This window comes from Grampus griseus, assembly GCF_964374135.1.
Source record: "Grampus griseus genome assembly, chromosome: 8".
Taxonomy (NCBI): Eukaryota; Metazoa; Chordata; class Mammalia; order Artiodactyla; family Delphinidae; genus Grampus; species Grampus griseus.
In genome coordinates this window covers 107,142,431-107,366,320 of record NC_139002.1, presented here as the reverse complement: position 1 = coordinate 107,366,320, position 223,890 = coordinate 107,142,431, and the positions used below count along the sequence as shown (strand labels likewise).

Below are 223,890 nucleotides of genomic sequence, written 5' to 3'. Positions count from 1 at the left end.
CTGAGTGGGCACGAGTTTCTGGGTGCCTCGGCCACCCTGGTCCCCACTCCAGGCCTCCCCACGTCCTACAGCCCCTCGGCTGAGAGAGGCCCCCTCGGTGTTCCCTCTCGAGAAGCCAGCCTGGAAGGAGGCTTGGATCCAGGAAGGAGGCGGCATCAGGCTTTCAGCAGAGCAGGCGAGGTACCAGCCCTGCTCACAGCGAGGCGTGGGGTGCGGGCTGCTTCCAGGGCAAGGCCTCCACGAGGAGGCGGGCGATGGGACGGGGGTCCGTATCCCCAGAAGCAGGCTCGGGGGTGCCCTCGGGGGTCCTCAGCTTCTAAAGAGAGCCAGGCAGTGCCCCTGCTGGGTCAGGGCCACCTAGAGAGCGTACCCCAGGGAGGTGCTACCATTAGGAATTTGAAATACCGTTTTTTTAGACGGCTCGTCAAGGACAGGAGTGCTCTGTGCTCCTCATGAACCCCATAAGATCTAAACGAAGGAAGGGCTTCAGAGGGCCGGGGCGGCAGTTCAGCGTAGCAACCAGCTGAATCCATTTTTATCCTGGGCTCTTTCAACTTTGAGTGATACAAGTCCGCTCTCAACAGTCATTTTTTTAGGTCAAAAAACAGACAGCGAGACAGCTGATACGGTCCAGCTGAGTAGCTGGCGTCTAACGTGCGGGTGACTCAGCAATTAGGCAGTGGGTCCCCAGACGCTTGGCTGGATGCCCCGCTCTCACTCTCTCTCTGTCTCTCTGTCTCTTTCCTCTCTCTCTGTCTCTCTGTCTTTCTGTCCCGGTCTGTCTCTATCTCTTGCTCCGTATCTCTGTCTCTGTCTCTCTGTGCCTCTCTCTCTCTCTCTCTCTCTGTTTCTGTGTCTCCATCTCTCTCTCTGGCTCTGCCTTGTATCTCCCTCTCTCTCTGTTTCTCCCCGGTTGGCTGCTGCCCTTCCAGGTGCTGGCCTGTCTTTCCCACTAAGGACCCCCTTCCCTGTTCACACACCCTCCCAGCGCCCCACCCCGCAAAAAACAGACCACCTTCCCCCGGAGATCTGGCAGAATCCAGGTAGGATTCTGATTGGCCTGACTTGGGTCACATGACCCTCCCTAAACCAATCACTGTGGCCTGGGAAATGGGGAGCTCTGATTGGCCAGGACTAGATCATGTGGGTTTTCCCATGACCAGAGAGGGCTGTCCTCCCATTGACAGTGTGCGGGACCGCATGGGGAGGCCGGGGAAAGAAAAGGGCTGCAGTTACCAGCAGAAGGGAGCTGGGGAGCCGCAGGACAAACAGAGCGAGGACCCCCATCAGCGCCACCTGGGCCTCTTCTCCCTCCTGGGGTCTCCTCCCCGTGTCAGCCCACCATCCACCCCGGCCCAAGGCAGGGAGCAGGGAGTTACCCAGGTCGTGCTGCCCCACCCTCCGTAGCTCTGGGACCAGTCAGACCGAATTCCCTGCCACACCCTGCCTGGAAACCAGGGAACAGGACGTCCCACTGGGGAGACAAGCAGAAGAAAACCCAGGCACAGCTGATCAGGCCCCCCGCAGCCATCCACCACGGAGGCTCAGCCGGTTAGCCCTGCGCACCCTCACTCGGCACTGATGTCTGCTCAGGGGGCAGGGACCCCAGAGCTGGACTCACTTCCCCCTGGTCATTCTAGGGTAAGAGGAGGCAGTGGAGGCCATGGCCTGTGTGCCCAGAGCTGAAGAAAGGGCAGACTGGGAGCTTAGAGCTTCCTCGGGGAACGGGAACCATGGCCTGGCTGTGGCTCTGACGCTCACCGTCCAGGGCTTCCCAGGCATCTGGTAACCAGCTGCGTGGGAGTACCAGGGGCTCGAGTCCCCAGGAAGGAAGGGGGCGGGGGGGAGGGCACTCTACAATGAGGATGATGTCAAGAACAAAAGCCTCGGAGGCCGCAGGTTGCAAACAAACCCGGCTTTGCCCCGCTCAGTTGCCTCCAGACCAACACTCCACCTGGATGAACCGCACCCAGACCCCTCCGTTCTGCCTTTCATTCATTGCTTTCTCGAAGAGAACAAACCCCTCCCCTCCCGGGAGAAGTGGGCAGGCCAGCAACAATGCGCTGCCCACACAGGGAAGGAGGTGCCGAGTGGCCCGTCGTCCAGGAGGAAGCTGGCTGTCGTCCACAGCGAGGTGGCTTTGGGGAAATGCAGGCACCTTCCCTCCAGCCAGAGGTTCTACCCAGAATGAGAAGTTCCCCCGCTCCCTGGAGCTCTGAGAATTTCAGCCGCCTCCAGGAATCCATCAGGTGCGGTCTCCGGGATCATGTTTAGTGCTTTTTCTGGGTTATGAAGCCGAGGAATTCCCGCAAGGGCCTTTCGGGGAACTGAGAGGGGGAAGGGAATTTAGCTCTCTGCGTTTCTTTAACGGCATTACCTTTTACTGAGCTCTTAAGCTCATGGCCGGGATGTTTTCAACGAGGAATTCAGGATCCATCCTGGGGCTGGAGACAGCTCCTCCCCTAGCAGGGTCCCCACCTCCAGCCTCCCCCGGTGACTGTCTCCGTGTAAGGGGTGACAGTTGCAGTTACCAGAGGAAACTGACCTCTAGATTCCTCCTGTCGGGAGGTCTTCTCTGACCCCTTAGCGGAAAACACCCCAGCCAGGATGGAGGCTGAATTCCAGCCACCTGCCCCAGCCTCGCAGCCCTCCGTGAATGCACCCCCAGACTGCGGTTGACCATGAGCTAACTGCCTGGACATCTCACTTCTAGGGTCATTCTTCCGTCTTCTGTGGCCTCTCTCTTCACTGTGTTTTGGTTTGAATTAGCCCCGTCCATTTTAAGCTGCTTACTCAGCATCCAGTCTCCCAGCCATCCTTGCAGCCAGCACAGGGCTTAGCACCTGTCTTAGCTCCAAATGCCATAGCCAGACGCCACAGACTGGGTGGCTTAAACAGAAATTCATTTTCTCACAGTTCTGGAGGCCGGAAGGGCCAGTTTCCTCCGAGGTGTCACTCCTTGTCTTGCGCGCGGCCGCCCTCTGCACATGGCCCTCTCTCTGTGCAGGCACACCCCTGGGGTCTCTTGGGTGTCCCAGTTTCCTCTTATAAGGACACCAGTCAGGTTGGATTAGGGCTTACCCGACCAGCCTCAGTGTTACCTCTTAAAAGGCCCAATTTCCAAATACAGTCACACTCTGAGGTACTGGGGGTCAAGACTTTAAAATATGAATTTGGAGGGGACACAAATTAGCCCGTCACAGGAGCCCTATAAAAGATGCTCTGCAGGGCTTCCCTGGCGGCGCAGTGGTTGAGAGTCCGCCTGCCGATGCAGGGGACACGGGTTCGTGCCCCGGTCCGGGAGGATCCCACATGCCGCGGAGCGGCTGGGCCCGTGAGCCATGGCCGCTGAGCCTGCGCGTCCGGAGCCTGTGCTCCGCAACGGGAGAGGCCACGGCAGTGAGAGGCCCGCGTACTGCAAAAAAAAAAAAAAAAAAGATGCTCTGCAGACCACCTTTTCATCAGTCGTAGCCAAGTGTGCCTGGCGTAAGGTGGAAAGGCGGCGCCCCTTGCAAGAGGGGTGGCACTCAGAAGCCTTGTGCCTCAGTGAAGGGGACCATGCATCCTGCTAACAGAGGAGTCAATCAAGCCAGGTGGGGCTGCTTCGATCGTGGTTAGCAGATGTGTGGCTGAGTGGAGATCCTTCCTTCCTTCTGTCCAGGTAATTAGTGAGCAACTTCAAAACCTGGAGGCTTTCCTGCTCAAATCAGTTATTCAGCCTGATGCATCCAAAGGTCCCCAACAGGAAATAGAGAGAAAAGAGGTTGCTAAGTGGTTATGGTAGAGACTAAATGACTTACTTGTTAGTGGCCCGCGCCAGATGTGAGCTGCTGTAGCAGCTAGGTGCCCGCAGTCTGCCAGTGCAGGAGGGGCAAGGCGAGTGGGGGGAGGCTCGGGCTCTCAGGAATACCAGTAATTTCTTCCTTTATCCAGATCAGTGGTCACCTGTGTCTTCATCAGTTGTGATCACGGACCGCAGAATGAGCCCAAGGGGATAGCCTCGGCGTTCATTCCGGCATTCGGGCTGCGGGCGTCACCTCACCTGCCAGTGCGCCTGGGGCCAGGGGCTGGTGAGGGTCTTCTCAGCCCTGAGCTGGGGCCAGGGGGTGAAAAGTCACTGTCCGGGGCTGGATGGCAGTGTCACTTTTCCACTCCCACTGGGGGTCAGCTACTAACAGCACAGTGAGAAGCAAGGTGGTGTGGATTCAAGGCAGGGACGTGTGATTTTGCTTAGTAAGAATAATACCGTGAATCAGATGACTGTGGAAGTTTCAGGAAAGGTCGTAGGGTTTCCCGTGATACTCTTCTTTCCTTTTGTTTATGTTTGCAATTTTCAAAAAAGAAACTTAGACATTTATAAAAAATAATAATAATGCTTACTGCTAAGGCTATTTCTACCTGTGGCCGTGATGGGAAAACAGAGGCCAGATTTACCTTTCCGCAGGAAACAACCAAAGCTCAGACAACATAGGAAACAATAGATTTAAGACTAGGCATCGGGCAACAAGTGACAGTGATCCCTGAAAGGTGGGAAACAAAAGAGATTGTTACTGAACTCAGGTATAGTTGCTCATCGCTCAAGAATCCAATACTGAGAGACAAGTGTTGGGTAAAAGGAAAGATAGCTTTGTTGAGGAAGCCAGCAATCCTGGGGAGAAGGTGGACTCATGTCCCAAAGAACCAACTCCCCATTGCTGATCAGGGAGCAAGAGCTTTTAAGGGGGAGTTTCAGGGGTGCACATGCCGGGGGCGGAGGGAGGGCGCTACATGCAGAAACAGCACGGTCAGCTCTGACAGCCATCTTGAAATTGGTTGTGTGGTGGTCTGATCAGTGTCATCTTTATTGTTTTAAGGACAGTTAATCTTCACTTCCAGGGTCGGTTTGTTCCCATTTCCTTGAGGCCAGTTCTCGGAATTGTGGCAGCTTTTGTCCTGGCTACAGTCTGGTCATCACATAGTTAACTGCTTCCACCTGGTAGGGGTTTCAGTATCTGTAAGACAGCTCACAGGATATGGCTCAGAATATTATCTGGAGCCCTTGAGGAGGAACTAAAGGTCCTTGACTTTGTTTAATGGCGAAATTATTATTATTTTGTCTTGTTTGGCTGCCTTCCTTTGTCTCTGCATTTTCTCACTTCTCTGATTAAATTTCTTCTTTGGAACTCGGGGAAGGCCTAGGAGGCTAAAGTTTTTCTACAGACAAGAGACAGGCAGAGGACATGTCTCTTGTCCTCAAGGCCCCATAGGGCCCTGTTCCATTACGAGATGAGCCCTCTGACAACCCAGCTTCCTGCACCGAGAGTTTCCAGGCTCCGCTCACAGAGTGAGAACCCCAGCAGAGGCTGCAGGGGAACTCCAGGAGAAATAATGAGCTGAGAGCCAGTTGGTGGGGGGGCACGGCAGCTCAGTTTGCAGGCTAGAGTGCCAAAGGAGGCTGCCCTCCAGAATTCAGCAGAGCACTGATTAGCACGTGTGTGAGGAAACTACCAGAAGCTGGAGAGAGCATCACCCAAAGGATTAGAGAACCAGTATCTGGCAGTCACTCAGGATGGGGGCAGTACCTCTTCCCACCCACCAGACTGAATTCATGGAGCGTCAGGAAGAGTCCTCAGAAGGGTCTTGCCTCCAGACTGGAGAATAATTAGCCTTAGACTAATCATGGCTCTGGTCTCACCTAACAGATCTTAAAATCAAGACCTGAAAGAATCAAACTCTTTCCAGGTAATTTAGCCACACCCAGAACCAAGCTCAGGAATATCTATAAGAACATAAAAATATCCAGCACCCGCAAAGTGAAACATGCAACGTCTGGCATCCATTCAGGAATTCCTGGATATGCCAAGGGCAGGGAAACACCACCTGTAATGAGGAGAAAGTTCACTTGGTCAAAACAGACCAGGGACACAAATGTTAGAATTTGCAGGCAAGGATAGTAAGGAATCATTATAACTGTATTCCATATGCTCAAAATGTTAATATAGACATGGAAGATTTTTTTGTTTTTTTTGTGGTACATGGGCCTCTCACTGTTGTGGCCTCTCCCGTTGCGGAGCACAGGCTCCAGACGCGCAGGCTCAGCGGCCATGGCTCACGGGCCCAGCCGTTCCACAGCATATGGGATCTTCCAGGACCGGGGCACAAACCCGTGTCCCCTGCATCGGCAGGCGGACTCTCAACCACTGCGCCACCAGGGAAGCCCGGAAGATTTATTTTTAACTCACTGAACTGTACACTTAAAAATGCGTAAGGTGACAAATTTTATGTTCTGTGCATTTTACCACAAATAAAAATTTTTAAATTTTAAAACTCAAACTTCTAGAGGTGAAAATTGCAATCAGTGTCTGAGATGAAAAATACAAAGGGTAGGGAACTTCCCTAGTGGTCCAGTGGTTAAGAATCTGCCTTCCAATGCAGGGGAATTGGGTTCCATCCCTGGTCGGGGAACTAGGATCCCACATGCCGCAGGGCAACTAAGCCTGCGCGCTCTAGAGCCCACACACCACAACTGGAGAGAGGCCCACGCACCACAACAAAAGATCCCACGTGCCACAACTAAGACCCGACATAGCCAAATAAATTTTTTTTTTTTTAAGAAAAGAGGTTTGTTTAAAAAAAAGAAAGAAAAAGAAAAATACACAGGGTGGGATTCATGGCAGATCAGATGCTGCAGAAGAAAAGAAGAGTGAGCTTGCAGAAGCATTAGAAACTACCCAAAGAAAACAGAGAGAGAAAAAGGAAGTGTCGTTAAAAAAAATAAGAAGAAGAAAAGAACAGAGTTTCAGTGAGCTGTAGAACAACTCCAGGCAGCCTAATGTGTACATGTGAGTCCATGAAGTAGAGGGGATTGAGGTGAGGAAGAGAACAAAGAGAATATTTGAAGAAATGATGGAAATGTTTCCAAATTTGAAGTGGTCTGTGAATTCCCAGATCCAAGAAGCTCCATGAATCCCAAGCTCAAGACATATAGGGAAAAAATATACACCAAGGCGCATAGTTTTCAAATTGCTCAAAACCAGGGATAAAGGTAAAAATCTTAAAAGCCACCAGAGAGGAAAAAAAGATTCATTACATACAAGAAACAAAGACAAGCATGACAGCAGATACATTTTCAGAAACAATCAAGTGAGAAGACAGGGGAGAAATGTCTTTAAAGTGCTGAAAGGGGAGAAAAAACAGCTATTTCAAAAACAAAGGTAAAATCAAGACTTCTTCAAAATACAAAAGCTTTGATACTCCATCACCAGCAGACCACACTATAAGAAATGTTAAAGGATGTCTTTCAGGTGAAAGGAGGATGACAGGAGATGGAAATACTCAGAGGAATGAGGGGCACCAGAAATGGTAGCTGCATGAATATGTAAGGAGATTGTCTTACTATTTAAGTCCCTTTAAAAGTCATTGACATTAAACAGAAATTACAACAATGTACTTTGTGGATATAACAGGGAAAGGTAATATGTATGCTCCCAATAGCACAGAGGCTGGGAGGAGAGGAGTGGAAAGGTTCTTATCCTGTATGCAAAGTTAGAAAACATCACTTGATTAAAAGTGAAGGATATACACCATAAACCCTAAGGCAACCGCTAAAATAACCAAATAATTACAGCTAATGAGCTGACAGAGGAGATAAAATGGAATCATAAAAAATACTCAACCCAAGAGAAGGCAGAAAAAGAGGGAACGGGGGGTTACACACAGGACAAATAAAAAATAAATGGAAATAAGACAGAACTAAACCTAGCCATATCAATAATCCTATTAAATATAAATGGTATAAATTCTGCCCAATTAAAAGGCAGAATTATCCAGTTGGATGAAACAGCAAGATGCTTGCCTCCAGGGGACACACTTCAATTACAGAAGTGCAAATATGTTAAAAGTAAGAGGGTGAAAAGAATATACCACATTAACACTAATCAAAAGAAAACTGGGAATGGCTATTTTAGCATCAAAGTAGATTTCAGAACAAAGAATGTCAACAGAGTTAAAGAAGATTACTTCATAATGATAAGAAGGTCAGTTCTGTAGAAGGACATAAGAACCCTAAGCACCTAATAACAGAGCCTCAAAATACAGGAAGCAAAAACTGCAAGGAGAAATACACAAATCCACAATTATAATCAGATTATTTCAACACCCCCTCTCTCAATAACTGATAGAACAAATAGACAGAAAATCAGTGGATAGAAAATTTGAACAACACCAACTAACTTACCTAACTGATGTTTATAGACCTCTTTATGCTTTCTTTTCAAATGCACTTGGAACAGTTATCGGATAAACCATATTCTGATTCACAAAACAAGTGTCAATAAACTCAAAATCATTCAGGTCATACAGATGTGTTCTCTAACCGCAAGGGAATCACATTAAGAACCAAACAAGAGAAAGGTCTCTGTAAGATCCCCAAATATTTGGAAACTAGCGAACGCTATTTTAAGTAATGCATGGGTCAAAGTAGAAATCCAATGGGAAATTAGAAAGTATTCAAGCTGAATGAAAATGAAAACACTACATATCAACGTGTGTAGGATGCCACTAATGCGGCTCTTCAGGAGAAATTTATAGCACAGAATGCCTCTATTAGGAAAGGAGAAAGCACTCAAATCAGTGACCTCAGCTTCTATTCTTAGAAGCTAAAAGAAAAAGCAAATTAAAGCCAAGTAAGCAGAAGAAAGGCAATAGTGAAGATTACAACAATTGATGAAATAGAAAAACAATAAGGAAAAATGATGACACCAAAAGCTGGTTCTTTGAAAACATCAATAAAACTGATAAACCTCTAGCCAGGCTAACCCAGAGAAAAGAAAGACAGGAAAAGAAAAAGGTACAATCTACCAGTAGCAGAAGGGAAAGCAGGGACTACAAGTCCTTTCTCCACTGAATTGCCTTTGCCGTTGTCAAAGACCAGATGTTCACATGTGAATGCAGGTCCAGTTCTGAGCCCTCTTCTGTTCCATTTTCTGTTTGTCTGTCCTGGACCACTGTCTCGATTACTACCTCTCCATGATAAGTCTCCAAATCGGGTTGCATTAGTTCTCCAACTTTGTCTTCTTTTTCATGAGTGTTTTGTTATCCTAGATATTCTGCATTTCCGTGTGAATTTAACAATCAGCTCATCATTTTCTATAAAAAGCCTGCTGGGATTTTGACTGGGATCACGTTGGGGAGAACTGACATCTTAAGACAGTCCTGAGTCTTATGCCCCATAGTCGTGGGGAATTGCTCCTTCAAGTCCAGTCTTTCACATCTCTCAGCAGTGTTTTTGTTTGTGTTTCTGTTTTTTGGGTTTTTTGCGATGTTAATACTCAACTTTATTTCATGCGCACTGGTTGAATATCAGCTGGAGAAGTATTTCATTTACAACAAAAAGTCAGGATTCTGGGACATAAGACACAGTCTGGGTCATAAAAACACGCATCAAAAGAAAAATATGGCTTAATTTATTACCTCAATTTTGTGCCCAAATTTCCCTTGCTGTTGTTCTTTTTATTAATTTTATGATTTTTATGGTTTACTTATAAGCAGAATGCTGTCCCCAAATGGAAGAACCTGTTTACTGGTAAACTGTAAACACTGCTATAAAATAAAGCAGTGTTTTTAAACTTTACTTTTTTAAAATTCATTTTATTTATTTATTTGTTTGTTTGTTTTGTTTTGTTTTTGGCTGCGTTGAGTCTTCGTTGCTGTGCACGGGCTTTCTCTAGGTGCGGTGAGCGGGGGCTACTCTTTGTTGCGGTGCATGGGCTTCTCATTGCGGTGGCTTCTCTTGTTGCAGAGCACAGGCTGTAGGCGCACAGGCTTCAATAGTCGTGGCGCACGGGCTCAGTAGTTGTGGCTCGCGGGGTTAGTTGCTCCGCAGCATGTGGCATCTTCCTGGACCAGAGCTGGAACCCATGTCCCCTGCATTGGTGGGTGGATTCTTAACCACTGCGCCACCAGAGAAGTCCCTCTCAGCAGTGTTTTAGAGTTTTCAGTGTGCAGGGCTGAACATCTTTTGCCAGATTTGTCCCGAGCTGTTTCGTATTTTTTGAAGATATTGTAAAGGTGTTTGTAAACTTCTGTCTTGGTTGTTTGTTGCTGTTATACAGAGTTACACTGATGGTCTCCACAGGGTTCCACAGTTTTTGCCAACTAGGTATCCAGCCCCAGGGTATGGGTGGTCCCCGGCGGGAAGAGAGAGGGCCGATCTGTCTCAAGACCCTTTTTTTACGTCCTACTGTCTGCTGTTTGGGCAAGAGTAGGGTGGGCAGAGGTGCTCTCTTACATTTGGGGGAGAGGTTACCTGCACGCAGGGCCTCTTGGTGGATGGCCAGGCCCTGCGATGTGAGCGCCACAGAGAGTAGACCCAGGCCCCTCTGTGGTGTCGCCCCGTTTCCCAGCTCCATGTGGCATTTCTTTGCTTGAAAGATGAAGGATGATAGAGTTCCTGGTGGCATTTTGTGTCTATTGGTATTTAATGTATTTGCCAAGCCTGTCATTTTGAAGAGGGAAAAAGCAGTGACTCAGACCCCGGCTCCGCATCCTGGTCTACCGGCCTCCCTCTCTCTGCTGGGGGGGCGGGGGGGATGTGTGATGGACACCCTTCCCCAACTAGGAGCACAGGCAGCGGGAAGCCCAGCCTCCGGTCCAGGGTGGGCGCTGCTCCCCTCGGAATCACCAGGCAGCTGGGTGGCCACAGGAAGCTGCCTGCCCACCTGGGAACTTCCAGGCCCGGCTCCCCTGGCATCACTAGGGACTCAGCACCAGGAGGGGTGCCTGGTCTAGGGGGTCGGGCGGAGTGGGGCTTTCTGCTTTGGGGGGGCCGTGACAAGCGGGCTGCCAAGCATGTCGGATGTCGGGGGCCATGGCTGGAAGAGCAGGGGCTTCTCACTGCCCCCGTGCCTGCAGCACTGCCAGCCTCCACACCGGCTTCCTGCCCTCATCCCACCGGCACCCCCATACCTCGCCCCTCGTGCTGCCGTCCTGGCCTCTATTCCGTAGAGAGCTCACCCACACGCAGCCCCCCGGGGCCACATCAGGCCTCAGAGCCAAGGCTGCTGACCAGGTCCAGGGCTCCCTCACCCACAGCTCCTCCAGAACAGGCTTCCAGAAGCTTCCACATGGAGCCCCTGCAATGTCAGTCCTTCCCTTCAGGGTGACCAGCAGGGACTTCGGGGCAGGGGCGGGCCTGGGGACTCACTATATGACGGTACGTTTGTCCATTTTTTGTCTGTAACTCACGCGAGCCTGAGGCGGGTCGGCTGCCCTGTCCCCGGCCCTCAGACGGACCTGCCTGCAGGAAGCACGTGGTGAATGTAGTGTGAAGGAGAGCTTTTAGTGCAGTGCCTGGTGTGTGATGAGCAGCTGGAATATGGGAGCTGTGATGGACCACAGGAGTCTCAGCTGTGATGCCCAGACGCCCATGGCTGTGGCTTTGCAAAAACACGGTGAGGCTCCACGTGAGGATTTATAGCGACTTTATTCCTAATCACCAACACCCGGAAGCGGCCAAGGTGTCCTTCAGTAGAACCGTGGTACGTCCATTCAGTAGAATATTATTTGGTGATGAAAAGAAACGAGCTACCAAGCCACAAAAAGACATGGAGGAACCTTAAGGGAAATAAGCCAGTCTGCAAAGGCTTCACACTGTGTGATTCCAAGGTATGACATTCTGGAAAAGGCAAAAGTATGGAGACAGTAAGAGCATCAGTGGTTGCCAGGGGCTGGGGAGGAGGGGGGTGAACAGGTGGACCACGGGGATTCTTAGGGCGGTGACACTGTTGTATAGGATGCTGGGACACAGGTGGACGCATGGCAGTACACATTTGTCAGAACCCAGAGAACCTACATCAGCAAGAGTGACTGCATGTAAACCGAGGGCTTTAGTTAATAATAACGTATCACTGTTGGTTCACCAGTTGTAACAAGTGTAGCACATCAATGCCAGCTGTTACGAGTAGGGGGACTGGGTGGGAGGAAGGGGGTCCATGGGATCTTTTTGTCCTAAATGCTCAATTTTTCTGTAAACCTAAAAATGTTCCAAAATATAAATTCTTTTTTTTTTTTTTTTTTTTTTTGCGGTACACGGGCCTCTCACTGTTGTGGCCTCTCCCGTTGCGGAGCACAGACCCCGGACGCGCAGGCTCAGCGGCCACGGCTCACGGGCCCAGCCGCTCCGCGGCATGTGGGATCTTCCCGGACCGGGGCACGAACCCGTGTCCCCTGCATCGGCAGGCGGACTCTCAACCACTGTGCCACCAGGGAAGCCCAATATAAATTCTTAATTAAAAGAAAACGTGATCATGTACATCCTCCCAGGTTCTTACTTGTGGCAGAGTGGGATTCTTAGGGAACCCATCACCCAAAGAGGACAGAAAAGAGAAGCAGCCCTAGAACCTTCTGCAGAGCCCCACGGGGGTGATGACCAGAGTGTGCCACTGGCCTTCCAGTCCATCTGAGGGGTGACTCCCTGTGATCCCATCAGAGCTGAGGTCCAGGGAGGAAAGCGGGGTGTCCGGAAGTGGCTGGTGGGTCAGGGAGGTGCGTGTGATTTCTGATCAGGGGACTTCGGGGCAGGGTTGCAGACGTGGCGTTTTCTCCTCCCCGTGCAGCTCTGGGGAGGCTCCTGTGGAACCAGGAGTCCCTGGCACACGAGCACAGGCTGATAATGCTCTCCACTTCCTTCCCAAAGAGAAATCATTTTGAGGCCATCACCCACATGGAGGACATCCTGCAGCCAGAGGTCCCCACTCCTCAGTGGCCCCAGGCTGTTTCAGGTTCTCCTTCACAACTTTATTCAAATCACAACGCCCTGCCATGCACCAGCTTGCGGTCCACTAGGTGCACAGCCTCTTCTTCTGGGGCACGCAGCTCGACACCACTGCCCAGGTGCCCATGTTCTGCAGTCAGGCTTGCCCATGGGTCTGAGCTGTCATTCTGTGGCCAGAGCTCTGTGTATCACCTCACACTCTCCATCCGTCCACCTCATGGATGCAGATGGGCCCCAGGCCCAGAAGCTCCCTGTTGAGAATGAATGGCAGCCCCTGGGGCCCTGAATCACTCTTTGGAACCAGGCTGTCACTTGTCATCACCTGCATGAGAAATAACTTCCGGTGGGACTGAGCTCTTAGTCATTAGGAAGCGCTGGTTTTAGCAATGGCTGTGAACTTGTTCAAGGACACAGCACACACCCTGACTTCGAACCCAAGTCACCCAGATGACCCCTTGAAACCCAAGTGCAGTAGAGGCAGAAGGGACCTTAATATTGTCCAATTTAGCCCACTCAATTCCCCAGAGAGGGCACATGTCTTTCCAAAGATCACAAAGCCATGTGGAAAAGGGCCGGGTGCCAGGGGTCCTGACCCTGGTTCATTGCCCTTCCCCACACATCACTTGGATGTGACCTCCAGCGCCGAGGGGTCAAGAGAGGAGCTAGGGTGAGCAGTCAGGATGAGAAAAAAATCGTTGGGACTTCCCTGGTGGTCCAGTGGTTAAAACTCCACGTTCCCAATGCAGGGGGCAGGGGTTCCCGTCCCTGGTGGGGAGCTAAGATCCTGTATGCCGCGAAGTACAGCCAAAAAAAAAAAAAAAATTGGGGACTGTCATGGGCTGAACCGTGTCCCCCAAATTCATACACTGAAGCCCTCACCCCCAGCACCTCAGGGTGTGGCTGTATTTAGAGGTGGGGCCTTTAAAGAGGTGATTAAGATAAAATGAGGTCACTGGGGTGGGTCCTAATCCCGCAGGACTGGGGTCCTTATTAGAAGGGGAGGTCGGGACGCAGACACACACAGAGGGACGACCCCGTGAGGACACAGGGAGAAGACGGCCGTCTACGTGCCATGGAGAGAAAAGAAATTACCCTACTGACACCATGATCTCAGATTCCAGCCTCCGGGACTGGGAGAAACATTCCTGTAGTTTAAGCCGCCCGGACTGTGGGACTTTGTTATGGCAGCTCAGCTGACTCACCCAGAGACTGTTGGAACTGGGTCCAGGTGGAGGTCAGCTGGACCCCAGATCATCCTCTGTCTCAGAACCCATGTGTAATGGAAAAAACATCCCAGTCCACGGGGACTTGGCTGGCCCCTTGCTTGTCTTGCATTATGAGGGCGTCCGCCACCCTCGTGGGCCCAGGTGGGAAGTGATGAACTGCCGTCCGGGATGAGCGCCTAGAGACCGGTACCTTGGAAATGAGGCATCTCATCCCCTTTGAGAGTTAATCGTTTGCTTCGGGGATTAATTTTTCAGTTGCTGCCTTCGAGCTGACGCACTCGATAAATTACTCGTCGTGATATGGGACACGCAGGAGCTCAACTGAGCTATAAATCTCCTGGGTCTCCTGGGTACTAGAGCCCAGCCTCCACCCACGTTCCTTCCAGGAGGTGCTCACACACGCGCTCAGCTGGGAGACCCGGCCGATAGATGACGCCTGTCCGGGGCTCTGCTGTCCTGGGCTGGATATTCCCGGCGGGTTTTACTGCATCCCCTCCTCCTGGGAAAGGCCAGCACAGACGGCCGGGTTAGGGGGCCGAGTGGTGGGTGGCACGTGCACCTTACAACATCAAGAAAGCAGGAGGTACCACGGCCTTAGGACCTGTGGGCCAGCCGTCTCCCACCCACCCCCAGGCAGGTGAGGGCAAGGGGGGTCTTAATCCTCTGACAAAGACTGCATTTTCCATCACTGGTCCCCCCTTCCCCAGGCCTTAGCGGGGTCCTTCCGCTAAAGACCGCGAGTGTTTTCCACCGCCATAGCTGTGAGTCCGTGTCAGCCTCCAGTTGGAGGGTGAAGGCTTCCCTTAGGAAGGAAAACTCAAGTCCTGGGTTTGGGCTCATCTTCGGCCACCCCTGTACCCCATCAGCCAATGGGCTGAGAACTGAGCGATGTGGGTGGCACTGGTCCCAAATCAGGGACAAATTTGGGAGGGGCTCAGCAGAGATCAGGGAGCCCAGGCCCTGCGTCCTGTGCGCATCCCCGCAAAGGAGGGGCAGCTGCCACTGTAATCAGAGCCAGCGGCAAGCCTGAACGCTGGTGGCGATAGGTATTCTCCTGTCTCCCCGGCCGAGACTGTGTGCAGTGTGGTGAGCCTGTGTCTTTCCCCGGTCTTGCTGGGCAGGTCCTAAGAATGTAATCTGCAGGTGCCGTCAGGAGAGGCCGGCTAGGATCGGCTGAGAGCCGGACTGGGGCTTCTGGGTCTTTGCAAGCCTGTACCTGCTGGGGAGCCTGGATTTCGAAATGTCCTGAGAATAACGCATACAATGCAGCTTGTGTCCTTGACCCGCGCCTGTTGTTGACGATCATGGAAATGGGCGGCCTTCCAAAGGCACGATTTTCTAGGGAATTCCTGGAGGGTCAACCACACTGAGACTGTTCCTCTGTTCTTCTTGGATGAAGCAGCCCTGTGCCGGGGGGTCCACAGCATGGGGGCCCCATTCGCGCTGCCCCACTCCCCAGCCGGCAACGACGGGCAACTCACGTCCCAGCGGAGCCCCGGCTGCCCTCCCCACGCTACCCAGGGGACAGCGGCCGTGGACTTGCTTTGTGGTGTCAGCAAGGGTCGTCCTCGCGGCCTGGTGTCCGGCACCTCAGAGGGGCGGGCGGCTTCCAGGTCGTGAGTAAACAGGACGCCTTTCTGGGCCATCAAGTCCCCGGTTTTCAGGGGCACACGTTGTGGACTTGGTGTGAGAGAACCCCCCGAATAAAGTAGAAAGGGCAAGTGAGGGCTCACTCCTCTGAAGCTGCCGGGTAGGAAGAGTTTTCCTCCGCCTTCTAGGGACCCTGGCTGGGTCTGAAAATTAAACTGACAAAGATTAACAGGAGAAAAGTATACAAATCTTACGGAATTCTTGCAAGTACGTGGGAGCCTTCCCGAGAGAATGAAGACCCGAAAAAGTGACCGGAGCCGGAAGGTTTTATATCTTTTAGACAAAGAAACAATGAATGTGTGAAGAATTGACATGACAAAGGGTTTGGGGTAGTCCATGGCGAGGGAGTAACTGGGAGATAAGGGTTAGTTTAACAAGTTTGGTTTGTCCAGATTTCTCGGCCAAAGGCTCTGGGGAGCGTCCTTCCTGCCTCTTCCAGCTTCTGGGCTCCAGGTGTCCCTGGAATGTGGCCCAGGCTCTGACTCTGTGGTCACACAACAAGTTTCCCTCTTCTTAGGAGGACATCAGTCATTGGATTAGGACCCATCGCAATGCCCTCATCCTAACCTGATTGCATCTGCAAAGACCCTGTTTCCAAGTAAGCAGGAGTTAGAACAGGGACACACGCTTTTCACCCACAGTGACCCCTGATCCCAGAACGCAGGGTACAGCACCATAAGCCCCTCCTGTGGGCCACACTCAGAGCCCTGCAGGGACACAGCTCATCTGGACGCTGGGAGTCCCCACCTGCCACTGCTGCAGGGAGAGCAGCGTGAGGGGACAGGGCTCCCGAAGCGTGTGCCCAGGACTGTCCACGCTGGTCGGAGGCCAGGCCCTGAGGACGCTGCCACCAGCCCCGCTGAGCCCTCTGAGGCCCCAGGAGAGGGCAGGCGTGTCCACTTCTAGGAGTGCATCCTGACCTGAGTCGATGACAAGCTGTCTCCCCTCTAGAGCCTCGGAGCTCAGACGTGGGCTCCCAGGGGCTCGATAAGAGCTTTTAAATTCTCTGTTTTCACTCTGTTGTCCACGTAAAGAGTTAGGAGGACAAAGCTTCCCTCTAGCAGAGGTCATTTGCACCAGGGAGACAGTTACGTCAGATAAGCGCTGTCTTTCAAGTCGGTTATGCCAGTGGGGGACTCCGGGAAGTTTTTCTTTTCCAAGTGGGTCCGTTCCTTCCTCACGGCTGAGGAATAGCGGGAAAACGCAGGCATGCACTCCGGCCAGGCACCGTGTGGGACAGGGGCCGGCGCAGAACCAGCTGAGGCAGGATTTGCGCAGAAGGTTCCACAGCTGGAGGGACCTCAGGGCCCGCAGGAGAGGTACCTGCTCTGCACTCACTTGGCCGGACCAGGGAGGGGCCCGGAGCAGACCACAGGCAGATCCCAGGCAGACCCCGCCTGGTCCAGCAAAGGGTCTCCACCAGCCCCGCCCCAGGGAGGGGCTCAGACAGAGTCACCCAAACATGGGGTGATGGGGGGCCGAGAAGGGTTCATTCTGAAGGAAGGACTGCAGAAGGGGGCAGGGTATCTGGGCAGGTGACAGCTGAGACGTGATAAAAAATAAACTTGGCCTGTGTCCTCGGTTCCTGGCACAGAGCTCCTGAAAATTTTGGGACTTACTGTCTTTTGTACGCTAAGGAGACAACTCTGGTGTGCGTGGCAGGAGGGGGTTCCTAAAAGGCTTCAGGACAGGGGATGGGGGGTGCTGGGGCCAGAAGAACCCTCCTCTGGGGAGGGTGGGGCGAGCGGAGATGGGCTCAGTCACCATGGCTCAGGGATTCCATGTCACCCCTACAAAATGCAGCTCCCTCTAAAACTGAAACAGGCTGGGGAGCTTTGGGGTTCCGGGAGGGTGGGCCCCAAGAGGGTATGGAGACAGCCCATACTGCGTCCCATGCATTTCCTCCATCTGGCTGTTCCCGAGTCAGGTCCTTTAAAATAAATAGGGGCTTCCCTGGTGGCGCAGTGGTTAAGAGTCCGCCTGCCAATGCAGGGGACGTGGGTTCGAGCCCTGGTCCGGGAAGATCTGACATGTCACGGAGCAGCTAAGCCCCTGTGCCACAACTGTTGAGCCTGCGCTCTAGAGCCCGCGGGCCACAACTACTGAGAATGCACACCACAACTACGGAAGCCCGCGCGCCTAGAGCCCGTGCTCCGCAACAAGAGAAGCCACCGCGATGAGAAGCCCGCGCACCGCAACGAAGAGTAGCCCCCGATCGCCGCAACTAGAGAAAGCCCGTGCACAGCAACGAAGACCCAATGCAGCCAAAAATAAATAAATAAAAATTTAAAATAAACAGGTAGTTTATTATAGTAAGTAAAGCACTTTCTTGAGTTCTGTGAACCATTCTATCTAGTTACTGAACCCAAGAAGGGGATCATGTGAACCCCTAATTCCTAGCCAGCGGGTCCGAAGTGTGGCCCGGTCGGGCGATGTCAGAGCTGGGAGGGGCCGTCCATGGGACCGAACCCTGCCCCGTGCGGTCTGCGCTGACTTGGGATTGAGTTAGTGTGTGGGGGGCTGGTGTGGGAATGATGGACGTATTTGGTGTCAGAAAAAACACACAAGAACAATAACGGCTGCTCCTGGAGCGCCTGCTGTGTTGCCAGGTGCTAAGGTGTTCTGTGCATGGTCCCCTCTCGGCCCCCCAGCAGCCTTGGCCCCCCAGCAGCCTTGCGACGTGGACACAGACACTAAGCCGCGTCGGGGGGTCAGGGGGGAGGGGGACTGAGGCTGGGAGGTTGGGACTCAGCTCTGCAATGGGCTTCAGGCAGAGGCTGCACAGGAGGGCAGCGCAGGGCTTCTGGGGCCCATCCGTGCCCAGGGTCTGTGCCCGGGACGCCGCAGAGACCGAGGCCCCAGGCCAGCAAAAGCCGCAGGGGAGCGGAGGCAGCGAACGGCCTCTGGCGCAGGAGCAGGGAGCTCATTCAGAGGATGACACATGCGGGGAGAAGCTGATTAGCCAGGCGGGGCGGCGCTAGACGAGCGGGATTAGTAGTGCAGGCGGTGCGCTCGGGGACCCAGCCTTGTCCAGCCACGTACCAGGCTCCCTGGTTGGGGAAGCACAGCAGACGGACCGCCCGCCGCATCCGTCAGCGCAGGCTCTGCTCGCCCTCCGCCCGCTAAGGCTCGCCATCCGGGATTGGCCTCTGCTCTTCTCCAGCCCTGCGGCCCCCTCCTCTTGGGCCCACTGCCATCCTGGAAACAGCCCTGTGGCAGCTCCGGACCTCAGGCTAGGCAGCCCCGCGGCCCCTGGCACGCCTGTGACCGCTCCCCTCAGTCTCCAGGGCTCGGAAGGACGCAGCCCCTGCAGGGCTCCGGCAGGGACACGGAACAACAGAGGTGACGGCCTTGCCCACGACTCATCCACACCTGTGCCTCGAGGGCTCCCTCTGGACTCAGAAGCCAGGTGGGGTCTCGGGGTGGCCCCTGTTGCCCTCGATCCTTTGTTGCCGAACGAGCTCAGGGCAGGCTGAGGTCACCCTTCCAGGTGGAATAAAGAATAAATATTTGGTCCTTGTCCTGAGTTACCGGCACAGGGCTCCTCAAACTCCTGGCATGTAGATCACTGGGGCAGTTGGCGCCCAGGTCACTGCAGGGTGGTCTGTTTAAGCCCTTGACATAGACCCTGCCTGTAGGGCCATCCTGCCTCCAGCGGCTGCCCTGCTGGTCCCGGCGAGGGGAGGAGGCCCCAGGGGGCATTGCGCACCGTGGACTCAGGTGGCAGGAGGGAGACGGCGAGCTCTCTCCTCGTAAGGGCACTACTCCTGTGCGGTCAGGGCTCCACCCGCATGACATCCTGTAACCCTAATCACCTCCCAGAGGCCTCGCCTCTAAACGCCACCCCACTGGGGGTTATAGGGCTTCAACACATGAATTTGGGGGACACAAACATTAGGTCTGTGACAAGCGGCGGTCATTACCAGCTGGCGCAGGAGGGTCCCAAACGTGAGGACTCCACCTCCGGGGGCTCATTCTACCCTCGTGGCAGCTCTGAGATGGGCACTGAGATCGCCCCATTTTACAGGCGAGGAAACCGAGGCCCGGAACCGTACCATGGCCCCAGGCCTCTCCGCTGGACGTGGAGGGTGTGGACTCGAACCGGCCCATCGTCCTCAGCCTGGGCGCCCCTCCTGGGCCTGTGCAGAGTGGGTACCAGGCCGGGTTTCCCTATGGGCTTGTTTCTAGATTCTTCCAAGGAGGGGTCCTGCCAGGCGGAGCCTTGTTTGCTAATTGCCTCCCGCTGACTACGAATTGGGCACCGATTCGCACCTGCGCCTTCCTCCGAGCTAAGAGTCTCCCCACGTCACACACTGCAGTTCCCCATCCGACTGCCCTGGGGGAGCTGGGCCGGAATCCCCACCGGGCCAGTCGAGGGGTCTGGACGGGGTCCAGCGCAGGCTTCCCGCCCACCCGCCCACCTGGTTCCAGTATTACAAACGGGATCAGTCAGCCGTCCTCGGGAAGCCCCCTTCCAGCTGATCCTGGAGGACAGTCAGCCCGGGAGACCCTGGAGAAGCCCCTCCCCAGAACATCTCCCACTCTCCCTGGCAGCAGGGGAGCTGAGTCCCGGGTGCACGGGGGAAGTAGCGAGAAGGCTCGCTGGACATGCCGACGGGTTCAGGCCGTGTGATCGGAGTTCATCGTTCGGAACAGCTTCCGTAGGAGATGGTTTTCTGGGAGCAGATGGTCCTGGGCCATTGTCGGGGTGGGAGAGGGTCCTGCTCCAGGGAGCACCCAGGAGCTGCAGGGTAGAGCGGAGGCACTGGGGAGGGTTTTCACAGACGCTGGAGGGGGCGGGGGTCAGGAGCGCCCTGGCCTGTGCACTGCGCCCCACCCCCGGAGGCAGCGCTGAGTGCAGTCTGTATGAGTTTCCTGGGGCGGCCATAACAGAGGGTCACCAACTGGGTGGCTTCAAGCAACAGACATTTCTTCCCTCCCAGTTCTGGAGGCGGGAAGTCTGCGATCAAGGTGTGGTCAGGGGCCCCGCTCCCTCTGGAGGCTCGAGGGGAGGGTCCTTCCTGCCCCTTCCAGCTTCTGGGGCTCCAGGTGTCCCTGGCTCGTGGCCACATCCCTCCATCGTCACACGGCCTCTCCTCTCCCTGTGTCTCTTCTCTTCTCCCTTATGAGGACACCAATCACTGGATTTAGGACCCATTCCGATAATCCAGGATGGTCTCTTCTTAAGATCTTTACCTTCAGTACATCCACAGAGACCCTATTTCCAGATAAGGTCACGTTCACAGGTAACTGGGTTAGGACGTGGGCAGATGTTTTTGGAGGCCACCATTCAACTCACCACATCACAGTCTGTCCTCATAACCTCCCTGCCTCCACCACCCACCAAGGGAGGCCCAGGCGTACAGTGGTGCCCAGAGTCTGCCCAGCCCCCGTGGGCGGCTGCCCCGTGACACTGCCCTGGACCCAGCGGCCCTCGCACAGAGGAGCTGGATGGGTCCTGGTGGTAAATCCCCTCGGCCACCGTCACCAGGGTGGGCAGGGGCCTGTGTAGCTGCCTCGGGGACTGCCAGGTGCCTTCCAGCGTGGCTGCCCTCGGCCCCAGAGTGGCGGCAGCCTCAGCCCTGGGACACTCAGGGCCAGAAAATGCTTTGCTGCCGGGCCGTCTTGTGTGTTGTAGGATATGCTTAGCAGCGTCCCTGGCCTCTACCCACTAGATGCCCATAGCACCCCTCCAATTGTAAATGCCAAAAGCGTCTCCAGACATCACCAGATGGCCCCAGAGGTGGAGGCACAGTGCCCCAGTTGAAAACCACTGCCTTAGACTACAAACTGGGCTCCTGACGCCGCCCGTGGACGGCAAACCCAAAGCCCTGGACCGGCCTGCCGCCCCCATCCCCGCTAACCCAGCGATCTCTCAGGCGTAGTCCACAGCCGCCCTGCAGTACTCCTCCTCTGCTGACCCTACGTTGGCCCACTCACAGCCTGCCAGCCGCCCCCCCTCGGGTGCAGAGGGGACCGGGGCAGAGGGCATGCCGGGGACCCGCCAGGAGGACCAGAGCCGCCGTCGGTTTTCTTGATGCAGCCGAGGGCCATTGGTCTGGGGCAAGTGGACATTGATTCCTCCCCTCAGGTGATGGACTGCAGGAGATGTAGGGCTGCCGTCAGGCTCGATGGGAAGGACAGATGTTCTCAGATCAAGAGCCGGCCCCGGCCTGAGCGTCCCTCCGCAGGTGAACGGATAATTAAAATGTGGTCTGTTCATACAATGGACTGTAATTCAGCCTTAGAAGGGGAGGAAATCCTGGCACTCGCTACACCTGAGATGAACCCTGAGAGCACCACCGAGTGAAAGGAGCCAGTCACAGAAGGACAAATACTGTGCGATTCCACTTCTGGGAGGTCCCCGGAGTCACCAGATTCATGGAGCCAGACCGTAGGAGGGTGGGGACCAGGGACGAGGGGACGGGGAGGGGGCGAGTGTTTAATGGGGACAGAGTTTCAGGTTATTCAAGATGAAAAGTCCTGGAGATCTGTTTCACCACAATGTGAATACACTTTAACACAATAGAACTATAGATGTAGAAATTGCTAAAGTGGTCAATTTTAGGTTACGTGTATTTTATCACAATGAGCGCCGCTCTGGGATACGTCTGGAGGGGTGAATGGAACCGTTTCAAGGTCTCTGCGGCATTTGCTTCTCCTCCAGTTACTAATCGTAACGCTTGTGTGAGCCGTGTGTCAGGCTCTGCACTGAGCACATCACACGTGTGAGGTGGGCGCCCTGCAGCCTATAAGGAGAGTATTAGGGTCGATGTCACCCTCCTAACCCCGACTTCACAGAGAGGGGAGCCCACGATCTGAAAGCAGCAGAGCTGGGGCTGGGTGCAGAGCCCCATCCGTGCCCTCGTACCACCTTGGCCGAACCGTTCCCCGAGGCCGTGGTGTCCCCTGGCTGGCCTCGGTCTCCTTCTCGCCAAGAAGGAGGATGAGACCAGCCCCGCCCTTGGGGGGAGGGGTTTGAGACAAGCACGTCCACACCTCACTGTGGCGGGCTGAACAGTGTCCCCCAAATTTGTGCCTCAAAATCCTAGCTCCCCCAGAACCTCCGACCGTGACCTTATTTGGAGATGTGATCAGTCATGGTCCTAGTGGAACTGCGGCGGGGAGGGGGGGGTGGGGTGGGGGGGCGGGTCTTAATCCGATAAGACTGTGTCCTTATAAAAAAGGGAAATTTGGACACAGACACGGGGCGGGCGCTGAGATCAGCTGATGCCTCTACCAGCCTATGAATACCGGCAACGGCCAGAAACCACCAGAAGCTGGGGGAGGGGCCTGGACCACATCCTCCCCTGGAGCCCCCGGAAGGAACCAGCCCTGCCGACACCTTGACTTTGGACCTCTGGCCTCCAGGCCTCACAGTGCTGCCGGGTAAGCCGCCCAGGCCGTGAGCTCTGTTTCCCAGTCCTGGAAACTCAGATCCTGGAGCCAGAACAGGGCCCTGACTCAGGCCCACACTCTCCGTGTCCTCAGGGGCGCTGTGTGGCTTTGTCCTCCTGCCCAGGGGCTCGACCGCCCAGCCTTTCCCCCCCGGCTTGCTTTCTGCCTCTCCCTTGTGATCAGGGACCGCTGAGAGCGCGTAGGCTCCGAGGGAGGGACGGAGCCGGCTGCTAGGCAGGCGTGTGCGTCGTGGCAGGCGGCTCAAGAGATTCCTGGCTGGCAGGGGAGTGCCTCCTTGCTGGGGGGCCCCGAGCAGCCCCCGGGATGGCCCCCACACTCAGGTGGACGGTTCTGCTCCAGTCTGGCTTCTGCCTGGAGTCTGGCTCTGCCCGGGCGGTTGTTCTCACAGGGGTTGACGGGCCTCATTCCCACGGGGCCCCCCCATCGCCGGAACCGAAGTGGCCTGGCTTCCTGCTCCTCCGTTTCTTGCTTTGGAAATGCCACTCTGGGTCCCTCCTTCTGTCCTGGCTCAACACCGACTAGGGCCAAGACCCCGGTCATCTCATGGGAGAGTAAGGGGGCCGGGTCGGCTCCCCCAGGGCCCCAGTGAGCTGCCCACCGTGCTCGCCCCGTCCTGACCCGGGCACAGAGGCCCCACGTGCCGTCCAGGAGAGGCCCGAGCGGGTGGCTCTGCTCCCCTGGGTGTCCTGGGCCCAGCCCCTCGGGACAGACTGTGGCCCCGGACCCCCTGACCCCTCGGGCCACAGATGAGTGTCCCGGGAAAGGATGGGAGAGGCCGTTTGGGACCTGCTGGCTGTGTCCACAGGTGAAACCACCGGATCCTGTGAGGCGGGGGTGACACTGGACCCCAGCCCAAGGCCAGGCCTCAACCCAGTGGAGACAAGGGGGGACACATTGATCCCTCCCCTCCTCACCTTTGTGCTGTCCCTCTCCTGCTCGTGGGTGGCTGCACGCGGGACCAGATGGCTGAACGAGCGTTGGGCTGTAGCGCAAACCTGAAGTGAGTCAGCCGCTTGGAAATATCACTCCTTCAGGAGCCTCTGGAGCCCTTCACTTGCCCTAAATGTAAAATCCAACTGAGCAGGTAACTCACCTGAGAGTCACACGATGGCTCCCGGACCCGGGGCTGGGATCCAGCGCGCTGCCCAGGGAGCCCCCTACCCCCACCCCCGCGCTGGCCGGGGTCTCCGCGGGAGCCTGTTTCTTCGCTTCGTTTGGCATTGGTGTGTATGAGTGTCCTGGAGCCACCCTAGCAAACGACCACAAACCAGGCAGGTGGCTACAGACGACAGTTTATTCTCTCCCAGTCCTGGAGGCCGGAAGTCCCAAATCAGTTTCACTGGGCTGAAATCTAGGTGTCGCAGGGCTGTCTCCCTCCAGAGGCTCCAGGGGAGGCTCCTGCCTGCCTCTTGCAGCCTCTGGGGGCTCCAGGCGTCCCTGGGCTGTGGCCGCATCCCTCCTGCCTCCGCCTTCACACAGCCTCCTCCCCTGCGTCTTCTCTTCTGTCTCAGAGTACTTCCGTGAGTAGATTTAGGGTCCACGCTAGATCCAGGGTCATCTCATCTTGAGCTCCTTATCTTAGTTACATCTGCAAAGACTCTTTTTCCAAATAAGGTCGCATTCACAGGTTCTCCTGTTAGGGCACAGACGTGTCTTCTGGGGAGACCCCTGCAAGGGGCTTCCAAGGAGGGATGCTCGGGGGACACCTGGGGGCAGGGCTGCTGCCTGCTGAGGTTGGAGAGATCAGGCTGCTGCTCTCCTTCCTGGTCTACTGCACTGATCCTAGCTCCATTCTTCTTCCTCGGGCCCCCTCCTTATCCACTCTGCTGTCACCCTGTCTGCCCTGGAAACCCTCCCCACCTGCCTGCCACCCACAAGACAAGCTCCCGGGCTCGTCATCCCCAGCCTCTGAGGGGCCTGGCTGCCCCGGTCCTACTGCTTCTGGCCTCGCTCAGGCTTCGCCTTCACTCGGAAGGCTGCCCCACTCTCCCCAGCCAGTCCCCCCCTCCAGTGCCCACTCTCCTCTACCAGGCCGCCCCTCTAGCCTTCTGTGTCTTCATTGCCTTCCCCTGGCACTGGGCCACCTGGGCACACATCTTGTCTGCTTCCCCCCTGGACCAAGTTGCAAGCAGGTCCCTCCTGGGCACTCACTTAGCAAATGTGTCCAGTGTGGAATGCCTGGCCCAGCTGTGCCGGCCACGTCCTGGGGGGTGGCTGCAGAGAAGGGAATGTGTCCACATGGAACCATCACTTGGTTTTCCTAATGGAGGAAGCGGGAGAGAGATGCAGACAGACTGGCCCCAGCTTACACCTCATGTCCCCACCTGTCCTGAAGGGCTGGGTCTCTTCTCCTGGCTGAGGAGAAGAGAGAGCCCAGCGTTCCTGAAGAGCTGGGTTTCGTAGTGATTGATCCTTCTGGCTCCTTATCAGGGCTGTGGGCATAATGTCACAAGGGAGCAGGACCCAAGGGCACAGGGACGTGGAACCTCTGAATGGGACAACACCTTATTATCAAGTTTCTCAATTAGGGACTGGCTTCCACTTTAAAGATAACCAAATTAAACAGCAGCTTTAAAACAAATTGAAGGTTATTTGATCTTTAAATCTGTAGGTCAGTAGTTACAGGCATTAGTTCAACAGGCCAAGGATCCAACAGTTCAAATTATCTTGGCCATCACCTCATTGTCACAAAATGGCTGCTGAAGGTCCAGCCTTAGCAGCCACATTCCAGTCAAGAAGGCCAACGGAAAGGACAGATGAGCACCTATATTAGAAAAGCCAAACCTTCCTAGAATTCCCAGGAGATTTGCACCTGCGTCTCACTGGCTAGAACTCTGCTGCATGTCTCCCGCAGTTTCAAGGGAGACCGGGAAATTATTCACTTTAGAATCTGGGAGCATTGCTGCCCCAAACAACATCAGGATTACAGCAAGATGGAAGAATGGGGGAAAACAGCCATCGGCTGGGCTCCGGGAAGTACCTGCCCTGCCACACTCCTGGGGCCAGACATGTCCAAGCCCTAGAGCCCAGTGCTTGGGAGCCCCCGATGGAGGGAGAAGAGGGTGAACAGACCAAGCTCCAGCCCCTCCCCAGCCTCATCTGGGGAGCGCCTCTTCTTGCTGGGGCACAGCCCGGAGCCCCGCACTCCAAGGGGCTCAGGAAGGGCCGTGTTTGTCTCCTTGTGGGAGAAAGCGGCCTCTGCTTCGTTCTGCCTCCGAGGCTCCCTGGCACAAGAAGTCAGGGGTGCCTGCTGGCTCCCAAGCCACGCAGAGGCATCCACAGACTCCAGCCCCAAGTGCTCATGGGGGAGACTGAGTATGGGAACCAGGCCCCGAGCGGTGCGTCCTTGTGTCCACCAGAGACACGGCCTCCGGGCTTGGGGGCCGGCTTCTCTGCCCTCGGGCTCCCAGGAAGTGGCACCTGGGCTCCGGAGGCACGGGCCCGGGGCCACACAGCAGCACGCCGCCTGTAGCCCCCAGCCGCTGTGGAGCGCCCTGCAGCCTGAGGCACCAGCCCACACACTGACGCAGCTCCGGTTTTATTTTAGACCAAGTCTCATGCTTAGCACAGTCCAACAGATTTGAACTTTAACAAAAAAAGAAGTATGACGGGCCCAGCCACGCCCTGCCGTTTACAGCTGGGCCAGCCCCCCGGCTTCCGGCCACGTGGGGACGGCTCAGCATGACGCCCGGCAGAGGCAGGGAGACCAGGAGGTCTCCTGGGCTGATGTCCAGGCATGGGTGGCCTTCAGCCCAGGTGACCAGCCCTGGGAGGGCAGGTGTGGTGATGTCTGATGGCCTGGACCTGGGGGTGCTGGGCGTGTCCTCGTGGCCCCAGAGGGTGTGAGGGTGTGTGTCTGCGGAATCGGGCCCAGTGCCCCCCAGCCCACCTCAGTCACGCGGCCTCATTCTGGTCCACACTCCTTTCCTTGGGTTCCTGGCCAGTATCCACGTCCTCCCCTGGCTTTCCAGGGCCCGAGATCCCTGTCCATTCTTCTCAGGCTTTCAAGCTCCCCGAGTACCAGGGCCCTGCCCCCTGCCAGCAGGCGGCCCTGGGCTGCCCGCCTGGATCTCCCTCCAGGATTCAGGGACCTCGCCCAGCCCTGCAGGGGGGCACCGCCCTGCTGCAGCGCTGGCCCAGGCTCCTGCTGGTTGGCCATCCTCATACGTTATACGTTTACAGTGTGTCACACAGTGCTTGACCGAACAGACATCAGCTGGACCAGTGGATGGAAGGATGGATGGATGGACAGACTGATGGGGAGATAGATGGATGGGAGTTAGGGTGGATGGTGGGAGAACAGGAGGACAGACAGATGGATGGATACTGCATAGGTAGACAGACGGATGCGTGGACTGACGGATGGATAATGGGAAGGAGGAAAGGAGGGAGGAAGCATGTTTGTAGGAACTTTCTCTGGCTGTAGCGTCGCTCTGGGACCCTGCCTTTTGTGCGGTGAAGCTGGTCTTCCCTCCAGTGTCAGCTCTGCCCCATTCAGCGTGCCAGGGAAGGGAGGGTGTGGGCGCCAAGGACCACCCTGCTCAGGGCCCTGGAGGCACTCGTCTGTATGTCACCCGGCCCCCTGCCCCCGTGCACAGGGGTCCAGCTCCCCTTCCTGTAGGTGTGAAACCTGGCAGCCCCGGCCCCGTCGGCTCCCATACACGAATGCGGACGGTGACCGGACCTGCCTCCCAGGCCCAGCGAGGATGCAGGGGCTCCTGCCCCCCTGGTACAACACCTGGCAAATGCTGGCTCTTCTCTCTCCTTCTCAAAGAGACAGAGCAGGCGGACCAGCCACACACAAGCTCCCATGAAAGCGCATGGGGAATCCATGCAGTGGAATATTACTCACCCGTAAACAGGAAGGCAGCACGGCCACACACTACGGTGTGGATGAACATTGTGCTGGTGAAACAAGACAGGTACAAGAGACCACATTTCCTATGATTTCATTGGTGTGAAATGTCCCGGAATGAGCAAATCCAGGGAGACAGAAAGTAAATTAGTGGCTGCCAGGGGCTGGGGCAGGGGAAACGGGTGTGACAGTGGGCAATGGAAACGATCTGGAAGCAGCCAGGGGCGGTGGTCCAGCACCCTGAATGTACTAAATGCCGCTGATTAGGAAGGGTGAATTTTACATTATGTGAATTTCACTTCGACTTTGTCCGCATGTTCCAAACCAGAAAGGCTTGTGGGAGCAGCTTACTGGGAAGCAGGGAGGTGCTGGTGCAAAGAATCCGGGGGGGGGGGGGGCGGGGCGGGGGGCGCTGGGCGATGCCGGGGCCAGAGCCCCTGGGCCCCGGGCCCCATGCGGAGCTGGGCAGGAGGCTTGAGCAGCCTGGACTCCCTTGGCTTCAGGGCAGAAGTGGGCCACAGGAGACCAGGGTCCTTCCCTCAAGGTCTCCCCGCCCGGCAGCTCACCCTGCGTGATGTCTGCTCTCCTGGCCACCCTAGCTCCAGGTGGGCCACCCAGGGCCAGGTGCTGGGGGGCGGGGGGTGGCACCAGCGGCTCGGTCCTGGGGTTGAGGCCTGGCTTTGGTGGCAGGAGAGACAAGAGCAGGTGGTGGGGGCTGTGACAGGCGGCCAGACGCTGTCTGATCTGGGGACCAGGGACGCCCCCTCCTACTACCTGATGGAGGCAGCCAGCTCTGGGGGTGTTGAAAGCCCACGTTTTTGTTTTTGTGTGTTTTTTAATCCCAAGAAGCATGTGCAGAGCTCCAGAGCAACTGCTCGTGTCAACTGCAGTTTCTTTCTTTTTCCTCTTTGTCTCCTCTGCGTGACGAGGCCCCCAGTGCCAGGAGAGTGTGCCTGCTGCTGGGGGCCTCAGAGAGGGCTGTCCGGGTGCCCTGTGATGAGGGACCGGCCGGGCAGATGAACAGGCTCCGTGTGCTCACAGGGTCCTGGCGTCTGTTCTGTGCTTCTCAGGGAAGCACTTGCCCGAACGTTGTGTCATTTCGCCGCCCTGAGCAGGGGGTCATGGTGGCTCCAAATGTAGGTCGGTACGCAAAGCTGTCCCCGAGCCAGCGACTTCCCGAAGACCTTGTGAGGACAAGACAGAGCCGCGTTCTTATGGGCTGAACGGTGTCCTCCAAAAAGATGTTGGCATCCTGACCCCTAAAACCTCAGAATGTGACTATATTTGGAAAGAGTGTCTTCAAAGAGGTGATGAAGGTAAAATGAGGTCACTAGGGTGGGGCTCTAATCCAATGTGACTGGTGTCCTTATGAGAAGAGGAGAAAAGCACACAGACACACACAGAGGGACGACCCCGTGAGGACACAGGGAGGAGACGGCCGTCTACACTCCGAGGAGGGAGGCTGCAAGAGGACCAGCCCTGCCCACACCTGGATCTCGGATTCCAGCCTCCCGGACTGGGACACTATGAATGTCTATTATTTAAGCTGCCTGTGGGGCTTTGTCACAGCAGTCGGAGCTGACGAACGCACAGGCCTTGACCCCCGGCTCCTGCCTCGAGTCCCAAGAGGGAGGCTGTGTGAGCACCACGTCTGGCCTGTGGGCTCTGGCCCCGGTACTGGCCGCACTGCTCCGGAAATCCTCACACCCCAGGGCCCTAGCTTCCCAGACCCAGGTGGAAGAAGTGTCCCCAGGCCCTCCCTCCAGAGCTGAGGCCCCTTCTGCATCAACACAAAAAGCATCAATTCGCACTGATAAATTGTAACTTGAAGGTAGCCATGGCAACCGCCAACGCGGGGGCTTGCGGCTTCCTATGGGGGCTTAGGGTTTGGTCTTTATAAGGCCAGACCCTGCATCTCGCGCCTGTGGGTTCTCCCCAAGGATGAGCATCTTAGGAGAGACCAGCTTCCCTCTGTCTTCAAGCCCAGGGAAGGATAAGGGTATCTGCCTAAAGGCTCACGTTTTTTTCAAATGAGGTGAAACTCATGTAACATAAAATTAACCATTTTAAAGTGAACCATTCAGTGTGTTTAGTGCATTCATAGTGCTGTACAGCCACCACCCCTCTCTAGTTCCAGAACATCCTCGTCGCCCCCGGGAAGAACCTCTGAGAAGTCGCTCCCCGTCCCCCCTCCCCTCGCCCCTGCAGCCGCTCATCTGCTTTCCATCTCTGTGGATCAGCCCGTTCTGGACATTTCGCAGAGCTGGAATCACACTACATGAGGTCATTTGTGTCTGCTTCTCTCACGCAGCACGACGTCTTCAAACCTCATCCACGCTGTAGCTAGCGTGTGTCCGTGTGACATTCCTTTTTACGGGTGAATAATATTCCATTGTGTGGATAGACCACAATTTGTTTATCCATCCATCATTCATCTGTTGATGGACGTCAGGCTGTTTCCACCCCTTGGCTGTTGGGAAAACGCTGCCATGGACGTGGCTGTGCCGATACCTGTGCCAGCCCCAGGTATGTTCTACGTACCTAGAGGTGGAATTGCTGGGTCAGGTGGTCATTCTGTGTTTCACTTTTTAAGGAACCTTCAAACAGTTGTCCACACCAGCTGCCCATTTGCACATTCCCACGAAATGCTCACTTTTTTGCATAGGACGTGGACCGTGTGGGGTGCAGCCCTCGTTAGGACGGGCCTCCTTCCCTCGTGGGGGTGCCTCTCCACCTCCATTTTAGAATCTGGTGAGGACCGGGGGCCCTCCCCCTAGGAGGATGCACACAGACCCACAGTGCTGCCCACAGCCTCAAGGCAGATTAGAAAAGGCACCCCTTTGCGGGGCGGGTGTGGTCACAGCGAGGCGAGCAGAGTGCAGGCTGGACACGAGCGCCACCCAGCGGGCACGCTCACGCAGTGAACAACCCGCACCGTCGTCCAGGGCAGTCCCGACCGCTGACGTGTGGAAGTGCATTCATCCCCTTCTGGAATGGAGGCGTTCCCGAGAGCAGCGCCACCGTGGAAATGTCCAGCAAACTCAGTCTTTCTCCGATGCGCAAAAGCATCCAGGAGTGGTGTTCTCCGCTCTTCTGCCCAAGTGCTGTGAGCTGCAGCGGGGAGGCCCGGGAGGGGGAAAGTGCTTGGAGGCCCACGCCTGGCCTCTGCCCTAGAGACGGGAGCTCAGGACCCAGCACGGGGCAGCCCGGCTTCCAGGGCTACGAGGCCAGAAAGAGACGCACAGGTGGACGGCAGGGCTGAGGAGCCTCTCGGGTCAGCGTGGCACCAGCCAGCGAGTGACCGAGAGTGGACGAGCTACTGCCAGCCCCAGGTGACGTGCAGGCGGGTCTCCCTGGGGCTCAGCCTCTTCTGAGCTCTCACCTGAGCCCCATACCAGCCAGGAGGCGCTGCTGGCCCCTGCAGGTGGGGGGGCAGAGCTGCAGCACAGCATCCGCCGCCCCACGGCAGAGCCTGGGGGACGTGGGTGGGATCTTGGCCTCGTGTTCATCCCGAAAGCTGTGCTCCATCCCACGGGACCCTGGCCTGCCCTCCAAGTGGCCCCAGCCCTCCCACTGTCGGGAAAGTGCGTCCATTCACGGGAAGTCAGCCACCAGTCACCCCGTTGACTGTGCGTGCCCCTGCCCCAGGCTGGGGCCAGCATTTTGTGGGCATTTACTTGGTCCTCTGGGACCCCGTGAAGTGACCCACCGTGGCCCAGAGAGCGGCTCCCAGAGACCAGTGGGTGGGCATGGAACCAGGACTGGGTTCCTGGACCTCAGGTTGTTCCTTTCCCTTTTTAAAAAAAAAAAAATATATATTTTTAACTGTGGCAAATACACATAATATGGAATTTACCGTCCTAACCATTTTTAAGTGTATAGTTGAGTAGCATTAATAAGCACATTCATAATGTGCGACCATCTCCAAACTTTCCATTGTCCCGAACTGAAGCTCTGTCCCCATGAAACACTCACTCCCCTTCCCCTCCCCCAAACCCTGGCCCCCACCATCCTACTGTCTTTCTCTATAAATGACGACTCCAGGTCCTCTTATGAGTGGAATCACACAGGATTGATCTTTTCATTGTCTGGCTTCTTTCACTGAGCAGCACGTCCTCGAGGTTCATCCGCGTGTGGCAGGTGTCAGAACTTCCTCCCTTTTTCAGGCTGAGTGACAGTCCCTTGTATGTGGGCCACACTTTATCTGTTCATCCATCCATGGACCCTTGGGCGTTTCCACGGTTTAGCTGTTGTGAATGGTGCCACCGTGAATGTTGCACACAGGTATCTGTTCAAGTTCCTGCTTTCAGTTCTGTTGGGCACATACCCAGAAGTGGGATTGCTGGATCGTACGGAAATTCTATGTTTTAAGTTTTTTTGTTGGTTTGGGGGTTTTGGGGGGTTTTTTTTGGCTATGCCACGCAGCATATAGGTTCTTAGTTCTCCAATCAGGGATCGAACCAGTGCACCCTGCATTGGAGGTGTGGAGTCTTAACCCCTGGACCGCCAGGGAAGTCCCCTGTGTGTAAGTTTTGAACAACCACTACACTGTTCTCCACAGCAGCTACCCCATTTTGCATCCCCACCAAGCCTTTTCCTTTTGGTATGAAGTCCAGCCGTGCCCCATGGACGTACTTAAGACCAGGTGACGGGTGAGTCACTGATGGAAGGACAGGTGTGCTAGGTCCTGAGCGTGTGTCTCTGGCCCGGAAACTGGAAACGTTTGCGTGAACTTTTTTTTGGTTGTTATTTATTTTTGGCTGCATTGGGTCTTCGTTGCTGCGCGCGGGCTTTCTCTAGTTGTGGTAAGTCGGGGCTGCTCTTCGTTGCGGTGCGCAGGCTTCTCATTGCAGTGACTTCTCTTATTGCAGAGCACGGGCTCTAGGCACGTGGGCTCAGCAGTTGTGCCACGAGGGCTCAGTAGTTGTGGCTCACGGGCTCTAGAGTGCAGGCTCAGTAGCTGTGGGCGCACGGGCTTAGTTGCTCCACGGCATGTGGGATCTTCCCGGACCAGGGCTCGAACCCGTGTCCCCTGCATTGGTAGGCGGATTCTTAACCACTGCGCCACCAGGGAGGCCCGTTTGCGTGAACTTTAACCCCAAAACTCCACTGCTCCAATGTTGCGGATACAAATACTTGATATAAAAGGCTTATATACGCTCAACATCATTAGTCATTAGGGAACTCCAAAGCAAACCACAGTGAGATGCCACCGGTCACCAACAGGATGTCTGAGCAAAAAGTAAGAGGCGTTACTGCAGGGAAACCGGAACCCTCGTCCACAGCTGGTGGGGATGCCAAATGGTGCAGCTGCTGGGGGGCAGTTTGGAAGGTGCTCAGAAGTTAAACTCAGAATCACCGTATGACCCAGCAATTCCACTCCTAGGCGTGTACCTGACCACCTGGTTCCACTGTGTGCTCACGGCCACCACTACGGGCGCTGTGGCTTTGGGCAAACTGCTCACCTTCTCTGGGCCCCGGTCCCCCATCTATAAAATGGGGATAATAATAGCGTCTGCTGACCAAGCTGTCCGGAGGATTCAACGTCATGCTAGCCCCAGGTTGGCTCACAGTAGGCGCTGTTATTATGTTCTAGCGTGACCTGCAGGGTCGGGGGGCCGCCTTGGAGCTCAGATTGCTTGACTCTGAGATGCCAGGTCTGGGGCCCAGGGGCTGCTGTGAGGCCAGCCAGGCTTTTCCCCCTGTGCTGGGCACCCACCCTGGGACTGGGCAGGTGGCGCTGGCGGGCGGACACCTGCACCGTGGGCTTCAGCCGTGGGGCTCGGCCCGACCCGTGGAGGGGGAGGGGCCTGGATTCTGAGGGCTGCCCCCCACCACCCGGAGTGGGCTCAGCTGGTCCTGGAGGTCTGGGGGGCACAGGCCAGTTCTCCCAGCCCGTCCAGCGCCAGCACAGACAGGGAGCCACAAGGCCAGGCACGCAGCTCGAGGCCCTGCCGGCCTCCTTGTGACCCCCCGCAGGAGACTCAAGGTTTCCGGGGAACCTGCCCAGGTGCTGAACTGCCGTCAAGCCTGGTGGGGCAGGTCCTGACCCACGGATGGCTCCCCGAGGCTCCGCCGTCGTCCCCTTCTGCACGAGGAAGCTGAGGCTCCGGGAGGCCCTGTGCCCTTGGCCGCCCGGCCTCGCCCTGGGTACAGCCACTGTCCCCACGGGCCGTCAGAGGAGGGGCGGCTTGCCCAGGAGCCTGGTCGCTCCTGGAGGCCTGGGCACGTCCGACCGCACCAGGCTCAGCCACGTGTCACCGGCTTCCCCTCCTCTGTGATCTCACGTCTCAGTCACCGGCCGTGGGGCGCAGGCGGCCCCTGTTCTGCTCGCTGCCGCCACGGGGCCTCCAGGGAGCAGCGCCCCCTCGCCAGCCCCAGCCGACTCTTAATTACACACGTCGGTGCCGTGCGCAAGGCAGCTGGAGGGCCTTTTCTAGCGATTGCCCTTCCGAGTTAAGAGCAAAACGATTATTTTAAACACACCGGGAAGTCAACCACTTTAGGATTCCCCAGCCTGAGTTAGGCCCACCTGAGCCCACACCCTTCCCGGGACCCACGGGGGCTGTTCCGGAATGAGCTCCAGGCGGTGGCAGCGGCTGCCCCAGAGGAAGGGGCCAGCGTCAGCACCTGCCCGTCCCCAGTAGGGGTCACCGAAGTCTGCAGTCAGGCAGGGCACCCGCACCCTCTTTGGGAGGCTTAAGTCGAGGGGTCCTGGGGGCGGTGGTGGAACTTTCTGGAGAGCCTGGACAGTGGAGGGAGGTGTGTGGGTCAAGGGCCAGATGTGCCCAGACCAAGGCTCCAGGCCCCCAGGCCGTGCTGGAGGAAGCCGGGCCAGACAGAGGAGGGGTCCCGGGTTTGGGGCCGGCACAGAACTAATCGAGGCGTCTGATGAAACGGCTGCACCACCGCCTCCGCCAGGTGAGCCTTAGCGGGTGGTACCACCGCTCTGGCCTCAACCCCTCGAGGCCCCTAGTGAGCCAGTGGGTGCTTCTCAGAAGGAGAAGAGTCATCTGCAGAGAAGGGTGTCGGTCTGCTCCGTGGCGCCCGGGCTCTGCGCCGGGACCCCCTCTGTGCTCTAGGGACGGTCCACCCAGCATCCCCGTTGTCATGGGGCCTGCTCTCAGCATCACTGGAAACCCCGGACAGTGCGGCCACGTGGCCGAGGGGCCTGCCCTGCAGCCTGGGACTCGCTGCAGGCTGTCCACACTCCCACCCTGGTCCCCACTCAGCGGCAGCCTCACAGAGGGCTTTGGAGGCAATGTGGGGAACACACGCTCAAACGTGGCACACGCTGCCTCCAGACGGGCTGCCGGGCCTCGTGCGTGCCCGCGTGTGTGGAGTCCTAACGCGTTCAGACCACGGAGGCCCAGAGCGTCTCAGAGCCGACGGCCCCTGCGTTTCTGTGGGGTTCACCTCCCTGCCTCCTGTTTGTAAGGCGTCGGGAGAACTTGCTGCTTCCTGCTCACCAGACCCAAGCCCCACGATGTCACCCGTGCAGGGGCAGCGAGACGCTTCGTGGGATGTCGGGTTGGTTGGCTCTGCGGCCGGTTTCGGCAGAGTCAGACCCGGCATAGCCCTGAGGCCGGACTGTGCGTGTGGGCTGCTGGCGTACTGCCCGCGGGATCCAGTGACATAACCGTGGCAAGTCCCCAGCACAGGGCCGCTCCACAGGTGCTCACTTCATGTTCGCTCTGGGTTTGGGTTGCTAGCAACGCTGTGGAGACGGCCTGGCCCCTCCGTGTTCCAGGAACCACGCCTGGGCCTCTGGGTCCTCGCGCCTCACGTGGGCCTTGGAGCTGCCCCCGTGCCTCCCTGAGCAGCGGCGGTGGAGGGCGCGGGGATGAAGGGCACCGCGATAAAAGGGCAGCCTGCTTCCCCACTCGGCCTCCGTCCAACACCCCTCCACTGCCTTGCCCTCAAATGCTGGATGTTCACCTGGAGGAAGACAGCATAATGGGCTGAGAGCCCCCAAAGCCCCCGACCCATGCCCAGCTCAGCCCCAGCTTTGCCTCCGACACAGGAAGTGATGAACGTCTGGATGCCGGCAGAGGGGGACACAGGTAGAACAGCCGAGAAGGAGAAACGGCTGGAGACAAAGCCTGCCCGAATGAGAAAGGCTGGCCTGCGAGCGTCCCGTGGGAGAAGCCATTTAGGGGTGTCGGGGGGGGACCCTTTCCTGGAAGAGCCGAGCCTCAGCTTTGCCGACACTGATGTCACACACCCACCCACATCGTGTCCTCGTGGAGACGGGTGGGACTCGCTCTCCCGGTGCTGCCGCCGGAGCTCCTGGTCTCGAAGCCCCATCCAGCATCACTGTCTCGCTTGGAAAACAGGAAGCTGGAACCCGAACCCGGCGTTCCGACCCCCAGTGTTTTCCCACCCTCCCAAATATTTGTTGGGCGCCTGCTGCTGTGCGGTGCTGGGAATCCGTATCTGTAACGGCCCCCGCCACCATGCTGCACGCTGAGGTGTGAAGCTCAGCTCAGGACAGGCCCTCCACGCGTGCAGAGCCACACGCCAGCCTGAGTGAACACAGACACACGCCCACGGCACTGCCACGTGCCTCGCTGCTCGGCGAGGGCAGGAAGGAAGCGGCCGGCTGCAGCCCACGCCGGGATGCTGGGTCCTTGGGCTCGCCGGTACAGGAAGCCTCTGCCCCCCACGTGGGGCCTTGCGTGCAGCGTCTTTAAAGGGGGTGTGACGTTGCCAGGAGCAACTGTGGCTGCTGGGAGGCGGGCCACGGCATTTGGGGCCCCAGCTCCTGACCCGCCTGGGGGCCCCTCCTCTTCTCTCGAAGTGGTCCCAGGAGTGATCCGCCCGGTCGGGTAAAGCAGACAGTTACCCTGCAGGAGGGGATGGCGCCTTTCTCCCTCCCCTCTCCCGGTCCCACCACAGTGGTACAGCTGAGGGAACGGCACACAGCAGGTGGCTGGCCAGCCTGCATCGGAGCCTGAGCAGGGGAGGGGCCCAGGTCTGGAGGGACCGCGTTCTAATCAAGAGGAAACAAGATCGGGGTTTGAATAACCCGTGGTTTGAGGCAAGCTAGGAATTAATTATGCCCCGAACTCCTGCACATGCTCACACACCCCCGCAAAGGACACGCAAGACGTGGCTCGCGGTGGCTGCCCTCGGGGAGGGCAACGGTCCAACCGCAGTGGGGGAGTCTGCCCGCTGGCGCCTTATGAGTTGTGTCCCACGTGCACCTTTCCCCGTAGAGGGGTTTTCAGGGACCTGATTGGCGACGACCAGTTAGACAGCTGCTGAGGGCCGCACCTGCACTGCCTTCTGAAGTGTAAACCACCCAAGGCAAGGGGCTGAAACAGGATTTTGGAAGCCTGATGGCACGCAGACTTAGAGACCCCAGAGTGTACGCTCCTGGACTGCAGTGGGGAGAGCGAGCTGAGGTGGAACTGCCCCGCGGGACCCCCGCAGGCCAAGGGCTGGCAGCACCCGGGTCCTCTGGAGACGGAGGTCACATGGGGCCCCGTCAGATGAAGGAACCCCAGGGATTCCTCCCAGCGGAGAACCGAAGTGCTGGCAGGGATCAGAGCGTCTCTGCGCGCCGCCCGGCACTGCCTCCAGGGCTCGTTGTCAGGAAGAGGCAAGGGCGAGAGAAGTGTGGTCAGAAGGGGAGCAGACACACACGTGTACACACCCATGCAAGCGCATGTGCATACACATGCATGTGCATGGACACACGTATACAGGCACACACAGGTATTTTCTCGTTTCTTCTTTTTAATGGAAGGATGATCCACACACACAAATGTTTTTTAATTTAACGTTGCCTTGGGGGCAGAGCACACGAAGAGAAAGAAAAGACTTCTGAATACAAATTGTTGTAGATTAGATTATGAAATTGGGTGAATACTTCACAACTAAATCGACATTTAAAAAATCAAAACCAAAATAATAGAAATGAACATAACCACAAATTAAACTAAGGGCATTAACGGAGAAATTATTTCAAGTGACAGTTCGTGTATCGCCGCACACTGAAATCTTAAGCTCTTTTCAGTAATTATATTGTTAGTAACGATAATGATATTGTTAGCCTGAAACTATCTAATGATTGTAATGATAGATATGATAGAAGATAGATAAATGATAGGTAGATGGATAGATAATAGATAGGTGGTAGATGGACAGATAGGTGATAGATGGATGGATGGATGGGCGGACGGACAGACAGACAGACAGACAGATAACAGGGCAAGAAAATAAGTCATTACCGGGCTTCTCTGGTGGCGCAGTGGTTGAGAGTCCGCCTGCCGATGCAGGGGACACGGGTTCGTGCCCCGGTCCGGGAAGATCCCACATGCCGCGGAGCGGCTGGGCCCGTGAGCCGTGGCCGCTGAGCCTGCGCGTCCAGAGCCTGTGCTCCGCAACGGGAGAGGCCACAACAGTGAGAGGCCTGCGTACCACAAAAAAAAAGAAAAGAAGTCATTACCTTAATGTCAGTCATTAGGAACCCAGATTTTTAGCACAGAGAAAGGCATACAGATATAAAATCAAAGAAGGAAAACCCCTGCTATTCTAAATGTCAGCTAAAATTATCTATAAATTCACAAAGAGCCTTGAACACACTGTGTCACCAGCAAGCACGGACGGTATTGAAGACGTTCACAGTCACATAAAAAGGTCTCAGGAGTGGCTGTGAGGGCCCCACTGAGCACATGTGGGATAGTGGAGCATAAAAGGAACAGGAGCCCAGGGCCTCTTGCGGGGCCAGAAAGAAAGGAAATGGTGAAAAAACACAGGAAGGAGGCAGGCCTCAGGGACACAGCAGCTCCCGACGGCACGAGCTGGAGCAATCTGAGTGACCAGGTAAAGCAGTACTGGGTGCTAATCCACAAGTCCTGCTGACAGAAACGAACCACGGAATAATACACAAGAAGAGACAACTCTTCCTGCAGAAGAATGCCTAAAACTGATGTGGAAAGTCAGCCCTCAAAGAGACGGCCTTAACTGCCCACCCCTTGGGGGTGGCTGTGCACGGTGACTTCCTTCCAAAGAGGACCAGGTGGGAAGGAGGAGAGAGACTAGCTTCACAGGGGACAACCTGACAAGCACCCCTCAGCCAGGTGAGCACGTGCACCAGCGCAGGGACCAGCCGTGTGCCTGATGTGATGCGATGAGAAGGCACTTCCTCCCCATCTTGGGGTAAGTCCCCAGTAGACAGGATAGTACACAAGACACCTGACGGGTGCTCAAAACCGTCAAGGTCATCAAAAACGAGGAAAGTCTGAGCTGTCACAGCCCAGAGGAGCCTAAACGTCATGTGTCGTCCTGGGGCAGAAAAGGACACTGGGTAAAAATTAAGGAAATCTGAATAAAACGTGGGCTTTAGTTAATAACAGTGTGTCAACATTGGTTCATTGATTATGACAAATGTACCGTCTTAATGTAACGTGTTCGTAATAGGGGAGACTGGAGGCAGGCATATGGGAATTCCCCATGCTATCTTCACAATTTTTCTGTAAATCTAAAACCGTTCTAAAAATTAAAAGTTTGGGGACTTCCCTGGTGGTGCAGTGGTTGCGAGTCCACCTGCCGATGCAAGGGACACGGGTTCGTGCCCCGGTCCGGGAGGATCCCACATGCCGCGGAGCGGCTGGGCCCGTGAGCCATGGCCGCTGAGCCTGCGCGTCCGGAGCCTGTGCTCCACAACGGGAGAGGCCACAGCAGCAGTGAGAGGCCCGCGTACCGCAAAAAAAAAAAAAAAAAAAAAAAAAGGAATGGGGAACCCCACAGAGTAGAAAAGACCCATGCCAACAGACACAACGTGCGGCTTGTGTTCAGCTCCTGATTCCAGTGAACCAGCTGTATACTTGGGCACAGTTACGAGACAGTCAGGGAAACTCCAGCCTGCTGGAGTACTTGGTGATATGAGGATTGAGAGTTACCTTGCAGGTGTGATCGTGGTATTGCGGCTGTGCTTTCAGTGTGAGACTTTGTCTTTTAACACAAAGCGGCCTGGATTGCTTTCGGGCAGGGCGAGAGGAGGCTGGGACTTGCTCCATGGCGGGGGCGGGGCAGGGCGGGGCGGCGGGGCGCGTAGAGGCACTGGAACTGCTCCAGCCTGTCGATGCTGGTGCTGGCGGACAAGGCCGCGGTGGTCCAGAATAATGGTCTCTCTGTTCTTGGTTATTTGTGGGACAATTTTCCATAATAAAAGACTGTAGAAATGAGCTTCCTTTTTAATTAATAGACTTTTTTTTCTGATAGTTTTAATTTACAGGAAAAAAAATAGGGTGAAAGGTACAAGAGTTTCCACATACTCCCTTACCCCTCCCCACCTACCCATTTCCGTATTTTACAATTGATGAACCAATACTGATATTATACAATGCTGATACATTACTATGAAGTGAAGTCCAGTTTCCATTAGGGCTCCCTCTTGGCATTGTACACTCTATGGATTTGGACAGATGTACAATGTCACCTACCCCCCATTTCAGTATCATACAGAATAATAATTTCGTGGCTCTAAAAATCTCCTGTGCTCCACCTGTTCCTCCCTCCCTCCCCCCAACCCCTGGGAACCGCTGATCTTTTTATGGTCTCTGCAGTTTTGCTTTGTCCAGAGTATCATGTAGTTGGCATCATACGATGTGTGTCCTTTTCAGATGGGCTTCTTTCACTTAGCAAGGTGCACTTAAGGTTCCCCCATGTCCTTCTGTGGCTTGACAGTCCGCTTCTTTTTATCACTGAATAACAGTCCCGTCGTCTGGACGTATCACAGTTCATCCACTCACCTACTGAAAGACATCTTGGTTGTGCCCAAGTTTTGGCGATTATGAGTACAGGTGCTATGAACATGCACGTGCAGGGTTTTGCGTAGACACAGGTTTTCGCTTACTGGGGTGAACGATCACCGAGGAGCCTGAGGGCTGAGTCACACGGAAACGGTATGTTCGGTTTTGTAAGAAGCTGCCAGACCGTCTACCACGTGGCTGTACCGTTGTAGCGCTTCCACCAGCAGCGAATGAGAGTTCCTGGGGCTCCACGTCCTTGCCAGCGTTTGGTGGTGTCAGGGCTCTGGATTTTGGCTACTCTAGTAGGTGCACGGTGGTATCTCGTTGTTGTTTTAACTTGCGTTTCCCTGATGACATAGGATATTGATCATCTGTATATCTTTTTTGGTGAGATAGCCAGATCTTTTGCCCAATTTTTATGGGTTGTTTGTTTTCTCATTGTTTTAAGAGTTCTTTGTGTATTTTGGACGCTGGTCCTTTATCTGATACGTGTTTTGCAAAACTTCTCTCCCCATCTGTGGATCGTCTTCTCATTCTCTTGACAGTGTATTTTGCTGAGCAGGTTTTCATTTTAATGGACTGTTTATCAGTTTTTTCTTTTATGAATAGTGCTTCTGGTGTTTTACCTGAGAAGTCATTGCTAAACTCAAGGTCACCTAGATTTTCTTGTACATTATCTTATAATCTTGTGTTTGTTTTACGTTTAGGTCTGTGACCCATTTGGGGTTAATTTTTGTGAAAGGTGTAAGGTCTGTGTCTAGTTTCTTTTCTTTTCTTTTTTTGCATGTGGCTGTCCCCATTGTTCCAGCACCATTGTTGAAAAGATTTATCTTTTGTCCATTGAATTGCCTTTGCTCCTTTGTCAAAGATCAGCTACTGGATCTGTGTGGGTCTATTTCTGGGCCATCTGTTCTATCCTGTTGGTCTATTTGTCTATTCTTTCACCAATACTTGATTGGTGAAGTTCTGTAGTAAGTCTTGAGGTCAGGCAATGTCAGGCACCTGACTTTGTACGTCTTCAATACTGCATTAGCTATTTTGGGTCTTTTGCCTTTCCATATAAAGTTTAGGATCAGTTTGTCAGTATACACAAAATAACTGGCTGGGATAGAAATCAGCTCTTTAGGGGTCTCTTCCTTAAATATGACATTGATGAAAGAATTAATATGAAAGAGAAAGCCCAAAATAAACATACTATGGAGGAAAAAAAGGAGACTATGCAGGGAGAGTACGATTATGAAAAGACATTGTTAATATGATCAGTGAGATAAAAAAAGATATTGCATCCTTGCAATAAGGACAAAATGCTCTTTTTTAAACTAACAGAGAACAAAATAAGAGCTCTTGAAATTAAAAATATAGCAGATATGAACATTTTGATAGATTGAAAGATAAATTGCAAAGAATCTCCCAGAAACAGATGTGGAAAGTTGGGGAGGAAAGATAATTAGAGGGCCAGTCCAGGAGGTCCACCATGTGCTAAATAAGTGTACCTCAAAGAGGAAACGAGGGACTTCTTTGGCGGTCCAGTGGTTAAAACTCCGTGCTTCCACTGCAGGGGGCGCTGGTTTGATCCCTGGTTGAGGAACTAAGATGCCGCATGCTGCGCAGTGAGGCCAAAATTTTTTGAGAAAGAGAGAGAGAGAGGAGAGAGAGGAGCGAGTGAGAGAGAGAGAGACAGAGAGAGAGAGAATGAGAGAGAATGAGAGAAAATGAAAGAAATGTTCAGGAAATAACTGAAGGAAACTTTCTAGAATGGAGGAATGCAAGTTTCCTGATGGAAAGGGATTCATGAGTACCCAGTATAAGAGATGAAAACAGAGACACACCGAGGCATATCAGCAAATTTCAGAAAACCTGGACCAAGGGAAATATGCTCCTTCTCCGTCTAGCTGTTTCATCAATTTGAGATGGGGGCATTAAAATTTCCTACGTTTGCAGAGTTGCCTATTTCTTTAATTCTGTCAAATCTGGCTTCATTATGTTGAGGCTCTGTTATTAGCTGCATAAATGTTTATGACCGTTATGTCCTCCTTATGAATGACCTCTTGTATCGTTATGAAATATCCCGTTTTATTTCTTTTGCTCTTTTCCTTGTCTGTTTTTTTCCAGCTCTGTTGATACATACATTACGTACCTTAAAATTTCAAGCTCTTGAATTACACAGTCCAGTGGATTTTAATATATTCACGGTTGTGCAACCATCACTAGTCTAACTTTGGAACACTTTGTCACTCCAGAAAGGAACCTCATGCCCATCAAGGGGCTCATTCCTCCAGCCCCGTTTTTGGCTACTATGAAGAATGCCGCTATGAACTTCTGGGTAAAGGTATATTTGTGTGAGCACATGTTTTCAGTTCTCTTGCGAGTATACTTGGAGGGGAGTTTCTGGATCCTAACTCCACGTTTAACTTTTTGCAAAGTGGATAGAGCCTATTATTGTCAGATATTAATACAGCCACTCCATCTACGGGAAATCCTTTTTCCACTGATTTACTTTCAGTCTGTGTCAAGTGCACACACAGCACGTTTCGGTCTTTTTTAAAATCTGTTTTCATCGCTTCTGCTTTTCAACCGGAGCTTTAGCCCGTTAATTTAATTATTGGCGCTGTTCGGCACAGGTGTGCCAGTTCGGTCTGTTTCTCTTCAGATGTCCTCTTTTCTCCCTTTTCTGCTTTATTTTGGATTATCTATTTTTAGAACTCCATTTTAGCTGCTTCTAGCTGTAGTTCTTTACATTCTCTTTAGTGGTGGCTCTAGGATTACAGTACACACCCTTAACTCTTCCGTCCACTTGGAATCCACACTGCACACTTCACGCGAAGTGTAAAAACATGGCAGCCGTACAGGTCTAGCTGCCTCACTCCTGCCTGCCTTTATGCTACATCTGTCTAAGGTATTGCATCTACTCACTTTATAAACCCCACAAAACAACAGCATTTCTGCCTAAAACGGTCGTATCTATTTTTTCATGAGAATGAACATAATCTTTTATGTTTTGCCCAGGCATTTATCATTTCTCACATCCTTCGTGCCTTCTGAAGATCCTTCATCATTTTCCTCCAGCTTGAAGAACTTCCTTTGGCAATATCTGTAGTACAGGTCTGCTGGCAGGGAATTCTCTTGGTTAGCATTTGTTTACAAAGGTCTTTATTTTGCCTTCCTTCTTGATACTTTCAGTGGTTACAGAATTCCAGGCTGACGACTGTTTTCCTTTTATAGTTTTAAAATGCTGTTCCAGGCTCTTCTTGTCTCCATGGTTTCAGATGTGAGGTCCACAGTAGCTCAAGTCACGGTTCCTGTGTAAGTAACATGTCCTTCTCTGGCTGCTTTAAGATTTCTCTGGCTTTCAGCAGATTGACTGTAATGTGCCTAGACATGATATTCTTGGTATTTATCATACTTGGGAATCACTGAGCTTCCTGAATCTGTACATTAGTGTCCCTTCACCTAACTGGGGAACTTTTCGGCCATCACATTTTCTGACCCATTTTCTCTCTCTCTTCTGGGACTCTGATTATTGTCCCCTTCTGGGCCTCTAATTATCATTATGTTAGACCTTCTGACATTGTCCCATGAGTCCTTAACACTGTGTTCACTTCTGAAAATCTTTTCTCTCTTCATATTGGATAAGTCCTGTTTCTGTACTGAAGTTCACTCTTTGCACTGTCATATCCATTCTGCTATTAAACCCATCCAGTGCTTTTTTAAATTTCAGATACTCTATTTTTTTTAGCTGTAGCATTTCTCATGCTTTTTTTTCTTTGCTGAATTTCCTATTTTTCATGCATTAAGAGTATATTTTCTTTTACCCAGCTGAGTATTGTTATAATAGCTGCTTTAAAGTCCTCGTCTAATAATTCCAACACCTTGGTCACCTGTGGATTCATCAGGTAAGTTAGTATCGTATCCTGAATGTTGTGAGTGTTTGTTACGCTGTGGCAACTGTAGACTCTGTTACACTTCTTGCTTGAGTGCCGGTGTTTTTGCTTTAGTTGACAGCTGCCCTGGTTACACTCACATGCAAACTGTCTAGCCTACTGTGGCAGCTGCTCAAGTATCAGTTCAGGTGTTTTACAGCCTTATCTGCAAGCTATTTGGAGCTGGCCCTGTGCACACATAGTTCAGATGTCAACCACAGACTTGGGAAGAGTGTACACACAGAACACGGAACTACTCTTCTCTGGCCCTCTCCTCTCTGGAATTCACCCCTCGCTTTGGCCGCTGTGGACACAAAGGGCTCTGTCCTCTGATTTCTCAAACCAGAAAGGCTGCGGTTTCTACCAGAGCATCAGGTAACTCACACCACTCTGTGTCCATGGCCCAAAGCTTCCGCTTTTCCACTCCCACCCAAAATCTGCCTACCTTTGTTCATGTTCCAGAGCTTTCAAGGAACTGTTTTTGTTGGTTTGGGTTTGAGGATGAGGGACTATATTCTGTCCAGACTTTACAGTTGTTACCTGCAGAAGAGTTAGTCTTAGGAGCTTACTTTACCTTACCTACCCTCCAACCTCAAATTTTATACCCAGGCAAACTACTATTTAAGTGTGCATGTAAAGCCCTTTTCAAATAGACAATGTCTAAAAAAAATCACCTCCCAAACTCCTTTTATTGGAAGACTACTGGAGAACGTCCTCTACCAAAAATGAGGTTTTGAATCAAAGAAATACATACATGTGGTCTAGGGTTCAGAAGATCCAACACGAGACAGAATCAGAAGGAATCCTGAGGGTGACAGTAACGGGGGGACACAGGCCAAGAGAACACTGAACCCGCACTGTTAGAGAAGTCTTCAGGAGTGATTTGTTCAAGAAGACAAACTTAACAAGACATCCAATGTACCTGAAGATTTTGAAAAGAGATTTACATAATTAAGGAAGTGTTTGGACTTGAATTACTGTTAAGTACACAGAAAATTAAACCAGTCTAAAAACACCAGAAAATTACTTCACTCCAGGGAAAACAAAACGCACTGGAAAAGGCAAAGTAATCATAGTATACCATGTGGTTTACCTGTAGACAGATGTTTGTTAGATAGTCATGACGTAAACCCTGAATGTTGATCTGGTTAAAACTACTATGTCACTATCACCTGAGGATGGAAGTCCTGGAAAACTGGTGGTACGGGGATGAAGAAAAAGCTAAACTCGTAGTTCTCAGCCTCAGCTGAGGGTGACTTCGACCTCCCAGAGGACAACTGGCAATGGCTAGAGACATTCCTGTTGTCACTCTGGGGGGGAGTGGATTGCTGGGCCTGGTGGGTAGAACGCAGGGATGCTGCTGAACCACCTGCAGTGCACGCCCGAACAATGAGCTGATGGGTCCCGAGCTGCAGTAGTGCCACAGCTGAGAACGCTGAGCTAGACCATCATTTTCAGTGGTGGTGTGTCAGCAGATGATACCTAAACTTAACGCATCAAGTAGCAGCATGGGGAGAGGTGCAGCGATGGGTATAGAAAGAATTGGCTGAAGGCTCTGGGAATGAGAAGTGGGGCTAGGTGGTGAGGTCCTGTTGGCTTTGTAACAAGCCTTGTAGAATTCTGCCTCTTTAAACTATGTACACATACAAGCTTGATATTTCCAGTAACAATTTAAGTGGAATTAGAGAATTACTTAGGAAGATATGAAAGTGTGTAAAGGCAGGCAGAAGTTCCCTGAACCAAGGTGGTGGCCAGGCTGGTATTCTTGCCCTCTGCCGGGACGTGGCCGTGCTTTACTCCCTGCATAATCGCACCCTGTATGAGAGAATGACGCAGTGGAGAGAATGGTACTCTCTTCCAGGTAACTGGACCTGCTCCAAGGCTGTATCTTCAGGACTTGGCTTCACCTGTAAACGTGGTGGCTGCTTAAGGCACACACCTCCTGGTGGCAGCATGCCAGAACTGTAGGCCCAGTGTGGTGTGTGTGTGTTTTGGGGTTTTTGCTTTGGTTTTTGACGGACCATGAGAGTTCAGTGGGCAACTGAGGAACAGCAAGCATTTCACTTACTCGGTCTCCGAGGTTCCTGTCGCCACACGAGCAATGTGGAGCGTCTGCTTTAAGGATGGTAGCTGGCTCCACAGTCCCGTTCTGGTTAAACTGAAGTTTCAGTTTGTTAGAAGGCTGGAACCTAAACTGCAGCTCTGCTCTTTGCTGTCTGTCCCTCTGTGCTGGGAGGAGGATGGAGCTGCATGTTCCCATCCCGCCTCGCTGGTCACGGGCGTTTTACTGATTCCAGGCTGAACTGTGCTGCTGGTGTTTCTGTGCCTTCCTGGAAGAGGGCGTTCATATGCGTCCCAGCACAGCCACCTGACACCTCCATGCTGTCGCTGCTGAAGCGCCACCTGTGCAGCCGCGGCTCCGGCCTTGGTGTGCGTGTTGCTCTGGGGGCCGGCCTTCGTCCAGAGCTTCTTTACTTGCAAAGCAGCGTGTGGACTTAAGTTGGGTGTGGCTGAGGGGAGACGGAAGGGGAAAGAAGAGCGTGAGGGGCCCACGGTCAGGGTGGGCTCCGTGGCAGGGGCTGCTACCCACTGTGGGCTTGAGAAGCTGCTCCTTCCGTCTGGAGCAGGTGTCGCGCTCGTCCTTGGGGGGTCTTTGAGCCCCTCCCCATGCCTGCACTGACCCATCACGAATAGCGCAGGGGCCCGCCCGTCAGCGGCAGGATGCGGTCCTCCTCTTGGTCCACCCTCCTAGCACTGGGCTGGCCACCGAGGCCTGACGGGTGGGCGGCCGGGGGCCGTCTGTGCTGCAGGCGTCTCACCAGGGCCTCGGGCAGCTCCGTCCCACACAACCCACGTCGCCGCGTCCCGTGGTTCCAGACCTGACCAGGTCTCCCCACCCCTCCTGCCTCCCTCCGGTCCAAGCAGCCTGTGCTCCCAGCCCGGGTTCTGCCCCACCCCCTCCTCCCTTCCCAAGTGACTGATGCTCCTGAAACATCAGTCTGCCACACCCCTCTCACGCTCAAAGCCTAAGGTCTCAGCTGGCACTCAGGGCCTCGCTGACGGGGCCTTGGGCCTCTCAGAACCCAGGCTCCCCCTCCTCCCTGCTGGGTTCACACTGCTCTGGCCCTCTGGCCCCCTGGCCATCTTGCTGTCTCACGAACGTGCCAGGCTCGTGCTCGCCTCAGCGCTCAGCCCTGGCTGCGCCGGCTGTCCGGTGCCCCATCACCACGACCCAATGCCTGTGCACAGCGCCTGCCCCTCTCTCTTGCCGGCCCTGCTTTCTCGGGTGGCACTCAGCACAGCTGAGCTGACATTTGTTCGTTGACTTCCGTGCCGTCCGACTCCCCCATGAGAATGTAAGCCCCCGGAGGGTGGGGACGGACCGTCCACCCCCTGTACCTCCTGGACTGAGGGCCCTCAGAGCAAGAGTGGTGGCTGGAATTAATGAACGAGCACCGCTGTCTCAGCGCACCTGTGGGAGGAGAGACGCAAGGGAGGGAGACCCACGTGCCTCAGACTGCGCGTCCCGGGTAGCTGTGGTCTGGCTGAGTTGGGCCCGTTCTTCCACCCTGGCAAGCTCGGGGACAGCCGTCCCTCTCCTGGCCCAACTCTCCACCGCACTTCTTACTTCCTGAATTCATCTGACTCCCTAATCGCACTCTGAGACAATCAGTGAACAGGAGAGCCGCTAGGAGTCACTGCACAGACTGCGGCTGCCGCCCGGAACCGGGCGCATCTCCCCCTCCCAGGCAGCCTCCTGAACTGCCCTTCCCCGGGGGCCAGCTGTCTGGTTTGCCCGTCCAGGCCTGAAGGGGTTCCTGGGCCCCGGGAGAGCCGGGGTGAAGCAGACCGAGCTGGCCTGCAGAGGCCCGCAGAGATGATCAGACCCGCTCGCCTGGGTCCTGGTCGTCAGAGCCGGGCACCTGGTGCGCCCGCTGGGGTCTGGTTGCGTGGGGTGCTGGATTCGTGAAGCCTCACCAAACCCTGCTGACTCTTCTGTCTGTGGCTACACTGCACTTTGACGGCTTTTAAGAAATCCACAGCGGGAGAAAGAAGTACAGCAAAACGTGGACTGGCGACCGCAAGCCTGGGCAGGATTCAGTGCTTATCAGTTCTCGATCATTAGGGCGGTTTTCTTTCCTCGAAGACAGTGCTTGGAGCCGCCATGGACCCCACCTCCTGTGGGTTCGCTCTCTGTGCCGCCCTCCGTGCCCGGCCCTCACACCAGGAGCTGGGGTCCGGACAGCAGGTGCCAGGGCCCACCTGGGAGGGGATGGGGCCTGGGCCATCAAGGAGGCTCTCCCTGCTCCGAGCCCAGTCTGCCTTCCTCGCAGCAGCCGCAGGGACGTTCACTCCCAGAAAGCGGCCCCGGCCGGTGACCAGCTCTGGGCTGCAGGAGGCCCGGCCTCACCCTCCAGGTCGCGCGGCTTCTGCTCGGTTTTCCGAAGGCACCTTTGCTCCCACGGGGCCTGCCCACGTGTGCCCCCCTCCAGCTGGGCGCTGGGATCCCGTTAGCTCACCGCCCTGCCCTCTCTCCCCGCAGGTTAACGACGAGAATGTCGTGAAGGTCGGCCACCGGCAGGTGGTGAACATGATCCGCCAGGGAGGGAATCACCTCGTCCTCAAGGTGGTCACAGTGACCAGGAATCTCGACCCAGACGACACGGCCAGGAAGAAAGGTGCCCTCCCGGCCGCCAGCCCTGCCCGAAGGGTGGGTGGGGGGCAGGGCTCTTCCCCCCCAGCCCCCTGTGCTCAGGCACTTGCGAGGTGTGCCCCATCTGCCACTGGGGGTGGGGGGTCCCGTTCCCCCTGCCCCAGAGTAGGAAACAAGTCAGAAAAGGAGGTTAGGAGGGGACTCGGGCTGGCCCACAGGGAGTGGTGGGCGGCCTCAGGCCAGGGCTGTGCTCAGCAGACAGGGGCCTGGGGGCTCCCGCTCCAAACTGACCTGTATCGGTCACTGTGATGGCATGCAGCCTGGGCCCGTGGAACGGAGAGGTCCTCGGGCCCACCCTCCTTCCCAAGGGAGGTCACAGCTGGGGGACACTGGGGCTGAGCAAGGCCTGCGGAGGGGCGCCGGGAGCAGGCCAGAGCCACTCCCCGGCAGGAAAGAGACTGGAGAAGCACGTCGGGACCTCCGGTACCAGCTTCCCCACCCAGGGGAGGCCCCATCTCAGCCTTCCCAGCAGGTCCAGGGGCCCCACCTGCCGTCTGTTCTGGAAGGGGCAGGGGGTGGCGGCACTGGGGCCCGGCCCTCACCTCCCTCCCTCCTGTCTGCCCCCCAAGCTCCTCCACCCCCGAAGCGCGCCCCGACCACGGCCCTCACGCTGCGCTCCAAGTCCATGACCTCGGAGCTGGAGGAGCTCGGTGAGTGCCACGTCCGGGCCGCCCCAGCCTCTGCATGGCCCTCTGCTTGCTCGCTCGCCCCTCTCCTGGCCCCGACACCCGGAGAGGGGTCAGGAAACGCCCCCGTGCGCGGCGCTCCCACGCTGGCCCGCTGGGGCCCTGCCGGCTTCGGGGGTGGTTAGTAGTTTCGCCTAACCTCCTTTTGGTTCGTCTAACATTGTTTTGTTTTGAATTTTTGGGCCTCTCACTAGTGGATAAAGGTAAGCTGCCCCACTGTGGCCCCTCCCCCCAAGCAGCCCCCCCACCGTCTAGTGTTCCCCCCAGAATCTTTCCCACCGTGTGGCTCAGACCAGAAAGCTGCGGCCCTGGCGTCTGGCATAGATGGCAGAGGGGTTGGCGGGCCTGGGGGGCTGCAGGCCAAGTGGAGGGAGCTCCTGGTGCCTTCTCGAAAGGACTGCAAAGCACAGAGGGCTGTGGCCGCTGGACCCCACCACGTGGCCTGGGGAAGGATACGCAGAGCAACGTGAGCCCTGGGTCTAGCGGCCGCGTGGCTGATGAAGAGGGATGACTCCGGGTGCCGGTTAGACGCCACGCTGGGTGTCACCACGGCGCCCAGGGACACCTCCAGGAGGAGGCTGCTCTGACCACACGGGAGTGGGCGAGTGGACTGACGGCTTACTCCGCTGAGACGGCTCGGTGGGCAGGGAGGGGAAGCATCTGTGAGCTCTGCCCAGGGCAGGTTACGGGGGCACAGAACAAATCGTCAGGCCCAGCTGGTCCAGGGGCTGGGAGTCTGAGCATCCTCACTTGCTGTCGCTGCCACCTGGTCCCAGCCTTCAGGGGGAGACCCTCTCCTTTGGCCCTTTCCTCGTACCGAGCAGCCCCTTCTTCCCTGCAGCTCTTTTGGGAGGGTCTCCCACACTCTGTCCTCCCCAGGCTGTCTCCCAGCGAGGGCCCCCTCACCTGTCACCATGTCCTGCGTCTAGGATCTGCAGCTCAGCTGGAGGCCTAGGTCTTCTAGAAAAGGGCAGCAGTGCTGTGGGGCTGCCCACCTCCACCCAGAGCCCCTTTCCTCTGGCCCCTCCGTGCCCACACAGGACTCTCCAGGAAACGCCCCCTGAACCCCAGGCCGGGCCCAGCCCCCGACAGGGATGACAGTGTGAACTATCACCCGTGCTTCTCCAAAGCCAGGCAGCATGTGCCACGCGGGCTCCCCCAGGAGGACCCGCGGGCAGGTCACCTTTAAGGGGGCGCAGCTCAGGGCGCTGTGAGGGTCCTTCCTACGAGCTGCCTCGGCTCACGAGGTCCAGCTTGGCGGGGTGCCAGGCAGGGGCGGGTGCTGAGTGAGAGGAAAGCCCCTTGTCCCCACGGGAAGCAGGTTTGCCGGAGAGCAAGTCAGAAAAGGCAGGCCACAAGCCGGCAGGTCCCAGGACAGCGTAGCCAGTGCGTCCCTGCCCACCCGCGTGTGCCCGAGCCAGGGGTGCGCGTGGTGGGCAGTCCGCCCCCAGCGAGGCAGCGCCGCCACGGGACTCACACTCCCCTTTCTGTTTGCAAGCTTCCGTCCGGAAGAAGAAGGGTAAGGGGCGACCGGTGTCTGTCTCACCCCCTGCACGCACGCCTGTGGCCCTCAGCGTCGAGTCTAGAACGTGCCGTGACCTTGTACTGTCTTCTCCCTGCTCGGGGTCCTGTAGGGGGCCCAGCCCCAGGACTCTTCCCGTTTCAGTCTGTCACACCTGCCCCGCCCCTCCCGTCTGTGGTGCCCCAGCGTGTTCTGCGTCTCCCCAAGTCGTGTCTACATCATCGTAACTGTGGGGACCCTGCACCCTGTCACAGCTGGGCCTGCCTGGGTCGGGGGGGCAGGCAGCCTCCGTGGCTGCTGGCCAGGACGCAGGCCAGCAGGGTCCCTGGCAAATGGACCCCTGAGCGCCCTCTGCCGTGGGTGGCGGCTGCCGCCTCCCTTCAGCTCTAGAAAACCCCCCCACCCCGCTCTCCAGGAGGCCTGCTCTACATGTGCAGGAAGACTGCCCTTGAGCTGGGGGCAGCTGCAAGGCCATGCCGCTCCCCGCCCCTGCCCCAGGCCGGCGTGGAGACGGAGGACCCAGCCTCTGTGCCGTGAGCAGCTACACCAGCCCCTCCCACAGCAGCGCCACATCTGGGGGGTTTCTCACCTAGTAGCTGGAGACGACTACCCCAGCGACTAAAAGCAGCACTGTCAGTTCAGGAGCAGGCGGTGACCCTCTCACAGGCCCGCGGCGCTACCGCTAAGACACAGCACGGTACCGAAACGCTGAGATGGGGAGGCGGGTCTCAGAACCCAGCAGGGCGATATCTGGGGGCAGGGTCGCGGGTCCTGGAGCTCCGGAAAGCGCCTCCTCTCTCACCCAGTGTCTCCCCAGAGGCAGGCTAACCCTCGCAGCCTCTCTCTGGAGCAGTCCTGAACCTCCCCCCGCAACCCCCAGGGGCTGCCCGGGAAAATTCCCAGTGGGCTTTCTAGGATGGGTCTCTGTGTCAACCACGTGGTGGACGCCCAGGGCACAGGAAGTTTCCTGGGATTACCTTTCCCTCTGAATCCCCCCACCCTTCGATCCGAGGCCCACGCCAGCTGGCAGAAACAGCCCCCTCCGTCCACCGTAACTTCCAGAAGAGGCACCGCACCAGGGGGCTGCAGGAGCCCCGTGGCCACAACAGGGCTAGCCGTGAAAGTCTGTTGTCGGGGGGGGGGAAGCTCAGACTCGGAGCCGGCCCAGCCTTGGGGGCGCGTGTGGCCTGCCCCCACCCGCCCCCAGGGGCCCCAGCAGCCAAACAAACACCCCGGGCTGTGACAAAAGGACAAAAGTCGTGTTCCGCACGGCCAGCCTGGGCCAGGGCAGAGTCGCACAGAGGACAGGCCAGAGTCCTGGAGAGGGGGACCCACCTTCCTTCAAAGAGTGGAGAAAACTGGATGAGAGTTTGAGCTCAGACGCCTCGAGTATTTCCTGAGGACCTGCTCTGGTCCCCAGACACCATGCTCACAGGCACCGGGGGCGCGGGACCACCACAAGCGCCACACTGGCCCAGGGCAGCTCCAGGACAGAGCCGCTGGGACCGGCTTCACCACAGCTTCCAGGCCCCGCGGGCACCTCTGGCTGCTCCCGCGGGCCCATCCCTTGTCAGGGCCCACAGGCCAGGGACAGTCTGCTGGGGTCAGACCGCCCGCCCCCATTCCCGCACGGCCTCCTGGGACGATTAAGCAAGAGACGGGCAGCTGGCAACAGCTGCTGCTTCGGCACGAGCGGCTCATCATCTGTGACGTCGGTGCCGTCGGCACTTGGCTTTCCTCTTGGAAGCTGTGTGTGCCGTGCCCTCTCACCCTGAGACAGGGCAAGGCTGGCCCTGCCCACCAGAGAGCCTGGCAAACAAGCCGTTCAAGGTCACGAGGAGGGACAGGCTTCCTGGACACCACCAGGATTAGGACACATTCCATGAAGCCACCTGCCCGAAAAGCTGGAGGGGCTGAGAATCCCAATCCCGGCCTTGCCGGACGTTTCTGGAGCACCTGGGATGCTCTCCTGACGGTTCTGAGGGGCAGGGGTGCTGGAACCAGTCCGGCACGTGGCCACAGGCAGACGGGGGTCACAGAGTCTCTGCAGTGGGCGCCCCATTGCCCCCCGGGGAGCAGTGCAGCGGGAAACACGGCCACAGGCTCCTCTCGCAGCCAGGTGTGCCGCATCAGCCCAGGGGCGGCCTCAGCTTCCCCAGCTCGCCCCGATTTCGGGGGTTGTTTCACTCCACGATTTGATGCCTCCCTCCTGCAAAGCCGGCGACATCTGCTGGACGAGCTGGGATCTCTCCTGCGGGAGGGCTCGGACACGCGGGTGACCCTGCCTGTGGTCAGGGGAGGGCCCCGGGTGGGGACTCCGGTGACAGGCAGGGGTCCCCAGCTGTGCTCTGGTGCCCAAGAGACACGTGGCTGGACGCGACCCACCCATGCTTGACATCCACCACCCGCCCTCGCCACCCAGGAAGGGTGCAGCCTGTGTACAGTGGGCACCAGACTTCATCTGCTTAGAAAGTTAAAATACGGGGGTCCCTCCCAGAGTGTTTCCACAACTCCCTACTGGGTTGTTTCTCAGGAGTTGACAGCTTCCCCGTCGGCCTGCAGGGCTGCTTTCAGCCTCAGTGCTTCATTGTAAGGCTGCAGGGGGGCTGGACTCACTAATCCCCTTCATCTGGAATCCTTGACTAGAGACGCAACTCCAGGCTCCTACAAACCGTGAATAATCCTTATGAGCCCAGAAAGAGAAGCAGGAACCCAGTGTCACAGCTTTTCTCCAAAGCTTCACGTGCAGGCAAACCAACCCTCCAGCACAGGGGCTGAGCAGAGTCTCGAGTCAGGCCACCAGCCTCCCTTTGAGACGAGGGCCAGGAGGGGACCTGGGCCCCCGGAAGGGAAGCGACGCAGGGTGGCCTTCTATGTAAGAACCGCACAAAACCGCACTAACTCGCTGTCACTGAGGACAGAACAGTAGCCGCCGACCCAACCCCACAGACCAAGATGCTCTCGTGTGTTCTGGTTCAAAAGAACGCTTAGGTGGCGTGGAGACCAGAGGGCAAAGGCTTAAACAAGGACCAGGACGTCCGCTGCAAGGTCGCCGTGGCTCCAGGGGATACACCTTCAATCACACCCCAGACCCAGTGTGGATGGGGCGTGACTGTGCGGGCACAGCGCCCTGACCTTCCAGTCAGCTGGACCAGGCGGGCCATTCCGACGGCAACCCATTGGATGGCTGCTGTCAGCCAAGGCTCGGCACCCTGGCCCGGGGTGGACACGGGGGCCAGGTGACCCCAATGGAGCCCAAGCTCCCACCTGCTCCCGGAGTTCCACCTGCACGAATGACCTTAGGCATCCCAGATCCCCAGCTGTTCTCTCTGCAGAATGGGAATGACCCCTCCCCTATGGCCAGATTCCTGTTAGAATGAGAAACGGGATGAAGGTGCCGAGAATTTCCACGGGGTCGGGGACTGCTGTCATTAATGATGGCGCCTTTGCCTCACCTGTGCACACCCACCACCGAGGTGTGTTTTGGGGGTGCCTGCCACATGCCTGAGGCCCCAAGCGTGCTGGGGGCGGGGGGGGGGGAACCAGACATGGACTCGCAGCGCCCAGCTGGAGATAGGAGCCTCTGGAAGGTCCAGCTGGTGTAACTCTCCATCCCAGGAGAGCCGTCCGGTCCCGGAGCCCCTCGGCCCTCGCCCCGTGCTGTGCCCTGACATGGCCAGCTGCACGGCGGCCGAGCTCCCCACCTGCAGTGCCCCCCACGGGAGAGTCGCCCTTTCCCTAACTCAGCGGCATCCCCTCCAGGCCCACGTTCCTGGAGGCCCCAGGGAAGGGGGGGAGCCTAGCGGAGCTGCACAGGCTGAAGCTAAGGCTGGGCCTGAGAAGACGGCCGAACCTGCGGACGAAGGTCCCAACGCGGGAGACAGACCTGACTCCCCGCCGTCGCTGGAGAAAGAGCTGCACCTCGGCCGAAGCAAAGCCGACAGCCACGGGGAGGTGCCCAGCTTCCAGGAGCCGAGGGGACCTGCAGGTCACCATGGGCTCACTGGGGACGTCAGCCAAGGACCCTGAGTCCTCTAGCCAAGGGGCGGGGGGGGGGGTGGGGAGAAAAGCACAGGAAGAAGTTAAACCCCAGCCTGAAGAGAATCCTGGCCCAGACCCGAGGGGAAGGCTTCCTGAAGGAGGCACGTCGCTGGGACTGGGGATGTGGGGCAGGGGATCTGGCAAAAGGAGGAGGGTCAGAGGCGAGGCTGGGCCACGAGGCTGGGCGCTAAGGGGCACCGCAACGGTAGCTGGGCTGGCCAGAGACGTGGGTGTTTCCAACGGACCCCCTAAGAGGGCGGGGGCTTGCCAGTGTCCCCCGAGGAGGCCAGGAGCCAGGAGGCTGCAGGGGCGGGGGACCTGGAAGTCCCCGTGCCAGCTGGCGGGTCGGGAAGGGCCTCCCGCGAGCTGCCGTGCCTCAGCTCCTCGGCCTTCCCCGAGCGGGCGACCTGGGACTGTGGGGCCCTCACCCTGGTCCAGGATGTGGCTGGGCACCGACCAGGAAGGGGCCCCGCGAAGCCGGAGGCCTGCCTGTTGGGGACTGTGGAGACCTCTCCAGGGGCTGCGCTCTTCCTGTGTGGCCATGGGCCTTAAACCCAGAGCTCCTGCCCAGACTCTCACGCTGGCCTCGCAGCTTGGGGCTGCCGAGACCCCAGAGGCCTGGGCCTTTCTGACGGCACGAGCTTTGTGGGGTGTCACAAGACCCCAGAAGGGTGTGGGGTGAGCTAGGAGGAGACCTCGAACTGTGGACAGAATGTTCTCGGGGGGTGGCCGGGAGAGTGCAGCGCCTCACAGGGTCCAAAGTGGGAGATTCCCACCAGGCCCGCCTCACGCTGGCTTCTGCCCCACCCCACCCCGGGCGCCCCTGGTGTCAGCAAACCAGGGTCCTGCGCTGTAACAGCCCTGATCAGACGCCGGTGCCTGAGCTCAGACAGCCTGCGGGCAGAGGCCAGGGTGTTGGGCGGGTCCAGGACGTGCTCCAGTTTCGGGTTTCCCCCCAAATGTAACATTTTAAATTTAAATTTTAAAATCATTTCTTAATCTGTAAGCATCACTGATAACTAACCCTGGGCTTTCTTTTTCACAAGGAACTGAGAATGTTCAGCTCTTGGGGGAGGGGGGACTCCCCCGCACAGCAAGGCACAAACGTCAACTGGCTCCTGAGCGGGTGGCGGGGGGGGGGGGGGCTGCCTCCCCTCCCCACCTCTACCCCTGCCTACACCCACGCTGCCCAGCCGCCTCCAGCCCTGGGTGCTGGGTCCTTAGACCCTGGCAACTGCGCTTAGTTTCAAAGGAGCCACACCTCTGAGCTCTTAAAAAGAAAAATGTTCAAAACGTTGGCTTGGCTCCCCCACCAGCAAGAATAAACCGCGCTAGTATGAACAAAGCGACGCCCTGAGTGCCGGAGCCTCCGGTGCCGAGGCTGCGTTGCCTCCGCGAGGATCTCCTTCCCCTCCTGTCCACGTGCACCCGGCGGGGGGGGGGGGGGGTACGGCTTGGGGGACAGGTCCTGTCAGTGTCAGCGCTTGTGGCCGAGAGGCACGCGTGCTCCACACCACAGCGACAGACCACGTGTACCGTAAAGGCTTTGGGAAAAGGCACAAGGCACTCGGGCGTTTTTCTAACTCAGCCCCTCGCCCGACTGTGTTTTGGGGCTTTGCTCACCGACGCCCGTCCTGACGGTCATGTTCACGTTGCAGATAAACCCGACGAGATAGTCCCAGCCTCCAAGCCATCCCGAACTGCTGAGAGCGTCGCAGTGGAGTCCAGGGTGGCCACCATCAAGCAGCGGCCCACCAGCCGGTGCTTCCCCTCTGTCTCGGACGTGAACGTGAGTGGCTGGGCTGGGGGAGCGGGCGGCAGGCCGACGTGGGCAGACCTCGCGGTTGCAGTTCACCCTCCCCAGCGTCCAGACCCGGAGCCCCAATCTGTGTGCGCGCGGCAGGCACCCCATTCCAGTGCAGACCCGCAGTGGGGGGGGGGGGCGGGCCACCACGTGACCGGTTCAGTAACTCGCCCCAAGGGCCTTCCCGTAGGCCACCCGGAGCGAAACGGCAGCCTTCCGGGGCGGACGAGGCCCGACCCCACCACCCTGGGGAGCAGGGCCTCTGCATACGCCTGGGACCCCGCCCCTCCGAGGTCTCAGGCCACCGTTATTCCCAGGGGGCGGTTAGCAGAGACCACGGGCCACGACGGGCTGGCAGAGCTGCCCGTCGTCTGGGCAGGCTGCTTCTCTCAGGTTCCAGACGGGGCCCTCTCCACCCCAGCTTCGTGCCTGCTGCCGGTCTGAGCACCACCTGTCACGATTACTTCCTGACTTTGCATCTTCTCTGAATCACTTCACACTGACTCTCTGTTTAACCCCGCCTCTTCCTAATAACGCCCAGAAGTATCATCGGTCCGATGTGACGGTTTTGCGTAGTGCACGATACAGGATGCCCCCTGCCTCCCCTCATCTCCAGAAGGCCCGGGCAGCTCCTCCAGGGCCCTGCGTCCCGCCCCCCGACCCCCCCACGGCACCCCGTACCCAGCTCGTTCCAGACACCCTCCAAGCCCCGGGCCAGGCAGACACCCAGAGCCCAGCGAGACTGGGTCACGCGGGAACAGCCTGGGCGCGCACACGCCTGTTTCCTTCGGGCCTCGCACCCGGCTGTTCCAAGTAGCCCTCCGACGCCGCGAGGTGAGGTGAGGCCGGCCAGCAACCTGTCTTCCAGTCGAGGAAGCAGCAGCTTGGGCAGGGGCTGCACAGGGAAGCTGTTTGCAAAGCGAAGGAGGGACGCGCGAGGCTCCTCCTGGACCAGGCGGAGGAGGAAGGACGGGCAGCCCGCCTGCCGCGGGGCCCACATGCCCCAGGGCACGGCACTTGGCTTGTCCCCCACTCTGGGCCACTGTGCTCAGCCCACTTTGCGGAGGCGGACGTGGCCAAGGTTGGAGCCCACTGCCCACCACCAGATGCTCTTTCCTACAGGACATCCGTCCTGGCCATTCTCAGTCAATGTCAGGCAGACCACGGCTCCGCTGAGCAGGGCTCATCGGCACTTTGAGGGCAGACAGGGCCCCCTTCTGGGTCCTGGACGCTGGTGTGGCCCGTCGTCAGCCTCAGCTGGACACGGAGGTGCTCCCCAGAAGCAGCTGGGGGAAGCCCCGTGACAGGTGTCCACTGCCCAGGGCTTCCCTGTCTGGCTGCCGTGGGTGGCGCTGGTCTGACACAGCTCACCCCGGGCTCTCTGGTTTGCAGTCCGTGTACGAACGCCAGGGGATCGCCGTGATGACGCCCACCGTTCCTGGGAGCCCGAAAGGCCCATTTCTGGGCCTCCCTCGAGGTACGATGCGAAGGCAAAAATCAATAGGTAAGCAGCGTGGCCACACCCGCAAAGGTGCCCCTTGGCTCTCAGCACCCTCGGCAGTGCCCCTCAGAGGCCCCAGGCCCGCCCACCAGAGGACGGGCACCCGGCCTCACCCCCAGGGAGGCCTTGACCGCCTGAGCCGTCTGAAACTCTCCTACCCTCTGGATACCGAATCCAGGGTGGCTTCCCGGCCTCACAAGCCAAGTATCCGTGATAATACCAGCAGGGTGAGGGGCCGCAGTCAGGAGGGAGGTGGAGGTGGGCAGGTGACGTCCAGGAAGCCCCTTGCCCCCGCCCTGCGTGTTTAGAGTGGGCCGGCGGGGTGGGCCCAGGTCCCCTGCGAACGGCCACCGCCGCGCTTTGTGGATGAGCTCGATGGACACACTTCTAAGGGTGGCTGGGCCAGGTTCTCGCGCTCTGCGGGTACGACGTACTATGCGCAGCGGGAAACCGCTAACTTCTTGTTAATAACTTCGCATGGTTCCTGCTGACTCTGTTCCAGGCAAGGTAAACGTGACCCCTTCAGACAGCCCCTTTGTGAGATAATCCAGCACTGTCTTTACCGTGTAAATTCTCAGAGAAGCTAAGGCCACTGCCGGACACTGGGGGGCGCGGCGCTGCTCTGTGTGTCCAGCACTGCGGTCTCAGGCCTGGCGCCTCTGTCGCTAGTTTGAAGGGGTGGCAGCTGGCAGGAACTGAACGATAAGGGATGGCGGAGGTGGCGTCTGCCGGTCCCCAAGGTCCCCCCAGGAGCTCGGGGCCACCGCAGAGTAGCGCTCACGCCATCTCCTGCCCCTGGCTCTCTAACTGCTTAATAACAGTCGATTTCCTCCTGTCAGACAGCAGAATCTTTCTATCAGGTCAGTGAACCTTACAGTTTGGCATCTGCAGTGTGAATGTAACAATCCCTCCATAAGGCGTGTTCTTAAATCACTGCTCCTTGGGATCCTAACTGTCAGGCAGCCGCCACGTACGCACGCTCAATGAGAGGCCTCTGAGCAACCATCTTTGCGATGCCAAAACGCCCTCCCACAAGGAGTATGTGAAATTTGGAATACCCTTATCGAATGGAACTTCTCACTGGAATAAATTATTGTAGTTTGTCCTAGGAGCGTTTTTGATTTGGAGTGATTCGTTTTGTTACCTCTTTGAAAAACCTGCATGCCCCCCACGCGAGACCCTCGTACTTGACATCTGTCAGCGTCCGTGTCCATGTGCTGCTTCCTGTGTCCGGAGTGCGTTCCGTTGATGTTTTCGTATCTTGTATCGGAAAGAATCTGAAAGTCCACCCAGCGGACACACCAGAGGCTCTGGGGCCCGACGCGGCCGGATGCGGCCGTCGCCCCTGCGGGCCCCTCAGCGCCCTCTCTCACCCAACACCCACGGGCTCCATAGGTCCAGTCCTCCAACTCGGACCGTGGTCAGTGGGGACCGTGGTAAACCACCGGGCCCCTCGGCCCAGCCCAGAGGGTCTTAGGACCCAGAGGGCTTCGCTGGGCCAGGCGGCCGAGTGTTTGGTCAGGATCCTCTCCCGGCCTGGGCTGGGGTCTTGGGTTAGAGGGTCTTGGCGTGTTGCATGCAGCACGTTCTCCTGCCAGGGCCGCTCAGCCATCCTCCTGAGGGCCTGGGGAGCTCCAGTACCCTTCGGGGGCCCAGAGAAGTCAGGCAACAAAACGGGTTCCTGTCGAGCAGGAGAGGCCACCCTAGGGTCTCCATACGCACAGGGCTCTGCTCGAGGGCGCCAGGCCTCCCCGCATACCTGCAGCCCCCGGGACGGCGGCACCATCCGCGTCCCATGAACCAGTGCAGCCACCTGTGTTCCCTGTGCCCTCGTTTCTGACACGCAGCTCGACAGCCTCAGTCCCAAACCCGAAAACTCCCACCGGGGGCCCTGGCCAAGCCTGAAGGGATGGATGACCCCTGATGCAGGCCACCCAGGCCCCCGACACACGCTCACACGTGCGCACACGAACCCCGGGGAGTCGGCTCGCGCCCGTCGCTCTGGGCACCATCTCTCTCAACAGCACGCACTCCGGGCCTCGCGGGGCCTTTCCCTTCTGCTTTGGCTCCGAATGGGCCCCGTGACCCCTCGGCATCGTGGCTTGTGCTGCATTCTGTGAACAGTGTGCATCGTGATTCTCTGTGCGTCTGCAGAGACACAGCGTGTCGCGCCATCCTAGGAGCTGAGCGGGGTGTGCGTCATTGCCGTGATTTAAATCTAAACCTGCCTTCTACTTGTAGGAATCACGGGGGAAGAGCGGCAATTTCTGGCCCCTCCGATGCTCAAGTTCACCAGAAGCCTGTCCATGCCGGACACCTCCGAGGACATCCCCCCCCCGCCACAGTCGGTGCCCCCCTCTCCTCCCCCACCCTCCCCCACCGCCTACAACTGCCCCAAGTCCCCAACTCCCAGAGTCTACGGGACGATCAAGCCCGCGTTCAATCAGAACTCCGCCGCCAAGGTGTCCCCGGCAGCTCGCTCCGACACGGTGGCCACCATGTTGAGGGAGAAGGGGCTGTACCACAGGAGGGAGCTGGACCGCTACTCCCTGGACTCCGAGGACCTCTACAGCCGCAACGCCGCCGCCCAGGCCACCTTCCGCGGCAAGAGGGGCCAGATGCCCGAAAACCCGTACTCCGAGGTCGGGAAGGTCGCCAGCAAAGCCGTCTACGTCCCCGCCAAGCCCGCCAGGCGGAAGGGCATGCTGGTGAAGCAGTCCAACGTGGAGGACAGCCCCGAGAAGACGTGCTCCATCCCCATCCCGACCATCATCGTCAAGGAGCCCTCCACCAGCAGCAGCGGCAAGAGCAGCCAGGGCAGCAGCACGGAGATCGAGCCCCCGGCCTCCGAGCAGCCGGGCCAGCTGCGGCCCGACGACAGCCTGACCGCCAGCAGCCCCTTCGCCGCCGCCATCGCCGGGGCCGTCCGCGACCGGGAGAAGCGGCTGGAGGCCAGGAGGAACTCGCCGGCCTTCCTGTCCACGGACCTGGGGGACGAGGACGTGGGCCTGGGGCTGCCCGCCCCCCAGGCACGGCCCTCCAACTTCCCCGAGGAGGGCGGGTTCGGCGAGGAGGACAGCACCGAGCAGCTGTTGTCACCCACGCCAGGGGCGGCGACCAGGGAGCCCGAGAACCACTTTGTGGGTGGTGGCGAGGCCGGAGCTCAGGGTGAGGCCGGCAGGCCACTGAATTCCACGTCCAAAGCCAAGGGGCCCGAGAGCAGCCCTGCAGCTCCCCTCAAGAGCAGCAGTGCGGCCGGCCCCGAGAATTATGTCCACCCGCTCACGGGGAGGCTGCTGGACCCGAGCTCCCCGCTGGCCCTGGCGCTCTCCGCGAGGGACCGAGCCTTGAAGGAGTCCCAGCAGGGCCCCAAGGGGGAGGCCCCCAAGGCCGACCTCAACAAACCTCTCTACATCGACACCAAAATGCGGCCCAGTGGGGAAGCAGGCTTCCCTCCGGTCACCAGGCAGAACACGCGGGGGCCCCTGAGGCGGCAGGAGACGGAAAACAAGTATGAGGCCGACCTGGGCAAGGAGCGGAAGGGCGACGAGAAGGGCACGCCCACCAACATCGCGGATGCGTCGCAGCGGAAGTCGGCCGGCCTGCTGATGGTGCACACCGTGGACGCAGCCAGGCCGGACGCCTTCCTGCAGGAAGAGGACGAGGATGCCGACGCGGAAACAAAGCCGGACCGCTCGCCGTCCGAGGTGCCAGAAGGCGTTCCCGAAACTGAAGGTGCTTTACCGATCCCCGCTGGCCCCGAGCCCGCGGCCGCCGCGCCCGGCAGGACCGTCGTGGCGGCGGGCTCCGTGGAGGAGGCGGTGATCTTGCCGTTCCGCATCCCTCCCCCACCTCTGGCATCCGTGGATCTGGATGAGGATTTTATTTTTACAGAGCCACTGCCTCCTCCCCTGGAATTTGCAAACAGTTTTGATATCCCCGATGACCGCGTTGCTTCTGTCCCCGCACTCTCAGACCTGGTCAAGCAGAAGAAAAACGACGCCCCCCAGTCCCCTTCGTTGAACTCCAGCCAGCCCACCAACTCTGCGGACAGTAAGAAGCCAGCTGGCCTTTCGAACTGTCTGCCCGCCTCATTCCTGCCACCCCCCGAAAGCTTTGATGCCGTCACGGACTCTGGGATCGAGGAGGCAGACAGCCGGAGCAGCAGCGACCACCACCTTGAGACGACCAGCACCATCTCCACGGTCTCCAGCATCTCCACCCTGTCCTCCGAGGGCGGCGAGAACGTGGACACCTGCACAGTCTATGCAGACGGGCAAGCGTTCACGGTTGACAAACCCCCGGTACCTCCTAAGCCAAAAATGAAGCCCATCATTCACAAAGGCAACGCGCTCTACCACGACGCGCTGCTGGAGGAGGACGTGGACAGCTTTGTGGTCCCCCCGCCGGCACGCCCGCCGCCCCCCGGCGGGGCCCAGCCCGGGACCACAAAGGTTATCCAGCCGAGGACCTCCAGGCTGTGGGGTGACATCTCGGAGGTCAAAAGCCCGATTCTCTCCGGCCCAAAGGCAAACGTGATTAGTGAGTTGAACTCAATCCTGCAGCAAATGAACCGAGAGAAAACGGCAAAGCCGGGGGAAGGACTGGACTCGCCAGCGGGATCCAAGCCTGCCAGCCTCGCTCCAAGGTAAGTGCTGCGGCCGGCGTGGGCGCAGACCATCCCGAGCTGGGCTTTCCTGTGCCGGCCAGTGCTGACCAGGAAACGCCCTTGGGAGCAACGGAAGCGGACACGGACAGGGAATGCCAGCCTTCTGTGTCGGCCGCCTCTGTCGTGCGCTCATGTGCCCCTTTCTCGTCCCCTGGACGCCGGTGCAGCAGAGCGGAGCGCGTCTGGCCCGGCAGGACGTGGCCCCCGCATAGGGACGCGTAACGAGACACTGCCACACAGGCCATCCCCGCCGTGGCTTCCGGGGAGGAGCCCTGCTCTTCCCTCCCGCGTCCTCCAGGTCTTGGCCAGGACCCCAAAGGCCATTCTGGAGCCTCACCCAGGGGTTGCAGGGGAGGGGTGCACCGGCCGGGGGTCGCGTGAGCAGCGTGTGTGCAATCACGTGTGTGGTCACATGTGCGTGAGGGGCTCTTTTCCCCTCCTCCTGTCACTAACTGGTCTGAGGCCGGGGAGGGGCCGGGTTGCAGATCCACTAGTGAGCTCAGAGTGAAATGCAACCCTGGAGCCCATCCTGACCCACGGCGGACATCGTGGAAGAAAAGCACGCGGTCCTCCCCGCGTGGGCGCTCACGTCAGGCAGAGCGTAAGGCACTGCCTAGAAACCAGGGGTCGCACATGGGGGGCCAGTCCTAAACCCAACCCCAGGGCTCTGTCAAGGCACGCCACGCTGTAACAGGCCCCCCCCCCCGCCCTGCCCCGCCCCGCCTGTAGCTGGTGGATGACCCTCGCCAGAGCCCAGTGCTCCAGCCATCACTCACGGTTCTCGGTTCCCTTCGCCCAAGACACACACCACTGCTTGGGTCCCCAGGCAGCAGGGCCCTTCACGTTCCCCCACTGATGTTTACTCTCAGGTTTCATCATCTCAACTCATGAAGTCGTTCTACATACTCCTGCTGGGCAGGCGCTGGATTCACACATCTCAGTCCATTAATCGGCGGTATTGCACTACGGTCAGGTCCTGAGAGCAGGCTGAGAGCCACCACTTTCCCGGTTATCTTTCGGTGCGGGCTAAGTTACGTGCACAGCTCCCACCACTCCTCCGAGGAACGCTGATGGGCCAGTCTCAGTAGAGAGAAGCACGCCGAAACCACCGTCTTTTAATGGGGCACCCATCATTAGTGGCATTCAAAGGGCACTCCAGCTGAACAGATTCCTTACAAATTCCCCGTTTCTGGTGGACGTACGTACACACGTACCTACGAGTATTACGTGCTTGAAAGTCTCAAGGAAACGTTTAAAACTGGCTCTGTCACGTCACAGTACCGGTCTTTAGCTGCTAGGTTACGTAGAGGTGCAACAATTAAGACGCTTTAGCACTGTGTTTCATAGTTTACAGAACACTTGGACATGGTGAGTAACCTTTCTAACAGCTGCTAGAGAGCATGTATAATGATACCCATTTTTCAGAAGGGGAAATGGAGACTCAGAGAGGCCAGGTGGCTTGTCCATGTGCACAGCCAGCAGAAGGCAGAGCCAGGACCAGGCCGAGGTCTTCTGACTGGCACCTCCCACCACCAGCGATGTCGGAAGTATGGAAGATGCAGAAGGGCACCAATTCTAGGGCTGCTCTGGCCAGTGGGGCAGCCTGCACAGCACCACGCTCCCCGGAGCACTCCCACCCGGGAGTCCAGGGGCCTCTCTGAACGGCATCGGATTGTAGGCCTCCCCAGCTCCTCTCCTGGCTGGGTGAGCTCCTTGGGGCTCACAGGAGAGGGCGTCTCCGAGTTGCAGGTGTCTCTAGGGTTTCCCTGGGTGGGAGGGGCCTGAGAGCAGGGGTCAGCGGGCAGAATCCTGTCGGACTTCTTGAGAGCAGCTGCAAGACCGATTCTGTCCGACCCAAGCCAGCTGCCAGGAACAGCCACCTCCCGTCTCTTCTATTATTTATACCCCAGCCCATCACGGTACAAGCCCTAGGTGACATCTGTTATGCTCTCACCAAATGCCGGGCATCACGCGGCCCAGGCACCGGAGGCAGGACCTGAACCTGCTCCCATGGTGCAGATGAGTGAACCGGGGGTCAGAGGTGAAGCCCTTGGCCATGGGCACTCAGCTGGAAGGCACGAAAGCACTCTGACCTCAGGAGCTGCCTCAGGGCTTGACTCCGCCCCTCTCGCTGGAGCCAGGGATTAGCCTGGAAGAAAGGCGCCACTACCTAACCGAGCTCACCGGGACAGGGCTATTCTCAGGCTTACCTGGTGACTGATAATCTGCAAGGGTGGTCACCGGGCGGCCTCCAGCACTGGTGACCTCCCCGAGGCGGTGTCCCCTCCCCTTCCCTACTCACTGCTAAGGGCTACGCTGAGTTGGACCAGGAACAGGTCGGCCTGAGGCCCAAGGACGAGGAGGAAGGTCGGTCACTGACTCCAGCACTAAGCTGGACGCTCGCCTGCGCACTCTGGCTTCTCCGATCTCACGGCCGCATCGGGCAAAGCCCGATGGATGTGAGCTGCAGCCAGGAGGTGGACTGACCAGGGTAAGAAGGGGGCAGGTCCTCAGCAGAGCCCCCCGAGTGGGTGACCGAGCACCGGGCACCAGGTCTTTCTCATGAGCAGGCAGCACTCAACTGCACTTTCCTTCACACACACACACACACACACACACACACACACACACACACACTCCCTGGGACAGGCCTCCGCTTCGCTGGGTCGTGCCTTCATGGAGAGGCCTGGGATTCAGCCATTCATGCAGCAGACAAAGCCCAGGACACCCCCAGCCAGGGCTCACCTGCCTGGGTGTCTCACTGCTACTTTTAAATGCATCTACAAATTAAGAGCTGTGAATTTGGCCCTGGGCAAAATGAGGCAGAAACTGGATGAAGGAAATTCCTAGTGAGGGAAAAGAAATGAGTTTTTCTAGGGAAAACTGAAAACCGGCCGTGCTCTGAAATGACAGACAGGCGGCAGTGCAGACACCCCATTTCCACAGAAAGAAGTTTGATCGCCCAAGAAAGGGACAGTTCTTGGAGCTGCTCCACCATCGTTTGTCCGCTAAGAGGGCAGAAACCTCAGGTGAACCTGCCCCTTTGGTAAGTTACTTTTGCCCTCGGGTCCTTTCTGAACTCTGAGGTGCGGTGACCCTGGGCAGGGTCGGGGAAGAGAGGACACTGGACGACTAGGCCCTCGCTTACTGGGGTACATCTGACTTAACATGAGCCGTGCATGGGTTTCTGCTGCCATCACGTGTCCCCCGCAATCAGTGACGACGCAGGCTCTGCCGACATCTTGATTACAGACACGTTGGCGAAAAGACGACGATCACGTCATTTTCTTTACGGCCTAGCGTTCGCGGCCTCCCCCCAGGCCTGATCTGGAAACACCTCCTAAGAACTAGGCTTCTGGGGTGATCGGCTGCTTGTCCTACCCAGCTCCGCCCCCAAGCTACCCCACGGGCTGGAGGCCCGGCACCGGCGCCTGGCGTCCTGCAGGCCCGGACCTTCCCTGCAAAGCTCAGAGCTCGAGAGGATGACCGTGAACGGCCGGAGAGGCGCCAGGGCACGGCCGACACCCACGACGAGCACGGCCTTGCCCTGCAGCGGGCGGCCCGCCGTGCGGAGCCCTTTGGAAACTTAGACACACGAGCAGCGTCCGCCTCGTTTCAGAGCACCTGGTGTTTTCCATGAAGTCACAGAGCCGGGAAGCCAAACGAGCCACAGCCCAGCCCCGTGGCCTCTTGACGGGTTCTTGGTAGGAGCCCAGGGTCAGACCTGAGGGAGGACAGTAACAAAAGGGGTGCACAGTCACAGAGGCCTGGGCCCCGGGAAGCTGGGCGCTGACTTAGTCATGAACCGTTCACTGAACCAGGGGTTACTGGTTACCTCAGTGTGCCAGGCACCGGGCCGGGCCCCAGGATTCCTCACTGAACAAGAAAACATTCAAGGTCTCTCCTTGAAGGGCTACATTCTCAAGGGGGAATGGATAAGAAACAGTAAACAAGACGAGCCCAAAGGGTGCAGGCGCTGCAAAGGGACGAAGATGTCCCAACGAGTCAGCGACCATGGGCAGGACGGAGGTGACCCTCCCCAAGGAAGTGGCATCTGAACCACCTGAAGGAGTAAAAGGAGCCAGCTGGGCGGAAACACAGGAGCAGAGCATCCCGGGCACCAGGACCAGCGGACCAGCAAGCACAAAGCCCAGGCACTGGCAAGTGCTCTCCACGCTGAAGAAACCGGCCAGACCAGAGGCAGCGCTGACAGGGGAAGGGTCCCAGAGGGCTCCCGCGTGCCGAGGGGAAGGGCTGGGGTGCGTCCAAGTGGTTGAGCAAAGGCTTGGCGTGAACTTTCGTTCCATGAAGGTGACCCAGCAGCTATGCAGTCAGGTGGGTCACAGTGACACAGGGAAGCCCACGAGCCGGCCCATGTGGGGTCCCGGGGGCCTCTGCTCCGGAGACAGCGGGTAGATGATGGCGTCTGACACAAAACAAAGGGGCTTGACCTAGGAAGCCCAGGCATCTGTTCTTTGTCAGCACTCCCAGGGGAGCGGAAGGTCAGTCTGGGTTTGGCTTTCATTCTCCAGCTGTTGGGAGGAGTATCAGAGCAGTGAGTGGATGCCTGCGGGGGACCCACTGGCCTCCGTCCAGGGCGCACGGCATCGGCTCAAGCCCCCAGGAGCCCCTCCGATCGCCTCACTCTTTTCGGTTCATCCAGAATGGCCTTCACTTCCCGGAGGCAGCGACGGCGCTCCAGGTCCCCTGGGGGTTCAGGCTGCTTGCAGGGGAGCGCTGGCTGCTTCTCAGGTGATGCCCTCCGGCCTCCGGCTGCCCTGGCCTGGCCTGGCCAGTGGCACCAGCTCCTCACTGGCTCTCCACAGTATTATCCTGAGAGCCTCTCGGTTTTAAAATAAATCTATCTGGGTTGTTAAAAAATGACCTTTGCCCAGCCGGTCCCAGAGCAAAGACTTTTCAAAACTGACTCGATAATAGAAGCTGCTTAATGACACTTTCATCACGTCAGCGCCGTCACGGAGGCTTTACCATTTCACGGCAGCAACTGAAACGTTCAGGCAGTGTCAGTGACTGAAATCGTGGATAAGGCGGTGGACACTAAGGGTGGTCGTGAAGCTCGCTGTCGCGTGTCTCCTCGTACACGGGTTCGTGAAGGGGCTCTTCTGGTCAGGCTGCGGCACTTTATCCTTCAAGTCTGTTTCTCACGCTCTCATTTCCCAGTCTGGACGCCAGGACCACTCAGCCGAAGTGTATCAGGGGATGGATACCTCCTGCTGAAACTGGGTGCCTTCCCACCTGCTCAGATGTGTCGGAAGGGCTGCTGAAGCCGAGGCAGCCCCCTGCCCCCGCCCAGTTCCAGCCCCATCTGCTTGGCCGAGTCACGTCACTTCCTGATCTGGGAAACCAGCTTCCCACATCCATCCGCCGTTCCTGCAGGCCAGGCCCGGGACTGCAGACACACAGGGGCTCGCGGTGCTCAGAGCCGGGAACCAGGGCCAGGCTCAGGCCTTGTGCAGATCTGTTAACGCCTCGGGCCACTCTCCCTGTCTTTGGAACGACCGACCTTTGGAGGTGCTATAAAGGTAGAAACCAAGAAGAGAGCGGTCTGGAAATAAGTGCTATTTTATACGCAAGACAGGGGCTCCTCACGAAGACCCTACGGCCACTGGGAGGCAGAGGCCCGGCGGGCGTGCTGGAGGGAGGCTCGGGCGGGAAGGGTCCAGAACCCCAGCACCAGCCCCGAGCGCCTCCGGCCCACAGCCAGCCACTGCTCGACGGCCGAACTGCATTTGTAAACACAATGCAAAGGCGACTTGAGTCCTCACTTCCCCGACGCCGGTCAACTCGGGCTGACGATAAAATAACAGTGCATCTCGGGGTGTCAGTTAACCCTCCATTTTTGTTTTAATCCTCACGTTCCCGTATGGATTGGATTTAAGAGGCAGGATAGAGAGTAATAGTCCAAGAGAGGGCGTGTGTGTGCGTGTGTGTGTGTCTGTGTTCTAAATCGGGGCAACAGATTCCTGCGTGTTCCACCCGGGAACCCAGTGGTTGCTTAGCAACATAACGATCTCCGCAACCAGGAGATCCAGTGAATGATATCCGCCGAGAGTCAATCAAACCGCTGAGAAGGAGGGCAGGGTGGACCGGCCCCGGGCAGGCCTCCACTCAGCTCCTCAAACACGCTGGTTCTTTTCCACGGCGACGTTCCGCAGGGCCGTGGGTGGCCCCAAGTATGGGGCCAGATCTGACAACCCCCTTTATTAGCTGCCGGGCTCTCCTCTCTCGCTGTAGACTTGACGCAAAGCACGGCCTCCCCCAACCAGGAACGCTGATTTGTCCTTCCTAAGCTGCAGAAGACAAAGGCAGCCCGGGAAGCCAAGTCTGGATGTCAGCAATGAACTGGCTCTCAGGGACTCCAAGCAGAGGCTAACGTCGTTCTCCTTCTTAACACCTTCCTGGATGTTTCTCTCTATATTCACACCATCCCCAGCCAAGGCAGGCACAGGTGTGAGTGTCCCATCCTAAACGCTAAAGTGATGCCCCTCTTGACGTTCTCTTCCGGGCAGCTCTGTGCACTGCCCACTCTACTCCGTGGCCAGAAAAGGAGCAGCGCGGGTAGACTCTCAGCCAGCATCTGTGCCATTGCTTTAATTTCATCCATCGAAAAAAGCTGCTTTTTTTAAACTGTAATTAATTTTGCAGTGTTGTCTCAACCCATTCCATTTTGTCATTTCCATTTGCTCCCATGATGGGTGGTAACAGAAGAGGGTCGTGCTGAACAGAAGTAAGTGCTGCGTGCAGAAACCTCTTCTCTCTGGTGTGTTCTCCTGTCCCTCGTTCTCACTGCCCACCCATCTGTTTGCTTCTGACGACACACACAGCTGCCTGCAGAGCCTTCCTTTAAAAAAAACATCCCAACTACCTGGGACTCGCTGGGGTGTTCCCACAGGAGGGTGGTGCTGACACCCACCCTCTGGCTCAGAGAGGCCCCCTGTTAAAGGCTGCCTGGGTTTAAAGCAGCTGCTGTCACTTTGGGGGATTAACTTGCCTCTGCTGCACAAAGCCGATGAACAAGGTCACTTCCCAACTGTCCTGCCCCAGTCGACCCAGTCAGGGTCACAGGCCCGGCGCCACGCAAAGTCACCTTAGAGCAAGTGCCGCGTGCTCCTGTGAGATGCTGACCCGCTTCACCTCCCCTGAAGGTCCTAATTAAACAACTCAAATCCCCTCTGGGTGGGGCTGCTCTACCATCTCAGCTTAGCTGTGGTATCAAAGTGGTTCAAATGAGCCTTCCCCAGACAGGTGTGCCCACAGCCGTGGGGCCCTCCGGAGTGGGAACCGGGGAGCATCTTTCAGCCCTACTTGAGCACCGGAGTTTGCAGGTTTCTTAAATGCCCGCCGTGCGCACGGCCCACCTCTCTCTCCAGGACCGAGGTCTGGGGGCCAGAGGGGTGGCTCCCCGCTCCCTGCGGGTGACGCCCTGGACCGTTTCTTGATTTTGAGTAGCGAGCCTGGCAGTAGTGGAGGAGGCGTCCTCAGGGTCTCGCCTGGGGCTGCCTTTACCTGCTGGTGCCCAGTGCACCAGTACAACCAGTAACCAAGGCCCCTGGAAATTCTCAACAGGGGCCCCCTACGTGTAACAGATCCGGCCCTGGAGCCCCTGGCCCTCCAGGAAGCCGTATCTGAACGCCCTGTGGGGGTGCAGGCCCAGCCGCGTGCACCCCCTGCCCCTGGAAATGCTCCTCCTCGGGACAAGATCGAAGCCTGAGTCGGCACAGGTCCCCCCCGCGACCTGCTGCTGCTTCCTCATGCAGAGATGCCGTACTCGACGTAGCACTGAGTGGGGAAGCGTCACGAGGCTGAGAGGCACCCGGTTACCAACTGGCAGTTTCACGCAAATACACACCCACGGCAGAGAAAGCAGAGAGCAGCAGGAGGCCAGTCCAGAGCGCGGACAGACTGGGCCCCGCGGCTGCGGCTCATTCCCGCCCGCTAATAAAGCCCTTCTCCCGACCCCGACCCTTTCACGCTGACACGGCGGCGTCCATGAGCGCCCCCAGGGAGCCGTAGGGCTTCCCCCTTCCTGAAACAGGGCCAGCCTGTGAGGTGCCCCTCCCTGCACTTGTCCTTCTAAGCCAAAAAGCCTCAGGCCTGGCAGGCAGTTAAGAGGGAGGGTCTCTCCTCAAGGGTGCCCCCCCTCTGCTTGCTGAAATTGAGGCAAAAGATGCCACATCCTCAGGCGGTACTGGTGTGGCACAGACACGCCCCGGCCAGGGAGCAGGACTTGGTTCGGGCCCGTCTCCAGGTCTCCCTGCCACCCCCACCCCCAACCTGCCAGGCTCCGGTGAGTGGCCGCCCCGTGTGCTCTGGTGCCTTCCGCTCGTGTCCCCCCGCCCCGCCCCGCCCCCGGCATGGCAAAGCGTTTGCTCACTGCCAGCGCACCTGCCGTCGGACGCTCTGCTGTGGTTTGGGTGTCTCCCGCCCCCTCCTCGGGACGTTGTGAGCGGACCTGTGATGGTTTTCTCTGTTGCTGCCGTTTCAGAGGCCCAGAGGTCATGAGCACCGTCTCAGGTACGCGGAGCACGACGGTCACCTTCACGGTTCGCCCTGGGACCTCCCAGCCCATCACCCTGCAGAGCCGGCCCCCAGACTATGAGAGCAGGACCTCAGGACCAAGACGTGCCCCCAGCCCCGTGGTCTCGCCCACAGAGCTGAACAAAGAGATCCTGCCTGCGCCCCTGTCCGCTGCCGCCGCGGCTCCCTCTCCCACCCTCTCGGATGTCTTCGGCCTCCCAAGCCAGCCCCCTCCCGGGGACCTGTTTGGCTTGAACCCAGCGGGACGCAGCAGGTCGCCATCCCCCTCCATACTGCAACAGCCAATCTCCAATAAGCCTTTTACAACTAAACCTGTCCACCTGTGGACTAAACCAGACGTGGCGGACTGGCTGGAAAGCCTCAACCTGGGTGAGCATAAAGAGGCCTTCATGGACAACGAGATCGATGGCAGCCACCTGCCAAACCTCCAGAAGGAAGACCTCATAGATCTGGGCGTGACGCGAGTCGGGCACCGGATGAACATCGAAAGGGCTTTGAAACAGCTGCTGGACAGATAAGGGCGGCTGCGCCTCACCTTTACGGACCCCTTGCTATAAATAGAGATGGGCTTGCACTGAAGTGTGTGACGGTGAGCGCCAAGCCCGCCCCGCGGGCTGGTCTCCTGCTACCCAGAGAAATGCTGTGTCCCTGGCGTGGCTGAGCAGAGGCCTTCAACACCCCCCACCCCGGGCTCTCTGTGTGGGCTCCCTGGGCTGTTTCTGTCAAAGAGGGGACCAGGGGAGGGAGGGCTTCTAATCTAAGGTGGAAAGATGCGCGGCTTGCCTCCTGCACGCAGGTGACCTGACCTCACGAGGCCCAGGAGATGCTCACCGCCGCGCGCGCGCCCCTTGCTCCTGCAGGCAGACACCACTGCACTCTAGACACATACCTCCCGCGGCCTCCTCTGCCGTCCGGCAGCTCCGCCCGGGCCCGGGCGCAAGGCCTTCCTCAGCCTGCGGCCCCTCAAGGGCACTCAAGCCCACGTGCTCCTTTCTTTCCCGGACTTGGCTCGCAGCGAGACGCCCACGGATGTGCGTAGCCGGTGCCCCTTTTGAAGGCAGAGAAGCTTCCTTCCCGTGGATCCTTCACCCTGTCTCCTCCGACATGCACCTGGGGTTCTCCGGCCATGAGGTTCTTGGCAGTGGTGGGTGGTCCGAATGGGATCGTGCCCAGCTTTGCTTAGCTTTCTTTCTTTCTTTCTGCAAATCTGTTAGCATAATTCCAAAGTGGCCAAACAGATGTCACATGGAGTTAGTCAAAGCACAAAGTCACGATTCCAAGGAGGAGGGAGACCTGGCCGTGGGAAGCAGCCGGCGTGCAGCTGCTGTGCCCAGAGTGTCCGCAGGAGGGGAGCAGCTCCCCAGGAGCGGGGGAAGGGGCTTCTCTGCCTTTGGGCATTTTTTAAAATCGAAAGCGTGTTGAATTCTACGAAGATCAGAGCAGGCGAGCAACCACTTTGACACGCAGGATGACAGGGCTCACGGTGGGCGTGTGCCGCGGCCACCCCCAGTTCTGAGCCCGGCCAAGGGGAAGCATCGCAGCTGAGACAGCCCCTTTGTCCCCCCGAGGCCAAGGAAGAGGGTACTTAGGGGCTTCTCCCCTTTTCCTCTGAGCGTCCAGGAATCCCACCAGCTTGTCTTAACAGTACAGCAGGTTTTTTGAAAACCCAGCGGGCATGGCGCATAGACAGAACCCAGGGTGAGGGTGCAATGCGGATGAAGGAAGGAGGGCAGAGCAGAGAGGTCTCGTGGGCTGCCAGTCAGGCCTCTGGCAAGGCTTTCTTGGGCCCTGCCGCGTTCTTTCCCCTGGAGCCCCTCCCCTGTAACAGTACCTCTAATTTCCAAGGGAGGTCGCCACCGGCACGCGAGCCACAGGACACCCAGTCAGGGGTCAGCATGCTCTCCCACGTATGGAAGAAGCTCGAATGTCAGGTTTTTGGCTTTTACTATGATTTCAGAACTAGCCTAGCCCATCTCTAATTATACAAACGTGATTTTTTTCCTTTTTCCTTTATGCTCACAGTCGAGTGTCTGATGAGGCCTGGAACAGCTCTAGAATGAATAGTAAAATCTAGCGATTTAAAATCTCTTTCTTTACTGCAAGTTTCAATAGTTGTACAGATAGTTTATAAGCACAATATTTTAAGAAAAAAAAAGTGGCTGGTCTACTAGGCAGCCTTTGTGCCACTTCAGTGCTAGAAAGTTAAAGAAAAAAAAACTTTTGTGATTTAATAATACTATTTCTGTGGAATAATTATAAAAGTATGACCTTTTTAAATCAACCTTATTTGGATGCATCTGAACCAGCAGAGCTGTGTTATATTTTCTATCTTTGCTAGAACTTCGTCATCGAAGGACAATTATTTCTTCAAAAGTGGTTGTGTTTCACAATGCAGCAGTTTCTCCAAACACAAACACACTCACCACACACCCGTCTTTCCAGCCACGTGCCCCTGAATTGGAAACTGAGTTTTGGACCTTCTGTTCCAAAACCTTCTGCAGGTCCATCTTTGTATCTGAATGATCCATTCCAACTTGAAATCAATTGAGTATTAAGGCGCTTTACTTCCGTGTACTTTCAATTTTTCCATCATGAGATGAACAAATCTTACCCTAGAGAAATTTCAAGCCAAGATACTACAGGTGGCCTGCTGAGGCTGCCCGATAGTTCAGAAAATGTAAAATGGTGGTTTGGCCATTATCTGTCTTCCATTTGGTGATACTGCAAAACCCACTAAGTACACGACCTCACCGTGGCTCTTCTCTCCTTTGCCTACTGTTGGTATTACCTCTCTGCTCGGTGCCAGGCAAAATGCTAGACAGACAGGACGAGTAAAGGAGGCCGCGGGTAGACGGTAACCAACGGCAACTTGGGGGCGTTGGGGTTACTGAACTTCGGTAACCAGGAGGTGAGAGCTGGCTGCTACTCCCTTCCTTAAAGAGACTTCAAGTCACGTGCAACTGACCGGAAGCAAGCAGACTGAGAGACAAAAGAGCTGGTGACATTGGTTGTTTCACACTGTCTTACTGTAGAGAAGTAACAGGCCCCATCAGAACCTGCCCTGACCGACAAAATATACACATTATTGCCAAGATGAATCAGTCTCTAGCTCCATTCGCCAGGTCTGCTACAGAAAGCAATAGTTCCTCATTTAAACCACCGCCCACTGTTCTCCCCCTTGGGACATGTCAGGACCAGGCCCTACCCTGTGCCCCTCTTTAATGGTGAAACAGATGTTAAACTGCTCATATAAAGATCATGTTAATACTATTCCAGGTTTTAAAAAGATCCACTTTTGTTATATACTGTAATTTAAATAAATTGCATTTACATGCCTAGTTTCTGTAATATTGTGTATACAAAACCAAAATTGCTCAAGATGTAAATTATGTATACCTGCCAAGATACCTTCTCCAGGGTGTCTGTGCACATTTTAAGTAAATCCATATAATATAAAACTGACTCAATGTGACTGCTGATTTGCTGAACTTTACATATCACAAAGTGAATTATTTGTGGTACTTTAGTTAATAAAACGGTGATTTTTTTTTTTTTTCCCCTGAGTTACTGAACAAGCAAGCATTACCCAGGGTGATCTGGCAATGACTTTTTGCGTGTGGGCCACAAATATTGATTTTTTTCCCATTAACAATTTTTTTGTTTGTTTTTTTTAGAAGCTAATCCTTTTCACACTACAGTTTGTGTAACATGTTCGCATTATCTGTGTTTCTGTTACTTTTGTGCTTTTATTCTTTTTAGACCTTATTAAAAACAAAAAGGAAAAACGAGCTCCTGTAATTTGCACTTTCTCCCAATCCTTAAATCTCTTGTATGGCAACCAAAATTACTGTTAAAAAAAAAAAATAAATATACTATTGCACTAAGGTTGTGGTTCTGATTGCAAAACAGTGAAAACTTTCTGAATCAAACAAAAAGTTGCCAAGCTTACAATCCAGCCACTTGACCTCTGTGAAGCTGACCAGACGGTAGCTTTCCTCAAAGAGCGAAGATGCTCCTTTCGGTGAGCTAATCTGCCTCGGTTCCACTTCCTTAAAGCTTTCTCGGTGTATGGGTGGAAACGAGTATTCTTTCAGAACTGGGAAAGTGTCACGGCGGGCGGACATCTGCGAACGCTGGCGCTCCTGTCTGTTTGGGACGGAAGCAGAGGGGCCCGGAGGGCGAGCCCGATACAAGCCTTCCCCCCAAGGGCACAAGCGGCGGCGGTCTTCCTGCCGTGGGGTCTGCACAACCAGCCAGGCAGCCCCACCGGCTGACACAGAGCCACAACGTTTCGGTGAACGAGGCAAGAGAATGCGTCTTCTGGCCAAGAACTGAGCCCGGAAGACACGGGCTATCCCTTCTGCTGGAGGGAAGCGTATTTTCGACTTCAATACTGAACCTCTTCCGCCTCACAGCAGTGAAAAGTCACTGTCTTTAGTTCCTGAACAGTTCCTTCTGTTCTGGCACATTCTCCTCTTGAACGGCAGCCACTCCGTTTCTATGTTCCTGAAAACATTTCAGCCTCGTACCTTTTGTAGTTTACCCTCCCTGAAGTCCCCCTGCTCCACCATCCAATGGTTCTTCCCAGACCCTAGCCACCACCCCCATCTTCACTGTCCAGTGGTTTCTTCCAGACCACTTCTTCCTGATGAATGTATCTGTTCGTCTTGTTAAGAAAAAAACAGACATTGGAAGACTTTTTCTTTTATCTGTACTTTATTTGATGCATTTTAATAACCAGTGAACTCGAATGTCTTCTGTATTTGTAGATATCCACGTACACACGCAAGTAGGTGACAGTTCCACAGCGGCTGGGTGACCACAGCGGCTGCATGCATACGGGCCTGCCCGTGCTTTGTGGGGAGGCGGGTAGCTTCCAGGCTTGTTTCTCAGACTTCAGCAGATCTGATCACTTCAATTTATAATCCACGCTGTATCAGTGGTTTGTTTCTTTATTGTTCCTGTAACGTGTCTCTACATTTCACAGTCTTTCCCGTGTTATGTTTAAAATCACAACAGTCACTGTCCATTGCTTCTACTCTGGAACTCTGTGTTTATAGCAATTCTGAAACTTTAATATGAGCCTTCAAATAAATACAGAAACAAAAAAAAAAGGAAAAAAAGTAAAGTGTGTGCCTTGGGTGTTTTGAACCTGATCTGCATAAAACCATGTTGTACTCAAATGCTGTATATTTAATGAAAGGGTAAATATACCTTCACTGTATTAATGTAGCTGATAAAATAGTTACAGTGCCTTGGTTTCTGAACTGAGAAGCCCATATCAATGCACAACGAAAAGTAAAGAACAATTCGAGAAATGAAATGTTGAGAAGACCTAGACATGATTCTGGAGCCTTCCTCATCATAAGACTGTGGGATATACACAGTCATTTAAGTTAAAAAATAAAAAGAAAATTGAAATAAGATTGTGTTATCAATTAATTTTCCATTGAAAGTGCTCTCTAGGGCTTCCCTGGTGGCGCAGCGGTTGAGAGTCCGCCTGCCGATGCAGGGGACACGGGTTCGTGCCCCGGTCCGGGAGGATCCCACATGCCGCGGAGCGGCTGGGCCCGTGAGCCATGGCCACTGAGCCTGCGCGTCCGGAGCCTGTGCTCCTCAACGGGAGAGGCCGCAACAGTGAGAGGCCCGCGTACCGCAAAAAAAAAAAAAAAAAGTGCTCTCTACTATATCACTTTCAGTATTCTCATTTAGTTGAAATACAAAACATGGTTGAGAACTTCCAGGGAAAAGAAAATGACATTTTTACCAAGAGTCCTGGGCTTTCAGACCTACTTCCCCATGTGTTGTGTCGCCCCCGAGTGGTACTTGTTGGTAATGCTTATCCAATCAGCAGTACCGATCCGATCCATCATCTTCCACGTTTTGTGAAAAATAAAATGTTTGTTTTTGGTGATCAAGGCCACTCATCACAAAAGAATTACTTCCATTTTTTGTAAGCTATAGGCGTGGCAACACAAGTCTGTTTGTTTTTTTAAAAGAAAGACAATGTGAGAAGTACATCAGTCTAGTTCTCAAGGCCATCGTCTGCATTCGCTCAAAGTTAAAACGTTACGCTGCCCTGCACAGCCTTCGTCACTGTGCAAGCTGGGTGTGAGGTGTAGGAAGAACGGCCGCCCTGCCTGGGGCTAGATTAATCACAGCAACAGTGAGGCCCGCGGGGCGGTGCCGCCCATCTTCCAGGGCCCCTCGGCAAGCCAGCCGGACCCTTCCGGAGGCAGGGCAGACGCCACATGTTGTGTCCACGGCACGCCTCTGGGTTCTTCCGCCAGGGGCCTGTGCCTCTTCACCTCCCAAGACTATCAGTGGTGCTGCTGTTCACCGGGCCAAAGGCAACCAGATACCCAGGCTTTTTCATTTCAGTCAACAAACGTAGCCACCATGGGAGAATCTGAACAGGGTGGCTGGGGAGACACGGCCCGGTTTCCCAGGGGGCGCTACTGCACATGCTGCTGCGGCCTCTGATGGAGGTATGTACCAGCCCAAGAGCCAAAGGGGTGAGACACCGACCACGGCCGCTGGGCAAGACGGACGGGCAGGCCAGCCCTGGGCCCTGCGTGAGATGGGGCCCCGGGAAACAGCCGGGTGAGCAGGACTGAGGTCAGAGACATCTGATCACTCGCCCGCACCTGGTGGCCGGCACACCTGTTCTGACGCTCCAACACCTCAAGCCATCCTGCCACTGCCCACTCAGTCTTCCTTGCCAAGGAACTTAAACGGAATTAGATGTGTTCTTCAAACCCCAGAACACAGAGAGCAGGAAGGGAACACAGCCCTTAAAGCTCCAGGGACGAGACCACAGCACAAGGCAGAAATCCATTATTTCTGTGCACAGTCCCGAGAGGGAGTACAGGCTGGAAACAATAGTAAATCTCTCCGCGCCAGGCACCATTCAGAGCACTGCACCCCGAGCGTCTAACAGAGCTGTGAGGCAGGAACGAACAGCCCCATTTTACAGATAAAGAGACAAAGTCTTGCCAAGGTCCACAGCGAGCGCAGGACCAGGACGTGCTGTAGGGCTTCCACAGCTACGCCCACTTGTAGGGAAGAACCCCAAGGAGCGCTATTTGTGTCAGGATCCACCACTGGTGACAAGGACACATCACTCTGCCCCCCTCCAAGTGCATTTGCGAAGAGCCAGGGGTCCAGGAGGCTGGGCAAGCTGGGGGCTCCTCCCAGCTGAAACCCCTCAGGGTTGTGAGAAAGGGAGATTTAATTCAGAGGCAACCGGGATGCCTCACTTCCCTTAGCTAGAATCAGGGAAGCCTGGACCTCAGGATCCCAGGTTTTTACAGAGCAAAGACATGATATTTGTAAAATGACCCCCAGCTCTGAGCCACGTGACACGTGGCATCTGCTTTTATTCCCATCAGAATTCCCACTCAAAGCTGATCATCTCCTTTACCGACGAGGAAACAGGCTCAGAGAGAGCAGATGCCACCTCCTGTGGGGCACGGCAGCTGGAGACCGTGAGTCCTACCGAGGGAGCGGCCCCGGCCCATCCTCCCATCAGATTCTTCCTGCGCCGGCCCTGAGCTACCCCAACTCCTCCCAGTGCGTTCTCCTGTGGCCTAAGTCAGCCCAAGCCCGCCTCTAGCGCCTGCAGCTGCAGCTTCCTGGCTGACACAGCACCTGACACCGATGCCAGTGTGTGTTCTCCCATACCCAGCAGCCTCCTTTTGCAGTGAGAACTGGGGCAGCCCCTTCCTCTCCCTTCACAACCCCCCTCAGTGGCAGAGACAAAGGCCAATTGAAAAGGAGTCACCGGGCTGCACAATGGGTTTGAAAATGAGTCTACCAGGCCCACACAGCTTTGAAGCTTCATAAAGCCAAAAGCAGGGAGCCGCGGCTTCCTGCCTTGGCCTTGGAGCCTGCCATCTGGGCAAGCTAAAAATAAAGGCTCCTTTTTCAAGCAGGAGTTTATAAATGTGACCACAAAGGCCCTGATGAAGACATCAAGGCCCTGGAGAAAACCACATGGCCTGAAACGTTTAGCACCCCACAGGCTCGCCAGGAAAGCCCAGCTCTCCCTCTCCCACACAGGCACCAGTGACCAGCTTGTTTCTGGCAGCAACCAGGAGGACGAAGTGGAGAGTGTGGGGGCTCTTTATGGGGGCAGTGAAGGAGACCATAAAAGGAGAAGACTGGGTATAACACAAAGTACAGCAGTGGCAACACAGAAACAGAAACGGCCACGCCGCTCCCAGCCCCGCCATCCAGCCGCGCGCCCCCAGCGTCCCAGTGACCTGGGCCCGCCCGCCTCTCCAAGCCTTTCCTCCTTGCTCACCTTTTGCTCCAGCTGCATTCCCACCTTTAGGCCTCCTCCGTGCCTGAACCTGGAACGTTCTTCCCCCTCTCTGCGTGGCCTGGACCACCGGATTTCGAGTAGAATCGCCCCAATCACGCGCTCACATCTCCCCATTTTCTCTTTTCACGGCGCTGATTACTACCTCAGATTGACTTATTAATTTGCTTACTGATTATCTGCCCCCCACAAACACACACACACACTTCTGGAAGATAAGCCCCACGAAGACAGGAGCTCTGCCTACCTCATGCCCGGCTGTCTCCCTGCAAAGGCAATGTCTGCACAGGCCTTCTTCCAGAGGCCCCTAGTTGCCGCTCAAGCCTCGGGCCCACCGCAGCCATCCTGCAGCCACTCTGGCTCCGGAAGCTTCCATCTGGTCCTCAGAGACCTGGTAAAGACAGAGACTTCCCTAGTGCCTCCAGGGACTCCTCCCGAGCGCTGCCTGCCCCTGTACTGACCCTTCTTGACCCCTGGCCCGGAAAGTTACTGCGAATCCTCCCCCTGGCCCACCCATGTTTCTGCAGCCCGCGTCCTAACCGTCTGCGGCCCCGCCACCCCGTGAAACCAGGCACCTCCTCTATCTAGAACTAATATGCCTCCCAGGTCCTGCCCCAGTAGCGGCTGCTGGGGCAGAAATCAGAGCCGTTCCCAGGTGGAGGGGGTGGCAGCTCCTCCCCAGGGAGGCGGCGGGTCACCAGGTGGGGAGAGACACTTCCCAAATCCCTCACCAGCGGCTAAGCAGACGGCGCTGGGCCGACACCCGGGCTCAATCTCCTCCTGCCCTCTCCCTCTCCCGCCACGGGCCTGCCACACGGGATGGGCCGCACCAGGCAGGTAGAAAGCACCAGCACCATGGGGGAACTCGGGGTATGGCTGGGGGGACGGAATCCCCCAGGGCCGGGGCTGGGAGCGCAGTGATTCTCCCAGAACCAGGGGTGTGGCTAACTTACCTCAATTCCCAGCTTCTGGAGGAAGGCGCCCGTTCTGCCGTCCGCTGGCGGAGAACTGCTCCGCGGACCACAAAGGCGCCCGGGGTTGGGCGGCCTGCGCCCTCCCTGGGGGGCCCCAGGTAGCCCCGGGAGCCGCTGCCAAGCTCCGGGTGGAAATGGGCCGGAAAACGGAGTGCAGAGAGGTCACAGGGGCCGGCCGGGCATCGAGGGGCCTCGCGCGCCATCTCGTCGGCCTCCTCCACCCCGCCCGCCCTGGGCACGGCCTACGTCGGAACCGCCTCCAGCCCAGGACGCCTGTGCCACCCCAGCCGCCGTCCCCAGGGCCTGCACCGGTGCCCCAGGACCCCAGCGGAGCCAGTGGGCCCAGCAGGCCCGTAGCCTGGCCTCGAGGTCCTGCGCTCCTGCCTTGAGCGGACGCTCGAGCAGAGCGCAGAGAACGCTGGGCGGGCCACGTGCCCCCTGTTAACCAATCACAACTGGCAAAAAAAGGACCGCAGGGCACGTGCCCCCGTGAGCCAATCACGACTGGCCAATAAAGGACAGCGGGGCACGTGCCCCATGGGGACCAATCATGAACGGCAGAGTGTGAATCCCTGATTAGCCCACCTGAAGTAGGCCGGGCAGCTTCTGACCAATCCGGAGGCCAGGAGGCGGGCCATGGACGAGGCGGCCCCGCCCACCCGGAACCTCGGCTCTGGAGACTCAGGCGTCTTGGCCTTCCTAGCCACAGCGGGGCCTGGGAGCTACAGGTGCTCTCCAGGAGCCAGCCCTGGGGGAAGCGGGGAGAGCCGCTGCGGAGGAAACCGAGAGCTCCACCCTGGCTCCCTTTCCTCGGCGAGGCCCATGTTCCCCCGCCCCCACCTGTCCCCACGCCCACTCTCAGCTGCCAGGCCAGGGAGACTCCACTGTCGTGGGGCTCAGACAGCCGTGCGACCCCCGCTTTTCCATTGGGAGGAGCACACTGTTGAAGGTCATTGTCTTAATAGATTTGTCGTTTTGAGTTTCAGGGCCTCACAACCACAGTGGGTGTATACGGAGAAAGAATTACTGCAGTCCTGCCGCCAGACTTTCAGCACCTAGGCGAACATATCGCCTTCCCTCTCTTCAACACCCATCCCCTTACCTTTCTCCAATCACGATGCGATTGCACTATATTGCTTTCCCTTCCCCCAAGGCTTGTTACAGGGTTGCAGTGCCCCCAGCTCTTCGTGGTAATGGCGGTGAGATATTCTTCCCTGAAGAATAAACTTGCCCGCAACCCTCCAGCTGTGCAGCGTCGGGGTACAGCTGAAGAGCCACAGCGTCCTATTTGGCTGTGTGGCACTGAGTGCACGCCCCCGCCCCCCACTCTCCCAGGGGCGGTGGCCCTGCAGTTTGCCAAGCCTGCATGGGGACACCTCTGAGGGCAGCCCATCCGGCCACACCGAACACCCCGAGGCCGCCTCCATCCTCCTGAGCAGAGGGGCCGGTGATTTTGCTCTGGGTGACCCCCCCAACCATGATTTACTCTCCAGGGTGGGACCTCCTCATCTGGGAACCAGTCGCCCGGTTCCCACCTGTACCAACCACCAATGAACCAAGCAACCTCTGGGCTTCTCAGTGTTTCCATCTGAAATATGGGCTGACAATCCCTGTGGCCCCAGGACCTTTGTGGGGGCAGATGAGGTCCTGTATGGGAAATTCTTTGGCAATGCAAAAGGGAATAAACACACACAGGCTCAACTATGTATTTAACCAGGAGGTAAATATACATGTGGTACAAAACTCAAATCAGGAAAAGGCACGTCTCCCTGCCCCACTGGGCTCCCCAGACCCGGGGCCCCACCCCAAAGCCTATTAAAGATCCCTTGTGATTCTTTCCTGGCCGGGTGCATACATCTGCAAGCATGTGCGTATGAATCATTTAAAAAACCCAAATATACCTCACTCTACACACTGCTGGGTACTAGTCTTACTCTTTTTAAAATTATTATGAAATATATTGGACACGCCAAAAGGATGGGGAAAAAGGAGCACCCAGGTCCCCACCCAAATGAAGACACCAAACACCACAGGTAGCTGTGGTGTTTGGTGTCCAAGCCCCTTGCACCCTCCCTCCAGAGTCTTCCTCCTTTCCTCCCACCCAGAGGTAACCACTGCCCTGAGCTTGGCGTTTATCATTTATATGGATGTGTTTATATGTTTATTGCTTGTGTATGTGTCCATAAACAATATGTAGTATTATTGTGCACATTTGAAAGCCTTATGTAATTGGTCTCTACTTCATGCATGATAAACCCACAATCCTTATAAAGAAAGAGAATGGTGCCCGGCACTCATTCACCACGCAGTTGTGTCCGCTGCCATCATCAGCGATAGTACCCTGATTACTGGCATTCATGAACTCTGCAGCTGTTCCAATACGACTTTTGAGATTCATCTAAGATGACAGATGCATCTCTAAATCATTTGTGTTCACAGTTGAGTAGTATTTTATTATATGCATATATCAAAATTTATTTATCCATTCATTTGTTGATCCATCTTATAGAGTATTTCCTTTTTTTTTGCTATAAAAACAATACTTTTGGGGCTTCCCTGGTAGCGCAGTGGTTAAGAATCCGCCTGCCAATGCAGGGGACACGGGTTCAAGCCCTGGTCTGGGAAGATCCCACATGCCGCGGGGCAACTAAGCCCGTGCGCCACAACTACTGAGCCTGCGCTCTAGAGCCCGCGAGCCACAACTACTGAGCCCACGTGCCACATCTATTGAAGCCTGCGCACCTAGAGCCCGTGCTCCGCAACAAGAGAAGCCACTGCAATGAGAAGCCCGCGCACCGCAACAAAGAGTAGCCCCTGCTCGCCGCAACAAGAGAAAGCCTGCATGCAGCAACGAAGACCCAGTGCAGCCAAAAATAAACAAATTAAATTAAAAATTAAGAGAAAAACTTCATCACCCCAAAAGGAAACCCCATGCCCATTAGCAGTCACTCCCCACTCCTCGTCGTCCCCCAGCCCCCGGCAACCACTAGTCTGCTTTCTGTCTGTGGATTTATTGAGGCTGTCTTTTATCTCTACGTCACCAATTCTTATGCAAAAAAGCAAGAATATATAGTCAGTCAGCCCTCCATATTCATGGGTTCTGTATCCTGATTCAACCAACCACAGATTGAAAGTATGTGTGGGGAAAAAAATTCCAGAAAGTTCCAAAATGCAAAGCTTGAATTTTCCATGCACCCAGCAACTATGTACATAGTACCGACGTTGTATTAGGTATTATATGTTATCTACAGAGATTTAAAGTATATGGGAGAATGTGCATGGATTATTTGCAAATACTACGCCACTTTACATAAGGGACTGGAGCATCCACAGATTTTGGTGTCCGTGGGGGTCCCCGAAGTACCGTCCCCCGTCCCCGGGATACTGCGGGACAACTATAGTGGGAAACAAATCACTGCTTTGCTCAGAGAGGGCAACCAAGCTGTACGGAGTTATTGGCACCATCTAGTGGTCAGTTTGAGGAAATGTCTTGCTAAACCTCCTCCCCTTCTCTATTCTATCCCCGCCCCTTACAGGATCCTGCCCAAGCTTGCCCTTTGCAGCTCCTTCCAACAGTCATTAATCTCCTTTAGGCAAAATCTCCACCAAATACCACACAACCTCTTCCCCCACCCAGAAATGAGGACTAGACAAACAAGTGATGCCAGTATCTCTCTTTGCCAGTGGGCAGATTTTCACAAACGCCGCCACCCTCTCCTTGAGGCAATGTCCCCTTACGGACCCAAGCCCTACTCAAGTCCGCTGTTCCAGCAGCACACCTTGCTGGACCTAGAGCCTCATCTCCTGCCCCATGCGCCTGGCAACGCCCCTAGGCTCTAGGTGCAGGTACTGACGAATCGATGACCTCGTGGTAATCTGGGTGTCAGGGCTAGCTTTCTGTTCTGTGTGCCTGCTCCCTCTTCTGTTTCACCCCTAAACATGTTCTTTACCTTCTTACAAGCTGGACTCTGCATTAACAAGATGCTTGTTAAAATTTATCTAACACTCTTGGTGTTTTATGGCAAGAGGGTTTTCATAATGTCTAGTCCCAAATATTTCCAGAATTGAAAGTCCTTGTTTGAATTTCCCATGAGCTCGTAGAGAATCATTTGTGTATTTTTAAGAAAGGAAGCAAACAAAGGAGAAAAGGAAGAAAAAAGGGAGCCATTCACTGGAAGTAAATTAAACACAAGCAACAACAAAAGATGTTTTCACTTACTAGATTGTCAGAGGTTTAAAATTTTTACAATACTCATATTCGGCAAAAATACGAAGAAACATGCTCTCTTGCGTAAGCTACAGCAAATTGTGTTTGCACTTACAACGGATACTGAAAATAACAATGGTGTAAACAGAATAAAAGTTTTATCAAGTTCACACACACACACACACACACACACACACACACACACACACACACGCCTGAGCTGTGAGTTGAGTTTTACTCAACGGAACCTGAACTGGACACCACCTCTGATAGCTCTGACGATCCGCTCTGAGAGGAAGGGGGAGGGGCCAGTCTGTATATGGCCCGCTAGGAACGTGCACGGCCAAGCATACATCTCAACAAAAGGTCACTGTTGGGACTTCCCTGGCGGTCCAGTGGTTAGGACCCAGCACTTTCACTGCCAGGGGCCCAGGTTCGATCCCTGGTCGGGAAACTAAGATCCCTCAAGCCACGTGGTGCAGCCAGAAAACATTTTTTAAATAAAAATTAAAAAACAAAAGGTCACTGCTACTCACGAGCAACAGGTATGCATTTCATTTAATGATGTGTGTGTGTGTGTGTGTGTGTGTGTGTGTGTGTGTGTGTTTTCTGTGTATGGGAAGATGCAAGAATCTGGGTTCATTACAATTCTTCTGAGGTCTCTATCTACCTAAGGGGCCTGTCTTTCCGAAGTACAGACAGCTTCGTTCTGTCCTTCGTCCTCAATCCCTCTCAGGGTGCACTGTCCGTCAGCAGCTGCAGTGACTAATGATTTAATCCTTGTAGAACTGGATGGTGGGCATCATTCTTTTAGTTTATTCCTCTGCCTCATTAAAAAAAAAAGTACTGAAGCGGCAAGACTAGTGTGGCCACTCCATGACGCCATCGTGAACCCAAGCTCTGCTTCTGCTCCGCCATCCTCAGAGGGGACCTTCAAAATGCCTCATAGTCCAAAACAGCTGGCAGAGGCCAGCCATCACACCCATATTCCAGACGACAGAAAGGAGAAACAGGGGAATGGGGACTGGCTGTGAATGAGCACGGGATCAGGGCCTCACCTACGAGGGACACTGGCCAAGGGGAACGACTCTGGTTTGAAGCCACTTCTCAACACTCACACCACAGCAGCTTGGGTCACTCGTTCAATCACTACATCAGCTGCGGATCATCGATCCAGCACCTTCTGGGAACCTGATATCAGCCTTGTGGGGGAGGAGAGGGAAAACAGGGACCCTGCTCTTCAAAAACAGCCTAAGGACGGGAGATTAGCTCCCCGTGGCTGCTGTCACAAATGACCCCAAACCTACTGGCCCAGAACAACAGAAGTCCATTACCCTACAGCTCCGTAGGTCAGCATCCAGCGGGCATCTCTCTGGGCTAAGATCAAGGTGAGGGCGGGGCTCGTGGCTGCAGGAGGCTCCCAGGATGAACCCGTTCCCTCGCCTTTTCCGGCTTCTAGAGGCGTCCCCAGTCCTTGGCTCGTGGCCCCTCCCTCCACCTCCCAAGCCAGCACCGGCGGGTCGAGTCCTTTTACAGGCCATCGCTCTGATCCCCCTTCTGTCTCCCTCCTCCACTCTTAAGGACCCTTGGGATTACATGGCACCCATCGGATAACCCCAAACCAAGGCCAGCTGATTAGAGACCTTACTTGCCCTTTGCCATGTAATGTGACACAGTCACAGGCTCCCGGGACTGGCACGTGGACATCTTTGGTGGACACTATTCTGTCCACCTGAGGGTTATCAGGCCTACAGAAAATGTTCACACGCATCTCCTCACACAGCCCACTCAGGAGGTGGTGTTTCCATTTCTTTGTTTTTTTTCTTTACGTTATTTATTTATTTTTCGCTGCGTTAGGTCTTTGTTGCTGCACACGGGCCTTTCTTTAGTCGCGGTGAGCGGGGGCTACACTTTGTTGCGGTGCGCGGGCTTCTCATTGCGGTGGCTTCTCTTGGAGCACGGGCTCTAGGCCTGCAGGCTTCAGTAGTTGTGGCACGCAGGCTCAGTAGTTGTGGCACGCGGGCTTAGCTGCTCCGCGGCATGTGGGATCTTCCCAGACCAGGGCTCAAACCCGTGTCCCCTGCATTGGCAGGCGGATTCTTAACCACTGCGCCACCAGGGAAGCCTGGTGTTTCCGTTTCTAATAGGAGGTTTAATCAACAGAGAAAATACTGACATTAATCTAGAGACGGCAGATGTTAGTGGGAAATCTCTACAGCTCACAAATGACAACTGAACCGTTTCAGATGGTTCTGAACATCACTGAAGAAGCAATGTTGTAACTCTGATTGTGGGCAGGAAAAAGGAAGCTTCTCAGCCAACCTATTTCCATTTGCTACGTTCCCTTCCATTTGTCATTTTCACAATCACAGATGCAGAGTTTGTCTTCCCAGGGTAGAACAGACAGGTCAGAAGAAATATCCAAAGGGATATTGGGAGAAAAAAAAAAAACACAACAGAATTTAAAACCTGGGTCTGAGAGGATAAGATTAGGGTCTCCTAATGTTTCAGGAAAAACAAATTCCTAAAACGTATTGTTATGTCTTACTGGTAAGATGCATACACTCTACCCATCAGATCCTTAAGGTGTATCCTGGCAAAACACTCCAAATTCAAGCATGGAGAATGAGCCCTGAAGCCCCTGTCTGGGAGGAAAGAAGACATTGTTTTTAATCCCTTTTTCAGATGAAGAAATCAGAGCGTAAAGTCAAGCAGGTGCATGCCCCACGCGGCACGTCCAGGGCGCAGAGCATCAGAACAGGCCTTCCTTTCCCGAGAGGCCCCACCTGCCCGCCAGGCTCTGCGGTCAGCAGGACACACACAGACACGTCACACGGACACGGCCAAGAGGTGGTCACAGGCGGAGACAGGCTGGGCAGACGCTGGGCCAGCGGGGCCTTCCTGCCCCTGCCTTTGTCACGTTCTGCCCTCACCCCATCGTGGGGAAACCTCCCTGCCCCGTTTCTTCAGGAACAGCGTCCCCCGCAGGCGGCTGCAGGCAGGGCGGCCCGACTCCCAGCACTGGGGCCTCCCATCCGACCCCACACATTGCCGTGGGGGGAGGGGCCTCTCAGGCTTGGGTCCCGCGAGCAAAGCTGGCCCAGGGGGCAATGGTGCTACCTCCAGGCTTGAAGGGGCTCAATGGGGCAACTCAGCACCACGAGAAGGTTCCACAGGGGGGTCTGGTGGGAAGGAAATGAGCCCAGGAACTCAGGCTCCCAGCTCCCAGGTGACCCAGGTCAGCTCCCACCAGACCCGGGGAGTCAGGAACACGATGGGGGGTAGCCAGGGCCGACTTCCAAATTCCTGAATTTTCAGAGAGCGCCACTGTAACAGTCCTCCAGCCTTAGCTTGAAAACAAAAGGTCACCACCTCACCTGCCTGAGGGTCTAGGCAGCCCACCAGGCCAAGGTCCTCAAGAGGGGGCTGGGGAGAGCACATCTTCCAGAAGCTTCGAAGCTCTCGTTCCGCCAGATGAGCCGCCTGCAAGGGGAGCCCTGCCTACCGTCCTGGAAACCAGGGAGCCGGGTTAGCACGCAGCACACCCCACTCCTCACCGTCGGAGGCTCCAAAGCAGGAACCTGCACAACTGGGAGCGGACCACCACTGAGCGGGGCGGCCTGGACGTGTCAGTCCTGACGCTTCGCTGCTGCCGCCCACGACCTCCGGGGCTTCTCAGCTGACCTGGAGGCTGCAACCCCTCTCCCCCCACCACCCAAGCCTGCCCTTCCTCCGCTCAGCACCACTGTCTCCTGGACACGGACTGCTGCGCCCCAGAGGAAAATGATACCTTTGGCTACACTGCAATCACCTCGCGATGTATTTTGAAAACCGTAATTCAGAAATGAGTTTTAAACACAGCATTTTCCGTCTTGCTTGGGATCCTTGCACAAATTTCGAGAGTTAAAACATTTCATCTCCTAAAAAATACCTTTTAAGGAGCGTGCTTCTTCAAAAGGGAAGCTGGTTGGCCCAGAGCTGAGAAATACAAGGCTTTACCTTGCCGGGTGGTGACAGCAAGGCCGTCCCCCACTGTAGAATGAAGTGAATCAGCAGCAAGTGGATCAAAAACAGTTTATTTTGAATGTTTAATTTAAAAAAATCATACCTATGAGGTGTGCTACAGAAATTCAGATACAAGAATTGCATATAAAACCCGACCTAATCGTGGTAAAGCAAATGCACTTCAGGAAAGAAAACGTGTACCTCTTGGTCACTGGCATCCCAACACCAGAGACATTTCCACGTGGTCCCCCGGGAGGACACTGCCGCGGCCACGTGCGGGAGCCGGGTGGGCCTCGCGGTCCCTCCCGGGGGAAGGGCTCCCCGCAGCAGCCACGGCAGCGTCTCGGGCCACAGCACTCCCTCTTGTTCTCAGCCAAGTCAATCCATCAGATTTTGCTGTCACTTAACATGATATTTTGGCAAAAAGAGCACGGCCTCCTTGATGGGAAGCATTTCTGCGGTTCACCATGGGGAAGGGACCTGCCTTCCCCCAGCAGCGGCTGTCTCCCCACAGGGCGGACACAGGCCAGCTGCCCGGGGCTGGGGACAGCGGGAGGACAGTCTTTAAGGGACTGGTGACACTGAAGCGGGGGCGGGAGCAGGGGCCCAGCAGCCCTCCTGGAGGCCGGGCGTCGGGGGGAGGCGAGAGAACGAGGACAAGAGGAGGGAGCCGCGGAGAAAGGGGGGGTCTTTGCTGAAACCCAGCAAAGACTGTGGGATTTCACAGCGCAAGGGGCTTTTCCGACCGAGCCGACAGCTCCCGTACTTTCTAGCGACTGCCCCACAATTCTAACTTCCTATCAGGCCCTCCCTCTTCCTCCAAAACCCTGGGCAGGGACTCCTGCCCCCACCTCGTTGGAGTGGAGGGCGAGAGGCGGGCAGGGACAACAGCACTCAGGACCAAAGGTCCCCGAAGTGGCTCCAGGCAACAGTTGATTTGGCAAAAAAAAAAAAAACTTAAATGCATAAAAACAATCACCGAGTCCTCCAAGGAGCATGATTACAATATATTAGCAAGTTCTGTGGCGTAAACATTTTCAAAAGCATCAGCAAAGTATTAAATATAAAAGCAGTGCACACTCCCCTCGGCACCCTGAAGAAAACACCGGAAGGCGGGCGTGGCCACAGACGGCGAGGGCGTGGCCAGCTACCTACTGCCGCAGCTCCACGTAGTTGGCGGGGAAGAGCCCATACCTGCCCTTGCACAGCCCGCGCCACCAGCCATCGTCAATCATCTCGATGTTGGTGATGATGTCGTCGGGGTCGAAGGAGATCTCATCATCGCCCGCTAGGGAGGAGGGCACAGAGAGAGGGCAGCGGTCACACTCGGCGTTCCCTGCTCAGCCACCAGAGGAAAAGCCTCCAGCAGTCCCTCGAGCTGGCGGTCTCCCACTGAGGCTCCATGGGGGTGCAGGGTTCTGGGGGTGCAGGGTCCTGGGGGTGGAGGCTTCACTGTCTCCCCTACTCTGTGAAGGGGGCTTTGCACGCACAGGGGCGCACACAGAGACAGGGCAGAGCCCTTCGAACAAAACCCTAACCCAGAGCAGATGACGTGTGGCTGAGGGAGATACAGGAATTCCTTGGACTGTATCTGCAACTTTTCTATAACCTTGAAATTGTTCCAAAATAAATTCTTTTGAAAAATCGTAAATAACGCTCTGAGAGTCAGACTTTGAAGAGACGAACGACTGGAAGCCCCGCCACCACCATTTCCAGCCCTCGGGGCGGTGTCTCACCAGCCTGGTAGTCGTAGAGGGCGATGGCTGTGATTCCAAGATCGTTCTCATATTCACCGTAGGTACCCTCCTCTAGAATAAACCAGAACAGGGTCTGAGAGGGAAGCAGAGCTCACTCTCACTCCCGCGTCAGACGCCCCTTCCTCAGGTCCGGGTGGAGGAGCCCGTCAGGAGAGGACGCTGCAGGGGTGCCGAGCGTGGATCGGGAGGGTGCGCCGTGGGCCGTCGGGCTCCTGCTCCCAAGGGGAGGAACCGGCTCCGAGGAGCGAATCCACGTGTAACGATCTCGATAGAGGCACTGGCAGTTCTCAGGGTGTCATTTTTTACATTTTAAAGATTGAGCACTACTTTTAGGAAAGGTCATATCATGAACAAATGAATGCAAGCAGCAGACGGCTGATCACACCTCGCGCTGTGCTCGGGGAAGGTGAGAGCCCTGCCCTGGTGTAGATTCTGATACTGATTCTCATGTCACTCCAAGTGGGAGAACGGGCTTGTGTGAAATCTGTCCAAACACATTAAAAGAAACCTCATCTCTAGAAATCAAAGACCAATTGGAGTGTTCATCCACCCGTAAGATTTTCAGAGCACGCAGAAATCTCCCTCTTCAGAGACCTCAACGTACTCTGGCTTCCTGAAGACCTCACGAGCTTCTACTCTGATACAACAACAGCAAGAGCCCCTTCCTCCAAGCCCACCCCTCTCAGCGCCCTCAGCACAAGCAAGGATCTCCTGGAACCCCCCGGGAGGCCAGGCCAAGCCCCCTGGGGTCTGGGGCCCGCAGCAGGACAGGAGCCCCGCAAGCATGGCAGAGGTGGGGCAGGTCGGCCAGCAGGGGAACAGAAGCAGAGGGGGTGGAATGCAGGAGACCCGTGTACCTGCTTGGTAGTGGCCCGGGGCCTCCGTGCTTTCGTAGACGGCCTCCGGGTCATAGGCCTCCCGGTACTCGGTGGCCTCCGTGCTGTACACCGGCTCAGGCTCACCGGTGTGGCTCGGCTCGGCCTGGAACGGAGCCGCGGCCTGCGGAGAGTCGAGGAGACAGTTCCCGTGGCCCGTGCCGGGTCACGGCCACACGACCAAGAGAGACACGCGGACCACTCTCGGCCCCGGCTGAGACGAGACAGACACAGGGACGGGGAGGCGTCACCTGCTCACACCCCGCGGATGCCTGGGCCCTAATGGGTCCCGCAGTGCCGAGGGCCAGGCTCCCCTTCACAAGCCCGTCCTCACACCCCCGATACCCTGAGTCCTGCCGTCACCAAAGACCTGCCAGCTGCGAGAGCCCCACTTTCCTGGGGCAGGTCTGGCCCGTTTCCTCTTTGGGTCCCAGCCCTCCCGGGCCTCTGCCGGCAGCTCCACGGCATCACCCCATCCCACTGGCTAGGGCAGCTGAGCCTGCGGGTGGCGGGTTCCATCCTCACCGAACCCTCCGTGGAGGTGAGGCAAGGAAGTGACCAACAAGTCCCACGCAAGAGGACATCAAGAGCGCTCTGCTGACAGCCACCTGCGCCGCGACCCCAGTTCCCAAACATCCACCACCGACAGCGGCTTCAACCAGCGTTTCCGACCAGGGTCCACCTGAGGGCACCCTCGCGGGTCAGAAAAGGAAGGTGCCCACGGAGAGCCCCAGGAGAGCCGGTGGTCAGGCCTCGGCTTCCCACAGAGGGTGACAGAGGGGTGCGGCAGGCCGGAAGCGCTCCTCCAGAGGCCACAGGGCAGGGCTCCACCTGGGCCGGGCACCGGGCGCCACTCCAGGGCTAAACAAGGGGGTGACGGACTCCTACTGGCAATTGCCCCTGGACGTGAAGGGAACAGACCGGAGGGTGAGGGGCCAGACGGTGCTGCAGGGTCACGCGGAGCCGCTCAGTGGTCAGGGGGTCACCCCGAGCAGGTCACTGCACACAGCCGCCAGCAACGCCCTAACCTCCTATCTTCCCGCAGCAGCCCCCCCACCCGTCACGTGGTTGGGCAGGGCTCCCTGCCCCACCCAGGACAACGTGTCATTCCAGCCTTCTTAAGGGACCAACCGCTAGTGACGGGCCCAGCAGTGGGCCCCGACGGGCGGATGCACAGGGGCCCCCTTTGCACGGGATTACAGATTCTAAGACCGCACCCGCCATACCTGCCACACCCGCCAGGCAGAGGGGTGAGCCTACGGACCACCCTGAGGCCCAGGCCCGCCCACGGTGCTCCCGCACCCTCAGCCCCTTTAGGCCCCAGCCGAGTTGAGCCAGTTTCAGTCCCCTGTGACTCAGTGAGCTCTAAGTGGTGACGTCCAGGTGAAAGGGACAGCGGGACAGAGGGGACTCGGGCTGGGCCGGGTGTGGGTGTGGACGGCAGGGGCCGAGCTGCTCTGGAAGGGGGGCCCGCAGAGCCTGTGGAGACCCGGCCGTGGGCAGGGGGGCAGGTGGCTCAGTGACACAGGGGTCAAAGGAGCAGGTCCTGGCGACTGAAGACTGAGGAGGAAGGGCCAAGGACAGAGCCTCCGGAGAACACGGTGCTCGAGAGAGACCAAGGGAGGAGGGCCGCGGGGCGGCGGCCAGGCGGGGACGAGGGTCCTGGAAGGGGGTGTGGTCCGGGTCGAGGGCAGCAGGGAGTGGGTGAGGGAAAGACCCGGGCACCGGCTGACCCTTGTAGGCTGACTCAGGAGAGCACAGCGGGGCCGGCGGGCGGGTGAGAAGGCCGGTGGGTAAGCCGAGGCAGCGAGCGCCCCCCCCCGCCCCCCCCTCCCCCGCGCTCAGGAGGGCTGCCCTCGGGGCACCGAGCAGCACAGGGCGGGACCCCATCCACGGGGTGCTGAGCTGGGAAGGGCGTCTCCAGGGCGTCAGAGACTCATGGGCAAAGCGGATAAAAGCACCAACCTCGCGGACAGGGCTTGAAGGCAGCCTCTCTTGGGCCGGCTGGGGCGTGGGCGACGCGGGGGGCGTGGGCTTCTGGGCCTGGGCTTGCTCCTGGAATGCAGAGACAGCAGCAGTCAGCACGTCGGCAGGCCTCCCCGCGACTGCTGCTGCTGCCGGAGGAAGGAGCGGCAACACGGAGCAGAGGCAGGGCGCAGAGACGTCAAGGGAGCGTCTGCTCTGCAGGCAAGGTCATGCGGTCAAGTCTGCTCTCAAGACACGGCCCTGGTGGCCCACGCAGTCCTGCCCCCAGGGCTGACGGAACCAGCCAGAGGCGGCAGTGCCCCCCGCACACCTGATCCGCACGCCGTCACCTGGGCTCCAAGCTGATGCTGTAACGGATTGAGACCTCCGGGGACCTTCTAACGGAGTGAAGGGATTTTGCACGTAGGATGGACGTGAATCTTGGGGAGGCCAGAGGATGGACAGCGGTGGACAGATGCTGACATCCCAACCCCCAAAGTCCTGTGAATGTGTGCCCTTACAGGGCAAGAGGCTGCAGACGTGACCATGGTAAGGATCCGAGACAGGAGGTGACCCTGGATTACCCGGGTGGGCCCAGTGTCATCACAGGTCCTTACAAGCGGTCCTTACAAGCGGGAGACAGACAGTCAAAGCAGAGCTTGGAAGGGGCCACAAGCCAAGGCGGGGGTGGGGGGGAGGGGAGGGGGGCTCTAGAAGCTGAAAAAGGCAAGGACGCGATTCCCCTCTGCAGCCTCCAGAAGGAAGCAGCCCCGTCACCCCTCCCAGGCCTTCCGGCCTCCAGCCTGTGAGGCGGTAACCGTGCGCTGTCCTAAGCCACGGCACGCGGCCCCGGGAAACCGGTGCTGACGCCTGTGAGGTGGACCTTCTCCACACCACCGATCAGGAACCTGATGGCCCGGGGAGGGAAGTTGCTCGCCCAGGGACAGGACGGGGGCAGCAGACGCAGGAGCCGCACCGTCCCCACCCACTCCCCGCCTGCTCTGCCAGGCTGCCTGACAGCCGGCGGCGGCACTGCCCACTGGAAACCACCCCCTCCGGAGACCACGCGGCTCTGGACCCCAGTGTGGCTTTGCCTGACCCGCACCAGCAGGACGGTCACGAGTCCTCACGGCGCCGGCAGCTCGCCCACGAGTTAAATCCCTGAGGCAGCGTGATTCCCCGAAGGGGCCAGGCCTAGGCCGGGCCTGCCGCCCACCACGCAGTGGCACGAGGACCCGTGACGGCCCCCCTCCACCCCGCCACACCCCAATCTGGCGGGGAACAGAGACGTTCCTTCTCGGGGGCACGCTCGCTCCCGAGAATGTGCGGGTCGAGCATCCGTGGCCGCCCCACCCGCCACAGGGAGCGCTCGGACGCGTGCGGGCCGCGTCCTGCCCCAGGAGAGCGCCTCACAACCCAGAGGGCTCTGGTGCGAGCGGTACCGTGCCCATCGATGGGAGCCACTCGGGGGACAGGCGGGCGGGGAGAGGCTGGCAGGGGCTGGACACAGCGAGGGACAACACGGCGGAAGGGACGGCGAGAGAACCTCAAAGGCAGAGGGGCTGGACAACAGCGACCGAGAGCCTCCTTCTTCTCAAGCCCTCCAGCCCTTCTGCAGCTTTCAGACTGCAGGGGTCCAATTCCGAACCATAAAACGAGGAAGGCGTTACGTGAAAACGAGACCAAGTTATCGGAAAAAATGCCTCCTAGTGTGCACGTGTGTGTCTGCAACAAAGAAAAACTTACAAGCGCCTAACTAAAAACTTAAAGGAGAGACAGCTTTAAAGTTTCTGACAATTAAGGAATGGTATGTGGTAATTATACACGTTTGCTATCATCCCAACTTCACCACGTGTGATAAGAACGTGTTATCAGGGCTTATTTAATTCCCGGCTCCAGCGCCCAGCGTTTCCTGCCCGTTGCATGTTAACTGCCTCAACCGCCCACTCACCCTTGACGGGCTCTTCAGAGCCCTAACCACTGATTTGAGGAGGAAACGTCCTTAGGTTTAAGTAGAGCTTTACAATCTACAAAACGACACACGCGTTATTTCAGATTCGACTTCCTAGCCACCCGAGTCATGGCGCCCCCACACCCGTTTCACGGGCAAGAACGTGGGCCGCGGGACAGTGCGCTGATCCGCGTCAGGCCGCCCGGCTGGTAGGTGGCGGAGGGGGACCCGGGCCATCAGACGTCAGTCCAGCTACAGAGTTTTAGGAAGGAGCGAGTCCACACTCTCCGGCTCACCCCTCACAGCTCGCACCTTCTCCAGCGCAAAGACAGTTTGTAAAGGATCACAGAAACACCTGCCGACCCGAGCTCCAGAGCAAGGGCTACAGAGCCGGCAGACGGCCTCCTTCACGGGGATCCCTTCTGTGTCCTCAACCTGCCACCCGAGGGGACAGCGCGTTCCCGAGGGTGACGGGTGGGAACAGACTGAGGGGGAGATGTGTGGACGGGGGCTGGGCCAAGGGCACGGGGGCCGCCAGCCTGACGGGGGAGGACAGGCCCGCAGTCGCCCAGCACTGGAGCAGCACGGCTGGAGCCGGGGCACATCGACCGTCTCGTGTCTGGTGGCAAGAGACTGGATCGTCTGTGTTGCTGAAGGCTAAGTTCCTGAGAGCACAGCCTTCGGCGCGAGTTCAAAACGCTTTCTACTGACCACTTTCTGCAGCAGATGCAGGAACGAGCCAGACACACGGCCCCGCGCACGCAAGGGGGGCCCGGGCGCCGCCCGCACTCACGTCCAGCTGCCTGCGCGCCGCCTGCTGTTCCCGCTGCTGCCTCGCCATCCTCTGCGCCCGCTCCGCCTCCGCCTGCCGCCTGTCCTCGTGCTCCTTTTCCCTCGCCAGGTTTTCAAAATTCGCTCTGATGTCACTGGTTTTGCTGCTCACTGCAGAGAAAGGAGAGATTTACTCAGGGCACCACCATCTCCCCCGGACCGGGCCCGCGCCAGGGCGGCCTGTCCCTTCGGAAGCAGGCACCCCAGCTGAGGGCGACGCGCCCCCTCGGCTGCCGGCTCAGTCCCCCACCAGGAACGGCCTTCACCGTTGCGTGTGCTGTACCCACAGCGGGAAGACGGCATAGCCCTGCATCTGCAATGCTCTTACATTCCGAACACCACTGTTTTCTTTACCACCAGACACTCACAAGGAAAGAAAATCCCCCTAAGGATGCCCTTGATGAAACAGTAGAAAGTACTGATTGTGAGTAGATCTCAACCCTTTTAACATTTTGTGTGACAAAATGGGAGGGCGGAGCCCACTGCGACTGCCCCTGTGGACGTGCCGTGGGGCCTCCAGGGAAAACACGTGCAACTATCTGAGATGCAGGCCGAACTGATTTTTTCCTGGAACATCATTTTCCCGGAATGGACAAACTACGGTTACACCGTTTGGGTACGTGCCAGACCCTTTCTCCGAAAGGAACGAGCTGAGCCTATCCTGTTAAAAAACAACTACAGTATTTGTTGTCAGTAGGAAAACTCAAGCTTTCAAGCAAAATCAGAATTTTGGAAAATCCGTGTCCACTGCCGTGAGTATGACAATTTCCCGGTTTTACTCAGAGACTCCGCGACGAGGTTGATACCGTCACCGAACGTGACCTGGGGGACGCTGTATAATGAAAGGTGCCAGGGTGTGGAAGATCAGCGTGACTCAGTGATCGATACTCTCCAATGACCCTGACGTGATGTCACAAAGTCTTGCTGCGCAAGAGAGACCAACCTCTAAGAAAACCACTGGACAGCTGCCTGCTGGACTGGGGTACAGAGAATACGACCGGAAACGGCCAGTAGAATATTCTTCCCTTTTCCCACTGCTTATCTGGGAGTCCAGATTTTCTTCACCACCCTAACGTGTCACGAGAGACTGAAGGAGTGAGAAGCAGCTAAGAGAGCTCAGCTGGCCAACACTGACGAGATTCCACAGAAACGTAACACAACGCTACCCTGGAACCTAGCCAATATCGTATAATAACTGTAAACGGAGAATAATCTCTCAAACTTCTGAATCACTAGGCTGTACATCTGAAACTAATATTGTAAATCAACTAACTATACCTTAATGCAAAGAAATGCTACTCTTCTGCACTTTCTGGTTTTGAAAATGTAGTTATTTTTTTCATAAAAAGTATTATGCTAATAAGTGATAGTTTCACTGCTTTTAAATGTTTAAGTGAATTAATAAAACGGTAAATTCTTCTCGCCTCTATTTTAATTCTAACACAGTAAAGATCAGAAAACATAACCCATGTAAACAAAAGTTCTTTGGGGCCTCAGCAATTTCTGCCAGTGTCCTGAGACCAGAGTGTGTGGACTGTTGGCCCACAGGGCGGCCACAGGAAATAAATGGTCGTCTCCACTTGCTGCGTTTAACTGACCACTTCTATCACGTGTAATAATTCCCCCAACTAAACGATGTCCTCCCAGGCTGGCCCATGTTTAACGGCTCCCCAGCAGACACCAGGACCGCAGGAGGCCCACGCACGCAGCAGGCACCGGAAGGGCGGGTTGCGAGCAGCCCGGTCCTCGCCCGTGAGTGAGGAAGGAGAGGGCTGCCTGAACTCATGCAGACGCGGTGACATGCTGCTCAGACATGCCACGGCCGGGGCAGCGGCAGGTTCCGCAGGAACCTCCCAGGGCCCTTGAGGACGTGCAGTTAACCTAGCTCTGCTATGGGAAGCACCCCCCAAAACAGATCCCCGCCGCCAGAGAGCTGCAACGCCCGTGTCTGAAAGGTGCCTCTGAACCTCTGCAGGAATGAACAGCTTCAAACGGGTAATCAACTGCTGTCCCCAAAATACACAGATCAGCCACGGTCTCCGTCAATGCTTCATCTGCTCCTGCCGACGCTCCTCTCCCCCTTTAGCACTGTCCTGGGGACACCACACAGCGTGGAATTTCTCCCGGGAAAAAACACGGTGCTGCCAGGGGGTCTGCTAGGACTTACCTGCTTCGACAGGGACAGTCTTCTGGTAAGTGGGGGCCACCGTGGCAACGTCCTCAAAGGTGGAAGCGTTCTACCAAGACAGGAAAGGGGAGATCAGGAACGTATTTTTCTTTCTTCCTTTCCTCTCCCTGCACAAAGGCCTGCCCCAGGTCTTCCAAAAGAACCAACCAGAGAGCCCAAAGATTTCATATCCACCTGTTCTGCACATTAACAGAGAAGTGAAAAGTGTGTTGATAACACGTTGGCTGGTGACCATACGGGTCACAGTCAGAGAAGAAACACACCTATGGGGAGTGGGGGGTGAATGGGCAGGGCCAGGATGTTTAAGGCAGTGAAACTACTGTGTAGGAATCGACAGTGGTAGATACGAGTCACTACACGCCTGTGCAAACCGGCAGAATGCACCATCCCAGGAGAGAACCCTAAAGCCGACCTCAGCGCTGGGTGCCTACGACGTAGGCTCAATGCAGGTTCACAGATCGTAACAAATGGACCACTGGGTGGGGGAGGGGAGGTAGGGAGTATACGGGAAATCTCTGCACCTTCCTCTCAAATTTGAGCAAATTGCTCAAAAAAGCAGAAAAACCAAAAACCCTACCACATGCCTCCACTTCACAACCATAAACCAAGCACGTGTTCCTCCCAAGCTCTCGCCACGGATAGAATTTGCAGGGGAGCCCAGAAGCCTCTGCTGCGCTGGGAGAGGACCCTGGGACGTACAAAGGCCCCCCGATCGTCCACCTCTCCCAGTAAGCGCGACTCTAGTTTGGTTCTGTAGGGACCCAACTCTGTGAGACTAAAAGGACAGCGACAACCGGCCACGTAAAGGCTGACACGGCGCGGACTGACAGCTCAGGGCAGCACTGGCCGCTGGGCACAAACGCTTCCCAGGGAAACACGCCAGGGGCTCAGGACGGTCACTGCCTTCTTGACACAGGAACCGTGAGAAAGGATGCGTGGAAGGAAGCCTGTGACCGGCTGACCCTGAGGCCGGCCGCGAGCAGCAGCTTTGGGAGGTGCGCACGGCCCGCACCAAGTTCAGGTGCAGGCAGCTCCACGAGGGCGGCAGTGATCCATGGGCTCTGGTCGGCACGCCTGGGGGCCGGCCCCGACCCTCCCGCCAAAGCCCCCTTCTCCTGCCTCCTCCAACTCCGAGGTAGCTGCTCGGCTGCCCAGACCACCCCTCTCCTCTGCTCCCCAAACCTCCCCATCTCTTTCCAGAACAACCTCTAAGGCCCTGCCCCCACCGGCTCTCCCACAAGGCTCCTGCCTGCCCTGCGGCCTCGGCGGGGAAGGGGTCAGCGCCCCCCCAGCTTCCGGGCCGTGGCTCCCGCACACCCGCTGCCCGTCCCGTCCGACCAACTCTCCAGCACGATGCTCAGAGCCACCTCTCTGCCTTCGCCCACAGGCTTCTGGCAAACACCACGACCCCAAGCCTCTAGTTTCCAGCTGCGGGGTCCCCACCACACTGCACCCCCATCACCAAGACCCGCCCACCGACTACAGCCTTCCCCTCTCCTGCTGGCCACCCTCCTCCACCTAGACCCAGCTCCCCGCTCCCCACCGTCCAGCCTGACCAACTCAAGGTCTCGGCCTCTCCTGGGGCTCACCTGCCGGAAACCTCACACCTGCTTCCACCACCCACGGGGACTACGTCAGACCTGAGTCCCTGCGCCCCCTATCCCCAGGGATGATCTCATGCTGCCGCCAAGGCTGAGACCTGGGCAGGTGCCTCACCCTTCTAAGCACCGGGCTTCCCAAGCGCACAGCACAGACCACTAGCTGGCCGCAGGGGCACCCCGCGCACCCCCGCCACGCCCCAGGGTCTCCCTGCACCTCCCTGTCTATGGCCTGGGCTCCTCCCACCTTAAAACAGAACCATCCCCTCGGCTGACCAGTGCCCAGTTCTCCCCGATCATGGCCCAAACGTGGTTGGCACGGCTCCCTCCCTCCCACAGCCCAGACTCCTGCCAGATGCCAAGTGCCACCACCTGGCTCGCCCAGACAGGATGTCCCCAGCAGCGCCTCGGGGCAGAGACGGCCCCTCCCCCCCTCACAACTCTCCACCCTCAGACCAGCACCAGTGGACCCTGTGGGCTCCCCGCACCTCACCAGGTGCCCTGCCCAGTCTCCTCAGACCAGCCTGCCCACTGCCATCCCACAGGCGTGGCCCATGGCCCCCTCGCCGCTCTGCAGGCTCCCCAACTCCACCTCCGTCTGCAGGCACCCCCCCTACCCCCTCCATCCGAACTACCTGCGCCGCCTGGCAGCCCAACCAGACGTGCCCACAGGGAACTCATCCCGCCCAGCCCTGCCCCTCCCCCAAGTTCCTGAGCTCAGCAGACAGCCCCACCATCCACCCGGGAGGCCCTCCCCCTCACCCCTTAAGCGCAGGGGCTTCAGCACCCACGCTGCCTCAAGGAAGCATCTCTCTCCCTCCACCGCCATCCTCAGGCCGAGCCAGAAGCACCCCGATCAAGGCGCTGAAGCCGCCTCCTAACCGGGGCCACAGCCTTGCGGATTCCCGCGCGATCCACTCTCCACCCCGGGGCAGGGAGGCTGCTTGGTGCACGTCCTATTCACGTCATTTGCCTGTCAAACCCTTGCAGGGCCGCTCAGAACCCATCTGACGAAACACAAAACCTCACCGGGGGTCCGCAGGGCTCCCTGAAGTGGGTCGTGACCAGCCACTCACCACCTGCCCCCCTGCAGCGGGCCCCGTCTGGCTTCTCTCAGACCTCCTGTATCTGCCACAACACCGACCGCAGGCCCGCCAGGTCCTCGGTGTCCCCGTCCCCACGTCCACACACACACTGGCCTCGTCCTCCCTGGCGAGCTCCCACCATCCGCAGCGCCGAGCTCCGACTCGCACGCCCTCAGGACACTCCCGGCCCCGCGGCCAGAGCCCTGTGCCCTGCCGCGCTCCCAGGGCCCACACGCGGTCACGTGATGGGGTCCCCCGAGGGGTCAGCTGGGAGCCTGATGGAAGGGGAACTCCACAGGGACCGGCCCTGGCGCCCAGACTACCGACCGGGCAGGGCAGCCTCAACCTCGGTCCAGCTGAACCGACGGGAGACAGACCACGCCCAGTCCCCAGCGAGGACCGCTCCACGCGGCTCGTGGGTCTGCTCCTCTGACGCGGTTGGAATTTAGACCAGAAACCCAACCACCTGACGCGCTGAGACTCTGAAACCAAGCAGGAGGGACCAGCTGGACTAGGGCACCACAGGGAGGGCAGAGCGTGGAGCCGCGCGGCCGTGTCACCCTGCCTCTGGGGACCCCCTGCGGCGACGCGCACCTTCCGGATCCGCCTTCCCCAAGACGGCAGGCCCCGCGACGCGGCCAGCGTGACCAAAGAGCTCGGTTTCCAGATGGGTTCACTGCCAAGTACGGTCACAGCCACGTGTCTGGGAGGCGTTCGCGACGGCGGCCCAGTGCTGCGCCTGCCTGGCCAGGGACCCCGCCCCCCCCATACGTGACAGGGACAGCAACTGCCTCACAGCGTGGCCTCGAGGGGTCGAGGAGAGGACACCCGTGACACAGGAGACGAAGCCCGGCACGTGTGCCAGCTAATGGCACCGCCACGGTGATGACACACGCCTGCCTGAAACGTTCACACTTCTGCAAACACGCGCCAGGCGCCCACCGGTGACCAGAGACCACCCAGGGAACAGCCATCTGCCTGCCCAGAGCGTCAGACGCCCGATCCTCTCAGCAGAAAACCCCGAGCCCTGGACGTGAAGCACTCACCTTATCCATCCGGTCCTTCTGCACCCCGTACTTCCCACCGAAGCCTCTGGAGTAGTCTGCAACGTGACAGCACGGCATTTAGTCTCGGGCTGAGGGCCGCCAGCTGCCGGCAGCAGGCGCATGCAAACAGGTCCAGAAACAGCCCGAGAAAATGCACCCAGAGCGACAGAACGAGAACGTGGAACGATGAGCCTCTGCTTGCGAGCTGGGCTTCTACCCGTGGTGCTCGGCAGCAGGCAGGTGAGAGGCAGGAAAGAGGTGTGGCATGCTCCCCGCGTGCTCCCGGGGGACAGGGGTGCGGGTGGCAGGCAGGGCGCCACCTCCTAGCACAGTCTCTGCTCTGCGCTCCTGCTCTACTGAGTGCTAAAAAGAGGCTCAAGTGCAGGGATTCTCTCGTTTTACTTATTTTTTTTCTCTTGCTTTTTTAAAAGAGAAAAAGTTTCCCGGAACTTCTACCAGCCAAATACTTATGTTGCAGCAACACAGATCTACGTGACAGTCACACTGCCGTGCAGTATCAACGCCACGCCCACGCGGTCTGCCGGGTCAGCCCGAGGTGATTCTCTCCCTGAACGCTGGGGCTGAGCGCCTAAACTCAGCCCCGTAAAATGAGGACACGACTCTTTGCCAACTGTGTGTCCCGGTTCTAATGATCAAGCCTGAATTTTGACAGACATTAGATAACTGCTCTGAGCAAAAGCACGTTTGCCATCTGGACTCCCAATATATGCACCCAGAAACCTCCTGTCGAGTTCCAGCTTTGCGTACGTACTGTCTGGTTCTGTGTGAAGGAGTCACACAGAGATGGTGTCATCAAAAAAACTAGCAAAAACCAAAAAAACACCACCACAAATGAGACACAGAAACCACGTGGACACGCCTGCCCCACGCCCCTGGTCCAAGGCCAGTGATCGGGCTGAACCAGACACGTTTCTCCCGGTCTCAGAGGCAGGGAGGTGGCCTACGCGACACTCACAGGAGTCCCGGCAACAGCAAGCACTGCTGCGGAAGGCCGCCGGGAGACCAGAGACAGCCCACCCCAGGAGCGAGGCGCGTCACGGGGTTAGAGTGACCTGCACCTCGTGCCACCTTTGACCAGACACACAGCCCAACGGTTACGGGAGAGAAAAAAGTCAACAGGGAAGAAAGGGTGCGAGTGAATTCCGCTCCGGCACAGCACTGGGCTGGAAGTGCCCAGGGGCCCCTGCAGGTGACAGCGGGTGACTCGGAGGCTGAGCCCTGAAGTCTGTGCTAGAAGTGGCGGCACTGGGCGGGGCTGGGGGGAGCCGGGGAGCAACTGTGCCTTGCTGGGACTCGTGCTTGGCCAGTCTCTCCTTGTAATCAAAGCCCACAGCACAGGGGTCCTGCCTCTCGGACTGAACACCAAATCTGCCTCCGAAACCAGTCTTATAATCTGAAAATCCACAGGTGACAGTGGAGAAAACAACCGAAAGGAAACACAAGTTTGGTTAGACTCAAACACGTCGCCTGGAGGAAACAAGGGCTGCGCCGAGCTCGGGGACGACAGAGCCAGCTCCCAGTCTCACCAATAGTCACAAAGGGCTCAAAAGGTTAAAGGACAGACAACGTCTGAACACGCGGCCCAGGCCCGAAAGCAGGTTAGCAACTGTATTTGAGCCGATTCGGAAAGGCCGCTCCGTGCTCCGGGACTCTCTGCAGGGTCCCGCCCACGCTGCAGACAAGAGCACGCGTCTCTGCTCACTTGAAGAAAGAGACACGTTACACACACGGCCCACCCCACAGCCACGCGGCAGCCCCGCTCCCCACCGCGCTGGCTGCAAGCCCAGGGCCCCGGCGGCCACGCTCCCAGGGACGGGGCGCCTCTCGGGCTGGGACCACCGCGCCGCCCCTGTGGCCGCCCGGAGTGGCAGGCAGCAGCCCCTCAGGAACCCTGCTGCAGCGGCTGGGGCTTCAGGGCCCAGGCGAGCACAGGTGCCCTGCCCCGCCCAACCGCAGCCCCCCCAAGGGGGAAGGGGGAATCACTACGGGCGGAGGGGTCCTTCCAAAGCCATGGGGACAGAGGACGCCTCCCCCACTGAAGACAGGACAGCACCGCGACACAAGTACCGTGAGGCCAGGCACACGTGGACCTGTAAACAGAAATGAACTTCTCGAAGGGCCTCGCGGGCGAGCAGCCAGCATGAACGTACCTTTTTGGGATTCGTGCAGATGCAGCTTCTCCTGGTGATCCCAGCCAAGGGCACACTTGTCCTGTCTGTCTGTCTGCACACCGAACTTCCCTCCAAAGCCTTTCACGTAGTCTGCGTAGACAATAAAAGGCCATAATCGAGTATTAATGGGCAGCCTGCGTAACAGGGAGAAAGCAGGTTTTCCGTGAAGTTCAACATACACAATTCACTAAACCATCCTTTCTCTTCCTGACCTTTGGTGAAATTTCAGATGACATTAAGAGGACCGCCTCGTAGTGTGTCAGGAAAATAACCTCATCTACCATCTCCGCACCATGGGTTAACACTGACGGGACCCCCTACAGGAACCCGCGAAGCATGCAGTGTCACAGCACTGACGCGCCATTGGGTCTCACCACTTACACAGACGTGCGACACGTGGCCCCTGCTACAAGCCACGCCACTGCAGTGTTCAAGCTAAAAGAGGTCTAAGGACTGGATTTCTTAGTTAACGGCTCTGTTTTTGGATTTTCTGTTTTACAGTTCAATGTTTGACAGAAAGAGACATCCACCCTAAGTGTTCCCGGTTACGTTCTGTGTTTCCCTTTCTGTTCTGGTTATCACCTATCACGTTAATAGCTGCTAGCTGGACAATAAGGTAAAGCTGAAGCCACCTTTCTGGGACTCGTGCTTCTCGGTTTTGCCTTGATACTCAAAGCCGACCGCGCTCTTATCCACCTTGTCCTTGTCGATACCATACTTGCCACCAAAACCTTTGGAGTAATCTGAAAACAAGAAGAGTACTGTTCATAAACCAGTCACAAGATGAGCGAGCACGCTGTGGATTTCAGCAGTCTTTAAGGAAGTATTTTGATCACTCAATTTAAAAAAACAAACCTAAAGTCTCCGAGGCTCACTCTAAGATCACTTACGTAGGAAACATTTAAGAGTATTATTTGTACATAATGATGGAACTATGAAGTGCAGCAAACAGAGCAGACGAACAACTGCAGCGCCTCTCCTTCACCCCAAAAGACAGCATGAGGTAACAGGTGACATCAAGTTTCTGAACTCAGGATGAGCCACGGGGGAAGCTCTTGGAGGGTCACCCTACCTCTGAACCAAAGCCAGCAGAGCTGTGCCGGGGACACCGCCAAAGGAACAGGATAAACACGGACTACCTTCCAGAAATGTCAGTTCAACTCAAAGCTAAGTTATTATTACACTAAATCGCTATCTTTACACTAAGGCACGACTCCATCACGGACACATTAACGGAGTAGAACGCGCACAGAGATCAAATCCCTTCCCAGCACGCCTAGGGCTGCTCCCGGCACTTCGGCCTCTGCTCCCCGACTGCCCAAAGGCGTATTTCTTCTTCTTCAAGGGCATCTCGGGGAGAAAATCTGGTAAAAATGAACAGGATCCAACAGCAGGTGCTGACTGGCAGCAGGCATACAGCGCAAAGGAGTACAGGTGTGTGCCTAGCAGAGAGAGAAGGCAGAGTTTAAAGGAACCCCAGCAGCAGGCCCAGCAGCCTCAGGGCAGGCAGGCCCTGCCAGGTGTAAGGGAAGCACCGCCCTCATCAAACAGGAGCCCCTCAGGCCCAACGGCCATCCCCCTGGGGAAATGCCAAGCCAGTGGGGTTTCCGGTGATGGCTTTCATTTTTGTTTCTTAAAAAAATCTGGGGTTTTAAAAAGTACGTGAGCTCTCAGTTTGTACGCTGGCCAATGTTCAAATAATTTAAATGTGCAGGCCAAACAAAACAAACGATGCAGAACCACCAACAGATCAGGAGCTCTGCAGCGGGGGCTGAATCTTTAAGTCAAGCTCCATAAACACACACCTCAGAGGGCAGAGGGCCGTAACTGGTCACTTACATCACAGTGAAGGGAAAGTCAGGATGGCTTCTAAGGACAATCTAGAAGGCTCTATCAAAATTTTAAATTCAACGTCTTTTGGCCCAGCAACTCCATTGCTAGGAATTTATTCTTTTAAATAACCACTTATGTATATAACAGAATATTCACTGCAATTTTTTTTTTTTTTAATGAATTTACTTATTTTATTTTCGGGTCTTGGGGTTTACTTCGGGTTGGGTCTTTGTTGCTGCGCGCGGGCTTTCTCTAGTTGCGGCGAGCGGGGGCTACTCTTGGTTGCGGTGTGCGGGCTTCTCCTTGCAGTGGCTTCTCTTGTTGCGGAGCACGGGCTCGAGGCGTGTGGGCTCAGTAGTTGTGCCTCGTGGGCTCTAGAGCGCAGGCTCAGTAGCTGTAGCGCGCAGGTTTAGCTGCTCCGTGGCATGTGGGATCTTCCCGGACCAGGGCTCGAACCCGTGTCCCCTGCACTGGCAGGCAGGTTCTTAACCACTCCACCAGGGAAGTCCCTGTAGGCAATTTTTAACATCAAAACTTGGAAATAACCTAAATTCCACATTCCAGAGAGGAACAGTTAACCTGACCACGGAACAGAGGACTCAGCAGTCATCAAAATTACGACAAACCGTGACTTCCCTGGTGGTCCAGTGGTAAAGAACCTGCCTTACAACACAGGGGACGTGGGTTCAATCCCTGGTCAGTGAGCTAAGATCCCACATGCCGGGGGTCAACTAAGCTCACGTGCCTCAACTAGAGAGTCCTTGTGCCGCAAACTTCAGAGCCCACGTGCCCTGGAGCCTGCGCGCCACATCTAGAGAAGAGAAAACCCAAACGCCACAACTGGAGAGAAGCCCACGCACCACAACGAAGAGCTCACGTGCCACAACTAAGACCTGACGCAGCCAAAAATAAACAAAATGGATAAATAAATAAATCTTTAAAGAAAAAGAAATAAGACAAACCACCTACACCGTCCAGAAAGTAACAGGGACATCCAAACACTTGAAGTTAGAAAAATTATATAAATATAACATAAACCGATTTGCATCAGGGAGAAGTCCCCTGGGTGTGTGTCGGTGAATGCATGAGAAACAACGGGGCCCGGGGTGCCTGACGGTCAGCAGGGCGCCGCTGCGGCCCACCTCTCTGCGACTCGTGCTTCTCCGTCTTGCTCTGATAGTCGAAGCCCACGGCGCTCTTGTCCACGCGGTCAGACTGCACGCCGTACTTGCCACCGAAACCGCTCGAGTAGTCTGGGGAGACAGGGCAGCGGTCAGGAAAGTGTGTCAGGCCAAGTGCCACCTTGGTCAGACGAAGCAAGACTCACCAGGAGGTCAAGCACGCATCTTAAAATGTACAACAAGCTACCCGCTGCCACACACGGGTGACGCTGGACGCGTCTAGGCGCCTCTGCAGTCTGGTCCCCTTCGACTACTGAAGGGCAGAGGTTAGCTGCAGGCCCACTTTGGGAAGTAACCGTTCAAATAAAGGTCAGTGTATAAAGACAGCTAGGCAGCTGCATGGGTCTTTCTAGAAAAGACACGACCCCTCCAACACATCGAGCCAGGTGGGCTGGGTGGACCGGCAGGGCCTAGAGCACTCCCAGGCCGAGCTACTTCCCTGGGTCATCGGATGACCCACAAGAGGCAGAAGTATACAAGCTTGCAAAAAACACCTCAAGGTGGCTTCCCTGGTGGCGCAGTGGTTGAGAGTCCGCCTGCAGATGCAGGGGACACGCGTTCATGCCCCAGTCCAGGAAGATCCCACGTGCCGCGGAGCGGCTGGGCCCATGAGCCACAGCCGCTGAGCCTGCGTGTCCGGAGGCTGTGCTCCGCAACGGGAGAGGCCACAACAGTGAGAGGCCTGCGTACCGCAAAAAAAAAAAAACCTCAAAGGACTTCCCTGGCGGTCCAGTGTTTAAGACTCCACGCGTCCACTGCAGGGGGCACAGGTTTGATCCCTGGTCAGGTTTGATCCCTGGTCAGGGAACGAGGATCCCATAGGCTTTCATTTACAGAAAGGCTTCACCAGGGAGCACTACCTCATAAAGATTAGCCTACGCCGTGTCAGAAGACGCACGTACACGCTGAAAACGTCAGTAATTTAACAGCTGTTTCCATCCTCAGGGGAAAGTTAGTTTTGCCAACCAAGTTAGAGAGGGAACTGTTCAGGGGCAACGCTGCACGGATGAGGGGAAGCAGCTTCTGCTGCCACATGGGAGGTGGCACAGGGACACGAGATGCCAGCACTTCGTGGGCTGCGTGGCAGGGACCCCACTGTCACACCACACCCAGAAGACCAGACACCTGAAGGCGACAGCAGCGAACTGCCCGTGGCGACACCCCTGCCCCCAGGAAGAGGCCTCGAGTGACAACGTGCTCCTGCCCTTCAAAAGCAGGCGGGGCTGCCTTCCCATCACCGGGGTCTTTCACATCTCACCTTTCTGCGAGGCGTGTTTCTCAGTTTTCCCCTGGTACTCAAAGCCCACAGCAGACTGCAGTCACAGAGAAAAGGGAAATGCGGTTTTAAATGCCTGGATCCACGATGCATAGGACACTTTAAAAAACATGAACCGTGTTATCTTTTGATCTCTGATTTCCCAAAGCCCTGCTGTTTTGAATTCGTAACCCATAAAATGCTCACAGAAGCGGGGGCGGGGGGCGCTGCCCAGGCCAAGCTGCAAGCATAGCGGCCTGTCCCTCCCTGCCTCCCCCGGTGGCCGACCCCCTCGGAGCGAGCTCAGCCACGGGACACCGACCTGGGCCGACTCCCATCAGCCCGCTTCTCAGATGGGCTCCCCAAGAGCCACACGAACGCAGGAACAAGGCCCGGCGCTGAGGTGGGCACCACGCACGCAGCCCGGGGCAAGGGCGAACGTGGGACCGTGGCCACACACAGCCAGGCCTAACCCCCAAGCCCAGGCTCGCAATGCCACGACATAAAACAAAGGGGCTGACGGCCCTGAGCCAGGGACTCGAGAACAGCGGGGCAGCATCCGGACGCTCAGCACAGCGCGGGAGGCGGGAGGCACTCTGCCAGTCCGCTCTGAACACCCTTGGGGGAGCCCTGTCACAGTGACATCCAGGCAGGGACAGTGGGGGTAAACAGTCCCTGCTGGCATCCTTGGACGAACCTAAGGCTGTCCCGGGGTCATCCGATGAGTAGATACCAACATAGGGGTTTCTACAGCAATCAGTAAAAAAACCCTTACACTTGACTCTTCTTCTGTTTGTCTGTTTGGCCACACGGCCTGTGGGATCCTAGTTCCCTGACCAGGGATCGAACCCGGGCCCCTGGCAGTGAGAGTACGGAGTCCTAACCACTGCACCGCCCGGGGAAGTCCCTGTTCTCGCCTCTTAAAGGGCCAATCATCTCAAAGCAACTGGAAAGGGGGGCCCTGTGGTCAGGACACCCACCCTGCAGTCCCACGGAGTCAGGAGCACACACACCTGGCGGTGCGCTCTGACCTATGAGGACTGGCTCCGTGCCCTCCCCGGGCGCCAGCTGCCCAGGATGCTTCACTCACCTGATCGACTCTGTCCACCTGGACGCCAAACTTGCCTCCAAACCCCCGGACGGAGTCGACCTGCGAGCAGTGCTTGGAAAGCTTCGACTGATACTCGTGGCCGACAGCTGACTGGAACAGGTTGCAAAAATAAAAGCGTCAGACACCCGCCGGTATCACCACATTGCCCACCCCCCATGCGGGGTCTAAGGGGGCAGCCCGCACCTGTGGTCAGCGTGGGTGACCCTAATTGAAACCACTCAACGTGGAAGTTAGCCTGGGGGAAGCTGCCTCCCGGGGGGCATCGCAAGCCATGGCCACGGTCAGGTGTTCCCCGAACTCTCTCTGTTACCAGCCTCCCCGGAGACTGCCCAAGAAGCCCGGCCACAAGGGGGGGCTTCTCACATGACTGGGCATGAAGAGCCAGGAGGCCAGGCCCCATCCGGAAACCACAGAGCCAGCAGCCTGCAACATGACTCCTGAGACCCAGTTCCGGGAAGACCGCTGGCAACCATCACCCTACTCAAACAGGACATTTTCACACCACAGGACCCAGGAATCAGGACACAACATGCATTTTGCTAACAAACGCAGACACAGACAGGTGTGCTGGAGTCACGCCTCGCGTTCAGAGTCAAGAGCCACTGTGCGCCCAGCCTGTCCGGGAGTGGAGTGGGCCCGTCAGCACATCATCAGCCCCCCGGACGGGCAGGAAGGGAGTTTGGTGACATCCTCTCAAGGTCACGTGCCGAACAAGCAGTCCACCCCAGGGTTCCCGCGGCGTTTCCCACGGTGCGGTCAGCAAACCATGGCCCAGGGCCCACGCCCGGCACTGAGGCTTTTTGTAAGTAAAGCTTTTGGGAGCACACCACCTCCACGCACTCGCAGAACGTCTACGGCTGCCTCTGTGTCCCGGCAACGCAGCTAGTTCGGGAGCTGCCTGAGACCCCATGGCGGCCGCGAGGCTGAAAACACTCCCCGAGTTCTGAGCAGCCCCCGTCCTGCTCCAGCCTCCCAGGCCCCTGACCCCCAGTGCTCGGCACCAGGGTCCCAGGCTCCCTCAGCAGGATGGACGGTGGTCACGGACCCCTTGGCGGACATCGAGGACACAGGACGCGTGCCTGCCACGTGGCCCAGCGCGGGGCGAGAAGGCACACCCAAACCCCGGTCAGCCATGACTCCAGTGAGCCACCCCGCCTCGGGCCCTCCTGCAGTGAGGGACCCGCTAGCGCACCGCGGACCCCCTTCCTGTTCATCTACAACCGCAGCAGCTGGGTTTGGGATCCAACCACTGCGGAGTCACCGCCACAACTGAGGACCTGCAGGCCACTCGGAGCGTGCACTCTTTCCACGGCCCAGGGAGCCAAGTGGGTTCTACTTTAAAGTTTGGAGCTGTTACTTTCTCTCCTTTCCGGGTTGGTTCCGATGCCTGTAGCTAACAGCAGATCCACGGCACCGCAGCCTCGGAAAACCTCTGCGGCAGAGACCACCCACCCGCAGCTTCTGGGTCTCACCCAGAGAACGTCAGCAGAGTAACACGGAGGCAGCAGCACGCAGAGAGGATTCCCCAACTTGATTCTTCATCACAAAGAAGTTCTAAGGACACTGCTCTGAAAATATGGCCAGTGACAGCTTATTAATTTTTCCAACTTTTTGATCAAAACAGATTTATCCCTCAAATTGCCCTTGACCTTACGCTGACAAGACAGTATTTATTATTGAACAGTCAGCACCGGGCAGAGCGCTGCCAAAAGCAGGAATGTACACTGGTCCCGACATGTGCCTGGCGAGGAACAAAACCTGCATCATGGACCACGGCCCCCGTGAGCCCCGAAAGAGGCGTGGGAGATGCTCAGACCACAGCGCACATGGGATCCCGATGGCTGCTGCACCTTCCCAGTCCACAATCCTCTCACAAGTAGGTGCCTGCCCAAGATGTGTTTTTTTCTGGAAGTCTCTATCACACAGTCTCAACACGCAGATCTCAGGGCTCTTTTTCAATGTCTGGAAAGGACAAGTTACAAACAGCTTCAGGGTCACTTGTTCCGGTTTGGAACCTTAGTGATTTCTGATGACAGGTTGGTCCAGTGGCGCTCCCGTGAGCTGCAGGGGAGGAAGCACCCACCGACCGCGGCGCCCCCCGCTGGGTCCACCTGAGGGGAACCGCCGGCTGGAGTGAGAGCTCGGTTCCCTGAGCCGCCCAGGTGCCGTCAACACGTGGCTCCAGGCGCTCACACACCGTCCGCTGAGCGCCTTCACGGTGCCAGGCCCAGCACGAGGCGAGCACAGCTTGTCCAGGCCTCGACAGGAAGCACAGCACAACGCAGGAGTGACGCTGACAGAGGGCAGCACAAAGCACGGGGAGAGGCAGCCGCGGGCCGGCAGGAAGCCTGCAGGAGCCGAGGGGCCTGGGCCGCGGGTGCCGGGGGGGATGAGGCTCAGCCCGCACAGGGCAGTCCGGCAGCAGCCCCGACAACTGTCTCACTGTCCTCATCCAGGGCTTCCTGGTGCATCTGCAACGTTCTCCCCAACAGGTTTTTCCGACCCAGAGCTGGGGACCCAGATTATACTGAACGTCTCTTTGCTTTCACTCCCCGTAACCCTGAGAGCCTGGACTCTGTTAGGTGGGAAAGGCTTCTACCTACATGATGCTTTTTCATTGCCCGAAAAACATGGGGATTTTGCCCGTCTGTGCTCCTAAAAGCCACCACACTTTCTAGGATCCAAAGATGGTTTCTGCTCCCCACGCCCCTGTGTGCTATCCAGACGTCTCTGGGAGTGACAGGGTCACCGGGGGCATCCCTGTCTCTCTCCTGCAGCCTGCCCTTCATAGACTCCGTCTCCAGGCTCATTTCAGACCTGGCCTGTGGTGCCCACAGGTCCCATGTATCCACTCTGTGGTGACACAGCCCAGATGGCATACTGTGACACAGCCGCGTCATTCCAGGCCCAGCTCAGATGCCGAGTCCGATCCAGGCACAAGGGGGACAGGGGTGGAATTACAGCCCAGAATCCAACCCAGTTGATACCTCTGCACAGAATAAAGGCAGACATCTCGCATTACCAGCCTGGGAAAAACCTACCTCTCTGGGGACGTCTAAAGACTGCAGACCTGCTTCACTGCAAACGCGCTACGGTCTACCATCCTCTCTGCAGGGCGGACACCAGCCCCGCCAGCTGATCCAGTCCCTTCTCTAGTGCCAGCAAAGGCTGCTGCACTGTTAACAGCTTCAGTCTCCACCTACTTGGACTTGCCTGCCCCCAGCCTGGTGGGCAGTGGCGTGACGCCGGGGGCCAGGGTCCTCTCTGAAGTTCACTAAATGTGGGAAGGACGACAGCATGCCTGGCGGCTGAATTTCCACCCTTGATGTGAACCAAGGCCCGCAGACTCAGCTCGGTCTGCAAATGGGTGGCATTCAGGCCGCAGGCTGAACCGCCGCGGTGGCGACCACACCCACGGTCAGGCCGCTTCCAGGCCTCCATCCTGGTCACAGAGCGGCCTCTGGCAGAACCTGATCTCCCGCTCCGGGGCTCCCGACACACCATCCACTCCCCAGCAACTCAGCATCTTAAAAGACCTTCCAAAAACGGGAGCCCTTCGCGGGTAAGGTCAATGGAGAGAGGATTACTTCTGGCAAATCCGTCCTCAACAAGTAGACTCCCAACTTTTCATCTACGGGGGAGGCTCCTGAGTGACCACTCTGCCGACCATGGTGAGGTCAGGCACGCCAGGACCCACCGCGACGTGGCCGGGCACTTACTCTGTCCATTCTGTCCTGCTCCACACCAAACTTCCCTCCGTAGCCGTGCGAGGCTCTGGGTCCCGTTTCGAGCTCCTTCTCCTTGAGGGTCTGGTGTTCTTGAAACACATTCTCCCTCAGCTTGTGTATGCTTGGGGGGAAGAGAACAAACAGGAAGAAACCGGTCAGACAGACGTGCGTCCTTGTTTTCCAGTGGGACAGACGAGGACAGGACGTGTCATCTCGGCAGCTCTGCAAGGTTTCACTACTCGGTAGCTCCCCAATCCCTGTCTCCCTTGTGCTCGCTTTACTGTTCCACCAGCTGGTCCCCCAACTGCGGCAGTTCTCAGATGCAAGTTAACAGAAAAAAGAAACTAATCTGAATTCACACAGTGAGTCATCCCAACGCCCCCCCCACACACACACACAGAGCTGTGCTGAAATGTGGACTTTCTCCCATAAGGGGAAAAGCTCCTCAGGGTTTATCAGACACCTGACTTGGGAGAGCTAGTTCTGTAAACGTCCCCAGAGGCAGAGGGGAAAAGCAGAGTCAACAGCCCCACACCCCAGGCAGCCCTAGGACAGAAGCCCAGAGACACAAAACACTTAAGACTGTTGCTCTTTCCTTGGAGCACTCCAGCTTTTCATTCAAAGGTGAAGTGAGGGGTTTGCAGAATTTACAATGTGAGCGCCACTTTTACTTTAAACACTGGGAACAGCTGGACAGATCACAAGATGTGGCCAAAACCGGGCAGGCCAGGAAGCGTCTGCAGCTGTCTCCGTCGGGAGACCCACAGCAACACGACGGCCACCTGATCCGGTTCCTCTCTGCCCAAGGGACAACATGTCCACACCTCAACATCTGGACAACAATCCCAGAAGTTCGGCTACAAAACCAACCAGGCCTGGCCACCTCCCGACCCCCTGACGAGCACGGGAGGAAGACCAGCCTCCCAAGAACACGGAAGGACCAACAGCCGTCCTGTCCCTGTGTGCTCTCTGAGCTCTACCCACCCAGAAGCTGCCTGATGAGAGAGCTCCTTTCTCCTCCAACCTGCCCTCCCCAACATGTTCTGAAGCCACAGGGAACAGAAGAGATGAGGCCCAGATGGCATCAAGTCAGAAGGCAGCCTAACCCCACAGCGGGCGACCCGAGCCAGCCCCTGGCACCACCTCCTCCGGCCGGTCCCAGGCCCTTCTTCAGGGGCTTGTGGGGAAAGGGTGGGCTCAGCGACTCAGGGAGGGAGGAACACTGGTGTCTAAAACGCCTGAGCTGCAGACTTCACCTCCTTTTCGGGACGATCTACTGAGTCTCTCTCAGCCAAGAACAGCTTCATTTTACTGCAAAGATCCCAGGGCCACGCAAGACCAGCTCTCTGCCAGTGACCAAAGCGGGTCAGCAGTCCGTGAGGACACCTTCACAACCAGGGCATGGGAGCACACACTCTGAAGCTGGCACAGACTGAGCACATTCTAAAAGGTCCCTTTATCTACACCTCCCGACAGGAAAACAAGCTGCCCCAGAGGTGGCCAGTTTCGACAGTGCTGAGTCAGACAATGACACGCTTCAAGCAGCTCTCCTATTTGAGGCTTTTAAGAGAACACAATGCTTAGAATTCAGCTCGTGGCATCCAACTGATGACGATAAAATAATAAAAGTATAACAAAAAAATTAAAGAAGGGTGTTTATGGTCTAAGGTATTCAAAGACATCCACACTTTAGAAACCTCCCATCAGCAGAGAGAAGAGCTTAGGTAACTGTGTTCCTCAATGAAAACCACAATGTTGAAAAACAGACTCTAGAATTGGAAGCACGGAAGTCATTTGCGATGGGAATTTTTAAGTTACCGAGCACGTCCGTATACATACACGTACACAAACACGCAGATGTACACATCAGGTCTTACATTCACCTACTGTATAAATATCGAGTCACAGCATGCAGCGACAAAGACCCACTGCAGCCAAAACATACACACACACATACATACATACATACATACAAAGAACAATGCTGCAAAAAATAAAAAACAAAATAAAATAAAAAATCGAGTCACAAAACAAAACAAAAGCAATTCCACCATATGAAGCCATGACCTTATCTCTTATCCCTGCCTTATCTTCATCTTTCAGAACATCACTGTCACACAAATACCGAGAAAGTCTCTTACTTGATGTGCTCCTGGTGCCCAGACCCCTGGACGGTTTTGGCCCCCCATCGCTGCTCTTTTTCACTTACGTCATTCTGAAAAGAAAAATAAATGACGAGTGCACCCCACAGCCTGGATTGTAAGACAACCACCCACCCGCCCACCCAAACCCAAACCCTGGGGAAATCCACTCCGGGAGACGTGAAAGGCAGGCAGACTGGTGACTTGTACCACGAAATCAGGGTCGGTTTCCCAGTCGTCGGCTCCCGCGTCGTCCTGGGTGATGGACACGGTGTGGCCGGCCGAGGCTTTCCACATCTGGAAAAGCAGCCCTGCAGTTACAGAAGCCCGGGAGAACCCTGCGCAGAGGCCGACGCAGACACCTTTGCCTGGGACCCCAAAACCCTAGAGGGCACAGGGCAGGCTGGGGGGCTACAAGCTCAAATAGTCACTCATGATCCCTGAGTGACACCCGTAGGAACAGAAGAAACGCAACATTTTTTAGCTCTAATACTGCTGTCGACCGGCATCAGAAACAAATAAGAAATGCTCCTGGCTTCAACTCAAGTGAGGAAATTTTCTGGAAAATAAAAAAGTCACGTGTGCACTTACTTCACTCATTGGGAATATCTTCCTCTCCCACTAAGTCTCATGGCAACGATACTGTCCAACATTGGGAACGCACCGAATGTCACCAATGGTAAATTTTGTTGTATTTTACCACAATTTTTTTGAAAAGGACCCATCTTAACTTCAAAGTGGAAATTTGGAAATTACTGGAAACCTAATAATGATTTTCTTAACTCGGACTCTGACAAGTCAAATATTTCAAGCGTTGCTTTGCCATCTACTTGGGAAAATAGCACATAAATGCCAACCTGTCCTCTACTAGGCAGCTCTGAAGACTGGCCACCCTGCTTCCTCAGCAGAGTTTGAAATTCTGTATGTTTTATCTAGTGGACAGAACCATGATGCAGCTTCACAACTGAACCACATCGTTCTTTTCTTAACTGCAAAGGCAAAATCTAGCTTTTAAGGGTTTCAAAAGAAAACTATGTATGAGAAGAATGGATTCATTCTCCCCAAAAGTACTTATAAAATTTCACATAGGCCAGGAAGCAACTGAAAGCTTATTTTCATCTAATCAACCAGAAGCCCCATCCCAGCGTCTGAACTGAGGACGAGCAAGTCTCGCTCTGTGGGGTCACCGTGCTTCTGTGTGAACCCAGACTGGACGAGAGCCCTTCACAAGCCTGAGACTCCCCTGTCCAGGTCCACCACCCCCCGCCAGCTCCGTTGGGTCACAAGTCCAAGGCGGTGGCAGGGGCGAATCAGGGTGCAGGGCGCTCAGATTTCCAGATGCAACTCCCGCCATGTCACCTGGGCAGGGAATCATGTGCCACCAGGTGGGACAGGACCAGCAATGTCCCTTCATGGCCACTTCAAACCTTGTTCCCCTCTGACCAGGTACGGCAAAGCATGGCAACAATTTCCCAGACGTGGACTTCCCTGGTGGCTCAGTGGTTAAGAATCCGCCTGCCAATGCAGGGGACACGGGTTCGAGCCCTGGTCCAGGAAGATCCCACATGCCACGGAGCAACTGAGCCCATGCGCCGCAACTACTGAGCCTGCGCTCTACAGCCCACAAGCCACAACTACTGAGCCCACGTGCTGCAACTACAGAAAGCCCACACGCAGGAACAAAGACCCAACGCAGCCAAAGATAAATTAAAAAATAAATAAAAGACCAGTTTCTTTTGAGATTAAAGTAAAACATAGAACACACAGAGCTTAACCAAGAAATAGTTTCTTAAAAAAAAAAAAAAAAAAAAGAATTTCCCAGACGTGAACTGCTTTTGACACAATTTTCGAGAGCCGACGGACTAGGTTCAGCACAACCAATGCGCCCATTCACAGATGGGGAAACAGCTGCCTGAAGCTAAACGGTCTGCCCTCAGCCTCTGACTCCCCAAGCCAAGTGTGCCCCGTGACACCACGCTGTCCTGGAGAAGGGGCTGCCCACCTGCAGGACTCTAGCTGCCTAGAGTTCCAACCACTGAGGAGACGGTCACACAAAAGTCGGGGGTCTCCAGCGAGGCTCACTTCCCCCCGAAGGCAAAGGTGAAAGCCGATGTCCCAGCCTGAGACTTTTCCAGACTCATGGGGCTAACGCTAGCAGAGCCCACTCTTCACCCATCTTTCTGGAAGCCGGCTTCACTCGTGCGCAGGTGAGCACTTCCAGGCTCTCCCTAACATCGTGCCCGCTGCCTCCCCCGCCCAACATGGGACAGGAAGAAGGCGCCAGGTGGCTGCTCAGACAGGACAGAGATGCTCCAGGTCCTGCACTCCAGAGTTCTGCAGAATCCCCTCCACTTCCTAGACCACAGGCAACACTGGAAATTGACTTTATTTTTCAAACAAGGAAATTTCCTCCCAGACAGTATCATCCCAATCTCTGCAAACCCAGCAAAAGAACACTCCTCGTGTTCCCTGTCAAAGGGGTTTTACCTTGCCCACCCACGGGAGAGCACAGGAGAATGTTCACAGTGCACAAACCTTTCTTTTCCAAGTAAAGATGAAAGGTGCTCACAAAACTCTGTTTAAAACACGGGAATCCAACGAGGAATTTCCAGGCATTTGTGAATTATTCTGTCTGTAAAAAGATTAAGAGTAAAAAGCTCAGAAGGATATGTGCTGACAGGCACCCAGGGCAAATCTTTACACGTGGAGGTCCTTTCAGAATACCTCTGAAATCCTCCCAAACATAACGAGGTTTTGCAGAGCAATCTGAAAGGAGGGTGGGAAGAGTTACGTTTTACTAACCAAAAAACTCAACGGATTTTCAGCCACAGTGAGAAACTACAGAAAATAAAAAAGTTCCAAACGATTTATAACTGTTTGAAGTTTCTTCTTAATGCAACCAGAAACTATTGCCTCAATTGCTAACATACATTTCCTGTTCGCTAGAATCCTGACTGCTTTCCATTTCTGGGCCATCCTAATTTATGACTCTACTAAAAATCATAAAATTCTATTACCCTGGGTTTTTAAGAAAAAATAACATAAGAGAAGCACTCCCTGAAGGAAGGGATCATGATGTGGCTGGGATGAAACCCAGGGTGGCGACGGCTATTGGAATGTGAAGAGGGGCGACTCGGGGAGCAAAGGAGAAGCAGGCTGCATCTCTGATGAACGGGTATGGTTACTGCACAGGACCAAGACTCCAATTCCCCAAGCCACCAGCTCAGCATCCCTTGATTGGACACTGCACTGCCAGACATTACAGATGAATACAATCCCCTTGTTCTCCAGGAACAAACCAGCCACAGGCAAACACCATTTGTATCGGCACACAGCTTGCCATGCTTTAGGAACTAGAGGGGTGATGCTCCGCTGGCCCTCCTCACACTCAATTTCCCCTTTGGAAACCCTAACTTCTGCAGGTTGCTTCGTCCATTCTGGGTATCGCAGTTATCAGCCAGCGTCTACAAAAGTCTACCCAAGGGCAGCTAGTGATAGGCTCAAATCTACAATAATTTATTACCCTCTCAACACTTTAAGTTTTTGAAAAATTAAAAGCCTGGGATTTTTTGGATCCAGAGGTAATGCCTCTGGACCCCTACCTCACACCATACACAAAAACTAACTGAAAAATGGATCAAAGACCTAAATGTCTGAACTAAAACTATTAAACTCTTAGGGAAAAAAAAAAACATAAGCATAGATTTTTATAAGCTTGAATTTGGCAATAATGCTTAGATATGACACCAAAAGCACAAGTGAAAAGAGAAAAAAAATAAATTGGACAAAGTTTTAAACTTAGTGCTTCAAAGGACACCTACCAAGAAAGTGAAAATAATTCACAGAGAGACACATATATTTTCAAATCATATAGAGAATATATAAAGAACTCTTACAATTCAATAATAAAAAGGACAATTAATCGTATTTTTAAATGGGCAAAGGACCTGAACAGACATTTCTCCAAAGATACAGAAATGGATGATAAGCTCAAGAAAAGACAGTATCATTAACCATCAAGGATATGCAAATCAAAACCAATGAGATACCACTCCACACATTCTAGAATGGCTACTATCCAAAAAACAAACAATAATAAGTTTGCTAAGGGTGTGGAGAAATCAGAACCCTCTTATGTTGCTGGTGGGAAAGTAAAATGAAAAAGTCTGGCAGTTCCTTAAAAGGTTAAACACAGAGGTACCGTATGTCCCAGCAATTCCACTCCTAGGTATATACCCAGAGAAATGAAAACTTCCACAGAAAACTTGTAAAGGAATGTTCATAGAGCATTACTCCTAACAGCCCCAGAGTGAAAATAACCTAAATGTCCATGTGATGTAACAGATACATAGCAGGTAGTCTATGCATACAATGGAATAGTATTTGGCAATAAAAAGAGTGAAGGGCTGACACGCACTACAACATGCAGTACTCTTGAAAACATTATGCTAAGTGAAAGAGGCCAGACACAAAAGACCAGCTATTATACAGTCCCATTTATATGAATGGCCAGATCTGGCAAATCTACAGAGACCAAAAGTAGATTGGTGGTCGCTTAGTGCTGGGGGGCTGGGGGACAGGGACAGGGTTTCTTTGTGAGGTGATGAAACCACCCACGCACAATTAGCTTTCCATTAACCTCACCCTCTCCAGGGCAGCAGGAAGCCAAAGGGAACAGAAAGGTATCTGAGCAGCCAAAACAGACATCACAAGGCCCACTCTCTGCACCACAACTGCTCAGAGGACTCCCCTCCCACCTGGCCTCCTCCAAGGTGACTCAAAGCACCGCCTGCCCAGTGAAAGAGGAGAAACCTGGTGGACAATGCGCCGCCCCAGGACATAGGCCACTGCAACACAAGGCAGTTCCCGGGGCTCACCACCATTCTCTCCCTCAACCATGTGCCTCCCCAGCCCCTACTGAGTGCCACGGACCAAAGATCTGCATCACCAATGCCGTTCATACAATTTAAGTGTTTTATAGATACGTCCCGCAAAATGTTTCAACTAAAAGTCACAGGTAGTGCGGGCAAACTGCCAGTTGGGGGGGGAGGGGCAGAGCATCAAAGACAACCCTGCATCCTCCGCTCTTCATTCTTGTGTCCGGAGGGGCCTTTAGAACCCTTCCTTGCTCCTTGGGCTCCAGGAGTACCTTCCATCCAGGAGAGGAGCAGGCCCACCTGCGGCACCGGCGTGGTGACTCACCCCGCCGTCAGGCCCGGCCCAGCGCCGGCCTGCGGGGCCGCCGGGCCGAATCACGCGGTTGGGCCCCGGCGGCTTAAGCCCCGACCAAGCTCCGCGGGCCCAAGTCACCGCGGAGCCCCAGCGGGGAGCGCTCGCCAGGGACGCCTCCGGAGCTGCGTCCAGCGGGAAGAGGATTCCTCGCCCCGGAGCCCGACGCGGCCAGATCCCAGGGGGAGGAAGCCCTGTCCCCCTCCACCCGAGACCCTCCGGCAGGGCCATCCAGCTCGCGTCGGAATACTCCCCAAGAGCCCCTTCCAGCTCATTTCCAGCACCCCCAGAGGAGGGGCTGTTCCCAACCCACAGCCTCTCAACTCTGCAGCTGCGCCGGTCGCTGCATTTCCACTGACCTGATTGCAACACCTCCCGCTAGGTGCGGGCCCGGGAGCGGGGTGGGAACTGCCCCGCCCGGCCGCCCGGAGACCCCAGCCCCTCCGCCCCTGACCCCCCCCCCGGGTCCCGGACCCCTTCCTGTAGGGCTCCTCTCCTACCCTAGTCCCCCTCTCAGCCCTCCGCCCCCGTCTCCTAACCCTCCAGGAGGTCCTGGATCCCCTCCCCGTAGGCCCCCTCTCCTCCTAGTTTCCCTCGGCTCTTCGTCCCCTTCCCCTAAATCCTCGGGGCCCGACCTCTCCCCCTAAGCCCTCTCTCTGCCCCTTCCCCCGACCTCGCGGGTCCTGCGCCCCCTCCTGGAGGGCCCCTCCCCTCCCCTAGACCCCCTCGGCCCTCTGGCCCCTTCCTCCTAGGGACCCGGGCACCCTCCCCTCATACCCCGGACCCCTCCGCCTCTGGTCCCTCTCCTCCCCCTTCCTGCCCGCAGCCCCGGGCCCCTCCCCCTCCATCGCCCCCGACCGCTCAGAACCGCGTGCCCTTCCCCCTCAGGCCCCGACCCCTTCCCCTTCCCCCAACCCGCCCCCTTTCCTCCGACCTCAGCCTCTCCCTCCGGCCCAGGCCCTCCCTCAGCCCCCAGCCAGCCCATCCCCTTCTCTCCGACCACAGCCCCCTGCCCCGGGAAGCCTCACCCGCGCTCCCCCCGCGCCCGAAACCGCGAGCGGAAATGCGGCGAGACCGCCGCGGCCGCCGCTTCCTTCCCGTTTCAGGACCCGGCGGCGCCCCGGGACCGCAACTGAGGAACCGGCCCTCCCCACCTGGCGGAAGGCGCGCTCGCTCACCACCACTGCGGTCGCTCCGGTCCAGCCCGGCTCCGCCCTGCCTCCGCCGCGCCGCCACCTCCCGCCGCTCCCGCTTCTCCTGCCGCTCCTAGGCGCCCCTCTCCACTTCCGGTTCCGCGTGCGGGGGCGGGGCCGCATCCGGGTCCCCGAGGCCCCGCCCCCTCTGGCACGCCCCGCCCCCGCCCGGTCAGAGGCCTACGGCCTTGCTGAGACAGCGGGGTGGGAACCGTGGTCAAACCCCGTCTGACTGGCCCGCGGTCCCTGCAGCCTCTCTCGTCCACGTGGCGCCGGAAGCGCCCACCGCTGGCGCAGGCGCGAGCTCCGCCCAGGTGCCAGCCTGCAAAGCATGCTTAAAAGTTAGATGACTGTACAGAGTATATTTAGGCCCACCATGCGCGGGCCAGACTGTGCTCAGATGGACACAATCCAAGGTGCTCATACTGAATTCATAGCACAGCCCGAGGGAGCAAAGGGAAAATGAGCCTGGAAAGGGGACAATGCCGAGTGCGCTGAGCCCTGAGGACACAGGAGGTAACTGTGACGGCCAGTCACCTAGGAGGAATAGCGCCCTCCTCATCCATCCGTCTGACCATCCATTACCCATACGTACATCATCCATCCATCCATCTTCTCCATCCATGTTCCATCTATCATCCATTCACCCACCTGTCCATCCACCCACCCATCCATCCACCTGTCCATCCAGAGAAGGCCAGATATGTGTCAGGAATAGAGGTCAGCAGAATAAACGTGGTCCTTGCCCTCAGGGACCTTTCAGCCTAGAAGAGGGGTCAGGCATTAATCGAATAAGTATATACTTAGGAAACAAGGTATATGCTATAGAAGAAGTCAAAGGTCATGACATTATATTGGGGAGAAGATGGGACCCGAGCTCATCCAGGAGATCGGAGGTTTCTGTGAGCGATTAACATTTGTGCTAAGATCTGAAGGCCAAACAGAAGTAAACAAGGTAAGAAGGGAAAAATTTTCCAGGTAAGGAAAGAGCCTGTGCGAAGGTCCTGAGTCAGGAAAGGTCTTGCCACATGGGAACTGAAGGAAGTTCAGTGCAGCAGAAGTGTGGTGATGAAGCAGGGTAGTGGGGCAAGATGGGGCCAGGTCATGTAGAGATTGGGAGGGCAGAGCAAGGACCTTAGTCTTTATTCTAGAAGAAACGGGAAGTCCTTGGAGGAGATTAAGCAGAGGGGAGACATCATACAGTTTGAACTGTAATGAAATCCTTCTGGCTGCTGGGTGGAGAGTGGATGGGAAGATGGCCAGGTAGGATCCTAATATCCTGCTTGCTACCACCAGTTCAGGCAGACTGTTGGTAGCAAGTAAGATGGAGAGAAGTGAGTAGGTACAAGATACATTTAGGAAGTTAAATTGTCAGGTTTGAGGATGGACTGGGGGTACGGGGTGGGGAAGGAGATGTCAGGGGTCAACGGATAATTTTTTAAAGATAAAATCATGATTTTCATACACATGTAAAATGAACACATGTCAAAGATCTTATTTCACTTAATAATAAATGAAGCAAAAATGTGTTACAACTTGTTCAGAGGAGAAGTCAAAGGCATGCTGAAATGAACTTGCAAAAACCGGACTATCCATAGGGCAACGTCAGCTGTATTTCATTGGACACAGGTAATTTGCCTTTCTGTGGGCGCAAATTATTTGCATTGCTGTCTGTTTTCTCCAGGTTAACTTCTACCTCTACAGAGGTACGGAATAATCTAGGCAAAAATAACAAAGGCACACATCCTGTAGAATCATGTTTATCGGAGGCTCCAGCATTCTGTTAAAAGAATACCTAAGAATCATTTTTGCCCATTCTAAAGTCTGGAATTTTTCCTTCCAAAAGGATGACTCCTAGTATCTGAGTAGGTGCTCAGACAGGGCAGATGGGCAGGGTGGGGAATGAGGGTTGGAGGGTGGGGGAGAAGATGCACCAGGATTGCGATGGAAGAGTGAGGATACGTTTGTGGACTTGGTACTGTTGAGGGGCCTGTTGCATGTCAAAACGAGGTCCACGAAGTGATGCTGGAGAGATGGCTTTTGAGCAGGAGCTTTAAGACTAAGCAGGATAAGGACGTAAAAAGGTAGGAAAGGCCATCCCGGGAAGAGGGAGGGATTGCAGCAAAGGCACAGAAGTGGCAAAGAACGGGGTCCGCATAGAAAACCTTGAGGTCAGATGGATAGAATCGAAGTGCTTTCGCTTCCATCATTACCACGGACAGTGCAGTGCTGTGTGCAGTCAGGCATCAAGCTAATTGCTTGGTGGACTAAGGGAAGGCTCCCTTTTGATATAGGATTTTAGGCTCTGGACACAGAGGATCTGACAATAGATCCCAACTCCAAGGCCTACTAGCTTTGTGACTGTGGGCAGTCACTCTGTCTTTCTGAGCCCCGGTCTCCCCATTTGTGCAGCTAGCTGTTGTCTCCTGGAGATTGTAATATGCAGGTCCCACGTTGCTTGGTTAGCCCAGGGCCCGGCATACAGTTAGTGCCCAGTAAGTGTTGGCCCTGTTGACTGAAAAAGGATGCACAATGTGAGAGTTGTGAGTTAAGTTTTATTTGGGGCAAAGTGAGGACTACAGTCTGAGAGACAGCCTTTCAGATGGCTCTGAGGAACTGCTCCAAAGAGGTGGAGTTGGGGGGGTCAGTAGACATGATTTTAGTGAAGGGAGGGGCACATGCAGTCAAACACACATTTTCACAGAGGCTAGCTGCTAGTCACGAGGTGCAGATGTCCCTGTTAATAATTTTAGTGCTTTTCTAGGTATGAGAAGATGCAAGAAATTGGACTCAGAAAATCTTCTCCTGAAAATATCTAACTACCTGAAGACCTGTTCTGCCAGTTTTTCCCAGAGTACAGAGCACTTCATTCCTGATCTCCACCCTGACCTCCTTTCAGGGTAGGTTGAAAGTCAGTGACTGCAGCGGCTCATGACTGCATCCTTGTAGAGGCAGAGGGAACTATCCCACCTGGAAGTAGGGGAACTAACATTTGGGGACAGCCTGGCTTTGTCAGACACCACTGTGAGATTTTTAAAGTATAAGTGTGATACTGTGATTTATAAGAAATATGGGGACTTCCCTGGCAGTCCAGTGGTTAGGATTCCGGGCTTTCACTGCTGTGGCCCGGGTTCAGTCCCTGGTTGGGGAACTGAGATTCCCGCGAGCCACGCAGCGCGGCCAAAATAAAAATTTTTTAAAAAGAAGTATGTATTTGGTCATTCAGATGACCAAATGTATATTTCTCATATATAGTTGATCTTCATTCACAGCTCCTGTTTTACAGCTCCCCAAACCCTTGGAATTTCCTAACTGTTAAGAGCATAAATACGTCTCGTTATATGAATGAGCTGACTTTTGGAAAGCACCTAAGGATGGGAGCTGGTTGCCAGGAGAACCAACTAAGTGACTAGAGGGTTGGAAATTTCAGTCCCACCCTTGAGCTCTGGGGAGGGGAGAAGTGAAGAACGGCGGGTTGAATTAATCGCCAAGGGCCAAGAGTTCATCAATCGTGCATGTGTAATGAGTCCTCCATAGAGACCCAAAAGGACGGGGTTCTGGGAGCTCCCGAGTTGGTGAACGTGTGCAGATCTGGGGAGAGCGCTGCCTGGAAAGCATGGAAGCTCTGAATCCTTTCTCACACCTTGCCCTGTGCACCTCTTCCATCTGGCTGTTCCTGAGTTCATAACCTTTTAAAATAAATCTGTGATCTAGCAAGTAACAAGGTTCTCTGAGTTCTGTGAGCCACTCTAGCAAATTCATCGATCCCAAGGAGGGTTGGGAACCTCTGACTTATAGCCAGTGGCTTAGAAGCACAGGTGACAACCTGCACTTGGGGCTGGTGTCTGAAGTCCAAGGAGGAGGTCGTGGGAACCTCCAGTCTGTAGCCGGTGAGTCAGAAGCGCAGGTAGCAACCTAGACTTGCAGTTGACGTCTGACGTGGGCGTGCGGGAGTTGTGCGACTGGATCTGTAACCTTCAGGCTCTGACGCCACCTCGGAGCAGGTAGCGTGAGAGCTGAGCTGAATTCTCAGGCGCCCTGCCGGTGTCTGAGAATTGTTTGTTGGGGGGGGGGGTGAGGGGGACTACCCCGACATTAGAAGTGGAGTCTCAGAACACCAATAGGATATTTCATTTTCCCCTCAAAACAGCTTTATGCGTTGAAATTATTTTTTAAGAGTCGTTTTTATTGAGCTATAATTACATAAAATACAACACACCCACTTACAGCATACAATTCAGTGGTTTTTAGTATTGTCAGGAGGTGGCACTGTTACCCTCCAGGGCTCTTGCCCCCTTAATCAATAGAAATGGATCAGAAGCCAGACAAGAAATTCAGGCAGGGCTGTACTGGGGCCCCTGCTGCAGCAGGAGGGTGCGAGAACAAGTAAGAGGTTCCCTCGCTCACTTCCCGAGGGGGGCAGCTGGTTCCCTCTATGGGGGGCGGGTAGGGGTGTGTCCTGGGGTCGGGCTGGAGCGGTGACTTAGGGGGTTTGCCCAGCCCTTTTTTTTTTTTTTTTTTTTTTTTTTTGCGGTACGCGGGCCTCTCACTGCTGTGGCCTCTCCCGTTGCGGGGCACAGGCTCCGGACGCGCAGGCTCAGCGGCCATGGCTCACGGGCCCAGCCGCTCCGCAGCATGTGGGATCTTCCGGGACTGGGGCACGAACCCGCGTCCCCTGCATCTGCAGGCGGACTCTCAACCACTGCGCCACCAGGCAAGCCCCGCCCAGCCCTTTGGTCGTGGTGTGTGCAGGGGTCATGCGCAGTACCCTGCTTCTGCTCCCGGCTCTTCAGAAGTGGCAGTTGGGTTTTGGGGCTTTTTGTATCTTGTTGTCCGTAATTGCCCCAACTGTACATGCACGCAGTTATTTTTAGCCCCTTAAAGTTTCTTTGTATTTTGTTGCTCAAGGAGATGTTTGTCCAGATGTAAGCACTGCAGCAAAGGGTCCCAGTTCCCAGGTCCCAGCCTGTCTCAGTGCAACCGTCACCACAACCGACCTTTAGAACATTTTCATCCCCCCCAGAGGAGACCCTGCTTGTTAGTGATCAATTTCTATCCACCCCACCCCACCCCAAGCAACCACTCATCCGCTTTCTCTCGATGAGCTGGAATTATTTTTTTAATATTTATTATATTATATAATTATATAATACATATGCCACATTCAATGAGCTGGAATTACTGCTTCCATTGTCCAGATTAGAATAACCAAAGCTCACAGGAGACTGGTCAGCAGGAAGGTGGCGTGAGCTTTGTGACGCACAAAGACCACTCTGGCTGCTACGGGGAGGACAGACCGCACAGCATGTGGGTTCTTAGTTCCCTGCCCAGGGATCGAACCCGTGCCCCCTGCAGTGGAAGCACGGAGGCTTAATCACTGGACCACCAGGGAAGTCCCACTGTATGCATTCTAAATATAACGTTAAGGATCCTTAACATTACGGTGTTAGCCCTTACGACGCCTTGCTGCTTCTGGTCTTGCAGTCTTGGAACTTGAGACTGCACTGCTGTGAAGAAGCTCCTGGAGTGTGAGAGACGCCACATGAAGGAGAACCCAGGCCTCCCAGCCAAAAGCCAGCACCAGCTTCCAGGTACCTGACTGAGACCACCTCGGACTTCCCAGCCCCACAAGAGCTGTCAGGTGACTGCCATCACGTAAGTGGTTCCAGGAAAGACCAGCGGAAGAACCACCCAGATTGCCAGTCCACCGAATCAAGAGAAACAAGAAATCATTGTTTTTACCACTAAGTTTTGGGGTGGATTTTTACAAAGCAACAGATAAGATAGCAGATGGTGATCTACAGGGAATTGTGAAATCGATTTTCTGGGGGAGGAAAACAGTATAAAAAGTATATAAGACGGCAGAATAGAATATATGAGTTCATTTCATATAGAATCGTTGCAATTATCTGTTGCTGTGTAATAAGGCACTCCAAAAATTCATGGTGAAAAGCCACCACCATTTTATGCTGAAACTTCATATGCTGGACCAGGAGTTTGGCAAGTGCAGGGGATGTGGTTCATCTTTGTTTTCAATGGAGCCTCGGCTGTGATAGATCAAATTTGGGGCTGTGGCTGGATGAACTGATTAGGGCCGTATGTCTGGGGCCTTGACTCTGTCTGCTGGGTGCGTTCCTCGTTTCTTCTCCCCATCATGTCTTCAGGAACAGGAACGTCCAACTTGGCTTCTTCACTTCCAGTAGGCTGGCAGGAGCCGCGAGGATCTCGCTCTGCACAGCTCTCCATGGGGCCAGCTTGGGCTTCCTTACAGCATGGTGGGCCTGGGTAGCTGGACTTCTTACTCGGTGGCTGGTTTCTGCAAGGCTTCTGCTGACCTCGCTTCACAGGTCCGTGAACATCACACCTGCTACATTCTGTTGGTCAACCAGGTAAGTCGCTGAGGCCAGCCCAGGCTTAAGGAGGTCGGGAGGGGGGATTAAGACCCCACCTCTCAATGAGAGGAGCAGCAAAGAATCTGCAGCCTGGGGGGTATTTTGTCACATACTGTATTTCTAAGATGTCATTGCTTGTAAGACACATCCTGACTTCACGGGTAAAAAGATGTGAAAAAACGGTCATAATAAAATTGATGAGCAGAGCTGTGGTGTAAAACGTTTTCCACTGTGGCTTGCTTAGAAGTTCAAAACTAGGCTAAATTACATTCCAAAGTGAGAGCCAAGAAGCAATTTCCAGACATCTAGTCCAGACTAAGACAGTTTGTCACATGGAGGATGTCCCTAAAATAACTATTAAAATTTTTGTTATGCTAAAAAAATTCACACGAATGCAAAAACAGATTAATATAATAAACCTTCATGAAACCGTTACCCATCTTTTTTTTCTTTTTTAACATCTTTATTGGAGTGTAATTGCTTTAAAATGTTGCGTTAGTTTCTGCTGTATATCAAAGTGAATCAGCTACATGTATAGACATCCCCCATATTCCTTCCCTCTTGCGTCTCCCTCCCACCCTCCCTATCCCACCCCTCTAGGTGGTCACAAAGCACCGAGTTGATCTCCCTGTGCTATGCAGCTGCTTCCCACTAGCTATCTATTTTACCTTTGGTAGTGTATATATGTAAATGCTACTCTCTCGCTTCGTCCTAGCTTACCCTTCCCCCTCCCCATGTCCTCAAGTCCATTCTCTATGTCTGCATCTTTATTCCTGTCCTGCCCCTAGGTTCGTCAGAACCTTTTTTTTTTTTGTAGATTTCATATATATACATGGAATACATATATACGGTAGTTGCTTTTCTCTTTCGGACTTACTACACACCCTGTATGACAGACTCTAGGTCCATCCACCTCATTACAAATAACTCAATTTTGTTTCTTTGTATAGCTGTGTAATGTTCCATTGTATGTATGTGCCACATCTTCTTTATCCATTCATCTGTCGATGGACACTTCCATCACCCATCTTTAACAGTTATCTCCCCCCAGGGTCAATTTTTTTTGATCCATATCCTGACTTATCCCTGCCCCAGGATTATTTTAAAGCAAATGCCAGACACTGTATTATTTCATCTGTAAATACTGGGGAATACTGTCTTTCCACATGCCTTTTTTGTTGTAATCACAGTAATCCACTTGGCTTGGCAATAGATAATATTTACAGCCTTATTAATGGAAACAGTGGACGTGGATTCAACCAACTTTGATTTAACTGTGTTGGGAGAGGAAAGGGCAGGGCAGAGGAATGCTAAAATTCCCATCTACCATAAAGAGTTGCCAATCTGCAAAGTCTAAAATTGGTGAATCAAGGGCTTCCCTGATGGCGCAGTGGTTAAGAATCCGCCTGCCAGTGCAGGGAACATGGATTCGAGCCCTGGCCCGGGAAGATCCCACATGCCGCGGAGCAACTAGGCCCATGTGCCACAACTACTGAGCCCGAGAGCCACAACTACTGAAGCCCACACGCCTAGAGCCCGTGCTCCGCAACAAGAGAAGCCACCACAACTAGAGAAAGCCCGCACGCGGCAACAGAGACCCAACACTGCCAAAAATAAAAACAAATAAATTTATAAAAAAATATAAATAAATAAATAAAATTGGTGAATCAAGGGGCCACATTAAGCACAAATTACTTAGGAGTAAGGAAGCAACTAGAGGAAACAGTTAACCCAGATGCACATGGACCACAGAAGCAGAAGTCAGAGAGTGGGGCTGCTGGGGTCTCGCTTAAGTGATATACACGTTATTACTTTGATTAAAATAAAACATTAAAAAGAAAGTAAGGTGGGGACTTCCCTGGTGGTTCAGTGGTTAAGACTCCACGCTCCCAATGCAGGGGCCCCGGGTTCGATCCCTGGTCCGGGAACTAGATCCTACATGCATGCCACAACTGAGTTTGCATGCCACAGCTAAGGAGCCTGCCTGCTGCAACTAAGGAGCCTGCCTGCCACAACTAAGACCCGATGCAACCAAATAAATAAATATTAAATTTAAAAAATTAAGATGTTGGAGAATTGATGACTAAAATCTCTTCGGCCCTATAGGTAGTGTAATACTACAATTCCTCAGTTACGTTTTCTTTTTTTTTTTATAAATTTATTTATTTCATTTATTTTATTTTTGGCTGCATTGGGTCTTTGTTGCTGCACGCGGCTTTCTCTAGTCGCAGCGAGCGGGGGCTACTGTTCGTTGCGGTGCACGGGCTTCTCACTGCGGTGGCTTCTCTTTGTTGCGGAGCACGGGCCCTAGGTGTGCAGGCTTCAGTAGTTGTGGCGTGCAAGCTCAGTACTTGTGGCGCACGGGCTTAGCTGCTCCGCGGCACGTGGGACCTTCCCGGACCAGGGCTCAAACCCGTGTCCTCTGCATTGGCAGGTGGATTCTTAACCACTGTGCCACCAGGTAAGTCCCCAAATCACTTTTTAATAGAGCAGAGCCCGTCTGTCTACCTTTGCAGCTAGGGACACTCGACACACTCCAGTTGGAAGAATACTTCTCCTACCAGTCAAACCTGTTTGCACGCCACGGGTCATTTTGATTATTTTAAAATATTTTCCATGTTCTACCTGGCCAGTCTCTGCCAGCACCTGCCAGGTCACTGTGAGCCGTCTGATGGTCCTTCCCCCCACATCCCAGCCCAGCCCCCTGCTCTCTGCTCACAGCACCCTTCATGGGATGTCGAGGGTCCAGTCCCCACTAGAGGGCAGTCCCTCGGCAGGGACAGTTCTAGCCATCCTGGTATCTCCAGGGCGGCAGGGTCTTCTCCAGAGTGCCTGATGGTGGTGGCCCCACAAAGATACGTCTGTGCACATCTCTGGAACTGGTGAATGTGACTTTATTTGGCAAAGTGATCTTTGTAGATGTAATTAAGGATCTTGAGATGAGATCGCCTTGGATTACCTGGGTGGGCCAATGAGAGGTGTTCTTATAAAGAGACAGAAGATGAGACGCTCAGAGGAGAGGCCACGTGAAGACAGCAGACTGGAAGGATGCGGCCACGGCCACGGAAGCCAGCAACCACCGAACACTGGAAGAGAGAATGGACCCTCCCCTCGAGCCTCCGCAAGGACCTGGCCCACCTCCTCTCCCACTGCACCTGCACGCTGGGCGTAGGGCTGCACACAGTGCTGGTCTCAGACAGCAGTACTTGAAAAGGTGCCCCACTGAGTCCAGGACATGAAACAGCAAAGGCACCGGCTACCCATTCTCACCAAGAGATTAAGCCAAGGAAATGTAAGAAACAAAAGGATCTGCGATATTCAGAAATGTATTGAGGACTTCCTTGGTGGCACAGCGGTTAAGAATCTGCCTGCCAGTGCAGGGGACACGGGTTCGAGCCCTGGTCCAGGAAGATCCCACATGCTGCGGAGCAACTAAGCCCGTGGGCCACAACTACTGAGCCTGCGCTACAGAGCCTGTGAGCCACAACTACTGAGCCCTCGTGCCACAACTACGGAAGCCCACGCGCCTAGAGCCCGTGCTCCGCAACAAGAGAAGCCACCGCAATGAGAAGCCCGCGCACCGCAACGAAGAGTAGCCCCCACTCGCCGCAACTAGAGAAAGCCCGCACGCAGCAACGAAGATCCAACGCAGCCAAAAATAAAAGTAAACAAACAAATTTATAGAAATGTACCGAATGACACGTGGGTAGTAACAACAGCAGCTGTGGTAGCACTTGGATATGCACCTACTCATCTATCTGGCAAGAACACAGGAAAGACGGACTCTTCCAGATACCCCGGAAACCCATCTTGGGTGAGGAGAGGACTTAGCTCGTAAAAGGCAAAGAACAAAAACTAAAACCACAGTGACCTCAAACACGCGTGACATGAAACTTAGATCCTTAAGGGTAGGATGTGTAGCCTAACAAAGAGTTTCTAATGGTGGGAAGAGTCAAGACCCTCTTTAACGTGACCACACCCGGACTGCGGACTGACTTCCCTCCCATCCCCGTGAGGGGCTAAAGCCCTGGGCTCTGGCTGTGAAGGGAGCAGACCTAAGAAGCGTGGCTAACGAGTGTTCTAAGAGAAGCAAGACTACAGAAACGTCTCCTTACTGCTTCCTTTGGGTATTTCTTCATCGACACTTGTTTTTAAGGCCTAAGTGGAATCCATGAGACAAGTTGTCATAAAACACCTGCAGCTTATGAATCAGGCATGACTCCGTTTCCAGAATCTTTCAGATACTCACGGCTCGCTGGGCTTTGTTCAGGCGAAAATGGAGTGTGAGATGGGAAAAGCACTCTGTGGTTTTCAATCTCACACTTAAGTTAACCCTGAGAACTAGGAAATGCAGAAAATAAGGCCGCTCCTAAGTTAAACTGGAAGACGAGCAAAGCACAGGTTCTGAAGAGGGAAACACACCATGACCTGACAGCTATGTTCACAGAAACAAGCCGGAACGCATTCATCCACATAAACAACACATGTGCCATTCAGAAAGGGAGCCCGTCAGCCCTGGAGGGACAGTCGGGACAGGAATGAAACCGAGGCCATGGTCAGCAGTGCCCACCCAACAGGGCCCAAGTAGGGTGGTGGCAGTCACCAGGCTTGCGTCCTCAGACCTGATGGCAGAAACACCTTCGTGGTGGTGAGGGCGGGAAACGTCACCTAGTGAGCTAAGGCGTCCGTGCTCTCGTCCTAGTGCCGCCTGCAGTGGCCCTTCGGGAGCAGCCACCTGCACCCACCCTGCCACCCACTAGTGCCCGGCTGTCCCCCTGGGGATCCACTTTCAGCCCTCCAGCTTGGGTGTTCCCACCCCTCTGCCACACTGAACCTGGATGTGACTCAGGACTTGGCTTGAGCTATCACAGAGGCCATGAATCTGGAAGGACACAGCCCTGGGACCCTTGTGTGGCCACGTGGGAAGAGCAGGACACCAAGCCTGCCCAGAGGCGGCGGAACTGAGGAACGCGCGCACGCGCACCGCCACCAGCACGAGTGCCTCTGCTTCGCCACTGGCTCCAGCTCTGGCCTCACCTCAGCTTGGAACAGATCCCAGCTGCTGCTGCCCCACCAGTGGCTCCTAAAAACGCACCTCCTGCAAGAGCTGCTGTTCCGGCTGCCCTGAGCGTGCCCAGGGCTGTGGCGGCACAGGGGCATCGGACAGGTGTGGCTGCCGTGCCTGATGCGGGGGGAGCCTGATGCCGGGGGGAGAGCCTGCTCCCAGATGTACCCAGAGCTGTGATTACGATTCTGCGTTAAAAATCTTTTTTCATACTTCCCTAACTCCCTTGCTACATTCCTGTTTCTATGGAATATGTGATTAAAATTTGCTGACTAAAAAAAAAAATTAAAAAGCACCCACACCCACACACCTGCACGCGAGCACACGCACAGCCCCGGGTGTCCTCCTTCGGGTCCAGGTCTGGGTTGCCCTCGGCCGCCCCATCCCTGGACTCCACAGGTGAGCCTACACAGCGCCACGCTGTTGCCGACAATCGGCCCGGTGCCTGTGGCAGCAGAGGCTTCCAGGGCCCGGCTCCCCGTAGGTACTGATGAGAGGGCGCCTCTGGCCTCCAGAACCGAGGGCACGAACACCTGGTCCCCCTCTGGAGGACACCTGACCCTACACTCCCATCGTCCAGCCTTTTCAGTCTGTCCGTCCGTTCCTACAACAGAATTTCCATATGACGACACCGGCTCCAATCAGTCGGCCTGGAGCGGGAGACGCAACAGCTGCGGTCAGTTCTCAGCAGGAGCACAGCTTACCCTCGTACTCTGTATTGGCAGTGGAAAATTCTGCTTCAGTACTTTATTGAAAGAAAGCAATAAATAATACTGTGATAAAAATAGTTCAAAAGTAGACTGTACATACTTTGTTACATAATCGGGAAGTTCACAAAAGATGAATAGAAAAACAGAACGGTAACAGCGAACTGTACAAGTAAATTAAAGGCAGAGCCCGAATGTAAAAAGCCACGCCATCTCTGTCCGCCGGTACAGCAGCTGCGTAATAACTAATGCGCCATGATCTGAACACGTCTCCTGCTGGCTTTTTAACATGCCATTAAAAAGTAGAAGTTACATTTGCTACTTATGCAATCCAAAATGGCTATATCGTCAAAATCTAAAAATGTACGGCTAGGTCCATTCTTTAAACATGTTTACAGACAAATGTAAAAGGATGATTTACATCAGAAAAATAAGGCCTTGATTAGAGCCGCACTACATTATTCTCAGCATCTCAGTGCCTTCACCTTCCGCGTGCGCCAGTGTCTCCTCAGCGAGTGCAGTGCTTCGTGATTGGTCCTCTAAGAGTCGGCGCCCTTGACCCGGCTTCCCAGGAGGGGGGCGGGGAAGGGGGCGGGCGCGGCGGGCCGCGGGGGCCCAGGCCCCACCCCCCCACCGGAGTCGCTCTTCCCCCAGCTCGCGGCTTCTGCCAGCCACCCAAGACGAGGTGTCCGGATCCACAGAGGCCAGGCTACGGGAGAGCTCACCACCGGTCCGAAGGGATTTTCAGAGCGTTCTAATGATCCCTTCAGTCCAAATTTGATTAGAAGCTGCTCTTTAACACCCCGTATTTTTAATCTCTTCACGCTACAGAGTAAAGCATTTCTTGCTAGAAAAAGGATAGCTAAGGTCAGTCATTAAAATACAACAACAATTGCTTGAAAGTAAGTTGGCTTCTTTCAAAATGATTGTTGTAGGGCTAGGTTACATTTTGTAAAGGGTAATGCACACTGTGTCATGATTTTACAAACGCGGTAAAATCCTTTGCTCTGTCATGGTTTATCATTAGAAAATTAAACAAGAATAATTACAATAAATGCATAATTTACAAAAGCCCTATATTTGTTCATAGGATTTATACATACAAGCATTACAGTACATTCCTTTGAAAGACTAAAATCAGATATAAGAACATGAATTGATCTGAAAGGATATTTATAGCCTGGATATACATGAAAAAGTAAGTAACTATATAAATGAAGTCATAAGTTTACATAAATATAAGAAACATTAAATTCTAAAATATTTTCTCTATGGTATTCATGAATTTTTCACTAATTAAAAACTCTGTAATAAAATATCTTAGGGTCCATATAACAAGTATTAACAGATTAAAGATTCCGTTGAGCTCAAAATGTAGTCTTCGCTGGCTTCAAAATGCTGCATAATCATCTGTAGAAGTAGTGTGGGTAAACTGGAAAATAAAATAAAAGCAAACGAGTCAGTCTCGAGACAGCTTCAAGTGCCCGAGCTCCTACCCCTCCACGAGCCGTCCCCAAGCCCTACGTCCTGTGCTTTGGCTGCTTTTAGAACGTAGGTAAGTATCAAGGACCAAGCGGATCACGGAGAGAATTCCTTGACTGACTTTCTTTTGACACACATCTAAAAGCTACTAACAAGAAAACCAATCATGCATTCCAGCTGAGACGTGACAACAGAACCCTGAGAGCAGCGAGGGGAAGGCTGGGCTCCCGGGCCCACACCCACCCACAGCACCACCTGCAAAGCAAGGGTGGCCCCTCAGCAGCGGCCGACCCCGAGATGCCAGCGCAGTTTCGTTTTAAAGACGGGCCTCTGGACTGAGAGGCACACGGCGGTGCAGCCTCGTGAACCCTGATGCTTTGGGGCTTGTTCCCTTCGAGAATGTGCACGCAAGACACGGTGCTGCAGCACCGCTGACGCGGGAGCGACACCACCACGCAGGGCAACGCGACGGAGACCCGGGCCGTGCACTGACCACTCCCGGCGGCAGCTAAGCGCCAAGGTCACCTTCCGCTCTCCTGCCGCCCCATCCCCCCGGACGCTCCGGCGCCAGGGCGTGGCCTCCCCGCACCTGCGGGCCGGGGCCAGGGCCGCCCTGTACTCACCCCGGCGTTGGCTCAGCAGGAGTAAGTCCTGACTGCAGCGGAGTCCAGCCTCTGCGCTCCCGCCACGCTGCCTGGTCCGACAAGCACGGGAGGGAGGAAGCGTGCAAACACAGCGTGCGGTTAGTGGTGGGACGCCACACGGGGGCACAAGGACGGACACGCACTCACATCCACAGCGGCCACCTCCTGAGGGCTCTGGGGGAAACCACCAGAGGGGGAGGGGCGGACGAGCCAGAGAAAGGGAGCCTAAGGGCCACCACGTGAGGGTTCCCTTCACCTCCGCCACCCTGGGGGGCACAGGGAGGTCACACTACAGCAGCAGCCGCAGTCAGATGACAGAGAAACGCCTGCACGGTGGGTGACGACTACTCAGCGTGACCACGTGGTCCCTCCTTAAACCCTCTAGATTCAGAGAGCGCCTGGACTTCTCTTTCGCTGTATCCGCGAGGACGGTAGTCGGGCAACAGTGACAGCGGCCACGTGACGGGCCCCGCCAAGGGGACTGAAGCCCAGCACCGATGGCCCGGAGGCCCCACGCTCTGTTGCCCCAGGGGGACCCGCCTGCTGGGGACACAGCAGCGCCGAGTGGGGACACAGCAGCGCTGAGAGCCCACCCTTAACTAGCGGTGCTCTCTGGCAGAGCGGTTGTCAAAGGGAAGAGCAGAGCTGGGTGTGAAATGACTATGGGCCCAGCCATGCTCGGGTGATGACTTCTCTCAACCTCACCTTCTTCCTTCTCCCCGGCCTTCTACAGCGTGCAAGGGACAAATAACAGTGAGGACGGAGGGAGGACAGGAAGGTGGAGGTTATTTCAAATGGACTCAGTCACCGTTCTAGCGTGAAGAGAAGTCGAGGGGGAGCTGGTGGGGTCTGAAAACTACTATGTGCTATTTTATGAAACAGCTTCTGAGCGCTGCCTGCCACACACACATCTTTACGAGCATGGGTGTCGATCTAACGCTCTGAGAATACACACGATTCTTAGTTTTATTAGTTAGAAGAGTATGCTAATATTCAACCAGACAAGAACTTAAGAAGTAAGACTCTATTACTGTTAAACTTTTATAAACAGATGTTAGGATTAATTGTAAACATGTACACCTGGGCATGCAACAGTACTCAAGTGCCTTGTCACATACTAAGTAGGCCATTCTAGATCATTATTAACGTTCCAGTCCCGGAGCTGCTCAAGCTGCCTACCAACGGCTGGGGCAGCACTGCATCACCTACCGTCCAGCTGCATCTTCTTTGGCTGCACAGAGGGTGAGGACAGAGAGGACGGGACCCGGAAATTTGCAGGGAGAGTCTCTGCTGACCCAGCAGCTAAGCCACGAACATCCTTTGGTCTAAATTTTTTTCTCCAAGAAGGTGCTCTCCTAAAGCTTTTATCATCATCCTGGTGAATTAAAGGACAGAAAACAAGACAGATTTAAAAATAAAGGACAAAAACATAAAGTTACCAGCCCTTTAAAATGACTGAGCTTATTACCGCATCTTTATCTCACCCCGTTCGTGACAACCATATGATTAGCTGGGAACTGTGGAGAGTGGCCGGGGGCCCGGTACCACTGATGCTGGGACCCTAACCGAGCATCAACCAGGACTGCCTGGGCCGCCCGGGTGTACGTTCCTCCTGACAATTACCAGGCTTCACTTCTTATCTTGAAGGAATCACCTTCTTGCTATATAATATAACACGTTTTTATTTTCCTTTAAAAACAGTTTTCGAGCTGTAAACAATTCTGTCTCCTGCTGGGACAGAGCCAGCAAATGCTGCTTTAGGTGCCCTTCTACTCTCTTTGTCAAACTCAAGTTTCCTTAATGTCCAATGAAGAGAATAACGATAAGTGTGGGAATAAATGAGTCATGGTTTTGTGTAAGGGGAAATTAATATTTTGTGCTTTCCAATACACTTATGAAACAGTCCCCCAAAGCACAGGGGCTCTGGATTAGGGTAAGACATCCAGCTGGTCCCCAAAACACAACTTAGACTCCATTCCTAAGCTGAAACCAGTGTTTCACGATATAAAAAAATACCTTTGAGGGGTATCAAAAGTTAAATAGCGAAAATTAAAAAAAAATACAAACCCCTATCTTACTGAAGCCATTCATTTTTTAAAAATTAATTTTATTTATTTATTTTTGGCTATGCTGGGTCTTTGTTGCTGCCCACGGGCTTTCCCTAGTTGCGGTGCGCAGGGGCTACTCTTCGTTGTGGTGCGCGGGCTTCTCACCGAGGGGGCTTCTTTTGTCGTGGAGCACGGGTTCTAGGCGCACAGGCTTCAGTAGTTGTGGCTCGCGGGCTCTAGAGCGCAGGCTCAGTAGTTGTGGCGCACGGGCTTAGCTGCTCCGCGGCATGTGGGACCTTCCCGGACCAGGGCTCGAACCCGTGTCCCCTGCATTGGCAGGCGGATTCTTAACCACTGTGCCACCAGGGAAGTCCAAAGATATTAATTTTTTAATAGCTCATTTGTTAATAAATTTTTAAGAGCAAAGCTTAACTTGTAAAGTAAAACTGTCTCCACGTTTAGAAGAAATACCCTGACTACATGGTTCATACAAGTATGATAAGATAATGACTTTTAAAGTTGCATTAATGTAAATTAAGCTGAAAACTTACTTCATCGAACCTTCTGTCAGTCCCCATGACCAAAAGGTTGTTAAACTCTCTTTCCAAGACAGCACGAGCCTGAAATCATAAAACAACACCACCTACAGCTTTCAACAATCTCATTTGAGTATCAGCACTTCTGGACTGCTTTTTAAACCAAGACTTTAAAAACAAAACAAAACAAAGCAACTCAGACTCTGACAGTATTTTACATCAGGGGTTTAACATGGAGTCCGTGGATGGCCTTTTGGGGAGAGGGATCCATGACCTCTTGGACATTATATACAAAAGTGTGCTCTGTGGGTTGGTGCTGGTGGGAAGATCGGGGTACTGGCAAAAGATACACAATCTCCCGTAGAATAAGAACATGTCCTCATTCTCAAATGAGCCCGCGAGTCAACAGGAATTGCAATTACACATAGAAACAAAATTAATAAAACCTTCATCTGACACACAAAGTATTTCTCTTTCCATGGAAGAACTGAATCTCGATACACGCCACTCTTACCAGAGTACTGACTTGAATGAAAGTTCCCCTTATTGTGTTTACTGTAAGACTCTCATGCTTCCAACGGAAAATGAAAAGTCAATAGGCAAAAATACCGCGGAATGAAGCATTACAGATTTTGAACTATTATATGACGGATTTGGTATGGAATGAGATTACTAGTGGTCTGAGATGTTGTTAAGTTTGGTCTCCATTCAGATAGGCAGCAACATGTCTGCATGGGGAGAACGGACCACACACTGCGCCCCAGTGAAGGCCCGGCATCTGGGCTGTACCTGTGTGTTCTGCGTGGGGATCTGTAACAAGAGGGCCAGCGCGTTGAAGTCGAAGGTTTCGTCTAAGGCCAGAAGGGCGCCGTGCACACCGCTCTCTACGAGGTTGTTTGCGTATTCCTTGAGACCGATGGAGAGGATCCAGCGAATCACTCGATCGTTGCTCCAAACAAGCACATCTGCAGGTGAATAAAAACACTTTTTAAAGTGGCCTCAGAAAGCCGTGTTCATCACGTACACCCTGCAGGCACGGCGGAAAGATCCCTGCCGCGAAACTGACCCTTCAGCTCCTGACAAAAGCGGGGAGACGCCGTTAGGCGGGCAGCCAGCCCCTCCTGCACTGAGACGCTGGTGGCTTGGCCCTTCCCCACTCCAATGGAGACTGTCCCATTAGAACTCATTCTTCAAGTGAACCCAAGAGGAATGAAGTTATTACGTACACTTAGTTTCTAGAGAACAGAAAACGAGGATCCAGGGATCAGAAATAAAAGGACACACAAGGATGTGAACGCCCACCAGGTACGAACACGTTTCAGATACAGACTCGAGAGTCTTCTGATATACTTTCTTCCCGTCCCAAGGAGGAGCTGGCGCCGTATCTGGACACCCTGCTCAATTCAGCATCAACCTCTCGCTTATAATTGTGAAGCCTTTTTTCTTGAAGCCATTTTTGTTGTCTCTCTTTTGTTAAAAAGAGAGAAACTTAAAGATCTTCTCCAGCATATTAGAGATTTGGGGGGAAGATTTCATGTTAAGCCAAGTCATGAATGATTAAGTCTGTGCTAGTAGAGAGCTACACAGAGCCGCAGGTGATAGAGGGCTACACAGAGCCGCAGGTGACAGAGAGCTACACAGAGCCGCAGGTGACAGAGGGCTACACAGAGCCGCAGGTGACAGAGGGCTACACAGAGCCGCAGGTGACAGAGGGCTACACAGAGCCGCAGGTGACAGAGAGCTACACAGAGCCGCAGGTGACAGAGGGCTACACAGAGCCGCAGGTGATAGAGGGCTACACAGAGCCGCAGGTGACAGAGGGCTACACAGAGCCGCAGGTGACAGAGAGCTACACAGAGCCGCAGGTGACAGAGGGCTACACAGAGCCGCAGGTGACAGAGGGCTACACAGAGCCGCAGGTGACAGAGGGCTACACAGAGCCGCAGGTGACAGAGAGCTACACAGAGCCGCAGGTGACAGAGGGCTACACAGAGCCGCAGGTGATAGAGGGCTACACAGAGCCGCAGGTGACAGAGAGCTACACAGAGCCGCAGGTGACAGAGGGCTACACAGAGCCGCAGGTGATAGAGGGCTACACAGAGCCGCAGATGATCACCGATTACTTTCAAAGGCAGCTCCCATCCACCGTAAGGAGATTTAAACCATTTAAACCATACAGAAAACAAGTGAAACAGATGCACAGATTTCATTTCCAACGCCCTTTTCTGGATAAAGGTATAGAATATATAGATGTTGGCTTCTGCCTTTTCTCATGATTCACATCAACTCAATCACGACTCAACCATCCTTCACATGGGCCGCGTCTCCCCAACCGTATTTTACCTTTAGTTTCCTTCTTAGTAAAAGCTGGGGATGAAAACAGCGCTTACACTCACAGTGCTGTGGCGAGGATTAAATAAAGTAGCCTTTGAAAGTGCCTGGACTTGTTCCCTAAGTCTTACTACTATTATTACTATTATTAGATTTATTTTCTGAAAATGCTGGGAGGTTTTGCATCGAGCTTAATCACTAACACCTCATGTGAAAGCACTCTATCATACCTGACCATTGAGAGGCGCATAGAGTGAGAAGCTCCCCCTCGGAGACAAGCATCTGACATCTCCCAGTGGGACAGCCCACGTCCTCCCAGGCCTCCGCACCCGCCTTCTAGCTGAAATGCCTCTGCCCTCCTCCCTGGCTAAGCAGCTCCCACTGCACCTTCAAGGCCCGCTCGCCCCAGCCTGGGAGGAGAGCCACGCGCTGCTCTCCTCTGCACTCCTCAAGTCCTTTGACAGATGCAGAGCAGTGTTTTTCACACTTAAGTCAAATGAGTGAACAGCAGGTCTCGTTCTTTTCGGCTCTGGAATGATCTACAGTGTGTAGCAGCCTTTCTGAGTGAAACAGGACACGTGTCATAGTAACAGGAAGTCCCTAGAGTCATGGGAAAAATGTTTACCTTGAGACACTTAACCTATAGACTGAGCACAAGGACACAGGCACAAGTGCTCTGGCCACAGAGGAGGATCTTAAAAACACTCCCTCCTCTGTAACGATGCCAGACACGTTTTCTCCACTTAAAGCATTTCCTGATTTTTTTCTTTAGAACAGGAAATCACTGAGGCTGCTAGTACACTGGGAAGCAAGAAACACGACTGTACTAACCTTTCAGTTCATTCTGGCTTTCTTCTCTTTTTCTTTCCAGTTCTTTCCGGTCATAATTTAACCTTCGCAGGCACATAATTCCACACTGGAAACTGTTTCTATTTCCAAGAGAAAAAGAAAAAAAAAAGAAAAAATTTAGACCGGGCAACAGTCAAACGTCTCCCAGCCAATTAGCAAGAACTACTTACGGCGACTAACCTGTGAAAACTATCGACCATTTTCAGCTGCCCGCGAAGGTCTTTCTTGGTCAAGTGGTCGAGCATCCGTGCGTCCACGAGGCACTCCATGAAGTAGCTGCGGTACTGCGGGAGGCCCAGGCTGGGCAGCCACTCGTTGCCGATCCACTCGTGGTTCATGTCCCCGTACGCCAGTGTCTGCTTTCAATAATCAGGGACGATCAGCTCAGGAAAAAGCCCATGAAAGCAGCCACAAGGACCGTTTATAGCATCTTTAAACTGGATTTTTAATCTGTTACATATTCTCAAAGGCTGATAAGCTAACGACAACGTGATTGCTTATAATTTCAAAATAACTTGATCTCTTATTTACTACCTTACAAATTTGCTGGCAAAATTTTATACAAAAGGAATTATGCCATTAAAACTCTATGACTCTCTTGTGTGTATAAATTTAACGTATTTAACAACCACGATAAAATCATAACTGACTACACATTACTTTTCTGAAATAGCTTTTATACATAATAATCACGACTCATGAACAAGTTTGAAGGATCCATCTAACTCTACTCATTAACAATATCTCTGGCTGTCTTTAACTGTATTTTTAACACTTTGTTTTCCAAATCTCCTTAACAAAACATCTGTTAATCTCCAAGTCAGTCCAGTGAATTAAAAAATAGTTTTAAAAGAACCGATAAGCAAAGCAGTAACTGACAGGCTGAAAGGAGAAAGAGACAAACGCACAATTAGTCAGAGACCTCAACCCTCCTCTCTCAATTATTCAGTAACTGATTGAACGAGGAAGCCAAAACAGACAACCAACCAATCCCAGTAAGGATAGAGAAGCCTTAAATAACACTATCAACCAACCTAACCTAACTGACATTTTATGCAACACTCCATCCAACAGCACCATACGTTCTTTTCAAGGGGATATGGAACACTCTTCAAGGCAGTCAGTCTCAGCATACTCAAAGTGACTGAAATCATACAAAGTATGTTCTCTGACCTCAACAGAATTAAATTAGGAATCAATGAAGCAGAAAGAAGAAAACAAAGGAGCAGAAATCAATGAAATGGAAACCAAAAAAACAGAAAATAAAACAATGACACTAAAATCAATTTCTTCATAGATATCAATAAAATTGACTAACCAGAGTGATCAAGAAAAAAGAGAAGACATAAACCACCAATGTCAAGAATGAAAGAGGGGACATCAGTACAGATCCTATAGACGTTGAAAGGATAGCAACAAGGGTAAACTGTGAACAGCTTTAAGCAACTTACATAAAGTAGTCTAATTTCTAGAAAGACACAATTTATGAAAGCCACTCAGTAAGAAACAGATAACCTGAATCTATTAAAACTCAAATTTGTAGTTACAAACCTTCCTACCCACCCATACACGCACACACATAAAATCTCTACCCTAAATGGCTTCACTAGTGAATCCGATCAAGCATTTATGAAAAAAATACCAATTCCACACAAACTATTCCAAAACAGTGAAGGAAAAAAACCGCCTAACTCATTCTACGAGGCCGGAATCATCTTGATACCTAAACCAGAGAAACATATAATAAGAAAACTGCAAACCAATATCCCTCAGAGACACAGATGCAGAATTCCTTAACGAAGTATCAGGAGATCAATAATCAATTAAACGAACAGGATATCGTGACAAGTAGGGCTTATCCCAAGAACGTAAGGTTGGGTCAATGTTTGAAAAACCAATGAAATTCACTGTATCGATGAACTGAAAAGAAAAACCATAATATCATCTCGAAAGACAAAGAAAAGGCAGCTGACGATATTCATCATGTATATACGGAAACCTCAGCAATCTAGGAATGGAAGAAAACTGCCTCAACCTCACATACAGAGCACTTACAAAAAACGGAGAGCTGACAACACGCAATGCATTCTCCCTAAGGTCAGGAACAAAGCAAGGATGTCTGCTCTCGCAACTTTTATTCAACACTGTATTGGAACTCCTAGTCACTGTAATAAGACAAGAAAAATGAAACCAAAATCATATGAACTGGAAAAGCAATAAAACGGTATTTGCAGATGACCTGGTTATTAATGTGGAAAATGAATCCGCAAAACAGTTACAAGAATAAAAATGAGTTTATTAGCAAAGTTGCAGGATACAAGGTCAACATATAAAAATGCACAATACTTGTAAATACTAGAAATAAACTGGAAATTGAAATTTTTAAAAATACCACTTATTATAACATCATCAAAACCCATGAAATCCTCAGGGAAAAATCTAACAGAATATGTGCAAGGTCTGCACAATGAAAAATAAACACATCATATGTCTATACACACACACCAAAGACAGGTACTTGATGTTCTGCAGTCCAGGAAGACTAAGGTATATTCAGAGGAATTCTGTACATCATGCAATCCTTGGAAATAGTATCTCTCGACTACCACCATGGTCTGTCTCAAAAATATGGCCTCTAATCTATTTTCTTTTTTCTTTTTTTTTTTTTTTTGCGGTACGCGGGCCTCTCATTGTTGTGGCCTCTCACGTCGCGGAGCACAGGCTCCGGACGCGCAGGCTCAGCGGCCATGGCTCACGGGCCCAGCTGCTCCGCGGCATGTGGGATTTTCCCGGACCGGGGCACGAATCCGTGTCCCCTGCATCGGCAGGCGGACTCTCTACCACTGCGCCACCAGGGAAGCCCTCTAATCTATTATTAATACCAGCAAAGCTGGAAGGAATGATTCAGACTCCAGCAAGAACACTCAAATTCTAATAGGAAAAAAAAATGTTTCTAATAGAAAAAAAAATTCTATAAATAGTCATGAGTGGAGATAAACATCAAACACTTTTGGGACATCATCACAATATCACGTTTCTTCACTCTTTCAAACCCAACTCTCATCTCAAGCCTGACACTTACAGCATGAATATCTCTCATAGCCTGACACTTGCAGCGTGAATATCTCTCATAGCCTGACACCTACAGCGTGAATATCTCTCATAGCCTGACACCTACAGCATGAATATCTCTCATAGCCTGACACCTACAGCGTGAATATCTCTCATAGCCTGACACCTACAGCGTGAATATCTCTCATAGCCTGATACTTACAGCATGAATCTCTCTCATAGCCTGACACTTACAGCGTGAATATCTGGTATTATTTCCTTGCTTGCGGATTATGTGTTCTTAAAGAGAAACAAGATGCAAAGACATTTCTAAACAGAGAATTCCACGGAAGCAGAAGCTTCTGTATCTTTGTTTACTCCTTAGGTACTCTAGTCACACCTAAATGGTCGATCATATAGGTTTCTGGGAAAATCAGGCTCAATCCAAGGGAGACCCACACCTCCTAGGCTGTCATCACAGCCTCTGAAAGAAAGCACACAATGGGGCTCTCTCATGGTCAGAGAACATCTGGGATACAAGAGACTCTACAGGGTCTATCTTTCCATCACTGAAATGATCACAAATACAAATCAGTTTTCTGAACTCTGTACAAGGTGAGAGTGATGGCACGGATGCGGCTGTCCTGCTCGATCCTGTACCACCAGTGGGCAGTGTAGTCTCGCGCGGACAGCTGGGTGATGCTACTTGCTAAAGGAAGGCATCCAAGGCTTTGACAACACCTTGATGTCTTCTTCCCCTGAGTGCCCAAGGGAATCTCAAACTTCCCCTTGGGTTAGGAGCTGGTCACTGTGCTAATACCACAGGGAACGCGCACTGTGCGCCACCTGCCCCTGGCAGCTTCACGGACACCAGGAAGCCTCTTTGCTTTCCTCTCCTCCAGGAGAGGGGTGGAGTGAAAACGGTCCTTGCTTACGCTGAGGACTCAACGTTGGCAATTCTGGTGTCATCGGCAGGGCTCATCCTTGTTTCTACTTCCGTTGCGAAAAGCAAACGTCCAGCTTATTTAATTTACACTTCGTGCCCCATGACGCAGGGAATTTTATATTCAAGTGCTCACCAAGTTCTGCTTCTTAGTGTAAAATATACTGATGTTTAAGTAATTATGAAATGCACTCTTTCAAATTCACTGATACTCATTAGTAACCAGGTTAAAAAATTAATGAGGATGTTTACCTGGAGTAGTGGCACAGAATACCTAAATGGTGGTGGGGGGGGAGCTCACAGCATCATATTATAGCGTTTCCTCTTCTGTTAAAAAGTGATATAATTGGCTTTATTTCAGGAGTACAAATAGAGGGAAGCAGGTGTTTCAACCAACAACCTGTGATCAGGAAAATTCTGATTTAAAATTCCTTTGACTTTTCGGTTAAACAGTTATCCTCTCAAGGTCCATGAACAGGTGCCACTAGTGAGCGCCTCAGGGAAACTCCAGCCGCAGCCGGCAGGCTTCGACTTGTCGCGAGTCACAGGGCAATGTCGTGGGATCACACTTGGGGAAATCACTGTTTTTAATCAACGGGTCTCAAAGTAAAGCTGCAAAACAGCTGTGACAGGGCTTTTCTCGAGCTGAACTGGGGACCTAACAATTCCACACGCACGGTAAGCGAGAATGGGCTCAATTTCTGAGAATCCCACCAGTAAGAAAGGCTTTGGAACAACACTGTATTAGGACACAATGTAGCAAATGCCGACAGAGGTAGAGGCTCTACGGCAACCCTTGTGTTGGAAATTTATTAGAACAGGATTTCCTCCTCAGTAGGTCTTGTAACTAACGCTACCCCCACCAGGGACTGAAATACATCATCTCAGGAGCTGCCAAAGCCAACAGGGCTTTGTAGGAAGGACCACGTGTCAAACAAAGTAATTTACGTGAGTGAGAACTAACTACCAGGGCACCACACGAGACATGTTCAAAGTTGTCCATGAGACGCACTCGTTAATCCCGTGCTTTCTTTGGCTAATGCTTTCAAACCATTAACAATATTCTATGTCAAGAAGTTAAAAACGTCAAGAAAAGTAAATTACAAGTTTTCATACTCCAATTCTTTTTGTTGCTGTACATATAGTGAAGAATACGTTATAGAAAGTCTCCAACCTGAGCCCAGCTTCCCTCCTCATCTTCCTGATGTTACGTGGTCAGGGATGCAAAAGAACATAACTATTAGTATTGGCGAGCTTAGCAATGCAAGCAAATTAACTTTGCAGGGGAGGTGCAGCTTAATGGGGTGAAAAGGGTCAGAGAATCAAAGCATCATGCAAAACTCATGCAAAACCAACAATTCCCATGTCTCATGCGAGGAGCGGACTTCCCACGGCAAGCACACCCGGAAGAGGAGAAAACTAGGGCCAGAGGGCTGAACGGAGGGCTCCCCTAAAGAAGACAGCAATTAAGTCTATTCTACGTGGAGCGAGTCTACCAACTCTAAGTTCCTGAAAAGAATATAAAATAGGATGAAATATGGATTGTGTTTCACACGTTTAACTATTACCTAAAGGAAATACTTGTCCAGAACAATCGAAACGTTAAGACGACATTTCTGTTTTCCACAGAAAGGCCAAGAACGGCGCCAACCTGAGGTGGGGCTGCCCGGGGAGGGGTGGGGGTGGGGGGTGAGCACGGGGCGGGACTGACCGTCTGGGGCGTGGCCGTGAGCGTCTCCATCTCCTCGTGTGTTAACCAGACATTTCCTGTGGTCTAGGGGCACCCCGTGACCGGCCACATCCAGGGCAAGGGCAGCGGTGACAGAGGGGAAAGGCGGCAGACACGTCAGCCAGGTCAGCCGGGGCACGGGAGGGGAGCGGGTGGGGCAGAGGCCGTCCCCACCCACCTCCCCGTCTGAGATGCCCACAGCGAGACACGGGCGGGCGCTCGGCCCTTCTCCTGGCAGGACCCCGCCTTCTTAAGGAGGACAGCCTAGAGCTTCTTCCTGTGCCACGCTGACACCTGAGCTACGTGGGATCTAAAGAGCTGTTAAGCCATTGTACTTAAGACGGTCTCACCCAGTCAAAGCACAACAAAGAACAGGACAGAAGTCCGGCTTTGGGCTCTGGGGAGACGCTTCCGAGCAGGCGCCCGCCGGGGACCGGGGCCTCTGTCAGAGGTGGGGTGCGGGGCCGCCAGCGTCCCAGTGACGGCACCGCCGGGCGTCCCCGCAGCCCCAGACGGCCGAGCCCCCGTGGGCGGTACCCCCGCCTAACGGTGGGCAGGTTCCTCACGGGAGGCCTGTTCGTCTTCACCGTCCATTAAACTCAACTCGTAAGACGCTCCCTTTACCGAGGTACTTGATAAAAACTGCGGGAAAACCCCCAGCACCTTCATTTCTGAAAAGGCGACTCTGGTGAAACACCTGGGCACAGAGCAGATCAGATACACTGAGATCACGCACACCTGTGCAAGAGGTGAGGACACGGGCTACTGTCATCACCACGACGTTCCCACTGAGAAACAACGGAAGACAAGCGAACAGAAAAGCTTTCACGCTTTTTGTGTAAAGTAACCGTGAGCCCTGAATCAGGGCGTCGACCTGCTACTCAGAGGAAGTACGTCTGTGAGGCTTAGCTTCCGCACTGGTTTTTCTCTCCGGAGTAGACAGACTGAAAGCAGAGTGGGAACTGAGCCGGTGTACAGAGTCTGCCCTTGAGAAATGAAGGGCTGGCCCGTCCTGATCTCCCAATTATCATTCACGTTTTCATTACGTTAGTTTTTCACTTTTTCAACTAGGAGGACCCTCTTAAAGGACTTCCAAGGTCTTCCCACGTGGAGCAAAACTGGATGAGCACAAACACTGCTTGGAGTACACTTGCAGATTTATGGACTCTTAAAATTCCAGGGTCTACAGCTCCCGAAACGGAGAGCGCCAACAGGCCGAACAAGTCAAACGAGGGGACCACTGCTTACAATGCAGCCCGGGGTCTAAGCTTTTTCTCCTTCACTTTCTTTAAATTCATATTTAAATTTGTGATGGTTACTTTCTTACGTTTTCAAAGACTCCCATTTCTATATCACAATGCCACTGTAGCCAAGCTGTTATAAAAGTATGTAATGACCCATCTTTTAACAGCCCAATTGCCGCAAATTAAAAGTTGTCATGTCTTTGAATGCTAAACCTTTAAACTGGAACACTAGATGTGTTTCTAAAGAACTGCGGAAGCAACACGCATAGGGGATGAACTCTTTTTACGGAAACGTACCGTTCTTGACGTAGGAGGGGCTGACGGACTTGTCAGGGACATGATCTCCTGAATCGCCAGCCTCAGCTTCAGCCGGTGCAGAGGGTTGCTGATGCCGATCTCGCGCTGGATCTCCGTGTCCGACAGGGCGGACATGATGGCCCCGCTCTTCACGTTGGCTCGGCAAGCAGCCACGTACCAGGCCGGCATCCCGACCCAGAGCTGGAGACGGGAGACACGGGGGCCAGAAGGTTATGCGTGGCGTACGGACGGGCTCGCACACTCGGCCAGGATTCGGAGAGGGGCATACGCACCTCCAGCCAGACGACAACAGTTGGCCCGTCCCACTGTGCAAAGGGTAAGCCTTGTCTCCGGGCTTCTTCGAGCAATTCGTGCCTACAGGTGACAGATGTTCAGACCTTCAGGAGCCACACTACACACAGGCAAAGCGTCCTCTATAAACCCCCAGAGTGTGGTGCCACACATCTCATCGTTGTCCTTCAACCTTCTAAACCGTCCACTGAAGGGTAGTTTGGAACACATCACACTGAACGCCTGAGTAACGAGATGCTGAAAGACCCTCGAGGATTCTCTACAGAAGCGTCTCCTTCCAGGATTAAAGAATTACTACCAACTTTAAAAGACCCAGCAGAGTCTTCACATCCAAGGTAGGATATTCAACACAAAACATAATCACTCATCCCTTTCCAGACAAGGAGGACAAATCCGTAGGAAGAGGAAACCATACCTAGGTCTGAACAGAGGAGTCTGCCTCCGAGAGCTTCAGAAATGCTCAACATTTCACAACAAAACACACAGAGAACAACGCAGACCTTTAACACTAACGACGCTCTAATACAGCGAGCAAGGAAAGGGCTGGATTTTGGCTGTTTCTATTCTGCACTGCTATTTAGCTAAGTAGGTATTTGCTAAATTAAGATATTGGGTCATCTTTTTGGGGGGGGGTATTTATTTTTTTTGGCTGTGCTGCGCGGTTTGTGGGATCCCAGTTCTCCGATCAAGGATCAAACCTGGGCCCCCTGCAGTGGAAGGGCAGAGTCCTAACCACTGGACCACCACCAGGGAATTCCCGGGTCATCTCTGGTTTAACCCACAAGCTTCACATCCAGAAAATTTAAATGCCAACAACCTCTACCAGTGCACACAAGGCAGGCCGTGAGCCTACGATACTGACGGCGATGCCAACTAGCCCAGGGCAGGAGGCAGCGAGGAGTCCTGGGATCCTTATGGCAGGGCTCCCCAGGCCCCGGGATGTGGACCGGTGGCAGTCCGTGGCCTGTGAGGAACCGGCCGCGCGGCAGGAGGTGAGCGGCGGGGGAGCAGGCAAAGCTGCATCTGCTGCCCTCCGTCGCTCGCACTGCTGCCTGAACTGTCCCCCTGCCTGGCCCCCCCACTCTGCGGAAAAACTGTCTTCCACGAAACCGGTCCCTGGTGCCAAAAAGGTTGGGGACCGCTGCTTTATGGGATCAGAGATGTTCTGTGTGCCTGACTTTAAAATGCCCAAACCATAATGTTAACATCTTTTAAAATGATTTTGTCTACGGATAACATACTTATGTAAGAGGTAACACAAGAAGCTTTATGAACCTTATTGTACTTCTCTGCGTTACGTACTTACAAAACTTTCTGAAAGTCACTAATTAGCTTAAAAATGAAAAGTCTAGGAGAGAAGGTGGGACTGGAGTGGAAAGGACAGGTCCATTTACCTGACTGGACATCCCTGAGTCACTGCGAAATTCCTAGGTCGTTCTTAGTTATTTTTCTGTAATAATTTCTGCAGATCACCCCACGGAATCTTTTATTTCTAAAGATACTTAGTGGCTTTTCTTTCTTTTTCTTTTTTTGGCCACGCTGCACGTCTTGGGGGATCTTAGTCCCCCGACCAGGGACTGAACCCGGCCACCGCAGTGACAGCGCGGAGTCCTAAGCACTGGGCCGCCAGGGAACTAACTCCCTAAAGAAACAGAGTGGCTTTTCGTTCTATTCAAGCAGCATTAGACTTAAGACTGTGACGTCTATGTACAATTAAAGCCCAAAGTGTTTCACATAAAATTTCAAGTAAGTGTTCCTTGAAGTCAACCTTAGGTTTCCTGGGAATAGTAAATACTGTATTATCCAGGAATGATTATACCAGAGAACACAACATGCATCTTAACAGCTCAAGCAGAGTAAAAAACCCAGTAAACTTTTCAAATTAAAACAAACAAAGCTATTCGTAAATTAAAAACGAAAGCTGAGTCCACATGAGACTGTGACCACCCTGACACAGGACCCCAGCGCTGGAAGGAGTCGTGGAGGCCAGCAGGGCCCTGTCGGGCAGAGCAGCCATCAGCGCTGAACTGAGCGCTACTTCCTGTCCCCTGGAGACGACTCCCCCTCAAAGACAGCAGCTACACCTTATGTAAACATTCACGGGGGCCATACAAGCCTCTGAGCGCCGCAACAAGGCCTGCACAGGCCAGCCAGGGACAGCCTGAGTGTGGTCCCCGGACCGCCAGGCTGGCCAGGAGGCGGCGCCGCAGCACCCGCCAGGCCGGGGGCTTTCAGAACCCCGCGCTCTGAAGGGAGCCAAACAGGCACTGAATCCTTGGCACGTTGCCAGAGGCTTCATTTTTTTTAAATATGCAACAGATATTCACTGTAGACGAGAAATTCAGGGTTAAAAAGAGCCCACTGATCCCATTACCTGGAGACTGGTGCACACTGTTCTGACTCTTTTCCAGGCAAGAGTCGCTCGCTTTCATAAAAGGCCTTTTCTACCATGGATGTATTTCTGGGATTTTAGAGCTCCGGTCCAGCACCCTGATGACACTGGGATACGGTGATGGTGACAGGACAACGCGGCTGAGAGACGTGGGAAGCCAGCGAGAGGGCGAGGAGGCCCGCGGCCTGGGAGCACAAGCCCCCTCCTCCCCGAGGTGCCCGTCCCGCGCTGGGGAAAGCACACCCGCAGGCGGGCATCAGCGGCAGGGCCCCCACTCCTGCCCCTCCCGCCAGTGGGGCACAGGAGCAAATCACTGCCGCTCTCCCACTTCATCTAGGAACCCACTTCTGCCTGCTGCCGACACAACCCGCGACTGCTCCGAATGGAATGCCGCGTGCCCTGGGATTCTCTGTTTCTACTCTCTCCTGTTTCCAGTTCTTCTCAACTGGAAACGCTCACGCTCCCCCTGGCGGAGGCCCACCTGCTCCCGCGGCTGCTTTTCTTCGGCGCGCTGGTCCGCACCACAGGGCTCTTGGCTGCCTTACGACCAACTGCTGACATTTTATCTGTTCGAGATCTGGGGACTGCCACGGCACACAGTTTTGTCTCCCTCACTGAACCCCATCATAGACAGTCTGAGAAACCAGGGGATGAAAGCAGCTACCTGGAGACTATTTGGGAAGCTATCGCTAAGTCCTCTGCCAGAAGCAGAACACCTGGTCTCCGCTAATGGAATATCGGTAACAAAAGGCCAAGAGAAAAAGACTTGATGACAAAAAATGGTATTTAAAAAACTCTTGAGTGGCAGAATAAAATCTGTTCAGTCCCTCACTTAGGAACAAATGTGTTTCTTTAAAAAAAAAAAAGTACTGATATCAAGAGCAGAGAAATAAATAAACGTGAAGTAGAGCCTACCAACTCGCCCGTTCACTCACACGACCCCTTTCTAATGATCAACAGAACCGTCTTTTCTTCCTTCTTTACTCCAGCTACCAAGATAAACATGACAGGCATTTAGTCCTCAGCTAAGTTAACTGCAAGGGAAGGAGGCATTCCTTCACAGGTCAATCTTCTAGAAAACAAGAAATCTTCCAGTCATTAGCTCCCAAGCCTAAAACACGAGCACTAAGGTGACAGGACTCCAAATGCCTTAAATCTCCCCAAAGCACCCAGCTCTGTTCCGAAGAAGCTGAGCTACGAGCCAGTATCCTGCGGGATGAGGCGTATGCCATCTGCCGGGATCCCGCGGCCCCGAGCCACGGTCCAGAAGCAAACAGAGGACTCGCTCCGTTTCTGCTGGGATTGATTTCCTTCCTCTGCAACGCTCTCTGCTGTCACTGTCTCACTCTCATCTTTGACCTCAGTTTACAGAGAGGACTGGGGAAACGAGCTCAAGGGGGCTGCCTCCCCTGCGGGCCAGCTGGGACGAGGTCAGCACTGTGCCCACCCGGCTCGGGCCACGCGTGCGGGGCTACTCGGCTGGGACTTGATCTGCCCCGTCAAGGATCAAATTCTAGACCCCAAGCGGGATTTCTTAAATACCTGCTCTAGTAGTCGACTCCTGTGGCACACGTACTAACCTCAGAATCAGAGGCACAGGAGAAAGACATTCAGAAATACGCTGAATTCTATGGGGAACAGACACGCCTATGAGAGAGAGGTCATGTCATATGTGAATGACAACATGCGTTTTAAATTGGGACAGAAGCACCACGGTCAAGCCGTCTTTCGTAACGAGACGGTTGTGTGAGGTGCTGATCAAATACCATACGAGTGGCATCATCCAGACAACAGACAGGGCCTCATTTCTCTGACACTGACACTCTGCGCACCCGGCACCTCCTACAAAGGCTCACCGGGCTCCACTTCACCGACGCGGCCGCGCAGGCCGGTGCAGGGCCGGAGAGAGGCCCGGGCAGGAGGACTGCGGTGCCACTTCCCGTCAAAAGCAGTGCAGCTCCGAGCCTGTAGCTGGCGACGGGCAATGCGGAAGGTTTCAGGACACACAGCACAGCAAACCCCACGACTCAGCTTCCCCCGTGAGCGCACGACAGCGTCAACCAAGGGGAGGTGGAAAGACAGCATTTACAACACCAGGTCCTTATTAACGGGGCCCAGTTCAAACGCCGCTGAGCAAGTGCCCGCACGCGGGGAGCCCGTCTAGAGCCCAGGCCACCGCGACGATGGTCAGGGACGCCGGCTCCCATGACAGCTGCAGCCTCCACGCCCCACCGAGCACGTCCAGCACCAAGTGTGCCCGCCGCGCTCTCTCATGTAGCTTTCATGAAACCTGAAAGTCTCATCTTCACCAAATTTTGAAAATTCTCTAAAAAAGTGGACGCACTGGCTGTGTAAATTCAGCAGTTAAAAGAGCACCTCTGAGATAAATTGGGGCTTGATAAAAAGAAAATATTTCTGACAAGCGTATTTTGATTCTCCCATCGATAATGCCATAAACGTTAAACTATATTCAAACAGTACTTTTTCTGGAAAGCTAAAATATTTTTTTCACGTTTATAAGTAAAGCATTCTCCCTGAAGCCAATCGTATCTCTGGTTAACTGACAGAACTAAAATCACCCACTGTAGTCAGAAAACCTTCGGACTCTGCGTTGTTCTCCAAGTCGTCAGTACATGTTAGAACTTGCCGCGCGTGACGGTGGAGCAGAGAACACCCTGCTCGTGCACTCTCAGCCGTGGTAACACAGAGTCAGAAGTTCAGCCTGAGCACCCGCGCTCCAGAGGAACCTGCCTAGCAGACACACACACACCAGCGCACGGAACTTCATCACACGCCGGGCAAGTAACCCAGCGACGTCTGCCACGTGCAGCCCACCACTCGAGCTTCCTCCGGAGAATTACAAGACAAATGGAGAAAACACAGTGGAAAACTACGTTTGACGCTACGTGAAACACCAACGCTCAGGAGCAGAGGGTGGGAGGGCTGGCGGCACAGCCATAACCCCTCCTGGTCTCTAGCAGCTGAGCGGGAAGATGTCAAGTGAAACGCCCCAGCAGAATCTAGGGCACAGAAGTGTCCTGGCATGACTCCAGAAGGGCAAAAGGCTCTGACGTTAAGTCCCCATAAGCGAACGGCAGTCACCTGAGTTCGGGTACGACACTCTCTACAGTTCAAAGACAGCAACACTCAAATCAGCTTTTGCTGTTGAGTTTCTACAGTTTTCCACTTCCAGGGAACCAAAGACCGAGTATTCCCCTACGGTGTCGTGAGCAATGACCGAACGGACAGCATTTCCCCCGGAACGCAATCAACACTATGCCACGCAAGATAACTGTGATTTCTAAGAAGAGAGCTAAAATGAGGCAGATTTCACAAAAGAAAAATCAACAGGCAACTTGAGGGGCTAAAGGCAAACTGGCCTCTAGTGGAGAGGGTCCCCGTGGGCTCAAGGGTGGTCCTGGGGTCAGTGCCTGCAGGCCCCGGATTCCAGACCAGCGTTGGTTTCTCAAGGTGCCTGACAGTGGCCAGATGACCTTCCCCATCGTCAGATTTATCACAGAGCCCACCCAGCTTCCCCCGTCTCAAGGGCCAGTATTACCACCTTATCACCACCTTCCCCACTCTCAGGTTCGTGCTCACCCGAGACTACAAAACGTTCCATCTTATTTCCCACTTGTCAGTTCACTGGGACAGCCTCCGCCTATCCAGGTCGTCTACTTAGCGCTCGTTTGGGATGTGGTCACCCGACACACAAATCGTCCTGGGTCAGAAAACGTCTCTGGACCCAGAGACACATGCACACGCTATGTGCCTCTGTGCCTCATCCTGGGGCATCACAACGCCCGAGCTCCTTTGCAGAAAACCATCCCTACTGTTATCGCTTATTTTCAGAAATCAGGACAACTCAGAATTAAAATTTAATAAGATTGCAAAACTGAGAGTCTGTTTAAGGTAAAAATACAAAATCTACCAGAGGAGGGAAAAAAAGGGCAACATGGTAAGTGACAACTTCCTGACTGATGGCTAGCGTGAGCCGCAAATGCCAAGTCCCCGTAGTGGCTGCAGTCACACGCGCGTCTGCCCCAGCGCCGGCACTGCTTAAGGAGCCTCGTGGACGTATACGTAGACGTATCTGTACAGCTAATGCTCGTAAAGGCCCCATGGGGTATGTACTACTATGACTCGCATCTCACAGATGAGGAAACTGAAGCACAGGAAGGCCAAGCTTCCCAACGCCCCAAAGCTGACTCGTGCAGGAGCCGCATTCAGATACGAAGGCTCCGTGGCTGCGCACGACTCAGCCACGACACGCCCTCGCCAGAGAACTCTCTAGAGTGGACCAGGAGCCCACGTGTGAGGCCTCCCCGAATTCACAGGTGTTCTAAGTCCTCCGGGAAGCACAGTTTAATAAAGGCTTTGGGCTAAGCTTTCAGAAGATAGTATATCTACAGAGCTGGATATCACATTTAATCAATAAACATTAGTTAAGCATCAGGAACAACTGAAAACTGTTCAGTGAGATCGACAAAAAACAAAAACCTTACTTTTTTTGAAGTTTACGATTTTTTTCAGCCTGTCCTCCCAATTTGCTGAGTCCCAAGGCATCTTGAGATGAGTTTTCTGTCTCTGAAATAACAGCTACGAGGAAGCAGAGTGGTCGAAATATTGAGAGAAAATCAACACGGCCGAGTTAGGTGTTTCTGTAAACAGGTGGAGGAGTTTTTGTAGGGAGAGTGAGGAAAATTCTAAAGGTGAACTTTCCGACCAGACGGCCCACGCGCACACACGCACACACGCACACGAAAACGCTCAAGAGGCAGGAAGGCTGACGCCTGGGAGACGCTGAGCTGCTCAAGGCAGGCAGACGTTACCCGTGCTCTCTGGGCCGTGTGTGGACCCACTGGGGAAACAGACCCGGGAGAACACCCAGCTCGTGTGAGGAAGCACGCGGTGGCGACGGGGCGGCGGAGGGGCGCGCAGAGGTGTGCGTGCAGCCCCTGCCCCCTCCGAACGCTGAAGGGCCGGCTGGAAACCACCCACCTGGTCCCGGCGACCCCTTGCCCAGGGCCCCAGGCCGGCCCTTCTCCTTCTTGCCGAACAAGCGGCCGATAGAGGACTTGATGCCCTTCTTCTTGGGGGCTTTGTGCAGTGAGTCCTGGCTGCTGCTGCTACTGCTGGGGTTGCTCGCGGGGCCGTCCTGCGAGCCTGTCGAGCTTTGGGGACAGAAAGTGACCTTTAACGGGTGGCCTCGCGCAACCACACCCCCTACAACGCTCGCTCCCCACACCATGCGGCAGACGGGGCTCCTCGCGGACCGCGGCGCGCACGAGAGGTGCAGGCTCCCCACCACGGACAGCTGCTCCCCAGAGGCCGGGACTCTCTGACGTGAGCTCTCCTCCGAAGGGGGAGGGGCCTGACTCTAGACCACCCAGTGCAGAGGGTGCTCCGAGCCCCTCAAGGTAATGGCCCGGCAGGTGCAGACGCCCCCGGGGCCGGGGCAGGAGAGCGATGGTCACCGTGCAGGGGCGCTGGAGAGATGACCACACGTGCCCTGCATCGAGTGCTGCCTGGCTCCGGACAGGAGCTCAGCAGGTGGTGGTCTGAACAAGGCCAGCGTCACAGAACTGCAACTGACAGTCTCCTGAGAGGAGGCACTCGGGGAGCATGGAAAGATGGGGTGGGACACCTCACAGCTCGGAAAGGACAAGAACGCATCCGAGAGCCACGCAGTGTCCTACAGAGGAGTAACGCTCAGAAACAGCCCGCGCCGGGCGGAGGCTCCAGCCAGAATAGGAAGAAAGTTCCCAAAGGAGTTAATCGGTAGAATCTGCAGAAACGAGGTGTTTCTAAAATTGCTGATATCTCTTAACTCTTTCCTTGCCAAGCCGACTCTGTCCAAACAGAAGGCACCTCCTGCCGGATTTCACTACAGCGCCCAGAGCAGGGGTCGGCACCCTAAGTCTATCACTTCAACAAACACGCTGAACTGAGTGGTATTTCTTTAAAATCATCATTCTGACTTGTTTTTCAAGAGAAGACGAACAGATTTCCTGAAAGTGGAAGGAGGAGAGCAGGGCCCTTACTTGCGTGCGTCCCTGATGTCCTCGTGGCTGGCTGTGTGCAGCGCCCCTGTGTGCAGCCGGTCCAGCCGAAGGGATCGTGGGGACGAGGGGGGTGAAGTTTCACATTTGATGGTCGTCTTGTCGTCTCGTACCTCATCTCGGGAAGCCGGCAGCTGAGGGATTGAGATAAGTGTAAAATTAGGTGACAACAGACTGTGACGGATAAAGGAAGTCACAGAGGCTCTACGTTATAACCAGAAACTTATCTGAAAACCTATTAGCTATGCTTTCTGCCAGTACAAAAAGGCTTGATCTAGCCTAATGCCATCTTAAAGGGCTGTCTTGTTCATGAGAAGCAAGGCTGTCAGCAGAGGGAGCCGGCCTGCACCCGCACGAGCGCGGAGACCTGGACAGCGGCCTCCCGTGGCCTGCCGTCCCTAGAATCCAGGCCACCCAGACAGGCCCGCAGGGGCAGCAGAGAGCTGAGCCCCGCCTGAAGCCACCACCATAAACCACGCATGGCATTAACCACCGCGATGAAGAGGACCCCGAGGAAGAGGACGGCTGTGTTTATCTCCTGATGCCATTCAACAGAAACACTAGCACGGGGAAGAAACCTCTCAGGCAAACCTGTCCAGACCTTTCTGTTTGAGAGGAAAAAAGAAATAGCTTGTTCTAGGTCTTCATCGAAAGACGATCTCTTCCAGACTCCCAGCTTTTTGGCTTATAATGGGATGTGAGTGTGGGAAGCAGGGTGGTGGTTACGGTAGGGGAACAGGTTAACCCCTTCAGGGTCCAGGCAGATCTCCCTTATAAATTTGGGTTTAGTGGTTAAGCCAGGTTAGATTTTATGAAACATGCACGGCAAGCATTTGTAGAAACAATGCGACTTGAGCAACCGACCTGTGCCTTTTTAATGGGATTCTGTAAAGAATAATACTGATCCACTGCAGCCCCACAGTGGCTTCGTGACAACAAAGTGACCCGGGGCAAAATACAGCTGAACTCATTTAAGCGACAGCTGGATAAACTGTGTCCTCTCCTGACTTCTAATTACAATCATCAGATAGCAAAAGGCTAGAAAGGCTAGAAATCATCAATGTGAAACTTAACAGGGATCGATCTCAAGTTCAAGTTCAAACAATCCTTTACAAAAATCAAATGGGTCAGGGAAGTGACACAGGTCTGAGTTGACTAGGGACTCCGTGGAGACAAACAGCTGCTTTGAAGCCCAGTAAACACGACAAGGCCCTTCCCAAGGGCCTCTTCCTAAGGAAGTCCTCCGGGCCCACCCAGCCTGGCACCTCCCCCGGGATGAGAGCCCGCCCCACTGTGCCCACGTGACTAGGACGGGCAGCTGCACGCAAGCTGGGCAGGCGTCTCGGCATCCACGTGCGGCGTGGAGGAGGCGGCAGGTCCGCAGGTGCCTGGTTCTTGGCGCACACACGCCAAACCTAGAACAAGGCCCTCTCAGTAGCCAGACAGCGAGCTCAAGCTACCACATGCAACAGACCAGGCCCCCCGGCCGGGACATAATCAACAGGCCACTACCTTTATTGAGAAAGTCTTGCCACCAAGAAAACTACGAACGTATGCAGCAGAACTGTGTCTCACTGCCGACCTGTGGACTGTGCAGGGACGGCACAGCGTGGCCACCCCGAGGGGCACGGGTCTACCGCTGTCCTCACTTAACAGCAGGGCAAAGCCGGGCCCAGAGCGGGCGAGCGGCTCACCCAGGTCACAACCAATCGGTGACAGAGCCGGGACTTTAAACTGCCGCACTGCTGTGGCCTGGCAGAGGGGCGCTGGCGCGCTGGGCGGCTGGGCCGCAGCACGGCTGCGCGGTGAGTGCACGCCCAGGGGGTTGTGAGCCTGAGAGGGAGGGAGACATCGTGGTCAACAGATCTGGCCCTCAGCGCACCGTATTCCCTCCAAGAACAGGGGCTCAGTCCAGGGTTATCTGAGAGGAAGGAGCCCCGAGCGCTCTCCGTCAGGAATGCTGTGAAGGAGACAAGAGCTCCTGGTGGAAAAGCGGGCCAGACGGCGCCAGGGCTGAGGGTCCAGGTTCTGAAATCAGACAAATCCACACTGCGCTGCTGACTGACTGTGCGAGCCTGGGCGCAGCACCTGGCCTCTCTAAGCCTCGGCGTCCACGTCTGTTGAATGGGGATAACAACAGCACCTGGACCTCACGTGGGTGTTTGTGGGATTAGGGAACAGACTCGTAAAGCATTCAGCACGACGCCTGGCACAAAGTGACAGCCTACCGAATGCTACTACCTGTGACTATTAAAATTGCTTTCCCCCAAATCTAGCATCTATGGCTCCGCTTCCATCATTTCTTTTTTTTTTTCTTTCTGTGGTACGCAGGCCTCTCACCATTGTGGCCTCTCCCGTTGCGGAGCACAGGCTCCGGACGCGCAGGCTCAGCGGCCCTGGCTCACGGGCCCAGCCGCTCCGTGGCATGTGGGATCTTCCCGGACCGGGGCACGAACCTGTGTCCCCTGCATCGGCAGGTGGACTCTCAACCACTGCGCCATCAGGGAAGCCTCCCATCATTTCTTTTTAAAAAACACTATGGGGAATTCCCTGGCGGTAGGGTAGTTAAGGACTCAGTGCTCTCACTGCCTGGGGCCCGAGTTCGATCCCTGGTTGGGGAACTAAGATCCCGCAAGCCTCGCAGCACAGCCAAAAATAAATAAGTAAATAAACAAATAAATAAAATTTAAAAATAACAAAAAATAAAAACCACTATGTCTATTGTAAATAAGCGTGCAACACTTAGAAGGCAAACAAGCGCGAGAAAGGCAAACTCTTACATTTGTCCCAGTGAACGACCTATTTCCAGCGGAACCATCAGCATATGTTAAGTGGAGGGTGAGTTTCAACACTTCCATTAAAACGTCAATTATTCACCAGTACTCAACCACATAGTGTTCATTCACGTAAAACGACAGGGACTCTTCAATACTTCACAAAGAAACAAAGGCATGCTGAATTACTAAATATTTTACCTTTCTACGATGCTTCCTTAAATCACTAGGCTGACAGATGGCATGCAAAGAAATGAAGAGAAACCAGATTTACTGCACACTTTGAAGTTAAAAATTCAAGGATCAGTACAGGCAAATACATTAAAAAGAAAATGACAGAACACATGTAAGTGAGATAAGATTTAGAGAAAATGTAACTGGAAATAGAACATTTTTTTGACCACAAAAGTTAAATATAATAAGCTATTCAAGATTTCCTAGTGAAACAGTATAAATTTTCCTCAGGAAGATACAATTCTATTACAACATACTCCATTTCTTATAATATGGCATTCTGTATAACAAAGGGCCTTAACAGTTGTCTATTCTAAGCCAAACTTCTCTATAACTTAGTTTTTCTTAATAAGAAACATGTTATACTTTAAAATAGCAATCTAACTGATGAGGAAGTAATTGCAATACCTATTTTAACACTGAACAAATCTAACCACCTATTGGACATTAACGTAAAATCTTTACCTAGAATTTGATTTAAAACTTCTCAAAATAAATTTATTGATTAAAGCAGGTACCCTGTGAAAATATGTAAGAATAAAAGCTAGCATAATAGCAGACAGTCTTTACATTTTATGATTCATAGAAGATAATTTAATTAAAAATAGTCTAGTAAAGACACTAACTGTGCATGTTTAATAGGCTGATGAGATTTACCGTCTTAAGTAATACAAGCACTGAAACCAGAAAGTATGTTGTGTCAGAGTCCATGAATTCTACACTTAGCGGGTCATTTCTTTATATAAGCAGCATCTCACTTATGAATTACACGTATGCTATACAGTGTGAGCAAAAACACTCTGGTCCATCTACATCATGCCTGTAGCCATACCTATTATGCAGTGATACACTACATAAAACTTACCGCTATGGGGGAAAAACACTGTTTAATGAGAAACGAAGAAACCCCACTAATGAGCCACAAGCATAGACACACGCTGTGGAGCACAGCACTGCTGTGGAAGGGACTGATAACCGAGTGGGGAGGACTGGGAGCGGAGCTGGATGGTAAACTACAGACCCGGCGGTGGGGAGGCTGGGGTCTGGATTAACTGATAAAACAAAGGATGGTACAGGGAATCAACACCGATGACAGAAGCAGACACACCGTCAGCCAGGACAGAGAACCACATAACAACAAAGAAAAAAATACACAGAACTGTTTTTACAAATTCTCTGAAAGATACTAAGCATGAAACCACAAATGAAATCGTCAAAGAGTTTTAATTATCAGCTAATTAGCTAATGATGTAAATTACAGAAGCAGTATATGCCCAAATACCACGACATGGACTAGTCACCACTTCACGTGTCACTGAAATGATTCACAGTTCATTTACTTATACGCTAACAACGCAGCTAAAATGAAAATGGGTGGTAACAGAAAAAAGTTATAATACAAGTGCAGTTAAAAAGCAGAATATTGTAAATCCGACTTCACGTGGTGAACAGCAATGCACTCAGAAGACCTAAATCCACAGAAAGCTATAACGTGTGCTCCAGAGCTGCACGCTGTCACCACGTGCTCATCGCGTTTCCAGATGAGGAAGAGTGAGGACGCCCGTTTGCTTCCCTGGGAGCCGCGGGGCACCAGCTTTTTTTTCTTTTTTTTGCGGTACGCGGGCCTCTCACTGCTTTGGCCTCTCCTGTTGTGGAGCACAGGCTCCGGACGCGCAGGCTCAGCGGCCATGGCTCAGGGGCCCAGCCGCTCCGCGGCATGTGGGATCATCCCGGACCGGGGCCCGAACCTGTGTCCCCTGCATCGGCAGGCAGACTCTCAACCACTGCGCCACCAGGGAAGCCCAGGGGCACCGGCTTTTAACCTGGTTTCACATGCAGAGCCGGCGTGAGTGCGTGGCCAGCTGCCTCAGCAAGAGGACCACTTTAGCTTTTTCGGTTTTGTTGTGACTGCATGCCCTGCCCCCTCCAGTGAGACATCCCTAGTGTAAAGGAAGACAGCATCGACTCTCTGTACAGTGTTCGAGATGCCATTAGGGCTGCCTATGTTTACTCTTGCTAAGCTGTCTATTCCTGAAAAACAAAAACTTTTCTGTAGCTGCTGCGCCTTGCAGAGGCCATGCCCAATGTTACACAAAGGAGAACTTTGGATGAGTTCATGATGACATGCTAAGCTGGTGGTCCAAACATCAAAATTAATTTGTCATTAATTGGGGGGACTGATTAAATACTAGCTTTAAAAATCTTGAACCCCTGAACATAGCAAATGCACCTGACTTTCTTCTAGGTTAACAAAGAAAGCAAGCAAGCAAACCAGGTGTGCTGGGGGAGGGTGCAGCAGGGAGAAGGCAGACACTTACCAGAGTCATGACGCCTAGTCTGTCCACTTCCCTTGCCGGGCTGTGCGGGGCCCTTCGAGGGGTGGGCCGCCCGCTGCTGGGAGGGGAAGAGCTGGCCCGAGAGGAAGCAGGGTACGGGGGGATGGAGCTCACTGATCTAAAACGACCAAGGCTGTCTAAGCTCCCACTGCCCACCCTGCTCTCAATCTCCTCCGCCCGCTGCTCCGTGTTCTCCTTTTCTTCTTGTATCAACCTGAAACAGAATAAAACCGTCACCTGCCTTTGTCAGAAAACAGAGGAACGTGTCTGGATAACAAATCTGGGTCTGTGTTCTGTGTTATTTACGATTGACGACTTAGCACTGAGTTGCTTCCGATCATTCACGTTTGATTTTCCTTATTTACACTAAATTCTGATGGGGGCTGGGTGGCAACGCTCACTGCATAATGAGACATTTAAAATTTACAGCTTTTTTACAATATTTAAAATTTACAACCTTCCCTGTTATTACAGCAAAGCAGCACACCTGTCTATCAATTTTTTCAACTGGAAATAGGGAACTCTGATATAATCAAAAAGCAATTCACAAAGCAATGTGGAGTTTCTAAACACAAGTCTCTAGACCTGATGAAAATGCTGAGTTGATTTTTTTTTAAGGTTGAATTTGAACAAAAGTATTATTTCATAAAGTTCTCTACCAGCCTCATGTGAGTTTCTTTTTTTGTTTGTTTTTTGGGGTTTTTGTTGTTGTTGTTCCCCAACCAGGGATTGAACCCATGCCCCCTACAGTGGAAGGGCAGAGTCTTAACCACTGTACCACCAGGGAAGTCTCTCATGTGAGTTTCTGGATTCATGTCGACCACAGCTGCATTACTCTGGAATTCAAGGTTAATGTTCCTCTCCCCGAATGTGTACTGGATGGTTAAATAGCAGTCTAAATATCTGACTATGCAAATACAATTATTTTGATATTAAAATACCGGATCCTTGTCGTAACCTTTCCAATTTAAGTTCTGTTTATATATACTGAAAGTATTTTCTCATTTTTGATAAAAAGTCGATGGGCAGAATTTACCAGTTACATCAGGTCAACCTGTTGCATAAGGAAAAAATCATTTTTACCTGGCTACAAAAATAAAAGTATATTATCGTTTCACAGTTCCCGCAGGGATGGGGAAAGACAGTCTTTCAGAGCCCGTCTGGGTTCAAACATGGCTCACGAAGCAGTCAGTCTATGAAGTCAAAAGTGCAGGCAGCACAACCTACTTTTGCCGTTTATTCTGCGGCCTCTCCTCTCTGGCCCCCGTTCTCTGCAGGTGGGAACGGGCACCTCTGCCTGTGTTAATGTGACAAGAGCAAGCTGAGCAGCAACTCTGACCGAGTCCGCCACAGGGTCACCGGCCTGGGGCTGCTCTGCATGTGGACTTGGGACAGGAGGTGTGGCCATGGCAGATCTGACACCGGGCAGGCCTCAGGGTACCCGATCACACTGCCGCCCCCAGACCTAAGGCCTCCTGATCACTACAAGGCGTCCTCTGGATTCTATTCCCTGTTTTGCAAAGTAACTATTATAATTGCTACAACAGTTTCTAAAGAAAACATCTTAAATGTACTGATGAGACTAGAAAATACTCAAGCACACATCCTCTGACCCCTGTCTTACAAGAACCGATTTTCACATTATGTTAATTTAAAAGCAAATCGCAAGTCCCAGTGGGAGCCTGCCAACCCGAAAACCCCAGCTTTTCTGTTCCCGGTGGCTTTGGGACACACCACAGAATACGCGAGGCTCCAAGGGACCCACAAGAGGGCGACCTCTCCGTGCTGGAGGACGCACGGGCTGCAGGGGGGCATCAGCTCAGAGCTGGGGGGGACACAGCCGGCTGGCAGAGGCCGAATAAGGGTGTGCCCTCACTTTCTGCGGCATGCCCACCAGCCCTGCCCCGGGAAAGGAATCCGGGGAGCCGACTCCGCCCCGACTCCCTGGCGCCATGTCTCCGCCCTGCACCCCGGACGGGCATGGCCTCGGCTCTCTGCACCCCGCCATCTCTCTCCAGGTGTGTCGGCAGCTTCCGGGGGCAGGGGCTGAACGCCTCACGCCTCTCCCCCTTCCACGACATCTCACACAGTGTGCTGACCCCACAACTGTGGAGACAACGCCCTGCTTAACTGAGCTTTATAAGCAAGGGCAATCTCAGGACTTAAAATTCTTAAAACAGAACCGACGTACGTTTCCTTATTTATGGAACACTTAGGCTTTTCTAAGTAGCGACCACCCCTCGGAGACACCGTGTTTCCGGGAAGCCAGGCACGGGCACACGCACCGGATCTCTTTGTTGATGGCGTCCAGCTGCTCCTGAAGCATCATGGCCAGGGTCTGGGCATCGGCCTGCCCGCTGGGCGACAGCAGAGTGGCCGAGCTGAAAAGCGTGTCCCCGTCGCCGGCGCCGTCAGGCACGTCCGCGCCGCTCTCGAACGCCTGCGCCACGTGAGCCAGCACGCTGGCCTGCCGCGCGCGCTCCCAGTCCTGCTCGTCCAGCGTCTGCACCTGCGCAAGAAAGGCCGCGGTTCAGCAGCGACAGTCAGGGCAACTGCAGGCTACCAGCAACTTGAAACAACTTTACACAGAGACCCAGAAGACCTTGGAAAAATGGGTCACGCTTAGAAGCCACTGACATCTGTGAAGTGAGCAGTACTTAGGAAATGGGCAGGAGGAGAATCTATTTCTCAGACAGCCTGGCCACGTTCACTTCCTAGCCTGGACGGGAGGCAATTCTACGACGTTATTCGCAAGGCTGAGGCAACCGCGTCAGAAACAAAAACCGAAAATTAAAAAAATTAATTCCGTGCCACCATCAGCCAGGCTGAAGGGAAGTAAACAAAAATCCCTCAGATCCAAAGCTGCCGGGTTCACCTCGGCTGCCATAGCTTTCACCAGCGCCACCACGTAACAGGGCTCTCAGAGGTCCCTTAGTCTCGTCTCCCAACACGCGCAGACAAGAGCAGCAGCAGAAGGGAGATGGGAAAGCCTGCCCCCGACAGCCCTCGGGGCGAGGGAGCTGCAGAGCAGCGGGGCTTTTCTAGGGAACTGCAACTCGCGTTGCAAGGACACCTCCGTGCTGAGCCCGGACGCCCTCTGCGCTGTCATCAGAACATGCACAGAAGCAGCGTGCTCGCTGGGGCCCTGCGCTGCCTCTCCTCTGGGGCCATCCCACACCCCTTCCCTCCCCAAACCTCCTCCCACTCCCCATCCCCACCTCCACGCTCAGCCCAGGGTCCTGCCTTCCGTTTGCCAGACAGGACCTCAGAGTAACCACGGGGCAGCCTCTAGACGCAGGCTCCCCAGCCCCCTGCCCCTGGGGCCTGTGCCCACGCAATCCGTCTTCCGACCCTCCCCAGGGCCGGGCCACCCCCTTCAGCTGGTCCAGGATCACCTGCCATCACTCCTCCTTCCCTGTGGCTAATCCACGTCCTAGGGGCTCATTCCCAACAGCCTCAGGATGTCCACTCCCTCCTCTCTCCTTAAAAGCACACAGCAGGAACCACAGAACTCTCCCTCCAGGGCTCCTTCCAGCAACCACTGCGTTTCCCTGAAAGCGCCCAAGGGCAGCCTCTACGCCGCCCCTTTCCTCCTCCGTCTGTCTCCCACTCTCTGCAAGCAGGTGTGGCTCCAGGGGGCTCCGTGGAGCCCGCACGCCTAGGTCCCCTCCCCCACACCGCCCAGCAGAGCGCTGGAGCCTCTGACTCAGCAGCCCCACCCTCCCGGGCTACTCCTCACCCCCCCGCCGCCCTTTCTCAGCCTCCCGACCTCTGAATCCGGGGTGCCCCACGGCTCCATCCGTGGACCTCATCTCTCTCTCCACAGGCACCCACCGGGTGACCCTATCTGGCTCATGCCTTTAAATACCACCTGTATGCCCATGACCCCAAGTCTACCTCGAGTTGAGAGCTCTCCCGGGTACTGGAACACCCAGCTGCCGACCTGTCCACCTGAACGGGACCGAGGCCCAGATCCCAGCCTCCCCCGACCCGGCTATCTCCCTCACAGCAGGAAACAGACCCCAGCCTTGAGCTGCTCCCGGACCGCGACCGCCCCCGCGCCCGTAGCCTACGTCCAGTGCACCGGCCCGTCTGGCTGGCACGACCATTACCTCCGAATGGCTACTTCCCCTCCCTTCCTCAGGTCTTTGCTCGAACGCCACCCTCCTGGAGACCCTCGCTGGCCACCCTGTTTAAAAATTATTATTCCCCTCCTTGTTTGGCAACTCGGGTACCCTTGGTTTCCTTTCCCTGCTTATTACCATCTGGCTGTGGTGACTGAAAAATACGTCCATGAATTCTTTAATCCTCCTCCCTTCAAGAGGCAGAGGGCAATTCCTCCCTGACCCCCGTGAGTGAGGGCAGGACTTCGCAGCTCACTCTAACGATCAGAACGCAGTGGAAGCAAAGGTGTGCAGCTTCCGGGACTGCGGCATGAAAGGGCTCTCCCCCGCTCTCTCTCGGAGGGAGTTCTGAGGAAAGCCAGCCCCATGAAGAGGTCCACACGGCAAGGACCGGGGCCCTCTCGCCAACAGCCAGGTGAGGGAGTCTGAAAGCGTGCCACCCAGCCCCGGGGGAGCCTTCCGGTGGCAGTGACCTCAGGAGGCCCTGAGCAGGGCCCAGCCCACTAAGATGCTCCCACGTGCACACGAACTGTGGACTATTAAATGTTCACTGTGAAGCCACTGAGCTTTGCAGTGACTGGCTATGCAGCAGTAGATAAAGAATACACACAGCATGTTTTATTTTACTTTCCATTCACTGCTGCCTCTCTCTTCTCACTAGGGAGTGCGTGTTGGAGTGTGCGTGCGTGCAGGTATTTTGTCTGGTTTTTTTTTTTTTTTTTTGCGGTATGCGGGCCTCTCACTGTTGTGGCCTCTCCCGTTGCAGAGCACAGGCTCCGGACCCGCAGGCTCAGCGGCTATGGCTCACGGGCCCAGCCACTCCGCAACATGTGGGATCTTCCCGGACCGGGGCACAAACCCATGTCCCCTGCATCGGCAGGCGGACTCTCAACCACTGCGCCACCAGGGAAGCCCATTTTGTCTGTTTTTAATTCTCTGCTGGAGCCCTAGGTCTGAGGATGCCTGGCCCAAACTAGCTGCTCACTGAATATGGGAGCTCAAAATACAGAGACATATATAAAAATATATGCCGTGGGGCTTCCCTGGTGGCGCAGTGGTTGAGAGTCTGCCTGCTGATGCAGGGGATGGGGGTTCGTGCCCCGGTCCGGGAGGATCCCACGTGCCGAGGAGCGGCTGGGCCCGTGAGCCATGGCCGCTGAGCCATGGCCGCTGAGCTTGCGCGTCCGGAGCTTGTGCTCCGCAACGGGAGGGGCCGCAACAGTGAGAGGCCCGCGTACCGCAAAAAAAAAAAAAAAAAAAAAAAAAATATATATATATATGCCGTGAAATGCACAAAAATATGAAGGCAGTTGAACTTCCAAATGAGAATTCTCACTACAAGATGATGAATGTGTGTATTCATTCACTCTTAAGGACGACCTCAAACCTGTGCTAATCAGCACTGTGCTGTGCCTTACAGTAGGTCACATGTTACCAAAATTTGTTCTTAAAAAAAAAAAAAGCTTGCCTTAAAAGTAAACTCTTAGTCAGAAAAAGGAGAACGGGGGTAGGGGAAGAGAGGAAGCGACCCATCAAGCTTTGTTTCAGGACAGTCTCCGAACCGCAGGGTGAGGAGGCCAGTATCTCACAGAGCGCTGGTCCCCGGGACAGGGGGCGGGGCGGGGCGGGGCGGGGCGGGGCGGGGCGGGGGGGGGCTTGCCTTGGAAGGCTCGTCGCGCAGCGCTGCCAGCCGGCCTTTCTGCGGGCGTCGCAACACCGCGCTGCTGCTGAAGGAGTCCGAGGGCCCGTCTGCCACGGGGAACCTGAAATCTGGGACGCTGCCCAAGTGGGGTCGGCTGAAACACGGGGGAAGAAAAAGGTCATTATTAGGAGGAAAGTGACCTCACTTTGTTGGCCAAGCCGGAACCTGTCAACTTGGAAACTGAGTGATGTCACAGGAGAAGGTCGCCCAGGAGGGCACCGCTCGCCCGCTCCAACAGCACCCCGCCGCCTGCCCCACCACATCCGGGAAAGCCAGCGCGGACACGAGGACATGCCAGTGACAGGGACGGCACCCAGCTGTCTGCGGCGCCCAGGGGTCGGTGGTCCACCTGGGAACCCGCCCTCAGGTCAGGGCGCTGGGCCCGGCACCTGCCCGGCTTTTTCCTTGACATCCACACCTCCCCTCTGGCCTTCAGCTGTTCTCTCCTTTCCTGTCTGGGCCAAGATGCCCGGTGTGAAGCCCATCAATCATAAACGTTCCTCCACCTGGAACACCGTCTACACCGCTCACAGCGCCTCAGACAAACCCGCAGCAGAAACCCCTCTGAACCACACCGCTCACAGCGCCTCAGACAAACCCGCAGCAGAAACCCCTCTGAACCACGGCTTAGAGCTTAGATGGACTGCTGTTTCCGAATCAAAAGCAGAGTCCTGGGTGTAATTACATTAACGATCAAGACGCTAGGCTGAAGAAGTCCCAGAACAGGTGGCTGGGGCCCTGAGCATGACGACAGAAACTGGGCGTGGGTGTCAGGAGACACCCCGGTCAGCGGAGGCGCGGCCCAGCCTTGACCATGGGCCCACCTGCACTGCGGGCCCAGCCCAGGAGCTGCTCGGCCCTTGTCTCTGGGAAGAAGGGTGGCACCTTCATTCGCAGGAGCCCTGAAATCCGGGAAACAGACCCCACTCCCCTGAGGAGAGTAAAGCTCTCCTCACACCCTCTGCAGAGCGGGCCAGGACCACGTGCTAGCTCAGCCTCCTCTGGTTCACCCACTGCTCGACGTTTTTAAAAGAAATGTCTTCCTAACAAACACATGAAAGAATGCTCAACATCATTAATCATTAGAGAAATGCAAGTCAAAACTACAATGAGATATCATCTCACACCAGTCAGAATGGCCATCATCAAAAAATCTAGAAACAATAAATGCTGGAGAGGGTGTGGAGAAAAGGGAACCCTCTTGCACTGCTGGTGGGAATGTGAATTGGTACAGCCACTATGGAGCACAGTATGGAGGTTCCTTAAAAAACTACAAATAGAACTACCATACGGCCCAGCAATCCCACTACTGGGCATATACCCTAAGAAAACCATAATTCAAAAAGAGTCATGTACCAAAATGTTCATTGCAGCTCTATTTACAATAGCCAGGAGATGGAAACAACCTAAGTGTCCATCATCGGATGAATGGATAAAGAAGATGTGGCACATATATACAATGGAACATTACTCAGCCATAAAAAGAAATGAAATTGAGCTATTTGTAATGAGGTGGATAGACCTAGAGTCTGTCATACAGAGTGAAGTCAGAAAGAGAAAGACAAATACCATATGCTAACACATGTATATGGAATTTAAGGGAAAAAAATGTCATGAAGAACCTAGGGGTAAGACAGGAATAAAGACACAGACCTACTGGAGAACGGACTTGAGGATGTGGGGAGGGGGAAGGGTGAGCTGTGACAAAGCGAGAGAGCGGCATGGACATATATACACTACCAAACGTAAGGTAGATAGCTAGTGGGAAGCAGCCACATAGCACAGGGAGATCAGTTCAGTGCTTTCTGACCACCTAGAGGGGTGGGATAGGGAGGGTGGGAGGGAGGGAGACGCAAGAGGGAGGAGATATGGGAACATATGTATATGTATAACTGATTCACTTTGTTATAAAGCAGAAACTAACACACCATTGTAAAGCAATTATACTCCAATAAAGATGTAAAAAAAAAAAAAAAAGAAATGTTTTCAAGTGTTGCATAGGATTTATCCCTTGTTTGCAGGAGATCAAAGTCTGGAATCTCCCTTGAACCGCAACCGTCTCCCCTTCCCCTCTGGCCTCATGCCTAAGGAAACTGCTCCTTCTTTCTCAGCATGACCTCTACCCAACTGCTTGGGGGCCACAGCACACTTCAAAATCGGGTGAAAGCTACGACACAAAATCCCGCACGTGCTTTTGGTGGCTGGCGGATCCTCTGAAGTCCACAAACGCCCCCGGGTTCTGTCGCCCCGCAGCAGTCATTTCCCAGTCTCCTTACGGAGCCCAGCCACCATCTTTGTCCCCCACTTGTCAACAGAAGCTGGCTTTCCTCCCAGAAGATCTCAGAGACAAGGTGACTGATTTCACTGTGAAGTCCTGCCAAACAAGCCGAGCCTGCCCTGCCCACGAGCCATCTTTTCAGTCCCCCCTCCGCACCCCGAGGCCCCCCTCCCCACCTGCTGTGATCCGTCTTTTCCCATTTCTACAGCTCCCAACCACCTCTCTGCTAAGCCACTTGACATTACACCTCGAGAACTGCCTCCTTGAAACGTCCCCTCCCGCAGTACCCAGCCCCTCCAGCCCACTGTCTTCAGAGCACAGATTTCGCCTACAGCCCCCACCGTGCCATCAGAGCACGGAGGCCCCCCTCCGCCCCCCTGCGCCATCAGAGCAGAGCCCCCCCGCCCCCCTGAGCCATCAGAGCACAGAGCCCCCCCCACCCTCTGCGCCATCAGAGCACAGAGCCCCCCTCCTGCCCCCCTGCACCATCAGAGCACAGAGCCCCCCCACTCCACCCCCCTGCGCCATCAGAGCACAGAGCCCCCCTCCCGCCCCCTGCGCCGTCAGAGCACAGAGCCCCCTCCCGACGCCCCCCTGCGCCATCAGAGCACAGAGCCCCCCTCCCGCCCCCCTGCACCATCAGAGCACAGAGCCCCCCCACTCCACCCCCCTGCGCCATCAGAGCACAGAGTCCCCCTCCCGCCCCCCTGCGCCGTCAGAGCACAGAGCCCCCCCATTCCAGCCCCCTGCGCCATCAGAGCAGAGCCCCCCTCCCGCCCCCCTGCACCATCAGAGCACAGAGCCTCTCCCCCCGCCGCCCCCCTGCGCCGTCAGAGCACAGAGCCCCCTCCTGCCACCCCCCAGCGCCATCAGAGCACAGAGCCCCCCTCCCGCCCCCCTGCACCATCAGAGCACAGAGCCTCTCCCCCCACCGCCCCCCTGCGCCATCAGAGCACCGAGCCTCTCCCCCCACCACCCCCCTGCGCCGTCAGAGCACAGAGCCCCCTCCCGCCGCCCCCCTGCGTCATCAGAGCACGGAGCCCCCCTCCCGCCCCCCTGCGCCATCAGAGCAAGAGCTGCTTCCTCGTCCTTGACTTTCACTGTCACACATGGCTCTGGTGACCATGCCCAAGGCTTTTCCACTGAAAACCCCCGCAACTGTGCCAGCCCTTCGCTTCTGGCACTCGCGCCCCCTTCATCACTCAAACTCCCAAAAGAGTAACAGGCTGTGTCCACCTCCTCCTCCAGGTACCCGCACCGTCCTCACACGCACCTCATCTACCCCGTGAGCAGGGCTCTGCCTCCACCTCTGACCTCACCCTAGAGGACCTTAGCCAGCAAGTCCAGCGATGCCGCTGTCCCGATCTCCCTCCACCCCCCCACCCCCCACCGTCCGTAAGCTCACACACTCTCCTTGAAATTCTACCCCCCGGTGGTTCTGGAGACAGGGAAAGTTTCTGGCTCTGTCTCTATCTTCCTTGATTTCTCTTTTTTTCTAGGAGGTTCTGCAAGGACCCTAGACCCTGACGGTCCCCTACGTTTGCAAATGCTGCAATATCTGTATAGGCTCCGAACTGTCTCCTAAATCACGATTCAAGCAGGAGTCTCTTTCCTACAGATGGATGAATGTCACCAGTTAAGCTCTTCAATAACTTTTGCTAAAGTTTAACTCTCACTTGATGATCATTTTCCACAAAGAAAGCAAAGAAAAATTTAAATAGCTTAAAAAGAATTATCGCCCCTATAATGACAAGTAAGAAAAAAATCAGGATGCTGAGTCATTTGCTCAACTCACTCACAAGCCAGGTGGTTCCTCCCACGGCAGCCAACGCCAAGTCATGTCTCAATACATTTTAAAATGACTGCAAGTCACTAACCTGCGATTCTTAAGAAACATCAGTGTCACAGTCTGTCAGGTCCCTCAAATGAATACACCCAAATATTAACGAGCCACCACCCTCCTTCCAAACCGCCTCCTGTGGTTTTGAGTCTTGTCAGTAATGTGACTGCCACTCTCCTAGGTACCGAGTTCTAACCTTAGGAATGATATTCTACTCTTTCTTCCCTCTAGCCTGCCACTAAGCTACAGGCTCCTGGAGGCGCGACCACGAGCTATACCCACCCAGTCATACTGTCCACGCAGCCATGACACGCCCTTGTATACACACGACAGTGCTGAGCAGAGCTGTGACCTGGGGAACGTCCTACCTGTGGTGTAGGGGAGCCCCTCTCAGCCCCGTCTGGTCCAGTTCAGCTCTCAAGGCTTCCAGGGTTAGTACGAGCTGATCCTACAAAACAGCAAATGGCATAACACGTGTTGCTTCCAGGATATAAAATGACTTGCATCAAAATGTGCTCAAATGCTGAACAAAACCGTAACACGTTACATTAGCAGTTATAAAATCCAAACATTTTAATTCTGAGAAAACGTTCTCCAAGAGTCCTATAGCAAACATAAACGCTCAGACCAGTATTAACTTTATAAGCTGTAGTGAACAAAAAGTTACATCTTGGTTGTAGAAAAGCTCTCAGAAGAGAAACGCCAAGCCATTAACAATAATGAATTCTGAGACAAGCTGTACTTGGGGCAGGGCTGGGGGACACACACGCAGGATTCACTCTCCATCGCACTCGCTCCTCTGCATTGCTTCTAGCTGTCTACACCAAGCACACATCCACTCATGTGCCAGCCCTACTCCCAACGCCACTTCCTCACAGGGCAAAGCGACAAGGCAGACTGCCAGAGTTTCTGAGTCAACGGACAGCCTTCCTGCTCTGCGCTGTGGGCCACAGCTGCCACTCACCTCATGTGGCTACTGAGCGCCTGGGACGGGCCACCCCAAAGCGCCAAGTGCTGTGACCAGAAACCACACCGCAGGTTTCAAAGACTCAGGTGGAGAGAAGAACGTAAAGCAGCTCATTCGTTTTTAGAGCAATTATACGATAAGATAACATTCTGATTACATAGGGTAGAACACAATACAATTAACTTCACCTGTTTCTTTCTACTGTTTTAAATGTGGCTACTAGGAAATGTTAGATTACACATGTGGCTCTTATTATCTTTCTGATGGACGGCACTGTTCCAGATGAAAGGCTCCTGCTTTGTTTCAGCTTTCAGATGAACCCAGAAAGGACTCAGAATTCTGAAGCACACACACCTGCTGGACTCTAAATCCATGTAAAACGCAAACGCCTTCAACACACAAATCCCGGAGTGCTATATATGTTATAGCAGTGGACTAGCCATAAAGAAAATGTAACTCAACTTCTGCTAAACAGCCGTAATAATTATAGTAACAATGAACCCAGCTCAATTCAGCTCTTAACAGCTTTCTAAACAATCTAGAGATTGAAGCACCTTATCATGTTGCATTTCTTCTAATTGCTTTTTTGCATTTTCAACTTCTCGTAGGAGGGAATTCTGAAAAAGATATAAATAGCCTTTTAGTGTTAATTCTTAAAAATGTTCCACGTACTATAGGACGGCTACAGTTCTGTCTGAAACAGTGAAGCACCGCGGGAAGGAATGGGCCACGTGAACATACTAATGGGCAGATCACACTCCCAGGGTGAACTGCCAGCCACGAGGCCAGATGACACCTTTTAATCATAACCTGTACATATAAAATTTCCTTCTTCACCGACTGATTTTCTAGATGTAAGGAGGTCAAGTTCATGGGGTAAGTTAAACTGGTTTATACCGGCTTTCAGCTTTTGCAGTTCAGTGGTCACTCGGGAAACCGGCACAAGTTTCACATGCAAAATTCAAATCTGAGACAAAAATAGTCCTACCTTAAGGCCGGCCCGCAGATCAGGGAGGAAGTGAGGTAACTGCCCTATGTGGTCTCTAGTAATGCATTTCATCGTGGGTTTTGTGTAAAATGAAACGTGCCACATAATTAGTGGTAACCACTGGTCTCTCCCAAACAAGCATCAGCCCAGGTGCCAATCTCAGGGAAGATTCTTGGGCCTCATCTCTAGGGCACTGGTGCAGTCGGGACAGGTTTTTTATCAAACCCGAACCAAAGTGTCGCCCATCAGAGCTTCTCTGACATAGATTCTCGGCTACTCCTTTACTCTGGTTACAGCTACAGTAGTTCCATGATGAGCAGCAAGAGTCCAGGCTTAGACATTTTCCAAACCAAATGAAAAGAGAGAAGGCTGGAGTTGGAATATGAGAACGCGTGTTTTTAGATGGTTAAATCTTTTATATTACATCACACACAAGAGACAGAAATAAACCTCTAATGCAAGAGCAATGAAGGGGGTGAGGGTGGACCTAGAAAATTCCGGCGCAGGGGCTGATAAACTCGGCCCGCCAGTGGCACACAACCACGTCCGTGCCTTCACGGATTGCCTGTGGCTGCTTTCATGCTACTTAACTGATCAGCATGAACTTCTCCTACTCAATTACTCACGACTGGTAAACGCCTAGGATATTTACTACGTGGCTGGCCCGCTATGGAAACAGTTCTCTAACTCTTGTTCTGGAGAGTAAGAATGACAGGCAATTTCCCACACGCACAGCCTGGGCGAGGACGTAGCCCCTGGCGCCCCTTTTGCAAAGGGGCCTTCGGGGACGGTGTGCGAGCGCACCTTGTCTTCCAGAGCTGCCATTCTCTCTTTAAGATGAAGCTGAAGCCGCTCGTTGGATTCTGAAAGCAGCTTGTCAACAGTGTCTGATAAACGTTTATTGTGTTCTTCGTTCATTTTTTCTCTCTGCCTTGCCTAAAATAGGAAAAACAAAAACTTACAAACTTCAAGAACAAGTATGGTCATTATTTTAAAAGCGCCAAGGAGCGATGACGTGACTGGCCTATGCCCTGGCTCCCCAGGCTGCCCCTCCCACTGCCATCTCCGGTGGACTCTGCACCGTCACCGGAACCGACTGGATCACCAGAGCTGACTGCAGGTGCAGAGAAAGGTCCCTCCCACTGCTTCTGTTCCACAAAGCACCCAGGGGGCCTCATTAGTGTCACCAACCATTAACTGTCTGATGGACTCAAGGAGCAGATTTACACGCAGAAAACAAGCACATTTTAAAGGGGATCAGCTTACACACACACTGGAGGGGGAACTTCCCAGCATGTAAACAGAAGCTTGAATCTGGATTAAGGGGGTAAAATGAATTCAACTTATAAAGCAAAAGGTAAAAAATTTCATTTTGGGAAAAAAAACAGTGGAGACAGACTTTCACATGTTTTTCTTTATACTCTTAACATCACCTGAATTCTTTGTAATGATAATTTATACTAAAAAACTAGAAATAATTACCGCAAGTAATTTTTAAATGTAATAAAATTGGTAAGTCTGTGTTCTATAAAACTAGCATCAACTTCATGGTTTCAAAAGCTTATTTTCACCCCACACCCTGAATGAACACAGAAGAAAAGTGGAGGGGACAGAAAGTGCTGACAGGCAGCACACATCAGGGCAGGTCCCCTCGGCGGGTCTCCCTGTTCTCCTAGGTTGTTGGAAGCACTAAATACAAAGCGCTCAGAATCACGCCCAAAACACAGCGACCACCACCATCTAGAAGAGGCCCAGCTCACCGTACGATAAGGCTGTCAGCATCCAAATTAAAAAAAAAAAAAAATGTATTTATTTATTTTTGGCTGTGTTGGGTCTGTTGCTGCGCGCGGGCTTTCTCTAGTCGCGGTGAGCGGGGGCTACTCTCGGTTGCGGTGCGCGGGCTTCTCACTGCGGTGGCTCCTCTTGTTGCGGAGCGCGGGCTTCAGTAGTTGTGGCACGTGGGCTCAGTAGTTGTGGCTCGCGGGCTCTAGAGCGCAGGCTCAGTAGTTGTAGCGCAAGGGCTTAGCTGCTCTGCGGCATGTGGGATCTTCCCGGACCAGGGCTCGAACCCACGTCCCCTGCACTAGCAGGTGGGTTCTTAACCACTGTGCCACCAGGGAAGTCCCTCAAATATTTCTAAAGCAAAACCACTTAAAAGTTTGCTTTGAATTGCCTTAGTCATAAACTGCATCCCTATTGCAACGAGTTCTGGAAGTAATGAAGTGCACCCCTCAAGCGGTCAGAGTCCAATTCTCCGCCTAAGAGGGGAGGGCGCATGCCTGTGTCGGGGGCAGGGGCGTCTGGCATGCAGATCTCTTGATGGGAGGCAGACGCTTTCCTTCCTGGAAGCTCACATTTGATGCTCTGCAGTCCAGGCCCAGGAACGCCGCTTTCTGGTGGTGACAATACTGATGTGGCACGCCTGGACCTGGGGCCACCACTCGCTCTATTTCCTGGAGGTTCCATCTCACCGTGTGACCAAATCTTCCAGGAAAGCTCCCTCAGGACTCAGCTGATGTGAGCCTCCACCACCACGCTTTCCCGAGGCTCCTTTTTACCCCATCTCCGAGCACAGGAGTTTTCCTCCTGCTCAGGAACGGCCATCCCTACGTCTACCTTTGTGTCTGGAACAATACTTTGGGGTTCAGGACAGCAATCAGGCCCGTGACCGGAATCTGGGACTCCAGTGCCACACCCCAGGCAAGCAAACCCAACGCCTAGGACGCTGTGCCTTAAGTGGCATGGGCACCCCGGGCTGGCACCTCAGGCTTGTTTGAGGGAGGCCCGTAAGGTCCCACCTGTACCTGGAGCAGCTCCCGCAACAGGCTGGTCAGAGCGGCAGGCGGCCTCCTCCCCTCTACACACCGCCTGCGGGCAAGCACGTGGTGGGTGCGCCAATCAGCAGACAGCGCGCAGATGAGGCCGCACACTGAGTGCACACGGCGGTGGGGGGGGGGGGAGCAGCCCCAGGCCCCGGCCCGGCGCTCGGCCTCTCTGCCCGGACACGTACCCGCTGCAGCTCCTGGTGCTTCTCCTCCAACTGGGCCTCCATCTGGCGCAGCCTCTCCTCGATGTTGCCGTGTCTCTCCTCGGCCTGCCAGCAAAGGATGGTGTCAGTTCAGCTCACAGTTGCCCTTTCCTGACAACACGCGGGGTACGACTGCAGCAGCAACAAGCAGGACGTGCTGTGCGTGGACTACGCACCCCGTGCTCAGTGGAAGGCACGCGCTGACGCCTGCTCGCACGTCCTGCGTGGCCCCATGCGTGACCCCAGGAGGCAATTCACCCTCTCGGGCAGGTGACTGAGGCGTGACGGGCGCTGGCGATCGACTTGTGAGAGAAGCTGTGCTCCCCCACCCCAGGTCCCACACCCGGGGGCTGTGTTTCGCCCCAGCCTCAGACTGCTCTGGGTGAGTCAGCACGGGAAGCAGGAAGCGGCAAGCACAGTCAAGAGCGATGTACACGTTCTACCTTCCTAATCTGGGAGGTAAGTTCGAACAGTTTAGCTTCCTTAGTGGCCGAGTTTCCAGCAGACAAAAGGTCAGACTACAAGGCCAACCAGGGACAGGAGAGATGACAGGGGAGAAAAGAAACCGAGACTTTAAATGCAGATCATGAAGGAAAAGGAGCGCTTCTGTTACAGCTGTTAGCAATGAACTTGCTCTAAGGAAGGTCTGCGAGCACCTGACGCCATCTGCCCACCCCGGGTCTGTCCGGCCCCCTCAGCAGCTCACTAAGCTCCAGGCAGGCAACACAGAACTCCTGACGGATGCACCAGGGCCTCTGGGCCTGGCCAGCGCCTACTGGCAGTGCAGGACCATATGCCTGAAAGACTGGGCCGGTGGCCGGTTGTGCGCTTCCTCCCCGCCGTGTGGACGAGCCGCCCCCAGCGCCGCTGCGTCACCGGGACACCCCCTCTCACCTGCCGGCTCTCCAGGGACGGTGAGGCTGTGAGGGCAGGGACCGGGCCTGGCACATGCCCCACCATGATGTGTTGAACCAGTGAATGAATAAAGACTCAAAAACTTGTTTACTACGAAGTTACTTTGGCGGTCTTCGACAGAGAATGGGATTTTCCTACTTCTGAGAAAAACTACCCTGCTCTTCCCCAAAGCTTCTGCCCTAACCTTGGAGCTGCTGACTTGAGTAGCTCCAAGCAGCGGTGACTCTGAGCTGAAGCACCCTGGGGACACACAGAACACATCTGACAAAACTGGAGGAAAAAGAATGTGGGGATGACACGAAAGCAGGGATAATGTCTGACATTCAAACTTGCTCCAGTCTCAGACAGTACAGCACTGAAAACAAGTCTGAGCTGCTTGGTGGATTTAGGGGCGCTGACAAGACCACAACGATAAGGCACGTGAACAAATCACCCTCAACACCCAACTCCGGCGTCTGCCCCACAAGGAGACCCAGGGCAGCACCTTGGAGAGCGCGGCCACCCGCTGGGCCAGCTCCGCCTCCACCTCGGGGAGGGTCTCCGCTCTCCGCAGGGTCTGCTGCAGCTTCTGCTCCGCCAGCTCCAGGCGCTCTTGCAACTGGCGGTTTTTATCCTCAGTCTACAAAATGAGAGCAAAGCGTCAACACGGGCGAATGGTTCAGCCATTTCCGTTTTCAATCGTCTAATAAGTCCGTTCCGAGGGGGGCACAGCTGTTTTGCCAGCTGCCTCACAGTGAAGTTTTTCTTTCTGTGAAGAGCGCACACCCACTTTCTTGGGCTTGACTTCAACGTGCAAAACACCTCTTGCCAAAAGTATCTGCTCTTCCTAAATACCTCCAAAGAAGTCTTAAAACACACACACACACACACACACACACACACACACACACACACACACACACACACAAGTTCCTATACATGAAAGCAAACCCGTTTTCGGTAGGAGCTTATTTATTCTTATTGACAAGTTAAGGAAAGAAGGGTTCAGTACTAACCCTTCTTAAAACATCATCAGAATCATCATTTGAAGGGAACCTTACTGACAACAGGCTGCCACGGGCATGTAAGCCAAAATACAGCGTTCATCTCCTTTGAAATCCAGACCTGCTAAGAGTGGGCCTAAGGGAATACTGGTCAAGTTTTAGCTTTGTAAACGTAGGGTCATTCTTTTAGAAAATCCTCTTACTCTGAAAAATTTTCAATGTAGAAAATTTAGACAGATTTTTCTTTCTTTAGAAAAGGGAACATGTTAAATCATCTGTAAGCTCAGCTCCTGAGAGGCTAACGCTTGTTTCTGTGCAGCTCTCTTGTTTTCTGTGTGCACATATCTCTACGCACATATACAAACAACAGGTTATGCTTCAAAACCCTCAGAAAATAACAGCGCATGGTGCGTAGTATTTTCTGATCTGCCTGGTAAAGTCATTATTTTGAACATTTTAATGCTCTTAATTAGCATCCACACCGTAAGTTTTAATGGCTTTCTAGTATTTTATTTTTATTCTGGGGCCAATGATACACTTCATAACACACCAGACAAACTCACTTTGTTTTCCAGAAGCCAGGTTTGGTTTCCCTAGTTAACTCTTGGTTATCTGAGACCACACGGAAACAGGAGCAAGTGAGGCGAACCGAACCACAGGAGGCACAGACCTTACTACTCAGACTGCGTCTCTCAATCTGCCATTTACCACACTGACCCCAGTTACCAACAGGCAGCCAGCTGCCTTGAAGTTCTTTGCCACTCTCTGCTCTTTTGGTAAAAATGCTAACAGGCAACAAGAGTCAGGAGTGCAGCTCCACAAAATGGCTGAACCAAATCCTAAAAAATGAAAACCTGTAAATTGCAGTCACCCACAATTTTTTTTAAAATTTATTTTATTCTAGTACAGTTGATCTACGATGTACACCACACTTCTGAACATAATACTCTAAGATCATAAAAACTTTACCCTGGGACTTGATTTCCAACATGGAAGTCACAGGAAAAGGTCTTCCCCCGTTCATTAGTAAGTAATTAATAAAACCCAGACAAAATTCGATAAAAACCACTACCTGTCGATGCATAGACTCCTTATTTGCAATTTCATTTTCCAGTTTATCGTTGAGGTCGTGCACAGAGGTGGCTTCACGCTGTGCTGCGAGGTAGCGTTTCTCGAGAGTAGTGACTCTCTCTTCCATGTCTTCCTTCTGGGCCATGGCCTATGTCGGGCATTTCAGAGGGAGAGAAGGGAAGTAACCAATACGTAACAGACGGGTGTACTCAGAGAGAGAACAAACTGGGCTCAATCCTAAGTTTCAAATCAAATATAAAATTACTGTCCTCAAAATTAAATTGACAGACATGCCAGTTTTCTCTGATGTGAATGAAAACGCACCTACCTCAAAGATCATAAATATTCCCCAAGTAATTCGCACTCATCTGTCTTTTTATCTATTTTTTAAATATTTATTTATTTTGACTGCACTGGGTTTAAGTTGCGAAACGCAGGATCTTTGTTGCGGCATGTGAATTCTTAGTTGTGGCGTGCGGGAACTACTTCCCCGACCAGGGATCGAACCCTGGACCCCTGCGTTGGGAGCACGGAGTCCTACCCACTGGCCCACCAGGGAAATCCCAGCACTCATCTGTCTTAATGCTATGTCTGGCCACTCAGTTTACCAAGTTTATCCTTTTCTACATAATATTACCAAAAAAAAGAGAAAAAGTATAATAAAATATCCTGTTATTGCAGGAATTCCAGGAGGGGGAAGGTATCTGCCATGAAGACAGGACCTCTGTTTGCCTCACGATACAGGTGGAGATACAACAGTGAGATATGTGTCTCATTTTCTTGGGTAAAAGTTGGATGAAATCTCATCCAATTACCACAGAATTAAAGTAATAATATTAACAAATGGAAACAGAACTCAAAGTTTAATACAACTGGGGACTTCCCTGGTGGCCTGGTGGTTAGGAATATGCCTGCCAGTGCAGGGGACGTGGGTTTGATCCCTGGTCCGGGAAGATCCCACGTGCCGTGGAGCAACTAAACCCATGCGCCACAACTACCGAGCCTGCGCTCTAGAGCCTGCGAGCCACAACTACTGAGCCCGTGCTCCACAACTACGGAGCCTGCGCTCTAGAGCCTGTGAGCCACAGTGCCACAACTACTGAGCCCGCGCTCCACAACTATGGAGCCTGCGCTCTAGAGCCTGCGAACCACAACTACTGAGCCCGTGCGCCACAACTACTGAAGCCCGCGCGCCTAGAGCCATGCTCCGCAACAAGAGAAGCCACTGCAATGAGAAGCCCACGCATCGCAACAGGAGTAGCCCCCGCTCGCCGCAACTAGAGAAAGCTCGCGTGCAGCAACGAAGACCCAACGCAGCCAAAAATAAATAAAATTGAAAACAAACAAAAGAAGTTTCATACAACTGGAAGCAGCCTTCTAAAGCCTAATTCTTCTAAAGCAAAATTATATTACACAGTATCAAACGCTGAAACTAGGACCTGAACTTTCTGCTACTGCAATTCCCGTCCCCAGCTAAAAAGCCGCTTCAGGTCCCTCCCTGTTCACTAAGTAGCCAATATTAGCAAAGTCTTAATATTAAAAGTGGCAAGTCTTAAAATTTTCGTTTTCAAAATTCTCTGCATATTGAACTCTGCCACCTCACCTCCTCCTGTTGCCAAAGAATAATGTAGACAGGTTATACAGATACATGCAAAGATCTGTTTTGAATTCTTACATAAAATTACTCACACCAAGCTACTAAACAGAATGTACACCTGTTCTACATACACGTGAAAGGGGTTCTCTCTGCGGTGGTCTCACAAGGTGTGGGGGAGGGGGTAGGAGCTGTCTGTTTGCAAAGGAGAGGTTACGCTAACAGGAGGAGGTGCCAGGGAAGGCACCCAGCGCTCATTTGTTTTTAGTGACAGCGGGCGAGTTCCTCATAAATCATGCCACACGCAGAAACGCCTGCCAGAGATGCACACATTTCTACGTATTCTTACAGCATGAGCCTGATGACCCAAGTGTGAACAAGTGCCACTCTGTCTGACCACCACCATCAATATCGTACATTCCCCTCAAGGCGCGGAACATCGGAAAACTAGAAACACAGCCGACAGTGCCGCCCTGGCAGAGCCCACAGCCCATGCTCGCGTCTCTCCGAGAGAACTACCGCCGCAGAGGCCACCACGCTCGCTCGAAGTGTATCAAAAGGAAATCTGAGCATGATCAGGAATACATTCGACAGCCTAGGACTTATAGGAACGAGGAGTCCACACCCAGGGCAGTACAGCCACAGCAGCACAGCAGGAAGGGCCGGCTTTGTGTCCGCGCCGCTGCCAACGGACCGGCTGGACCAGGCCTCCCCTACCTTTAAAGACCTTGACACAGAAACGGGGAAGCCGCCAGTCAAAGTCTCAGGGCTCTGTTCTGTTTTGCTCTTACTCATACAGTCACCCCAAGGTTGAAGTAACCGGGAGAATAAGTGACAATCAAACCAAAACAGTCCACACGTTCAACCCCATGACAACACTGACATGGCGACTGTCACTCACTTCACGGACATCCCGTTGCAACTTTGTGTTCACTTCCTCAGATTTGATGAGGTCTTTCCTGGCCGTGTCCAGATCTTCCTCCAGCTCTGTCACGTGACTGGACAGGGCGGCCAGGCGCTCCTTCATCTGGCTCTGCTCCCTTGACTGCTTGTCTATGACTTCCTGGAGCTCAATCACTTTAGCCAGGTCTTCCTCGTGGCTTAGAGAACCATCAGAAGATCTCTAATGGGGGGAAAGAACCCTTAAACAGTCTTGTTTGCTGAGGGAGGAAATAAAGCACTTCTGGGAAGTCGGTAAGGTCAAAGCTGCCTTCTGCACGCTGTGGGTTCACACAACTTTCACGGCCGCTCGGGCCGAAGTGGTGCGTTGGCGACAGGTTCCCAACACGCGTGCACAGACTGGACGGGTGGGACGAGAACCACACAGAGGGGACCAGGGACTTGCCTTTCCGTTCGCGCTCGGCGTGTTCTCTTGCTCGTGGTTTATGTCAAGCACCCCGTCCGTTAGTGTCTTTTTCTGGTTATTCTGTTCTTTAAGAATCATTAGCTAAAAGCAAACAATTGAATGAGAGTAAAGAAATAAGTAAAGACAGCAAAACTCCATTTGGAAAAACACAACTGAAAAGAAAACACATGGTGATGTTATCCATCCTGAATATAAGCAGGTCATTAAAGTCAGAATTTACCTTCTACTGGAGACATGGGTACTTAAGAGATTCTGCAACTCCGAAATAAAAGTCTAGTTTACTAATCATTAAAATGACCCAGATGGGCTGGTCCTCAATCAGAAAGGTAAGTAACATCTGATATCGACTACTACCGTCTTCGTACTTTTTTAAAAGGAAGGGATTGAGAATTAGGAGCACCCAGCTGGGCTGTGGCGAGCCACCCCGCTCACCTCTTTGTGCGCGGCGCCTAATTCTTCTTCTAACAAAGTACACCTTTCAAGTGCTACTCGTAAGCGCTCTCTCACCTGAAAACAAAAGGGATTCAGTTAGAGTGTGTGTAGATGTGTTAATTCAATTCTTATCGCATAGCTATCCTAGTAGACTATTAGTGTAATATAACATAATAGAATACCTTTAATGTCTTTCGTCGATCTTAACGTCGAGAAAACCGGCTTGCCAACAGCTTTAAAATTTCACCCTAAATAAATTCTATTACCCAATTCCTAATAGCCACTTGATACACAGGATATAATAAATCTTGAGACATTTATGCCAACTAATACTTTTTAACCATGTAGAACTCTGGCTCCTTATAGAAAAACCGTGTTTACAAGAATTCAAGAAGCTCAAAAGTCAACTAAAGTTGCACAAACACCTGCGTTGTCCGCCAAATGACGCAGCACGTGTACAAACCCGGAACTGCCGTGTGGCGGCGGTACCTTCTCATCCAGGGCTTTGTGGTGCTCGAATAACGACTTCAGTGCTTTAAGCACTTCCACCTCGCTGGACACGCCTGCCGGGGACTGCGCCTGCCGCTTCACCACCGTCATCCTGAGGGACCGCTCGTGCCGCGAGACCAGGCACTCCAGATGTTCCAGCAGCAGCTGCAGGGCAAGGCCAAGGTGAGCACAGTTTACAGAGCGCTTTCAATCTCATATTTGAATCTGGGGCAATAACTCCTTTCAATCTCACACTAAAGCCAAAACCGTGTGAAGACAGGTCTGAATCCCTCTGGTTCTGTCTAAAGTCAGAGAGAACTTCCCTGGCGGTCCAGGGGTTAGGACTGTGTGCTTCCACTGCAGAGAGTGTGGGTTCGATCCCTGTTCAGGGAACTAACACCCGCCCCCGCTTGCCGTGCGGCGTGGCCAAAAAATAATAAATAAATAAAGTTAGAGAAATTCCCCCTCGAATGTATTAAAATTGCATTAACTCTCATCATAAATTTCAAGCAAGGTATGAGAACCCTGAACTGATCAACCTCAGTCCACTCAGTGGGAAAATGTCGAAAATGTGTTTAAAAACAGACAGAGTGGATCATCTTTTGAGTTTAAAGACAGCAACACGGAGCGCAGTCGTGACCCCGAGGCAAATGTTAACACAGAGAATCCCCTACTAACCCTGGTGTTGTTCCTTTCCGCTTTCAGCTCAGCGATTTCTTCTTCTCTTTCGAGGAGCTGTTCCCTGCATACATTTAGTTCTTTAGTAAGTGCTGCAAACTCCTAGAAAACAGTTAAATAAGTAAATAGATATAAATATAAATACAAAAGAGAGCGAGAGAGTGTCTCTAAAGACCAATTCCCGTCGAGCCTCTGCAGGCTTCACACAAAGACAACTCCCGCCCTGGGATAAGCGGGGCCTCTCTGACCCTCCAGAGAACGAGGGGTCCACCGAGCAGCCCAAGACCACACAGAACACCACAACTCCGACCAACCTTCACCCCTCCACCCCCGAGCCTGGCACGCACACGGCGGGGGAGGGGATCCAAGCCTGCCTTCTCAAGACCCAGGGGAGTCCGAGATACTTTCCTGAACGTAAATCCTAATGCCAAAGTGGATAAAGATTTCTTTAAATGACTCACAGGCGTGTGACCTAGAACCACTGGGGAGAGTAAAGGAAAAAGGTCTAGAAGGCAACAGGCTTTGGAGTGTCCCCCGGGAAAAGGCTAGTGGCGCCCCAAGGCCAGTCTGTTGGCCTGACCCCACTGAAGTCAGCCAGACAGTCAATAAACTGGTTAAAATGGTACATTTACGTTGTATATATTTCACCACAATTTACACAGGTGCGCGCGCGCACGTATACACGGTGCTGTTTGGAGACAAGGCTGCTCCAGAGAGCATCAATCAGCTACGGAACGTGAACAACTCTTCACTTCAGTACTTCAGCGCAGACCTGCAAACACGAAGACATCCCAGGAACGCTGGGCAGAAATAATCCAGTGCGTCTTCAAACCTGACCAAGATTCTGAAGATACATCTTCAGAGACCTGGCCGGCAGCATCGGCACTGGGCTTTGTGGCTGGGAAGCAGGAAGGCCGGGGCAGCCACGTGGACAACGTCTCCTCTCCCTGTCCTGGCAGCAAGCTCTTTCCCTTCCTGAGTTTCTGAGATTTCTTTCAGATGTGCCCATGTTAATTACACTGACGAGCTGATTCCTCTGGTAAATAACCAGCTGACTGTCAGATCATCTAATGTCTAACATCAGGGAGAGGTTTCCATCTAATTACTAAGATCCTGTAGGAGAAACACTCTTCCCGCTACAGGTGAGAGAAAGCCTGACTCAGACTAGCCTAGGCTGAGAGGCAGTTACTACTCGTGAGGGTCAAAGGCAGGGCTGGCTCTAAGGTCGTCTGAATTCAGGGCCCTGGATTTTTCTTTGATCACACTGTCCCCCTCTGCACTGCAGTCTGAGTCAGTTTCATGAAGAAAATGCCTGTCCCTAAATGTCCTTGATTATGTCCAGCCCAAAGTTCATCGTCCTGACATGTTTCTCACTGACTGGAGTTCCAGTTGTTTCTTGGCCAGGCCCTCCTGCTCTTGTTTCATTTTTGTCTCTTCTTGTCCTATGATTTCTAGTTGCTCTTCATGGATGTTAGCTCAGGCCTGAAGCACCAGAAGCACACTTCTCTGACGGTTTTGCCAGGCCCCATCCGCGAGCCTCACGTGGAGTCAAGGCACGGCTGCATAAGGCGCGGGCTCTGGGAGGGTCTCTCAGCGTGAGATCTTCGTGTTGTGGGATCTGGGTTCCAGCTCCCCTCGAGCAGGAGGTGATGTTGTTGGTGCCGACCTCCCCCCCACCCAGCCTGGGTCCTGTGGTTGCCCCTCTGAGCCTCCCAAGGCCTCAGGCCAGAACTACGTTTCCATGGTGACCGAGGGCCCCTGCTGCCCGCTTCCATTACAGACAGTGCAGATCCTCTTAGAGAACCAACCACCAGAGCCATGCCTTCCAGGTATTGCTTTCTACCCTCCCCGGGCCCACAACTTCCTACAAAGCCCCCATGTGTAGAGGGCAGTTGGCCTCTATACACCGAGGCCAACCCCAGCTTCAGAAAGTGAGTCTGAATCTAGTTCTAATTCGCCTCAACGCTTTGGATCCTATCACCGTAACCCACGGGAGCCACGTCTCCTGTGCCACCACCGGCTCAGGGCCTGGAGCACCGCAGGCCGGGGCATCAAGCCAGCTCAAGCTCCCCACACTGGGTACCCCGCTTCTATCCTTAAGGGTATTTTCTTCTTTTGGGGGCCTGGCCATATTTTCTGGTTTATGTTTCTCTGTTTAGATTTATCTTTCCACTGCTGGGTCTGGAGAAGACACATGTCAAAGCATGAGTTTATGCTGCCATCCTAACTGGAAGTCACAATGCATCCGAGAAACGGCTGAACGCCAGGAGGTGAGCCTGGCCGCTCCCCGGGCGCTACGACAGCACAGACAGGCAAGCGAGCAACGACCCCCGTGCTCTGCATGAGAGTCACCCAGGCCACCGTGGGAGCAGAGCGGAAGCCATCTCTGATGGGAGGTTTGCTGCCGGGATGGCCCCTGCACTGAATGGCAAGCAGGACCCAGCTGTCCAGCTGGCAAGAGCCTCGTCACGAAAGTACAGTGCTGAAGTTGGAGAAGGGCATCCGCAGGCAGGAGTAAGGTGAGGCTGGAGGTGGGCAGAGGCTAGACTAAGGTCCCGCGGACCCCGTAAGGAGTCTGTGCTTCATCCTGAAGGCTCTGGGAGCTGTCTTATTTACAGACTTTGGGGGCCCTGAACAGGGAAGGGGCCAAACTGTTCAAAGTTCCAGGCAGTGCCTGACACAAAGGATGTGCTGCTCAAAATGGGTTTGCTGGGTAAACAAAAGTCCCTGGGAGCAGGGCCGAAGCTGGGCTGGAGGAGGTTAAGAGTGAGAAGCCAGCTGAGGCCACAGCAAGAACCCTGGGGAGAAGTGAGGGTCTGACCCGAGACCAAGACTAGAGAGACGCAGAACATAGAAGAATTCTCAGGGCGAAATGCAAGGATCCCATGTGCCCCTGCTGTGGCCATCATCAGCCTTCAAAGGGTCCTCTGGATGCTGTGCTCAGAAGAGCCTGTAAGAGGGTGAGGCCAGATGTGGGGAGGCAGCCTGGCATCGGGAAAGTGCAGGAGAGGCCAGGCGAGTGAGCACACCGCGGGGGGTGGGGGGGCAGGGCGCGCTGGAGAGTAGAGCCAGCAGGATTTGCCGACAGATCCAACAAATCTGAGAGAAATAAGGGTCCAGGACGATTCCAAGGATTCTGGCAGGAGCGAGGGAAGGATGGAGGCCCCATTCTCTGAGAAGGGAATGTCTACGGGAAGAGCAGGCTTTGAAGGGAGGTCTAAAAGTCCAGTTTCGGACAAGCTTAATTGGAGAGGTTCTAAGGCATTCAAGTGGAGCTGCACCTCCCGGTCTGGACTTCTCGGGGATGCTGGCCGAGGTGGGAGAGTGATCTCATGGCACTGAGCATGGGCGATAAAAGATGAGGCTTGAGCCCTGTGAGAAGCCAACGCTGGACGGCTTGGAAACGAGAGGCGTCAGCAAGGGCGGCCGCGGGGGGCCAGGAGGGAAGAGGAACACCTCGGAGTCCAGTGCTCCAGAAGCAATGGTCACCAGGGTCAACAGCTGCTGGGAGTCATCTGACTGGCCCCTGGTGGGCGGGTCTGCTGAAATGGAGGCCAGCGGTGACCATGACCATAGCAGGTCGGGAGCCCTGGCAGGGCCGAAAGCCTGGGTGGACAGACGGCAACAGAGGATGGGAGGAGGACGGCAGTGGGCACACTCTCATTCTTTTGAGGGACTTTGAGTTAAGAGGAGAAGAGAAATAGGGCAGTGGTTAAAGGAGACACAGGGTCAAGAGAGCCCTGCTGCAGGAGGGGACAGGGGCTCGCACGCTGACAGTCAGAGTCCAGGGGAGAGGTGGGAGCCAATGGCCACTACCCGAGCAGCCAAGAGCAGGTCAGTCAGCTGGGTCCGTGCAGAGGGTGCCTTTCCCGGGGGCGCCCAGTTCACCCACAGTCAAGAGAAAGGCACTCAAATACGTAGGCACAGATCCAGACACACAGGGAGATGTGCGGTGGGAATTTCTGGAAGTCCTCTTCTAATTTCTTCCAATCTCCCTGAGAAAACAGATGCCTTTGCACTGAGTGGAAGGGTGCACGCGGTGCACTGGGGAGGGGAGGAGGGGCGGGCACCAAGTAGCCACTGAGCAGAGAGGGGGTCGGACACCAGTGCCACGACCGCGGGCATTCGGGTCCACTGCAGGCTGCCAGCGACACCCACGGACAGGGAACGGACTTAACGGGAGCGGGTTTCCGAGTATGGTGAGGTAGGGTGTGCGGTTGTGCGTGTGTGTGTGTGTGTGCTGAGGTAGGGTGTGTGTGTGTGTGTGTGTGTGTGTGTGCTGAGGTAGGGTGTGTGTGTGCTGAGGTAGGGTGTGTGTGTGTGTGTGTGTGTGTGTGCTGAGGTAGGGTGTGTGTGTGCTGAGGTAGGGTGTGTGTGTGTGTGTGTGTGTGTGTGCGTGCTGAGGTAGGGTGTGTGTGTGTGTGTGTGTGTGCGTGTGTGTGCTGAGGTAGGGTGTGTGTGTGCTGAGGTAGGGGATGTGTGTGCTGAGGTAGGGGGTGTGTGTGTGTGTGATGATGATGGACCACGGAATTTCCGTGGGTAAAGAAGGGAGACATGGGAAGGGCAAAGGACCACAACAAGGTGGTAGGGTCGCAGCCTGTAGGCCCCAGGAGGGTTGAATTTCGGGGTTTTATTTTCCAAAGTCCTACCATCTATCATGAATACATTTCACTGCCTTTACGTGAAATATGGAGTCAAAGCATAACAAGTGCACACTGCAAGTTTGTGGGCTGGCGGGGGCGGGAGGAGCTTGAAGACGCCTGTACACGCCGGCTACGCGCAACTAGCGATTCACACATTCACCCCCCTTGGAGCTAGAAGGGACCGCCATCTAGCCCCACTTCCACACGCAAGCCTTTTTCCATAGTCACTTTTCCTTTAACTCTTTCATCACCAGAAGCAAGCCTATGTCTTTTACATACAACGTTTCCTCAAGTTTTTCCTAATAGCTCCAAACTGTCTTCATTCACCTATTAAGAGAATATTTAATTCCCAACATTTTGGCTAAATATAAGTGTTTCTTACAATAAATTCAACAGTTAAAACCATTCTATGATATACTGCTTTGAATATGGTAGAAAAAGAATTTACAGAACTTCACAATTATTTTTACTCCTTAAAGAAAAGCCTTTCTCTTTGCTCAAAAGAATTCAACCGAAAAAGTATCAAAGCAAATTTAAACTTAGGAGTTTAGATAAACATTAGACAGGAAATTCCAAAGTTTAAGATTCCAAAAGCATGTTCATATGCACACTGTGTTTGTGTTATCATTGCAGAAAAAAATTGTGGAGCCTGAATAAATCCCAAATACGTGCAATAAACGATCTACTCTATCACCATGACAGGAACCTAACTGTCAGCATCTAAATTTTTTTCTCTTTAGAAAAAAATGTCTGTTTAAAAAGTACTGTAAGCCAGTTAAAAGTGACATTCTATTTACTGTAATTAAAGTTTGAAGTATTCTTTGAAACTGAACAGATACAACAATCACTGGAGTATTTTCCGTTTAAAGTATAAGTCTGCACAATACAGATTTGTATTTCCATTTGACATTTTCTAGGACTGAGACGAGGGAAAATAACATTCAACCACTAAAATCAATTTAAGAACTTGATTTCACATAATGCGTGAAAATGCCGATAATTATCATTTCTGGATCTAGATAACTGGATCAGATTACATGAACCAGACATGACTGATCAACGTCCATGATCAAGAGACTTTCCCGGTGGCGCAGTGGTTAAGAATCCGCCTGCCAATGGACATGGGTTCAAGCCCTGCTCCAGGAAGATCCCACATGCCACAGAGTAACTAAGCCCACGTGCCACCTACTGAGTCTGTGCTCTAGAGCCCTCGAGCCATAACTACTGAGCCCGTGCGCCACAACTACTGAGCCTGCATTCCAGAGCCCGCAAGCCACACCTACTGAGCCCACGTGCCTAAAGCCAGTGCTCCACAACAAGAGAAGCCACCACGATGAGAAGCTCACGCACTGCAATGAAGAGTAGCCCCCGCTCGCCGCAACTAGAGAAAGCCCGCGTGCAGCACCAAGACTCAACACAGCCAAAAATAAGTAAATAAAAATAAATCAATTTATTAAAAAAAAAAAAAGTAAGTCCTATGGATCAGATGCAACATTTGGTTCTAGAAGCGATGACCATTCTCTCTTCCCAGACACCAAGGGAAGTGGAAGCAGCAGGGTCTGGCCACTTCCTACCCTCACGTGGTCCCGACACCCTTCCCGTGTTCTTTACCTGACCATCCGTGTTACGGTTCTACATCTTCTATTCTCTATAATCTCCACCAATAGCTCTGTTTTATTTTTAAATTACGTTTCACTATTTTTGCTAACCTGCTGAAACAAGACTAAAGCTTCGCTGGAGGCAAAAAGTATATGTCCTCTTACTGTAGGGACACGGAGTATAATAAAGAATGGAAATGGGGTCTAATTTTTAGCAAACTAAAATGAACACCTGAAAAACTGACTTGCAGAACTGACTTAGTTTATCTCCTGACGGAAGCTATTGATATTTGCCACAGTCTTAGGTTTAAAAGCATGTCAGATTTTGAACTGAAAGAAAATTAGAAGTTTATACATTAAAATGAATCAGCAAATCATATTTGAAACTCTAATGTGTTGATTAAAATATGCTTGGAAAGGTTATGTATAACTATCTACTTATTCTGCGCCCTAATGATGGGAGAAGAAGGACAGAGGGACACTTGGAAAAAAGACAAACTTTACACCTGTGCAAAATCTGAGTCATGAGCTCACTAGACATATTTAAAGCCGTGAATGCAATAGCACTGGATTTTCAATTACTGATTATTGCAAGCAACAGAGCAAAATGCATAAGCAGTTCAAAAGTCCCAATATATCTGATTTATTTTTTCTCGTTTCTAAGAATAGATACTGACAAAATTTATGCTCATACTTAGCATTTGGCAATTACGCAATTGAGACTGTATACTCTGAACCTAACAAACATGGTGCAGAGCACTACTGCAATGCGATCTCAATTGGGTTAAAAGCAAACACAAACTTGTATTTCTTTTCTCTCTCTTTTTTTTTTTTGCGGTACGCGGGCCTCTCACTGTTGCGGCCTCTCCCGTTGCGGAGCACAGGCTCCGGACGCTCAGGCGCAGCGGCCATGGCTCACGGGCCCATCCACTCCGCGGCATGTGGGATCTTCCCGGACCGGGGCAGGAACCCGTGTCCCCTGCATCAGCAGGCAGACTCTCAACCACTGCGCCACCAGGGAAGCCCAAACTTGTATTTCTTATTTAAAATATAGATGGACACCCACCAAACTGCTAATGCAGATTATCCACTATGGATGCGAAAGTGGGCCGGAAATGAGTCTTTCTTTTTAACTTATATTCCTGTTTAATTTCAATTAAGTATGTACTCGTTTTGTTTTTTTTTAAAAAAAAAAAAAAAGACCAGGGACTTCCCTGACAGTCCAGTGGTTAGGACTCAGTGCTTTCACTGCCGGGACCCGGGTTCAATCCCTGGTCAGGGAACTAAGATCCCACAAGCCGTGCGGTGCAGCCAAAATAATAATAATAATAAATTTTAAAATTAAAACAAAAAGAATGAAATCATTAGCCCAACTTATTTAAAAAAAAAAGGCCAATCTTCACTTCCTTCTTCCTTTCTAAACAAGGTTAAAACTACAGGGCACGAGCAAATACAGGCCGCCTACGTGGACGTAAGCTGTCTAGATAATTTCCCCCGAAGTCGCCGTATCTCAATCTCTAATTCTTTCTCCTGCTCTCCCACTCATCACTGCAAGGTGGCCTCAGCCTCCAGCCTCACTGAATGAGCTCTGGCTGACACACCAGCACCACCCCTGTCTCCCACTGAACCCAGTCCAGCTTCAGTGCTCACCTACCCCATCCTATGGGGGAGCTTCTGAACCCTCCCCTTCCCTCTTTCTTCCCCCTTGTCCTGGTCCCTAGTTCTCTGCTCATCTCATAACGGCTGGTGCTCCGGGGGCTCTGTCTGAGGTCCCCTGTTCACCCTACACACCATGCCTGTCTGACCTGTGTCAGGCTTCACCCCCCCGTGCTGGGCCACTGTCCAACTGCCCACCGTGCACCTCCACTCGGCTGTCTTCCAGGACCTCATCATCTTCCTCCCGGCCCCCAGAGTAGAGGAGACCACATGGCCTCCCTCCTTTTCCTCCATGTTTGCCAACTGCTGGGCCTGCTAATTCGACCTCACACTGGCATCTCCTAGACCGGCCGCTGCCGCCGCCTCCCCCGCCTGGGCTGCCGGCCTCTCTGCGGACCCATTAGGGGTCACTCCGAGCTACCCCTTTCCCCCAACCTCCGGCAGCCGCCAGTCTGCTCTTTGTCTCTAGGCACGTGCCTGTTCTGCACATTCCACACATATGGACTTGGACAATACCTGTCCTCTCGTGTCTGGATTCTGTCACTCAGTGTAACGTTTTCAAGGTTCATCCACGTTGGAGTGTGTGTCAGTGCTTCATTCATTTTTGTGCCTCAATAATAATTCCGTTATGCGGATGCAGCACGGTTTGTCTATCCATTCACTGGTTAGTGGGCATTTGGGTTGCTTGTGCTTTCTAACGATCATGAATCATGCTACTATGAACATTCCTGCACAAGTTTTTATGTGGATCTATACTTTGGTTTTTGGGCATACAGAGCAGTAGACATACTTCTTCACAATGTAAGTGAGTGAATTGTTCCATTTCTGTTTCTAAATTCCAATTTAAATATCCAGCTATCTCAGCCATCACTCCTTTCTTCTTTGGAATGTATTTTCTTTTAGGCAAAAATTGGGATTTCCTCATGGACAGTAATTATAAGTTTTGCTTCACATATTTTTATCTTTCTGCTAAAGAGCAAACCAAAATGTTTTTGGTTGTTATTAGCATTTCAGTATTTAAACACACATAGTTTCTTACAATTAGTCAAGATAATCTGAAAAATAAATGCACATGTGTATTTCAAACCACCTGAATATAAGTATGAATGCATATTTCATATGTTTTAGAAACAAGTGTATAATGTCAGTGAAATATCACAGGCGAAAACATTCTAATTAAATTTAAAAAACTGAGCCTGGGGGTTGAGGGAGAATCAAACCAATGAAGTAAAAAACTCAAGGCAGAAATCCTTCACTCAAATAGGAATGAGCGCCTCCTGAGTTCTGAGACGCCGGGAAGTAACAAAATGAGAGCACAATATGAAGTAAGCTGACGTCCAGTCTGTATTCAGATAATGTTTCAAATTTCCCAATAAAGCCGGTTACGTGGTTTTTAGCACTACTCATGCTTACTGGAGTATAAAGCAGTTTTCATCTTCAAATATTTCATTTCATAGATCTATGCGTGTCCCAAGACATTACTGAATCATAAAGAAACTGTCTTCAGAGTATGAGACCAGAAACTGCCTGTCTGACCTTGACTGTCTAAACCACCATTAGCAACAGCGTAAAGTCCATATTTCCACAGAGATGTTTCTTTTCAGCTGTAACAAACTTTTAAAAAACAGTAATAGCAGCAGCAATGGAAGGGGGCTTAGGACAGAGCTTTTTTAACACAAACCTTCAAAAAATATATATATTTTTGAAACAGTAATAAAGGTATACATAAGAAAAGTCTCCCTTGCAGCCCATTTTGCTCTTCCACACAATAGGTAATTAAAGTCATGGGTTTCTTGCTTATCTAGAATTGTATATATATATATGCCAATAAATACATCCATTTCCCTTTGCTTTTCTTCGCTTAAGGATATAACCTGAAGATGTTTCCATATCAGTTCATGATGTCCTCTTCCTTTTTTATAGCTGCAATGATTGCACATACCAATGAATTCAAAAGCCCTAATTTATTTTTTATTCACTTGCTGATGGACATTTGTTTGTGTTTCCAATCTTCTGCTATTACAAATAACATGGTAACAAATAATCCTGCGCATATATCATTTTGCATGTGTGCCAAATATATCTGTGGGATAATCTGAGAATTTGAGTCAAAGGATGTTGATCATTTTAAAATATACTGTTAAATTATTCCTCACTGGCCAGCAATGTGTGAAAACATGTTTCCTTATAGTCCCACCATCCTGGGTGTTATTAAACCTCGGTGTCGATTTTTCTTTTTTGGATCCATCCTCCTTCCCTCCTGCCTATCACATCAAAGTCTCCAAAACCTTTTCCTATGCTAGACACCAAATGCAAGCCCGGCACCCGGTGTGAGCAAGAGGTAACACGTTCTCTGGAGCATCCTTCGCTCCCCTGACCCTCTCACGGCTGGGGAATTATGCTGACATTTCTCTTACAAAGAAGGCTCAGCTCGTTCGTGAGGTTATTACACGTCCTCATTTTCTCACCTGACAATCTGTAACACAAACGGCACATTTTCCTTATTTCGGTTACTGTTTTTTATTTTTCTTGGATCAAATACAAGTGAGACTGGTCTGTTTTTTACTTACCCTGATACATCCTGACATCCCTATCCTTTCCTATAGAATGGCCTCTGATCATCATCTCTTACACCGAAACATCCGTTAGCAGGAACACAAACACCTGACTTGTGTCTTCTAGTGCAGTCATGCCCAAACACGTACATAACAAAATACTTCACTGTAAACTGATTTTTAAAATTCACTTTATATTACAATTAGGGTATCGTACTGATTTCTTAAAATCGTGTGTTCAGGTACATTTTAAAAGGGATATAATTTTATGATGGCACAGATTATAATTTAAAATATTGTAAAAAGGAGCTATTGTATTGCTCTAAGGTACACACCTAGAAACAGACCTGCTGGGTCAAAGGGTTATGTAATTTAATTCTCAATGTTTCTAATGTGATAAACTACAGTGTTCTAAAGAAATATTAGTTTCACTGCTTTTGGCATCTCTTTGTATATTTTATAATTTACAGGGTTTTGATGTCCTGACAAAAAGAAGATCACAACAACTATAACTAAGTCCACTGATGAGGAAGACAGCTTGCACAGGTTCAGCCTGCATGGTCACCTTCACAGTCCTGGGCAAGGTGAGGACTGCACTACTACTTTTTAAACATAAAACATTATTTGCAAAAAAAAATTTTTTTAAGCATTTATTTTGTTCAAATATCACCACAATTTCTCCACTTATAATCTTTGCCTTTTCTTTTTTTTTTTTTTTTTGCGGTACACGGGTCTCTCACCCTTATGGCCTCTCCCGTTGCGGAGCACAGGCTCCGGACGCGCAGACTCAGCGGCCATGGCTCATGGGCCCAGCCGCTCCGCGGCATGTGGGATCTTCCCGGACTGGGGCACGAACCCGTGTCCCCTGCATCGGCAGGCGGACTCTCAACCACTGCGCCACCAGGGAAGCCCAGAATCTTTGCCTTTTCTAACCTCCCCATGGCAATAAAGGGCAAATTAAAATATTATGCTATTATATAACAGTAAAAATAATCGCAAACCTATGATTATATACCTGAATATCCGAATTATTTATTTAAATATTACATATATAGCATACATGCCCAAATATAAGGCAATTTCAAGTAAAATTCAATCCCCCTGGTTTCCCATTAAGACAACTGCCAGAAGTTTTCCGGCCACTTTAACAGGCGCTTTCAGGAATGCAGATTAAACAGCCGGCTCTGACTCAGGCTCAGCCCTACACAATTATGAAAATAAATAGACAGAACTACTTACTCTAGCTGCACGCTCAGTTACTATACCTAATATGCTTATGTTCTATCTGCAGTCACATCACATGGATTCAGAACACTTCTGAGAGGTCCTTTAACCATGTTTTCTTCTCTTCGCTGGGACAACAGTGGTTCACCTGCTGGTGAGCCATTTGGGAATCATCGACGCCAACCACCATGTGGGCATCCCCGAGCACCTACGTTAAGAAAACAACATGGCGCGCTCCAGCTGCAGGACACCAGGTGGATCACTGCCCCGTCACTCCCACGGCCGAGCTCCAGATCCTGCTGCAGCCTCCTGGCAATGGTGGCACCATCAGAACATGGCACAGAGAAATGTCTGGGAGTGGTGGGAGGCTGCCATCAGGGTTTGAGGCACGCTGAACTTGAGAAGGAAGCCAATGCCATCCTGGGGGAAGGACAGCACGCCTGAGGAGCATCTCCACTCCTCTGGTGAGACGACATCATGCTGCTCTCCCCGGCTCCGCTCGGGAACTGCCGTACGGTTTACAGCTTAGCAAGTCTCCTGAAAAACCTTACGGTGGTGTGCTCCTGGTTTTTCTGATTTAGTCACAATTTTAGAATATTTTAGGCTTGTCATTAGCTCCTAGTAGCACCTCTATTTTGCAAAGAAAACCCCAAAAAGCCACAATCAACTCTTTTACATGTGATTAAGCACTCTGTGAAATTACTTCATGACCTTTATTAACTTAGAACACCCTAGATGTGTTAAATTAGGTGTAGGAGCCTTCGGACCCCACCTTCCAGGGCCCTCATAGTATCAGCAAACACAACTGCACAGAAAGGGTTATAAGACAGAACCTCCTCTGTTGCCCTGTGAGACTGCACTGTCGACAGGAAGAGAATTTTCCACCAAATTCCCAGCAGGTACTATTGAAGAGCAGCTCTCTGACACGCAACAGGGTCAGCTAACACTGCACCTGACTCTGCTCTAAAGCTACAATGTGACTCTGAAAGAACTCAAAAAACAATTATGGGGAATCATGGCCGCCTTTTAACAGACACGGGGGACCGCGACTGAAAGCTCACGGCTCAGCGCACAGAAGACCAAGGACAACCGAGCGGGCTGCTTTCCTGATACACCAGACGGAAGACAGGTATCTCGGAGTGAATCAAAGGTCTCGGTATAAAACCATAACTGAAAGTACTTTATTAGGGGCTTCCTCTTGCGGCTCCACTCTGCCTAGTCAATAGAAATACAAGTTTAAGAATGAGTAGTCTCAGAGTATCTACGGCTACGTTTATAGCATTTCCTGAAATTCTGCTGACGAGCCAAAGAAACACAAATGCTGCAGTGTTTCAGGCCACAGAGCAAAGGCTGAAAGTAATAAGTACAAATGAACTTGAAAAAGGCTTCTGATTCTCTGTCATGCAGCTTTCATAACAAGAATGACATTGCCTACTAGAAGACCACAAAGCTGATTGGTGGAAATGATACAGATAAAGGGTTGATTGTCGACAAAATGTCTCGGCTGCCTGCAGATCCGCCCCTCCGCCTGTCCAGAGTCTGCCCGTCCATCACCATCCTCCCCCAGAAGCTGTCAGACAACCAGCTCTGCTCCTGGTCACCACTTCCCCGGGGCCACACTCTCAAGGCCTTTGTCAACCGTTCTCTTCCCACCCCCGTGCTGAGGACCATCCCCACACTGTGTCAGGGCCGCACCCCCATCGCCGTCCCTCCTTCCCCACCTGCTGACCTGCCGGCCCAGCCCCACACCCTCCCGCAGGCTGAACACAGGGTCGCGCGGGCTGGGCTTGACCACCCATCTCCCGCTTAGGCTCCCCCAGGCCTCCGCCACCGCTTCACTGCACGGACCCCAGTCTACTCGGGGGAAAGACGTGCCCCCTCACTACTGAAACCCCAGCCTCCCCAAAGGGTCTAGCAACACACCAGTGATCAGGCAATAGCTTTGTACGGAAACAAATCAGTAACATACTACCTCTGACAGCAAATATTACTACTCTGTAACCTTCTTAACCTTTTGTAGGTCTGTGTATTCATGTCTTGCAAACCAGTCTGACAAGAGTCCCCTGTTACAACAGTTTTACCCTCTAATTTAACAAGAAGACACCTGAGAATGAAACAAAGGCCAGCTACAAAACCATAACTGAAGGTACTTTATTAGGGTTCCTCTGTGGCTCTAGTAAGCTTAGTAGGGTAGGAACACAGGCCTAAGGATGAGTAGCCCTGGAAAACACCAGCTGGACAACACCAGCAATTTCTGAGGTGCTATTCTAAGTACACGTAGATGTAAATATTAATGGCAATAGCGCTATTTTTGTTTGCTGCTTTATGGTTTTCAAAGTATTTTCACATATGTTATCACATTTTATTCTCAACCACCCAGTAAGGTGCTCATAATGACCTCATTTTACAAATTATAATACAGGCCCAGGCAGGTTAGTGAAGTGCAAAGGTCACTCAGTTAATAAGTGGCTTGGGACTGAGAACTCAATACAGACAATATGTTATCTTCAGGGGAAGATAACACAGTAAGTATCAACACCAAGGCCACTGTTAGTAAGCAGAGGATTGAAGACTTGAAACAGGTGGGGAGGGGGGTGGAGAGAAGGAAAGACTGGGTGGACAAGAAAAAACTCACTCAGCAGTTAGTGAAAAGGAAGGGACTGCTACAGTCAACCAATAACTTCACCACCATCACCACGTGGAAAGAAAGAGGGCAGCTACACATCCCCCAGGATATCTTTCTGTGATTTCTTTTGCCCCCCTCAAGGATGGCCTTGATATATACCCAAGCCTACTACTTCATCTGTGTTTTTCTTCAAGCTGATGACATTTTTAAGAGCTGAAGAAAAGTAAAAGGAATAAAAAGTAACACCGGCCCCAGGCATCAGACTCCATCTTCTCCTAGAGATGGGACAGACGCTGAATCCCAGTAGGAATTGGAGGTGTGAGAACAGACCTCACAGGGTTGACCTCGGCCTTGAGACACAGGTGGGGTTTTGAAAAAAGGGAGCGGGAAAGGGACTCCACAAGCAGGGAATTGTGTAGGCCAGGATGTGAGGGAAGGGGAGCAAAAAGACTGGTGTGGCTAGAACGAAGGGGTATTTACAGAGGGAAACGGTGTGGGAAGGTTGAAGAAAGCCAGATCGTGGAGTTGTGAGTGCCAAACAAAGAGTTTAGGTTTTGCCTCTGCTACCAGGGATGGGCGCTGCAGAAACCTGCGCACAGCAAAGGTTCAGGTTAACCTGGGAGCTGTAAGAAGCGTGCTGGAGGGACTGGAAAGGGGAGAGGGTGCATCACGGAGGCTCGAGGCATGGAGGGGCCAAGCAGCGATACCAGAATACAGGAGAAAATAAAAACAACATTAGGAAAGAAAAACCGAAGCAGCGCTGAGTGGTCCTGGAGGGTGAGAAGGGAAGGAAAGGCGAGGCACGGAAAGCTGGGAGGGGAGGTGGGAGGGGAGGCTGAGCAAGGAGGACGCATGGCGCAACCCTGGATGTGAGACGCAGCAGCAGAGCCTGGGTCACAGCTAAAGGATGTGACAAAGCTTGGGGCTGGGGCGTGAAAGGTGCCTCACACACTTGGGGATGAAGACACAGCCGTGGCAGCCACCTTCAAAAGGGGGATGCCGAGCCCACAGAAGCGAGCGAATCTGCACGACGACAGAAAAGGGGCAGAAGAAGGCTAGGATTTTAATGTATTTCCTAGCCACGAGCACATGACTAGGATAAAATGAAAATAATTATCCAACTATCTTTGGGTAGCAAGTGCTTCCTTTCCCTCAATTCTTTCCACGGAGGTTTTCCAAACATGGAAAAAAAAGAACCTAACACCTGCCAGTGAGCACAGGAAATACACAAAGACGAGAACACGAGCTCCCTCTACATTACTGACAATTTTTAAAGTTACTTTAAATTAGGATTATGTGTGTCAGATTGTTTTTCTGTAGTATTACTATAAAACTTCCAGTGAGAGAATCTTAAGATGAAGTTAACTGAAGCAACACCAAAGCACAGGAAACACGCATTCCAAGTCAACACCAAAGACCTTCATTTCTTCGTTGAGTGCAGTGAAGGCGTCTGAGCAGCAGGGTGGGTGCCAGCCTGGAGGTCACTTACTAAACGGGCTATAGCCTGAGCACCTGCAGGCACACCAGAGAACATCTCACTTCCTGGCAGCACCGGCCCTTTTAATAACAGTCATTAATAGTGAAAACACTATTTCAGCGGGGAAACAAAGAGGAAAGCACCGGACACTCAAGGGTTTGTACAAAGCGCGCAGAACCTATCAGCAGGAATGTGCTTTCGAGCAATCTCTTAATTCATCGTTAAACTTTTTTGGGACCAAGTATTTCTCTGGTTTGCACAAGAAAACAACCTTGGAATGTACATTCTTTCCAACTTAAACCCTTTGTTCTAACCACCCACCACTCGCCCCCCATGGACCTTTCTACGCTCAGGTCATGTTCAGGCACCCTGCTACGCAAGCCAAAAGGGCAGCGCTTCTAGTCTGTGGAACTTTCTCCTTGAAATGGAGCACAGATAACCAGGAGCAGGAATAAAACAGCAAAAGTCTCTGTGATGCCACAGGAGGCCGCCGGGAGGGGCACCCGACTTCAATCCCTATTTACTGTGTTCTTTTCTCTCTCCAGCAGGTCAGGGCGGAGGAGAGATGGACGTGGCGACTGGCCCTGAAAATCCCAGCCGGGCAGTCTTCGCTGTGTGCCACCTAAGCAAACGCCACGCTGCTTTCTGACACTGTCAACGCGCATGGTCATACTGTCGCCACGTGGCATCTATTTTAGCCACGCAGCCTCGGAGCCCCCTTCCCACGGCTGGGAAGTGGTCTGTCCTTGAGGAACGGCTTGTGACCCAGAGGAGGAGGCAGAAGCACCAGCCCCCTGCTCTCCTGGCCTCTCCCACATCTGGGGACAGCGCAGAACAGCCCCAGGCCCACCAATCACAGGCCTGGAGCCCAGACTCCGAACGGGAAGCAACAAGCGGTGCCCAGAGGTGGTCATGCATCCGAGGGTCCGGGCGATGGTGTGGGCAGTGCAGGTGCAGTTTCCGGACAAGCAGCTTCACCAGAGCCTCGCACAGCAGGACAGGGCTCGTGGCCTCCAGGCCCGGCGCCCCCACCTTCCCCGAGACGCTGGGAGCTACTCAGAGTGTGCACAGCCATTTATTTTTCTGCATGGATCACCCAGGCAGTCTGCAACTAAGCCCCCCGCGTTGTTTTCCTCAACGCGGAACTTCACGCATTTTCCTCAGTGAGAAGCATGAATGAGCGTGAGAAACGCCACTGCCTTTCTGACGTCACCCCACCCCGCGGGCACGCTGGATGGGGGCAGAGACTGTTACTCTGTGCATCTTACAGCTGACTTGTTTGAACTTCCTTTTTTTCACTTGCCTCCTTTTTTCCCCTAGTAACTTTGGGAACCCAGAAGGAAGGGACCCCTCATCATCGCCGCACTCCCTGACGCTGCTCAGCGGAACACCGGCTAACGCCTCCCGCTCTGCTCGGAGCCCAGGCACTCTTGGGAGGGCTTCTTGGACACGCTCAGGGTGGCGTCACCGCAGCCTGTGAAGCAGCTCTCAGCGCAGGCGGCAAAGTGAGGGCCCAGCCCCAGAGCCCATGCTCTTAGTTAAGCACGGCCTCCAACTCACACAGTAAGAAAAAGCGGCTCCCTCCACACAGGCAAAAACAAACGCGGTGAAGAAAGTCCTTGCAATTTCCCTCCCATCATCTGATTCCTTGCCCTTCTCACAAAACCTCCATTCTTACACTCGCGGTAGGAATCACATCCCATCCAAATGCACCAGGATGTTTCTCGTTGAGTGGCTAAACGACGCGGCCTCGGCCCGGGGAGAGAGACGTCCGGAGGGGCAGAGCGTCTGCTCAGGACCAGCTGTGCCCCCAGCATCACTCCTCACTCTTCGGCCCCAGCTGCGGTGAAAACCACAGCCAAACGTCGACTTTCCTTCCCACGTACAGTAAAGGGCTGTGCAGGAGCTACAGAACACTGACAGTCACAGTGCCCAAAGGGACATGGAGACCATCTAGCTCCCAGGGCTTCCCAACCGTCCTCCCCGGACCCCCGTGTGGCCGCAGGTTCTCGGCACATGAGGCTCTAGGTGGCACTGCGCTCCCTGGGGAGCCAGCCCCTCGGAGACCCTCCAGAGACAGGCTCCTTTCCATAAGGCTTTGAACCACAGGGTCGAGTCCCTTTGCCCCTCCCCATTCTATAGAGATGCGACCAGAGGCTCCAAGAGGTGACCCGGTGACAGAACCAGATCAGAAGCTGTCTCAGGGCTCTGCCGTGCTGCCACCCAGCTACCTGCATCACAGACAGTGACAGAAGACGGGCCTTGCACACCCTGACATGCAAACTGCCGGCTGATCTGTTGCGTTCCAAAGCCACAGCTCTTTCCTTCCTCACTGTTGCAGTGATCCACCCAGACGTGGCGCAGTTCGGTGCATGTGAATCTCACCAGGGGCCGAGAGTTGGCTGAGGGACACGCGCGCTCCGGAGCCGCCGTCCACAGCGCACGTAGACCCCTGGGCACACACTGCGGGCAAGAGCTTCTGGGGAAGGTGATGAGGAACAAAAGAGAAACTCTAAACGTCCTGGATTCGTCAAGTGAAAGAGCCACAAGAATAGTCAGAAACAGAATTAGACAAGACATCTGAGAGCGGAGGACTTTAAAGATTCTGGGCACTAGAGGAACCAACTGACAGTGTCAGGAAACCATCGTATTCGCCCCACGAGGCTCCGCAGGGCGGCAGGTGCCGTGGGGACCACTGGAGGGCTCCTGTTCTGGGCGCTGCCTGCCGCCCACAGGCAGAGCCGACGGGGACAGAGACCCTTTGCTGAAGAAGCAAACCCTGGCACTCACAGGACCACCCCCACGGGCATTGGGGGCATCCTGCCGGCCCCATCTCCTCCTGCAGGGAGGAGCCCTGGAGTGAGACTGCCTGGGTGCAAACACTGACCACCACCTGTGATCTATGGGGCTCTGGGGAGCTCCCCAACCTCAGTTTCTTCATCTATAAAATGGGGTACATAATAGCATCCTGCTTTCTAGTACTGTTTAAAGTATACTCTATAGGCGACTTCCCTGGTGGCGCAGTGGTTAAGAATCCGCCTGCCAATGCAGGGGACACAGGTTCAAGCCCTGGTCCGGGAAGATCCCACATGCCGCAGAGCAACTAAGCCCATGCGCCACAACTACTGAGCCTGCGTTCTAGAGCCTGCGAGCCACAACTAGGGAGCCCACGTGCCGCAACTACTGAAGCCTGTGCGCCTAGAGCCCGTGCTCTGCAACAAGAAAAGTCACCGCAGTGAGAAGCCCGTGCACTGCGATGAAGAGTAGCCCCTGCTCGCCGCAACTAGAGAAAGTCCACGTGCAGCAATGAAGACCCAACACAGCCAAAAATAAATAAAGTATACTCTATAGTATCATTATGAGGCCTCAGTGAGATAATTCACATAAAGAGGCTTAGAGGCTATCATATATCACTTATATGCGGAATCTAAAAAAAAATGATACAGGAATCTCTTGGCGGTCCAGTGGTGAGGACTCCGTGCTTCCACTGCAGGGGGCATAGGTTCGATCCCTGGTCGGGGATCTAAGATCCCACAGGCTGCTCGGCGCAGCCCAAAAAAGAAACAAATGAACTTATATGCAAAACAGAAATAGACCCACAGACATAGAAAACAAACTTATGGTTACCAAAGGGCAAGATGGGAGAGGGATAAATTAGGAGTTTGGGATTAACATATACACGCTAGTATATATAAAATAGATAACCAACAAGGACCTACAGTATAGCACAGGGAACTATACTAAATATTTTGTAATAACCTACATGGGAAAAGAATCTGAAAAAGAATACATATATATATATATATATGTAAAACTGAATCATTTTGCTGTACATCTGCAACTAACACAACATTGTAAACCAACTATACTTCACTTAAAAAAAAAAAAAGGCTTAGAGGCAAAACATGTTGGCTATTACCTCATTTAATCCCCCTAAACATCCATCCACACAGCCCCTGGCCAGTGCCTAACACACGGCCAACACTAAGTATAATACTTGCTAAATAAAAACAAACAGTTACTGTTCCTCACTGACTGATGACAACGCTGAAGACTCACCTCTGAGGAAACTGACAAAAGTAACGAGGGAAGGAAGGCTGGCCCACAAGTCCGCCGACTCTGCCTGAACAGGCTGCTTTCCTCGAAAATGCACCCACCTTGACCTGGGGTCCATGGTGGGGCAGGCGTGGGATGGAATCTACCCAGAGAGACAGGCCCGCGAGTGAGAGATGCGGGGCACTCCCGCAGGCCTGCTTTAAGCTCTTCGTTTAAGTCAGCGTCGGCTTGAGGAGGGAGCTGCGCTACTGTTTTATAAAATGCCCTCGCACAGCGCAGGGGCGAAACGCCAGTGTGCTGACAGTCCCCCGTCAGCATGTGTCTGCGGTGGAGGGAAAGGAGCTGAGCCACAAAGCAGCAAAGTGCTACACACAACCTCTTTAACCCTTGGCCTCAACTGGATTTCACACTTGGTCACAAATAAAGTCCTTTAGATTTTAATTTGCATGAAAACAAATACCGCATCAGACTATTCAAATTAATACTCAGACTATTTGAAATACTCTTCCCCTGCCACATCTGTTTCTGTCTTGGGGTACAGAGGATGCCTGACCTTACCTGGCATTCACGTTCTCCCATGAAAGACTGTCAAGGTGGGGAGAACAGCGGGCCCTAGCTTCTAACAGCACCTTCCGATTTCAAGAGAGATCAACGGCTCAGAAATATCGACTAGTCTCAAGTAGAGCTTAAACGTTTACCCCGACATGCCACATGTGAAACCAATGGTTGTGTTACTGCTGACAAGGGCTTAAAATTACACAGGCAGAAGGGATAATTAGCCTATTTGCAAAGCAGAAAAACTTGGAAATGCAGGATATGCTTTAAGCTCCCAAATTTATTTTCAGAGCAAAATGAAATTTCCCCCTCAGAATAACATTGAGACTCTGCAAGCCAAGCGTAAGAACTCTCTGGGTGGACCTTCCCTGCCAAGGACCTGCTATCCAAGCCTGCAGAACTGGGCCAAGAGCTCACTTCCAGCTACAGGGAAAACCTACGAAGTGGAAACATTTTGTCACTTCTCTAATTAGCATTAGCAAGCAACAAACCTTCAGCTGTGCTTCATTTCTGAGAGTGAAAGGGAACACTTGCTAACTGCTCAGGATAACAGGCAAAACCCAGGACCATCTCAGGCAAACTAGGAGACATGGTCACCCACCTGTGAGGGTTGGGTGGGACAGAGACAGGAGAAGCAAGATTTCTGAGAATGCCTTTTCCTATAGTTCCGATTTTTGAACCATGTAAATGCTTTATGTATTCGAAAAAAATTAACTCCAAAAGAAGAATGCAAACCCTAAAATTAAGAATAAAAAGAGGGCTTCCCTGGTGGCGCAGTGGTTAAGAATCCGCTTGCCAATGCAGGGGATGCGGGTTCAAGCCCTAGTCCGGGAAGATCCCACATGCCGCAGAGCAACTAAGCCCGTTGCGCCACAACTACTAAGTCCACATGCCACAACTACTGGAGCCCGCGTGCCTAGATCCCGTGCTCCGCAACAAGAGAAGCCACCGCAATGAGAAGCCCGCGCACCACAACGAAGAGGAGCCCCCGCTCCCGCAACTAGAGAAAGCCCGCACGCAGCAACAAAGACCCAACGCAGCCAAAATAAATAAATAAAATAAATTTATTAAAAAAAATAAACAGAAACAAATGAACTGTATATCAAATTTTATTTGTGCAGCTGTTAGTTCACATTTGCTTTAAAACCCATTATTCTAACTATATATTATTTAGATACATTTATTTATTCTAAGACCCCAAAGAATTGCAAAGAAATTATAAAACTTCATACAGTAGGATGATTATAGTAATATGGTATTAAAATGTTGAAAATATTTCATGTATATCATAGGATAAAGAAAATAATGCTAACATCATTAGAAAGCAAAACAGTGTAAGACAAGAATTATAAATAGAAAATAAACTAAGGAGAAAGACTTCATTTTAATTTGTTAAGGAAATACCAATATGAAATCCACGGTTTTTAAAAAATGAATATTTTTGTCTAGCTCTGTTCCCTAGGAGGACCTAAAAGATGCTAACCCCTGTGACATGAGCACACCTGGCCTCCAGATACTGATTTCTAAATACTTCCCCACGAAAAGGAACCAGGGCTCCTCAGAGGAATGATTTCAGATCTGAGGCAGGAAAAACACAAAGTGGGCCTGGGACAAATTTTTGTTCCAGAAAACAAGGAAACATTCAAAGCCTAACAGGGCCTTGGCAAAGGCCACAGGAGCCAATCCAAGGGGGACAATATAAGCATCTAAGGAATAATGATAACTGACTATAATACACCGAATAAATACCAATCCAGTGTCCACAGTGACTGAGAGAGAAAGAGAATAAAAAGGGATGCTCTTGAAAGAGGAGCATCAATTAATAAACAAAGGAGGACCGAGAGTCGGAGAAGTCATCACTCAACTTCCAATGAAAGAAGTGATTTGGCAGGAACGCCAAATGGATGCTAAGGTCCTAGGAAGTCCCCTAGTGACCAGGAAGGTCCCTGGGGAGCAGGAGGAAGTGCAGAGAGAGAGACGAAGAGGAGTCAGAAACCACCGCCTCAGCCCAGTGAGCCCACCTCCCACCACAAGAACGGGACCACCAGAAATCGTTCCCTCTCAAAGTGAGGGCAAAAATGGGGGAAATGAGGTAAGGCTGGGAGGTAAAGTGGGAGACGTTAAACCCCTGTGGGACGCGGACTACACATCATCTATACTTTAAAATGGTTTCTAACTGGTGTATTGCTCTTATAATTTTCTAACCAGTAAAAAATGTAAATCGTATTTAAAGCTGTTATGGTGAATATCATTATGCGTAAGTTTCCTCCAGATAAGAACCATTTCCTTGGGCTTCCCTGGTGGTGCAGTGGATAAGAGTCTGCCTGCCAATGCAGGGGACACAGGTTTGATCCCTGGCCAGGAAGATCCCACATGCCGCGGAGCAACTAAGGCCGTGCGCCACAACTACTGAGCCTGCGCTCTAGAGCCTGCGAGCCACAACTACCGAAGCCCACTAACCTAGAGCCCGTGCTCCACAACAAGAGAAGCCACTGCAATGAGAAGCCCGTGCACCGCAACAAAGAGTAGCCCCAGCTCGCCGCAGCTAGAGAAAGCTCACGCACAGCAATGAAGACCCAATGCAGACAAAAAATAAATAAAAAATAAATTAATTTAATTTAATTTAAAAGAGAAAAGAGCTAAGCCACTGGCCTAACAGCAGGCAGTTACTTTGTAGACAGAAGTAAAATGCAGACCTGTCTAGCTGCAAAATCCATGCTAAAAAATAAATAAATAAATGGAAGAGTAATCTGGAAAAGAAAGAAGAACAGGAGTTTTTTGAGGCTCTTTCTACACAGGGCCAAACTGGCTCTCCAAAAGAGTTAGCTACCAAAGTACTCAGCAGGAGCTAGCGCCAAGAGCTAGCAAGCAGAAGACAGGGTAAGAAGGGCCTTCCTCTCTGACAGAACAGCATATTTACAAAGAAACTGCAGGAAAACAGAACATCTCCTGTGAGGAATGACCTACAACCCAGTATGGCTGGTGCGGGACAGAGAGGTCGCTGGGGCCAACCCCTCCTTGAATCAACCTGGTGGAAGAAGAGGGTCCAGACCTCGCCAGCGGACCTCAGAGGTGGCGTCCGAGAGACAGGAAAGGTGCCTCCTACAGGGCCTGGAGACTGGGAGGGTGAGACGAGTGGTCTCTTGCTTTCTGACCACCTGACTCGGCAGAAAACTGTACCATCTCAGGAGGAGGGACAGACGTGGGGAAGAGCTGGTTTGGGCCCATGCTGAATTCAAGAGGCCCAAAGTCCACCCAAATGGAGGTGTGCCAGGCGAGGATGTGTGTGTGAGCTCAAGCAGTAGAGCGGGGAGGACAGAGGGTCGTGGAAACGTGAGGAAAGCCGCCGGGCCGAGTCCTCCTGTGCAGACACCCAGCACCGGCCGCTGCTTCTGCTGCGGTTCTGTCCACGCGTCAAACTTGGTCAAACTGAACTACACAGAGTCTTTCATTCTATTTCTCTTTGCACAAATAAAGAGATCTTGGGCCACGTGACCCTTCCTACATACTGAGTATTCAGCACCTAGAACAGTGTCTGACACAGAACAGGCGCTCAGTGAATATCAGTGTATACATCATACACATAAGCAGTACGTACACTTCGTTAAAATATTACATACATTGTTCTGTGCTTTGTAAGATGGGTGATGTCAAGGGGTTTAAAACTTTTGCCTAAAGTACTGACTCTACAGCTCAACCCATGTACCCCAATGACTCTCCGCCAGTGGTTTCTTCCCCATCCCTTCTAGCCCCGCCCCACCCATCCTCCACACAGCACCAGCATGGCCTCTTACAACCTTCAACCAGATGGTGTCAATCCTTCCCCACTGAGGCCAAAACTATCACCACTATCACCACTATGACCACTATCCCACTATGACCACTACGACCACTATCACCCCTATCCCACTCTCACCACTGTGACCACTCTCACCGCTATCTGGAGACGAAATGGCTGCATATAGCTCTGCCTCTGCCGCTGTCTCCCAGGAGCCCAGAACCCGGAACCAACTCAGTCACACGGGGCTCCACGGAGACCGGCGGGCTCTGCTCAACGGTGCAGTGAGTGTGTGCCGAAGAGGGAAGGCGCCCGTGCTCAAGGATACCGTTTCAAAGTAGTACTGAACAGAATTCACTGTCTCAGAAGCCAGAGACACTAGAAATACCCATGGTCTTCGGAGAGGGGTTCTGCCACCTGCACCTGCTGGAAAAGCTCACTGGAAGGGCCCCACCTAAAGTCAAGGGCATCCCTAGACTCCAGCCTGGAAGAGGAGTCACTGAGCTACTTAGACCTCACTCTGATTCTGAGGTCAGTCCTCCCTGCCTGACTCACTCACTTCAGCTCAGCAGCACTGATCCAACCTTGGTAGGGGCACTGACCGTGAACCCCCAGTGGAGTGCTGGACCCCGCTGTGAACTCAGCGGTGCTCGAGACAGGCTGGGGATTCTTCCCACCAGAGCCTCTCAACCTCGGCCCTCGGCTGCCAGGTAACTGGTGCCGTGGAGGGGGCATCGCAGACGTTCAGGGGCATCCCTGCCCGAGCCTTGACGGCCGCAGCCCCTCAGACCCCACCAGGTGTCACCCCTTCCTCCGTCCCGCATCGTCTCCTGTCCCCTCTCACCCTCCTGGCCAGGCTGCGCTTCCACCCTCCTTGCGCTCCGATCCCCCAGCACAGGCTACACTGCTCCCCGCTCAGCCCAAACCTCTGCTGTGACAACCAACACTCCTGACACAGGCAGACTAAGTTGTGATTTTAGGACCTTAGTCCTTAGGGTGTTTGGAGTCCTATATCCACCAGTCTCAGGAATTAGCAGACTCTGGGAGAGATGGCAGCACAGTTTGGGGTTCTGCCCACAATTCAACCTGAACACATTCTCTTTTCTCGGTTCTATGTATTGGAGTTCTCTGAGACGTCTTTTTAAAATCTCAACTGTTGCTTTCAAAAAGACTGTAAAATCGCTACACTCAACTTTAAGAATAAAATCTTCATTTTCAACTTTGAAATGAAATTGAAAGGAAGACTAAAAGCAGTAATTTTTTTAAACACTGAAAAAGAAAACCCACATGTGATCAACTCACAGAACAAAGGTCACATAACCCCTCCCACCTCCTTATCCTCCTCCTCTGCCACCGCCAGCCCGTCATCACCGCCAGGCTGGCACAGGGCAAGGGGAAGAGGGGAGACCAGTGCGGGGCTGGGACAATGGCCGCGAGAGGAGCCAGAGTGCAGGTCCTCTGTCTCCAGGGCGAGTGGGCCGCTTGCTCCATCCTCTTTCCAAGTTCAAGTGGCCGAGCATGGGCAAACTGGGGATTCTGACTAGAAACGGAATAGTGGGGACTAAGCAAGGACCAGTGGTCCTTGTTCTCCTGCATCAAATAGAGATGATCAAATATGTTTACTATTACGTGTTGCTTCAGATGGAGAGAACACACCAGTTATTCCCCCACTTCCAGTTATGTACGTGAGCAGTTTGTAGGTCAGCCCGCCAAGAACTAGAAAAGCTAAATAAAACACATTTTTAAAGTCTGTCTGAAGGCATCAAAGAGGTACTGAGGCAGCCAAAACTGGAGGGTACAAGACTCCAAAGAAAAGGGAAACCCAGTGAGGGAGCGGGAGACTGAGAGGAGCGCTCCCCCCTCGGGGCATCTGCCCATGCTGACTCTGGGAAGAAAACGCAGTGAAAAGGCAAGCAGAGGGTACTAGCTGACAGAGCTCTGGACAGTTCCATAAGGCTGGGAAGACAAACATTCTAGTACAGGCCTGACAAGTCAGCCAGGACTTTAGGGACTAAGCTCCCCGAGAAAAGGGGGCACAGAAAATGAGCCCAACACTCCGCTCACACTGGCTGAGCAGCTGAGCTGCAGCAGAACCTCACGGTGCTCAGGACCTGCCAAGGAGGGGCCCTGGGAAGCTTCCAGATGGAGACCCTGCAGGGCTCCACCCTGGGGGGGGCGGGAAGGTGGGTGAAGGCAGCTGAGCCTGAGGCTGACAAGGACTCCCAGCCTCCAGTCACTGAGCCCCCGACTGAACCAAGAGCTGTGACCCTACCCTGGGTCTGCGTCACAGGAGACTCTGAAGGAGGACAGCATCACCCAGAACCGCTACAGTTTTTCACACATAATGTCCAACACTCAACTAAAAAGACAAAAACGGGCGTAACAACGAATAGGACCAGGAGAAAAAAAGAACAGAAATAGAAACAGATCCGGAGGGGGCCCATACACTCGAGCTATCAGACGCAAACTTCAACTGTTCAAGAATGTGCCTGACAGAAGGAGAATTTTCCAGAATTCAAAATGGATTCTAGAACCTGAAAGTAACAGTGATTGAATTTAAGAACTCAATCTATGGGCTTAACATCAAATCGGACACAGCTGAAGAGAGGATCAATGAACTGAAGGATGCATTAGTTTTAAAAAGAAAATAGAAGTTAGAGGAAAAAAAGTCTATCCAAGGAGCCCAAAAGACACCGCAGGACACTGTTAAAAAGATCTAGTGTACATATAAATGGGGCTCCTCACAGTGGAGGAGAGACAGGAAGGGGAATGAGAAACACCTATAAAGATAATGGTCAACGTTGGTTAAAGAGTCAAGCCATTGACTCAACAAAGAAAACCACACATTGGTTTTCAGCAGTTCTTCTGGTGTCTAAGGCAAAAAGAAAATGTTAGAGTGCCCAGAGGAAAAACGGCACTGCCTTTAATGGCACAACAACACTGAGAGCTGACTTTTCCAGAAAAAGGAAGTCAGAAGATAAGGGATTGGCATCTATAAAATGCTGAAAAACAAATAACCACCAACCTGGAATTCTATACCCAACAAAAACATTCTTCAAAAGTGAAGGCAAGGGCTTCCCTGGTGGCGCAGCGGTTGAGAGTCCGCCGGCCGATGCAGGGGCGCGGGTTCGTGCCCCGGTCCGGGAAGATCCCACATGCCGCGGAGCGGCTGGGCCCGTGAGCCATGGCCGCTGAGCCTGCGCGTCCGGAGCCTGTGCTCCGCAACGGGAGAGGCCACAACAGTGAGAGGCCCGCGTACGGCAAAAAAAAAAAAAAAAAAAAAAAAAGTGAAGGCAAAATAGGGGCTTCCCTGGTGGCGCAGTGGTTAAGAATCCGCCTGCCAATGCAGGGGACACGGGTTCGAGCCCTGGTCCGGGAAGATCCCACATGCCGTGGAACAACAAAGCCCATGCGCCACAACTACTGAGTCTGTGAGCCACAACTACTGAAGCCCTCACGCCTAGGGCCCGTGCTCCACAACAGGAGAAGCCACCGCAATGAGGAGCCTGCGCACCACGGGGAAGAGTAGCCCCCGCTCGCTGCAACTAGAGAAAGCCTGCGTGCAGCAACAAAGACCCAATACAACCAAAAATAAAAATAAATAAATTTATTTTTTAAAAGTGAAGGCAAAATAAAGCCGTTTCAGGCAAATGAAAACGAGACAACTCATCACTCACAGACATGAACTAAAAAAATATTGAAGTAGTTCTTCGAGAAAAAGAAGTCTCTGACAGAAATATGAAAAAACAAGTGAAAAGCAACCTATGAGAATAAATCACAATATTAACTGTACAAAACAATGATGATAATGCCAAAAATATATCTAAAATTTTAAAGTATCATAGCAGTGACACAGGAGGTGGGAGGGCGTTCAGGGCAGTTTGAGTATCAAAGCAAACAGCAGTGTCGGGGGGCAGTAAAGGCAGGCACGAACCTAGGCTGAACTGTAAAACACGCCCTGTGTCTGCGACTGTATATCCGACAACCGACACAGGAACACAGAGTTAAAAACACTTCATACTTCTCAAAGAAGGTAAGAGAGAAAGGACACAGAATAGGTGGGACAAACAGAACACAAATAGTAACACTGTACCTATAAACTGAAAGACTGCAATTCCATTTAAATAGAGCAAATACTCTAATTAAAAGATAAGAACTAAAAAAAAAAAAGATAAGAACTATCAAACTGATTAAAATAAAAACTACACACTATTCACAGAGGTACATGTTAAGATATAAAATCACAATCAGGCGAAAGGAAAAGATACCCAGGCAAACACGGACAGGAAACTGATGTGCAGATATCACTGTCAAATAGTGTCTGAAGTAAGAAGCGTTACTAGAGATAAAAAGGAAAATTTCATAATGATACAAGTTCAATCTAGCGAGGAGAATTCTAAATTCGAATGTACCTAATAACATAATCTCAAAATATCAACACATAAAAACGGAGAGAAGTAGAAAAGGAGAAACAGCCAAATTCATCATCACAGTGGGAGCCTTTAATGCATCTCTCAGTGGAAGGGGGCTGTCCAGTATGCAGTCACGTGCAGCTATGAGGCAGTGATGCTGGAAGCGTGGCCGCTCCACACTGAGATGTGCTGCAAGCAGGAAACGCACAGCGGATTTTAAAGACTTAGTACGAAAAAAAGAGCGTAAAATATTTCATTCGTTTTCTTATGTTGATTACACACTGAAATGATAATATTTTGGGTATCTGTGCTAAATAAAATATACTAAACTTAATTCCACCTATTTCTACTTTATTTAACGTGGCTACCAGAATCTGAATTCCATGACTAACAAACCTGACCTGACCGATACACACAGAAGACCGCGTTCCCACGGATATGCATTGCTTTCAAGTGCCCAAGGAACACTTAACAAAATGAATGTGTACTGGGCCATTGGGAAAGCTCAACTCATTTCAAAGGATTGAAATAATGCAGGGTATCTTGAGGGATTGCAGCAGATAGACAGTTTATGCCCCCTCAAAATTCATCCCCCCCAAGGCGATGGTATTAGGAGGCACGGACTCTGCGAGGGATTAGGTCCTAAGTGCAATGAGCTCCCTTGCCCCCGTCCGCCCGGGGAGGACAGTGAGAAGAAGCTGGACATCTAGGGACCAGGAAACAGGACTCACCAAACATGGAATCTGCCGGCACCTTGATCTTGGGACTTCCCAGCCTCCAGTACTATGAGAAATAAATTTCTATTGTTTATAAGTCAGCTAGTCTATGGTATTTTATAACAACAGCCCAAAAAGACTAAGATAGGGATCTTCATGGAATTAAGCTAGAAATCAACAAAAAGATAAGGAGAAAAGCCTCCCCAAACACTGGGAAGTTAAACGACACACTTCTTCAAAATTTTTTTAAATAATAATTTTTAAAAACACAATGAAAATTAGAAAATACTTTTACATAAAAGATAAATGAAAGTCTGGCTTATTCAAATTTGTGGGATGCAGCTAATGGTGTTTAGAGGGTAACTTACAGCCTTAAACACATGTACTGGAAAAGAAAGAAGGCTAAAAATCAATTAAGCATCTATCCCAAGAAACCAGAGAAAAGAATAGCAAACGAAACACAAAGCAAATGGAAGGAAAAGGAGCACAAAATAAGGAAATAGAGAACAAATATGAAATTAAAAAAAAAATCAATAAAGCCAAAAGTTGGTTCTTTGAAAGGACTGATAAAATTGATAAACCCCTAGAGAGACTGATTAAGAAAAAGAGACAAAGCACAAATTACCAGTATCAAGTATTTTTTAAAGGGGATATTATGAACCCCTTTACACTTACTAATTGGAAAGTTTGGGTGGCCTGAATAAATTCCTAGCGGGGGAAAATGCTTTACCTAAACAGACACAAGAAGACATATAAAATCAGAAAAATTCTATTTCCATGAAAATAATTAAATCTGAAATTAAAAGCCATCCCTTAATGAAAATCCTACACCAGCTGGTTTTGCCAATCAATTCTTCCAAAAATCTAAGAAAGAAAACACCAATCTCACAGGAACTCTTCTGGGGGTAAAAAAGGAACACTTTCCACCTTGTTTTATGAGACGAGCATAACCTTGATACCAAAACCCAACAAGGACAAGAAGTATAAGAAAGTAAAATTACAGACCTTGAATACAGATGCAATAATCCTAAACAAAATTAACAAATAAAATCCAACCAAAGGAGAATACATCAAGATCAGGTTGGGATTATTCTAGAATCACAAAATTTTTTAAAAAGTTAAATCACCACATAAAAGAAAAATCACTTGGTTGTTTTAAAATTTGCAGAAAATATACTTAAGAAAATTTAATGTAATAATTTTAATTCATGATTTTAAAAAACTCTTAGCAAAGAGGAAATTTTTCATATTTTCATAAAAATATCTACAAAAAAGCCACAGTAGGGCTTCCCTGGTGGCGCAGTGGTTAAGAATCCACCTGCCAATGCAGGGGACATGGGTTCGAGCCCTGGTCTGGGAAGATCCCACGTGCCGCGGAGCAACTAAGCCCATGAACCACAACTACTGAGCCTGTGCTCTAGAGCCCGCAAGCCACAACTACTGAGCCCACGTGCCACAACTAATGAAGCCCGTGTGCCTGGAGCCTGTGCTCCACAACAAGAGAAGCCACTGCAGTGAGGAGCCCGCAGTGAAGAGTAGGCCCTGCTCACCACAGCTAGAGAAAGCCCACACGCAACAACGAAGACCCAAAGTAGCCAAAGAAATAAGTAAAATAAATAAATTTTTTTAAAAAATTAAAGAAAAGTTACAGTAAATATCATATGTAATGGTGAAATAGTGAAAGCTTTTCCTCTGATACTGGGAATGAGACAAGGATATTTATTCTCATTACTTCTGTTCACCACTGTATTGGAGATCCTAGCCAGTACAATAAGGCAAGAAAAAGAAAAAGGGTTACAGCAACTGGAAAGGAAAAAAAAAGAAACTTATCTGCAGACATAACAGTGTATACACAGAAAATACAAGAATTATTACTAGAAATAAATGGATTTAGCAAGTGAATACAGAAAAATTAATTCTATCTCTACATACTAGTAATTTATAATGGCATCAAAAATATGAGATATCTAATTAAACATGCATAAGACATACAGAAAACTGTAAAATTTTAAGACAAATTAAAGAAGATCTAAATAAATGGAGGACTATATATACTGTGTTCATGGATTCTAAGAACAATATTAAAAAGACGTCATTTCTCCCCGCACTGGTCTACAAATTAAATTCAACCTCAATTAAAATCCCGGCACATTTTCTGGGGAAAGACAGCCTAGTGGATTCTAAAATTTATCTGAAAACGCAAAGGGTCAAGGTTAGCCAAGGCAATACTGAATCATGACTCAGGTGTAGGATTTAAATTACCAGATATGAAGACTGACTAAACCTACAGTAATTTAGATAGCGTTGCATTTGTGCAAAAGAGACAAAAAGATCAATGGAGCAGAGGGGAGTCCAGAAACAGGCCCATACACTTACGGTCACTTGATTTACAACAGAGATGACACTGCAGCACACTGGGGAAAGGATGCTTTTTTTAATAAATTACAACTGGATAGCCATACACTTAAAGGAAAAAAAAAAAAAAAATGAAGCCTGGCCCCTATCTCACACAATAAACAAAAATCAGTTTCAGATGGATTACAGATCTAAATGTAAAAGATAAAACAATAAAGCTTTTACAGGATAACATCTTCATGCAACTTCGTGATGATATCTTTCAATGAACACAAAGCTCATTAAATATTACTGAAAAGACTGATCACCTGGGGTACATTAAAATAAAAAATTATGCTTTTTAAAAGACACCACTGAGAAAGTGAAAAGGCAAACACCCCCCCAAAAAAACCTGCCATACATATATGTACTCAGAATATATAAAAAGAACTCCTTCAAATCAGTAAGAAAAAAAACAGACAACCCAATCAAAAAATGGGCAAAAGACAATTATTTCACCAAAGAACGTAAGCAAATGGCCAACGAACGCCAGGGATGTTTACTGGCCATCAGGGAGCAAGTCCCCACCCCACTGAGTTCCTACCACTCAACACCACCAGACAGCTACAACCAAAGAACTGCCGATACCGAGGGTCAGAACAACCAACGGCTCACACACTGCGGGAGGTAGGACAACGGTCACGACCACCACCTTGGATAGAGCCTACTAAGGCTGAACATACTCCATCACCTGGCAGTGCTACTCCTTTGAACACACCCAACAGAAACACATACATATCTGTACCAAAAAGCAAGAACATTCAGGGCAGCATTTGTAAAAACTAGAAACAACCCAGATACCCATGAACAACAGAAAGAATAAATTATGGTACATTCATACACTGGGTTATTAAATAGCAGATGAGAACGAACAAAGCTACATGGATAGAGCTCGCAAAGATAATGTTGAATGAAAGAATCAAGAAATAAAATATACACGTTACTTTATTCCATTTACACAAAGTCAAGAACATGCCAAGTTAATCAACGGCAGAAAGTCGAGACCACAGTTAGCTCTGGGAGACAATTACTGGGAGTGGGTGGGAGGGGGCTTCTGGGAAGCCTGGTAATGTTCTATTTCTTGGTCTGGGCAGTGGTTACAAGAGTGTGTTTGCTTAATGAAAAATTCACTGCGATGTACACTTATGATTTGTGAATTTTTCTGACGTATGTTCTGTTACAGTTAAGTTTTTCTTAAGTACACTATTACTTGCCTACATAACCTGGCAGGAGTTTATTCACACGCCTACCTGGTCACACAATTAGCCACCAAACAGAAGACAAATGCCAAGAAAGGGAAGGATCCAAAAAATGTTTACTTAATGGTTCCTGTGTTTCTAAAACGCTGGACTCAGGTGCTCAGGTGGTGAGGTGAGCTGGTGACGTCATCACATTCTCCACTCAACAAGGCATTTCCAGGCTACAACACGGAGCAGCAGCTAGCAACAAATCACTGAGCGACTGTCCCATTGGCTGGTGTGACAACCTCCACTGCATGAGACTGGACTTTACAAAACTCCTGTCCCTTACTTGTCACAAATCCCTTGTGCTCATCCTTTCAAAAAACTACACTTCAGTGTATGTACCTCAAATTATAAGAAGACAAATACAACTACGAAAGAAACAAAACAAAACAAAAAACCCCAAAGTACTGAAAAGATTTACAAATACTACAATAAAATCCCAGTAAAACATAATTTGGCCAACCCTTCTAAGCTTGTGGTAATAAAATCTGACCCAAACAAACTTGGTAATTTACAAGATTCAAATGAGAAAAAACTTAATGATTCTCAAATTGACAAAGACAGAACATCACAGCACTGACATCAGATTATTGTTGCTAAAAAGGAAATCCAAATGTTGAGCTTACCCATCTTTCAGGAGAATTGACTAAAGGCCAGAAATGCATTAAGGCTAGTAATTATTCATTTACTATTTACCACTGCAGACCCATCCTGAGAGAATAAACGCATGCTTATTCATGTCCACCTGAAAGCACCATAAAGGCACCTATATGAATAGGTAAAATGGCACCTACCCAGCTCGTAAACACCCAAGGAACACACACATCTCCCGCTGCGCTCTGTGCCACCCAGTGCACACTCTTCTAGCTGACACCCTCTCCCTGCTCCTGTCATTAGATCCTCACTCGGCTCCACAAGAAAAGGCCTTGAAACACTGCTCCAAACACAATATCCTTAGATGAAAAACTTCAGTGTGGCTGTAAGCTTTATAATTCTCATCTGCCACAGAGAGAGCTCCAAAGGAATCCATCTTCCGTCTTCTATCCCCTCAAACAAACCTGATTTACAAAACACCGGTGTTCTGAGAAAGGTGGCTGTAAAAATATTTCTCCTGTGAAATCAATCCTATTTGTCCAGTAAATTTCATTAGGAAATTGGAAATACATAACACAACCCATGGAAATACACATTTAGGCAAGGAATAGCTTAAGACAGCGAAACGGAAGGCACCACAGAGCTTGGCTGCTTCATAGCCCTTTTTCAAAAACCCTGGAGCGCTCTTCCAAATCTAGGCAGTTCCTTCTGCCACTCTAAAGGGGAACAAGGGCAATAAGGTGTTTTTACAGAACTTTATGGTACACTGGAGTTTGTTCTCACTAAGAAGTTTAATCCTCAGGAATTTTATCTATATGGGACTTACAAATAACAGAACCACCATTTCACGAGTGATTACGCAAAATACACATCGAAAAATTTCAACATCGTAAAAAAGCGTTTAGAAAAAACTCAGGTGAAAATCACCCATACCTGTGGAAGCGCGGTATTGAGCTGCCTCTGCAAGGAATCTCTTTCGTGACCAACCTCGTGTAACTTCCCCTGGGTTAAGGCCAGCGTTTCTTGGGTCTCTCTCAGAGTGTCAAGGAGACGGTCCCTCTCTTCCAGCATGGAGACCATCAACTGTTCAAAGTGTGAATCTGCATCTGGCTGTGAAGGGGAGCTGGACCCATGGCTCCCACTTCCTCCTGGGGGGCCTTCTGCTTCACTGATGGTCGGCATCACCTCGCACATCATCTTGAAATGAAAGACCCAGACCACAGTCATCAAGTGCAAAATAAAGGCTTCCCCAAAGCTGCAACTTTATAGCTATCTGTAGCTGATAAGTGAAAGGCTGACAGCCTCATTATTCCCAGATCTGACTGCTCTGCTCTGTACAGAAAAAAACTGGGAAAACGTACACATGCATATACAAAGTGCCCAGAACACACAAGATGAAGACATTTAATACTGACAGTAATCCAGTGAAGGGGTAAAGACCAAAGAAGACAACCCTCACATAAAGAACAAACCCTGTGGCATTCTCTCTGCAAAGCTGTACTTTCTAGTTGTTGAAAACAAGTGTGCTTCTGTAACCTTTTTTTTTTTCCTTTCTATTTCCCGGTGGGGGAGAGAAAGTCAAAACACGTGCCATCCAATCATTTTTCAGGAAAAGCACAGAAGGAGCATACAGCCAGTAAAACTGACAAGTACAAAATCCATCAGGCATCTTAGAGGAATGTGTGCAGTCAGCTCCTAGGAAGGACTGACGGCTCCCTGAATTCTTGGGCTGGATTTGGTGAGCGATAAACGGAACTGGACTCGTTAAGGGCGCGAGAGGTGTTTTTCAACGGCTACAATGGTTGGTCAGTCAACCTAATTTACGTAAATTAACAGACCCCCCGCCCCCAAAAAATTCCACAATGGAAATATAGCAGGTCGGGACAGACGTGCACGGCTAGGAAGGAAGGAAAAGTGAAAGGTGAGATTACGAGAGGCTACTAAGTGTCTCAAATATAATGACGGGGCGAGGGGCAGGGGGCCGGTTCCCGAGGCTGCCGCCGGTGCTCCGGGCTCGGCGGACCCCCGGGACGGAGATGCCCAGGACCGCATACCACGCACCTGACAGTGACAACGACTCTACCCCGCTCGCACCCGCACCCGGTGCTGCAACAGCCCGGACGCCAGGGTGGCGAGAACGATTCACCACGGGAACCCAGCCTGGCTCGGGACTTCCCGCGGCTACAGGTCCTCGTCCCCGCGCCCAGCGCTGGGGTCCCCGGGGGCGTGGGTCACCTGGCGCTGGGGTCGGGGAGGGGGGGCGCACGGCCCCGAGAGCCCGTTCGCCGGGGGTCCCGCGGGCAGCGCCCCCTGCCCCAGCGACCCCGGGCCCCGCTGCACACCCTTCCCCCGGGGCTGACACTCACCAGCCGCGCGGCCCCCGCGGGGAGGGCGCCGGCGCCCGGGGCCCCGCTCCGCCCCAACCCTGTTTCAGTCCCCCTATCCCTTACCTTGCTCGCCGGCGGGAGCGGGCGAGGAGGCTCCGCGGCGGCTCGCGGGCGGCTGCTCGCTCCAGGCGAGCTCGGGGCCCGACGAAGGCAGCCCGCGCCCGCCGCCCGCCCCGCGCCCGCCGCCCCGGGCCCGCCGCCCCCAGTCACTAAGGCCGGCCTGCGGCCGGACACTGGCAGAGCACAGGAGGAGCGGGCCCGGCTGCGCGTCGCCGGCGTCAACGTGCCCGACGTCGGGCGCGTCGGCGCAGCGTCAGCGCCGAGCGCCGCCGGCACGCCCCGCCCCGTCCCGCGGGGGAGGAACTCAGGGGGCGGCCGAGTGTGCAAGCACCGCCTCCTCAGGGGGCGGGCTCGCCTCTCGGACGCCGATTGACTGGATACAGTAGAAGCCCCGCCCCCGGCCCCGCCCAGGTGGGTGAGCCTCGGTCGAGTCGCCGCTCCCGATTTCCGGCACCGGGCTCCGGGCTCCGGGCTTTGGTCCTCTTTCCGAGCAGCGTCTTCCAACTCGGGGGCTGCCCCCAACTCTCCGCTTACAGCCGCGGAAGACACCGAAGGCCGTTATCGAGCGTCTACTGGGTGCCAGGTTCTGAGCCCGACACTTCCCGAAGGTCACGGCTACACACCTTACGCCGGAGCGCACCCCAGTGCAAGTCACCTGTTCGCAGCCGGTCGGAGCCTGCGGTGTGGCCTCCGGAGCCTCCTAGGAACCGGTCCTTGCACGATTCGGAAGGACGCGGTTTCGACGCAAGACCCATTACCGAGCTTTACCTGCAGTACCTGGGGAGGCAGAGATGGGCAGCGTTTGATGTTAAGGCTCCTGGGCGCTGTGTCGAGAAGGCAGGCTTTGGAGCTAGGCACACCTTGTTCAACTTCCAGCAGATACTTCTCCCTGCGGTGTGGGCCTGGGCACCGCGGGGGAACCCACTTGTAAGATGGGAGAGTGAGTGATACAGACCTACCCCAGGGCTGTTATAAGACACAGAATGTGTAGGGAGCACCTAGTCAAGGACCTGGCTGGGGAGGTACTCAGCGAATGGTGGTCATTTTTATCTTTCTCAACATTGTTATCCTTATTCATATCCATATTTCATCCTTGCGCAAGCTTTCAAAAATCCCTGCTGTGTGCCAAGTCCTGTGCTATATATTGCAGACGCAGAGATTAATAAATACACCTTTAATAAATTAAAGCAGATGCTCCCCACTCAAGGTCTGACTCCTGGATCACAAACTCTTGGCAAAACAAAATGTCCAGGCATTGTTGCCAAGTGACACTGGCTGCTGTCTCG

General features: G+C 53.2%; 3 protein-coding genes across 7 annotated transcripts in view; 1 reads left to right on the top strand and 2 right to left on the bottom strand.

The window, feature by feature from the left end:
- The window catches only part of SHANK2 (SH3 and multiple ankyrin repeat domains 2), a gene marked incomplete at its 3' end in the record, with an annotated part of 537,007 nt that extends 464,411 nt beyond the window's left edge, over window positions 1–72,596 (top strand). Inside the window, exons 18-25 of the mRNA XM_082660603.1 lie at window positions 49,126–49,261; window positions 49,866–49,946; window positions 51,481–51,501; window positions 57,204–57,334; window positions 58,742–58,853; window positions 59,690–59,710; window positions 61,092–63,498; window positions 72,026–72,596. Of these exons, the coding sequence (XP_082516729.1) occupies window positions 49,126–49,261; window positions 49,866–49,946; window positions 51,481–51,501; window positions 57,204–57,334; window positions 58,742–58,853; window positions 59,690–59,710; window positions 61,092–63,498; window positions 72,026–72,596 (3,480 nt within the window). The remainder of the gene's footprint in view (window positions 1–49,125; window positions 49,262–49,865; window positions 49,947–51,480; window positions 51,502–57,203; window positions 57,335–58,741; window positions 58,854–59,689; window positions 59,711–61,091; window positions 63,499–72,025) is intronic.
- A 17,046-nt stretch (window positions 72,597–89,642) lies between these two features.
- Window positions 89,643–122,836, bottom strand: CTTN (cortactin). 5 transcript variants are annotated; one of them, XM_082661157.1, is made up of 18 exons: window positions 122,732–122,836; window positions 118,860–118,956; window positions 116,535–116,621; window positions 116,325–116,398; window positions 114,175–114,304; window positions 110,435–110,545; window positions 109,348–109,402; window positions 108,051–108,161; window positions 105,708–105,818; window positions 105,055–105,165; window positions 104,187–104,297; window positions 102,884–102,939; window positions 99,134–99,203; window positions 96,929–97,077; window positions 94,185–94,274; window positions 92,202–92,343; window positions 91,324–91,395; window positions 89,643–90,875 (listed from the first exon to the last, which is right to left on the bottom strand). In XM_082661157.1, exons 3-18 carry the CDS (start codon window positions 116,619–116,621, stop codon window positions 90,739–90,741), a joined length of 1,617 nt encoding a protein of 538 aa, XP_082517283.1. In that variant the 5' UTR covers window positions 118,860–118,956; window positions 122,732–122,836; the 3' UTR covers window positions 89,643–90,738. The 5 variants fall into 5 exon arrangements, with proteins under 5 accessions (XP_082517283.1, XP_082517279.1, XP_082517280.1 ...); XM_082661153.1 differs by lacking the exon at window positions 104,187–104,297; XM_082661154.1 differs by lacking the exon at window positions 104,187–104,297 and having other exon boundaries at window positions 122,708–122,816.
- A 13,396-nt stretch (window positions 122,837–136,232) lies between these two features.
- Window positions 136,233–222,692, bottom strand: PPFIA1 (PTPRF interacting protein alpha 1). Its single transcript, XM_082659450.1, has 30 exons — window positions 222,608–222,692; window positions 221,091–221,354; window positions 186,630–186,731; window positions 185,952–186,116; window positions 185,463–185,537; window positions 185,010–185,111; window positions 184,566–184,787; window positions 182,072–182,218; window positions 180,501–180,635; window positions 179,545–179,619; window positions 179,084–179,167; window positions 176,878–177,009; window positions 175,640–175,702; window positions 174,487–174,566; window positions 169,959–170,094; window positions 166,460–166,683; window positions 164,157–164,388; window positions 161,806–161,835; window positions 158,813–158,964; window positions 157,770–157,942; window positions 157,274–157,367; window positions 150,358–150,439; window positions 150,065–150,265; window positions 142,981–143,156; window positions 142,783–142,880; window positions 140,410–140,585; window positions 139,636–139,704; window positions 138,246–138,411; window positions 137,016–137,086; window positions 136,233–136,342 (listed from the first exon to the last, which is right to left on the bottom strand). Exons 2-29 carry the CDS (start codon window positions 221,352–221,354, stop codon window positions 137,028–137,030), a joined length of 3,714 nt encoding a protein of 1,237 aa, XP_082515576.1. The 5' UTR covers window positions 222,608–222,692; the 3' UTR covers window positions 136,233–136,342; window positions 137,016–137,027.
- Between the last annotated feature and the right edge of the window lie 1,198 nt (window positions 222,693–223,890).

Excerpts from the sequence above, each read along its gene's own strand:
- CTTN (XM_082661157.1), bottom strand. The coding sequence starts at position 116,621 with ATGTGGAAAGCCTCGGCCGGCCACACCGTGTCCATCACCCAGGACGAC. Across the intron at positions 105,166-105,707 it reads GAAGCACGAGTCCCAGAAAG|ACTACGTGAAAGGCTTTGGA; the intron begins GTGGCTTCAGCT and ends TTGTCTACGCAG. Across the intron at positions 102,940-104,186 it reads CAAGCACGAGTCCCAGCAAG|ACTACTCCAGAGGCTTCGGT; the intron begins GCACAGTTGCTC and ends GTCACGTTGCAG.
- PPFIA1 (XM_082659450.1), bottom strand. The coding sequence starts at position 221,354 with ATGATGTGCGAGGTGATGCCGACCATCAGTGAAGCAGAAGGCCCCCCA. Across the intron at positions 186,117-186,629 it reads CGGAAAGGAACAACACCAGG|CTGCTGCTGGAACATCTGGA; the intron begins GTTAGTAGGGGA and ends CTTGCCCTGCAG. Across the intron at positions 164,389-166,459 it reads GCCATCAACAAAGAGATCCG|GTTGATACAAGAAGAAAAGG; the intron begins GTGCGTGTGCCC and ends ATTCTGTTTCAG.